The sequence below is a fragment of the Ipomoea nil genome, unplaced genomic scaffold, assembly GCF_001879475.1.
Source record: "Ipomoea nil cultivar Tokyo-kokei standard unplaced genomic scaffold, Asagao_1.1 scaffold2159, whole genome shotgun sequence".
NCBI lineage: Eukaryota > Viridiplantae > Streptophyta > Magnoliopsida > Solanales > Convolvulaceae > Ipomoea > Ipomoea nil.
This window is the reverse complement of record NW_017618587.1, coordinates 2,527,910-2,808,307: the sequence shown is the minus strand read 5'-3', so window position 1 is coordinate 2,808,307 and position 280,398 is coordinate 2,527,910. Positions and strand designations below refer to the sequence as shown.

The following is a 280,398-nucleotide window of genomic DNA, read 5'->3' as shown; positions in this document are numbered from 1 at the left end:
TGAACTAAAGTGTACCTTTTTTTGATTTAAATTACTTATATTTGATGCAAAAAATGTGTTAATTACTTTTGTTCATTTCCATACCAAAACATAGGGTGTGAACCATTCTCTTCCTTTGTAATATTCTATTGGATGATCATGTGATTTTAATTAGCACTAATTTAAAACTTTGGCAAAAAAAGGAAAAGAAAAAAGGAAAAAAGTGAAAGTGGGCCCCTGGAAGTAGTTTGCAGGGGAAGAATTCAAATCTAAAGGGGTGTGGGAGTCCGGTCGGACCAACCAACGCCTGAGATCTATTGGTCTGAGCAAAGCGGTTGGTTTGGAGGAAGAGTCCAAGGAGTTACACGTAGACCGGGCCCCACGTACAGCCAGGACGAATCTCACGCGATTCGAGTCAGACACTGCTTTGACTTTCGAGCGTTATGTCCTGAATAAAAAGGTACTCCTCGTTGGGGAGCGTGAGCAGAGGCGCGTAATATATATTTTTTCTTTTTAACAAACAAATTGAGATTTACATCATAATTAAGAGACTACTTTGAGGATTAACTAATTTACAAATCAAAAACGTTAGTTGTTCACTCAAATTTAACTCTTTTTTTTTTTTCCTCACTTGATTTCCTAGGCTCCCTCGTTCTACGTTATTAGTAAATAGTAATTCATTACTACTTATTATTATATTGTGTGTTTGGATCAATTAATTTATCTAATTGTTCTCACCACTACATATTGATTATTATATATTGTGTGTTTGCATCAAATTTGGTAAGTTATTATTAATTTGCCCGCACAAATTTAGTTCAATAGTTCAGTAGATAGTATTTGAAAGAAGAAATTAAGATTTAACCTGAACAGTCATAATATGATAATTATATTCAAAGTAGTCAGATTTTTAATGCGAACTGAAACTCTTAAGATGGGAGATTCAACATTTTGGAGAGAAGGAAGATGAAAATATCATTAACTTTATTTTGCATAAATATGGTCCACATTGGCACACGATTGTATGTAGTTTGAAAGCAAAGAGGTAGCGCAGGTAGTGGTCAGAATTTCAGCGGAGATTTTGGAAGTTTTCAGTGACTCCGGAGACAACAAGCAATTATATTGTATGTATTGCAGAGTTGGTATTTGCACAGCTGTTTTTATTCCTTACCGGAGAAGGGAAACACTATTTCTGTTATCTACTATCTACTATCTACAATCTACTATACTAATAAGAGCCCAAGAGAGTTAGGCCTATAATGGGTAGAAAAAATGGTGTAGAAAAAATAGCGGTCACAGATTTTAATCAAATGAATGGCTCAGATTGATTGAAAGATTGATCAGATTTAAATTTTACACTAAAATTTTCTAAAATACCCTCACACCGTTACTAATTCTGTTAAAATTTTATGAATTGTCGTTAGTTCACCATTAACTTACTCATTGATTTTAATAGAAAAAGGTCTTAGGTTCGAATCTCATCCCAATCAAAGTTGGCATAATTAGTACTCTATTTTACTCTTATTAAATTATATAAATAATAATTTAGTAGTTTCAACAAAAATAATACATATGCATTTCTTTAATTTATAATTATGTGTCCACAATGCCTTTATTAAAAAAAAAGTTATTCATTATCAATAAATTAACTAAGAGAAATAATTTTAGTAGTTATATTGTCTTTATTTTTCTTCAATATAAAAATTTTTTATATTCAAATTTATTAATTGATTATATTCACTACATTATCCTTACAATGTCTTTATTCAGTGAAAAAACAATTATTAATTATCAATAAAGTAATTAAAAGAAATATTTTCATTAGTTATATTGTCTTTATTTTTCTCAAATGTAAAAATTTTTACATTCAAATTCATCAATTGATTATATTCACTATATTATCTATTATTTTTTTGTGCACTATTTTTCCAATTAAATATCAAAATTATAATACAAAATAATGCTATATATTTATTTACCAAGTATTTTATTAATACCATGAAAAAATAAAAAAAATATAATTAATAAAGCCAATCATATTAACTACTTGAGAGATTTTGTGACAATGAAAGTATTCAAATCACACAACAAATTGAAGTGAGAACTACCTCGCAATGTCCTTGTTTGACAATCAGCAGTTAGCGGTTAGCGTTAGCGGATTATACTAGCGGATTTGACCAGCAAATTTATTTAATTATTAACATTTGGTAGAAAAAATGACCGCCAAATTATTAAATCAAATGAATGGTTCATATTGTTCAGGTTTTAATTTTTTCTTTTAAGATTTTCTAATTTATCCTTAATTATATGATTATCCATTTAACTTTTCCGTTAATTCACCGTTAGTCTAATTCTAATATTAAAGTCTAATATAGATTTATAACTACACCATTAATCTAATTCTAATATTAAAGTCTTAATAGAACTTAACCACAAATTCTAATGTCGGAATCTCCTCAAACAATATTAGTATATTTTTAATATTCTATGTCCTAATTTTTATTTGTTCTCCCTTATGTCCCGTATTTGGTTTCAACCATACCTATACAATTATTTTATTGACAATTATAATCAATCTTGACTATATTATATTGCATTTGTAAACTTAGAATTATCTATTTAACCCGCACGAGCTTAGCTCAATGGTTTAGTGGGTAGTATTTGGGAGAAGAAACGAAGGTTTGAACCTCGGCGGCGGCAGTGCGGGAATTATGTCCAAAGTGGGCAGATTCCTTGTGCGTATCAGCATTTGGCCCTGTCTGCTGAACCATTGAGTCACCGTGATTTATAACTTCCCACAATGCTCTGTCAGGTCGGAGTGTGGGGGGCCCTTGGGGCTGGGGACTCAACCTTTGGGAGAATAATTACCTATTTAAATACGCAAATTCAACCTTCAATTATCTATACATGAACAATTTCAATATAATCATGTCTTAATATATTTTAAAGTACTTATTTAAAAAAAAACATTGGACATTATTCCAATTGCGCAATACGCGTAAAAAACTAGTAATTACTTATAAACGGATCAAAATTATATAATGACTCAAAATATAATGCCAAGTTTAGCCATTTGATCATTTCTTTTTTCATATTTAATTATGATTTTATGGCCAAGAAGGAAGAATTATGATTTTTTTTTTTTTTTGGGATATATTAGGTTTCCTAGGAAGATCATCTCCAACGGTATGCCAATTTCCATCCCTAAAACACCATTCCCTCAAATTTCTCTCTTCAAGGTGGCTCGCCAAAACGCCAAAACGCCAAAGGGAATGGCTTTAATGAACAGTGTAGCGCTATATTTGGCGCTGCACTGTTCATCCGCGCTATAATCTCAAATTGTCCCTTTTGCCCTTATTTTATTTTATAATTCCAAGTATATCCTTAATTGTTTTATATGTAATTTTTTATTTTGTTAAATATTTATATTTAAATTTTGTATTATTAAATAAAAATTATACCATTTTAAAGATCTCATTGAGACGATCGAAACAAGACTAATATTGAATATATATTAATTAAAATTTCAAATACATTAAACATAACTTGAACATAATAAAAGTTAAAATACATACGACATACATCAAACATAACTAGAATATAATAAAAATTAAAATACATATGACATAATAATAATATTAGAAAATACAACACAATTTTGAACAAATATAATAAAATTAATAATTTCCTAGTCCACTCTCACTTCCTCCCAAATTATCAAAGAATTGATCAAATTCACGATTTGATTCAACTCCTCCTCCATGCTCTTGATTTCTCCCTGCAACAATTTGTAGTTGTTGGCGTCTAATCGACTCACGCACAGCTGGATCTTCTATCAAATTTAAATTCATCCTTAAGATTTTGTTATCTTCTTTTCGTTTTGCTAATGCCATTTTTTCTTTTCCCAATGTTATTTTGTTCGCAATTAAATTTTTAAAAATATTGTTAAATTCAATTTTTTAAAATAGTTAATGTTATAAAAAAATTAATATTAATAAAAATTATTATTTACATTACAAATTATATTTTATATTAAACTAATTAAGTTCGAACTAAATTATATTAAACTAACTAAATTCGAACTAATAATTGAAAAATAAAATTATTTTAGTGTAAAAGTTTGATGTTTTGGTGTAAATGGATTGGAGATGAATAAAATTTGGTGTGAGAATATGCTGAGAATATTCCTTCTGATGTGACATTTGTTGAAAAAATTTGGTGTTTTGAAGATGGAATGATTGGAGATGCTCTAAGCCACATGCGTACACTTCAGTGGGAGTCGAGCCCTCACTCTGCTACACTGAAACAAGACTTTTAAGAGGATAATCATTGAATCATTGAGTTAAGTTCTGCGAAAGCAGAATTATAATTATATATTGATCATTTAATCTACACAAAAATTTACCTTTTTATACATATTTTGGATCGTATATATTCAGCGTCATTAAGTGAGTTTTCTAATAATTTCTTTTAGATAAAAATTAAGGAATCGTATTCAGACTATGACATTTTATCATCATGTTGAATGAAATTGGCAATGACATTTAGAATTTAGAGATTTAATTTATAACTAACAGATAATTAAATGAAAGATAATTGTGCTTGCTATTATATTGGTCAAAGGGAGATATTATTTTTATACACAGGCCAAGAGATGATGAGAATTGGACTAGCTAGCTAGCTAGCTGGGTGGCATACATGCAAAGGGACCCACTTTGTCCCCTCCCAAGTCCCAACCAAATTGACTTGCCCATTTCTATCATGCATCCATTTACATGCAATATATTTATTAATTTCACTACTTATTACGTACTAGGAATATAATTAGTAAAACCAAACAACAGACCATGCTGAGTCTCATGGTTCAATAGCCAGTCTCATGGTTCAATAGCCATACTGCTCCTAAAGAGATTGTTGAGTAGGTAAAACATGATTCTCGTATATAAAAATTATGGTTTGGTTATGTTATTGTCATCAGCATCCTCTTAGTCAGACATGTCACACAAGTCTAAAGCAATTATCTCTCGTGTGTGATTTAATGACTATTATATAAGAGCGAGGTTTACCCAGTGCATACCATCGAATAGTGGCCGTAATAAAAGTCCAGTTTCCCTTAGCTGTTATTGTCATGATTTGTTTGTATAGTCAAGAGAATTAGTTATGCAAGTGGTTGGTACCTTCTGGTTCCCTAATGTTGTCTGTCATTCTAGCTTAGGTTGTTCCAAAATTCAAACCTACATTTATTGTTGGATGCATGTTTTATGGCATCGGAATTGATGGCAATTATATTGCCATATATATACTCTCCTCTCTGATCTGTCGTTTATGAATTGTGAGTTGTTTTTGATTGAGACAATTTTATGTTGGAATACAGAACACTGTTATTGTTTATTACTCCTGCAATAGAATTGATATATATATGATGCTGACTAGGAATGCAACAAATTAAATTGTCTTCATGAATCAACAAGATTTAGGCCAGGGCAACTGTTGAAGTATGTGTTGGGGTTAGGGTTAATGTTTCCTTAACTGCACTCAAGTCGAACGTGAATACAATTTTGTATTAATGAACCTATGTGTTTATATGTACAAAATTAAAACAACGTTTGAGTGAAGTATTTGGAAGATAAAACCTCCAAAGAGATGGCCAAAAATTACTTGCACCTTACAAGAATTGAAGAATGCACACTTCAATCTATGTGTATAAAACAATTCTATAATATTACCTTATAGCAGGGGATTACCAGCTTCCACACGAGAGGGCGAATGTAACCGACGACCAGAATCCAACTTTGATCAATTTTATAGGAAAATTTCAGTTTTCACTGCCCAGAAGATTAAATTTGGAGCTATTTAATTTTTTTTTTCTCCCCTTATGAACCAAAGTAGTTAAGCAGTCAGCATCTTTTATAATGGCAATGAAAGGAAATTCCACAGTGCATCAAATAATTGATGAAATTAGCAAATGGAAAAGAACAATCTGACCTTAATGCATAGAGGATTGCAGTGAACCATGCTTGATTGAAGCAACTTTCTTAGAACGCAGATTAGCCCAGACTCTAGTATTCATCTTCTTTCCACTTCCCAGAAAAATCAATGAACTCTGCCATTAGAAACAGGAAATTATATCTAGATTCATATAAAGAAAATGAACAACTCCTCATTTCTCAGTAAATGCAAGATTGCAATCAAGAACACACCTAATTACATAAAACAAGATGTAAATTTTTAAATTGTCAACAAGTCACTCTCCAGTTCCACTTCCTTCTGCCCTTTTTTCCCCAATCGTTATGCTGTGCATCCGTATGCACCATGCATGGTGCATACGGATGTCAAAACGACGTCGTTTTATTAAAAAACGTGCGTCTCCCCTTTTAAAAAAATTCAGGTTCGATTTCCAGCAACAACATTATATTGTTTATTCATTCTGGAATTTTAGTTCATAGATTATGGAATTATAGTTCATTGATTATGGAATTATAGTTCATCGATTATGGAATTGTAGTTCATCGATTATGGAATTGTAGTTCATCGATTCTGAAATTTTAGTTTATAGATTATGGAATTTTAGTTCATTCATTCTGGAATTTTTAGTTCATAGATTAGATTATGGAATTATAGTTCGTCGTTTATGGAATTATAGTTCATCGATTATGAAATTTTAGTTCATATGTTGTTGCTGGGAATCGAACCTGATTTTTTTTTTAAGGGGAGACACGCGTTTTATTAAAACGACGTCGTTCTTGCATCCGTATGCACCATGCATGGTACATACGGATGCACAGCATAATTTGCCTTTTTTCCCAGCAAACTTTCGAACCACTATTTATGGCCCAAATTTATTGAAATTTCATAATAACATTCTTAACTAAGAACTTAATTGGCATTTGACTCGGACATAGCTTTAATTTGTGGGTTAACATGTGCATGGGCTGTTACAACCTCATGACCCATGAACAAATATTAAACTGAATTGAAGCTGATGAAGAAGCATGATATATAGCTAGGCCGAATGTGCAAACAAGCTAGGATTCCATTTATGGCCCAATAGCAAATCGAATTATATATATATATATATATATATATATATATATATATATATATTTGCTTAGGTGTGGATCCATCTAATATTTTTTAATAATCTAGATTAAGTGTGTGCGAGCGGGAATGCGTGTTCACACACACTTAATCTAATCTAGACCATTAAAAAATATTAGATGGACGCACACGATTTGTTCTCACATTCTCACCTAAGCAAGTGTTCATGATCCTCTCTCTCTCTCTATCTCTCTCTCTCTCTCTCTCTATATATATATATATATATATATATATATATATATATATATATATATATATATATATATATATATATATATATATATATATATATATATATATATATATATATATATATATATACTAGTATTTCTTATGCGCGATGCGCAAAAAATAGGTGTCCAATATTAATATTTTATATTAAAATTTTAAATTTATTTAAATTTTAGATGTTTAAATTATTGTAAATAATAATAATAATAATGTAAAATATTTCTATAAATTTAATATTTATATTTTAAGAAATAACTAATATATAACCCCAATATATAATGTGTATATTATTATTATTATTATTATTATTATTATTATTATTATTATTGAAAATAAGAAAATATATGGTGGATGCATGTGCATGGTAGGCATAGTGGAAAAGATAATGGAAGTTATAACGGTAGGGGTATGTTTGTCTAAAATATTGTATAGTACAACATTTATAGCATAATGTATCATAAAACTTAACGAAAAAAACGGACAAAAATGAAGGATATAACCTTTATCCACACTTATTATGTTTTTAGATATAACCTTTCTTGGAGAGGTGTTTTTGACATATAAGATGTTAACTTCATCACTTCCAAAACATTTTATATTTTTAGATTAAATTTTTCAGTTACACATCTTAAAAGAAAATTCTTGACAAAGCAATATAAGAATTGTATGTATTTTTCAATTTGTATCTTAGTAATGGAGATTAAAGCTAGAGTTATAAGAAAATAATTACACATTTAAATATGTCAAATCATCCACTTTTATTCATTCACTCTCCTCTTTATTGGAGTATTTTGTATTATGGAAAAGTGTTCCAACATGATTTACGTAGTTGCACTTTTTTTCCATAAAAGCATAAAGCATTCGTGTGCTATTAATTTTGACTTGCGCCATTAATGTTGGAAGGAAAATACTACATGCATTCTCAATTTTTACTTTTAAGTTTCAACTTTTAGTCCCTTTTACAAATTCTTAATGTATACATATTCTATGGGACTCACATGATATAAATAACCAATCTTTGTTTGTCATATCTACTATACTAATAAGAGCCCAAGAGAGTTAGGCCTATAATCTACTATATATATATACAGACGTTATGCCATGGAACCGTGTTCACCATTCATGGTGAACACGGTTCTAACGGTGTTAGTACACCGTTATCTTTTTCTTTTTTTTTCTTTTTTTTTTTTAAATTAATTGCGTGACTTTTCTTATTTATTTTCACATTTTGCGGTTTCACTTTAATTTGAGGTGAACAAAGATTTCGGACATTCATAAATTATGAATTCATGCCTGCACATTCACTTTGGAACCATGCCTACACATTCTCGTCCAAAATCACGGACATTCATAAATTATGAATCCATGGCTGCACATTCACTTTGGAACCATGAGATTATGAATTTTCTGTTATAAGATTATGAATTTTCAGTTATGAGATTATGAATTTTCTGTTATGCGATTATGAATTTTCTGTTATGAGATTATGAATTTTCATTACATTCATAATTTCGGACATTCATAAATTATGAATTCATGCCTGCACATTCACTTTGGAACCATGCCTACATATTCCCGTCCGAAATCACGGACATTCATAAATTATGAATCCATGCCTGCACATTCACTTTGGAACCATGCCTACACATTCACTTTGGAACCATGAGATTATGAATTTTCTGTTATAAGATTATGAATTTTTTGTTATGAGATTATGAATTTTCAGTTGTGAGATTATGAATTTTCTGTTATGCGATTATGAATTTTCTGTTATGAGATTATGAACTTTCATAAAATTCATAATTTGATCAAACGCGCGCCGTTAACTCCACATCCGCGAAATTTTTTTTTTTGACCTAAAAACGACGTCGTTTTGCCTTGTGTTCACCATTCTCGGTGAACACGATTCCATGGCATAATTTGCGATATATATATATATATATATATATATATATATATATATATATATATATATATATATATATATATATACTAATAGACTTGCACTCGGGCGCGAATGGCTTGCCCAGGCGCGAAATAGGAATAGATTCTGTTCGTCCACGTGTCCAGATTTAATGGATGAGAAACACTGATTTTTAAAAAAAATGCGGTGGCATTTTCGTAAATAATTGAACATCGAAGTGCAAGTAAAATGTATTACAAGTGCATGTAAAATGTATTATAGGTGCAAGTAAAAATTTACACTGAGCATCAATACTTAGTTGCACTTATAGTTCTAAGTAGTTGCACCTATAGTTCTAAGTAGTTGCACACATAGGTATAAGTAGTTGCATCTAGGTGTATGAATGTTTGCGAGTGGTTTTCAGGAGTATTACTACCCGCTGAACTCAGATCAATGAATGTTAACAAGGCAATATTACATGCACTTATAGGTGAAAGTAGGTGCACCTATAGTTATAAGTAGGTGCACCTATAGTTATAAATAGTTGCATATATAGTTATAAGCACACCCAGGTGCATGAATGGTTGCGGAAAGTGAATGCTAACAAGGCAAAATTACATGCACTTATAGGTGAAAATAGGTGCACTTATAAGAGATTTTACTTGCACTTCGATGTTCAATTATTTACGAAAATGCCACTGCGTTTTTTTTTAAAGTTATTAGATCTGGACACGTGTCGCGCGCTGATTCGTTCGCATTTCCTTCCTGGGCACTTATTCGCACCTGAGTGCGTCCCTATACTAATAAGAGCCCAAGAGAATTAGGCCTATAATGGGTAGAAAAAAATGGCGGTCACAGATTTTAATCAAATGAATGGCTTAGATTGATTAAAAGATTGATAAGATTTAAATTTTACACTAAAATTTCCTAAAATACCCACACACCATTACTAATTCCGTTAAAATTTTAAGAATTGCCGTTAGTTCACCGTTAACTTACTCATTGATTTCAATAATAATAAAAAAAGGTCTTAGGTTCGAACCTCATCCCAATCAAAGTTGGCATAATTAGTACTCTATTTTACTCTTATTAAATTATATAAATAATAATAATTCAGTAGCTACAACAAAAAATTATAGATATGCATTTCTTTAATTTAGAATTATGTGTCCACAATGCCTTTATTCAAAAAATAAATAAATTATTCATTTTCAATAAATTAAATAAGAGAAATAATTGTATTAGTTATATTGTCTTTATTTTTCTACAATATAAAAATTCTTTATATTCAAATTTATTAATTGATTATATTCGCTACATTGTCCTTACAATGTCTTAATTTTTCTACAATGCTCTGTCGGGTCAGAGTGTGGGGAGCCCTTGGGGTAGGGACTCAACCTTTGGGAGAAGAATTACCTATTTAAATACGCAAATTCAACCTTCAATTATCTATGCATGAACAATTTCAATATAATCTTGCCTTAATATACTTTAAAGTACTTATTTAAAAAAAAAAACATTAGGCATTATCCCAATCGCATATAAAAACTAATTATAGAATAAAAGTGAGAACGTAAAATTTGAAAGTACATATAATAGAACTCATATTGAAGTGAACACTACTCTTTTCTCAAGTCACATCAGCATATAGTTGCATACTTGCATTATATCACTATTATATACAGTTTAACAACATGACTAAGGAATAAGGATATGAATAATGTGTAGTACAAAAAGATGCTTGATTGAGTCTCGATTAGTGGAAATTAAAAAACATGTGCTCCATTCAAAAGAATAGCCTGAGATTGAAGTCGGCAAGAAATCATTCACACTTTCCGATTAAAACCATTGTGCCTCTTTTTTCTTTAATTTCCCTATATTTTTATTTATCATTTTTCCACAACTCTTCACTGCCCACCACCAACTTCTTAAAGTTCTAACTCCAAAATAAATTTTCTCAAAAAAAAAAAAAACTCCAATATAAATAAATGACATCTTACTCTTTCCAATTAATTTAATTTATTTTATTTTAATTTAATATATATTTCATATATATTATTAAAACAAAAACTTTTTTTATAAATAAAAGAGTACTATACTATAAAATTTCAGATTTTGTCAAGATTTGAAACACTCTAGGAGTATTTTATTTGCAGATAACACATATATCATAGCATCATTTTCAAAATATGAAAAATAATGATAATATATTTAATTTTTATACACTCACTACAAGATGAAGGGGTTAGAAAAATAACGGAGTGGGATGTCAAAAACATATATTATAGTTACAGGGCAACATGAAATGATTGAATCAAATCTTATTAAGTCGGATCAGTGTGAATTCATTCCTCAACATTTTTGTTTTTGTTGGACCACACAATTCTTTTACTTAACCATCTAAGTTTCCTTCTGCTCACACAGATTTTTGTCCAGTGGGACTTTTTAGGTATGAACATGACTTGAATCCACAGACCACTAATTATTGTGCCTCTTTCATTATTAAAGAGAGAGAGAGAGAGAGAGAGAGAGAGAGAGAGAGAGAGAGAGAGAAGAAGAAGAAGAGGAGGAGGAAGAAGAAAAGATGAAGTTGGTGGCATGGGTTTCATGGATGCTGCTCCTGCTACTGCTATCTTCTTCCCAAAATGGGGTTTTTAATATTAGGTTGTGTCAAGGCAGCAGCCAGGCTGAGTACCTTCTTAACCTCATCATGTCTGGATCAACACAGCATTCTGCAGAAGAGTGGCCTGAGCTTGAAGACGCTACTGCACGCGCCATTTCTTCTTCTTCTTTTTCAGCAAATATTGAAGCTCAAGAAGGATCAATGGAGGGTGACAAGATTGATGCCTTGCCAGGGCAACCTGCGGGAGTGAAGTTTAACCAGTATGCGGGCTATGTAACCGTGGACCGTAAGGCCGGAAGATCTCTGTTTTATTACTTCACGGAATCACCCCACAATTCTTCTACCAATCCTCTGGTCTTGTGGCTCAACGGAGGTACCAAACTCCTTTGGTTTAAGGTTTAAGGTTTGTTTGTTCCCTCAGAAATTAAGGTTGATTGTGTGTTGTGATTTGTTGAGAAATGCAGGGCCAGGATGCTCATCTTTTGGAACTGGAGCACTGGATAATCTTGGACCTCTCAGAGTTAACAACGATGGAAAAACGTTATTTGAAAACGATTACTCATGGAACAAAGGTATGCAATATCAGTTTCAATTGTACTACAACTGCATAAAACATATAGGCCCTTTTTGGTAAAATAGTTAGCCTATCAGTCAATTTTAAGTTATTTAATTACTATTAATTGTTTGATTTAGTTAAAAAATGAAGACAAGTGTTTGGTTAATCAAAAAGCTACTTAAAATAACTTTTTCAATTAGCTTTTTGTGAAAAGAAATTATACCAAACTACTATCAGCTAACAACTAATTTACCAAACACTTGTCTACAATCAACTAATATTATCAACTAGTTTACCCAATCAAGTAACAGCTAACAGCTACAAAACGGGGCCATACTTCTTTCAAACTATAACTAAATATGAGAGATTGATAACTACGGTTTACCGTACAGTGGCAAATATGTTGTTCCTGGAATCACCGGCTGGAGTGGGATTTTCCTATTCCAACACCACCTCCGACTATAACACCACAGGTGACAAGAGTTCAGCCAAAGATGCATATACCTTTCTCATCAATTGGCTGGAGAGATTCCCTCATTACAAAAACAGGGATTTTTATATAACGGGAGAGAGCTATGCCGGCCATTTTGTTCCTCAGCTAGCTTACACCATTCTAGCTCACAACAACAACAACAAATCAAATCGACCATTCATCAACCTCAAAGGCATTGCTGTGAGTAAATTATATTATCAAAAGTTATAAAAAATCATATATAATCATCATAGTTTCTGAAGTGTAGCTTTGCAGATTGGGAATCCTTTACTGGATGCAGGAATAACCCTAAAATCACTGTTTGAGTATATATGGACCCATGCTTTGATATCAGATGAAACCTTTTCAGTAATTTCCAAGGAGTGTGACTACATTCATACCAACTTTTCACCCACCTGCAAAATTTACCAAGCCAAAGCAGTTATGGAGATGGGACCTGTTAATGTGGCTAACATTTACACTGACTACTGCTTTAATGATGTGAGTGTGTTTATTGTTCATTCATTCATTCATTCAACTCTAATTTACTCCCCACTGCACTTTGCTTATCATCATCTCAGCTCAGCTAACAGAATGATCTAACTCAACTTATTGATCTATATATAAAGGAAAATGATCCTTGCCCAGGCGATTCTGTCGTGTCTTACCTCAACCGAGACGAGGTGCAGAAGGCCCTCCATGCCATCAACACTTCTTGGATAGGTTGCAGGTACATACTCCACTCTGCATCATATCACTATTCACTATTAGAAATTATGGATTTTCCGACCACCTGAAAGTGATCTTAAATCAAGTCAAAAGCATTGTTCCGACCACTTTTGGTATCCGGAAAAACCTTTGTTGCTAGACCACTTTTTATTTTCCAGCACTGATTATTGTTTGTTTCAAATCACTTTACATTCAAGAAATTGAATTCCTTGAAAACAATGAATCTGCAGTCCAAAATTTGGATTGACTCATTGGAAAGACTCAGCAATAACAACCTTGCCCATAATCAAGCAGCTCATTGCAAACAAGATAAAAGTATGGCTATACAGGTAATAATTAAGTAGCAATATAATATAATCTCCTATCCTCTTCATTCTTTACTTTACTGCATCTCCACATTAACCAAATTATTAAAAAAAAAAAAAAAAAAACTGCAGTGGTGACGTAGATGCATTAGTTTCAGTGACATCAACCAGATATGCAATAAAAGCGATGAAACTTCCTGTCGAGGTTGGTTGGCGGGCGTGGCATTCTGATGGCGCCAAGGTAATAAATGTTGAGCATATAATATATAAAAATATGAATGTGCAATCCAACTATCAGCTTAAGTTTTTAGTTGAGATGGAGCACATACTTCAATTTGATATCAGAATCATGGATACAGGATGTGGGAGGGTACGTGGAAGCGTACAAGGGATTGACACTGGTTACTATAAGAGGAGGGGGGCATTCAGCTCCAAGCTACCAACCAGAACGTGCATTTACTATGATTTCATCTTTCCTTCAAGGGAAACTCCCCCCTGCCTTCAGGTAAATCAAGATTACATCAAAACAAAATAATAGTTGTTCGGTCTGTCCCTATCTAGTGTGTGCTGCAATTACACCATATATTCATATTCTGTCATGATTTCAAACCACATTTATGATTTACACACACAAACAAGGGGCCCTCATACCTTTATTGATGCAGCAAGAAAGTGATACTTCCATTTTTTTATGCAGCTAGAAGGTGTGATAGACACGCGGATACAATACAGATCTGGCTGCCCAACTTGTTCACACGGCTTAAGGATAACTTTTAGTTATATTGTTCCCTTTACTACTTTAGTTATGTTGTTTCATTTTATTAAGAATTTCCTTTATATTTAGTTCAACAGATTTAAGAATTGGTAAGTTGGGTAATGAATAAAATAAAAAGGAAGTCTCATCCCCAACTTTTTCTCTCCCTGCATTTCAATTGACGGTTCAAGAACCAGTTTTTTCAGTTCACGATTTTAATAAGCTGAAACCCAAATATTTGGTTATAGTTTTGAATCATAACTGATTTTTTTTTTTTTATTTGATTGCTATAGTGTCCGGTTCAGTTTGAACCGAACCGTGATCATCCCTATGTATAAGTAATAATTTGTTGAAGAATAATTTGTTGAAGATGAAAAATAAATAAAATATTTATTTTAAAGGTAAAAATATTAATTTAATATATCAAGATGAAAAACTATCATTTTTAAAATAATTGAAGTGATTAATATGAATACATAAATAATGCAATAAAAAGAATTATAAAAGTATAATTGAGTGGGAAAACCCCTTTTTTCCATAAAAGGCATAAAGCATTCGTGGGCTATTAATTATGACTTGCACCATTAATATTGGAATGGACACCTACCCTTTTCTCACAAGTCACATCAGCATATAGTTGCATTATATCATTATTATATACAGTTTAACAACATGACTAAAGAATAAGGATATGAAGTACACTATAATGTGTAGTATAAAAAGATGCTTGATTGAGTCTCGATTAATGGAAATTAAAATGCATGTGCTACATTCAGAAGAGTGCAGTGGCCTGAGCTTCAAGTGAGCAAGAAATCATTGGGAGTAGTCTAACGTTATGAGACCACCAACCCACTATGCAATAATGCAACAAATAGGGCAAATCCAACCAAATTCAATTTATTAATTCACTTGGTTCATGTTTAATTTTTAGTGAAAGTAATTTATTGGTCTTCTAGGTTTGAACTGGTCAATTGTGAATAACTTAGAATACTTTATTTTCTTGTTATCTTTTGCTCACTAGGGTGGTAAGGCATGATTTACTCAATACACACCATTAATCAATGGTTATGACTGTATTCTCCTCACCACCCAAAAAAATAATGCAACAAATAGGCTCAAAATGGGTGCTCAAGCAAAAATACTACTTGAATTTTCAACTTCGTCACTCAAATTTTGTATATAGACATTTGTCTTGGAACTCACAAGACAAAGATAACTTATCATTACTTGCTACATCAGAAAGTATAAGTCGAGGGACTATAGATTGAGAGCTCATATAGTAGAACTCGTGGTGAAGTAATGTGAAGTATGACGGATGGTCAAATGTTAAATTTGTGCCAAAATCCTCTTGGTCCAATCTCTCACACATGATTTTTTTAATGTGATTTACTTATCTTATATAGCTTGCAAGTTATTGTACAATAATGAGCTATTATACGAATGTCAACTTGTGATAACAAATAGTGCATGATAAATATTTGTTGGTTTGTGAATTAACATTACAATTAATTTGGTGCGAAATTGTTTCATATGAAACGAATTTTAAATATGTAATATTATTTAGTATTAATATTTTACTAATATATTAAAATTTAAACAATACATTTTAATAAAATTATAATACTTATTTATTTATAAAAAAAAATATTACATTTTCATTAATAAAAAGTATACTTCAATATTACGAGTTTAGAACAAACAATTAAAATTTCAGATTTTGTCAAGATTTGAAACACTCTAGGAGTATTTTATTTGCAGATGACACATATATCAGAGCATCATTTCTAGAATATGATAAATAATGATAATATATTTACACTCACTACAAGATCAAGGGCTTAGAAAAATAACGGAGTGGGATGTCCAAAACATATATTCTAGAATACGAAGTCAGATAATATATTAAAGACATCCTTATTTGCCTATTTGGTATGTGAACGAGATTCTTGCTGGTAGTCAATTAAAATTACAAATTTTTTTATTTTTTATTTTTTATTTTTCAGTTATAGACATGTGGATTAATAACACAAACTTGTCTGGACAACTAACAAAAAGGGGAAAAAGAGGAGAGTATCCAAAATATTTAGACAAAAACTTGTATGAGGAGAGTATACTTATATGCTCAAATGTAATACTAATCAGGAATAAAAATTTTGTTACTTATAAGGGTAATGTAAACTTTTAAGAAAAATGTCATACTTTTACATTTCGATTTAAAAATATTACATTTTTTCGAAAAGTATTATATTTTTCCTTATAAGGGGCACTTGACAACATTACTTATTATGAAAAATGTAATACTTTTGATAGAAAATATAATACTTTTACATCAAAATGTAAAAGTATTACATTTTCCTTTTAAGTAACAAAATTTTTATTCCTGATTAGTATTACATTTAAGCATATAAACATGACATTTGTGCGTATAAATATGACATTTGCATGTTGATTCGATCCGACCTGTCTCACGAATAAGGATCCGTGAAACGATCTCACACAAGTGTGACTCAAATATTTATGCCCCTATTTGACCAGATAGGAGGAACATATATAGACAAATAATTTGGTTCGCGGAGAACATGTATTAACAAATATTTATGTAAAAATTATTATCGTTACATGAAATGATTGAATCAAATCTTATAAAATCGGTTAAGTGTGAATTCATTCATCAACATTTTTGTTTTTGTTGGACTTGGACCACACAATTCTTTTACTTAACCATCTAAGTTTTGTCCAGTGGGAGTTTCTAGGTATGAACATGACTTGAATCCACTGTAGAATTCACACACCACAAATTATTGTGCCTCTTGCATTATTAAAGAGAAAGAACAAAAAAACAAAAAAAACAAAAAAAAAAAAAAAAAAAGCAAAAAACAAAAAAGAGATTCTTTTTATTATCAGGTTTATCGATTTGTGTATAAAAGGATGGCATAATGCATATACTTAGCCACTATATAAGCCATAAAGTGAAAGGCTTACTTAACCATCTAATTCTCCTTCTGCTCACACAGATTTTTGTCCATCCAGTGGGACTTTTTAGGTATGAACATGATTGAATCCACTGTAGAATTCACACACCACAAATTATTGTGCCTCTTGCATTATTAGAGAGAGAGAGAAGAAGAAGAAGAAGAAGAGGAAGAAGAAAAGATGAAGTTGGTGGCATGGGTTTCATGGTTGCTGCTCCTGCTACTGCTATCTTCTTCCCAAAATGGGATTTTTCATATTAGGTTATGTCAAGGCAGCAGCCAGGCTGAACACCTTCTCAACCTCATCATGTCTGGATCAACACAGCATTCTGCAGAAGAGTGGCCTGAGCTTGAACACGCTACTGCACGCGCCATTTCTTCTTCTTCTTCTTCTTCTTTTTCAGCAAATATTGAAGAAGCTCAAGAAGGATCAATGGAGGCTGACAAGATTGATGCCTTGCCGGGACAACCTACAGGAGTGAAGTTTAACCAGTATTCGGGCTATGTAACCGTGGACCGAAAGGCCGGAAGATCTCTGTTTTATTATTTCGCGGAATCACCCCAAAATTCTTCTACCAATCCTCTGGTCTTGTGGCTCACCGGAGGTACCAAACTCCAAACTCCTTTGGTTTAAGGTTTAAGGTTTGTTTGTTCTCGCAGAAATTAAGGTTGATTGTGTGTTGTGATTTGTTGAGAAATGCAGGGCCAGGATGCTCATCTATAGGAAATGGAGCATTGAATGAGCTTGGACCTTTCATAGTTACCAGCGATGGAAAAACATTATTTCAAAACGATTACTCATGGAATAAAGGTATGCGATATTAGTTTGATCATACTATATATATATATATATATATATATATATATATATATATATATATATATATATATATATATATATATGTGTGTGCAATTCAACTATCAGCTTAGCCTTTTTAGTTGAGATACAATTAAATGTCATAGTTTGAATCAAAAGAGACTATGGTTTGGGGCGGAGATGGAGCACATGCTTCAATTCTACAAGTGCATTAATATATATGAGAGATTGATTAGTAAGGTTTACCGTACAGTGGCAAATATGTTGTTCCTGGAATCACCGGCCGGAGTGGGATTTTCCTATTCCAACACCGGCTCCGACTATAACACCACAGGTGACAAGAGTTCAGCCAAGGATGCATATACCTTTCTCATCAACTGGCTGGAGAGATTCCCTCACTACAAAAACAGAGATTTTTATATAACGGGAGAGAGCTACGGCGGCCATTTTGTTCCTCAGCTAGCTTACACCATTCTAGCTCACAACAACAAATCAAATCGAACATTCATCAACCTCAAAGGCATTGCTGTGAGTAAATTATATGTTTAAAAGTTAAAAAATCATATATAATCATCATAGTTTCTGACCTGTTGGTTTTAATTTGCAGATTGGGAATCCTTTACTGGATTTAGGTATAACCCTAAAATCAGTGTATGAGTATCTATGGACCCATGCTTTGATATCAGATGAAACCTTTTCAGTAATTTCCAAGGAGTGTGACTACATTCATTCCAACTTTTCTGCCACCTGCAAAATTTTCCAAGCCATAGCACTTATCGAGATGGGACCTGTTAACGTGGGTAACATTTACTCTAGCTTCTGCTTTAATGATGTCCCTAAACCACAATACCATGGTTCGGTGAGTTTGTTGTTCATTCAACTCTAATTTACTCCCATTGCACTTTGCTTATCATCATCAGCTCAGCTAACAGAATGAACTAATTAACTCAACTTCATCTATATATAAAGGTATATGATCCTTGCTCAGGCGGTTATATCGCGTCTTATCTCAACCGAGACGAGGTGCAGAAGGCCCTCCATGCCATCAACACTTCTTGGATGGGTTGCAGGTGCATATATACTCCACTCTGCATCATATATATCACTATTATTGTCTGTTAGTTTCAATTCACTTTACATTCAAGAATATAATTAATGATGGAAGAACAATGAATCTGCAGTCCAAAATTTGGATTGAATCACTGGAAAGACTCAGTAATAACAACCTTGCCCATAATCAAGCAGCTTATTGCAAACAAGATGAGAGTATGGATATACAGGTAATAATTAAGTAGCAATATAATATAATCTCCTATCCTCTTCATTCTTTACTTTACTGCATCAATAAAAAGTAAAACCCTTCCCCACATTAACCAAATTATAAAAACTGCAGTGGTGACGTAGATGCGTTAGTTTCAGTGACATCAACTAGGTATGCAATAAAAGCGATGAAACTTCCTGTCGAGGTTGGTTGGCGGGCGTGGCATTCCGATGGCGCCAAGGTAATAAATGTTGAGCATATAATATATAAAAAATATAAATCTGCAATCTAACTATCAGATTAGGCTTTTAGTTGAGATAGACATGCTTCAATTTGGTGCCAAAGGTCATGGGTTCGAATTTGCAGGATGTGGGAGGGTACGTGGAAGCGTACAAGGGATTGACACTGGTTACTATAAGAGGAGCTGGGCATTCAGCTCCTAGCTTCCAACCAGAACGTGCATTTACTATGATTTCATCTTTCCTTCAAGGGAAACTTCCCCCTGCCTTCAGGTAAATCAATATTACATCAAAACAAAATAATATATTGCTGTTCTGACCCTATCTAGTGTGTGCTGCAATTACACCATATATTCATATTCTGTCATGATTTCAAACCACATTTATGATTTATGCACACAAACAAGGGACCCTCATACCTTTATTGATGCAGAAAGCTAAGAAGGAAGCTAAGCTGAAAGTGATACTTCCATTTTGTTTTTGCAGCTAGAAGGTGTGATAGACACGCGGATACAATACAGATCCTGCTGCCCAACTTGTTCACACTGGCTTAAGAATCAATTTTAGTTAAATTGTTTCCTTTACTACTTCATGTCCTTTCTTTTTATTAAGGATTGCCTTTATATTTAGTTCTAACAGATTTTAGAATTAGTAAGTTGGGTATTGAATAAAATCAAAAGGAAGTCTCATCCCTAACTTCTTCTCTCTTGCACTTTGGTTCACGGTTCACGATCCAGTTTTTTCAATCCAGGATTTTAATAAACTGAAACCCAAATATTTAGTTATAATTCCGAATCATAATCGAAATTTTTTTATTTGATTGTTATAGTGTTTGGTTCAGTTCGAACCAAACCGTGACCATCCCTATGTATAAACAATAATTTGTTGAAGAAAAAAATAAATAAAATATTTAGTTTAAAGGTAAAAGTGTCAATTTAAAAACTACCACTTTTCAAATAAAATGATTAATGTGAATACATGGAATTTTTTTTTTTTTTTGTAAACGTATATTTCAGTGGGAAGACCCCTTTTTCCATAAAAGGCATAAAACATTCGTGGGCTATTAATTATGACTTGCACCTACACCTACTCTTTTCTCACAAGTCGCAGCAGCATATAGTTGCATTATATCATTATATAATATAAGTTCTACTATATCTATTCTCTAATTTAGTAATTTTACTTCTGATATGACAATTATAAAGTTTTTTTTTTATATGGTCTGAGTATAAATGCCTACATCAAGATTTAGTCTGTGTAAGTACAAATTGGAAGTATAATATGAAGGTACATGTAATATTTTCCTTATTATATATAGTTTAACAATATGACTAAGGATATGAAATAAATGTTGCATCTCCATTCCACCATTACTACTTATAAGCTAGATACACTCAACTAATTAATCAATATTCTATGATAATTGCGAGAATCAGATTGCATGCACAATTCAACTGATTAACGAATTTTAACCCTGAGAGATCGTAATAATGTAATACACTAGAATGTGTAGTATAAAAAGATGATTGGTTCAGTCTCAATTAATGGAAATTAAAATGCATGTGCTACATTCGGAAGAGTAGCCCTAACGTTATGAGGCCACCAACCCACTATGCAATAATTAGGGGTGTTCAATCGGTTAATCGAACCGTTTTAACCGAACCGAATTAACCGAAGTTTTTTTCCTTTAACCGTTAACCGAAGCGAAGTTTGTTCTACCGAATTCACCGAACTGAAATTTTTTTCGGTTAATCGGTCGGTTAACCGATTAACCGAACTTTTTAAAGGTAAAATTTAAAATTCTAAAAATAACACTTAAAATAATAAATCCAATTAAAATAAAATACATATCATAATAAATTCATAACAAAATATACAAAAATATTAATTATAAACTCCAAACATCCATAACTTCAAATTAGTATTTATATTTATATTTATATTATTATTTATATATATATTAAAAACTTCGGTTAACCGTTCGGTTAATTCGGTTAACCGACCTTTCGAACCGAATTAACCGTTAACCGAAGTTTTAAAATTCCTTTAACCATTAACCGAACCGAAAAAGTTCGGTTCGAAAACGGTTAACCGAACTTTGTCGGTTCGGTCGGTTAACCGAAAATTATCCGAAGCTTGCACACCCCTAGCAATAATGCAACAAATAGGGCAAATCCAACGACCAAATTGATCAATTTATTAATTCATTTCGTCCATGTTTAATTTTTTGCAGAAGTAATTTATTGGTCTTCTAGGTCTGAACTGGTCAATTGTGAACAACTTAGAATACTTTATCTCCTTGTGATCTTTTGCTCACTAAGGTCGTAAGGCATGATTTACCCAATATACACCATTAATCTATGATTGTGACTGTATTCTCCTCATCACCCAAAAAAATAATGCAACAAATAGGCTCGAAATGGGTGCTCAAGCAAAAATACTACTTGAATTCTCAACTTTTACTTCTTCGCTCAAATTTTGTATATAGGCATTTGTTTTGGAACTCACAATATAAAGATAACTTATCATTACTTGCTACATCAGAAAGTATAATTGAGGGACTATAGATTGGGAGTTCATATAGTAGAACTCGTGGTGAAGTAGTGTGAAGTATGACTGATGGTCACATGTTAAATTTGTGCCAAAATTCTCTTGGTCCAATCTCTCACACATGATTTTTTTAGTGTGATTTACTTATCTTATATAGTTTGTATGTTATTGTACAATAATGAACTATTATACGAATGTCAACTTGACAACAAATAGTGCATGACAGATATTTGTTGGTTGTGAATTAACATTACAATTAGTTTGGTGCGAAATTGTTTCATATGAAACGGATTTTAATATGTAATATTATTTAGTATTAATATTTTACTAATACATTAAAAATTAAAAAATACATTTTAATAAAAATATAATACTTATTTATTTATAAAAAAAAATATATTACATTTTCATTAATAAAAGAGTATACTTCAATATTACGAGTTTACGACAAACAATTAAAATTTCAAATTTTGTCAAGATATGAAGCACTCTAGCTAGGATATTTTATTTGTAGATGACATATATATCAGAGCATCATTTTTAGAATATGATAAATAATGATAATATATTTACACTCACTACAAGATCAAAGGCTTAGAAAAATAACGGAGTGCCCGCATGGGTAGCTCAACTGATCATAGAAGTGAAACTTTGGAAGAATGACCAGGGATCGAGTCTCACCAGCGGCAGTGTGGGAGCAACCTCTCAAAGTGAGGGGGGCTCCTTGTGCGCAGTGAGCACCGGTCTAGCCTCTGTGATTAATGTTCAGTTGAGTCACCATGATTTACAACCTCCCACCGCTCTGTCGGGCCGAAGTGTGGGGGGCCCTTAAAGACATCCTTATTTACCTATTTGGTATGTGAACGATATTCTTGCTGGTAGTCAATTAAAATTACTAAAAGTTTTTGTTTTTTGTTTTTTATTTTTCAGTTATAACATGTGGATTAATAACACAAACTAATCTACCATCAAGAAGTTGTTTGAACAACTAACAAAAATGGCAAAAAGAGGAGATTATCTAAAATATTTAGACAAAAATTTGTATGAGACTGTCTTACTGTGAGATAGGTCGAGTCAATATAAAAATGTAATACTTATATGTATAAATGTCATGCTTATACGCTCAAATGTAATACTAATCAGGAATAAAATTATTGTTATTATAAGGATAATGTAAACTTTTAAGGAAAAATGTCATATTTTTACATTTTGATTTAAAATTATTACATTTTTCCTCAAAAGTATTATATTTTCCCATATAAGTAAAGGGCACTTGGCAACATTACTTATTAGTGAAAATATAATACTTTTACATAAAAATGTAAAAGTATTACATTTTTCCTTTAAGTAACAAAATTTTTATTCCTGATTAGTATTAGATTTGAGCATATAGGTATGACATTCACGCATATAAATATAACATTTGCATGTTGATTCGATTTGACCTGACATGTCTCACGAATATATAAGGATCCATGAAACGTCTCCCACAAGTGTGACTCAAATATTTATAATTCCCACGGACCGCCCACTAAACCATTGAGTTAAGCCGTGCCGTTACATGAAATGATTGAATCAAATCTTATAAAATCGGATGAGTGTGAATACATTCATCAACATTTTTATTTTTCTTAGACTTGGACCACACAATTCTTTTACTTAACCATCTAAGTTTAGTCCAGTGGGACTTCCTAGGTATGAACATGACTTGAATCCACTGGAGAATTCACACACCACAAATTATTGTGCCTCTTGCATTATTAAAGAGAGAGAGAGAGGGACAGAAAAGAAGAAGAAGAGGAAGAAGAAAAGATGAAGTTGGTGGCATGGGTTTCATGGTTGCTGCTACTGCTACTGCTATCTTTCCAAAATGGGATTTTTCATATTAGGTTGTGTCAAGGCAGCAGCCAGGCTGAGTACCTTCTCAACCTCATCATGTCTGGATCAACTCAGCATTCAGAAGAGTGGCCTGAGCTTGAAGACGCTACTGCACGCGCCATTTCTTCTTCTTCTTTTTCAGCAAATATTGAAGCTCAAGAAGGATCAATGGAGGCTGACAAGATTGATGCCTTGCCGGGGCAACCTGCGGGAGTGAAGTTTAATCAGTATGCGGGCTATGTAACCGTGGACCGGAAGGCCGGAAGATCCCTATTTTATTACTTGGCGGAATCACCACACAATTCTTCTACCAATCCTCTGGTCTTGTGGCTCAACGGAGGTGCCAAACTCCAAACTCCTTTGGTTTAAGGTTTAAGGTTTGTTTGTTCCAGCAGAAATTAAGGTTGATTGTGTGTTATGATTTGTTGAGAAATGCAGGGCCAGGATGCTCATCTATAGGAGCTGGAGCACTGGTTGAGCTTGGACCTTTCAGAGTAAACAGCGATGGAAAAACATTATTTGAAAGTGATTACTCATGGAACAAAGGTATGCGATATTAGTTTGATCAGCTTAGAATTTTAGTTGAGATAGAACCAAAGGTTATAGTTCGAAAAAAAAAGACTATGGTTCTAATATTGCTTGGAGTCCATCAAAAAGTAATTGGCGTATAGATGGAGCATATGCTTCAATTCTATAACTGCATTAAACATATATTTCTTTCAAACTATAACTATATATGAGAGATTGATAACTACTCTTTACCGTCCAGTGGCAAATATGTTGTTCCTGGAATCACCGGCCGGAGTGGGATTTTCCTATTCCAACACCACCTCCGACTATAACACCACAGGTGACAAGAGTTCAGCCAAGGATGCATATACCTTTCTCATCAACTGGCTGGAGAGATTCCCTCACTACAAAAACAGAGATTTTTATATAACGGGAGAGAGCTATGGCGGCCATTTTGTTCCTCAGCTAGCTTACACCATTCTAGCTCACAACAACAACAACAACAAATCAAATCCACCATTCATCAACCTCAAAGGCATAGCTGTGAGTAAATTATATTATTAAAAGTTATAAAAATCATAGTTCCTGACGTGCAGTGTTTTGCAGATGGGGAATCCTTTACTGGATGCAGTCATAACCCTAAAATCACTGTTTGAGTATCTATGGACCCATGCTTTGATATCAGATGAAACCTTTTCAGTAATTTCCAAGGAGTGCGACTACATTCATACCAACTTTTCTGCCACCTGCAAAATTTACCAAGCCAAAGCACTTATGGAGATGGGACCTGTTAACGTGACTAACATTTACACTAACTTCTGCTTTAATGGTGTCGCAAAACCACAATATCATGGTTTGGTGAGTGTGTTGTTCATTCATTCATTCATTCAACTCTAACAGAATGAACTAATTAACTCAACTTCATCTATATATAAAGGAAAATGATCCTTGCTCAGGCAGTTATGTCACGTCTTACCTCAACCGAGACGAGGTGCAGAAGGCCCTCCATGCCATCAACACTTCTTGGATAGGTTGCAGGTACATACATAATCCACTCTGCATCATATCACTATTATTGTCTGTTAGTTTCAATTCACTTTTCATTCAAGAATATAAATTTGCAGTCCAAAATTTGGATTGAGTCATTGGAAAGACGCACCAATAACAACCTTGCCCATAATCAAGCAGCTCATTGCAAACAAGATAAAAGTATGGATATACAGGTAATAATTAAGTAGCAATATAATATAATCTCCTATCCTCTTCATTCTTTACTTTACTGCATCAATAAAAAGTAAAACCCTCCTCCACATTAACCAAATTATAAAAACTGCAGTGGTGACGTAGATGCATTAGTTTCAGTGACATCAACCAGGTATGCAATAAAAGCGATGAAACTTCCCGTCGAGGTTGGTTGGCGGGCGTGGCATTCTGATGGCGCCAAGGTAATAAATGTTGAGTATATAATATATATATATATAAAAATATAAATGTGTTATCCAACTATCAGCTTAAACTTTTAGTTGAAATATAGCACATGTTTCAATTTAGTATCAAAGTCATGCCAAAGGTCGTGGGTTCGAATGTTGTAACTTTGTCCTGGATACTGGATGATTGGCAGGATGTGGGAGGGTACGTGGAAGCGTACGAGGGATTGACACTGGTTACAATAAGAGGAGCTGGGCATTTAGCTCCTAGCTACCAACCAGAACGTGCATTTACTATGATTTCATCTTTCCTTCAAGGGAAACTCCCCCCTCCCTTCAGGTAAATCAAGATTACATCAAAACAAAATAGGTATTCATATTCTGTCATGATTTCAAAGCACATTTAAGATTTATGCACACAAACAAGGGACCCTCATACCTTTATTGATGCAGCAAGAAAGTGATACTTCCATTTTGTTTTTGCAGCTAGAAGGTGTGATAGACACGCGGATACAATACAGATCGTGCTGCCCAACTTGTTCACACCACTTAAGAATAAATTTTAGTTATATTATTTCCTTTACTACTTTAGTTATATATATTGTTTCTTTTTATTAAGGATTGCCTTTATATTTAGTTTAGTAGATTTTAGAATTTGTAAGTTGGGTATTGAATAAAAACAAAAGGAAGTCTCATCCCTAACCTCTTCTCTCTCGCACTTCGATTCATGGTTCAGGATCTAGTTTTTTCAATTCACGATTTTAATAAACTGCAATCCAAATATTTGGTTATAGTTCTGAATCATAACTGAAATTTTTTATTTGATTGTTATAGTGTCCGGTTCAGTTCGAACCGAAGCATGGTCATCCCTACGTATAAGCATAATTTGTTGAATAAGAAACGTAAATAAAATATTTATTTTAATGGTAAAAATATCATCAATTTAATATTTTAGGGTGAAAAATTGTCACTTTTAAAATAATTGAGATGATTAATGTGGATACATAAATAATTTATTTAAGAAGAAAAATAAATAAAATATTTATTTTAAGAATAAAAATATCAAGTTAATATATCAAGGTGATCGTAACTTTTAAAATAATTGAGGAGGTGATTAATATGAATACATTAATAGTTCAAGAAAAAAGAATTTAAAAACATATAAGTTAGTGGGAAAATCCCTCTTTCCATAAAAGGCATAAAGCATTCGTGGGCTATTAATTATGACTTGCACCTACACCTACTCTTTTCTCACAAGTCACATCAGCATATAGTTGCATTATATCATTATTATATACAGTTTAACAACATGACTAAGGAATAAGGATATGAAGTACACTATAATGTGTAGTATAAAAAGATGATTGATTGAGTCTCGATTAATGGAAATTAAAATGCATGTGCTACATTCAAAAGAGTGGCCTAAGCTTCAAGTGAGCAAGAAATCATTGCGAGTAGTCTAACGTTATGAGACCACCAACGCACTATGCAATAATGCAACAAATAGGCCTGCATGGGTAACTCAACTGGTCATAGAGGTGAAACTTTAGAAGAATGACCAGGGATCGAGTCTTACTAGCGGCAGTGTGGGAGCAACTTCTCAGCCTCTGTGGTTCATGTTCAGTTGAGTCACCATGATTTACATAAGGATTGGGGTTCAGCCTTTGGAAGAATAATGCAACAAATAGGGCAAATCCAACCGATCAATTTATTAATTCACTTGGTCCATGTTTAACTTTTAGCGAAAGTAGTTTATTGGTCTTTTAGGATTGAATCGGTTAATTGTGAAAAACATAAAATAGTGGTTGTGATTGTATTCTCCTCGTCACCTAAAAAATAATGCAACAAATAGGCTCAAAATGGGTGCTCAAATAAAAATACTACTTAAATTCTCAAGTTTTATTTCCTCACTTAAATTTTGCATATAGACATTTGTCTTGAAACTCACAAGATAAAAATAACTTATCATCACTTGTTACATCAGAAAGTACAATTGAGGGACTATAGGTTAGGAGCTCATATAGTAGAACTCGTGGTGAAGTAGTGTCAAGTATGACTGATGGTCACATGTTAAATTTGTGCCAAAATCTTTTTGGTCCAATCTTTCACACATGATTTTTTTAGTGTGATTTACTTATCTTGTATAGTTTGCGTGTTATTGTACAATAATGAGCTATTATACGAATGTCAACTTGACAACAAATAGTGCATGACAGATATTTGTTGGTTTGTGAATTAACATTACAATTAATTTGGTGCAAAATTGTTTCATATGAAACGAATTTTAAATATGTAATATTATTTAGTATTAATATTTTACTAATACATTAAAAATTAAGCAATACATTTTAATAAAAATATAATTCTTATTTATTTATAAAAAATATATATTACGTTTTCATTAATAAAAGAGTATACTTCAATATTACGAGTTTACGACAAACAATTAAAATTTCAGATTTTGTCAAGATTTGAAACACTCTAGGAGTATTTTATTTGCAGATGACACATATATCAGAGCATCATTTTTAGAATATGATAATATATTAATGATAATATATTCCAGAATACGAAGTCAGATAATATATTAAAGACATCCTTATTTGCCTATTTGGTATGTGAACGAGATTCTTGCTGGTAGTCAATTAAAATTACAAAAAGTTTTTTTTTTTTTTTTTTTTTTTGTTCAGTTATAGACATGTGGATTAATAACACAAACTAATCTACCATCAGGAAGTTGTCTGGACAACTAACAAAAACGGCAAAAAGAGGAGATTATTCAAAATATTTAGGCAAAAACTTGTATGAGACTGTTTTACCGTGAGATGGGTCGAGTCAATATGAAAACGTAATACTTATATGCTCAAATGTAATACTAATCAGGAATAAAAATTTTGTTACTTATAAGGGTAATGTAAACTTTTAAGAAAAATGTCATACTTTTACATTTCGATTTAAAATATTACATTTTTTCGAAAAGTATTATATTTTTCCTTATAAGGGACACTTGACAACATTACTTATTATGAAAAATGTAATACTTTTGATAGAAAATATAATACTTTTACATCAAAATGTAAAAATATTACATTTTCCTTTTAAGTAACAAAATTTTTATTCCTGATTAGTATTACATTTAAGCATATAAACATGACATTTGTGCGTATAAATATGACATTTGCATGTTGATTCGATCCGACCTGTCTCACGAATAAGGATCCGTGAAACGATCTCACACAAGTGTGACTCAAATATTTATGCCCCTATTTGACCAGATCGGAGGAACATATATAGACAAATAATTTGGTTCGCGGAGAACATGTATTAACAAATATTTATGTAAAAATTATTATCGTTACATGAAATGATTGAATCAAATCTTATAAAATCGGTTAAGTGTGAATTCATTCATCAACATTTTTGTTTTTGTTGGACTTGGACCACACAATTCTTTTACTTAACCATCTAAGTTTTGTCCAGTGGGAGTTTCTAGGTATGAACATGACTTGAATCCACTGTAGAATTCACACACCACAAATTATTGTGCCTCTTGCATTATTAAAGAGAGAGAACAAAAAAACAAAAAAAAAAAACAAAAAAACAAAAAAAAAACAAAAAACAAAAAACAAAAAAGAGATTCTTTTTATTATCAGGTTTATCGATTTGTGTATAAAAGGATGGCATAATGTTAGCCACTAAATAAGCCATAAAGTGAAAGGGTTACTTAACCATCTAATTCTCCTTCTGCTCACACAGATTTTTGTCCAGTAGGACTTTTTAGGTATGAACATGCCTTGAATCCACTGTAGAATTCAAACACCGCAAATTATTGTGCCTCTTGCATTATTGAAGAGAGAGAGAGAAGAAGAAGAAGAAGAAGAAGAAGAAGAAGAAGAAGAAGAAGAAGAAGAAGAAGAAGAAGAAGAAGAGGAAGAAGAAGAAAAGATGAAGTTGGTGGCATTGGTTTCATGGTTGCTGCTACTGCTACTGCTATCTTCTTCCCAAAATGGGATTTTTCATATTAGGTTATGTCAAGGCAGCAGCCAGGCTGAGCACCTTCTCAACCTCATCATGTCTGGATCAACACAGCATTCTGCAGAAGAGTGGCCTGAGCTTGAACACGCTACTGCACGCGCCATTTCTTCTTCTTCTTTTTCAGCAAATATTGAAGAAGCTCAAGAAGGATCAATGGAGGCTGACAAGATTGATGCCTTGCCGGGACAACCTACAGGAGTGAAGTTTAACCAGTATTCGGGCTATGTAACCGTGGACCGAAAGGCCGGAAGATCTCTGTTTTATTACTTCGCGGAATCACCCCACAATTCTTCTACCAATCCTCTGGTCTTGTGGCTCACCGGAGGTACCTTTTCTCCAAACTCCTTTGTTTAAGGTTTAAGGTTTAAGGTTTGTTTGTTCTCGCAGAAATTAAGGTTGATTGTGTGTTGTGATTTGTTGAGAAATGCAGGGCCAGGATGCTCATCTCTTGGACAGGGAGCACTGGATGAGCTTGGACCTTTCAGAGTTAACAGCGATGGAAAAACGTTATTTGAAAACGATTACTCGTGGAACAAAGGTATGCAATATCAGTTTCGATCATACTATGCTAACTTTGATAAATTTTAGGTTAATGGACTGAACTGACAAAATTTGATTAACCCTTCTTAATAAAAAAAAAAAATTCGATTCAGCTAATGGTTAATGATTTTTTAGAATTTCAGTTGTTAGAAACTTCAGTTAACCAAAATTTTAAATATATATAAATAAATAAATATATATATAATCTAATATATAAATTCCCAATGTTGTAATGGTATTGTTTTTGTATATTTTCTTAAGAATTTATTATTATATGTATTATTTTAATTAGATTTATTATTATAGATATAGATATTATTTTTAAGATTTAAAATTTTAGTTTTAAAAAATTCGGTTAATCGATTAACTTAATAAAACTCCGGTTCAGTTAATTTAATAATACAAAGTTCGGTTCAGTTAACGGTTAATGTTTTAAAAACTTCTGTTAAAATGGTTCGGTTAACCAACACCCCTACAACTGCATAAAACATATACTTCTTTCAAACTATAACTATATATGGAGACTGATAAGGTTTACCATACAGTGGCAAATATGTTGTTCCTGGAATCACCGGCCGGAGTGGGATTTTCCTATTCCAACACCAGCTCCAACTACAACACTACAGGTGACAAGAGTTCAGCCAAGGATGCATATACCTTTCTGATCAACTGGTTGGAGAGATTTCCTCACTACAAAAACAGGGATTTTTATATAACGGGAGAGAGCTATGGTGGCCATTTTGTTCCTCAGCTAGCTTACACCATTCTAGCTCACAACAATAAATCAAATAGACAATTCATCAACCTCAAAGGCATTGCTGTGAGTAAATTATATTATTAAAAGTTAAAAACTCAGATGATTGATTATGTTGTCTTGTTTTGTGAAACATATATAATCACGTCCTTTGCAGATTGGGAATCCTTTACTGGATATGGGTATAACCGTAAAATCAATCTATGAGTATCTATGGACCCATGCTTTGATATCAGATGAAACCTTTTCAGTAATTTCCAAGGAGTGTGACTACATTCATCGCAACTCTTCAGCCACCTGCATAATTTACCAAGCCAAAGCAATTATCGAGATGGGACTTGTTAACATGCAAAGCATTTACAGTAATTACTGCTTTAATGATGTCCCAAAACCACAACATCATCGTATGGTGAGTGTGTGTTTATTCAACTCTAATTTACTCCCCAGTCCCCACTGCACTTTGCTTATCATCAGGTCAGCTAACACAATGAACTGAACTTGATCTATAAAGGAATATGATCCTTGCTCAGGCGGTTATGTCATGGCTTACCTCAACCGAGAGGAGGTGCAGAAGGCCCTCCATGCCACCAGAGCTTTTTGGATGGTTTGCAGGTACTCTCCACTCTGCATCACTATTATTGTATGTTTCAAATCACTTTAAATTCAAGAATGACAATGATGGAAAATAAAATGGGACAAAATAAGTGATGGAAAAACAATCAATCTGCAGTCCAAAAGTTGGATCGAGTAATTGGAAGAACTCAGCAATAACAACCTTGCCCATAATCAAGCAGCTCATTGCAAAGAAGTTAAAAGTATGGATATACAGGTAATAAGTCCATATAAAAGCATAAAGCAATCTCCTATCCTCTTGATTCTTTACTTTACTGCATCAATAAAAACCTCCACATGAAATGATGAATTTCCTAAAAGTAACAAATTTTTAAAAACTGCAGTGGTGACGTAGATGCATTAGTTTCAGTAACATCAACCAGGTATGCAATAAAAGCCATGAAACTTCCTGTCGAGGTTGCTTGGCGGGCGTGGCATTCTGATGGCACCAAGGTAATAAACATTTAAGCTGTCAAGTTTCCAGCATATTTTACCAGGAAAAGAATGCTACCGCTAAAGCTTATTTTGTGAATGTAACTTTGTCCTGGATACTGGATGATTGGCAGGATGTGGGAGGGTACGTGGAAGCGTACAAGGGATTGACACTGGTTACAATAAGAGGAGCTGGGCATTCAGCTCCTAGCTACCAACCAGAACGTGCATTGACTATGATTTCATCCTTCCTTCATGGGAAACTTCCCCCTGCCTTCAGGTAAACCAAGATTACATCAAAACAAAATAGCTGTTCTGTCCCTAGTGTGTGGTGCAATTACATGATATTCATATTTTGTGATGATTTCAAAGCACATTTATGCAAACTTGTATATTCACAAACAAGGGACCATACCTTTATTGATGCAGCAAGAAGGAAGCTAAGCTGAAAGTGATACTTCCATTTTGTTTTTGCAGCTAGGTGTGATAGAAACGAAAACAAACTCGTGGCAACTGCGACCTACTGATTTCCATAGTGGCAACTGTTCAGCCACATGCTAATAAATATTACCTCTATATCAAGAAGATGCTGAGAAAAAGCTGTATGTAGTTAAACAGCCCTACAAATGCACCAAACCCATCTCCTTTCTATTTTCTATCAACATTCTTGAATTCACAGATCATTGTTCTGTATGGAGAGTGAACTGCAGATGCAACAAACCAAGTTTCCAGCATTTCTGAGACTCATTTCATCAAACATTAATGCCTAAAACAAAACAGAAGCCAGGTTTTTAACCATGATACAAACAAACCTAGGAGCAAATAAATGCTATGACAGTTTTGAACTGATGTCCTTTTCTTCACACTGTATGCACCGCCATCAGGTTACAACTTACAATTATGCTGTCATCTGTCTCTGTGTTGGATTGTTGGCATCTATAAATACAATTTTCTCCGTAAAAGCATAAAGCATTCATGGGGGGGCTATTAATGCTGACTTGCACCACTAATATTGGAATGGACACCTACTCTTTTCTCACATTAGCATATAGTTGCATTATATCATTATACATATGACAAGGATATGAAATGGTGCATCTCCATTACACCAATACAACTTATCAATGGTAAGATAACTTCCACGCTGTGAGCACATCAAAATGTAGAAAGAATATGATATAGAATTGAGAGGCTAAAATATCAGCTACAAGAAGGCAACCGATGCCAAATAGGTGGACGACGCGAACATGATTTTTCGAAAGATAAAGAAGGAACTATCCTAAAGTTTAACTGAATACAGATCTAAACATTCAATTGTACATGGTCAAGCCTGCGATATCTCAGTTAGAACTCGACAGAACCACGTGGGATATCTGCACTCACGCAGCAGAATGACCTGCTGAAACATATATATACAGCTGAAGATATCCTGAAAAAACATAATTCCAGCCAATGCTTTTATTGCCTCGTCGGCAAACTCCCTGCCAGATTAACATCTGCAGCACATAACAATGTAACATTTGTTTATCAGCTTAATGGAAAAGAGTGCTCTTTACAGTAGCCATGCAAGACTCTATACAATTGCTCATATTTTTGCAGTTATACAGAGTTTTGAAGTCCCATTTCAAGCATTATCTAAAAACAAATGTTATATCTCAGATTCTTGGTCAACCTTCTGATTCCCAAATGAAGGTGTAGGTCTTTCTAATTGCATAATTGAGAGGTATCAAAATTGCACACTTGCATATTTGTCTTTGAAATTGAATGAGTTCAGGGACAATAAATTACCTAGGAACACAGAAGATACAACATTTAATTTTTATACACCCTACATTTTCTCAAGGACTCCCAAGGCCTCAAGAATGCTATCAACCCACCTGGAAAAGAATAGAAAATAGAATTAAGAAGTTTTTGATTAATAGGTGGATATTGAATAGCTTGCTTTCACCCTTAGGGGAAAGTTCCGCTGCCTGCTATACAGACAATACAGTTCAGAGAATATCCTAAAGCATGACAAAGACTTCCCAGAAAAAAAAAAAAAAAAAAAAAAAAAAAAAAAAAAAAAAAAAAAAAGAAAGAAGAAGATTACCCATCAAGACCAGGATTTTCCGGATGATATACATTCCTCAGTCCTAGTCTTTTAGCTGCCAAAGCAGTTGTTTCACCGATGCATGCTATTGCATTGCCCCACTCTTCCAATGCTGGAACAAGATTAGCCCATGCACTGTTCCATTATGAAAACATAAATATTCAGCAAAATGGAGGATTGTGAAAGGAAAATGAAGAGAAAAAAGGAGTCACTGAAGCCATTCGTCAAGAAAATAGCACACAAGTAGAACAAAGAGAAGAATCTTCTTGCTCTGACCAAAACAAGGGGTCACAAGTCACAATTACATAATGAAACATCAGCATAACATGCATCTGAAAGAGAGTTCTGATGAGATTCTCAGCATTAGCTGCAAGTTTGTAATGGAAGTGAGTGACCTACCGAATGGCAGAAGGTGATGCTACTGCAACAACAGGAGCACATAGTGCTATTTTAAGAAGTGCCTCATCAACATGTTGGATGGGTGCCTACAAGGAACTGAGGGAGATTAGAAGGAACCAGATGCAATTTGGTTAGCTTGTTTGTCCTTTTTCATAAGTCACTTAGCATGAGTAAACTGTAATACGGGGAAGATAATTGTACAAAAACAAACACTGTTAAAGCACTGAACAATATGGAATTCACAGCATCAATCATGAAAAACAAATAAGGAATAATAGCTTACCGTAGTGTATGTATTCAACCGAGTAACCTCAAATCCACGCTTTGAAAGGCCTTCCTCTGGAAAAATTTATCGAACACTGATTTTAAACTATGTAAAATTTAATTGTCAAACACAACTTACAAGCTCTGTTCTCAACAGAAGAAGCGCCATTAGTCACCCCTTCAACTGCTGCATAGAAACAGCAGCAGCAGAGTGGCCCTCAGCAAACAACCACAAATTTCCACATACTTGGATCACTTATTTCTTTTCTTTTATTTCTACATTAATAAGAACAAGATATAATCCTGCTCTCTGATATCTTGGTATGTCCATCCTCATTACTAATAACTCTCTCATTCTTTTTCTTCTCTTTCTTTTTCTATAAGTCTTATTAATAACAACTTTCAATAATATAATTCAGAAAGAGTAGAGCAAAAGAGTAGAAGATGACATTGAGAGGAAAAACAAGAAACTATCTAGTATTTTACATACCAATCTCACCACTGGCTTTTGCTGAAGCAGGATATAGAACAGTACATCTTTTGTTCTCTTGCTTAGGAAGCTCTAAAGCTAAAACCTTGCCAGTTGCTGAAAAATGAAAAAAAGAATTGCAATTTTAGTGCCAATCAGCAAAATATTTAACAGGACAAAATCATACTCTTCAATTTTTAGTTTTAGCAGTCAATTTCACAATATATACTTGATGGGACTGCAGTGTGTTCTTAGATAATGTTTAAAGGGGATTTTTTAAAGGGACCTTATTGCCTACCTTTGGATGGTGCAAAGGCAACATCAAGATACCGCTTTGATGACTGAGTAACTTCATCAAATATGCTAGCTGTACCAGCCCCAACAACAGCAATTCTGACATTTGGGGTTCCAGCAACCCTATATGAAGATTTGGAATAAGTCCTTCTAGAGACTTCAGAAAAAAGGAAAGTCACTTCACATAGTAAATATTTGAAAAATAAAATGACAGCAGCATCAAGAATGGACACAGTTTGAACGGCAGATTAACCCTGCCAATTATCAAGGTTTATATGAGGATGATACTAGCAACATTCCTCCTACTTTGACGATGTAGATACTGTAATCGTTGCTTTTAATTAATGAGAAATGAAGCCCAGGGCAAAAACTTTTATCATGAAATGGCATGATATTTCCTTTGAAGAAAAAATTGACTAACTGTCATGTCCATCAAATTTCTGTAATTTTTCATCTTTCTAAGAACACGTTATAGAACTATTTGTGATAACACCTCTATTCTTATGGAATTATCAAAAGGATAAATATAGTGTTTTCAGCCAGAAATTTAGGGTTATTCAGCATTAGATGGAAAAGCACTTGAACCGAGCTTAAACATATATTATATCAAAGAGCTAGGCCTTACTTCCAAGCATCAAGAAAAACCAGACCAGCCTCTGGTGAAGTTATGACAATCCAGTCAAAGGTGTTTTCTGCTGGCACAAGAAATACGAGAAAAGCACATTAGCATGACAGAACAACAACAAAAATAGTGTCTGGAAGGAATTAGATTCAGATAGGGGAGAAAACTTCTATCTGAAAGATGGGTAATTAACTTTGCAATCAACGTAGACTCATTTTGAGATATGAGGATCTCAGTGCAATAGAGGAACTTGGCGAAAACTGGTAAAATAATTAGGCATAGATAAGCTTATAAGTCAAGTCCGTGCAAATTTTAAGATCAAACTGTTAATCTGCTTTGGGGTAAGTAAGATAACAATATTGATGATAAAGGCTGCTAAATGTAAAAACTTGTTATATGCAAATGTACAATAAAATCATCTGAATATAGAACATAAAATTTAAAATTATAAATCTAGAAACCACCATATAAAAAAAGATATTTATACATTTTTTAAGGACTACAAGCTTGGTCTTAAAATTCTAAAAATGAAGGGAACCAGCAAAACAACAAAGCCATTTGTAGAAGCAAAAATTTAAAAAAATAAATAAATAAAAAATCAGGATTTACTGCGAACAGGTGGATGTAAAGACTGATATATATGAGGTAAACACTCTCATTAAAAGGAGAGAAAAATAAAATAAGTATAATGTCAAACCAGAAAATGAAAGGAATCTCTTAGAGAAAAGACAACAAAAACTTACGACTCAACACCGAAGGAAGCCTATCCAAATCAGGTAGGTGCGTGTGTTGTATGAGAGGAAGCTCAAGACAACCAATCCCATGTATTGCCTGTACAAGATGATGACAGGTGTCATTTAAGCCCAATTCATTATCAATGCCATGTAGATCAAGGGGCTAAGCTTGCATTTCTGTTTGAAATGAGCTAGATGCATGCTAGTCAAGGGGAGCGCCCGGAAGTTTGAAAACCCAGTCACAGCTAGCTTCTTTTGTGGCTTATGAAAAGAATAAATTTTCTAGTCTCATTTTTCCTCTTTACATGTAAATTGAACTGGGATTGCACCTTAATCCTCCACATTTATGTGAATATATAAAAAAATTGAAAATCAAATCATATTGCCGACAAACTTCTTGACAATATCACAGTGCCACTATTACACAGCTTATGCTCAAAACTAACTTTTACTTTAATGTAATTCTAAACATAAAATACACTAAAAGAAAAAGGACAAGTACAAATAAAGTGAGGAGTATTTAATATATCAATGAGCTCCACCAGATCAATGTTAGGTTCATGAGTACTTTTTAGCTGAAGAGCCATCTAAAAGAAGAAAAAAGTCTAAACGACCAACAAATTTCATTCTATTCTTCAGCGGAACAAATAAATATGTATACTCCTAAATGAAATAGATGTAGCCGTATCTTATAGTTTTTACACATTTTATTATTCGCCAGTTGTTTTACATTTGATCTGTCCAAACTCCAAGGTCAAGGGTGCAAACTAACAACAGTGTAACAGCTTCACTTGTTCAGGCATTTGATCAAATACCTAATGTGATACTCCATCTCTACACAACTCAGTAAACGGCAAGTGAAGCACACAGTAAATTCCATCTCCAAATGAAAACAAAAGAGTCATTGACTTAATCAATCACTGAACAAGTGTAGATTCACCAACGCCACAACATTTTCCGAATTAAAACGCCAAAATATACCGCTAAACAGAAAATGTGAATCCTCTTATCAATACACGGAGAAGGAGAGACAGAGAGTGTATGTGTTACCAAAGCCTTGATGAGTTTGCCGTTCTTGCCGCGTTCTCTGGTGACGACAACTGCCGGCTGCTTGGAAGATGAAGCCGAGGAGACTAAAGGATCAGAAGATTCAATTCTAACGCAGCGAGGAGAGATTTTGCTCCGGTGGACTTGCAGACGAGTGGTAGAGGGACGTGAGGGAGGAGGAAGAGGAGAGAGAAAGGAGAGCGAAAGCTGAGGCATGACGACGGTAACGTGTTGCGCGGTTGCCGGTTGGATCGCCCAAAACGGCCACCTGTTGTTAATCTAACCGCACTTCAATAATTAATCTTAAAATAATACGGAATGAAAATAATGGCTTGGAAAATTTTTTTAAAAAAATACTTGTACTTTTAACGAATCAGGCATTTATCTCCAATCCCACGTGTCAGATAAGCAATGGAGAAAATGACGCGTAGCATCACAATAAACTGCCACAATAACTAATGATTGTTTGCTTCTTTTAGAGGGCAAAAATAAGCATTTATATTCAATATATTATAAATCTTAGAGCATCTACCTCTCAAAAAAAAAAAAAAATAAATAAATCTTAGACCATCCTTAGAGCATCCACATTAGTTTGGGAGAATTGGGGGATAATGTAAGAGTGATTAGGATAGAGAATGTGGAAAGGGGAGAAAAAAAAAATCAAAAAACCAAAATCAAAAAATCAAAAACGAAAAAAAAATTAAAAAAACAAAAGAGTCAGGCGCGCCTGACTCGCCCTCGGGCGCGTGCTTTGCACGCGCCCATGTGGGCTGGCTGCTGTGCGCGAAACACGCACAGCAGCCCATGCTTTGTTTTTTATCTTTTTCTTCTTTTTCTTCTTTTCTCTGCCATTATTTCGAAATTTGCAGATGAATTCTCCCCAGATGAATTCTCCCCTACATTAGCTATAAACTTGAAGTGGGAGAATTAATGCTGCAATCTCCCCATATTATCTACTGATGTAGATGCTCTTATCAGTTGGAGATATTAGGGGAAGAATGTAAGAGTGAGTAGGAAAGAGAATAATGTGGGAAGGAATGGAAAAAGAAAATCAAAACTGATTTTATAAAAAAAAAAATAAGCATGTCATTTCTCTATTGGTTCTCTCCCCTCCATCATTAATTCTTTTTCTTGGACAGAGTAATATCTCAACATTTGCAGATGCTCCCCATCCCTTCTCTCTCTTGATTCTCTTTCTGCCACTATGACATTTTGACCTCAAAAGTAGTGAATTCTCCCCCATTTCTCCTCTGATGTAGATGCTCTTAGGGTGTGTTTGGTTCGCACATAGGAATCGGAATCGAAATGGGTATCAAATACTTGGTAATGGTAATGGGTTTTGGTGAAAGTATTTAACATGTTTGGTAGTAGTGTGGAATAGGAATGGTTACTAATATTAGTGGTTAAGAATGAATAAGGGAATAAAACCCTTAGGGGTCGTTTGGTTCACGGAATGTCAGATTACCTTAGGGAATGTTAGATTGCTGGGAATGTTAGATTACTGGGAATCTTAGATTCCTGTGTTTGGTTAAAATTGGGGTATGTAATATAATCATGTTTGGTTTAGGGTTATCTTTTATACACACTATAATATCTCTAACATAACCAAGGTTATCTTACATAACCTAAGAAATTGAAGGGAATCACATTCCCTTCAAAATCCTATGTGGAGGGAATGTGACATTCCTTGGGAATGTTAGATTCCCTCAGATAATATGAACCAAACATAGAAATCTGAGCTATGGAATGTCACATTCCCTTGGTTATGTTATATAACCTGAACCAAACGCCCCCTTATTGTATTTGGGTATGGGTTTTTCAATTGATGGGGCATTCGAGACCCATAGTAGTGTTCTAAAAACCTATTAACCAAACAACAACAATCACTTTCATATCCATTCCTATGGGCAAAACCCACCAACCAAACACACCCTTACTATTTTTAATTTGTAGATTTTGATTCATTCAGTAATAGACTTGTTAAAATTAAAATTCACTATTATTCCCTAGAAAGCCTAAGTAATCAAAATTAATAATAAAATTTAACATTTTGTCTCTTCTATCTTAAATTGTATTTTTAACTTCATAACTCAATAATAAAAATGTAATTGATAAAGTAAGTTAGCGAAACTGGCCCATAAATAACAGTTGACAAGCGTAGAATTTATCAAATCATCCTCTCTCAACGAGTAAATTATAATATAAACATTAAAAGTTTTATTTAATTTACTGAAATTTCATTTTTAATATATATTTTTTAAAATTAATTTTTAATATAAAAAATAAACACTTAATATATTAAAAATAAACTTTTAATATATTAAAAATAAATTTTATATTAGTAATATGTATTATAAAATAAATCATAATTCATGATATAATGATTGCTCTTCATGCTAACAGTCTTGGCAAGCCGGCCCACCGTACCGAATGTGGAAATGAAAATAAATTGAAATTTATACTCCACAATACTACGAAATGATGTGCGCCCTTTGATGAAGCAGTAGGGCGCCTAACTGCCTGTCTCTCCAAGGTCAAGCAAAGTGAGACAATCAACTTTCCTAACTTATAGAGTTAAAAAAAAAAAAAAAAAAAAAAAAAAAAAAAAAAAAAAAAAAAAACCTTTAATATATGATCATCTAATGTTTGTGTGAAGTTTCATGTAAAAAGACAATATATATCTATCTATCTATTATATATATACTAATAAGAATCAATAAAATTAAATTTATAATGAAAATTAAAAAATGTCTGTTTAATTATTTAGAACAAGACTCAATATTTTAATTATGTTTTTACGTTATTGGGAATAATTTGGGTCATTATGGTGTTATTATTTTTGTTTGTATTCATATAATGGTACAATTGTACATTACTATATCAATATTGTAATATTATTTTTTTTATCGGACAAAATTGTTTTTACATCATTGTCAGACATACGCGACCTAATTATAAAATTGTTGTTCAAAAATACACTTACACCTGGACTCTAAACGGTAGGACTATTGTCCAAAGAATTGACAATATTGATATCACACTGGCTCCAATTGAACAAGTTTACACATCATTCTCAAAACTTTATTGAAAACTTCTAAATAAATTTGGAAGTTAATTTTTACTATATCATTATAACAATATCTACCATAACAATATATTTTGAATTACTTATTATCATCCTCGACACCAATTATAGCAATTGTCATTGACAAATTCCTAAAACAATCTGTCACCAATTGAAAAAAAAAATATATCAATGACTTCATTGTTGTGCATGAAAAGTAAATACCACACTCTATTATTCTTATCAAATTAAATAAACTAGTAGATACAACCAAAAATAATACATATGGACATCTTTAATTTAAAATTAGATGTATATAATGTCTTTATTCAAAAAATTTTAAAAGAGATATAATTTTATTAGTTATATTATCTTTATTTTTTACAAGACAAATATTCATTACCTTCAAATTCATTATTTAATTATATTTACTACATTGTTCATTGTTCTTTTTACACTATCTTGTAATTAAATATCAAATTTATGATACAAAATATGTTATACATTTACTACCAAATATTTTATTAATAGCATGGGAAAAACAGTTTGAATACAATCATATTAACTATTTGGGGAGAATTTGTTGACATAGAGGGCATTCAAATAATCCAAGAAATTGAAGTGAAATATTACCCCATAATATCTCTGGATTACACAGTTGTTCACTTTAAAAGTAAATAATTTAAAATGTATTAATTTTTACTACCTTATCTAATTTTATTGATTAAAAAATTAAAAATTTATCTTTTTAAAAGAACTCATTCGACAATAATGGTTGAACCAAAAGTATGTCAAATAGAACACCTAAAAGACTTGTATGTTTTTTATATTGATAATAATATGTAAATAGTAATTAGATAATTATCTTACATAGCTATATTTAAAATTCATTATTAAAAATGCTAATGTAGGACAAGAACATCTTGATACACATACGCATGGAAAAGATGTCGAAACTACAATAATGCTACAATCAATCTTGCAAATTCAGAAAATAAAAAAATTTCAAAAATAGCCACCATTACAACATTCATTGATCTGGTATGTAAAATGCTTATTATGCATTCTTTAAATATATTACAACTAATATAAATTTACAATTCATCTCATTTTCTATACTAAACCTATTTGATTAAAGGCAAAATCAACATCAACCTTGACAACAAAAACGCTTAGTATTCGAACTAGATGCAGAGTCATTGTTGTTACTATCAAGTAAACAAATTATAAAACTAGAACAAGAAGTATTACTCATGAACTTTCTACAAATATAATAAATATTAATATTTTGTTCAATACTTTCACATGAGAATACACGACACACATATCACAACACATGAAACATGTAGAAGAAAAAAATCGCTGCCAAATATCAACATACGCTTGCAAAACAAAGAGTTCACATTCGCGCCATGCGCGTGAAAAACTAGTAGAATTCGACATTCTAGATAATGTAATATTGTTCTGAATATTTTGGGAAAGTAGTTGCTGCCGGGCTTGAGATTGATTGGTTACCATAAGAACAGAAAGTTGCTGCACTTGGTTATTAGCTTGGGGTTGCATTGGATGTGAACCTACAGAAAGGCATCAAGAGACATGTCCAGAGATATGAGTCTGAGGCCTCAGGCTCATAGCAATTTTAATAGTGAAACAAACACAGCAGCCATAAAACAAAGCAACCCTACTTTAGAACCCAGTAAGATATAAAAATTTATAGTCCTAAAAGAACAACCGGAAATAGGAAACAAGAATCTCTCTACAAGAGTTGTCATAGTAAAATACTAAAATAACATATGCAAGAATAGTAATCTTCTCTACCCAACAGTTAAGCATGAGTAACCAATACCACTTCCATTAGAACAATTAATTTGGTCACAAATTAAATGAACAAGAAATCCTGATATATTACCTGTTCCTTAGGGATTTTGACTGCTATTGGCAACATTAGCCTGCAGAGGATTAGCCATGGGATTTTGTGATTTTGTCTCCATAGATAACATCTTCAAGGTTATCTTCCGCAAATAATCTGACTGCAAGAGAAATTATGTTGATCATGATGGTTAAAAGTCATGCCATTGTATAAACATTTTGACGGCTACATAAATAATTGAGTAGATAAAGGCTATGACTTTAAAATGACAAACATTATGCATACCTGATCTGTTGCAGCAGTATAAATTTTTTCCTCAAACCTCACTGCAATTTTCTTAAGTTCCTGTAGTCCCTCGACTCCAGAGAAGGGAAGATGTCTCTTTAAAGTCTCCATTCTATAGCCATCATATTTCATATATCAGTTATGACAAAAGTTGATAAAGATACCATCCACCGTTACAAGAGAACTACATCTAAAATCCATCACAAAGAGATCAATATTGATTATATATTACCCAGCCCTGCCCCACCTAGAATGAAGAAAAGAATTCTTCTTGTGAGCATAGCTTCTCAGATATGATAGTACAAGAAACAAATATTGAAGTTTTGGGGCTCTTCCAAATAAGCATAGAATAATTTTATAGTGTATATGATTGCCAAAAACAAACTCAATAAATATGGACTCCCTAAAGCCCAAACATGTAGTTTTCTGAAATAATATTTGGAACTTGTTGTGCCATGCCAATGTAAAATATGACTGTATACTTTTTTTGCGGCCTAAAAATCTTGAAATTACCAGATTAAACTTCCATCAGGCTTATATATATGTATATGTATATGTATGCAGCTTAAAAGTGAAATAAATCAATCCCCCAACTCTAGAATTTAGTATTTACTGCTAGCTCCATCAAACAGATAGCATTATGATACCAGTACCGACAGATAGCTTCCATTAAAATACTAAGAAGAAGCCTACGAATGGCGAGAACCAGCAAATTTAGGGTTTTCAAATATCCAAATTCTAGAATTGGCTTCCAATTCGCAAACGTATGACGGCCAAGTTTGCACAGAAATTTGATAAGAGTGCGCAAAATTTACATCTTGTGGACAACCCTCTGCCTGTGCTCCGGTTGAAATTGAGTCCGCCAATCGCCCGTCTCCATAGCTCCGGGAGCCGGTGCCGCCGCCGCAGCAATGGCGATGGGGTCACCACCCTGAGGCTCAGCCAGAGGTTGCGCCGCCCTCCAATTATTCCCGTCCATGCTATATCAACTTCCTTCTACAGCTTCAATTACAGCTGAACTGAACTGAACTGAACTGATAAATGAAAGCGAAAATTCCCAGACTAGTGGTCAAAGAAACCGACTCCAGAAATGGAGAAAGCTTTTTAAGAAAGATTTTTAGAGAGAGAACTGGAAAATTCAACAGAAGATTCTATGTGGGCACCGAACATTAAATACCGTTTAGAGAGCGCTTGGTAGGCCTCACATTTGTTGTAAAACTTTGACTCTTTTCGTGACTTTGATATGAGGTTAGTTTGGAATAAGATTTAAATGGGTCACTGAATATAATCTGAAAATGTAATTAAACCATTGAATGAAAAAAAAAAATGGCAATTAGATTACTGAACATTTTAAGAGTGTGCTTAGTTGATGGGTTTTGTCCATAGGAATGGGTATAAAAGTGATTGTTATTGTTTGGTTGATAAGTTTTTAGAACACTACGATGAGTTTCGAATACCCCATGAATTGAAAAATTCATACCCAAATAAAATAAGGGTTTCATTCCCTTATTCATTCTCAAGCACTACTATTAGTAATCATTCTCATTCCACCCTACTACCAAACATGTTAATTACTTTCACCAAAACTCATTACCATTACCAAGTATTTGATACCCATTCCGATTCCGATTCCCATGTGCGAACCAAACACACCCTAAATTTATGCAATTTTACCTGATAGCAGATTACCATTAATTTTAGCAGGTCATCTGTTTATGTGGCAGCTGAGTTGGCATTTTTAATAATTTTTAATAAATTTTAATAATAAATTTAAAAAATTGAAAATTAAATATTGAGTTGACATTTTTAATAATTTTTAATAAATTTTAATAATAAATTTAAAAAAATTGAGAAAAATATTAAATACAAAAAAATAATAAAACGATAGGGTGGCCGCCATGGATTTTTTTTATATAATTTTTTTAAAAAAAAAAATTATTAAAAATGCCAACTAAGCTACCACGTAAGCAAGTAACCTGCTAAAATTGATGGTAACCTGCTATCCGGTAAAATTACATACATTTGGAGTGTTCAGTGGCCTAATTGCACATTTTTGAGGTGTTCAATGGTCTAATTGCACTTTTTTTTTTTTTCATTCAGTGGCCTAATTACATTTTCAGGTTACGTTCAGTGGCCAATTTGAACTTTATTCTGGTTAGTTTTGATATTAAATTAATGTATGTGTCTAATCTCAGTACAAATTTAAGTTGATAATTAAATAATTAAATTACACATTTATGTCTATATAAAGTCAAAAAAAGTTATTTAAAAAAAAATAAAACAAAACAAAAACAAGGTCAATAGAAACCAATTATATAATATCAACAAAAAATTAATCCTTAGGGGAGGTTTGATTCGTTTTCTTCCGTATACTAAGAATCTATAAAATTTATTCGATTACGTATTTATTTATTTTTTAGTATCAAATAAAAATTAATAAGAAATTTGTCTCTATCATCGAAATATAGCAACACTATTTATCAAATAAATTTATCTCTTTCAGCACATTTTTACATATGTATTCTTTACATCTATACAAAACTCTCTCCCTTTTACATCACATTCAAAAAAAAAAATTAACAAACAAAATCACACTAAATAGCTTAAATGAAAAACTTATCAATGATAAATTTAGCCTAAAAATCTCTTTTGTTTTGTAAAGGTTCAAAGTTAGTCAATAACCACCTTTATTACTTCCGTCTGAACTATTTTTTCTAGATACAGAAACAAAAATGTACAAAATGTGGCAACACATAATTTTTGGACCAAAATTCACAATGCAATATTAACCTATAACAATGGACTTTTACATCACCAAATTTACAATTCTCTACATCCATGCAAAACTTCCTCACTTTATCACACTTTTACATCACATTAAAAAAAAATATTAACAAAAAAAAATCAAATAATTTAAAAAAAAAAATTACACTAAATTAGCCCAAATGAAAAACTTATCAAGGATAAATTTAGCATAATTCTCTTTGATATGAACCTCTTTTTTCTAGATGGTCACCGTAATCAAGTTAGATCTGAACCACTTTCTTCTGGATCAACTAACATGTTAATTACCAACTAGTTTATCAACTGCAACTAATTTATCAGTAAACAGAGCCAATGCCATCTATGTTAAAAGGACAATAAAGTAATGTTAATGAAGCATGGGGAAATAATATGGAACCACATAATGTTGCAAGCTCAATATTTATTCCAATGAAGTTTTATGTCTGGTCCAAACTTATAATTAAATGTTTAATAGAATTCCTAGGTAAACTACCTAAATTACGTCAAAATTCAATGCCACTCCTGGTTTGGAGGGTTAACTAAATTCTACATGCCCAAATAATGAATCAAATAGATGGCCAGAAATGCCATCTCAACTGTAAGTAGTCTTCCTGGGCAGACATTCAGCTTACTTGCTGCTGGTGGGTTCCGTACATTGGATAAGCCCCGTAGGCTGCTGGGGCATACATGTTCGGGTTATGGGGGGCCGGGAAAGCATAAGTGTAGCCATCATAGAAGTGTCCTCCATAGTACGCCCCTGCCCACTGGTTCGTGAAATCAGATCTCGACTGCAAAAGTTCAAACGCCTGAAGTTAGTGACGCAAGTTGCAACAACACATCTAAGTAAATACCTTTTTTTGAATGTTACTGACTCTATTACAATGTAGTATCTGTTCATAACTACTTTCTTAACCTACTGAAGTACAAAGAGTCAATAACGCCTCCACTAAGGCTCGAACTCATAACCTCCCATATGGGAGTCCAACCCGGGTGCCATCTGTGCACAAGGTGCTTGGCCATCTAAGTAAATACTTAATTTGTGGCTCTAGTAACCTTTTCGCACCTAAACCTCTAAAATTTGCAAAAAAAATCTTAGTGCTATTAATAAGTTTTCTCATTATTTCTTAATAAGACAACAAATGTTAGTCTATCACAATTATTCAGACATGGCAGAAGTATATTCATTGACAACATGTTTGTCCTTCATAAAGGGGATGGTTTAGGGGAGATGGGTAGAGGGGCATTACCTGTCTATGTGCTGGATTTCGTCCCCAAGAAAGGCGAACGGTCTGTTTTCCAATTACAAGACCTTTCAACTTCTGTAATGCTTCCTCAGCATCAGTTCTGCAAGAAGATGGATCAAATTTTCACTTAGATCATTCTAGCGGGAAAAAAAAATGACAGTAAATAATTCAACAAATTGTTTGATATGTAAAGAACACCTGTTAGCAAATTGCACGAATCCACATCCTTTTCCAACTGGAATTTTTACGGAAACTATTTCACCATACTGTGAGAAAGGCTGTCTAAGATCTTCATCACTAACATTTGGGTCAAGACCTCCAACAAAAATCTATGAGGGTAGTTCATTAGTACAAAGGATGGTAAGATGGGAAAAAAAACACAATAGCCAAAAGAAAAAAGTTAGGCAACCAACCGTTGTATTAGAAGAATCCCCATCAGATTGTGACCCATGGGCTGGAGAACCATTTGAATATCCACCTACCATATATCCAGTTTTAGAAAGTGAATATGGAAACACTGCAAACTCTGCCCAAGTTGTTCTCAAATCTCAACTTGGCCAGTAGCAGTGCAAGTAAAGAATGAGGATTATAGTATGTTGTTACAGAATGCAAAATTTTTCCTTCTCAAAAAAATGGATTCTGTGGATGGAGAAATAGAATCCATACAGTCAAACCATTGATGAAGGCATAGTAGAGTTGAGTGCTACATACTGCAAATACTGTGAATTTGATGTCCAAATAATAATTAACACGTAAAGGAACAATAACATTCCAAGTAATATTAGGTTCCATACAAGTGTACCAGATCTACATGCCTAAACTGGAATTTAATGTATAAGAAACATTAGCATAACTGCATCAAATATATTGGAAGTCAGTTAAACTAGAGCATAGTAATCCTTATAAGAGACAAAGTTCTCTATGCCAACGCCTGCAGCTTTCTGAAAAAGCTACTGTCCTGACATGTAGAGCATGTATTCCCAACTAAGAGTGCATTTGTGAAAGCAATTGGAGCGTCTACTGTTTTAATCTCTCTCAAATACACCTAAACCAGTCATTATGGTGATTAACATTATTATCTTATGAGAGGAAAAAAAAAAATAGTAGCTGAGACACGATGTAGTTTCATAATGTATCATAATCCAGCTTCTTCAAACAAGGCTTGTAAAGCCTTCCTCTACTTGATTGGTAACTACCATCAAATGACAACCCATTTTCCCTTGTTCCATTGAAGTGACTAGCTAGAAAAAAATTTGCTTGAAGTCAATAATGCAATTATGGTCATGGCTTTCTCTAATCAGCAGAAGTCTAAGAGCCACTTAAAAATGCATATTGAAATGGGATACTAGAAAGAAACAGAAAGGAAACAAATCAGGTGTGCAATTTTACCTTGCTCTTCAAAACTTAATCAGTGAGAATCTCAAGAGGGTGTTTTTAAAATAGTCAGCAAAAGTTTCTAAAGGTTCTCCAACAACCTTCCAATTGTTGGATTAAAAACTTAGAATATGTGCATTAAAGCCACCCACTGCCCATTCCTATGCCACACGGTTATGTGCTCCCGTCATGGGCAGGAAAACGTAAAGAAAAAGAAAGGAAAAGAAGAGAAGAAGACACTGGGTTTGCTTGAGACCCAAAACTCCCTTAGACCCTTTTTGGGATTAAACTTTTTCTTGTTCTATTATTCCAAATAACACTCCCTTTTATAGGGTTGATTACAAAGGTTCCTAAACTAAGAATAATTATTTGGTAGCTTCTAAATAATTAATCTACCTAAACTAATTTTGAAGACTAAGAGTAATAAGCTAATTAACTATTTAGTAATTTCTAAATAACTATTTATTAGCTTCTAAATAACTATTTAGTAATTTATTAATATTTAAACTATGCAATATAATAAAATAAGACTTCCTCAGCATGTATCACACACCCAAGAAAACAATGGACCATGGAACCTCTGAAGATGTTTTTTTTTTTTTTTCTAGTAAATCTTTATTTACCCTTTCTGCAACAACCCAACAACTCCCTTTCAAGCATAGTGTGAGGCTCTGATTTCCAGTCAGTCCACACACACACACACATACTGACCTCAGAATTATTAGGACACACACATACCTTGTGCAGGAAGTTGCTGTTGATTCCCTGAGGATTTCCGTGGTGTTGCTGCACCAATTCGCATAGGCCTACTTGAACAATACACACCATTCATTTCAGACATGGCCTGTGACCTCTCATTATCATCTCCAAATCTTACAAATCCATAACCTTTTGAACGACCAGTGTTGGCATCAATGACCACCTTAGCAGCTTTAACAGAGGGATATTTACTAGAAAATGTGTCAAGTAGTAAGGTATCAGTAACATCAGCAGCTAGGTCTCCTACGAATATAGAAAGATCAGAACCATTATTTAAACGCTTCTCCCCCATGCTAAATGTTGCCCAATTCAGACGAAAGAGTTGATCTGTATTAGGCATTAAAATGCAGGTGTATGACTGAAGAGCTTTCTCTGCAGCAGCATGAGAATAGAATTCTACAAAACCATATCCCTCTGAGAAACCAGTCTGTTTGTTTCTGATCACCTTAATGGATGCAACCTGCATAAACAATTATTTTCATGTTAGCAAGAATTAGTTTTGTAAGATAACATCCATCATATAAAAATCTCCAAAGAAAACCTAAAATCATAACCAGGTTTAGATGTACAATTCATTGTGCCATCCGACAGAATATGAAAATGTTTGTTACTTGTCAAGCAAAAAAATTAAAATCTTGCTAAGTTAATAGGGACAGTTGTTCCTTATTAATCATGATGCTGAAATGAAAACTCAAGCAACATAAATTTTGAAGAACATTACGAAGACAAAGTACTCATTGAAATTTATATTTACTCATGATTAGGGAGGCATCAGAGTAAATACAATATAATTTTGACTAATGTTTTCAGATATATTTTGTTTAAAATTTTGAGTTGTGATTCTTAAAAAGTACTCTGCAGTAATTATAGTGTTGTTTCATTTGATTTAAAAATAAAGAGTATAAAAAACTTAAGTTAAATTTAGCCAATTTTTCCAATAAAACAATAAATAGTAAATAGGATAATCAAAGTGGGATGGAAAAGTATAGGGCTTGTTTATTTCATTTATCTGTTTTCTATTTCTTCAGGTTCCTATTTCTCCAATTTTACATTTCTCTAACTTTCCAAATTCAATTTTCAATATATATATATATATATATATATAAACACTACAATAACATTAGTAAATTACAACTATCCAAATTAAGTTATTTTAATTGTTACAAAATTCAATTTTAGAGAATCCATAGTGCTGAAATTGTTGAAAGGGGGGGGGGGGGGGGGGGGGGGGGGGGGCGGATGGGAATGAAAAGAAATAAAGGGGGGAAACAAAGCTGAGAACGATGAAATAAAAAGGGGATGAGGAACCGTTGTTACCAAGTTCTGACACCAGGTAGATCAGTTCAAGCTAGGTTCCATTTCTCCATAAAAATGGTTCATTTTTTGGTTACTAAAAGCACACTATGTTTCTCATTAGGTACAAATGTTTTTACAATCTCACAAATTATAAAGAACATTAAAATCCTTTTTATGAAGCCACTTAGTAGGCTCCAAAATCTGTTTTTTACTTTGAAAATGCAAAGTTGGTAAGTGGAAAACTTTTGAGGACAGCACTCAGATTTATCAGAAAGTTTAAAATTTTGCAGCAGTGATTTTATCTTGTCCTAAAGAACAATCAAACTCTCTCACAGATTTGGTAAGCCGTGTCATTTGAGACTGCAAGTCGCTCTAATGCAAACTGCTTAATTATTAGTGCAAATAGAATTGCAACTACATCCAGAAAAATTTAGACAGAAAACCAGAGTGCAAATGACATTTTTAGTAACATGCTGTCAAGACACAACACTTCCATTAATTACAATTATGATGCAATAAATAATTTTTTCAACATTATATATAAGCGAACTTGAAAAACTTGTATTAAATGCAAAATAGACAGGATCAAATAGAATCCTACTTTTCAAAAAAATAGAATCCTATAACTATAATTACTATTCAATTCAAGACACTGACATAGTGTTTCCAAAGAGATGAGGCAATACATCATGCTCACGTTAGCAGATCAACAAGAAGAAAGCTAAAGTTTTCTCCTTTTTCAATAAAAGCCATTAGCTTTCTAGGATTAACCTCTTTATTTCATCATTACTTGCATATTTGTAATTTAAGATAAGTTTAGAAACTCCGATCAATTAATAGTAGTAATAAATAACCCAGATCCATATTCAACATTAATAACCAATAAATAGAATCAGATTACAAACGCGGGGAATAACCAAATTTAGAAACCAAAGTGCATACGAATATATGGATGTAGGATTATAGGATTATAGGATTATACCTCCCCAGTGGAGGCGAAACAGCTACGCAAATAATCCTCATCCATCCAATTGTGAAGGTCACCGATCCAGATTGTTCTGTTCTCGCCATTAGATCCTCCATGCTGCTGTTGCTGCTGCGGCTGCGCATGCGGCGGAGGGTGGTGGAGGAAGTGGGGGTGGTAAGGCATGTAGTGAGGCGGGTAATGCGTCGCCGGCATCATCTGATGCTGCATTACCGTTGCCGCCGCCGGGTATTGCATAGGCACCCACGGTGGCTGTTGCTGCTGCGCCGCCGCCGCCACCGGAACAACCTTCGCCCCAGCCCCCGTCGTCACCGCCTGCTTTTGCTCCGCATCCTGATGCTTCTCCGCCTCGTGCTCGGGCTCTCGCGGCGACGGTGGTTGTTTATTCTCTTGCGATTCAGGACCTTTATCCGTTTGCATCTTCAAACTCGCTCTGTTTCTGTTTCTCTCTCTCTCTCTCTCCCTGTAACCAACAAACTACTGAAACCCTAGAGGAAATATACGTATTTATATATAAATATACAAAAATATATTATTATATATAAAATAAAAAAATACGGAGTGATAAATAAGATATGATATAGTGTATGTATATGTGAGTTCGAGTTAAAAGAGAGATGGGAATGAAGGATTCATGCAATGACGCGTATGGGTATGGTTTGCATGCCGTTGGATTAGACAGTGGTTTTTCGATTTCAGCCGTTGGATTTTCCTTCAATGATGATATATACGTGGTACTTGGGTCGGTCACTCGGCCGCCGGTTTTGGAAGGTCTGCTTCCTAAATTCTACTAATCAAAATTAATTATAAATAATAAATTGAGCCGACAAAACAAATAAGCAGATATATTAAGGTTTTGTTTTCCTTATTAATTAATGAGATTTAACATTATTTTTTAAAATGATATTAAATATTAAATTGATGACATTATTCTCATTTGAACTCATATACAAAATCATACATCGTGAAGAATATAATTCAACATTATATCTTTAAATTTATTATATTTATTATAATTGTATTAACTGTCTTTTTATAAGAGTACAAAAAAAAATTAAAGAATTATTCTAGTAGCATCATGATAACCTTATGATAATATGATGTTACTTATATCTTACGTTTATGTTGGAATTAAAACTTGCCATCCAATTTTGTTAAGGTTATATTAATTGATTATTGATTATCATCGGTAGGTTGTTTGTTATTTGAGCTCGCTCAAGTACATTTCTTTGTAGATTATCATTATCGAAGACTGTGAAGACTACATAAACACTAATTGACTTATTATTTGCTATTTGGACTCATTTAATTTTTGTTATTTTATTATTTTGGTTGTCAATGTAACTGTATTTAAATGCAGCTTTATTTAGCGGCTATAGAATCATCTGTGGGAATTTCGCTCATAGGGAAGACACTTTTGAAAATTTGCAAAGTTTTGTAGAATCTTAAAAGCTCACTCAAATGTAAAACCTTTCTATGAAGAGCTTTGAATGATATCCTCCATACTACTAAAAACTTGCATTTAAAGAGTGTGGAGGTTGATCCTAATTGTGCCATGTGTGGTATCATGCATGATGACACAATGCATTCTTTGGTGTTGTGTGAGTTTACAATAGCCATTTGGAGAGAATCCCACCTTCGAATCCCCACCGTAGTGACAAATATTTTGCACTCTTGGTTTGAAGAAGTTCTGGGTACTCTAAACACTAATGAAATATTTCTCACAACTGCTATTCTATATTTTATTTGGAAGGCAAAGAACGGTGCGGTCTGGGATGCATGTATTCCGCCGCCAACGAGGGTTGTGGCGTCCGCTACTACCGCCATGCATGCATGGCTTGGTGCCCATCTCGTTGCCAAGACAAGGAGTTTACCCGTTGGTAATGTCGTCATTGCCGCACCACAAGCTGGGCCTTTGGACCCTGCTACCGTGCCTTCACATACTGTTATCGCAACCAACACTCTGGAGCCACAAGCTGCTGCCACAGGTTCACCACCCGGATTGTGCACTGCCGCTTCGATGCCAGTTACATGCCCACGTCCAAGAGTACCACGGTAGGGGCGGTACTTTTCGACGAAAGCAAAAACTATGTTGCGGCCTTCAATGCCATATTACCTCCTTGCTTTTCACCACACCGAGGCCTTTGCATGTAAGGAAGTTCTGTCCTGGTTACGAAATCGTGGGGAGCGGTCTATTCAATTACTAACGGATTGTTCAAGTCTTCAGCATTGCTTATCTTCAACTGGGGAGCCAACTCGATCGTACTGCTATGTAATGGGGGACCAGTCCTCCCGACTCTATTTCAGCTTATCTCTAATATATGCCTACATTGGAATAAAAAATGCAGCTTTATTTGATTAGAGATCTAATTACACTATTTGATCAAGTTAATATATTTATTTAATATTTTCCCAATTTATAACGTAAGTTTGTTTATAAATTAATAATAGAACCTTAAAATACATATTCCATGCTATATTGAATTGTATAAATTTTAGTACAATGAAAATTTCAGCAACAGTACAATTGGAAAATATTTCATTTTTTTAATAGTCAACAATTGAGTACAACATACTTATCGTATTTGAAAATTACACGTTTAATTTCAGTGAATTTATCCAACATACACTCTCAACTAATATTTGCATATTTTCCCTTATTAAAAAAATAACTTTTTTTTTTTAATATTTTGAGTGAATAAAAATCTGACGACGCCCCTATGACAATGATATAATGAGTGAGAAGTCTTACTTTAAAATTATTTTTCAGCGGCAAAGTGGAGTTTAATTTTTGTTACGAATATTGAATGTTTTAGTTGAGTTCTTTATGCGTATAAATGTACATTTTGATGTTTCTCAAAATTATATTAATTTATCTAATTTACTTCCTTGTGAATTTGAAACAAGTTACTGAGATTATAAAATTCATAATATAGTATGTCAAAGTTTGTAAAATATTGATCATCAAACATTTTTAAAATCTGATGAGAATTTGTTGGATTTGGAAAAAGGGTAAAGAGGGGAAACAAGTGCAATTTTAGGATTTACCGAAAAAAACGAACTGATTAATCGGGCATCGCAGTTTGTCGTTGCGGTACAACGTTACTCAACCAAGCAGTTACCTAGTACTCCGTGTAGCATATGCTGCGGTCATATGTATCTTCCAATAGTTACCGTTCTGATGTGACACTTCTGTGTTTTGCAGCTGAATTTTACAGTACAAAAATGTTTTTGTTTTTATTTTATTTTGAATTTTGAATTACATGTTCATATTTTATCCCAAATAATTTGTTTGTGATAAGTATTGTTGTGCATATGTTTATTTAGACTCTTAATTATCATTATTAATTGGCTTCTGTTTTATTTGAGAGAATTTGCACTTTGCAGTACAAAGGATTTGAAAAGCGTAACATTAACTAACAAAGAAAATGTTATCTGAACTCTATAATTTTACTTTTTTCACTTAAATTTTTGATGTATATATTTTCTTTAAACCCACAAAATAGAAATAATTTATTATTAGTTGTTACATCAATAAGTAAAAGTGACTAAGTAGAGATTAAAAGTACACATAGTAAATTAATATTCTCCCAATCCTTATGTGTATGGTTCGATTAACGAGGTTTGACTGGATGTATTTTTAATTTAATTTTTTATAATGTTAAGTTTAGTATTAAATTATTAATATACAAAATTTATATATTTAAAAATTACACTAAAAATTTTATTAAACACAAAAAAAAAAAATCAAATTTAAAAATAAGTAAAAAATACTATTAAAAAAAATATAAAAGAGTTAGTTTGACCGATGAATAGTAAGTAGGACAGATAAAATGAGACAGATGAAGTAATACTTAATTATCAACTTGTTATTTACCTCTGCAGTGATTTTAGGGACAAAATTATGTGAGCTTATAATTAGTCGGAAGAAATTGTGATCACCTAAATTATATATATATATATATATATATATATATATATATGCTTTATCTTTTATTTTTTAAGATTGATAGAAGTGAAACAGCCTTTTTAAATCACAACTCTTATCATGTCATGTCAATTTTTGTGGAGCAAGTTGTCAAGTTACAAAGCCAACTACTACTTTGATACGGAGTATATCCTAATATTCCGGTAGAGTTGATAATTGGCAATTAGCTATTAATACTTAATAGTTAGTTAGCGATTAGTTATTGTTAGGCACTTATTTCATATCATGTTTAGTATTTGAATATTTTCATAACTGTTCTGACGAATTAATTATTACGTACTTAAATTGATTTATTTTATTTTATGAGATAACAAGGAATTTGTATATTCATATTATTTTAACAATCTCACCTTATAGTATTTTTTTTTTTTTTTGTAGTTTAATGTTTATTGAATTTAAGAGTTTAATTAATATGTATGTATACTTATTAATTATTATTGTGATTTACTGATATATGATTTCTTACTCATTTGACTGTGGTTTCATTTATGTAGTAACTACGTGCTTACAAATCATCTACAAAAATATAAATACAAATTGAATATATGTGAATGTTATTGTGTATATTAAGAATTCACATAACTTAATGAAATTGAACATTGAATTTCATACAGTCATACGTTTTTTATGGGGTTAGGTTGCCTATATAGGCTATCAATTAGGTTTAATTGGCCATAAATTAAGCGAGTTAGGAGTTAATGTACATTTGCGACTAACTTACACGTGATGAATAAGTATATGTTGTGTCAATGATATGTCAAATCACTTAAATTAATAATTGGGTTGGAAACATTCATTTATATCATTATTAATTATTGTGTTTTAATTAAAATCATTTATTTGTTTTGTAAAAATTTACCAACAACATAGTAGTTAACTCAAAACCCCATATGGGACCAACATGAACTTTCCACGTTTATAGCTTAGTTTAGTTTTATTATTTGGTGTAACGACTTGGATTAGTTATTAGATGATTGCGTTAGCTAATTTAAATGTGAGCAATTGGTAGTACTAGTTATGTGTGGATATGTATTTGGTAATTTAGACGTTAACTTTAGATAATAAAATGATTTGTTAGAACATCAATTTATTTTTATAACAATAATTTATTAATTATTAAGAAGTACATATAAATAAAAATATATAGTATATCTTAATGATTATTTTTAGAAGTGGGCCTCGTAATATACATTTGTGTGTAACATGGTTCATATAACTGTGTGGATCATAAATGCATATTTATTTTTAATATACTAAAAGTATATTATTTGTGTTTGAATGTACATTATTTGATAATATATAAAAAATTATGTACTTTTAAATAATGTACCTTATATATACTAATAATGTACTTTTAGTATATTAAAAATGTATTTTTTTTTTATTTATGGTTCACACAAATGTGTGGACCATGGTCCATGAAATAATGATTGCTTCACCTAAGAGTGGATCTGATATCCAAACAATCCAAACAAAATATGGCCCACTGTGTAAGCAATTAATGGGCCATACACCACATGGTCCAAAGATAGTAAATCATAGGGTAAAGTATAAAGTCGATCAGGGATAAATGTTACGGAGGGCAAATTATGTCCTGAACCCGTGTCCACCATAAACATGATGGACATATTGTACATTCATAATGTCTATATTGTAGATTCATACTATCAATATACATTAGCTACTAAAACCTCAGCAAAAGCAACCTAATAGAACATCAACATACACATGCTCAGTTGATATGAGAAGCATTACCCAAAGATTCCAAGCTATGCCGTCACTGCCAAGCTTCCACTGCTGGAACAGGGAGGGGAGACAACTGCTGCCGGAGTTGCCGTCTCGCCGGAGAGCTGCTGCGTTTGTCGTCGCCGTCTGCCGAATGGAGGAACTCCACCTTCTGCCTAGATCGCCGGAACAGAGGAGGGGAAAAGAGGGAGTTCATGGGAGGTTCACCACCCGTCCAAGCACCCGCTGCTTCCAACAAAGCTTCACCGTCGCCGCAAGAAGATGAAGGCCGGAGGGGAACGCTGCTGGGAACGGAGGGGGTAAGGTCGCCGGAAACAGGGGAAAACCGTTGCTTGCTGCTGCCGTCCATTATGAATGTACAGCGTGTCCACCATACACATGGTGAACACAGATCTAAGGCATAACGATTGGTTACGGATAGAGCCGTCAAAATGGGCTTAGCCCGCCCTGCCTCTACTTAGGTAGGGGGCGGGTTTTGAAAATATAGGACCGTTTAGGAGCGGGCTTTTTTGGCCCGCCCCACCGGGCCCGCGGGCTTTTTTGGCCCGCCCCACCGGGCCCGCGGGCTACCCGCTATTATTTTATTTTATTTTATATAAAATATTTTTATATAAAATATGCATTTTAAAATTATTGTTATGTGTAATATTTTTGAACTTTGTAGTTGTGACTAGTTTGATGTTTGATAAACTATGAACTTTGAACTTTATGTAATATTTAATGTTTGATTATTATTTTTTTATGTGGTTATGACTTATGTATCAATTTATTTTAATTAATTTAATGTTTAATGATTTTTTTTTTAAAGGGTTTGGGCGAGGGCCCGCGGGCCACTGGCGGGGCGGTCCGGGCCTGTCAAACCCAGGACCGTTTAGGAGCGGGCTTTTTTAGCCCGCCCCATTTAGGCCCGTGGCCCGCCCCGCCCTGCCAGCCCGTATTGACAGCACCAGAGTAATTTATAATATTCTGTATATTGATTACTCAATTTTAATAATTTATAAGTTTATTTTTAAATAATATATTAAAAATAAATATTCATTACACTACAAATGAACACACACTATCCTAAAAATGAATATATTGTTATAAATAGTAATGATTGTGGACATTATTGTGTAACGGTTTCCTTTATGTCTCCATTATTGTATTCCGTTACACTTGTTATTATATATATGTCATTCTAATGTAATGATCAGAGGTGTGGTATAAAGGAATAAGAAACCATCTATTTTGTCTCTACTCTTCTTCTTGTTCTTACTGTTCTTCACGAGCTAAAGGCATGCAAACAAACTTGCAATACAACACGTTATCAGCACGCTCAATCCAGGTGAACGGTAACTTTTATGAGTTTTTTATGCCTTATTATTTTCCGGATGCCTCAAAATCATATGTGTTTATGCTTTATGCATTTTTGAATTTATGAAAACTTGATCATATGATTATATATTTTTGATAATATACTTCTGCATCCGTAAGTATATACTTACTGTGAATATGTATATCATGAATGAATAAGTTTACTGTGCAAATACATATATTTCGTAGCAATGAACCAAAAATATTGATGTTGATGAATATTTGATGAGGAACCAAAATTTTTTGGCCTATGCTTATACGTGACTTCATATCAAATATGCGTACAATTTTTCTTGCAATATCTAAAATTCTAGTTGCTAGATGTACTAAGTCTGGAATTTTGCATATGATATATTTTTTTTTTCCGGAAAAATTGTATTGCTTTCAATATATACACTATTTTTTACATACTGGCATGAAAAATATGATTGATTAATTATTTTTGGTATGATAATTTGTTTAGTACAATGAGAAATTGTTTAGAATGAGTTTTTTTCATACCTTTCTTCCCCCTCCATCGCCGTCGCGCCTGTCATCTGAGCCACGTCGGAGGTGTTGCAGCGGCGGCATGGGGCGGCTATTTTTTTGCGGCGGCTGTCCAGCAGTCCAGTCCCTGTTTTTAGAAGTGATCGGAGAGGGACAAAAATAGATCCCATTTTTTTTCAGCCGATCGTCCCCCATGTTTTTCTGATCTGCACCATCATCGCATGGTGGGCTGTGAGGATGGCCCTATGGGTGGCCGCGGTAGAGGCGAGCGGCGGCTATTACGAAGATCGTGGCCGCGTTACTGACGACCGGTGGTGGTCTGCGGCAAGGGCGGCGATCAATAATGGCGGTTGGCGGAGGTCTCTTCGTTTTATCGAAACCGTTTGCGTAAATACAAGCCCCATAACGCCAGAAGCGTTATTAATTTCGCGTTGTTTACGGATGATTTTTGCTTTTATTCCTAAAAAAAAAAAAAAAAAAAAAACAACGCCAGAAGCGTTAATTCCTACTTAGGATTTGGATTGGACCACCTTTAAAATAAATGGACCATCTTTATTTTTGAACCCTTCTTACATAAAAATCCTAAGTCCCATATTTTTTTTATAAAATATGTTTTTTCCTTGGTCCTCATTAAAACTATTTCCGGTAGAAAATAGTTGCTCTTGAAAAAAGAGAATTCACTGAGCTCGCACTCAATGAAAGAAATTTCTTTATTTGGGTGTTTGATGTCGGAATATATCTTGCATCTATAAAACTGCCAAACACCATCAAAGAGGCATCTACGAGTATTGAGGCCCAGAAGGCAATACCGCTCATTTTTCTTCGTCACCACCTTAACCATGACCTCATACAATGAATATTCAATCTCTATTCCATGCCTTCGAGCATGCTTCTGCTTGAACGATTCTTTCATATCTGAATGCAAATATACCATATAGTGGATCGTTCTTAAGCATTATCTTGATACCCATTTTTTCTCTCAATTATATTGTGGGCTGTTTTTGGAATAATAAAATATTCCTAATAATTCTTGTAGCTTATGCCATATGCTTTTGCATCCCGTCGATGCGCATGCATAGAATTAGAGAGCTTAATTAAAATACATAATATTGTGACACTTTCTTGATGTGACCACCAAATACATTGTATGGTCGGTGCACTTGTTGTCAAGTGTCAAATTTTTGTTGTGTCACAAATTGCTATCTCATGCCTTACAGGATGTGAGTCATCACAAAAGAGCATTTACTGATTTGCTCTTGATGGTAGCAATTGTTTGCTATACGCCATATATTTTAAGATTTATTATAAATCTTACTAGAAGCTTTGCCCGGATGGCAAATCAAAGCCACTGTTTATTATGGGACAATCCCTGAAGGATCGTTTTAATCAACAAGTGGTCATAGTCTGAATTCTAAATATAGTTTTGCCTAGAAGGTAAATCAAGAGCACTATTTTTATTTGTCACCCGTTATCTTGCCCCAACCCTCGATTATAGATATTTGATCTAAAAGGATTTATAGACCCTAAGTCAATCCCTGAAGGATATTTGGTGTATGCGGGTCTTATTGTCAATGGTCGTATTGTACTCCAGTAGTAGTACATGACAAAATTATGCTAAGTGTTTGGTCATTGGGCTATTTTTTTAATAAGGTCTGGAAGACCCTGAATGTGGATTGATCTTTAAGGTGACTAATGACTCATGAATGAAGTTTGCAACTTCTATTTCTAATGCTATGCTACTCTCCAAAAGTCAATATTGACTCACATCATGTTGGTTTGCCTGAAGCAAACAAGTTGTGATTTTTTTTTACACATAGTAATCACTGCCTGAAAATTCTGACCGGCGCAGTTTGAAAATTAAATTCGTGAAAAATACTTGTTGAACTCCTTTTGGCATGAAATTTTTTCTGGAGAACCTAGACTCGTGATATTTGATGTCTGTAAAAATATTTTGTTAAAAATATGCTTTGGTTATTCCAGAAAAATTTGTAAAGTTTTGGCAGTGTGCTGCCAATTATTTTTCTGCCTGGAGCAATGTTGTGAAAAATTTCAGAAAAAATACTTTCACACCTTGGATTGAAATGAAAATTTTTATGTACGTTCTAGACTTACTGAACTACATATCTGCCAAATTTTGTGTCAAAATGTGTTACCTTTTTCCCCCAGAAAATTCTGCAATCCAGGTCAAAATTCTGAAAATTTTCTGCCGTTTTCAGCTTGTATATCTTGCTATTTTGTGATGTTTTCATGCTAAGATATGAAACTATGAAATAAAATGAGAGTTTGCTTGGAAAAGTGCTGTTTTTGACGCCCCGAAATAGGAATGAATGGGCCCGGCAGCGAACATGTGCTCATTATTATTTGGCGAACGGTACTTCTCTCATTTTTCTAATTTATGAATTAATAAACAATATCTCTTGTCATGTCATGCCTTGTGTGTACCAAACATGATATTCTTTATTTAATGGATGTGCATGACTCAGTTGAGTGTTTGGTGTCCAAGACATAAGGGACAATTATATCACATGTTGCATGTGCTTCTCTTTAATTGACAACATTTAGCATATAATCTCTTGATTATGTTCACATAAGAGATTTTGTTATTTATGTTGTTGGCAATTTATGATTTGCTATAGGCCATAGCTATTGAGATTTATCACCCAACTTATAAGTGGGAAAATAACATGAATTCTCAATATGGTTAGGTTGCACCTGTCGTTGCTAAACCTTAGCTTGCATGTGATAATAGTTAAAGGCTATGGCATGTTTACAGTGCTAGTTTCTGCTATAGAAACTTTTTGACATGAGATTTGGGCATATGATATTTAAATTTATAGCCCTCATTATTTTGTATATTTATTTGCCCTGAAGGTAGATTAAGGATTTTAATTCTCTAAGTCATCCTTTTAGGATGAATCTTGACAATGAATTCTTGACCAAAAATGGTCAACCTATCCCATCAATCCCCGAAGGATTGTTTGACGTTACTATGAGTCAAATTCTTTTTATCCAAGTCTAACTCAATGCATATCACAAATCAATCCCTCAAGGATTGCTATACCCCCTTTTTCACCTAGTACGTGATTTCAGAAGTAACATTTTCCTATCTGCGTTATTTTATTTGCGCAGTCTATTTTATATCACCACCACAACGTACCTCTAAAAGGGCTATCAAAGAAACCTCCGTCTATTGATTAAATACAGAAAGCCCATGATAGGGGATCAATACATATAATTGGGTACGTTGACTGCATTCCTAATGAAGATTGTTTCTCGGCATTAGGGGGAGATAATATACTACTCCGTAGCTTTTTGGAATGCCAAGAAATTTCATAAGGATAAAAACATCTTCATTATTTAAATCCATGTACTAGTTAGATTGAACTGGAAGTTCAAAAGATAATCTATTTGCGATTTTAGCAAATAATCTGCCGAATACATCTATTGATCATAATGATCATAAAAGAAGTGACTAGGTCCTATATCCTTGGACCAAACATATCTATTGATACTCCTTGACACCAGAAGTGTAGGAGACCTATCGGTGAAAGAGATATGAATCATAATACTAGATCTAGTAAAGAAATATTGTCACTCTTGAAATAGTTTGAATAATTATGTCCTGCAGACATTCGTCCAGATGACGAAAAACCCTGGTAAGACTTATAGGTGCACCAAACAAACGTAATACTAGGGATGCGGAACGACCAGATCAAAATATCTTTGGGAAATGTTTAGAATCTGGTTGTTTTAGAAATTGCCATTACTTTTACAAATATGGGAGTTTTACAAAAAAGTTATAGTTGTCGACAACACAATTGCTATTACAAATTGCTCGTTATATAATCTGGATCCAGAGTTAAGCACCAGAAGTGCCATGACTATTTAATATATAAAGGAGCAATTAAGGCATAGCTCGACTCGCTAAAATGAATAAATTCTCTTTATAACAATACACCATTTGAGTGTTAACCCTGAAGGTTACAAATGGGTGTGTGCATGAAAGAGAAATAAGAATAATGAGGTGATAAAGCGAGTTTGTAGCCTATGGGTTCACGCAGAGACCCTTAATTGATTTTAATCAAATATAATCTCCCACGGTAAATGGCATTAAGTTCCGCTACATAATACAATTGGCAGAATAATAAATTTAGATATGCAGTTAAATTTATCTTGAGAAATCCCTGATGGATTCATAATTCTCATTTTTAAGTATTATTATGTGTCATTATCTACTCTTTAAAGGGTTGCGAATGGAGTTAATATCCTCATTGAAGGAATAATATGTACCATTGTGTGCTCGATAAAGGGTTGATAATGAACTTATTTATTATTTATTATCTCAGTCAAGATTGATGGTGTAAACATCAATGAAAGATATAAAGAGCTTGATGATGTCAGTTCATGTTTAAAGACTGAGACTTTTGAAACAAAAAGCTTGTGAAAGCTATAAGTTTTATCTCGACTTGAAGATCGAGTTTTTCTTTACAGTTTTTTTTATATACACCAGTCAACCTACATCTAAAAATGCTTTTTCATATGTCTATATGCATATAAGTGTCATGTTTTATCAAACTAAAGGTTGCCTAATCTCTTGAAGTAGATAAGGAACCTTTTTGGACTCGAAGTCCCTTACTTCATTATCATTGGAGCACCATTATAGAACCAGAAGTTCCATAACCGCAACATATTTGCGATAAAATTGCTAGCAAAATCTAGTGCTCCCCCTACAAATGAAGTACTTGAATAATGATTAACATATCCTCCGGTATCTTCGAGATACAAAGACATGACATTTATGTAAGAAACCATGATACGGTTTTAATAGGCTACTTGGGTACTGGCTGTTTTGTTTGATCCCCGCAATGCCAAGTCCAAACTGGTTATACAATGAATTTCCCTAAATGTTCAAAATGAGGACAATAACACTTGTGTTGCACAAATGTTATATTAGCTCTAGAAGAGCCATAAGATTATTGTACACTACTCTAAGTGACAATCCAGAAGATTTGTCCAATCCATCTCTTCAAAATTTGAAATATATGTAGAACTTGAAGATTGTTATCTTCAGGGGGAGACTGGAAGTACATTTACTCGAATCAATCCGGAAGATTGAACATTGAACGTAAAATCCTGAAGATTAAGTCATAAAAGACTAACAATTGCGCACTATTTGCAACACATAAATACATAAATACATAAATATCATGTACTCTTTTCCTCACTAGTTTTCTCCCATTGGGTTTTCTAGTGTGGTTTTTAACGAGGCATGAGTATGATATAGTAATTACAATGAGGAAAAGTTGCAAAATAATTGCTTAAATGGACAAACCCCAAAATCCTGAAGATTATGCGGTTTGCGCCCTGAAGGCTTATGGTTGTACTCTTTTTCCCTTAACTAAGTTTTTCCCACAGGGTTTTTTAAGTTAAGGTTTTTAATGAGGCGACCAAATACAATATATGTTTTTATATATATCATGTACTCTTTTCTTCAACTAGGTTTTTCCCACGTGGTTTTCCTAGTGAAGTTTTTAATGAGGCATGAATATATTTTCTATTGTACTCTTTTCTTGTCTAGGTTTTTCCCACAGGGTTTTCCTAGAAAGTTTTTAACGAGGCTAGATCATCGACAAATAATGTCCAAGGGGGAGTGTTATAAATAGTAATGATTGTGGACATTATTGTGTAACGGTTTCCTTTATGTCTCCATTATTGTATTCCGTTACACTTGTTATTATATATATGTCATTCTAATGTAATGATCAGAGGTGTGGTATAAAGGAATAAGAAACCATCTATTTTGTCTCTACTCTTCTTCTTGTTCTTACTGTTCTTCACGAGCTAAAGGCATGCAAACAAACTTGCAATACAACATATATATCAATAATCTATGGTATAATGACATGGTAAAAGTGCAACTAAATAAACCAATGAGTTTTCAAAAAATAAACCAATGAAATTTAGAGATTTTTTTTTTTTTTTCAAAATACAAAAACTTAATGAACAATTAGAGTATCATAATAATGTTCATGTTAATAATTAAAATATTAATACTTTAATTTATTTTTTGTATGAGCAACTTCAAATAAATTAGTCAGCCTATTAATTTATTACTCTGTAATTCATCATAACTTATAAGTTCAAATTTTCAGCAGCAAGAATTAATTTTAATTTGAGTCGGTTAATAGAGTGATAAATTATCGAATGGTGCAGTTTCCCTTGTGAAAAAAAAACGCTAATTTCTCTATTTGTTGTACTTCTACTTTTCTTCTTTTATTTGATGGTGGGTGGTGACAGGTAGTGGTGGAGGTTTCTTGACTTTCTTCCCAGAGAGGGAATATGCTACGCTATTAATCTTTAATCCCTTCAGTTTAAATGGTTCCCCTTCCCCGCAAACATCCTGGATAATACGCTGACTCGATTCCGTGATCCATAATTCCTACTTTTCAAAATTTTCTTTTGTACATTTCATTTTATATACATGTGTTTTTGTGTGTGTGTGTGTGTGTTTACACGAAGACCCAGCTGCTTCCTTCTTCCTCGCCCTCTACCTATCTGCAATTTTACCAGGTACCCCCCTCCACACCTTTTTTTTTCGTAGCTATATGAATGTAATGATTGCTTCTTTATGATTTGGAAGTTTGTAGTTTGGAATTTCTTGATAGTTAAAAGTGTTGTCATTGCTTGCCTGTTCTCTCAAACAGTCAACTGCAAATTATTCTGACTGTGGAGACCTAACTTGGATATGGGTTGTTAATTGTTATGGAATGTTCCTGTTATTCTGCAACTTGTGGTTTGGCTAGAGCAATTCTTGGCTTTTCCATCTGGGAATTATGAGTATTTATTTCCCTTTTTTGAGTATGAGTTCCTTGAGTATTTGATTAGGATGTGGTTATATATAATTAGGGTCTACTTCAGTAAGTGTGCTGTTTGGTCATGGTGGCCATAGAATTCTTGATCTCAGTTATATATTTGGGTGATGAACAATTGTTGTCATTCATTCCTCTTGGGATTTCTTTTAGGGTTGTGATGCTTGTTGATTATAGCAAATATTCAACTTTACCTACCTGGTTATGCTCGCCTACTTTTCTCTTCTGGACAACCTGTTATGTTAATGCCACATATATGAGTATTGTGTTTACTTCTGATTTTCCTTTAAAGTACTAGTGATTTGAATTTATAAGTAACGTGGCCTCTTGTGTGCAGTTGCTGCTTGTGAAGTGAATTGATCACAAAGATTTGGAATCAAGTGAAGAGACTGAAATTCAGGGCTGCAAAAATGGGTTCTGATAAGCAGTCAGCTGGTTTACTAGATACCCTTAATATGCAGAAAGTCAGGACAATTTTAACTCATCCATACCCTTACCCACACGAGCACTCACGGCATCTTTTCATTGCTGTGGTTGTGGGTTGCCTATTTTTCATATCATCAGATAATATGCACACTCTTATCCAGAAGTTAGATACCAACATTAAATGGTGGTCAATGTATGGTTGTTTGCTAGGATTCTTTTACTTCTTTTCATCTCCATTTATTGGGAAAACAATTAGGCCAAGTTATTCAAATTTCAGCCGCTGGTAAGTTCATAATTACTATGCTTCTGATTTTAACCTCTGTTTAATGAAATGAAGCTCATTGAAGTCTCTAATGTGAACTTTTCTTTTTGAAGGTATATAGTCTGGATATTGGTTGCAGCACTTTATCATCTTCCCAGTTTTCAATCGATGGGAGTTGATCTAAGGATGAACCTCTCTTTGTTTTTGACAATATATGTCTCATCCATCTCCTTTCTGGTTGTTTTCCATCTAATATTTCTTGGCCTTTGGCATCTTGGCCTTGTGGCTCGTGTGGCTAAAAGGAGGCCTGAACTTCTTGCAATAGTTCAAAATTGTGCTGTAAGTCATCTGAACATCTCGTAAGCTAATGAAAATTACACGTGATTCTTATTTTATGGCTGTCTCACTTCTGTAGGTTTTAAGTATAGCCTGCTGTGTATTTTATAGCCACTGTGGCAACCTTGCTATAATACGGGAAAAAGCATTTGGACGGAGAGATTCTCTTTGGTTTTCTCTTTGGCGCAAGGAAGAGCGAAATACATGGCTTGCAAAATTTATCCGCATGAATGAGTTCAAAGAACAAGTTTGTAAATCTTGGTTTGCACCAGTTGGCTCTGCTAGTGACTACCCTTTTTTATCTAAGTGGGTCATCTATGGAGAGGTATAATCACTTACAGCTCATAGGTTCTGTTGTCTTCCTATTCAGTATTCACATACTCAAGGATCTTATATTGCTACTGCCCTTTGGCACTTTATTTTATTATTTCCAGTTGAGCTGTGGTGGTTCATGTGCCGAGTCATCAGATGAAATCTCTCCAATATATTCTTTGTGGGCCACCTTAATTGGCCTTTACATTGCCAATTATGTTGTGGAAAGATCATCAGGGTAAGTAAATATCTTCTTATTTTTCTTGACCAAACATTCATTTTACTTCATGTTATTCTCTCTTTCTTTTTTATAAGCTGGTAGGAATTAGAGGCTTTGGATGAAAATATAAAGGTTGGGATGTTATTGAACCATCATCACCATTGCAAAACTTGGATGAATTTTTACAATATTTGGATTCTGTGATCATGTGATGTTAGCATTTTTGTCTACTTAGCTATCTAACCTATATTTTACTTGACGATTCTGGGATGCAAAATGTTATAGGATTATGTTCTCCATCACCGTTCCATCATCTCCCTTGGAGAACTACTATTGCCTATCTATGTGTATAATTGTAGATTCTGTTGTGTTCTCACGTCACGGGCAAGAAAACATAAGGAAAATTGAATAGAGAATAACAATTGGAAAATAAAGAGAAGAAAACACTGGGTTTGCTTGAGACCCAAAACTCCCTTAGACCCTTTTTGGGATTCAATTCCTGCTTGCATTATTCTCAATAATACTCCCTTTTTATAGGGTAAAATACAAGTATACAACTCATAGAATGGCTAAATAAGCTAAGTAATCTGCTGAAATCTTCAAGTTTATTTCTAAATAATTAAACTACCTAAATTAATTCGAAGACTAAGAATAATAAGTTAAGTAACTATTTAGTAATTTCTAAATAACTATTTATTAGTTTCTAAACAACTATTTAGTAATTTATTAATATCTAAACTATGTAATATAATAAAATAAGACTTCCTAAAATCCTGGTCCCAAGCATGTATCATTACTCCCCTCTTGGACCACAAGCTTGTCCTCAAGCTTGATAACCTCGTGCAGCTGTAGCCAACACCTCCCACGATCAAATGGCCTCCTCAAAAGAAGTACAAATGGAAGAAACTCAACTGGCATTCTACATATCAATGGAGGAGCAAATAGTGGTGAGGAAGACCCCAAACTTGGACATCCTTTGAAGGATTTAGTTGGAACAGCAACATTGGATGATGAGAGAGACACCAGAGATGAAGGCTGACCAATACCGTACAACACAACCCTTAAATGAGATGGGGTTGGAGAGTGGTGAAATAACCCTCTCAAGCATAGGACGGTTTTTGGAAAGGGCACAACCTCAATTTCAGTAGAGTCAGCAGCCTTTTGTGTTGAATCAACATGAGGCTGATCGACTGAAACGTTGGCCTGCATCGGCACTATCTCCACATGTGGGTGGTCAACAATGATTGTTGATGATTCAAGTGAAGTAGCCGCATCCTTTGTTTGCTTAATTTTGGAGAGAATCGGCGGAAGCAAGTCCTTCAGGTCAGCGGAAAATTTGCGTAAAACTTTGTCTAAGTGTTTCAACACAGTCGCTATTTCTGTGAGAGCTTCAAACTCCGACTGAGTGATGCCCATGACGCCGGCAACGGAACCAATGTTGTGTTCTCACGTCACGGGCAAGAAAACATAAGGAAAATTGAATAGAGAATAACAATTGGAAAATAAAGAGAAGAAAACACTGGGTTTGCTTGAGACCCAAAACTCCCTTAGACCCTTTTTGGGATTCAATTCCTGCTTGCATTATTCTCAATAATACTCCCTTTTTATAGGGTAAAATACAAGTATACAACTCATAGAATGGCTAAATAAGCTAAGTAATCTGCTGAAATCTTCAAGTTTATTTCTAAATAATTAAACTACCTAAATTAATTCGAAGACTAAGAATAATAAGTTAAGTAACTATTTAGTAATTTCTAAATAACTATTTATTAGTTTCTAAACAACTATTTAGTAATTTATTAATATCTAAACTATGTAATATAATAAAATAAGACTTCCTAAAATCCTGGTCCCAAGCATGTATCAGATTCTCATGTTTCCTAATTCACAGATGGGCTCTTTCTCACCCTGTGCCACACACAGAATACGAGAAGTTGAAGAAAAAACAGATGAAGCCTGATTTTCTGGACATGGTTCCTTGGTATTCAGGGTATGTATATATTTGCATATCTTTCCTATATGGGGAATATAAGCTCCAACAATAATCTAATATGGCAATGCTGTGTTACAGGACATCTGCTGATGTTTTTAAGGCAATGTTTGACCTACTGGTCTCAGTGACTCTATTTGTTGGACGTTTTGATATGCGCATGATGCAGGTTCAATTATTTATTTATTTATTTCTCACAACTCTTTCTAGAATCATTTTCTTTTGCTACTGTTGAAATGTTCTATTGTGTAACATGAGAATTTTTCACAAGTTTTATGAATCTTCAGATTCTGTTGTATTATTTCACATAATAATGTGATGGTTTCCTTTTCCCTATGGAATTATAGGCAGCAATGAGTGGAGATCAAGCTGGAGGTAAACAGGAGGATCTTTTGTATGATCAGTTCAGTGAAGAAGATGGCATGTGGTTTGACTTTATGGCTGATACTGGTGATGGTGGAAATTCTTCGTATACTGTCGCACGTCTTCTTGCTCAACCTTCAATCCATGTCCAAAATAATGGCTCAGTACTTAGTTTGCCTCGTGGGAGTCTGCTTCTCATAGGCGGTGATCTTGCGTAAGCTCAACCTCTGCTCTCAAAATAAATAAATACACACACACAGACACACAGTGCTTGAAGGATAAAAATTATTTTGTTAGTCACATGGTGAATGAGTTATCTTTGACTGTGTCTCATAATAGATTTGTCAAGTACTTGTGTTTGGGCTTTTCCCCCCTGTTTCATATAAGATTTTGTTCGTTGTTATCATCATGGCGTCAATCCATTTTTTTTTTTTTTTAGTACTACTGGCTCTGTTACAACTTACAATGCAATATATGTTCATAACTACTTTCTCAACCTACTAAAACACAAAGAGTCAATATCGCCCCCACTGAGGCTCGAACCGATGACCTCCCATACGGGAGAGCCACTTCGTGCCACTAGACCATTTAAACAACCTCAACCTCTCTGAAAACAGAGGTCAGGTTGTGTACATCTCTCTCTTTCACCAAGCCCTACTTGAAATGGAAGTCTTGCACCCTGGGTACAGCATTATTGATAGTTTAAATTTAATTCCCTTGGTTAAAATGCTATTCTGATCCATTGGAATTACTGCTTATCTAGTTAATTGATTACTTTTTTTGCTTCTATTTCCTAGGTATCCTAATCCATCAGCTTTTACATATGAGAATCGCCTATTCCGCCCCTTTGAATATGCTCTTCAGCCACCAACATGGTATAAAGAAGATCATGTTGCGGTGCACAAGCCAGAATTACCTCACGGAATGGCTGATTTGAAGCAGTACAAGGGGCCTCAATGTTTTGTTATTCCCGGAAATCATGGTTAGTCTACTTTTTTCACGGCATGTTATGAAGTATTGCATCATCCTTATTGCTAGTGTCAATAGAGTAATAGGATTTGATTTTCGAGAACGAGAACTTAATCTATGTTATCATATTGCTGGCCAAAATCCTTTTGTGCCTTACAGATTGGTTCGATGGACTCCAGACATTCATGAGGTACATTTGTCACAAAAGCTGGCTGGGTGGTTGGTTTATGCCTCAAAAGAAAAGCTATTTTGCCCTGCAGCTGCCAAAAGGGTGGTGGGTATTTGGTTTTGATCACGCTCTTCATTGTGATATTGATGTATACCAATTCAAGTTCTTCTCAGAATTAATACGGGATAAGGTATATTCTTTTATGTTAGTTTCCCTGTTATCATGTTCGATTTACTTGTTATGCACTTATGCTTAAAATATATAATGTGATACCTACTTTTTCCTCTGTGCTTTATGATATACTGCTATAAATATAAACGAACTTAACCGTTATTCTTATAATCCCTATTATCATGTTGGATTTCTATGCTTTCGGGTCTAAATAAACATTTTCCCAACATCCAACACCATAATAGAATGAGAATTATGATTCTATATATTGTGGATCTTCTTTTCAGGTTGGAGAGAATGACTCTGTGATCATTATGACACACGAACCTAATTGGCTTAGTGATTGGTATTGGAATGACGTAACTGGGAAGAATGTTACCCATTTAGTACGTGACCATTTAAAGGGGAGGTGTAAACTTCGAATTGCCGGGGACTTGCACTATTACATGCGCCATTCATGTGTTCCATCTGACAGGCCGGCTGATGTGCAACATTTGCTTGTTAATGGTTGTGGTGGGGCTTTTTTGCACCCTACACATGTCTTCAGAAATTTTAAGGACTTTAATGGGGTGCCCTACCAATGCAAAGCTTCTTACCCATCATTTGAAGATTCAAGCCGGGTATGGAGTCTGAATCTTCTAGTAATTATTCTGTCGGATACGTTTCTTCAAATAGATTGTAATATGGTTATGAATAAACGCAGATTGCATTGGGGAATATATTGAAGTTTCGGAAGAAAAATTGGCAATTTGATATCATTGGTGGCGTCCTATACTTTTTATTAGCCTTTTCTATGTTTCCTCAGGTAACTTTACGGTGGATATAAACATACTACTTAGTTGGGCATCATAATCGTCTTTGCTTAGGTTGATTAGCGTCATTACTTTGTTCTTTTGTTCTATCGTCTTTACTCATACTGACCATATTGTATTCTTCCAATCTTTACTTACGCTACATTGGATTTGAACTCTTTTCTGTGTATTCACCAATGTTGAAAAAATCGCTAGGCGCCCTCTAGGCGCCTGGAGACCGCCTGGCGGGGGCGCCTAGAGCGCCTAGGCGGGCGCCTAGAGCGCCTAGGCGGGCGCCTAGAGAGCCTAGGCGGGCGCTTAGGAGGCCGGCCGCCTAGCGCCTATGCGCGATTTTTGCAACACTGGTATTCACTTTTCCACGTAAAGTATCCTAGTAGATTAGATGTAATGCATATGCCATGACTAATAATTTCCCATTGGTTTAAAGTGTCAATTAGATCACATCTTAAAGGATAATACCTTTTCGGGCCACGTGGGGAGCTTCTTTAGCGCAGTGTGGGATTCCTTTATATACTTGTTGGAACGCTCATATGTATCGTTGGCGGCTACTGTGTTATTATTAGTGGCGGCAATATGTTTTATTCCCTCCATAGTGTCTCGGAAAAGGAAAGTCATGATTGGGATTCTTCACGTGTCTGCCCACTTAGCTGCAGCGTTGATTCTCATGCTTCTGTTGGAACTTGGCGTTGAGACATGCATCAGACATGATCTCCTCGCAACATCAGGTCAGATGTTGTACCTTTACTTTCTACGATTATTTGAGATTTGGTTTTATTGATGCAACTCCACGACTACAATATTTACTTATCTACCCTTGAGTTGTTATCTTGCATTTGTTAATTGGTTAATTAACAATGTAGGCTATCATACTTTATACGAATGGTATCGCTATGTTGAGAACGAGCATTTTCCGGACCCCACTGGTCTTAGGGCACGTATAGAACGATGGACATTTGGCCTTTATCCAGCATGTATCAAGTATCTAATGTCTGCTTTTGATGTACCCGAGGTAACAAAACTTTCCAATGAAACTAAACAAGCGAAATCTTTGCCTCTTTTATCGTTATTGATTAATGCATGCAATTATCAGGTAATGGCAGTGACGAGGCAAAACATCTGCAAGAATGGGATGGATTCACTCTCCCGAGGGGGTGCTGTGATATATTATACATCCGTTTTTCTTTATTTCTGGGTTTTCTCAACTCCGGTGGTATCTCTGGTCTTCGGAAGTTATCTGTATATCTGTATTAATTGGCTCCACGTACATTTTGATGAAGCCTTTTCTTCTCTCCGTATTGCCAACTACAAGTCATTTACACGATTCCACATAAACACCAAAGGCGACCTTGAAGTTTTCACACTTGCAGTTGATAAGGTAAGAAATGTTTTAAACAGTATGTGATAACTAGAAATTCACCCGCTAATCTATCTCAATCTTCTGCAACTAATAAGAAATTCCCCCGCTAATTTGTCTGAATCTTCTGCAACTAATACGTTCTTTCTATGACAACTTGACCTACTTTTTGGTGTCGTGATATTTTAGGTTCCGAAAGAGTGGAAGCTAGACTCAAACTGGGAAACGGAGCCACAGCAGCCTAGCTATGTGCGGAAATTCCCTAGCAAATGGAGAGCGACGTCACTCCAACAAGATCCTATAAACACTGTTCGGGTTGTTGATCATTTCGTCATTGAGCAAACAGAAAAATCTGATTCAGAATCGATGAACGGGTCAAAAACTCAATGACAGGTTCAGTTACTAACTAGTCCGTGTTTGTTTTGTACAAATGTTTTAGCCGATTCTCTAGATGGCAATCGAAATCGTTAGCAGGATGAATTGAATCTTAGGATCCAGTGTAGATCACTCATGTTATGTACTGAACCACAGAAGTTGTGTATGATGAGAGGAAGAAATTATGGGCAAAGTATATGAAATTTTAAGATTTTTGTCATGTCCTGTCTTCTCTTCAATGTACTAAACAGCCTCTCTTAGCTGTATTTCTGGGATGTTTGTACATCTTATTCTTAGATTATCACCCTTGGTTTAAAAAATGGGATTTTCCGGGTTTTTTCCATGGGAGAGGGAATTGGCAAGTTCTTGAGCATCCTCAATAGTCATAAATTTTGAGAAGTTTTTGCAGGTGTGAATAAGAAAGAGAAGATGAGATAAGAGAAAAAGGAAAAAAAAAAAAAAAAAGGTAAAACAAATTTGGGAAAAAAAACTTCAGATTAACGTGCCCCGCGTGCACATGCATGCTGTGGGTACACGACCATGGCATGATTTTTTTTCTTGGTGGGTCCACAAGTCTAATAAAAATCAATGCTTTGCAGTAAAATTATTCACGCTCTCTCTCCTTCATATATCCTTAAAAATCTGCAAAAACCTTACAAAGTATACTATTGTAGATCCCCTTATTGGTGGTATGTATTTTTTTCTTCTTCTCTCTTTCCCTCTTGGCGGGACAAAAGGACAAAAACCCAACTTAAATGTCCCGAAGGGGTGGTTGAGTGAGTATGCATGATTTTTATACCAGGAAGGTAACGAGTTTGATTCTTATCAACATTCTCTTGGTAAACTCATTGCATAGTGGTGTGTCTTTATAGCGCAATTTATCTCTTTTGTGTGATTTAAAAACTATTGTATATGAATGAGGTTTATTTCGTGCCCACAATAAGTGGCCAACTGGCCCTTGTTTCTCCAGAATTTCTAAAATTTGGAGCAAGCTCTGTTTCTTTCTGCATTTGTTTTAGGCCCTTTATTCTTTATCGGATGCAATTCTATGAATAAGATAGTGAATGGCCTATACCATTCATTTTGTTGTCATCTTCCACTGCCAAGCATGAGCATTGGTCTTTTTCCAGCATGTGCCAAGTATGAAGAGTGGAATATAACTCAATAATAAGTTATTCTTCGATTTAGACACATACCCTTTTTTTTAAAGCCTCTTTTTTCATTTCTAAAATTTTTGAATTGGACAAATTTACCCTTCAATAATATATAGATTTATTATTATGAACATATAGTGTTCAGTAATTATAAACATAGAACCGTGTCCACCTTACATCATAATGCTTCTAGTCTTATATAGAGTTAGGTAGGTGAGATATTAGGCTAACTACAGCCAATGAAACATTTTACTTGATCAATTGACCTAGTTCATTCATTTGCATCTCAAAGTAAAGATTCTTTAATTCCTTCAATTAACTTCAATGACAATAAACTTAAACAATGAAAATGTCAAAAGAACCAAAAGAATCTTTCTAAAACTATTTTCTTATACTGTTTTTTACAAGTGTAAGTGGCTGCAAAAACTATGACTGCATTCTAATCTGTGTGGAGAAACTGTTCATACACAGTTCCCTTCAGTTTCTCCCGGACTTCGTCCCAATTCTCGACTTGATTTGATAGTGTCCCGCTGTGTATCCTAACCTGAAGGCTGGTGAGGTTTCGAATTGGCAGCCCGAGAAACTCTTGAACATCTGTAAGTTTCTGCAGAAAAAAAAAAACAGTCGAGCGATGTTACAATGCAGTACACATATATAGTGCAAGTATTAATTGAATGTTCTCGAGGAGGCTTACAGTGCGGTTGCTGACAATATCTTCGTAGTAAAAGACAATGTGTCTCGTGTTCTTGAAGTAATCGAGAGCCGTGGCAGAATTTCTCAGCGTGCTCCTCAGATTGGGTATGAGTAACGACATATTTACAGTCGGTTTGTATTTGGCTAGTACTTGAGCCTGTAAGCAAGAAATGACTAACATAGTAAGTGCTACTGACTCTGTTACAATGCAGTATTTGTTCATTACTACTTAAAAAAAAAAAACATAGTAAGTGCTAAGATCGTAAAACCAACAGATATGTGTATAGCGAGATTGAAGAAAGAGAGACCTCGTGTGCAGAATGAACGTGGGATTTATGCGTTCCATTTAGCAGTTTAGCATCCTTGTCGTAAGTATTGGCGAGGAGAGATATCAACCTGCGAAGGGGATTCCTTCGCAAAAGAAATATTGTGGACACGCCTCTTCTCTTGAAGTAGTCCACAATCTCCTCGTGGTGTACCATTATTCCCTTCAAGTCGACACAACATTTAGTCTAGTGAGAGAACATATGGGTTTATAAGGTCATGAGTTAGACTAGCTAATTGATTGCCAGTACTATAGTTCCATTCATTCACTAAAGCTTAGAAGACAGATTTAAGGATTATCTTAGTATTATGTATATATATATAGGTGTGCAAGATCGAGAACGAAATGAAGTGACTAGTCACCTGATTAAGCATCCATTTGAAGCCAACAGCAGCTAAGCATTCATTCTTTGAGGAACTCGTCAAAACATCGAGATTGTAAACTGTATCGAGCGTCTTTATGATCATCGAAGCATTACTCCTCCTTGCCCTGACATTGAAGATTTCGCCATTGGAGCTCACATTTATGTGGCTATTCAACAATGTCTCGAACCACCCACTCCCTGATCTCTGCATAGACAAGATGGCGAAAAACCGAACAGGATTGCAAACACATTCCTCCCTGCAAACGAATCGCGCAATCAATCTAAATCATCCATCTCCACCCAAATGAACACACAAACTTAAGTTACCTGCTAAAAGTCTGAGGTTTGGGGAAATGCAGCAAAGGAATCTCCCATTTTTCGACATTTCTAGGAGTGGAACACAATGGATCAACCAGGTATCTTACAGAATCTGGGCTGCCAAAATTAGCTGTTTGTCTCATGCAAATAGAAAAAATGTACACTCCACACACCACTGCAAAAAGCAACACCACTGTTCTTAACACCAGGGGAGATTTCTTAGGTGCCTTTGTCTGAAATATGTCCTAAACCAAAAAAAAAAAAAAAAAAACATGATTTCCCTGAGTTCATAACTACTAAAAACAACATTCTTAATTTCACAGAAACAAATAAATCTTTCATAAAAATCAAATCAGTGGTGGAGAAACAAGAAAGTTAACCTGAGACTTCCATCTAAAACTCTCCATATAATGTCAGGACAAGAAAAGAAACACAATTGCTGTCTGGGTTTTAGCTATAATCATGTCTTATAAACAGTTAGAGAAAGAAGGAGAAATAAATGGTCTCTGGAAAAAGTCTTCCACCCAGACCAAGAAAATTTCTCCTTTTTTTTTTTTTTTCTTCCCCTAGATTAATATATGCAAAAACCAAACAACAATTAGTCAAACAAAGCTATCCTATCCTTTCCCATGACTACATATGTCAACTCCTGCCGGCTCAACAGAAAAATATAAGAACATCATTAATAACATCAAATCAAAATTTTTTTTTTTCTTAAAAATCAAAACCCAATCTACCTTGAAGAAGACAAATATCTCTGCCATGTTTGAAGAAAAATGGGAAGGGATAATAGCATGGGCATTTGTGGTTCCTGTATTGAGTGAGTGCTGGGTTCCTCTGATAAAGATGGGGAGGAAAAGTTTGAAGCTTTTCCTCGCTAAGATCGAAATCTTGTAGTTTGTTAATGATGGACTGTCTTTAATTAATGGCATTTCCTGTTTTGTATTATTAACCAGCGCGCCAACCCCTGCCAACATTGAATTTTTTACGTAGGACTGAATCGGTGATTCCTACGTTATTTTGTTGAATTAGTTCTTCAAGAATGACATTTGTGTACGGGAGAATCTTTTTGTACAAAATATTGTTTTAAGGCTGTTTGGTTGTTCACTCTTGATATCGATCTGAAATATAAAAAAAAAAAAGTATTTCCTACTTTTCACGTTTGTTTACTCATCTTTAAATATTAAAATGGGAATCAAATCACCTTTCAATCACTTTCAGTAATTTTTTGAAAGGATCACTTTCAGTAATTAATTAATCATGTTTTACTTTGTAATTGTATTAGCAGTTGTGCATTCAAAAAAAAAAAAAAGTATTAGCAGTTGTTTTACTGAAAAATATTACACCTATTCTTGAGTTTCACTTTTTCTCACTAAATTTTGATGTTGACATTTTTCTTTGAGATCCATAGAATGAACATAACTAATCATTCATTGTCACACCAGAAAGTAAAGGTGGGAGAACCAGAAATAGGGAGTATATATAATGGAACTCTCATGTTCAAAGCTATTGAATTTTTTTCGTTATTATACAGAATCTTGTTACAATTTAATTTAAGAATTAATGATCATTTTAGTCCATCGACTATGCCGTAATTATCAAATTGGTCATTGACTATCAATTTTGACCTATTAAATCAACTATTGATTTCGTAACCGATTTTATTCTCCGTAATTACCAAATTGGTCATCGGCCAGTTTGATGGATGACCAAATCGATTATGAAATCAAAAATTAAGGATTTAATTGGCTAAAATTGATTGTCGAGAATCAATTTGATAATTATGACATAATCGAGGGACAAGAACGATCATTAAATCTTAATTTAATTAACTCGTGATTAAGTTAGGCTTTCTCATATATTTAGTTAGGTATGTATTTTTATAACATACAAAAATAAATTAAAATTTTGTATATAACGCAATACCAAATACTCTCTAAGATATAGGATAAGTAATATTTTACCCTTTGTCAATACTCAATAGGGTTGTAAAGCAAGGATGATGAATTTGGGTCACACCAAACGAGGTGTAATTTTGTGTGAGTCGCGAGGGATTTTAATATAGACCAATTTAACATTATTAGACTAATAAATTCACTATTGTTTTGAGAAATAAAATAATAATTGATCCGTCGGTGGATGTTATCATGTTGATATACCATTTATTATTTTTGTTTTTGTGTATTTTAATTTTTTTTTTCTGATATGACAGTGATTACTATTTGATGATGTATATTGGTTAAATTTCGCTTCATATGTAATAACTCGTAAATACAACATACTTAACTAAGAGCAAAAGAGAATATTGATAGAAATTGAACTCAACGTTCTGATACGAGAATCATACACTACTCACTCAGTCACTTCTTTCTGGGGCAAAAACACGGAATTAGTATTAAATTCGTACAATATGATCATTTAAATTTTTTTTTTTTTTTTTGAAAGTTATTGGCTCTATTACATTGTAGTATCTGTTCATATACTTTCTCAACCTACTGAAACACAAAGAACCAATAACGCCTCCATTGAGGCTCGAACTTATAATCTTCCAAATAGAAGTCCAACCCGGGTACCATTAGACCACATAGTCCTGGCATATGATCATTTAAAATAATTCGTCAATAATGTAATCTTTGTCAAAACTTAAAGCTAGAAGAAAAATGGCCTAAGATGACGACATGACCTTATCCGACAACTACTTGGTTTGACTTTAAACGTGATTTAGGAAGCCTACTTGCCTTTAATGGATCATGAATATGCATATCTGACGATGCCCACATGTCCGCCACAATTTCTTTTCTTTTCTACCAAAATATGAATATAAAAAGAAAAAGGAAAAAGGGTCCAATAAGACCTCAACATTACTCAAGAAATTAATTAAGTCTTTAAACTTTCAAATGTTATAATTAAACCATTAAACATATTATTTTAGAGTATTAAGGCCCAAAAAGACCTATAATTACAGATCACTAGGATTCCGGCGAACCACCAACGAGATTCCAACCATATTCCGACAAAAAACACTGGCCCAAAAATCAGTTAGTGACCTATAATTATAGGTCACTAGAGTTCTGGCGAACCACCAACGAGATTCCAACCATATTCCGACAAAAAACACCGGCGAAACGGTTGCGGTGTCGTTTGATTGCCTTCTCCTGACGATACTAGCGATCATTTCACCGGTATTTTTTGCCAGAATGGTCGAAATCTTGCCGGATGTGCGTCGGAACCCTATTGACCTGTAATTATAGGTCACCAATCGATTTTTAGACATCAATGCTCTAAAATAATATGTTTAAGGACTTAATTGCAACATTTGAAAATTTGATGGTCTAATTGAATGTTTAGGGGCCTATTTGACCATTTTCCGAAAGAAAAATATACCATATAAAAAATATAAGTGCATATTTTTGACCCGAGGGAATCCATCTCGCAAATATTAGAATACTAACCATTCTGGGCTATGTTTCATTGCGCCATGTCTTCATCAAGTGAGATTTACATATCAACAAGCGAAAAGGATGCACATTTTAAGTATGATTTCAGGATAATCAAACTAAAGCAGAAAGCTTTCATTGTCTAATAGATAGTAAAAACAGCTATAATCAATCTGATATGAAGAATCGAAGATCCAAAACCGAAAGGGGGAAAAACACTTAATGCCGGTATTGGAGGTAAGGTAAATAAGCATGCTGCAAACTCACCATCCAAAGCTATAAGTGCACTCTTCGGGCTGGAACTGCCCGTTTTACAGGAAGACGATTAACCGGACTATCTGCCCCATAAACCGGAATGCCTTGGGTATATCCCGCAAACATTTGTTTTTCTCCTTTCTAGACCAGTGCTGTGTTAACATAACATAACAATTCAAGTAAATAACTGTCGGGGAACAAATACTGCATTGTAACAGAGTCAGTAGTACTATTAGAAAAAAAAAAGCGCCTTCAAAGTCGAACATTCATAAGAATAATATTTACCTCACTGAGCATGTTGAGCTTCTCCCTTACACCCTGCAGCTGCTTCTCGGGGTCTCCTTCCCACGTGTAGACCTCCAATACTCTTCCTTCTAAGAGCTTTTCAGAAACCTTATAATCGCAAACAGGAGAACGAGATAAGAGACGGGACTTCATGACATCCGGCTCAAGTACAGTTATGAAGAAAGTATATAATCATTAAACGCACAATGGAAAGATAGTCTCCAGTATTTTACTCAGCCAATTGATGAAAACCGCCTTATAATACACACCGTATGAAACATTCATTAGTGCACTACAGGGGAAATCTTTCGTGAAATCTTTTGTTATAAATCATCTCCAAATTAATTTTTCTGAAAGGTGAAAAGAGTAGTTTAGGATTGTGTTTATATGATCTATCAAGCAACCGGAGGCCAGGAGGGAACTAAAGTAGGCTTAGTCACTAAACAAAGCATCTCGAGATTTATTTTCTAACGAATGAAATAAAAAAACAGATCTAATTAGTGAGCTATAAATCAAGAAAAAGATTGAACCTTTTTAGCTATAACTTGACCTCCAGCTATATGGGAGAAGTATATGTTGTAGAAGTGGCAGAGAAACAATGGGGGATTAGTCTCCGCGAGCTCCTCGAGATACTTAGAGTAATCAACACCAGGACTGCTAGGTTCTGGAATAACATTACCCTGTTGGCTAAACCATTCTAAATCTTTGGAAATGCAATCTGCTCGTTCTAATCCCGTCTTTCTGAAGTAAGCATCTGTTCCACACAATAGCAGGATATATCAAGTTCAGCTTAAGCATTAAATCAGTTAAAGTGATGAAACATAACAAACCATTAACCATTAAAAACCCAATCTTGAGATTTCATTCCTCTTTTCAGTGATTTGAATGGAAATTGGGGGCAACCTAGCCAAATTGGTCAGACAGTTTAATTGGTAACTACAAGGTTACAAGTTCCACCATTGTGAGAGCGGCCTATTAGCTCAATTCGTGTTGTCGACCTGATGACCACAAGGTTACAAGTTAGACTTTAGTGGGAACGGCCTATTAGCTCAATTCGTCAGGTTGTTGACTTGATAACCACAAAATTACAAGTTCGACTATAGTGGGAGCGGCCTATTAGCTCAATTCGTGTTGTTGACCTGATAACCACAAGGGGAGTGGCCTATTAGCTCAATTAATGTTGTTGACCTCATAACCACAAGGTTACAAGTTCAACTTTAGTGGGAGCGGCCTATTAGCTCAATTCGTCACGTTGTTGACCTGATAACAACAAGGTTACAAGTTCGACTTCGGTGGGAACCGCCTATTAGCTCAATTCGTTAGTTGACCTGATAACCATGAGGTTACAAGTTCGACTTTAATGGGAGCCCGCATATTGGCCTTCTTAGTCAACTAAGGCGGCTATTGGCTTTTTTGATTTGGGTTATCCGGCACACTCGGATAGTAGTTGCGGGTTAAAGATATGAAACAATTAGCAAAAACACAGAAAAAATGTAGCAAAATCCGAAGAATACATACAAGAAACATCGCTGGATTCATCAACAATGCGTTCAATTGTGCCGAACACAAGCTTAGTATCCACAAGGTACTTCAAGAATCCTTCCGTACTAGGCTGCCAAGACTTTCCATTTCCATCCTCATCATCTTCATCCACTGAAACCGACCCTTCACTGTCACTGACCTCACCTTCCTCCATTGCTTCTTCACTGCCACTCTCTTCCGATTCTTCTTTGTCACTCTCACCTATCGGCTTACTCTTTGACGGTTTGCCGCTGTTGCGGAGTTTCATCGTCACAAACCTCATCTCTTCAGTGATACCCTTGATCTCGCCAGGGTATTGCTTTCTGTACCTCCTTCTTTTCTGTTTCAACGGCGGCAAACTCCCCGTCGCCGCCGCCGCCGCAGAAAATGACGCCGACCCATTTCCGCTTTCGTCGTCTTCTTCTTCTTCTTCTTCTTCACCGCTGTACTCATCGTCTTCGGTTTCTGACTGTGAAAGTGTTGCTGAGGAAAAGTTGGAGCTTGAACAATGGAGGACTGAAAGGGGTCTGTTGGTTCTGAGAATTATTTTCTTGATAGTTGGGATAATTGGGAGTGAAAGACTATCGTTGGGAGTGAAAATTTGGAAATTTGAAGATTTTATCGGCGTGGGGTTTGCTCCTATTACCGCAGCACAAGAGTAGCAAGCCATTGTTGCTAATCCTATTCTTCTCCCATGCTCGAGCGTCGATTATTTGTAGAAGATAAACCCTCATGTTAAACTAGGAATTAGTAAGAAACTGGGGGTCTTGGCTGCAAACTTGAAATTACTTCTTAATTTATGTGCCAGAATAAATTTCACTCTCATGTAATAATTCACAAAGTACATATGATGAATAAATCGTACTAAAATGATTTTGTGTGAGACCAAACTCGTGAAATTCTAACAAGAGAAATATATTTCACCAATTATTAAAATTGAGAACAAAAGTAAATTACTCCCTCGTCTTATTGTACTAAAATATGTTTGTATAATTTGTCTAACCAATAATTTGGGGGTGGTTGAATGAAAAGGAATTCATCCACCTTCAACGAAAGGTCAAAAGTTTAATTATTGACTTTGGGTATAGAACAATCAATCTTCAGGTCAGTTGTTTCACGCCAAATAATATAAATAATCTCCTAATTGAATGGTACACACCTCTATTGAGTGAGACAGTTGACTGAAGATTTAAGATTGTTTCACAGCTAAAGCCGGAATAAGATGAACATTTCAATGTAACTTGATGAATCCAGCAGTCTTGCGCCACTTCCAAGAATCAGACGGAGATTTGGGCGGAGGTGGAAGCAACAAAGCCCGCCGGCGGCAAAGACCAAACGGCCATCCTTCGCACTGAGTAAACTGCAGAATGTTGGAGCCCGGCCTCCAGAAATCTGGGAAATCGATCCTGCTCAAGCTCGAACACCGGGAAAAGCTCGTCTTGGCCGACACAAATGCCTCCATGCTGCCGCTAGTAGAGCTTGAGGAGTGAGAGAAATGGCTGCCAACAGACACAAACTCCTCTCTTTCTTCACCATTATTTCCCTGCAGCTTCTGTTGCATTATTGCCTTTGCAGGGATGAACAAATCTCCGGCAGCGGGGGAGAAATCGCAGCAGAAATTCTCCGAGCTGGTAAGGCTCATCTTCTGCCTCAATTTTGATTCCAGGTATTTGCTTATAACTGCCGAGACAAATTCCTGCAATAAATGGTGAAAAGAAAATCTCAGAAAACCAAGGAGATTAGCGCAGTTTTCTTGGGTGTGAATGAGCTAGCAATATACTTCATCTTCATCGTAATCACTGGTTAGAGCTTCTTCTTCTTCTTCTTCTGTTTCCAGTCTGGAAGTAGAGAACTTGCAGCATAAACCATGGCAGTTAGCAAATGCATCCTTCAAAGTCGAGGAAAGGCATTTGCTGCATCTCTTGGAAGGATTTGGTGAGCTTTCATCACGATAGCAGGCCATTTTTTGGGTGAGAGATGATGGTTGGAGAGCTTGTTGGTAAACTTAGCTTGCAGGTGAAACTACCCTACAGCACTAAATACTTGGAGTGCAAACTTTACTATGCTAAAAAGTATTCTATTGGAAATCCTGCATGAATATGCCCTTTTATCTTGCCCACAAAAGACAAATTAATCACCATTACTATATAAATTTTCAACACTACACATCTCAGCTCGAAAAAGATAATGAATAAATAAATCATGGTTACTCAGTAATCCATTAGGTGAGAGGAACAATACTAGTGTCCACCACAATGGATGTAAATCATGTAACTCCCACATTGGCATTGTGAAGTTGTTTGAGTTCGATCATGTGGTCTTACTCATAACCTATCACTCATGAACCAACTGAGCTGTCTGTGCGGACAAAAAGTAAAATTTTCTAGCCAGACCCCCACACCCTGGTCCGACAGGATAGTGAATGGATAAATCACCGTGACTCAGCAATCCATTACAAGCCATTAAGTGGGAGGAACCATGCTTGTTGCCCACAAGAACCCCACCACATTGAGTGTAATTCTCATACTACGATTGTTAGGGTTTGATCATATGTCATTGCCAGCAATTTACCGACCAGGAACCAGATGAGCTATCTGACAGACAAATGTCCATTTATATCTTCCTATGACCTTGCAATTACATTAACAACCCGCATACAGATTGCCCTTATTTGTCGGGTTCGAATTTTTTCCAATATTTTTTTGGGTGAAGAAAACTTCAGAAAAGCAAATGAAACTAATTAAATAGACCAGAGCTTATTCTGGTAGGTGTTGAGAGACAGATAGCTCATGAATTCAGTCACAAATGGGGTGGGTGGTGAGCTAACTTTTGAGTTTATGAGCCAACCTACAGGATAAAGTTAGGTACTGCACTCATAATAATAATGTGAGCAAGAAAAAACCACCAGACAGAGATGATGCAAGCTAGCCATGACTGTAGAGAATATAACATTTCCAGGAGTTGAAGTAACTGCACTTTTCTTCCTGTCAAATGAAGACATCATTCCAAAAGTGGAGAATAGTAAAACCGTATTGTTACTCATACTTAACCTTTGTATTTCTCGAGTGAGTTAATACCAGTTTTGATCATTCGATCAATCTATGAAGTTGTGAAAAAATGGTCAGACCCAATACAATGATCTATCCACCATACAGCAAAGAAGAGACAAAGAAAGTTCTCAGAAGCTGCAATGGGGAAAAATTGAATGTCTGGTTAACAAGATACAGACTGATTTTTACCACTCCACACAGCTATAAAGCAGCTTTCTTCAAGGATCAAGGTTGCGTTATCTTCTTCTGTTAGCGAGTAGCTTATACACTTACAACTCCAGACATCCATGGAACGACTAATGGTGCATTCGGATTGACATTTCTAAAAGATTCAGAATACCGCGCCTTAAAATTCAATCTGGGATTCTCTGACTGCATTTTTGGAAAACACCAAAAAAGAAGACAAAGAAGAACAACTTTATCTCATACTGATTGTCCTTAGATTATGAGCATCGAGAAATATCATAAATTATTAGAGTAAAGTCTGACTTACAGATTTCAGCCAGCATTCCTGATGTTTATGTTGATAAATATCAGGGGAATAACATCCCGTTTCAGATGGGCAGTAAACCCATATATTGCACTTTTTCTCGCCTGGTTTTGCATGCTTAGCTTGATCCAAACAAGCCATACAACAGTCATATGCAGATTCTTTAAGGTGGGTTAGGCCCCATCTGACTGCATCGCCATCATAATCTGTATGAAGCTCTGCGTGACATTCAGGAGGAAGTTTTTTGCCAGCAATCATTTCACTTTCTGGGGAAAAAAGAAGTCGATCTTAGTGAGAATAGAAGTCTTTGAAATATCCCAGTTTTACTAGATCCTTTCCATTTCACAAACTCTAGACCATATAAATATGGAATGAATGTACAATAAAGACTGAAATCACATGTTTAATTGATGAGATATTCAATTTGAAAGTTCTTTCTCTTTCAGTTTCTTTGTTTTCAAGTGCTTATATTTCTCTGGTTTGATCAAAAGATGCGTTGAGAAAGTCACTGAAACTGAAAGGGAAGTAATCACCAAATTCCGCTCCATCAGGTTTGTCATCATGTTCCTTATTAATGACCTCAACTGGTATATGGAGACCAATTTCCTCAGACAGCTCAAACCAATCAATCTCCAAAGCTCTTGCTAATGCAACTGCAAACAAAGTTCTCTGAAATATTAAGCGCCTTAGAACAATTCCACACGATACATGCGCAACAAACCAGATCATGTAAAAGGTATATGTTATATTTCTCAGAAATAAATGCAAAATAGACAGCAAAAGTGAAGGAGGGCTGAAGAGGATATACCAGCTTCCTCTGGTGCAATACTCGAATTTGATTTATTCCCATGTATAACTTTATTGGCTTCTTCTACTTTTGCCTTGCGCCAGTTTTCAACTGCCTCTGCTTATTCAATAAACCTTCAATGAAGCTAACCATATAACCATATATTATAAATAAAATGCAGAAAAAACACCCACAATTCGATTTCCTCTTTCGAGTAGTATAATTGCATGATGCTGCCCAGTAGTCACTCAAGCAAAAGATTTAGCTAGCATAGAGAGTTCCTTGCATATGCATTATGGTTAAATTTTTATAGAGCCATTAGTTACATCATTTCATCTTCTACTGCTATCTACAACTGTCCTGCACCTCTCAACTTTGCACTAGCCACGTGCACTACCATGCCATAACAATATACCATTACTAGGCTCAAGTCAAGAACTGGTCACTATTGGTTTGGTAACCACAAGGTTCCACGTTCAATTCCTTGAGGGAGCAGCCTATTGACCTTCTTGGTTTGAGTCGGTCAGCCATGGGCAACCTAAGCTGGTTTACCTCATTGTCGTCATCTGTCTGCTAGTGTCAAAATGCGGGATTTACCCAGTGTAACCCTCGAGTAGTGGGTGCAAGTTTTCCTCGTCATCCAAGATTAAAAAAGATTTGATCGAACGGTATAGGAAACAATAACAAAGATCAACCCAAGTTACTCAAGCAAAAGATGATGCACTCACCTCTCTGCAAGGTTGCATTTACAACACCTTTCAAGCCTCTCAAAGTTGCTATAATCTCATCTGCTATCTTCTGTTTCATGGGATGTGGTGCTCCCACTACCTTTTCTTCCACTAAAAGCTTCTGCTTTATTTGTGTTACCTTCAGAAAAATAGAATGTGCTTCTCACCCATTAGCACTGAAAGCATAAGATAATTCACATCAATCCAAATCTATTAGTAATAGCATATCACAGCATTTGTAGCATTCCCTATACAAATATGCTAACAAAGACCATATTCAAAGGGGACATACCAGCTTAACAAGCTCTGTAGGTTCTGATCCTTTTCGTATTCGAATAGAGTCTGCCATTGTCCTAATCTGATCTGGGCTATATCTAAAATCTGCAAACAAAATACCATATATAAACCACCATTCTACTGCTCAAAAAAGCAAACTTTTTAGGGTAACCCAAATAAGTTGGTAAGGTTATTAACTTGATAATCACAATATTAATAGTTGGACTCTTAGCAGAAGTAACCTATTGGCCTTCTTGAATCTTGAGTTCTTGGTATGAGCCGACTATGGGCAACGAGTTGGTAATTGCAAGATTAATAGTTCATTAGTTCGACTCCTATTAGAAACAACCTATTAACCTTCATGGTTTGAGCCACCTCGAATAGTGGTTGTGAGTTTCATGGTTACTCAAAAAACAAAACAATAAAAAAAAAAAACAAAAAACAAAAAACAAAAAACAAAAAAAAACAAAAACAAAAAAAAAAAAAACAAACAAACAAACAAACAAACTTTCCAATTTGGGTCTACATAAAAACCAAAATCAACAGACGGGCAATCCAAAAATGGCAGAATCATATACACAGACTTACCCCTCTGGTTATCGTTATACATGTACAGAGAAGTGAAGAGAGAGTGAAGCACAAAGAAAGCAACCACGGTGTTGATGGAGCAGACAGTGATTGTTGCCCACTTGTACGAACACCATTTCCCTCTTCTCCCGCTGCGGTAACCCCCGCCCAACCACTCTCCACCTCTCGTCATCTCCCTCAGAAAAAATCAATAAAATTCGTGAACATTTCAGTGGTTTCTCCCTCAACTCTGCTCCCCCTCCGTCCCATAATCTCTCATTATAATATGGAGTATCTCTGTACGTGCCCTGTAGAAGAAGCAAAGACTGCAACTTGCAAGAACGAAGAAATAAAGAGAGTGTTTTATCGAGATTCTGCAAATTTTTGGGAATTGTGGACTAGGGATCCGAGAGATCGGTAGCATCAATGTCACGTCTTCTTCTTTGGGCTGATGACTGATTAGACAATAAAGTGGGTAGAATAGTTGTTAATAATATAATAACGGTTTCTTTGTTGTTCTTTATCTGTACATGAACAGAGAATCTGCAAACCAGGAAAAAAAAAAAGGTGAAATGACAGAGTGTGTAGAATGTAGGAGTTGAGCTTACTCAAAAATGGGGTTAACGCCCACGTTCTTGTGAAATGTGTTTGAGTTTCTGCGATTTGCAGCTGAAGCACTAGAGAGGAGGGTTAACCTTGTTGGATCTAGTCATCACAAATTCTCAACTTTAGGAGCTTCAATGTTGGATTTAAGCATTTGTTACTTGATAGAGGAAGTGAGAAACTGAGCGCCCTTTCTCGGTTCGGCATGTTTGCAGGTTGCCTTCCGCTCACAGCCTCACCTGAATATCCATTGCGCAATTAGAATAACTCACATTAAGCCCGCTCGGGCAATTTAATTAGTACTAGTTGGTAAATTTTGGACAATAAATAGAATCACACCTAAAATGAGGTGAAAGTTACAGTTAATAAGATAATATACGTAGTATTAAATTAGCTTGGTCGGCGTGAGTGACGGTAAACTCTTGTCTATAGATTCTTTACAATTGTTATGTGAGTAAATGCCTAAAATGGTCCCTCAACTATAGCTAAATTCACAAATTGGTCATTGACTTTTAATTTCAACCAATTGAGTCCTTAACTTTGCAATTTTAACACAATTTGGTCCTTTGTCTATTTGACCGTTTGTTGACTGCGCTTTTTTACGATATATATGTAATTTCATGGTCCATCATCGGTTTTTAAGGTTCCGGTTGCATTTCTAGACCGAACTGTTACATTTGAATCCATTGTTGGCGCTGCACCCCATGCCGGAGAGATTATAGCTTTTGATAGATAGATCGCCGAAGTCCCTGGAGTGGCTCTTCGAGAAAGCCGTAACTCCAAGCGATGTAGGCAAGCTGAACCGGCTCGGGATCCCCAAGCAGAAAGCAGAGAAGCACTTCCCCCCTCCGAAACGACGTTGTCACCTCCAAGAGCGTTCTCTAAGCTGAACCGGCTCGTGATCCCCAAGCAGCAAGCGGAGAAGCACTTCCCCCTCCGAAACAACGATGTCACCTCCAAGAGCGTTCTCTTGAGCTTTGCACGTGAAACTACATATATATCCTCAAAGATCGCGGTCAACAATGAGTCAAATAGATGGAGGACCAAATCGTGTCAAAATTGCAAAGTTAAGGACTTAATTGGTTGAAATTGAAAGTCGATGATCAATTTGTGAATTTAGTTATAGTCGATGGACCATTTTGGGTATTTACTCTTGTTATGTTGTAGAATCGTGTTCATCTTGCAAGAAAGTTGGACACGGTTCCAATACAACGCCCTTTTGGCAATTTTAGAGTAACGGTGTCACTAGTGTCACCGTTTTCATCCACCAATCAATTTTTTTTTTTTAATTGTCAAAACAACTCAGCGAGACGTTGTGAATATAGAGTTTAAAAATTATGAACATAGAGTTCTGTAATTGTAGATATAGAGTTCAATAATTGCGAATATGGAGTTAAAAAATTATGAATATAAAGTTCTATAATTATGAACACAGACTTCTAGAGTTAAAAATTTATGAACATAAAGTTCTATAACTATGAACATAGAGTTATGTAATTGTGAATATAAAGCATATTAGAATATCAGATGAATTTTCATGTACTACTAATTTTGGCAAATTATGCTGTGCATCCGTGTGCACCATGCATGGTGCATACAGATGCAAAAATGACGTCGTTTTGACTAAAAACGCGCGTCCCACTTTAAAAAATAATAATTCAATTTCGATTCCTAGCAACAACATTATGTTGTGCATAATTTGAACTATATATCCAGAATCAATGAACTAAAAATCCAGAATCTATGAACTAAAAATTCAGAATGAATGAACTAAAAATTCATAATGAATGAACTAAATATCCATAATGAATGAACTAAATATCCAGCATGAATGAAAAAAATCAATTTCGATTTTCATCTAAGGGTGTGTTTGGAAACCTGGAAAATGAGTTTTGGAAATCATTTTCCAAGTTTCTAGTGTTTGGATGTGCCTGGAAAATCAAGTCAACGGAAATCATTTTTCGTTGACTTTGGAAAATAGGCTTGTTTTGGAGGAAAATGACTTCCCCTTTTTTTTGGGGAGAAGTCATTTTTCAACTTTTACACCAACATCACACCACCACCAACATCATCAACACCATACCACCATCACCACCACTATTGCCGCCGCCACCACCACTATACCCCCGCCACCATCACACCACCACCACAACCACCACCAACACCGCAACCACTACCACCACCACCACCATACCACCGCCACCATTGCCGCCGCCACCACCACCACATACCACCGCCACCACACCACCACCTTCTCACCACCACCGCCGCCACCACCACCACTATACACCGCAACCACCGTCGTCACCACCACCACCACCACCACCGCAACCACGCGACCACTGCCACCACCGTCATACTACCACCACCATCACACCAACACCACTACCGCCGTCGCCGCCACCACCAGCATACTACCGCAACCACCGTCGCCGCTGCCACCACCATACCACCGCAACCACCGCCACCACCATCGCACCGCCGCCGCCACCACCACCACGACCATACCACCGCAACCACCACCATCACCACCACCACCATACCACTGCCACCACCGTCATACCACCACCAATTATTATTATTATTATTATTATTATTATTATTATTATTATTATATAACGAATAAAACCACTACCACTACACCACCACCACCACCATAATATTTTTGAGGGATAAGGGTCAAATAAGCCCTCAAACTATACTGATTAGTGCAATTAGGCCCTTCAACTTCAAAAAGCTTCAATTAGAACCTCAAACTTACAAAAAAAGTGCAAATAGCATTATTTGCAGGTTGTCTTCAAATTAAAGGTCAACTACTTGATGATTGGATTTTTCAAGCTGATGTGGCTTCCACATATTTTTTAAAAATAATATATTATATTAAATTTAATTTTTAATTAATAATAATTATAAATTAAAAATTTTTAAAAAAATCTTCTAAATTTTATTCGTGATTAAACAAATATAACCAAACAAAATTAAAACATTAATCGAAGTAATAGGTATGAATGAAGGGATTAATGATTGGCCCCAGGACTAGGTCCAGAATGCATGATTTCCCCAACACTTTGATCAGGCGTTAATCTGTGTCCTTTTCTACTCGGACTCGGCCCTGCTTTCTTGACGGCGACGAAAGTAATACCAACTGCATTCTGGAATCTCTGATGCTTAGCAGCAGTAAGTGGGCAAGCTTTAATTTATCTGGGTAAAAAAAAAAAACAGCTGAAAAAGAGAATAGAGATGAAGAAGGTAGCGACGGACTGTCTTCTTCCAGTCTTGAAGAAGGTTGCGGCGTCCTTCCCGGTGCGTCGGTGGTGGGCTATGGTGGATCGGCAAGGACGACGAACGACGAATAAAATTTAGAAGATTTTTTTTTTTTTTTTTTTTTAATGATTATTATTATTATTAATTTAAAAATTAAATTTAATATAAAATATTATTTTTTAAAATATGTGGAAGCCACATCAGCGTGCCAAATCAATTTGAAAAATCTAATCATCAAGTAATTGACCTTTAACTTGAAGGCAACTTACAAATAGGTCTAATTGCACTCTTTTTGTAAGTGTGAGGTTCTAATTGGAGCTTTTTGAAGTTGAAGGGTCTAATTGCACAAATCAGTATAGTTTGAGGGCTTATTTGACCCTTATCCATATTTTTGATATATTATTAGTTTTTTTTTTTTTTTGAAAAACTTAGCTATTTTTTATTATATTTAAAATTAATATTATATTATTATATATTATTATACATGTTGTAATATTCTAAATAAAATAATTAAAATGTTTAATTATACAATTCTACTCATTTTTCAGAAAATGAACCAAACACAGAAAAACAGTTTTCCATAATGCAACCAAACACTGGAAAGGAAAATGTTTTCCGGAAAATGACTCATTTTCCAGAAAACATTTTCCAGAAGTCATTTTCCTGCTTTCCAAACGGACCCTAATATCCAGAATCAATGAACTAAAAATTCAGAATTTATGAACTAAAAATCCAGAATGAATGAACAACATAATGCTGTTGAGGGGAATCGAAATTGATTTTTTTTTTAAAAAAAAATGAGACGCGCATTTGTAGTCAAAACGACATCGTTTTTGCATCTGTGTGCACCACGCATGGTACACACGGTGCACAGCATAACGCTCCACTAATTTTGTATTTATTTATTATTTATTTTTAGGATGGACTGGCCCGTTTTGACCACACTCTCAAAAGAAAAAATGAAATACAGATAGATACCGGCCCAGGAAGGCTCATTATGGATATATAAGATTAAAAAAGGCGGGAAAATCACTAGGGCACCATAGCGCATTTCCAGCGAGTGGTGAGTTCGTACAGATTCTTCTGAAATGGCGAAGGAGGGAGATGACTTCGAAGAAGAAGAAGAGTTTGGATTCTCAAGGAACTACTTTATTTCAAAGGAATTGGGCTCTTCTCGTAAAAAATCTGCTCGTAAACTCTCCGACATCAATCTCGTTGATGAAGAGGTTCATCTCTATCTCTCTCTATACATATTGTGTGTGTGTGTGTGAAGTATCTACGTGTGCATAACTGCATATGCATAACACAACTGCATTCATTTTCGGATTTTATTTTTTTATTTTTTCAATGCAGGAATTGAGGGAAGCTGCTGCCAACATTGAGCCTAAACATGAGAAAGAAATTGAGGATTTGATGAAGTCTTATAGGAGTTCATATTCAGAATGGAAATTTGTCTTAAGGTATGCAATTTTTTTATGTGTATCGGTGTATGGTTTACTGATCAGCTTTTGAAATTTTAACTTCAACTTAATTTTGGTTTAGTTTCTTATTTGATGCTAATAATGTGATAGGTGTGGTTTTGGTCTCCTGATGCATGGTTTTGGATCAAAGAAAGCCTTGATTGAAGATTTTGCTTCGAGCACTTTGACAGAGTACTCTGTTGTCGTGATTAATGGCTATCTTCCCTCTATCAATCTTAAACAAGTAATTCCTCTTCTTCTCCCTTTGAATTACTATTATTGTGGAGTATTTTTTAGAATAGTGATGTGGTTTGCATATAATGTCAATATGAAAAGTTGAGTTAAGCAATATCAAACACTGAACAATTTTTAAAACTCATCCAAACTTATCCAAAATTTCTTCACACTGGATGTTCTGCATACATGTCTCCTCAGTCCTTCCAATGATATTTCTTATGATTTAAGGAATTTTAGGTAGCACAGTTATGTAACTTATTCAGCATCCTTAATAATGGATTGATCTATAGGTTGTGATAACCTTAGCTGAGCTTTTATGGGATCAACTGAAAACATTACAAAAGACGACTTCAGGTAGTCAGTCTAAAAATCAACAACCTTTCAACACCCGATCAGTGGACAATCTTCTTGGATTTCTACATGAGCCACATGTTGATGTAAATGATGAGGAGTGCTTTGTTTGCATTGTTGTTCACAATATTGATGGACCTGGGCTGCGCGAGCCAGATAATCAACAGTGTTTTGCAAGAATTGCATCTTGTTCACATGTTCGTATGGTTGCTTCAATTGATAATATCAATGCTCCTCTTTGTAAGTATTATCTGATTTCTTTTTATTGTCATAAAAGGGTTTTTGACCAGGGATTTTTCTGCATTGTTATGAGTTTCATTTGTTTGTTTCCTTAATGTCAAAGGGTCTAGTACAAGCATCCCCTTAATGTGAGTATTTGGAATGAAACCATTTTTTTCAAAACAATTGATACAAAAAATAACAATAAAAATCTGTAGTTGCAACTTTTATCCTCTGGCAGAAAGGAAAGGGTTTCACTTATGGATAAATTTCTTACTGATTATGGTAAAAATCTTTCATGAGTTGGTGCATGTCCTTCAACAATTGGACCATTTTCACTTGTGGAAAGCTGATCTTTGTTTTAAATTCTTGCCATCTTTTGAGAATTGGTAGGAATGATGAAGGGTGAGAAAAGGATGTTTAACAAATTTCTTATTTAGTGCTTGTAACTTGTAAGTGGGGGAAGGGAGATTCAAATTCTTTTTGTCACGGAAGTGGGTTCTTAGCCATGTTTCATTGTTTCCTAACCTCTTGCTGTTATTTTCATATATTCAAGTATGGGACAAGAAGATGGTTCATACACAGTTCAACTGGTACTGGTTACATGTTCCCACCTTTGCACCGTACAAGGTTGAAGGAATGTTTTTCCCTCTAATTCTTGCACATGGCGGTAGCGCTCAGAGTGTGAAGACAGCTTCACTAGTCCTCCAGAGTTTGACACCTAATGCTCAAAATGTATTTAAAGTTCTCGCAGAGCATCAGTTGGCCCATCCTGATGATGAAGGCAAGTAGCTATATCACTTTAAAACCATACCTTTCCACAAGAAATCAAATCTAAAATTTTGCTTGTTTTTTTCTTTTCAGGAATGCCAACCAATAACTTGTACACAATCTGCCGAGAGCGCTTTCTTGTTAGTAGCCAACTTACCTTGAATTCACATTTGACAGAATTCAAGGACCATGAGTTGGTTAAGAGCAAGAGGAGATCTGATGGCCAAGATTGCTTGTACATTCCTCTCGCGAACGACGCAATTGAAAAACTAATAGCAGAGATCAGCCAATAGGTACGTTTACCATGGGCAGAAATACTCTGTGGTGAACTGGGTATACATCAGCAATTAACTTACCCTTTGTAAATCGATGCATCACACAGCCGTAAGCAGTGTTGCAAAAATCATGCCTAGGCGCTAGGCGGTCGGCCTCCTAGGCGCCTGTCTAGGCGCTCTAGGCGGTCCCCAAGCGCCTGGAGGGCGTCTAGCGATTTTTTCAACATTTGCCGTAAGAAGAGGAAAATTCACATTCCCCTTTGTATCAATTATTATATCATCTTATAAGATTATAATATTTTGAATGGGTCTGCATTTCTGTCTATGATGATGTGTGAGGCGTTGAATATTGAAGTTGCGTGCACCTTCATTCCCGTCATTATACCCGTGTGTAATCAGGTAACCAACAACGGATATTGTCCGGCATGGCATCTGTGCTGATCAATTCACCTAATCTACGCATCATCATCGAAGCCGGAACTGGTAACTCTTCTGACAATGCCCATTCCCCTCAACTGTTCTTTTGCTCATTAGTAGTATATCTGTATATCAACTGTTTACCAACAACGGATCTTAGCAGATTTTTGATATACCGATATCCGTCAAATCAAGATCATTAATTATTAATTAATGTTTTATGTCATTTGTAATTTTGTTAAACCATAAATGTTTGTTAACACATTCACACTTTTATTTTACCTGTTAGTGGGGCGTTTTTATTTATTTTTTTACTAATTTTTCACGCGCATTGTGTGAATGAAATAATGTCTAAATGTTTATTTTTAAATAAGTATTTCAAAGTATATTCATGGAAGATTATATATGAGATGTTTATACATAGGTAATTGAATGTTTAATTTGTTTATTTAAATCAATAATTCAAAATATATGAATGTAAGATAATATAAGAAAAATTGATTATAATTGTCATTAAAATAAATGTTTGGTCGCAATATTACCATTTGTCTATGAAAAAAGTTTTACCTCATTAAGCATGTGTGAATTGGAGGATCATCAATTCATCATTGATGAATCTACATTAATTGTCTTGTCCTAATCATATTAAATTTGTCTCACATAGAACATCATAGATATTCGACTCTCATTTAAAGGTATTATTGCGGGTTAGTTCATGAGATGATTGAGATCTACGAGTTAATTTTCTTTGTTTTTCATAAAAAAAAATGTTAGCTCGTGTGTCAAGCTCATGAGTCACGAGGGCCTTTTCTTCAGGCAAAAAAATGTTAGCTCTGTGGAGTTCTTGTCTAGTCTTTTCGTTCGGGGTGTCCCCTCCTATGTACTAAAAATGAAAATAAAATTGCAAAATATATAAATAATATAAAAATAGGGCGTGCTATTTTTTTCGACCAGAATAAGTAAATGATCCACCGATCCACCATGTACAATCAAGTCCTTTTAAAGATAAAATAGAATATTCCAATAATTTCACGCATATCACAGCATGTACGACTTTTTAATTAAATAGAAAAAATGACTGAGGGTCAGTCACGTTTTTCCCTAAATTAGAGATATGGTAAAAAGGTTTTATTTTTATTTAAGAAAAAATTAATATTTTGATCCCTTAATTGTTAATGTAATTTTTAATTTTTAATTTCAATTAATTTAATTTTTGTGTTGTTTAAAAATTTGTCAATTAAATCTTTTAAAGAATTAAATTGACGAGATTTTAAAAATGTGAAAATTATAATTTTAATTTTTGAAAGAGATTAGTTAACAAATTTTTAAATAATTTGATAATCAAATTGCTTGGAATTGAAAATTAAAAATTATCCCATTAACAAATTGAAAAATAATTGAAGGATTAAAATGATAATTAACTCTTTATTTTATTTTTTATGACGGCGGTAATGCTGGATGTGGCACGCCGTTCGTAGCCGAGCTCAGATTTTCCAAAGCCTCATGTTTACATTTCATTTCACAAAATTACAAAGAACCCAAACACGGTCGTAACGCTTCGATCATCATCACAGCTCTGCATAGATATCTGCGACTATTATTGTTATTATTTTAGTATATATATATATGTAATAAAAACCTGCAAATGGTTCCACCAATCTTTGTCTCTCTCAAATAAACCATAAAAGGGAATACCAGACACAAAAGCAAATCGCTTTGACATTACTCTACGCCTCTTGCAGTGTCTAAATTTCGTTCCAAGATTGAGTCTTTTTGGAGAGGCTTGTGTTTGTTTATCGATCTTGGATTTGGGATTTGGGTTTGGTGAGGAGAGTTTGGGAGTGGACGAGATAGAGGGATGTGGGGTTTTGGTGGGAGGCACTATTGGGGGAGGAAGGAGAGAGGTAAGGCGGAGGGCATAGTGGTGGTGTTTGCGTGGATGTCCAGTCAAGACAGGCACTTGAAGAACTATGTTGATCTCTACTCATCTCTGGGCTGGGATTCCCTCGTTTGCCACTCCCAGTTTCTCAATTCGTATGTTCTTCTCTGCTTATTCTTTAATTTTTACTACTTTAATTTTTCCGTTTTTCGTTTTGATGTTTCCAAAATATGTGCTGTTTAGCTCTATTCGTTTATGACACAATTCAAACTTTCTCCCTTTTTGCTTTTCAACTCTCAGTAATTTAGTTATGGGCTAATGTACTTGTCCCAGATTTTATGGTTAGATGACAGCTTTTGAGCTGCTTTTGGTGTTCTGGGGTCTGGGCATCATAGAACAGCTAGAATTGAGGGGGAGAGAATGGTTTTTGGATTGATTGACAGTTTCCTTTTTGTGAATTTGTGTGATTTTTTTCTTTATAATAAGAAGAATTTATTTAGATGTCTTGGCTTAAGGTGATCAAGCACTTTATCCAGTGGGTATTGTTTATTGATGTGTGAAGTGATTCCTAACCAGAAATCTAACAAAAGGATCTATTAGGATTTTCATTCCTGTATTTTCCGATTTTATTAGGCTATGGACTTGGCAGTTTGGCATAATTTCTGTAAGCAAACACTGCTTCCTGTCAAGCTAAATGTGTGCCCTCTTTGTCTAAACTTCATTATGTGCCATAAGTATTTTAGCGTGAAGTAATAGGTTCTACATCCTATATACTATGAACTTGTTTTCGGGTTTCTATTACTTGCTCAGATATTCTGGTGATCACTTTTGCAGGTTTTTCCCTGAGAAAGCTGCAGCGCTGGCATTAGAAATTGTGAATGAGCTTGTTGAGGTCAGTCTTGTGATATGCTACTATTGTCTCTGATTTCTGAAATTATTGTGAACGTTTGCACCCTATGACCTATGTGCGAGTCCCACATTGAGAAAATAAGAGAGAATATATGGGTTTATAAGGCCGTGGGTTAGACTAGCTAATTGATTGGATTAAGTCTTTTAGTGATTATAGCATATGTTAGTATTCATTTGAGTTATTCTAATTGCTTATGCTTTTGTTTATCACATCTACATGAAGGAGCTAAAAGTTAGACCATGCCCAGTTGTCTTTGCATCTTTCTCTGGAGGCCCAAAAGCTTGCATGTATAAGGTTCTTCAGGTAAATGACATTCTCATATTTGAAGTTGGTTTTCAACTGATATTGCTCATCCAACTTCACCGTTCTTGAATGTTTGTCTTTTCTTTTATTTTGTGGCATAGCTGATCATTTAATGCACTTCGATTTTGTTGCAGATAATTGATGGCAAATGTGAAGAACAATTCAATTTGGTATAATTTCTGTTGCTCGGTTATTGTGATTGTTTATTCGAAATTAGAATAGGTGAATGACAACCTCAATGTGAGGCTTTTTGTTCTGATAGATTATTCTATATGCAGGGTGAATACCGTCTAGTTCGTGACTGTGTTGCAGGACATATTTTTGATTCTTCTCCAGTAGACTTTACTAGTGATCTGGGAACTCGGTTTGTTCTTCACCCAACTATTCTCAAGATGTCGCGCCCTCCACCCTTGGTTTCATGGGTTGCAAATGGCATTGCTTCCAGTCTGGATGCACTCTTCCTTAGCAGATTTGAAGCACAACGTGCTGATTACTGGCAGACTCTATATGCTTCCACTGTAATAACCAGCATCATTCGGTTTGTTGGTTCTACTACGAATGACTGTTTTTCTTTGCGTCTCTTCTCACCTTCTGCTTGTGATATTCTTCATTTTGCAGAGTATGGGGGCACCATATCTCATTTTATGTTCAGAAGATGATGATCTTGCTCCCTATGAAGCTATTCGTAATTTTGCTAAGCGGCTGAAAGACCTTGGGGGTGATGTTAATCTCGTAACATGGAGTAGTTCATCCCACGTTGGTACGTTCTTTTACCATTAGTTTTTTTTAGTACTACTGAACTCTGTTACAATGTAGTATCTGTTCATAACTACTTTCTCAACCTTCTGAAGCACAAAGAGTCAATATCGCCTCCATTGAGGCTCGAACCCACAACCTTGAGAACAACTTGGTGCCACTCGACCACAAGGTCATTGGCATGGCACTATTGTGCATAGTTTAATAGTTTAATTCTTCCATTCGAAATTGACATGTTGGTCTTTCTATATTCGATTTTTTTTCGTTAGTGCATGGAGGAAATACATGCCTTGCCTATACTTCATCATTTTGCACTGAGTTTCTTGTTCTGCATCTCATGTAGGTCATTATCGACGTTATCCTATAGAATACAAGGCTGCTGTAGCAGAGACTTTTTTAAAAGCCTCTTCGATCTATTCCCAAAGGACTCGCCAACTCGGTGGTGAAAAGATGGGTTTGGAAGAGACCCACGGTGGTGAAACCTCTGAGCAATTATCCAGCCTAAGAAACGCTGCAAGTACCTCGAACCAAAGCTTCCATAAAGCTGCACTCGATTTGAACGATCACTTCTTCATCCCCGGCTCTGTAGAGTATCACGAGGGCAGAAACCTCGGGTCAGTTCCAGATGAAGGCAAAGAACATTTCATTCCTGCGATATCCAGCCTCCCAAGAATCAATGCCCATGGAGTTCTTGGCCAGATTCTCTTCGATGTTTGTGTACCCAAGAATGTTGAGGGGTGGGATATAAGATCGTCGCCCTCATTCAGCAGGGGCTCGTTGGCACCTGGACGAAGGCAGTCACCTTTGAACCCCATGAAGTGTATACGTCGCTCCAGGTTATAACGATTGCAGCTGGCTTTCTGGGATATCACGATTTGAGAGGAAATGCAGGAAGCGCACAAATGATGAGCGATATGATTAAATGCATAGTTTCAATCTGCAGATTGACGCTGGTGAGTGCAAACTTTCAGTAATTTTTGCGGTTTGATCTTGGCGATGAGAATAGTATTCGTAATCCAAGAGTGATGGCTGTGCATCAATCTGCAGAAAACCACCACTTATACAGTCTTTTTTTATAGAGGGACTATTGCATTATGTATGAAGTACCAAAATCTTGCTGAAACTGATTGTGATGCAATGTAATAGTATGTTTCTCACTTTATGTAAATTTTATAGTATATAATCATATTAATTCGAGTTTTGTTTTGTTGTCTGTTCTTTTTTTCTTCTTCTAATTGTAAACTGGGGAAGTTTGTAGTTCATGATATCCATAATAATACAACAATTAAAGATGGTGCTTATCGATTTGACATTAACAATTCAGGGGATGGGGGTGGGTAAGATGAGACTAGTAGAGCAGCTGTGAAGTATAGAGGTATGACTATTTGGCAGCTATCCCACATCGGTTTGGTAGAGGGAGTGGATGGGTGTGTGAGCTTATAAAAGGAGTGGGCTGTTGACATGCAAAAGCATACCTTTCTCGGCCTTTTGGCTAAGATCAAGTGTAGTATCTGTTCTTATCAGTTTAATATCTGATACGTGGGCTATTAGCTCACATGATATTAACTCACTTTTTTTAGGGGGAAGGCTCATTAAGGCAGCTTGCTGTCTGGGCTTTCGCGCGTCGCCTTGGCGTTGCACTATTGCCTTGGCCTGGCGCACCCCTCCAAGCCCAGTTTAAGGAATTTTGATCAATATTTTGAGGAAGGAGATAATGTCTTATAGGTAAAAAGTTTTCTTGAATTAAATTAATATATTTGTTTCGAGATTTGACCCCTCAAAACTCAAAAGCCTGGTGCACTATTTGAAAATGTTGTGCTGTGAACAACATTTAATTAATGAATGAAGTAAATTTTAATTTTGGTCATATTTGTGTTAATTGTAAAGTGTTAATTTAGTACTTTGATTAATTTTTATAAATTTTGGTTACGATTAAATTACCGATTATATTAATTGTAACATTTAATTTTTAAAAGTGTTAATTTAGTATTTTGATTAATTTTTATCAATTTTGATTATGATTAAATTACCGATTATTAAATGTGACTGAAAAATTTTAAGTCAACAATTGAATTCGAGGGCAAAGTCGTCTACTATCTTGGGAGTCGGAGGAGTAGAGTTAAAAAATACTGGGAGCCGGAGGAGTTGAGTTAAAAAAATACTGCAAATTACTAAACATATCTAAACCAACTTCAGGACCCGGAGGAGTTGAGTTAAAAAAATACTGCAAATTACTAAACATATCTAAACCAACTTCATGACCCATGGAGGTACTTAAATCGGTTAAATTTATCTTGTGCGTTTTTAGCGGTTTTCTTGAGAATTCCGATTATGGACTTCTTGTTCTTCTTGTATATCACACAGAATCCGCCTTTGATAATTTGTTGGAGTTTGAAAACTTGATCCGGGATGATGACGCAATTTCAGTGATCGCGAAGTCGTGAATCATCGTCAGAACGATTGCGGCGCTGGGATTTTTGCGTTGAGTTACGACATCGTTCATAAGCTTTTCAATCACTTTTTTAATTTGGAGTGAATAAGAAATGACGAATTTACCTCTTCCAATTCAGTTTAATTGTTGACTTAAAATTTTTCGGTCACATTTGGCGAATAATTTGGTCGACATGACTAAAATTGATAAAAGTTACATAGTCAAAGTACTAAATTAGCACAATCAATGTACTAAATTAACACTTTTAAAAGTCACTTTTAAAAGTCCAATTAATACAAGTTCAATAGTTAGACCAAAATTTAAATTTACTCATGAAATAAATAAATAAGGGATGGAATTTTAAAACTGTCTGCTGTGTCGATATAGTCCTCGCTTGAGTGCTTGACTGCGTGTTAACGAGGGAGCGAAGAATGGGGAAGAAATTATTGGTGACAGGCGCTTCCGGTTACTTAGGCGGGCGTCTCTGTCACGCTCTTCTCAATAACGGCCACCACGTCAGGGCGTTCGTCCGCCGAACTAGCGACCTCTCGTCCCTACCTCCGCCCACAGACGCCGGAAGTAGTGGTGCCGGAGCTTTGGAATTCGCGTTCGGAGATGTCGCCTACTACGAGTCGCTCCTGGAAGCCTGCTCCGGTTGCCATGTCATCTTCCACGCTGCAGCGCTAGTTGAGCCTTGGCTTCCAGATCCATCTAGATTCATGACCGTATGGTCAATTCCAAAGTGATTGTGCTGTTAATATGAGTTTCGATTTTATTATTTGATTTTTGTCGTTACTGTGTGTTATACTGCAACTGTAGGTTAATGTTGGAGGATTGAAAAATGTCTTACAAGCATGTAAAGAATCAGGGACAGTAGAGAAAATCATATATACATCGTCGTTTTTCGCGTTAGGATCAACTGATGGAAATATTGCAGATGAATCTCAAGTATGGTTTAATCATAAATATGGTATCTAATCAACGAGTTTGACTTACTTCTTTTTTGCTGATCGTTATAACTTGTGAGAATTGTTTATATAGACTCATCCTGAAAAATTCTTCTGTACGGAGTATGAGAAATCAAAGGTCATGGCTGATAGGATGGCATTAGAAGCTGCAGCTGAGGGAGTGCCGATAATCCCTGTTTATCCAGGAGTAGTTTACGGTCCAGGAAAGCTCACGGCTGGAAATGTGTTTGCTCGTTTGGTAAAGTATTTTGTTCTTTCCTTTTTAATGCCTGTATGCAATAAATTGAAGTATACTTTGAAGGGGCAACCCCAGCCACTCTTGATTTGATAACCAGAAAGATATAAGTTCAACTCCCAACTGGAGCCTCCTATTGGCCTTTTTGGTTTGAGATGATCAGCTATGAACAACCTAGGCTGGTCCTTTGTGGGCTAGGGTCACAAGACTGGTTTATTCAGTGCACACACTCTCGGGAAATCGCTGCGGGAATCGGGATTCCCTTGTCACCCAAGTATGCTTTGAATGAGTAGGTACATAATTGCAAATTGGATTAATTGTGAAATTAGGTGCTGATGAACTTATATGCGTTTCTGGATTTCCTAGTGCTTATCGGTTTCTTTCAAGCTAATGAAATGAACAATGTGGTAGTTGTCGCCAAGTATATTGTAGCATAGCTTGAGATTTTATATGTAAGATTTCGGTTTTTTGTACCAATATATAAAAATTGGAATGCTTGTCAATGACTCCATCTAGCCTATGTTTATTGCTCCAATTTGTTTCAGTAATGACATTAGCATAGCTTATAGTCATCATGATCTTAAACATTCAAGGAAGGCATTGACTTTGTTCTGTATATCCTTTATGTTAGATTGTACAATATCTTCTCCATAGCTAAACTTTTATATATATGTTATGCCAGATAATAGAGAGATTTAGTTGGCGCTTACCTGGTTACATAGGCCAAGGAAAAGAAAAGTTTTCGTTCAGTCATGTTGATGATGTTGTGAATGGGCACATTTCAGCCATGGATAAAGGTCGTCTCGGTGAAAGATATCTTCTTACAGGTGAAAATGCATCCTTCAAAGATGTTTTTGACTTGGCTGCTGAAATCACTCTTACAAAGAAGCCTCGTTTTGGTATCCCATTAGCGACTATTGAAGTTTATGCTTGGATATCAGTTTTTTTCTTCAGAATAACTGGGAAGCTTCCTCTAATCAGCCCACCAGTAAGAAAGCTACGCAATCTCAAATTTTATTTTATTTTATTTTAATCTGCAGCTTTGAATGTTTGTTGTACATCATGCAATATCACATGTTACCCACAAACACATTCATCTAATTCATATATTCCTTATTTGTTCATTGAGTGGTGACATTCTCTAAAGGACTCCACCTTCAAGCTCAACATGAGAGCTGTAGATTACCATGCTAACAACCAGATTTACCCTTTTTCCTCTTCTCTTAATAAAGCTAATTTAGGATTTGACATTATAATCTTGGTTGCTGCCTCTTCATGTCATGGGATTGTGTTGTCTGAGTGAATGAGTTATTTTTATAGAGTAGTGTCATGATAAATACTCGAGATTTTATTAACGACAATTGACAATGTTTGTTCTAATTATGCCCTCAAATCTTATGATCTTTCTATGCACTGTTTGGAACAGACAGTCCAGGTTCTGAGACATCAGTGGGCTTATTCCTGTGAGAAGGCCAAGGCAGAGTTGGATTACAACCCCAGAAGCTTAAAAGAAGGTTTGACTGAGGTACTCCTTTGGTTGAAGAACTCCGGATTGATTCAGTACCCAGGGGCGGAGCCAGAGGCAGAGCCAGGGGCGGACCCAGGGGCAGAGCCAGATGATGAGGGGGACCAAGTACCATTATTAAAGAGTGAATAATTAAATATATTAATATTCATTTAACATATTTCAAAATACATTATTACATTACAAATCTACTAAAACCCAGTAGCTGATTAATATTTTCTTTTTAATACTGTGCCTACTCATGATATATACATAATCACCCTATGCTTTAGCCAGTCTTAATTAATTCTTTGTTTATGTAATCACCATCTTTTTTGACTTGGAAGACTGAAGTCCCCATTAATGCTGCTATTCAAAGAATGTTGTTTAAAGAGAAATGAAAATATACAATACCCGTAATTCATCAAAGATTTAATTTTGTTTATTATGTACCATTCGTTTTCTTTGGAGACAAGTACAGAAGATGTAAAATTTAATTTTCTTGAATCATAATTCACTTATGGCTAACAGTAGTAATTGGCGCTTTCTCCTTGGTTGAAAACTCTGTAATAATAATAAATTACGTGAGATTGTTGACTGTCTAGTTCAATCCAAATGCAGGGTGAATTGATCCTGGCTCAAACTTGTATATAAAATTAAGAGTAGATTTTAATTTTGGCCCTGTAATTATAAGGGTCCTGTTAATTGTAGTTTAAAAAGTGTTAATTTAGTATCAAGATATTAAATTTACACATTTAAAAGTTAATTGATATTAAATTTACACTTTAAAAAGTCGTGAACTGCAATCACATGATCAGAATTGAAATTATAAAAATTAGCCTGGACAGGCTGTTAGTTGCAACATTTCCCTGTGGGCTAAGGATGTTTCATATTGCACGACAGGAAAATTGCAACAATAACAACATACTCCCACCTTGTTCACCTATGTTCCCCTGGTCATTTAAAAAGAAAGTAACAATTTACTTTTTCTCACATTTTATTTATTTAGGATGACAAAGAAATCAGTAGTCAAAAAGGTGTTGAGGTGCTGACGAGAATTGAACTTATGATTTTTTGGTATGAGAATTATGTATCATCTACTTGTTCACAGATTTAATTGTAAGAGACATCTTTAAGCCTGTATTATATTCAGATTAATCATCTCGCATTGTGCCGACCTAATTAATAAGAGACAAAGTGCTGTCTAAATTGATTTTTCCATACGAATGAGGGTTCAAACTCCCGACCTTTAAGGAACGAGAGTGCACGACCACTCATGCCAACCAAGCTGGTTACATGTTAAATGTTTTGATTGATTAAAAAAATGAATTATATATATAGCAAAAGTTTTCCCATTTAAGAATACCATTTATAGGTGGACCAATAAAGGAGGAGGGAGGGGCGCACGATAAGTAAAGAGGACAGCTCACATATTCCAGCCTTTCTCTAACCCCGAAAATAACAATAATAACTAAAACTGGTATTAATCGAACTCAAGAAAAGGAGTTAAGAAAAATGCGGAGCAGGAAGAAGCCCAATAGCCATAGGCAATAGCGCTCGCTCCTCCTGCGGGCCAAACAAAACAAACACAACAGAATTCTACGACGTCGAAACGCCGGGATCCGCGTTTTCTCGATCACCGCAATTCTTACCCATCTGCTCTGCTGCTCAACTCATCTACCCATTCCCCATTTTCCACGACAATTTGACGTACGATTTACTCTTTTTTTTTTTAATTTATTCATTTATGCATCTGTTTCTTCAATCCTGTTTTCTCATGAGTGAATTGCATTTCTCATGACACAGAAATCTCAACACTCTTCTTTCCAATAGATAATCCCAGATATAGTTTTCACCAAAAAAAAAGAAAAAGATCTTGATGAATATGTTTAAAATGCTCCTTGTTTAATGTTGGTATTGTGTTTTTGTTTTTAATAATTTCATCGTGATTTCTTCAATGTTGGTATGGACATGGGCGTTTACTTCTTCTGTGTGTGTTTTGCAGGGTTGCATTGGACTTGTATGCTTTGAATCTAGTAAAAGTAAATAAATGTAAGGTTAATTTTGGGTTAGGCTACCTTGAATTTCTGGAGGAGGTTTAGATTTTTATTCGGTTCAAGAGGGACCGAACATGTCAAAAGGCGAGACGATCCCGTTGTCAGTATTGTTGAGGCGTGAATTGGCCTCTGAGAAGATCGAAAAGCCTGAGATTTTTTATGGTGAAGCTAGACAGAGCAAGAAAGGAGAGGATTTTCTCTTTGTCAAGACCGGATGCGAAAGAGTAGTGGGAGATGGGGTCACATACTTTTCTGTTTTTGCGGTATATTCATAATGCTTGCTGTTACTATTATTTTTCTATGCCTGAGCTATTGTTATTGATTTGTGTGCTAATATGTTCAACAATTACTGCAGTTATTTGATGGGCACAATGGGTCAATGGCTGCTATATATACTAAGGAACATCTATTGAAAAATATTTTGAGTGCCATTCCACCAGAACTCAACAGGGATGAATGGCTTTCAGCATTGCCAAGGGCTCTAGTTGCTGGATTTGTTAAAACGGATAAAGATTTCCAAGGAGAAGGTATTAGATCCGTGCCTTATAACAGACGAGTATAGTTGCATATGCATTAGTGTCAGTGACGGAACTATATTATGATTGAATCTAAGCTCCAGCTACAGTTGGGAAAATGACTAGCTTGCTATAGCTAAAGTCTAAAGACTTTGTGTTTAATCAGCTGAAAAGTTTTTCACTGAATCAGTGAGTTAAGTTAAGGAAAACTAGATGAGTAAAGACATGTTATGAAGTGGAATGTTTAAAAAATATACTTATAAGATCCAATGCCCAAAGAGATTAAAAAACTCATTGATTGTTACTATTAAGCAGCAACTCCTTGTCTAATAGACCCCATTCAACTGATTATAACTACACTCTTTCTGGTATAATGAGTATGTTGATTTGTATATACTATTCTGCGAATTTTCAGCACGAACTTCAGGAACAACTGTCACAATTGCTATAATTGAAGGATGGGTAGTAACAGTTGCATCAGTTGGTGATTCTCGCTGCATTTTTGAATCTGCGGAAGGGGGAATATATTATCTATCAGCAGATCATAGACTTGAATGCAATGAAGAGGAGTAAGATATTAGTCTTTATATCTGATACAACATACGTCTTTAGCTCTTAGTATAAGGGTTGATTCCCCTTTCTTAATTAAATAGGAGGGAACGCATTACATCCAGTGGTGGAGAGGTTGGCCGGCTTAATACTGGTGGTGGCACACAGGTATCTTTCTCATCTATATGGACTATAATCATATATCCTTCACTGAACTCCAACTTTGTAGTTCCTTTTCTTCCACTACAGATATCAGTTCATCTCTTACAACGTTGTTCACTTGTTATATACTTTAGTTTAAATCACATCACTTACCCATATAATTGGTGTACAAATATTAAGGATATATGAGGCTCACATTAGTCATCTATGTATTTGTTATAATTTAGCTCATGTTGAATAGTGGTTGTAATGTTAGATTAGTGGTTGTAACTTCCTTCTATCTTTCCTCCTGTGTACACTATTTATAGTTGCCTGTGTTTGCAGTGTTAATTCATTCAGTTCTATAAACTTTATAACAAATGGGTATTAGATAGTCTAATGTTGTCACTAACAGTATGAATAGTTACACATTTTTTTTCTGTGGACTTGGAAATTAAAAAGTGCATTTGAAGTATACTATTTCTCTGTGCTTTTATTCTATTTTAACCCATTGTCATTTCTCTTTCTATATCTTGGTCACCTTTGGGTTTGGGGAAAGGGGTCATTATTATGCTGTGTCTTATTACTGTTTGATTTTATTTAAGATTGGTCCTTTGAGGTGCTGGCCTGGTGGATTATGCCTCTCAAGATCCATTGGAGACATGGATGTTGGGGAATTCATAGTTCCTGTCCCTTACGTAAAGCAAGTAAAGGTATGTTTATTCCTTAATTGCTTAATGCTTACTGATGTGGATTCAAATTGTTCCCTACTTTCCTTCACTCCTGAAACCCCTCTTTGCTGTAATTTGGTCAGCCCATGATGAAAGTATAAATTAACAATTCCCCATGAAAGGTCTAGCCTTCCATTCCAATAACTACTTTTGAGGGGAGTCGTTGCTAAGTTCAGAAATTCCAAAGATGAATTTATAATTCAGAAAAAAAATAAAAATCTAAGGATTTAATAAAATTAAAAACCATTAAGTTTAGGATTTGGTGAAGATGGATAGAATGCTTGAATCATACTAGAGATGAGCAGAAAACGTGATATAGAATTTTATCACAATCTTTCCATATAATTATTCAACTTTCCCATTTCAGCTTTACTAATCTAAATTCTACTTATTTTAATTATATTTCTACAGCTTTCTTCAGCAGGTGGCAGGCTTATTATTGCAAGTGATGGTGTTTGGGATTCTGTATCTGCAGAAGCAGCATTTGAGTGTGCTCGTGGTATGCATCCAGATGCTGCAGCTACACAAATTGTAAAAGTGTGTTTATTACTTCATCATTTGAATATATGCACGAATAGTTTCCATACTATATTATTTAACACCATTTCTCTAATTTGCAGGAGGCCGTACAGCCAAAGGGAATCCGAGATGACACAACATGCATTGTGATTGATGTACACCTTCCAGAGAAGCCACCTCCGCCACACCACAAAAAAACAGCTAAAGGAGTGTTAAAGGCTATGTTCCGCAAAAAGAGTTCTGAATCTTCTTCTTACATTGACAAAGATTATTGTGAACCGGATTTCGTGGAGGAACTGTTTGAGGAAGGATCTGCATCACTTGCTGACAGGTGTGCATAAGGCATACCATATTATATAAAGAAGTTGCTTCTGCATGATGCATCTACCTTATACTTGATCATTGACAATGTCTCTCTGTATTTTACAGGTTGGACACGAAATATCCAGTTTGTAATATGTTTAAGTTATTCATGTGTGCTGTTTGTCAAGTAGAGATAAAGCCTGGTGAAGGCATTTCAGTACATGCTGGATCAGTGGATTCAAAAAAAGCACGGCCTTGGGATGGTCCTTTTCTTTGCTCTAGCTGCCAAGAGAAGCGAGAAGCCATGGAAGGAACGAGACCTTCTGGGAGTAAGACCCCTTGAAATTTTTACTAGTCAGATAAACTCCTATTTTATGAAACCTACTGAGTATCCCATTTACTATTTCCAGATGGTAGATACAGCAGTGGAAGTGATGAGTAACCACTGAAGACATTGCCTACTGACCAAATTAATCCCCTTTGTGTTTTTTTGTGAAGAAAGTGACCATTGATGCTTCTTGTGACATACCTGGGATACAAGCATCACCTTTCATCTACACCTAAGAACTGCATAGTACATAGACCTCATTCTAACAGACGTATATGGATATACCTGTTCTGATTTGAATTCTTGCAAGGATGTCGAGATGTAGGAGCATACTGCATACTAGACACGTAAGAGGTAATAAATAGCTCTCAGATACATCCAGTTATATATACCAATGTTTTCCTTCTGTAGAGTTAATGGTGAGTAAAGCATTATTCAGTCTAACATTATCATGTAGGAAAGCCTTGTTAGGATTCATGTAGAGTAAATTTCATTTTTGGTCCCAGCAGTTTAAACTAAGTTTCAAGTTGCTCCTCATTACTTTAATAGTTTCAATATTATCTTGAATGTATTCCATCCAATGTCTTGACAAATAGATAAGGATAAAAGTTTTACGAGTATTATTTATATATTCCTCTAATTTTTCCTCTTCAACTTCCTGCTCTTTCTTTTTCCCCTCCTCTCCTATGCCCATACAAATTTATTGAATGTCGACATTTTATTAAATCTAAATTTTATATGGAATCAAACTTATAAATATCAATTTATTAAACTCGAGGAAGCTGAAAAGAAAGAAAGGAAAGAAAAAGAATATATCTATAATTCAGTATGTTGATTGTAAATAACATTGAAATTAATATTATAAATTTAAGATCAAATTGAAATTCAGCTGAAACTTTTATCCTGATTATCCTGCGTTTAAATTTGTTCTTGTAACATTGATTTGTTGATTTTGTTCTTTTCTAAACAAGATTAAACTTATGAAAGAAGCTCATTGTTTCCCAGAGTTCTGTGATGATGCCATTCCATTTGGTTTGTTTTGTTTATTCCTTAAAACTTGGAAAATACTGATGGACAGTTTCTGTTTTATGTTGCATCTTTTCCACCTTTCTGCTGGTCTTAATCACCTTTAGATGTGCTTTTACCAAAACTCTGGCTTCATCTACCTGCTTTAATAATGGAAGCTTTTGCTAAGTAGTCCTTGAACTTTGCATATTTAGACGACAGCACTACAGCAGTGATAATTAGAAAGCTGAAAGCCCAAATCTAATCCTAAAGGCAAATGGAAGAATCACTTTTAGGTTTCTTTGAAATGTTTATAACTAGTGGCATATGTATGACTACTGGTACTGGGTCCTAGTATATCAACTTTCCCCACTTGACTTGAGCTGAGTGCTTGACTCACCTTTTCCCCCCTACTTTTTATGTATTTGTTTTACATTCCAAATAGTCAATATACAGTGGGATTTCATTTTTGGCTGCATATTGTGTTTTGGTGATTTGGATTAGCAATAATCAGTGTTGCAAAAATCGCGCCTAGGCGCTAGGCGGTCGGCCACCTAGGCGCCCGCCTAGGCGCTCTAGGCGCCGATTAATCGCTCTAGGCGCCCGCCTAGGCGCTCTAGGAGCCCTAGGCGGTCCCCAGGCGCCTAGCGATTTTTGCAACCTTGGCAATAATCATGGCAGATGGACTGGGAACCCTGTTTCATGTTCGAATTCTTTCTTCTTGGTAAGTTGTAGTGCACTTTTGCCTCGGGGGCTCAACTGGTTGACTAATCCAAAGAAGTTAATAGTTCTGTTTTGCTGGTAGCAACAGGGCGCAGGATATGATTTCTAGACTAATCCTAAGTCCCCAGAGCCCTGTTAGGTGCAGGCAATGTTGCAAAAATCGCGCCTAGGCGGTCAGCCTCCTAGGCGCCCGCTTAGGCGTTCTAGGCGGTCAGCCTCCTAGGCGCCCGCCTAGGCGCTCTAGGCGGTCCCCAGGCGCCTAGAGGACGCCTAGTGATTTTTTCAACATCGGGTGCAGGACATGATTCCTACTAAGGTATGAGATTGGTCCTATTGTGAGCTATTATGAGCACTAGCGTGCAAAGTACAAACACTTTGGGGTACCTGTAAATTGTTGAAACACATCACGAAATTTACTTCTCCCACCAAGGCTTCAGGTCTGGGGCGGTGGGGACCTTGAGATTGGGGCACATTTTTTGGGTGGGATTAGTGCACTTTTCTTTGGATTGAGGAGGGGAGGGACATGACCATGATATGCTTCTGTGAGCTTTTCATTAGGCTTGATAATTTCAAAAGTTACTCAGCATTTTGGATAGTTAGCCAAGCAGAATAGTTACCATTTCCAATAAAGCAAACGCTGCTTCACTATCATCCTGTGCACAAAATGGTTGGTGGGAAAACCTTCCTTTTCTGCCTTTTGCCACTAGCCACTAAAAACACCCCATTCTCTTTCTCCAAACACACAAAAAGCTGAAGAGCCATTCCCAGAACCAGAAGGCATGCCAGCAAGCAACATGGTACGAGACAAAAGACATCTTGCAATCTGCCTCTTTCTCCTCCTCTTTTCTCCATCTCTTATCCTCTTTTAGACTGATATATAATTGTTTTTTTTGAGTGGTTTAGTGCAGAAGATGCCTGTGTCCACCCAAATAATGCATCCATGATTGAGATGTTGACCTTAACTAAGTAAACAAAATTCCTCTGTTCAAACGTGGACTCATGGACCACCTTGTACACGTGTGTGTGGTCCAATCATCTTACCAAACTTCAAGACAATAGGTTCATAGTCTTGTGTTTGTGTTCACATACACCACCTCACCTCGGTCACACCTTTCGTTTTCGCCATTGAAACACCTCACCAATTACTCCAGTTTTTCATCTTTTCCCTATTGATACGATAAGTTTCATAGTTTAATAGTCAATGACTGATGAACTGGCGAAATTTGCGACGCATAAAGTCTCAGTATTCAAAGTTTGAACTCTTCCTCTAAACTTCTGTTTGATAATGTTGGTGTACTTTGTATTGTTATTAGCTTTTCATTTATTATGATCTTGAAAGCATGTGCACAAGTGCATACACTTGTGTGGAACAAATTCCCTTGTCTCTAGAGTCCACCCGACCCGTCGATAAAATAATGGAGAAATAAATCATCGTGATTTAGCGGTCTATTAGGTGAGAGGATTACTGTCTGTTGTTCACAAGAAGCCTATCACATTGGGTGTAACTCTCATACTGCAGTTGTCGGGCCTTGATCATGTGTTCTTGTCTACAATCTACCACTTAGGAACCAATTGAGTTGCCTGTGCAACCCCCCCCCCCCCCCCCAACAAGATAATGCAAAGATAAGTCATCGTGACTCGACAATCTGTTAGGTAGGAGGACTAGTGCTTGGTGCCCACCATATCAATTGTAATTCACACATTGCGATTGTCAGAGCTAAATAATGTATTTTTACTTATAATTTATCACTTAAAAGTCAATTGAGTTGTCTATGTAGGTTGCTGGATGGCCACTTGTGTGGATATGACCGAGTCTAGGAATGATGTGAATGAGTTGAAGTTCCATAAACCTACCACCAAGTAGGGGCAAATTTATTATACTTTTGCAAAATTTCCCAGCTGAATGGTAAAACCTAAGACTCCAAGAAAAGACTTGAGAAAAGTGGGATTTAAAGTCTGATGTTGTCCCAAAACACACATCATGCATGGTGGGGACATCTCATTGGTTGTAGACAATACATCTTTTGCATTTTTTGCAAGCATTAAATAGTACAAAAATATCCAAACGTATCTTTGTGTATAAGGACCTGATTTCATCCTAACCAAACTTGTTTATCATGACTTTACACAAATCCCTTCACGGGCAATATAATGGACATTGATCTGGTCTTGCCAACAACAGGAAAAAAAAAGGGTAAAAATGTCCCTAGTCATAGTTTACTTGATTGGTCCATCCAAAGTAAAGTTGATAACTTATTTTACGGGCAATTATATGGTTTGAATCAAATCTATAAAAGAGAAAAACAATATGAATTTGTCTTGTGAGCATCTATATACAAAGACTTTGAGATGTTGAAACACATTTCAACTTTAGAGTAAAGATATGTGTGATTATCGGAGATAGTCTAGAGGGTAAATTATGATTCTTATATAAGAATGTTACAAATTCGATTATTATCAACACATTCTGAATCGACCCGTTACACATAAGTTTTTTAGTACCGTTTGTCTTTTCAAAATTTATCTAGTATATACCATCTCCGGTCATTATCCAAGCAAAACATGGTGGTGGGTACACGAAATTTATGTAGTTTGCCATTTTATATACGGATTTAGGCACGAAAAGATTGGACCTTCGTACCATATCTGATTCCATATCCAGCATTTCTACAGCTTTTGATATATGAAAAGGACCCACTATTTATTATTCATTGCAAAAATTTCATCCTTCAATTCATTATGCAATCCCTATACATAATACATGTGTATTTATATGCTCATATTACCAAATTGTCCCTGACCCAAGAACTCTGTCCAGATACCACATGCCCTTGAAAGGGTGTCCACAAGTATAATTGGCAAAGAGTAAGCAAAAAACAGACATTTTAGCCATCTCTCTCTCCCTCTCCCCCTGCCTTATCTCTCTCTACTCTCTCCCACAAAATCATATATTTCTTTATTACCCAAAAAAAAAAAATCATAAAGAAAAGAGTAATTGAGAAATTTAGGAAATCGTGAAGATAAGCATAGAGAAGAAGACATGTTAAGGATCCAAGAAGAGCCGCCGTCACAGCCACCGCCGGCTGCCACGACTATAACCAGCAGTGTTGAGTCGTTGCCGTCGCCGCCGCCCTCGGCGGCATCTTCTCCGTCTCATGAGTTCTCTTTCACCATATCCCTCCACCCGCCGTCATCCACAAAACCCGCCCCCGCCACCGGCGGCGGCGGCGGCAAAACCGCCAAGTCCTCCCCCGCTTCATTCGCAGTAGACTTATCGCCGGCGGACGAAATCTTCTTCCACGGCCACCTCCTCCCGCTCCACCTCCTCTCCCACCTCCCCGTCTCCCCACGCTCCTCCACCACCTCCATGGACAGCTTCACCCTCCCCATAAAAGACCAAAACTTCCAAGCCGCCATAACCACCCAAACAACCAACGACGACCAAAGAACCGACGCGAAATCCAAACCCAAATCCTTTTCCCTGTTCGGTCTCCCGAAACGGCGAAAAGCCTGCGGCGAGGTTCGAGACAAAGAAGACAAGGAAAAACATTGGAGGAAGCTAAAGTACGACGTAACCCAAGCCGTAAAACGCTACATGAGAATGGTCCGACCACTCTTATCCTTCAAAGGAAGAAGAAGAACCATGGACTTCCACCACCGCCAAACTCATTCTTTTTCTGGAAACTTAAACATTATTAGAAGAGGCGGCAACAGAAGCTCCGATATCATCAGAGGCTTCCGAGGGGAATATTCGGCGCCGGCGTCCACAACAACATCTCCGACCAACAGCGGTCTCCTCGTTGCGCCTTCAACGTTTTCTTCTCCCAGCGACAGCACCATGGAAGAACTGCAAGCTGCAATCCAAGCCGCCATTGCTCACTGCAAGAAATCCATTGCAATGGAAGAGAATGAAGATCAAATGCCAAGAAAACTAGGGCACATTCCTTCTAATGGAGTCTCCATTAATGATCCAAAACATTAATGTCCAGATAAGGTTGGCAGATCATAGTACTTCAATTTTATCTTCCATTATTTCATCCTTTTTTACTCCTAGTTTTTTTTTTTTTTTTTTTTTTTTTTTTTGTGCATGTTTATTAGCTATTTTTGTATTGTATCATAATGGTGGAAATTACATATATCTGTAAGTAATTACCAAAATGATTCCCCAATATTTATGGTGCCTGAATTGTTTTTACTTTTATTTTTGCATTAAAAAGTCAAAAATTATATATATAAACGATACTCATCAGCACTGTTACAATCCCTAAAATATTTGTACAAACTCAAAGTCTTTTTTATTCACTTTAAGATTTTACCACGTACATGAGTTATTGTTCACTATATTAAGAATTTTTTTCTCTTAAAATTTTTGTACATTTATTGACACTAAAGAGTTTTTTCTAAAATTGTGTATATTTACTGTGCATGATGTGTGCATATGGCAGCTAGAGGGTTTACATTAATGATAATTTTTTTGTCATTTATGTAAATTTTGTTTTATTATGTGTCAAATCCATTAAAAAGGAAGAAATAACGCGTTAATTAAATCAAAAGATCGATAGGAAAGTCTAACAAAGTAGGAAGACTAATTTAATGATTTTTTTTTTTCTTCTCTTGGATTTAATCAACATCAATTAGGTAAAAGTCCAATTCTTTTTCTGTCTGTTCTGAATTTTTTAAAATAAAAAATAAAAAATGTTTTTCTTCTTCAGTTGATACTCCGATCCTTAACGACTCCGGCCTTATTGAATAGTGATATTTGGAGTAGTGAAAGTGAACCAAAATATTGGGCAGGGACCATAGGAGAACACTATCCTATAGTCATCTGTACTGTAATGGAACACCATACACTGCATGTGGGGTATCCGACAAAACTATCCCCTATTTTATATATGCAAAACATATTATTTTAAGCTTCAATATTAATGCATGTAAAATAGAGGGGTTTAAGTTAAATTCATATTAGTTTCACGGTGATTCAAAATTAAAAGATATTGTACTGTATGAAAAAAGACGATACATAATAATAGTAGATGAGATAAATCACGAGACTAGTCTACACTAGTATCCACGGCAATGACAAATACATAATTTTTTTTTTAAAATCTTTGGTAGGACTCAAATCCTGCAGACTTTAGTTGCTAGCATGACGTGATACGTAATTGGTTCAATAGGCTCAGTTTTGGAATAGATTTTTTTTTTTCCAATGAATGATGCACATGTATATATATTTGAAAAGAAATTAAGATTGAGTGGACAATAATAATATCCTCAAAGAGCCCTCAAAAAGGAACATCTAAAGCTTGAAAAAGAATAAGACAACCTAAGAAAAGAAAGATTGTGGGTAGAAAATAATTACATGTGTATGAGTGTATCCAAGAAAGGTGGTGAAATTAAGGATCAAATATATTGTGTAGAAGAAAGTATTGAAAAGTTGGGCATTAAGTCCGACCAAAACGGCCGTGGGTCTAATGAATAGATGGGTTTGGAATTTCTCTTGTCAGGTACAACAATAATGTCTATGGTACTTCCCCCAAATATCACATCACAACAACTAACTTAATCAAATGCTTATTAATTATTCTAATCTTAATCAAACTTGTGTATAATTCGAGGTTTATTGTCGGTTTTGGAGGAGTGGGTGACGCCATTTTTGATGTATTAGTGATGTCTGCTTTTGGTTTGTTTAAAAATGGATAATTTCACCTACACCCCTCAAATTTCTTACCCTCACAAAAATAGCTTTGTTAGACTATATGTCTATATGCATGAACCCCATGAACCTGCTCAAAATTAAAAGGGCTATGAATGAGGTAAATTCTAAGTTGCATGCCTAAATAATTTCAAATTTCATGCAGGTATATTTTTATGGATAAGAAATTTTCATCACAACTAATTGGTCAAAATTTTCAATGACTTGTCAGGTTCCTAGTGGAATTCAAACCCTACCTTATCACCGGAAGTAAGACTAAACTTCTAAATCTCCTCTTCAAATTTTATATTTCATTTTTTTTTTTCAATCACTTTACCATGGTTCAATTTTATAAAAAAAATGTATATATATTCTAATTATATTGAATTTCTGTTTAACATTTTGAGTTAGTTACATTTTTTGGGGGTGACGAGGAAAATTCATACTCAAAGATATACACTAAGTAAACCCTTCTATTGTGCAATAGTATTTTGGGGTGATTAATTACAATTTTATTATGTAAGATAGATGTTAATGGTTAAATTAGTCTTTTACAATTAAGAGTGCAGAGATTAACATCACCATTAATTTACACACATTAGATTATGTGTTGAATTTTAAAATATAGCTGAGAAAATAATATTTTTTGGGGGGGAATCAAATGGAGGAGGAAACCCGAGAAAAAACTTCACTGATCTCTCATGGCCACCACTCTACTATGGCAAATTACTGTGTGAATTATAATAAAAAAGGTACATTTTTAAATTTTAATATATTAAATGTACATTATTTGTATATTGAATATATATTATATAAAATAATATATTTTTAGTACTAAAATAATGTTTTTTTAAATACAATGTATATTTTTAATATATTAAAAATATATTATTTATATATTAAATATACACTATTAATAATATGATACACATAGTTGGTGTAGACTAGGATCACACCATAATAATTGGATTAAAGTTGTTCCAAGTTTGAAATATATATTTGGGCTGCCATGTTAATAATGGGCCTGACTGCAATATTCCTAATTCTCTTAGGGAAAATGGCACTTTTTACTCCTGAGTTATACACTTATAGTAATTTTTCCCCCTCAATTATTTAGGTAAGCACATTAGCCCCCTCAATTATTCTAAAAGTGGTGCTTTTTCCCCCATGATATATTAAATTGACATTTATACCCTTAAAGTAAACATTTTATTTATTTTACTACTCCAACAAATTATTGCGTATACGTAGGGATGACCACGGTTCGATTTGAATTGAACCGGATACTAAAGCAATCGAATTAATAGTTTACGGTTATAATTCAGATCTAGAACCCAATATTTAAATGTCAATTTATTAAAATTATGTATCAAAAAATTGAATCTTGAACCGTGAACTGGCGGTTCCGGATCTGATTCGCGGTTTTGAACCGTCTTTATTTTAAAATTTTATTTTTTATTTTAAAATAGTCTAAATTCAACAATAAATGTATTTTATTTTTTTTCGGAACATGAACCGTCCGTTCCGGTTCACGATTTTAATAAACTCTAAATATCGAATTTCGATTCTAAATTGTAATTGGAATATTTCGGTTTGGTTGCTATAGTGTTTGTTTAGTTTGAACCAAATTATGGTCATAATTTGTTGGAGAAAAAAATAAATTAAATATTTAGTTTAAGGGTAAATATGTCCATTTAACATTTCAGGGGGAAAAACAGCCACTTCAATAACTTAGGGGGAAAAAATGCTATAGGTATATAACTCAGGGGGAAAAAGTGTCATTTTCCCATTCTCTTATTATGTCTATCATTAATTCATTATAAGCAAATTAGCAAAGACTTATTTTAACTTTAACATTTTGCAATACATATATTTTTTGCTACTATCGGAAGTGCAGGATAAACCATATTCTTATATAATAATCCGTAAGTTACACGTAAGATTTTTGTGACGTGTTCGGTCAAAATTAAAAAGTGTTAGCAAGAATCAAACTCGAGACATTACAATACATATGTTAAGAGTTTACTTATAATAATTAGTCCGATCATAATATTAGTTGAATTAAGGAATCAAAAATTAAATTCTTAATCTTTTCAAACATGTATAAGACCGGTCCTTCATCTGTCCTTGAGGTTTGGGACATAGTTCTGACTCCTTGTATTTCAGATTTGGTTATGCCTTGATTTAATATATTTCCTTTGGTTTTCAAAAAAAAAAAGTTTTTTAATACCGTAAATTAAACAATGAACAAGTAAGATACACCAAAACAAAATACATCATATATTAAAGAAGAAAACCCTCAGCTTCTTCAATTCATAACAATAAAGATCAATCAAACACATCCCGCCATTCACTTCTTTCACCCGTCTCCCGGATAGGAAAGAAAATGAAGACTTAAATTTGAGGTTCAAACTTATAAAGATCAATCGAGATTAAAAAATAATAATAATAATAATAGCATATGTATCAAACCAAAAGATCATACACAAAATAAGACACGTATAGTACGAACATTACATCGGCAGATCGAAGCAATGCAAGTACGAGGTTGATCCAAATTCCGGCGGCGGTGTTTGCGAAAGCGTTGAATTATTTATTCAATTTGCATATATAAATAAAGCGCGCAAATATATATAATGAAAGCGGCCGGCCGGCGGGCCGGCGTTAATAGTAGGTGACGATCCGGATGTTCAAGTTCTTCTGAGCAAAGTCGACCAGCTTATCCATCTCGTTATCGTCGATGAAGCCGTTGCCGTTGCCGTCGGCGGCCTTCATTCCCTGGCGGCCTTTGAACCAGCACAGCCTCCCTCCGGTGGCGTGGATGGCTTCCTGGAGCTCTTCCCTGTTTATTCTGCCGTCCCTATCTGCATCATAAGTCCTCACAAATTTCTTGAACTCTTCCAACGTCATGTCTAGTTTCCCATCGCTAGGAGCACTGCGTGGATAGCTCTTAATAGCCATTTAATTTCACTACTAATTTTAACTTCTAATTAATCTAAATATATGTGTGTGTATAGAAGAGTATTTCTGCTCCTTCTTATAGAGATGCAGGTTGGTGATGAACTGATGATTTGGGGTTTGCTTGGATTTATACTGTATTTTTGGACCCGTTCGGTCTAGCCTTTTGTAGACGGTTACAAATTTGACTCTCGGTATGTAAGAGTGGTCTAATTTGCTTTTTTGGTTTGATTGAGTCTAGACTGTTTTACTTCTTTGGATTCTAATTGAGTATGGACAACATAAGCTGGTTACAGAGTATATTTTTTAAGTATTACTGACTCTGTTACAATATAGTATTTCTTCATAATTATTTTCTCAACCTATTGAAGCACAAAGAGGCAATACCGCTACTGCTCTACTGAGGCTCAAATCCATGACCTCCTATTTCGGAAAGCCACTTCATGCCACTAAACCATAAGATTATTGACAGAATATATATATATATATATATATATATATATATATATATATATATATATATATATATATATATATATATATATATATATATTTGAAAACGTGAGGATTAAAATCGAAACATTTTATGTAGATTTTTATAATATTTAAAAAGAAATCATTTACATGTTTGTGAAGAATAGGAATCAAATAAAAAGTGATAACGTGTAGCGATAAAAGTTATCCCATTTTAATGCAAAGTATTTAAAAGTGGAATATTGTGTTGAAATTAAAATGAAAGGGAGATGCTATTCGATCTTTTAATGTATGGTTGCCTGGAAATTGGAATAAGCTATCCCACCGACCACCGTCGCTAGGCCCCGGGTGTCAAGATCCGGTATAGATGTATATATCCACCAGCCTGTATAGTTCAGGATTATGTTCATTCTAACAAATTAAAATTATATTAATTCTATGTACATTGAACAAAAGTCTTATTATCACAGAACTTAAATAAGTCATTACATACATATAAGATAAATTAAATTATAAATATGAAATAGCGTAACTAACATTACAAGGTGTGTGGTTGTTCAATACACACATTCACGTATTGACTACAGATTTCCCTTATCACTCAAATATGAAATGACAAATTATAGTATTACACACTAAAATAATATAATATATGCAAAAGATTATATAATTGAACACCATACTACGTGGGAAGATTCACCTTAAAATATAAACATATGCATGTCAGCATGTCATATATGCTCCTTTGAAGGGTGGGGATGGCCTAATCACGGGTAGTGTTACGTACGTACGTGTAATTGCACCATGGAAGCCCATAGAACTATAGAAGATGAGAGTTGTGAATAAATAGACACAGAAATAATGTGACTGTGGACAAAAAGTTGGGCACGCAATATAGTGAAGATAAGGAACTTTAATTTCTTTTCATTGCTAAAAAAGAATCTAAATTCTAAAATATTGCAATTTGGGGTAGCAAGCAGGATTCGATCGACCTAATCGTATGTGTCAAGCCACTTGTGTCTTATCTCTTATTTTTAGCAAAATTATAACAGGACAAGTGGACAACTTTCTCAACTTAAAAATGTAATTAAAATTTTAGTTTTACAAAATTAGATTCTAATTTTTTTTTTTTAATGATGAATAAAATTTATAGCCGCTACTCGCTATCTGAATATGTAGAATGAGTAAACCTCACTCCTATATAATAGATATTAATCTTACATACAAATTTTATGCCATTAAATTCACATCCTAATTAACAAAAGTATAACAATTTGTTTAAATCATGTATAGGTTCTAATTAGTTTGTTATATATTAGAATCTAACATATTTGAACAGATTGTTATACGTTTCTTAGGATGTGAACCTAATGATATAGATGGAATTTGTAGAAATTAAAAGGTAATTAAATGAAAATTAGGAATTTAGAACATCTCACTTTTTAAAATTGAGATACATAGTTAATAGTTAATTGCACTTTAATTTGAGTAGAAGTAGAATGGTGCATTTTGCCTTCCCTATTAAGATTTAAGTTTTGAAATGGTCTTGATTATAGGTAAATTTAACCAAACTAATCATCCACTTTCAACTTTACATACTATAGTCCATGACTATACATAAGTTTAGTCAAATTTAAACTATATATAATTATGACCTTAACAATTATATATTATACAAGAAAATCTTACATAAAGCTTAAATTTATAGTAAGCCAAAAAGTATTAACAAGGCAACGTTACCTAATACATATTTTTGAAAAGTGACTGAAATTTTTTTCAGTCATAAAAAAGAGCAAGTATTAATACGTGACAATCCGGATATTCAAGTTCATCTGCGCAAACTCCACCAACTTGTCAATCTCACAGTCGTCAATGAAGCCGTTACCGTTACCGTCAACCGCCTTCATCCCCTTCCGGCCTTTGAGCCAGGAGAAGCGCACGCCGGCGGCACGGATGGCTTCCCGGAGCTCTTCTCTGCTTATTCTGCCGTCTCTGTCGGCGTCAAATCTCCTAAACCACTTCTTGAACTCTTCCAAAGTCATGTCAAGCTTGCCGTCGCTGTGAACGCTGCGTGCATAGTTCTTAATAGCCATATATATTTTCTCTGTTTTTCTTTTTTCTGCAGTGAAATGTACAGTGTGATTTTGCTTCTTATTATGGTTGGCGATGATATATATGGCAACTTGCATGCATGGATTTATACTGTATGTGCGTAGTGCTTGAAGGTTCCACATTATCTTTAAGGAAAAGTATTAGGCAACATGAATTCTTTGAATTGAATTAGGTTGTTTCACTTTTCTAAGGAATAGGAATCAAATTAAAGCAGTCCAAAACGTGGAACACGTACCTATTCGGAATCAAATAATTGCTATGTTTTGGGCAACCCCTTGGCTTGGTAACTCCGGGTGGGAACGGTTTATTGATTTTTTTAGTTTGAACCCGATAACTATGAACAATTTAAGTTTGTTTATCTCTTTTGTGATTTTTTGCGGTTAAGATAATATGACTGGATTTACTCAGTGTATACCCTCAAGTAGCTAGTGGCTGGGACTCGATTATTGAAATAAGTAAAGCTAAATCTCGTTGTAATAATATATTTAGGGTACATATCAATCATGTTGTGCTTAACTATTTATATATAAAGGAGATTCCATTCTTCTTTTTATGCAGAAGGATGAATATAATAATGCAGATCAGATAGTTTGGTATATGGTGGTGGCAGGCAGGCATTTATTCTGGGTCGTACTTATCTTGTTGCATGGTTAAGTTTTCTTAAACTTGACTTCAAAAAGTGGATTCCACGTATTAACGTCAGTCATAGTACGCAAGCAAGTTTAAATCACATGATAAACGACCATTCGAGGGGATCCAAGGTTGGAAGGTGTAAAAAACGCGCCAGGTAGGGGTCGAACCTACGACCTTCTGCTTAGGAAACAGACGCTCTATCCACTGAGCTACAGGCGCTGCTTGTTACAGGTAACATATTTTATAACGTAAATAAAAACCCAAGAGAGAAGGGACTCTTTTTTTTTTTTTTTTTTTTTTTTTTGAAGAAAGGGACTTGATTACTATGTAGAAAACAAGAAAGAAAAAGGGCCAAAACATTGATTTAATGGATAAAAGGTCTCACTTAAAACTTGTTTCTAGTATTAGGGTGGGAGCTTGATTTTTTTGTACACAAAAATATACAGTTTATTGTTGAGTCTCGAAACTATATTGAGGTTCAAAAAACTGTGTACACAAAAAAGAAGATATTCATACACAAATCTACTTAGAGAATCATTAGCAGATACACATGTCATTCCTCTCAACATTTGAGCGTATGAACTCCATTCAAACTAATTAAAATGAGTTTAAAAGGTAAAACAACGAATATAAAAAGTAGAATAAATAATCAATCAATCAAATGTTACAATAGTAAATTAATTCATTAGTAAAACATATTATAGGTTAAGTTTTAACTGGATAAAGAATGTTGTAACTTGTGAGGTACTTTCTTAAATAAAAGTGACTATTAATTCGTGGTGAGATTTTGTTAAGTGATTTAAAAGCAAGATTTGAGTCTTACCAATAATGTATATATTTAGTTTTGTTATGGACACTAATATCCAAACATTTGGAGGTTGGCATGTCATTTGAGACACATTTTGCAATTTATTTTATCATGTCTACGTGATGAGAGCAACAAGAGACCTTCTAATATGAGGTTCAGCTTTCGAAGTAATTTTTTTTTTTTTTTAAATAAAACTAATTTTAAAATATTTATGGAGTTTTTGTCCAATTCTACCAAAATGGAAATTCAATTTTTAAGAAAAGGACACAAACGACTCTGAGTCGCAGATTTGGCTGTGGTCAGAGAAGCAAACTCTTATTCATCGTTTTAGCCACAAATCCTTTTTCTTCGGAAAAGACCAAAAAGAAACAGAGTAGTACAGACATAATCCGTAACAACAATCCTGTTGGTTTCATAATCCTTTCCTCAACTTTCCATTTTTGCTTTTCTTTTTCTTTTTTTTGTCTTTTTAATTTCTCAACATTTCCCTTTTTCCGGATTTCATGGTAGGAATCGTTGGAGCTGCTTTAAAGCCAGCAACTTTCCTGTTATAACAGAGGAAGTTGGTGGTGGAGAAACACAGAAAGATTCATTCTTTTCGTAGGAATTTTGGTTTATCTGTTTCGCTTCCTGCGATTCCTGGTATGCTCTTCTCCTCTTTGTTTCCTTATCCATTTTGTTTTTGTTTTTTTCCTTAAATTCTTTTGTGCTGTTTTAATCCACACATGTTTGATTATTGTTTCTGTTAATGCCCATGTTTTTAGAATTTAGAGTTTGGTTATTGTTTCTGTTAATACCCATTTTTTAAATGTATGATTATTGAGCTTAATCTTTGATTATGTATGTGTTCCTTCTTGTTGCGTAATGCGTACGTCAAAGGAAGAAGCAATTTTGGAAGATCCAAGCTTTTGAGTTGAGAATAATTTGATTTATTGCTGTGATAATTTGTCTCTATGTTTGCTTATTTGAGCATTTTGATGTAGAATTTTTCTGGGATTTTTATGAATTCATTGTCTTGTTTAATGGATATTCATGCACATCAAAGACCAGGAACCAACTAAGCTGACCGTGCATTTATAGAACCCAGCTACATTAGTGTTATTGTATATGTATGACTATCTCCTAGTATAAATCAAACTTGAAACATGATGTTCCAATGATATCAGGTGAATTGGTTCGCCTTAGCCTTATATTGGCATGGAGGACATGAAAACTATGAAGGGAAATGCTCCTCCAGAATCCAATTCTGTACCTGGATTCTCGTCGTCCACAGATGAAGATGAAGATCAACCGAATGATGTGTTTGAAATGAACAAGGATGCTAATGGAAATATGAACTCTGAAAGACAATCTTTGGGTGTGGATGGTTCTATATTAGATCATCTAAGGCATGATGATCCTTCTCCAACAGAAAACTCGTCTTCAGTTAAAGTTGGCAAAACAGGTGACAATTCTGGGACTGGATCTCCTGTGAATAGTTCTCTACTTGATGATCAGGACACATTTCTTCAATCAACAAAAAGTCCCGAGCCAATCGAGCCTCAGAGAGACGATAATTCTGGTGTTTCCAAATCCATCCCAGTCGAGCCAAATGAAGTATTGCAACCACTTGTAGATGTTGGGGCTCACTCTAGTGCTCATAGCAGCTCGAGTAATGCTCCTGAGGAAGAAATGGCACCCAAAAATTCCTCAGTAGCAAAAGAGGGCGATGCTACAGAGTTATTTGGAGACAGTAGTGACAAAACCAACAGTGATAACGATGCTCGTTTCACCTCCCACCACCCTCAAGTTAGCGACGCTGAAAGTTGCAATGATTTATTACCATCAGATGAGGATGATCACCTCGTAGCCAAAGTTTCCGTGCCATCAGAAGATGACTTTTATGATCCTATAGCCAAAGTTTCGAATCATTTAGTGTCAATAACCTCGTTTGGTCAGCCCGTAGCCAAAGTTTCAGAGCCATCGGATGACATGGATCAGCCTCTACCCAAAGATCCCAACCATTTAATGCCCTTAGAAGAAGCTGATGTTGATGAGCCTATTGCCAAAGTTCCCAGTCATTTCGTGCCACCAGACGATACTGGTCGCCCCCTAGCCAAAGTTTCCAGCTTTACTGATAAATCATCAACCTCTGCCCCTTCTAAATACCCCGAAAATTATGACATAGACCGGGTTCAAATTGACACAGCAATGCCTATTGAATCTGTGAAGCAGGCGGTTTCTAAATTTGGTGGAATCGTCGACTGGAAGGCTCATCGAGTCCAGACTGTGGAGGTATAATCTTCTTTCCAACTCTCTATAGCCTCTTCTTAAACCACATTTATCGCACTTACAATGTAGTATGTGTTCATAGCTACTTTCTCAATCTACTGAAGCACAAATAGACCACAAAGTCATTGGCTCATACACAATCTGATTATTTGTGATTTTCTTTAAAGCTTACAAGTAATATTGTGATTGATTCTGGATGTGAACTTTCTATATGTGAATGGCTCGATTCAGAGGCGCAAGTGTATTGACCAGGAGCTAGAGAAACTGCAGGAGGAGATCCCGTTATACAAAAAACAATTCGAGGCTTCTGAGGAAGGAAAGATGCAAGTTTTGAAGGAGTTAGATGGCACTAGAAGGCTTATAGAGGAATTGAAGCTGAATCTCGAGAGAGCACAAACCGAAGAGAAGCAAGCGAGGCAGGATTCCGAGCTAGCGAAGCTGAGAGTGGAAGAGATGGAGCAAGGGATAGCGGATGAGGCGAGCATTGCCACGAAGGCACAGCTCGAGGTTGCGAGAGCGAGGCACCACGCTGCAGTGTCGGACCTGAAAGCCGTGACGGCTGAGCTGGAGCAGCTCCGCAGTGATTACGCCGTGCTGGTGGCGGAGAAAGACGCGACAGTGAGAGAGGCGGAGGAAGCTGTTTCTGAATCGAAACAGGTCGAGAAGTCTGTGGAGGATTTGACAGTTGAGCTGATAACTGTGAAGCAGGCTTTAGATGCTGCACATGCTGCACATTTGGAGGCGGAGGATCATCGGATTGGAGCTGCGATGGCGAGGGAGCAAGACACAATTTACTGGGAGAAGGAAGTCAAGGAAGCTGAAGAGGAGATCGAGAGGCTAAATCAGCAGATCCTGTCTTCAAAGGAGCTCAAATCGGAGCTAGATACTGCCTCGGCTATGTTGCAGGACCTGAAAGCAGGATTGGCTGCTTATATGGAGACACAAGTGGAACAGGAAAGCCTCGAGGCCGAGTTGCTGGAGCCCGAGAAACGAACTCACTGCGAAATACAAGCAGCAGTGGAATCAGCTAACAACGAGCTCAAAGAAGTGAACCTCCAGGTAGAGAAAGCAGTGGCTGAAGTGAATTTCTTGAAAGTAGCATCCACCTCGTTGAAGTCCGAGCTGGAAAAGGAGAAAGAAGAACTTATAACCAATCGACAGAGAGAAGAAATGGCATTGATTACAATTTCATCCATCGAAGCTGAGCTAAACCGAACCAAATCAGATATCGTCCTTGCACAGATAAGAGAAAAGGAGGCTCGAGACAAGATGATAGAGCTTCCAAAGCAGCTCCAACGGGCCACTCAAGAAGCAGATCGAGCAAAGTCCATCGCTGAAGCAGCACTACAAGAATTGTCGAGAGCAAAGGAGGAAGCAGACGAGGCGAAGACAGGAGCAACTACACTGGAAAGACGGTTACTTGCAGCTAAGAGGGAGATAGAAGCTGCAAAAGCTGCCGAGAAATTGGCAATTGCAGCTATGAATGCACTAGAAGAGAGCGAACAAGCTCGAAACAACAAAGGAGTGGACTCGCCATCTGGAGTGACACTTTCCTTAGAAGAGTATTACGAGTTAAGCAAGCAGGCCCACGCTGCAGAAGAGGAAGCGAAAATGAGGGTAGCTGCTGCTATCTCCCAAATCGAAGTAGCTAAAGAGGGCGAGCTAAATAGCCTGAAGAAGCTGGAGGATGTTAACAATAAGCTAGCTGAAAGAAGGCAAGTGCTAGAGAACGCACTGCAAAAAGCCGATAAAGCCAAGGAAGGGAAGATGGCTGTAGAGCAGGAGGTGAGAAGACGGAGAGAATCACACGAGCAAAGACGGAAAGCCAATGAATCTGTTAGCTCAGTTAAGAGTGCAAGATCGAGTTTCGAGGAGAGGAAAGAGTCAGAAGGAAGCGTGAATGGCCCAGCAGCAGAGGACACTTCACGTCATAATAAGTCTCCTAAAGGACAAGCAAACGAAAGCAAACCTGAAAATCCACAGGCTCAGGAAACCAATACTGAACCTGAATCATCTCCTGAAGTGACAAAGCCCGCCAAGAAAAAGAAGAGATCATTCTTCCCCCGGATCTTCATGTTCTTGGCCAGAAAGAAATCATCCAAGACATGATGCTCTGTGCAACGTGCATACTGCTGCTACAAAGTACAATCATCATTCTTCCCCGAGATCTTCTTGTTCTTGCCCAGAAAAAAAAAGAGCATCCGATACAGCATGATGATGTGTGCAAACTGCTACATTATGAGTTGTTGATGGATTGGGTAGGTGTAAATTCATACAGAATTTTGATTGTGCGTTTCGAGCATTGTTTTTGTACATATCATAGAGATTCTTGTTATTTGTCATCACAAATGTTAACCTTTTCATTGCTGTAGCTCACTGGTTGTCATTTTTGTTTGTATAGACATGGCTATGATTTATACAAGAGATGGTTACATTTCCTATACTGTCTCATAAATTTCTTTATTAAATTGGCAATGTATTGAGTAAAACAAGAAGGATTATATGCAATCCTTCATCTTGTTCTTGTATCACCATATACATATCAGAATGTTGTGACTTAACTCTCCAGAAAATCAAGAACCAGATCCAGCAAGAGTTTGAATGATGGTTTTGTGCCATGGATCTGAGAGGTGCTGGGCAAGATTTTCTATAGGGCCAGCATGAGTAACAGAAGCCTGGACGAAGAAGCCGAGCATGGCCACCATTGCTAGCCTTCCTGCAGATTAACCAACAAGTATGAAAAAGAAATATACCAAAAAAGAACTGAAAAAAACAGGATGTCTGACAAACCATTCTTGATCTCTTTGAGCTTCCATTCTTGGGCATTCTTGATATCTTTAGCCAGACCCAATGGATTGAACAAGGGGCCACCAGGATACCTGTTCAAAAAGTTTAAACTGATAGTTAGACTGTACATACATTTATATTTTATATGTCAGAAAAGAAGTGTGATCAAAGTGAAACCTTGGTAATCAAATATTACCCGGGTTCAAGGCCTTCAAGTGCAGCTTCTATATTGAGGAAGGTTCCTTCTTGTGCTTGAGAACCAGGGTTTTTGAAATCCATATACCTTTTGGTTTCAGCAAAACTATATAAAAACAAGAATCCATCAGAGCTCTTGTACAGGCAAACTCAAATTTTGTTTGCAGTTCATGGTTTTTCATGTTACCCCATCAGTAAGAGCTGAACAACAATCAGAGTTCTTGTACTGGCAAACTCAAATTTTGTTGCTCCTGCTTCATACCACACAGGCAGGTCTTTTATTCCTGTCACACGAAGCAACTGCAGCAGTGCATGCAATTCCATGAGGAAAAATGAAACAAAACAAGAACAAAAAAAAAAAAAAGGCCTAATAATAGTAACAACAAGGATCAAGAACATCATCTTCTGTGGGGCAATGCCAGCTAAGTTAGTTAAGCTGTTGACTTGATAATCACAAGATTACAAGTTTGACTCCTAGTGAAAGTCCTATTGACCTTTTCGGTTTGAGTCTATCAGCTATGAACGTTATATTATAAAGCTGGATTATAAGTTCGACCCCTAGTGGGAACGCCCTTCTTGGGTTTGAACTATGGACAACTTAAGCTGATTTTTTACAATGTGGGATTTAGTCAAAAGGAACATCATGGGTGTTGTTCTTGCTGCTCACATACATCTGTAAAAAGAATTCCGGCAACCCCAGCCATGGCGAAACGGGCATGAACCAGCTCTGCTTGCACATACCATCTCAAGCTCTCCGGATCCTCTCCAAGTCCAAGAGGATCAAACCCGAAATCCCCAGCAAGACTGCAAAAACCACAAGCATATATTAATGGCGGCCGGGGGGGGGGGGTGAACATTATATATCAACCAAGAAACTAGTGGATTGACAGAAAGGGCGGGGCTCACGTACGTTCCGTCAAGATAAGTCGGAGGGTCGAGCCCCGGCAGCCAGGTAGGGCGCTGCTGAGCTCGAACAACAGGATTCCGACATTTCCGCGGACAATAAGGTGCGGTTTTTACGGGTGATGTTTTTCCTATCCCGTTGGACGGAAATGCAGGTGACGCAGGGAAGGTGGGCAAAGCTCGGAAGCTTCTTCCCAATGCAAGTTCCATCTCGATCGTGTTGTACGTTAACTTCCAGCAAGCTAAACAACCATGACGACCTCACTGCATTGCAGAGTTGAATTAAAGATAAGATAGAGTGGCCCCCACTTATCACTTTTCTGTTCAATTTCACACATTTTTCTGGTCCCCTTAATAATAATAAGGAAAAATGGCACTTTTTCCCTCTAAGTTATATACTTATAGCACTTTTTCCCCCTGAATTATTTAAGTGACTCTTTTTTTTCTTGAAATGTTAAATGGACATATTTACCCTTAAAATAAATATTTCATTTATTTTTCTTCTCTAACAAATTATTACTATAATTTGGTTCAAACCAAAGAGATACTATAGCAACCAAACCAAAATATTCCAATTACAATTTAGAATCAAACGCGATACTTAGAGTTTATTAAAATCGCGAGCCGGAATGACCGGCTCATGTTCCGAACTGAAAAAATAAAATACATTTTTTGTTGAATTTAGACTATTTTAAAATAAAAAATAAAATTGTAAAATAAAGACGGTTCAAAATCGTGAACCGGATCCGAAACCACCGGTTCACGGTTCAGGGTCCAGTTTTTTTTTTATTCATAAATTTAATAAATAGAAATCTAAATATTGGATTTTAGATCTGAATCATAACCGAAAACTTTTAATTTGATTACTATAATGTCCGGTTCAGTTCGAACCAAACCGTGGTCATCGCTACATATACACAATAATTTGTTGGAGAAGTAAAATAAATAAAATGTTTACTTTAAGGGTAGAAATGTCAATTTAATATATCAGGGGGAAAACCATCCCTTTTAAAATAATTGAGGTGGCTAATGTACTTACATAAATAATTGAGGGGGAAAAAGTGCTATAAGTATATAACTTAGGGGGAAAAAGTGCCATTTTCCCTAATAATAATATAAAAACTGAACAAATTAATGCCGGAAATGCTGATCAGAGGGTATTATTGTAATTTCGTTTGTTATGTTATATATAGCGTCGGGTTAGTTTCAGCCTAGTGGATCTATCGGATATTCGGATCGGAGCAGCCATGGCTGCTGGTGGTCCGTGCTAAAATGCGCCGCTGGTGAGAATGATGCTAACAGAGCATTAACATGAAATTGAATCCCAGAAAACAAAAATAGTGTCGGATATGCGTGCAGTGACTGCATGATTGCATGCATGAACATGCAAACCGGAAATGATTGGGTTTGAAAAATGATTCTTTATTATTAATTGATAACAAGAAAATTCGCAACTAAAGGACATTTAAGATAAATTCGCCTTATAATTTTAATTGGTAAATGACACTGAAAAAGTAAACCAATTAATCAAATTCTGCTCTTTTTTCTTCCATTGACAATCCTTCAATGTAAATGGTACAAGTGGCTAGCTGTAAAAGCAGGCATATATAGTGTGGATCCTTTACCATTCCCTTGACAATTTGACATGTATAGAAGGTAATAATATATATATATATATATATATATACATATATATATATATAAAATTTATTTTCGGATTAAAAGGTTAAGAAGAAACAGGCGAAAGATAAAGATAAAGTCATTCAACCGAACAAAAATGTACTGTATTAGATTTCAGGCACTCGTTTTTACACTTAAACTCTTGTATTCAATGTTTGCGTGGCGAGAATGAAACTACTGAATTGGTATTGAATACAAAAAATGAGTGCTAAGTATTATTTTTGGAGCAGAAATATTTGGCAAGACTAATTAAAAGACATGCTATTAGAACTGCTTTTACTTGTGACAGAAGGTGAAATTGTCCACCTCAAATACCCTACACCCCGACCCGTAGAACTGCTTTTACTTCTTCTAATCTCCCAATTGATGTTGTTATTGTCTCCAAAATCGGGCCGGTAGCCCATGTATAGGGACCGGGAATGGGCCATACTGAATTCCACTTTCGGGCCCCACCACTTCCCACCTGCACCCACAGTAATCAAACACAAACACATAATTATTCATGCCAACCTGCATCCCTCTTCTCTTCAATTCTTATATATGCTAATATACATAGATTTTGCCTCAACCAAGACTAGTTATGTTTGTGTCAGATAAAATTTTAAGAGCGACACAGTAATTCATAAGTTTTTTTAAACAGGATTAAGTTGAAAGAGACACAACCTTGTAAGTATATATTTATCATTTATATATATTACCTAAACTTAGTAACGAGGTGATGCATAATTATTAACATCTCGAGTTTAGCAAGTTCGTTGCCAGGGCAGGCATGTACTCCACTGCCAAATGGCATGAATGTGTTCGGCTTTGGAGCTTTCTGTGAACAGATGAAAGCAAATTAATTTAGTTAATTTTTCTCTTTTTGTTTGCCTAACATATGCTAATGGGTAGGCATAAATTTCATAAATATATACCTCGAATCTTGAAGGATCAAACTTGTGTGGATCAGAAAAGAAATCTGGATTCTGATGAATATTCCTGAATAAAGGCATGACCTTCCAACCTTTTGGAATTAGGTACCCTACATTACATACACACACATTTTCTTTGTTTTCAGTCCTCCTAAGATCTGTGTCAGCAAAGATATCAAAGTGTTGATCATTAAAGTCATGAAAAAAAATGCTTACCTTTGTATTCCACATCCTCCACTGCCTCTCTGAATGTAAAAGATATGATGCTCGATTTCCTCAAAGTCTCCAAAACAACCTGAGCAACATATATACACACGTATTTTATCATTCTTTTGACTGACGTATGATCCTAATTGACAAAGGATCATAAGGAGATAAGACAATCTAGATGTTTTATAACTGACTGACTCAAACCAAAAAGAATGTATGACTCATATTGGAAGTCAAGCTTGGAACATTGTAGTTACAAAGCGAACAACACTAATTTAGCTGGAGTTGTCCCTATTTTATCCTTCTTTTATAAGTTTGAACTTCAAATTTAAGGGTCCCTTACATCCTCTGCACTGGAGACTTGTGAGATAAGGTAAATCGTAGGACATGTCTTGATGGTACAGTGTTATGAGTTTTTGCACGGACCCTGACGTCTCAGAATTTGACCCTGGGTACTAGCCAGATATTACCCCAAACTCAGTCTTTTACCCACCAAGCTATGTTTCGGGGGCTATTTTGTCATTCTTTTGTTGATATAAATAGATACCTTGTACTTTTTGTTGATAAATTTTGATTTTTCTTGTAGCCTAGAAGTTAGGTTAGTAATGTTACCTTGTGAGTAATTGGCATTTCTCTGGTGTTTCTCCATGTCAAGTGACGAGTTTCTTCAACGTTTAACTGTCTGCAGATTGCCTTCTGTTCAGCCTGCGGCATAAGAACACAATAATTAAAGTGAAAAAAGCTTAGTATATATACAATCTTCTTATCCAGATAAGCTTTTAGTTAAGATAAACACGTTTTTCAATTATTTTTACCTTAACGGACTCGAGAAGTTTGGGGTTATCGTGAAGGTACTTGATGATCCATATGAGGGCACTTGCGGTTGTGTCCTGAGCAGCAAAAAGAACACCGATGATGTTGTCAGCTATTTGGTTTTCTGTCAGACTGATCCCATTCTCGTTTTGAGAACTCAGAAAACAGCTCAAAAGCCCATTCTCTGCTGTCTTCTTCTTCTCCTTCCTCTCGCTAATTATTTTGCATAGAATTTTGCCCAGCATCTTTCTTGCCTACATATACACCAAATTCACTTAGAAATTACAGAATTAATGGCTGCCATTACAGAATTTTACTGGTTTAAATGGATCATCATATCACCTTCAGAGCATTGCTGTAAGAACTTCCTGGAAAGCTTGTCGGAAATGAATTGTACCCTTTCTCGACTATGCAATAATTCCTCTTCAGCTCTTCTTTGTGATGATCCTCCAAGTGCCCAAATATGGCCATAATACCCACCTCGAACGAGAACTGATCGAACACAGAATTCCCGAGAAAAGAGTTTATCAGAAGACCTTCTTTTTAAAAAACTGCAATATTGAAGTAATATAATTAAACTAGTTTTGAGTCGTTGAACCTTTTTCATCTCGCGGAAAGTGTTAACGACTTGGCCGTCAGCCCAGGAGTCCAATGCCGAGACGGCGATGTGTTCAATGTCGGCGACGAAGTTCCGAATTGCCTCGGGGCTGAAACACCGCTGAACCACCTTCCTCAGCCGCAAATGGTAGTCCCCCTGGTGGAAAAACAGGGCGGCGGGGCCGATCAAATCCTCCTTGCTTTTAGGATAGGTTGGCTTGAACAAGTTAGCGTGGGTGACCAGCACGAAACGCGCCGCCTCGGGACTAGCCAGCATGACGCAAGGGTACCCTAACATACGACTCTTAAAGATCTCTCCATACCTGCAATATAATGTTAACCACCACACTTTATTATAAGCAAATTGTGAGAAGACAAAATTGAACTCCATCTCTAAGCTGATAGTTGGATTAGGCTGAGATTCGAATTCATGATCTTTGGTCTGATACCAAATTGAAATATGCTCCATCTCAACTAAAAGTCTAAACTGATAGTTAGATGGCTATATGCTCACAGACAAGACATTAAGAATAAATATGGAAATGGTCGAAACTAACGAACCTTGTGTGTCTGTCGGAGAAGAAGATGTTTGGGTCTTGAGAGTAAAGCTGAAGAGTTTCTCCTATGTATGGCCATCCCATCGAGCCTGGAGGGAGTTTGTGCTTCTTCTTGTTTCTTGTTGCACACAGAATATATGAAAACACAGAGAGAACAAGTATGAAAACATAGAATACCACTCCATATTTCTCCATTTTATCTCTCCCTCTCTCTCTCTATCTCTCTCTTAGAGACACCCAAAGTGTTTGGAGCTTGCAGGTTTTTGTTGTTGAGCAGTACTGCAAAGCACCCTAGATGGGGAGTGGGTGCGAAATGGAGGTGTTGTATTTATAGAAGGGAAGGGCATATGAGACAAAATCGATCATATTGTCTTAGACTAAAATATAAGGTGTTGATTAAATATATAGTATAGAATATAGATCCACTTGAATATCTTAAAATTAAAGTGAATATAAATAGGAGTGTCGAGGGCAATCAAGGGAAGTAGCTAGCTTGACCCAGGCCACTTCGTGATGACAATGGTGTATGGATTTATCTTTAAGATTGTCGTTTGACAGTGGAGTAGTGGACTATTTTTGATGAATTGAATAAATTAGAATAAAAGCTCAGGGGATGTTTTGGAGAGCGATTCAATGGTTATAACTAGGGATGTCAATCGGGTCAGCCCGCTCGGTTTTGGGTTAGTCCTGTCGGGTTGTCAGGCTAATCGGTTTATTAATATTTTATTCTCCGGTTCGATTTCACTATAATCCTAAAATTTGAGTTGTCGGGCTAATCAGACGGGTTGAACCATCTGAACTAAAATTAGAAACTGAAAGTGAGTACCCATATTTAGAGTAGGGATGACAATGGGGCAGGGACTGGAAGTATACTCCCGTCTCCCTCCTCGGCGGGAAATTGAAAATAGTCTTCATCTTCGTCCCCGCAGAGAATCTCCGTCCTCGGTCAATTTTTAGTCAAAATATTAAATTAATGTAATTTTAAATTTTAAAAAATTAAAAACTTAAATTTTATATATATATATATATATATATATATATATATATATATATATATATATATATATTTATTTATTTATTTATTTATTTATTTATTTATTTTTAATTATAATAATTATTTCATGTATGTTAAGTTTTACATCACTTCTATAATAAAGAATAGTTTTCAATAGTTCGGGTTATCATGCTAGCCCTTTTAATTTCGGGCTAGTCCTATCGGCCATCAAGCTTATTAATTTCGAACCATAGCGCAGTCGATTTTTGTTTTATCAGGTGGATCCATCGAGTTCAGACTGAATTAACATCCCTAGTTGTAACTGACAAAATTAAACAAGGGAAAACAAGAAGGGCCACGTGCATATTGTTGTTTGAGGCATGTGCAATTGTGCATTTTGAAACTTATAGAAGTGTAGACTAGATGGCTACACATTCTTAATTAATACTCCTTCTAATGAAAAATATATAAGCCCTGTTTGGTAAAATAGTTAGCTTATAGATCAATTTTAACTTGGTTTAAATATTAATATAAATGTTTGGTTAATTAGCTTTTTATATTTCAAAATTTTAAAATTCAAAAAGCTATTCAAAGCAACATTTTCAATTAGCTTTTTGAGAAAAGAAATTATACCAAATAGCTATCAGCTAGCTAATTTACCAAACATTTTTCTACAATTAACTAATGTTATCAACTAGTTATACTATCTAATTAATCCAATCAGCTAACAACTAACAACTATTTATCAAACAGGGCGAATGGCCATTGTCTCTTCTATAACTCGTCACCAAGATATTACAGTATCATACTTAAAAGTTCATTGTTATGAAATTTTTATACCTCATGTACTTATTGAGACATAAATAACTAGCAGTAAACCCAATTTCTATTAACAACAACAATAATAACACATTAAGAAGAATCTAGCTAGATCTTAAAAATATAATTTGAGATAACTTAGTCAAGTTGATTAATTAATTAGCTTGATAATAACTTGGGACAAATTTTTTTTTAGAAATGGTCTCGAACCCTCTATAAGAATTTAAACATCTTGGATTAGTCAATGGTTTTCCTGTTTAATGTTAAATCATTAACATGTAGATTTTATGAAGTGAGAACTTTTTTACCCTATGCAACTGTACTAAGCTAAATCTTAATTAATCAAACACATGGCCCGCAGCTAATATTTCATATTTATTAAATTTATTATAATATATGACGATAAAATGTTATTATAACTCTCATATTCTAATTATTTATAAATTGATTATTACATAATAATTATATTACTAGCTTTGACATTTCGGTGATGTTGATTGAAAAATTGTTCAGCATAACTAAATGTAAAAAAAAAATAAAAAATAACATAGTCATGTACCTAATTAGAAAATGTTACGAAATAATAATTAAGAAACAAATGTAATTTTAAGTAGAATAATCAGGTTGGTTCCAAAAAAAAATAATAATAATAATTAGGTAACTAAAAATAAAATTTTCTTCTTTTTTCATGATCTCTCTTCCACATCATATGAATTACTTTAAAAATTAAAAAAAAAAAAAATCTCATTGATAGAGATGCTTATATTAGTGATTTGATGGCCTAGATAACCTATGAGTTAACGTAGTAATAGAAAACATATATAGGATTAATTTTTGCAAGGGCTAAGGCAAGGATTAATTTTTGTATTAATACTTCCCAAACTGGTTGAATCATAGGCTTAAATCTTTGTTTACGGTTTACAAGAGTCCCTTCATTTTAAGAGGTTATTTTTACAATGTCACTTATGAGACTCAATCTCTGATCCTTCTTTCTAAATTTTATTCCTATGACCAATTGAGTTTTGGTCCATGTGAGTTAATTTTTGTATTAATTAATTGCATCATATGATGACTTGTGAGGCCACGTGGTGGAAAGTCATGGAATGCTGGATGGATCTCAGATACATCTGAGCAGTCTCTTGATAGTACTAGAATGGGTGTTGGAGAAATTAAACTGCTCCTTTGACTAACTGCAATTTCTCAGGAGAGACCGGAATCCAATCAAACACTAATGCCCCATTTGATTCACGAAAAATATTTGAGGAAATAAAAATTGAAATTTTATGAAATAAAAATTGAAATTTTATGAAATAAAATAAATTATTATTTTTTGACAAAAAATAAAATAAATTATTAAAAAAATATGTTTCATTGTTTGGTTGGTGAAAAATAAATTATCGTGAATATGAATTCCATTATTTTGTTAGGTTTGGAAATGTAAAGAATTATATTAATATAAAGATAAATATTCCCCCAACAATAATAATGAAAATAAATTATACTTATGTATAGTAATAGTCCAATCATGTTATATATTTTTCTCAAATCGCGTGGAAAACAAAATACACCCTTATGCAAGAAATTTGTTTTCTTCCACTTTTAGGAATTTCTTTTTCAAAGAAAATTGAATTCCATGAACCAAACAACATAAACAACATTTTTCTCACATTTTAGGAAAACATTTCCCATGAAAATTGTTTCCATCCAACTAAGATCCCCTAAAATCTATTCAACATATTGCACCATGAGTGACTTTTCTATGAAATCATCTCACAAATTCTAATCTGTGAGACGAATCAGGTCAATATAAAAATATTATACTTATATTAAAAAATTAATATTAATCAAAAATAAATAGTTTGTTACTTTAATAAAAAGTGTAATACAGAGTACTTTTGAAGAAAATGTAATATTTTTAAATCAAAATATACGTATTATATTTTTTTTAAAAGTGTTATGTTTTTTTATAAGTAACAAACGCTTTATTTCTAATTAGTATTATATTTTTCAGTATAAGCATTACACTTTCATTTTGACCTTACTTGTCTCACAAAAGTTTTTGCCTTGCAACTAAGAGAAAGGAAATCCAAGGTGAATTATTATCTGATATAAAGGTGTTAATTGTGTAAATTTTATTATTATGTACTCTGCAATAACTTACAAATCATACAAAAAAGGTAGCCTATACTAATTAAAGTTATATGCAATGAATTTAACTAAGGGGGCGTTTGGTTCAGGTTATATATGATAACTAATGTTATATTTGCTTGGTAATATAAGATTCTTTCTCATGTTTGGTTCATGTTATGTAACTTTTACAAGGAATGTCAGATAATCTCCTCATTAAGTTTTTAGCTATTTGAAAGGAATGTGAGATACCCTCCAATTTCTTAGGTAATCTCACATTCCTTTGTCTTACTATTAATGTTGGGCTTTGTATTTTTTAATCAATTTATCTTATTATCGTTGTCTTATTTACGTATCTTAATTTTAAATTAAATACAGGAATCTAACATTCCCAATAATCTAATATTCCTTAAGGTAATATATCGCCGTGGTATATTTTCCAGTGTGTACATGCGTACTTACTGCAAACAACGCTGCAGCTAGGTCACCCCAGCATCTGATCTAGATCTTGTGATCTTAAAAATTATTATAGCAGGGGCATCGATTTCTTTGTATAGCATGATGATCGATGCCACGTACGTAATATACATTATATCATATCATTTTGATTATTTAACATTATTTTGGCACATTTTCCTCACCATATTCATAAGATTCCTCAGAGGAGTACCTTGTTGTCTGCCCTATTGAAAGAAAAAATTCTGGTATTGATCGAACTTGTTCTCTCGTAAAAATCATCTTTAAGTGAAAGGTGTGAACTACTGCACAAGTGTACACAATCTACTACATTATATTAATATATCATAATTACTCCCATGCATGATTTAATCGCAATGCTTTCTAATTTTGAAAGCTTACAAGGTTCGCAATTAAAAAAAAAAATTAAATAAATAATGTGTTTGTCACGCTAGCGTGCAATTTCCTCTTCTTTCAGGTATATATGTTCAGTCTTACTCATTTAATATAATTCATAATTCATTTATGCAAGTAAAAAAGAGCACAATTTTGTCTTTTTAACTCTCTTCCACCCACCAATGTATCAAGGTTTGGTTGATGACAACTTGGAAACTAAAACCATAGCCGGTATCAATAAACAAGAGGACTTTTAGGTTAGTGGAATTAAAATATGATTCAATTTGTTGGTTGTGACGAGGAAGAGTTCTAGTAAGGCTAATATCTGAAGCTATATAAACACTGTAGTAAAAATTGATCTAGGCTGAGGTAAATTACTCTTTAGGCGATTATCTATGTGCTCAATTCGACCAATTCGGTTGAGTTGGTGGCGAACTTGACTGGGTTAGCTGAGTTAACTCAGTTTTCTATCTGACAATAATAAGAGATCAAAATAAAGCAATGTTTTTTTTTTTTAAGGAAAATAAAGCAATGTTAATTACAATAAAAGCTTGGTTTCATGATTACCATGACGTACGTAGTAGCTTTTTAAGGAGATAAACAATGTCATTATCCATAGCAACTTTATTCAAGATAACATTTTGCATGATCCAATTGAATCATATGATATATTTACATTTCTTTTTCTTTTTGTGCTGGGATTTTTTTCTTTTTTCTTTTTTTTTTCTTGTGGAGTTTATAATTATTACTGGGTATGTAATCCTATATACGTAATCTCTAGTTGGTCCAATAATGCATTATTTTCCATCCCTTTTTAAGGGGAACTTGGTATCATAAATAAATAATGCTGGACAGCTTGAAAGATATGACCATTCTTCATTCGCGGTTGTACTGAAGCCATCAAATAAAGATTGATGATGACTTTATAATAATTATATATTGTCAATTGTGTGGTCCTTTTGACTAGTTTATAATGGCAGATGTAATGTGGCTACCATTAACACCCTCGGATGATATATGTACGGTGTAGGACCTTGGCATTATAAATATCTATCTTTTGTTTTAGGAGAAAATTTGCGATCACTATTTAACGATACACATTTAATAAAATTTGTTGATTTTTAAATTTTTAACTAATAAAATTTACCAAGACTATGTGGTCTAATGGTACCTGGGTTGGTCTAATGCGTTTTTGGTTCTTTGTGTTTCAGTAGGTTGAGAAAGTATATGAATAGATACTACATTGTAATAGAGCCAGTAGCATTTAAAAAAAAAAAACTAATAAAAAATTTTAAGAAGATAAACCCCCATGGCTGATTTGTACATTCTTGCATACACCTTATCAAATTCCATTTTTAATTTTATGTATGAATCTTTGGTTTCGTGTGTGTATAAGAAGGGTAACCGCACAAGCCAATTATGGTCCATCATGCTGTTGATGTAGCACATTTTTGTTGGGGCTAATAGGGCCATAGGGGACATGCACAAATTATATATATTGTAGAACATGGTCGCATTGTGGTCCCAAATTCAAATTGTGTACTTACTTTTAACATATTATGTACCTTTAAGTAAATTGAACATACATAATATGTGAACTGCAAGTATATAACACATGCATGTACATAATTTGTTAATTAAATATATAAATATATTAACTGTAACATGTTCAAATTATGTACTTGCAGTTAACATATTTTGTATATTTTTTGTTTAAAAGATATATAAAAATATGTTAATTGCATATATATAATTTAGACATGATTTATAATGTGCATGGTGAACTCTGGTCCATGATATATTGAAGTGACTTGCTATATTTTGCCTTGTAACAATAAACGGCGTAAATTGATAATAGTTTAAAATTTTGATTTGTGAAAATTTCTTTTCATTATAATAGTTTACAATTATAACATCAAGGGGCGGCAACTATATTCATCGTCTTGAACTTATCCTTGCATGACGTTTGGTTGTGAAAACTGTAATTCATTTTTCCCTAATTCTAAAATGTGAAAGAGAGAGATAATGCTAAGCAAGGACAACGCAGCGGTGAATTACACCGCCTATATGAACCATAACGAGGTAGTCGATGGTCTTCTATGGGATAGTATCGAAAATCATGAGGCCACAGCTATCACCCATCATTATTGCGTGGTCAAAAACACATAAATATATTATTCTAACTTATAAGATACATTATCTTATTCTAAAAATTTTATTATTCTAATACATAAAGTACATTATACATTAGTCTAACTCATAAAATACATTATTTCATCTCAGAAATTTTATTATTCTAACACATGCATATAAAGTACATTATTCTAACACATAAAGTGCATTATTATAACTCATAAAATACATTATCTTATGCCAGAATATTCATTATTCTAACAAGTGCGCGAAGTAAATTTTTTTTTTTTTTTAATATCAAAACGATGTCGTTTTGGACCGTACGTGATCCACACAGTTAATTTACCCAACTATCGCTCTCAGTGAGTTTTGCAAGGGAGTGCTGGTGTGTGTAACACTCACTAACGTTTCTTTGTTTTTTTTTTTTTTAATATACATATAAACGTTTTTGAAAAATAAATAAAATAAAAAAAAAAAAAAAACATATAACAATAGAATCCCCGTCCACCTCCACTTAGAAGAAAAAAAAAAAAAAAAAAAAAAAAAAAAAAAAAAAAACCTTGACCAAAAATTCGAAAAATCAATCAATGAGTTTGCTCCTAATCCTTAGCTTGTATGTATGCTATTATAGAACCGTACCATGTGCGTTGGATTCTTAGGATCTCCGATCAGATTGAGACCTAATTTCTTGAAGTAGTAATATGGGACCTTACTGTCCCTTCTATAATTGTCAAAGCATTGGAATAAGTGAATTGAAGAACACTGCAGCCTCCATATAAGAGCATCCACATTAGTTGGGAAGATTTGGGAGATAATGTAAGAATGATTAAGAGAGAGAATATGAAAATGGGAGGAAAAAAAAAAAAACAAAATTGATTTTTAAAACAAAAAAAAAATTAAAGAGCCTCCGGGCGCGTGCAGTGCACGCGCCCGGCCTTTCTCCTCAGTTCCGCGATACGTGCGGAACTGCGGTGTTTCGTTTTTTTTTTTTTTTTTTTTTTTTTTTTTTTTTTTTTTTTTGCCATTCTCTCCTCCTTTGCAGGAGGATTATTTTCTCCATTCTCTCCTTCTCCCATCTGTTAAGCTGCATATTTGTGTACTATTATCTCCATATTATCCTCTGATGAGGATGCTCTAATGGAGTTGGACACACTCTCTCTCTCTCCCCCTCTATATATATATATATATATATATATATATATATATATATATATATATATATATATATATATATATATATAATTCACCACTTAAAAAATAAATAGAGAGCAACATTCACAAAAGCACACTAATATCTTAAGTAAAATCGAATCAAGTTTCTTTTAAATTGAATTAGATAAAATTTTACAAAATTTTAAATATAGTATAAAATCATCGAATTAAAAAGATTTAAATATAATTATTAAAAGATACTGGCTATTATATGTTGGTGTACATTAATGAGATCTTAACATAAATCAACAAGTTAATTATTAGATGGAATATGATTTTCAATTCATACTTACATGAAGATTATGAGTTGAATTTTTAGTAACACTTTTATGGATTGAATTTATTATATAAAATTTTTTTAGTTATACAAAAAAAATAAATTTAGTGAGATTTATCTATTTGATTTGTGAATTGTTGGGGAATTAAAAGTGAGTATATATGTCAGAAGTGATAATAGGTGGGCAGAATTGAAGATCTTCATGGGGATATAGAGAGAGGCACGCACGCACGTGTCCATTTTGCATGCATGGCTACTTTGAGTCCAACTCCGACAGCAACAAGACTGTGTTCGATCTGCTACTCCTTTCAATGTCGTATATATATAAGATTTCTTGATGCCGTGTAAATCTGTAATGCCATTAATTGGGTAAGATTTCCAGATCGAGTTAACGTAAGGCGGCACGTTTGCGTTGACAAGCTCGGTCCACGAGTTAGTTTCGGGTGGAAACGAGTTGAGCTTGGGGTGTAAACGAGTCGAGCCGAGCTCGAACCTGGGTTGGCTTGAGCTTGAGCTCGTTAAGGAAGGCTCGGCTCGAGTTCGAGCTCGAGCTCGATCGAGCTCAACAATTGATGCTCGAGCTCGAGTTCTAGCTCGATTTTGGGTTCGAGTTCGGGCTTGATTTTGACCTCAAATTTGACCTGTTTAATTTTAAATTCATGTTCCAATTAAAAATAAACTACTTTGTTTTATCCATACATAACTGGTAGTTGTCGGCTAAGTAAATTGACAGAGACCGGAGACTACTCGACTGTCTTCGTGTCTCGTCTTCTGTCGGCTGAGTGCCTGAGCTAGGGCGTGGGGAATGGGGAGTTGGGGAAGGGATAGAAGATTAGAAGGGTAGAAATTTAATTATTATATATATATAAAATTATATATAAGGCTCGCGAGCGGCTCGACGAGCCACGAGCCTAGAATAATTAGGCTCGGCTCGAGCTCGATTATTAAACGAGCCGCTCGCGAGCGGCTCATGAGTAGTTCGGCTCATTTACACCCCTAAGTTGAGCTATTTATAAGACCGTTCAATTGCTGCCTGATTCGAGTTTGATGAAATTTGAATTTGAGTCGACTTCTTTAATAATCAATTTGAATATAATTTTTTTTTTTGTAGCTCGCTAAGTTGTTCACGAGCCTCTCTCACACGCACATATATACAATTTGAACTCAAGCTCTATTTGGACCAATTGAATCATCAATGTCAAGATTTATATAAAAATTAACGATCTGAACTTGAGCATGCCTAAGTTCGATTTTGGCTAGACCCGTTTGAATCTCGAAGTAAAATAATATTTTTATGTCTAAATTAATTTTATAGGTAAGAAAAAAGGAATAAAAACATTGTGAGACACACTTCTTTTTCTAAATCAATCAAAGCATACCACATCAACAGAGGTCAGAGGGTAAAAATAGAGTAAAAAGTTACTCCCTCTGTCCCATTTTGCATGTCTTACTTTCCTTTTTAGTTTGTCCCAAAATGTTGTCCTCTTTCCAAAATTGAACATCACCATCATTCTACTTTTTCCCAAATTACCCTTATGACTTTTGCTTTTATTTCCAAAAGTGAAAAAGTGAAGGGCATAATTGGAAAATACATAGCATTTACTTTAATTCATTAAAAAGCGTGCAAAAAGCAAATGAGACAACCAATTCGGGACGGAGGGAGTAGAATGCATCAAGAAAACTCTGTAGTGTTGATGGACGCAAAGTTTTTTTACACACAATAAAGATTGTATATGCTTTAAATTGAAGAATGTGCACTGTATTTTTTTTAAAAGTTGATTATTTAACGACTGTGTATATACAATATGTTAAATACGCCGCCCTTTATGTGTACAGAATAAAATAAAAATAAAAATAGAAGGAATCTAGCTAGCTAAAGAGTAATAAAGAGTAAAGACTAAAAGGGATAATATTCAATATAATGCACCGATCTGCAAGTGCATTTCACGTCATATATACCTACAATGGTACAATTTGTATCTTTACATTTGGACAAGCATATATACATATAGCAAGTAGCTCACAACACTTTGTTGTTAATTGCACTGAAATAGGTATAGCTTGTCTTTTTTTGTGTTCATGTATTCCTACGCAATCACAGATAGATCTTGGATATCTGCATGTCATGTACAATTTGTTTCTTTCTTCCTTCAAATCATTGAAACTAAACAAGTTTTGTCCTATATATATTATAATTAATTAATGGATAAAGTCATGTGTTATATAATTGATGATTAGTCTATTTTCTGTGAGTGATGAAAAAAATTCGAAATCATTATCCGAGAGTGTGTACTATTAGTAAACCCCACTGATTTTATGTAATAGCCTGTAATATAACGGGCTTGACTGAGAAGGTATGTAGTTCATTCCTGTTGGGTATTGATTGGGTTAGTCAAGTTCAGTCTCTGTTCAATTCGAGACGTGACATTGTGACTTACCACGTAGGTATCTGATTAAATAGTTAATGTCCACCTACTTATCACCAATATGCTTATATAATCCAAGAGCTCAAGTCGGCAGCTTTATATATTCATCAGATCAACTCATAATAATCATCTCTATCTCCTAGCCAGCCTGCATGTATATTATCTTAGCTTGCTAGCTAGCTAATAGATTTTGTACGACAGACAATAAATATTGGGGATAATTCATGCACGTCGGCATGCAAGTTGGCCATGGCATGCAGGAACAATAGTATGTTTACACTCTCAAAAGCCATTATAATGGTGACAACTGACAAATACATAATCTATATATGAATTCTACCCCTATCTGGCTATATATCTTAATAATATAATAAGAAAGCAATAGCCTACATTCTATTCATGCCTTTATCATGTTCATTTACTAGTATTTCTTAAAACTTTATGTTGCTGTCGGCTTATATGCATGCATATACATTTCTTTTTGACGAGGGAAGCTGCAATAAAAAATTATGCACTAGATAAATTCCACTCTTGTATAATAGTTCACAAATTGCCAATCTATATGACGATGGACTCAATCAAAAAAATATTGACAAGAATCAAACTCGTGATCCAAGGAATAAATTCATGCATGCTAGCTCTACCCACCCGGCCACTCCTTATAGGGCAATGGATGCATATACTTTCTTAATCTATAAATTTTAAAGAGTTAATACCCGATTTGATCCCTCGACTATTAGGATTTCACCAATTTAATTCTCGACTTCTAAACTTGTTCAATTTCATCCCCAACTATGAAATTTTTACCTAAAATAGTCCTTTGTCCAAATCAAAATAGTTATGATTAAGACTATTTTGGTTAACAATTGCATAGTTGTGGATGAAATTGAGCAAAACTGAAAGTCTATTATCAAAGTGGTGAAATTCTATTAGTCGAGGGATCAAATCGGGTATTAACTCAATTTAAAATTATAGTGAGAACGTTACTATATAAGTCTAGCTATATATCAAATTGAATGATATGTTTTATTTCATTTAAAAGTTTAAACTAATAGATGGATATACATTGGCCCTGTTTGGTAAAATAGTTAGCCTATAGGCCAATTTTAGCTTATTTGACCATTGTTAGTTGTTTGACTTGATTTAAAAATCAATATAAGTGTTTGGTTGATTAGTTTTTTGTACTCCAAAATGTTAAAATTCAAAAAGATACTCAAAGCAATTTTTTTAATTAGCTTTTTGAGAAAAGAAATTATACCAAACAGCTATCAGCTAACAGCTAATTTACCAAACAATCTTTTACAATCAGCTAATACTATACTCTCTAATTAACCCAATCAGCTAACAGGTAACAACCATTTACCAAACATGGCCATTATGTTTTATATAGATATTATATGCTCAACAAACAAAGTTGATAGATTGTTTATAACTCCACAACTATATAAGTGAGTCCAATAATATTATTTGGGATGATTAATATGATTTAATTGTAACTCAACAACAATATAAGCGAGTCTAATAATATTATTTGCGATGGTTATTATGATCTGCATGCTAATTCTAGAAAAATTTGTCTTGTTATGGTTGATTTAGGACAAAATATATAATTGATTGTCTAATCTTTCCCTTAGTTGTCTGCTTGCCCTAAAGTAAAATAGCTGTCATAATAGATATAGTGCTCATTGTGATCATCACAACTTCTAAGAAAGAAATCATCCTTTTAGATTATGCTTCTTTTTAATTTTTGTCTTTCCCCACATCATCCATACAAATTGAAATCTAGAAAAGAAATTGATAATATAATCAACTCATCAACTAAATTATAATATAGATATTATCAAAAATTCAAAAGAACACACACACACACACATACACACACACACACACACACACACACACACACACATATATATATATATATATATATATATATATATATATATATATATATATATATATATATATATATATATATATATATATATATATATATATATTCTACTATGTATTTGTAAACAATAACCAGAAAAATTAAGAATACTAACAACTACATTAACTACGAAAATGTCATCATAATCGCAACCTCAAAAAAAATATGTTTGAACTCTCCTGAAGAAGCATCAAAATACTCATTCCTTACTCAGAAGATGTTGGATCGGCAAATCACTTCCAAAAGGTGGAAGTGTTACCCACTCATATTATCTTCATATTGATATTCGAAATAGCTAATAATAAATCACTATCAACTTTCGTGAACATAATAGAATGAATGATAGTTTGACTAGATAAGCGAGGCTAGCTGCTTCATGATCGAAAAATTAAGGACTTGGTGACTCTACCCAATGGAGTGGCAAATTTGATTTGGGGTGATAGTGTTGGATAGATGAACCAACACAGATGCTTGAAGTCTAGAGTTGAATTTTCTTCCATGTGCGGGGTGCCCATCCTTTCTAATACAAAAAATAATAAATAAATAATAAAAAACTTCAACACTTCTCTACTTTTTTTTCCAACATAATGTAAGCTCATAGTATATATAGTCTAAATCTCAACAATCAAGCTCACAACTAACAACTCCTATCTTATAATTAAAGCCATCAAGTCATTTCCTCATATACTATGTGTTTTTCGATTCTTTTTAATTTCAAATTTATTTTTAGATTATCAACAAAATAGCATATACATAATTTTTCTGTGGAAGTGGGTAATTATGAATTTATCTCTTTTTTTTTTTTTTAATTTTATGTCATTGTTATCAACTTGAAAAAGGAAAAAAAAAAAAAAAAAAAAAAGTTAAAAGATGATAGAAGAATAGCCAACAATCCATGACAATATGGTTCATGCTGATGACAGCGTAGGGTGGAAAATGTTGGAAGTTGGTGACCATTGATTTCGATTGATCGAACAAAAGGATAAAAAGAAGATACTCAAATATAATGATATATAATGGCATGGGTCCAAAAAGATGGGGAAAATAAAATTCTGTGGTTGAAATTAGTAACAAATATGGGGCCACACCATAAAATTTTTGCCAACGGTTTTCCAGCTGGAGATATCTCCCAAACCGAAAGTGAGTGAATTATTGGATCGCATTCTTGTTAAATTGGATTTGGAGAATCACATTTCATCTTTATAACCTGCAGGCGAATGAATGAATACCATTCTATAATAAAATACAAATAAATACATAACTCTGAAATTAATTGTGCACTAATACTAAGATGAGGTCAGACTGAGAATAACTCAACTCTTTCTTTATTGTTTTTTTTTTTTTTTTTTGTAATTTTTAATTATTTTTAAATTTAATTTTTTTTGTGTGTTTAATAGTACTTCTATTAAGAAGAGCTTCAAGAAAGAATTAGTTTGACCAAGAGAAAAATTACTGAAATATCCTTAAAATAGAATTTGACAAAATTAGATGCACTACTTGTCTACTTGTATCACCGGAGCATACATATAAATATATAATCACCTTACTATACTACTACAATTTTTTTTAATGATAAATTAAATAAAATTTAAAAAAAAAAAAAAAAAAAACGATCTGATTGAATTGAAGCAATCTGAATGGGTCTCTATGTAAAAATGAAACAATAGGAAAATGCTCTGCTTGGGTTCAAAGGCTGCATAACTGCATCAAGGGGATAAAAAGATGGTCAGCACCTTCAAGAACCTTGGATTTTCACCCACCAAAATGCTTGATAACAGTAATGAGCATCATAGTCAACTGGAACCAGATGTTTGGCACATTCTTTTGTTAGTTTTGTATCACTAACAGAGAACAAAACTTTTATGTCCTTTGTTGATATGTATTTTCAAGAACGGGAACTCCGGGTCCATATATCAACCTGCAACGATCAACGAATGAAGTAACTAATCGGGAGACCACCTCCTTAAAGAACATATTTGCCACCTGCCAGTTGATTAGGGAACTGTTGTGAGTATATATCATCAAATAAACTCATGAAACCAAACCAAAAACAAAAACAAAAAAAAAAAAAAAAACAAAAAAAAAAAGGAAACACTTGGCAAAGACAACTTTTTTTTCATTGAACCCGACACAATTTCAATTTAAAGGTATAGCAAGCAAGCGTCATCAATGCTCAGATCACGACGATTGTTTCTCAAAGAATGATTATCACATGTGGTATTCAGTAATAGAAAGCACAACTGTTGTGGTTATAGTTTATCCCTTAAAGAAAAAATATCATTTTGCTTTGACAGAGTAAATCACCAACAAATGAATGCATTTCATGAAACAATATTAACAGCATATAAAACCAAAAATGGAGGTACCATGTGAAGTGTACACAGCATATAAACAAGTAATTTCTTCAGAATGTATTCCAAATATAACAGACACCAATCTTCCTCACATTGGTCAAAGTCCAAACAATACTCAGAAATGTTGTAAAGAGACTCACCTGACGATAAAGTGGTGACTGGAACTTGAAGTCCACCAAAAACTGGAGGTTACATGTTCCTGGACTGGGTCCAGGATTGAACTCCCAAATGTTAATTAAATGATCAAAAAGGTTACTGTCTGTTGCAGTTGTCTGCAAGTTAAAGTAACAGAGGATATGAATAATATGTCAAGACGTCAAATAATAAAACAACTTAGCATGCATCAATCGTTGACAACAAAGGAAACAAGGTTTTTTTTTTTCAAAAACAAGAAAGGGAAAAAGGTACTAAGCCCATGTCGCTAAACCCAACATAATGAACTAGTGATGGTAGGTTAGAATGAAATCATGCAGACAAAAAAATGGAAAGATTTTTTTTTTAAATCTTATTTCTATGCTTGGTATATATTGGAATAAAAATCCAGAATAAGTCCATTTCAGTCATTCATTCCTACATATCAAGCACTGCATTACAAATCTAGCATCCACATTAGCTCAAAGGGATCCTTGTCCTATGGAAGCAGTGCACTAAAATGCCCATCGGCAGGTTATCAGATTTTGAAGTTACATATCAAGCACTACATTACAAATCTAGCATTCACATTAGCTCAAAGGGATCCTTGTCCTATGATGCTGCTTTTCAAGCAGTGTACTAAAATGCCCATCACGTTTCAGCTTCTGATGTTGCAAGGTTATAATGAAGGATTAAATGAATATGCAATAGACAATAAAATTGAATCAGTTCCTCACCTTTATATATGAAGGTTTTTTAAATTCCACATGGGATACATAACTTTCAACCAGAAATTTGAAACCAATTTCTAACTCCGCGTCAAAAGATCCATCAGGATTGCGTTTTAATATCTCTGACCTTTGGCACCAGGGAAGGAAGTCTTCATACATATCAACAGCAGCAACCACAGCAAACAGTTGCTCTGGAGAGTATCTGTATTTTAAGCCATAAGTTTGGTAATATGATAATAATGATTCAAACAAAGTAAAATAGAACTTTGAGTTGGCCCTCAAACATATGAAGCATCCTTAATGTCTACAATTTCAAAGCACAAGAAGATAAAATTTCCAAGTAGTGATCTTCAAACTCCAATTTCAAATTTTTAAAGAGTAACTTAGCATTTATGGTAATGAGCTTTTACGGGAAATAGGCTTACCCCAAAACACACTTCTCGTTGTATACTTTAGATAACATGTTCCCCTCTTCTCCATCGCCACATCCCAAAAAAGTTCTCCTTTGAATAACTTTTCCATAACTATAAATTCCTCTCTCAGCAGCATAACCCGATGAATAAGCAGAAGAAAACGAATCGATACCAGCAATGCTACTCAAGCATCGAGTTTGAGCATAATATCCCGATCTCCAACCGCTCTCATTAAACCTCATCCCTAACCGGAATGAATCTCTATGCGTAATTAACCGCCTAAACAACCTCGACGTAGATAAAAAAGACGACATTTTAAAATTCCTCTGAAACTGGAAAAATCGCTTCCTCCGTCTTCCTTATTGCGAAAACCGGTGAGAGAGATCCGAAATTGGAAACGCGAATAATGCCTGAGATAAACATATACAAATAAAACGGAGTTAGAAATCCGAGAGGCGTTTAGGAAATTTCGAGCTGATTGCGAAACCCTAATTTGGGAAAGAAGATGAACGCTAGCAGTTATTTGGATGGTTTGAAAAGAATTGAATTGTGATGCGATCGTTTACCGGGAGAGGCGACGAAGGTACGAGAGAGGTGGCTGAATCTCAGCAGTTGAATACGCAGTTTCAGACAGCGAAACCAAGTCAAGTCCAAACACGACGGACTATAGTTGATTTTTCTTCTTTTGAGTTTGGGGAAATTGGCTTCGTTTTGACGTGAAGAACTTTCTCAGAGACTCAGGATTTTCTCCATTCTTCCCTACCTATCCAATTCGTGATCGATATTAGGCCATTAAAAGGGTGTGTGGCAAATAAATAAAAACGGAATGTTGTTTCCATTTTTTTTTTTGTTTGTTTATTCTTTAAATTTGATTTTATTTTATTTTTCTGATACATCATATGATATATTCATATCTATCAACATCTTTTTAGTGCAAAAAACTTCATACTATTACTTTTAAAAAAAATTGTTCATTCAAAGAAAATTTTATTGGCAAATGAAAAACAAAAAGGTAAGATTTTTTCTATGGCTTAATAATTAAAAAGTGTTACCGAATCGAATGTTTGAAGTTAGTCAAGTTATTAGTTTAGTAATCACAAAATTTTAAATTTAAATTCTAAAAAAGTGATCTATTGACTTTATTAAATTAGTTTGAAGTTAGTCAAGTTATTAGTTTAGTAATCACAAAATTTTAAATTTAAATTCTAAAAAAGTGATCTATTGACTTTATTAAATTAAGTCAGTCAACTAAGGACAACTTAATCTGATGTATCTACTTAAGATCATTTACCCAGACAAAGTTTATTCAATGTTTCTCATCATCCAAAAAAACAACTCTAATCACTATATATTCGATAAATATGTGACTATTGGATCATAGATCGATAATAAAATAATTATGCGTTCAACAAGAAAGAAACGTCAGAATGAATGAATCGGGTAACAGGTCTTTTTTCTGTACATCAGTACATACAATATACTAACTTCAGTAAAACAAATCCAGAGCTGGAGGAAAAGGAAAAATTGTAAACGACAGAAGAAGCATACATAAATATGTTGAGCTCAAAACTGTATGTGCTTCACAGCTGACTGCTTATTCTCTTTTATACAGAAATTAGCCGCTTTAATATTACACCTTGATAGAATGGTAGAAGAATGCAGTAGGCGATGATGAAATCAGCCACTTTTTTCCTTCTGCTCATCCTCTGCTATTGGAGTGTCTTGCAAATCTATCCGCCCTGCAAGACCAAGCCAAAAAAAAAAAAAAAGGATTCAGTTTGTGACAGCATAAATTGTTCCTTTAGGCAATCAAATGTTTCATGTGCAATGTCATATGTCACTACTTCAAACAATTGAAAAAGATAGAAGGAAATAAAATGGAGGAACAATAATGTAATGACCTATTCACATGGGTATGCAGAAGAATTTTATATACATATCAGGGGTACTTCAAGGAAAATAAGTAAAAAAAATCAGGTAAATAAGGATCAGGTGTAGTAAACATTTTCTCTTTTGCCACTATTTAATATTCGACAATTCTCTATCCATATATAAAGATATATATTCTACAATTCTAACCACAGCTATCATTAAGGTCCAACTTGATTAAACAGGAAAATGACTGTTATAGGCATTGCGCCTTTGTGTTGGACAAAAATAGGACGTTGAAAAATTTTGGGCAGTCAAGGGAAATCCGAGTTTGGGAAATGCGGTTGGGCTGAAAAACACATTTCCCAAACTCGGTTGAAATGAATGTTACCGTCTATGTCTGACGCATTTGGGAAATGTGTTTGACGTATAATTATTATACGTCAAACGCATTTCCCAAATGTGGCTATTGTATACTTGTAATCCGCCGGAGCCCAGCCGCCAACTCACATTTCAGAAATGCATTTTTCGTATAAATACAAACAACGCATCTCAAATGCGGATCTGCTCCCCCCGTTGAACGCTTGTTGGCAGACTTGCATTTTCCGGTGTTTTCATTATTCTTAGCGTGAAGGTGACCGACTACTGGGCCACCAATATTATTCATCACTTTTCCCTGGTTGTCTTCTTCTCTTTATCATGGTTTCTGAAAGTCAAAGCTTCTTAATGTTAAGACTAATGGATCTAACCATAGTTCTTGTTCAAGGCCACTCTTTCGAGTGAGAAACCTACGCGCTCTTTTGATCATTTCAATTTCAAACGATCAAACTTCACCTTAATCTGAGCAAATATAATTCTCCTGGGAATTGGAAAACAAAAAATGGATCTGTACAACTTTCAGAACATCAAAGCCGAGAAGGCGAGAGCGATTCTGAGGTACAGAAGGTCACAGTTGTGTTCCGTTTCGTGGAATTCTGCATCTTCCTGATCGTATTCTCGAGATTTTGCGTCCACTTCCTCTGGCTTTCAAGCTCTCCGGAGACTATTTCAGGGGAGTAACCCTAATCAGTCCCTGCTTCGTGTTCATAGTCGGAAACACCATAGTCATCATCTTGTTCCTCAAAGCGGGGCGTTATTCCGGGAACATGGTCCGACGGACGACGGAAAAGCCGACTTGTACGACGAGTGCGTGAAGAAATGTGCCAAGGATCAAAGTTTCCAGGAGGATAATGAAAGGATCAAGAAACAGAGGAAACAAACGACCGTTTGTGTTTCAGGGGAAGAAGTTAGTCCACACAGTAGTTGTACATATCAGTCGAAGAAAAGGAAAATTAATAGGAGCCAATCGGAGAGCTGGAGCGTGCAGCGCCGGGAAGAGCCTAGCAAGGACTTGAAGCGGTCGGTGACGGTGCATTGCCAGAAAAGTGAGGAGAAAGCGGCGGAGACCGACGAAATGAGCAGCGAAGAGTTTAGATCCGCATTTGGGAGATGCGTTGTTTGTATTTATACGAAAAACGCATCTCCGAAATGCGGATTACAAGTATACAATAGCCGCATTTGGCAAATGCGCGCATTTCCCAAATGCGTCAGACGTAGACGATAACATTCATTTCAACTGAGTTTGGGAAATGCGTTTTTCAGCCCAACCGCATTTCCCAAACTCGGATTTCCCTTGACCATCCAAAAATTTTCAACGTCCTATTTTTGTCTAACACAAAGGCGCAATGCCTATAACAGTCATTTTCCCTGATTAAACTCAGCTACTTATTACAACCCTGCGCTCAGTGTTTTTAGATGGATGCATAATATTATTTATACTAAGCTACTTCTTTGATTTTAAAATCTGAAATTTCCAGTTTTAAGGGTAGTTTACTGAGTTTAAAATAATTAATTAAAAGAAAACTTTAGATCAACAACAATTCTTTATGTGCTATGCATTTTCACAGGATGCTAGTTGAACAAAGAAGTTCACCCAATATGGACATGGAATAATGAAAGCATACCAAGCAGTGTTACCAAGGACGGGGGCTTTGAAGGTCCATTGGAACTCATGTCTATTCCTGCAATGTAAAAGGATGCCAAGAAATTAGATATAGGTCAAAACTTGTAACACTTGCAATTTAATATCTCTACTTTTACATTACAGGTCTCTCTGTTACTTGTAACATTGTGAAGCTTTCATTTAAGCTTGCTGGAAAGTCAGAGAAATAATCCCTAACTTAAAGAATTTAGTTAGCCAACATTTTGTTAACAGACACGGAAGCATTATCCACTAAAAACTTCTGCTTATACAGCTAACTAGTGTCAATTTATTACTTATTGAGTAGGTTTCTTATGACAGATTCAATTGGTGCACAAATCTAACGATAAAATATACTCAGGGGCTTTAATGTCAAGTTCATTGCTAAATACTCCAATTAGTAGCAGCATACCTGAAGTTTCAGCTGATTTAAGAATATCAGATTTCTTGAAAGTAAATCCAATAAAATTGGAATCTTTTGATGTTAACATCTGCAAGGTCAAAAAATAAATAACCTTTTTCAGCTAAAGACTGTATTACGAAATACAGAACACTATAAAATATTTTGCCATTGTGGAAGAAACTTCAAGAAGCAGTTGGAAATATCAATCAGAAACAACAGGAAACACCAAACAAGGCTATAGTGACTTGTTTGGTTGGTCTTTCACTCTTTCCTCAGGGAAGCAGTATGTGTGAGTTACATTATATAGTTATAGCATAGCTCAAAATCATAAACAAAGAATATATATTCTTGCAGGAAAAAAGAATGCAAAAATAAAAATAATTTTAGCCATAAGTAGCACTAGAATCTAATATATTAATATCTTACAGAAGCAACTTGATGGAAATTCCTGCAGTATTGTCATACGACTTGTAGTAAAATAATCCTTTAGGAGTATAACTTTACAGATTTTTAGATCTTTTGCACAGTGAAAGACCATTTACCTTCCGCCAAGGTCCTACTCTTGGTGTTGCTGACGGTGGATCTTCTACCTATAAAGAGCAAAAATAAGTGGTGAAGAATATTTCACTTTCTAACCTTCAATATGAAATGAAATGAATTTGCTTATAATGAGACGAACAAAGCTCTCCAAGAAACTAGAGATTTCAAGACAAATTTATGGCTGTGCATGGGATTACTAAATGCTAAATAAAAAAGTAACATGTTAAGCCTAGACTAGTATACAGAATGAGAGATTTCCAAGGCTAGTTTGTGTGGGCTGGATGAAAGAGTTAATTTGTCTACCTTTGAGATACAATGACGAAAGAGCTTGACTTATGAGGGTCAGGGGTTGAAGACAGTACAGTATGGTTGGTAAATGATCCATTCACTGGGACAGTAATTACACACTAGACTAAGAGTATTCCAGCAGCTTTCTTCAAAACCTAACTCAAAGTTAATTTCTATAGTTGAGATACTCACTTCAGGGAACTTCTCAAAATTCTGTGTGTCTAATTCCCCAGTAACTCTAGGCCTGTAAGCAGCTTCCATTTCATAAAGCATGTCCCATTTGACACCCGAGAACCATGGATGTGCCTGGTAATATTATGAAAATTTGAGAGAAACAGAAATGAAAGATGTTGGGAAGCAAGATGCCCAATTGTCATAATTTACATCACAGACAAGAAATAAATGTACTGATCTGCCACCAATTCAGAAACAAAATTAACATTCATTCCCTAAAAAATAGAATCTGAAAAAGTGAAAAAGAAATGTATCGCACAAAAATCGCTAGACGCTCGGGGAGCGCCTAACGCCTAGGGCGCCTAGGCGCCCGTGTATTTTTTTATTTTTTTAAAAATTTATTTAAATTTTTAAAATTTTTTAAGACTTGATAATTATAAACTATTTAATACTTTAATAGTTAATACTAAAATATTAAATATTAACCTAAAAAACATCTAGAGTTTGAACAATTTAAGATTATTTCGCTCAAAACGATGTCGTTTTGAGTGAAATAATCCATTTAAAAAAGAAGGGAACAATAGCTAATCGGCCGACTAGGTGACCTAGTCGGTGCCTAGGAGGCCTATGCGGTCAACGCCTAGGCGGCACTTAGGCGGCCTAGTCGATCGCCTAGCCGGCCAGCCACCTAGACTACCGATTATGGTGATACGCTAGGCGGAATTTTTACAACACTGATCGCACACGATATTTTCCTCCACGTCACATATATGCATGCAAAAGAGGAAATAAACTCATTTCTTGAGCAGTTATTTACCTTTATTTCTTCTACTCCTTTAGTCCCCAACCTTGATTCCACATCACATAACAAATGACAGATCAGATCCTTGGCCTCATCTGATACTTTTGGTTCGTCAGGGAATTTCAAGCATGTTCTCCAATTGACAATCTGACTCATGAAAAGACAAAATAACAATAAATCCACCAAATTGGAGGATCCTCATACAGGCTAACAGGTGTTTTAATAAAATTTCTAGAAACTCATATTTTTAACATTATTCACCACAGGCTCTTTAAGTGATTTAAGCCATTTTTTCAACAAAGATACGTTTCGAAAGTGAATTCTCACAATTTCACTTCAATTACAGACAAAAGAGCTATTTACCTTACGGCATGTCATCCTTGGATCCTCTGAACAAAAAGGAGGATAGCCTACAAGCATCTCATACATGATTGCTCCTAGAGACCACCAATCGCATTCCATTCCATATCCTTTTTTTAACAGAACCTCCGGTGCCATATAATCCAGAGTTCCAACAGTAGAGTAAGCCTGCAAAGATTTTATTTTATTTTATTTACATGAATTGCATATAGCAAATGAGAATGATAGACAAAGAAAACATAAAATAGGGCAAAAAATTTAAATTTCATCATAGATGATGATTGCTATTTAGAAACAAAATAAAGTGGTATGGAAAGAATACCAAGGCACGACGGTTTCGTTTCCATTGTTGTAGTTGTTCCTTTGGCATTGACCAAGGAGATTTATCATTCCCAGAACTCCTTTCACTCTCAGATGTGGACTCTTGAGTTGTAAGGTCTTCATCTCCAAACAATATTGAATATTTATTATCCAGAGGCTTACATAAGCCAAAATCAGAAAGCTTCAAATGACCATTCTTGTCAAGTATAAGGTTATCTGGTTTTATATCCCTGAAAGTAGAACAAGAAGGATCAGATTCACAATACAGAATAATCACAGTATAAGCATTCATATTTCATACTCTGTGCATAAACATATAAAGAGATGCCCAAACCCAACTACGTGATGCATTATAATGATACCTGTGTACATAATTATGCTGGTGAATAGAATGAATAGCTAGAACACTTTCTGCAATATAGAATCGTGCAACATCTTCGGCGAGGATATCTTCTCTCATCAACAGTGTCATAATGTCACCGCCAGGTAAATACTCCATGATGAGGTATAAGAATTCTGAATCCTGGAAAGAATAGAAGAGTTTCACAATGCAATGACTGGCAACCTCCACAAGCAAATTCCTTTCTGATCGAACATGCTCAACCTGAAAGTAAGTCAATAGTTTAATACGTTCAGTGTACACATTCATCACAAGAAGGCTTCTTTTTTTTTTGCTCTTTTTCTACTAAGGGTCCGTTTGGAAAGAGGAAAATGTTTTCTGGAAAATGAGTCATTTTTCGGAAAACATTTTCCTTCTGGTGTTTGGCTGCATAATATAAAACTGTCTGTATGTGTTTGGTTCATTTTCCAGGAAAATGACTTGAATTGTATAATTAAATATTTTAATTATTTTGTTTAATTAAAATTTAATTATTTAGTTTAATTATAATTTAATCTCACTTCAATTTCGCCTCTCTCATCTTCCTCATCTGTCTCCGCCACCGCCCATGGATTACTAAACAGAAACAATGCAACACCATCATCTTTATCAAACTCTCTCAAGTAAGACCTCAACAATACATCACATCCCTTTCTATGCTCCCATTTGAAAACACTCAAGAAAACAAACTCATTCCCCAAATTTGATTTTCCCAATCTAGAACCCAACCCTATCCAGAACTCAAGAAAACAATCTCTGTCCCCAAATTTGCATCAATATCCAAAGGCTCATGCTTGACTGGAAAAAAAAAAAAAACTCAGCATCCACAACCTGAACAACCTTCAAATTTATATATTCCGACCCTGGCAAATCCGACGACGACGATGATTACGACCCTGGCGAATCCGACGACGGTGATTCCTCGATTTCTTCTCTTAATTGACAGTTGCGGGGGGATTTCCCCTTACATTCTCAAGAACGAGGGGTTTGGTGAGGTCTTCTCTTCACTGCAACGCAGTTCGCCGGCGACGTTACGAGAGGGCAGAGAGAAGAGGCGTGAGGACTGAGGAGAGGACAGAGAGAAGAGGCGTGAGGTGAGGGTTGAGAACTTGGAAAATGACTTCCCCCCAAAAAAAAGGGGAAGTCATTTTCCGGAAGAAGGGGGTTATTTTCCATTGACTCACTAGTGATTTTCCTTTGACTTCTCTTTTCCATGTCTAGCCAAACACCAAAAACCCGGAAAATGATTTTCATTTTCCGGGTTTCCAAATACACCCTAAATATTAAACAATAACGGTAAAGAAGTATTACTGAAATTCTTAAAGCAGCTTAACAAGTAATAGTATAATATCGTGTAGCAACATTTTTGAGAAAAGACTTTCAAATTTGTGGGTTTTAACCTGTCCACGGCTAAGCATTTCTGACTTCTTCAATTTCTTCATGGCAAAAATTTCTCCAGTACTCTTAAAACGACACAGCCTCACCTGCATTAATTGATCATCAAATATTATAATATTACTAACTACATCTTATATCATGGTGTGCATCTGTGTGTGCAAATTTTTGTGCACTACAAGCAAGTAACAGATTTAAGGTGTATAGGCAAATATCGAAAGGCAAGGGGCAAGGCTACCGCTTGGAAGCCATATCAAAAGGCTTCAATCAATTACCAAGTTTGATTTGGCTGATATTGTCAACTCATTTAATCAAGGAATGAAATCCTTAAGGCTTCCTAATTGGAAAAGTAGTACAGATTAACAATTCATCATACTAAACCTAATACATTTTTCACAAGTATACGTGTTAAGATAGAAATCAATTGTACACAGTTCCAGTGTTGCGTAACATTATGATCCAAATGACTAAAGCTGAGAGCAACGCTGACTTTAACAAAACAACGATTTTATTTTTACCTCGCCAAAGGCACCTTTACCAATGACAGTTAACTGCTCAAAGTCATCTATCCCAACTTTATGCCTCTGCAACCTCATATACTCGGTCTCCCTCTTCGCCAAATTCTTCAGCATCTTCTCCTGCTCCTCGTCCGGTATCTGCGCTTCCTGCGCTCTCCTCTGCAACGTCCTACGCCTAGAACATTTCCCGAAAAAAAAAAAAAAAAAAATCAACTAAACACACAGACTAACCACAAACACCACAAAACAAAAAAGTTAACCGAGCACGCAATTGTACACACCTTTCCATGCGATCCTGCAGCCCCTGGAGATAGTTCTTATAGTGATTCTCGATGAACTGCTTGGCGGCAGCTGCTTTCTGGCGGGTAACCGGCGAGGAAACGGAGAAATCGGGATCGAGATTGTTGAAGACCCGCTCGGGAGTCATGTTGATGGCTCCCAATCTCACCGTGCCATCTCCGCCGCCCTCCATTGAGAGTTACGCTATCAGATCCAAACCGGAGAAGCTTCAAGCCTCGAATCTGACCTGAGAAGACGAAGAAGTGTCGGAGTCAACAGGTGAGTTCGGTGTGAGAGCAGCGATGAGAGTTTTATTGCAGTTGTTTGGTAGGGTGTGAACTGGCATAGATCGGGGAAAGGGGAGAGGGAAGGGAGGGGGGTGGTTAGCGGGAGCTTAGCTGTGCGTGAGATGGACTTGGATGGGATTTGTTGGGAATGGAGTGAGAGCGACGGCAAATCAAATCTTTTTTTTCTCTTTTTTTTTTTATTTTAATTTTTCTTTTTTTGCTCCTAAATTTCAGTGGGATGAACTTCGGAAGAACCTGGGCGGATTTTCTCGTGACGTCGCTCTGACGGACTGACCACTGACTTGCAGGCCGCTCTTCTATTTTCGTCTTGTTATAAATTATTATTATTATTATTGTTCGGATCTGGTAATGGCCAAGTAATTCCAGTCTAGTCCAGTAAGTATAATAAGCTGGACCGACGCAATGCCCTTCTTCCACATCCGCCCTTAATTTAATCTTTTCAAATGGTATCAACTCCAAGTATATGTTAATATTATTATATTTAAAGTTGACAGATCTCGGGACGGCAGCTCATGACGCGGTTCTTCTAGGCGAGAATGGTGGCTTTGTGGTAGCCGTAAATGGCAGACTCCCATACTGTGAAAATTCACTCACGACTGAGGCACTTGCTTACAAAGAAGCCATAGCTTGGCTAAGAAATCGACAAGTCACGAATGTCACTTTCTACACGGATTGTTCGATGCTACAGAATTACATTACAAAAGAGTCTATTCAACCAAGAGCATATGTTGGTGTTGTTATTCAAGATTGCAAGGCTATTGGTAGTCTTATACCCACCGTATGTATAACCTACCGGTCGGTACCAGCAGTCCACGCCGAACCCACCGGATACCGACCGGCCTCGACCGGGTTTAGCGTGGAACTTACCTGACCCCCACGGTCGGGGTGTGGCCCGTAGAGAGTGTTGGCAGAGAATCAGCGCCACGTGCCGTCGTTCCTTGGCATGGTGTCCACGGGTGCATGGCGGCTACGCGGCCAACATGCCGAGACCCCGGACCTTGTCCCCTTGCCCTCTATAAATACCCACATTTATGACAGTTAGAGGGACTTTTGGACAAACGCTTGACCGGAGTTGTTCGACCCACTGTTGACTGACCCCGAGCTCAAGCCCTGAACGTCCGTACGGTACCGTAGGGGCATCCGTATATACTTTATATCAGCTATTATGGCGTTTTTTACTTCTTGTGCTTTAGTTTCGATCCCTAGACGTTTTAATGTTATTGCACATTTATTAGCTTCACAGGTCTCGGACCACAGTGATACAATGTACAGGGACGTTGTCCCTCCTGATTTTATTCTCATGCAGTTGCAGTAATAATACTTCGATTGTTTGCTTTCAAAAAAAAAATAAAAAATTGACAGATCTCTTGTGTACATCGATTTTAATTATGTATGTTGAGTCATTGAATCATTGTAATTTACATCTTTCAAAATACTCTGTTGGATTGGGTGTGCTGAGTTTTTGTGATTGAGGATTTAACATTTTGAGAGAAGCATATGTTAATATGTTTTTTTTAGATAAAAGTAGACGGAACCTCAAACAAAAGACCTAGCCATGGTTAAATGTATCTCCTTTTTTTTTTTGGCAAACACCAAATCTATTGTGGCAAAGAATTTGTTAAAGAGGGACGAGAAGACTCCACAAATTTTACACTATATTCATTGTTGATAGTGAGATTGGCCGAGTTCACCGACTTGTTTTGCTCCTTGGAAGTATGGGTAATGTCCATTTCCCCAAATTGTCTCATCTCATCAAGTATATGTTAATATGTGCATAAAGGTAAGTATACATCAACCAACTTTTTTCACCAAAATCTTTTATCATCTAACATAGTAATAAATTTCTTTTTAGTAATTCGTTATCATGAATTAGTTGACTCCCGACCCGCGTTACAAAAATGAATTTACATATTAATCAAATATATACGGAGTATCATATATTGTCACATTAGATTATTAGAATGTTAGATAGTGAAGATTTTGGTGACAAATTAGCTTAGATCATATGAAAAACAAATTTATTATTTTGGTTCAAAGTAATGCACAACAAGTGTTAATTATTTACGTGGATGAAATGCCTAGATGTCCCATATATAGTTAATTTAGTGGAGGAATGTAATGCATAGCTATGCCGAAACCGGTAAGTCCACGTGAATAATGTTCCTTAAGAGCATAATAGATTTGTTAATTTTATTGTGTGGGCCTCCATCTGACATCCTAGAGTGTCTTATGGGTTGACCTCTTTATTTATTGTTGGATGATTGTATCAAAATCTCGTAGCTAAAGAGAAGTCCAAACATAATACTCCTTGATTTTATTTCTTTAAGTACCTCTCCATCTGAGCGTGCACTGCACGTGCCCGCTGGGCGCACTGACACGCACAAGCGTATGATGCGACTGACCTCATTTTTTCAATGAGATCCACTTTTCTGTCATTATTTCCTCTCTTGCAGAGGAACCCCAAGACTCTCTTTTTTGCTTATCTCTGTCAACTTAGCTTCTTTTTTCTTAGAAAATGTGCAATATCCATAAATGTGGATGACCTACGAACTAATATGGATTCAATCCGGATAATTATGCCTATTTGATTATTAAGATTTGGTTTGAAGTTCGTCGTGTCAGTTGCATTTCTAATCTGCTTTTTGGGTTTAATTTATTTATTCAATTGGTTAAATCTCACCAATTATTAAAAGGCCACATCATATCATCACCGATTAGACTTAAATTCGTCGGCTGCCCAAATCTTACAACGTTGTAACAACTAATAACAAGAGATCCACCACGAGCAGTGGAAATGGCATCATTATTTGGGTGTGAGCTTGCGCCTTTCAATTCATTCAACGGGATCTGGCATGCCACATGAACACGTGCGGCCAAAGTTTGTAGCGGCGGTCGGGGGAAGCTGCACGCGCGCGATCCACGACTCGAATAATGCACCCATGAAACGATAATATTAGTAGATGTGTGCATTTCCCCGGCCAACATTTCGGTCGACAGATGACATTACCGTTCGTATTTGAGGTATGGAGGACCACCTCATGTATCTGGAGGTTCACTGAATGTTTGAGTCGTGACAACGAGTGGATGGAAGATATATTGGTGTCGGATGGTTGGATTTAGGATGTTAATGTTTGTACTTTTTTCGATTTACATCTATTTTATTCAATCACTGATATTTTCATTCAATCATTGAAAGTGAAATATGTGTCAACTAATTTGTAAATATATGGATATCACTCTTCCTTTGGATTAAAAAAAAATATTATTATAAACAAATTGATCGTAATACTTTAGTAAACAATAATTTATATAAACAAATTGATCGTAATAATTTATAAACAAATTGGTCATAAATAACACGTCCATATCAGAGATATGCATGCGTACTTTAAATAAATATGAGATAAATGTTGATAATAATTAGTTGTTTGTTTGGTAACTACAATGTTTCAATTTCGACTCCCAATAAGAACGACGTATTAACTTTTTTGGTTTTATGATCCGATCAGTTATTGACAACTTAGGCTGCTTTAATGTACACCATCAAACAATGGTTGCAGGGTTCTCTCGTCATCCAAAAAAAAAAAAAAGAACAATGTGTCATAGTAGTCTATTATGCAACATTTCCAGAATCTTTTTTAGAGTGTAGCCCAAGTGATTAATCCCCTTGTATGCACTTTTATTGAGTGTGACAACTGGTTTGGAGATTTATCTAAAATTAAAAGATCGAACCTTTGACATTTAATTAAGGATGTATGAATCACTTCGATTCAATCACAATCCTAAGTTATTTACTTGATGAATCTAGAGCCATGTATATACAACAACGCATTTGAGAGAGCTATCCTCAAATAAGCCTCAACTAAAATTCAATTTGATTAATTTCACTTACAAAATGCGGATATCAATATGATGCGAACAGGGAAAAAAAAGAAAAATCAAAGCAATTACTTACAGAGATTCGGACACTCAATAGCATTTAATTTGTAACATGCACATGTGAGTCTTGCCACCGAGAGAGGATACACGACATACGAAGTTTTATTATGGGCGTGTTTGGCACCGCAGAAATGCTTCTTTGATCCTTTACGTTCACCGGCACGTGGCCCAGCCGGAAAACCACGGGTGCCCCGTTCGGCATTCAAAGGTCATACTTCAGTCTTATCGGCACCGGCAGACGAACAAGAGTACAATTGCACCTTGCACGGGCGGTACACCCAGGTTTGGCACGCAGGGTCATGAGTCGAAATTAATTTGTGATTTGATTGATGTCATATTAAGATTGCATTCTTGACAATTTGGTTAAACAAGTATTTATTGCTTGGAGAGTGCTACGTGAATGCGGTATATTTTAATTAAGTAGTGAGCTATAAAATATATTAATATACGAGAAATCTTGCAACAATTATATAAAGGCATGCAGAGGTGTGATTTGCATGACACATTGACACTCGTTTGTGATATTAGGGTCCGTTTGTAAAGCAGGAAAATAATTTCTGAAAAATATTTTTTGAAAAATGAGTTATTTTTAAGAAAATATTTTACTTTTCTGTGTTTGGTTGCATTTTGAAAAATTTGATGTGTTTAGTTTATTTTATGAAAAAATTATGAATCTACAGTATAAATTTTATGAATCTATAGTATAAAAATTATGAATCTAGACCCGTATGCACCGTGCATGGTGCACACAGTTGCACAACATAACAACCCCCCAAGAGTTACAGCCATTATTGTTTGCAGACAATCGTTATGCCATGGAACCGTGTTCACCATCCGGTCCCAACGGTAACGGTGCACCGTTAACTTCTTCTTTCTTTTTTTTTTTTCTTAATTAACCGCACGGCTTTTCTTCTTCATTTTCACATTTCGCGGTTTCACTTCCTCTTCGCGCAAGTTTCTTCAACATTCATAAATTATGAATGTGCATGCATGGATTTATGAATGTGCAGTTATGAAATTATAAATCTTCTTTTATGAGATTATGAATTTTCTGTTATGAAATTATGAATTTTCTATTATGAGATTATGGATTTTCTGGTATGCGATTATGAATTTTCTGTTATGAAATTATGAATTTTTTGTTATGAGATTATGAATTTACAGAAAATTCATAATTACATAACTGTAAATTCATAATCTCATAACAAAAAATTTATATTTTAATAAATGTTTTTCTTTTATGCGATTATGAATTTTCTGTTATGAGATTATGAATTTACAGTACATTTATAATTTCATAACAGAAAATTTATAATCTGAACAAACGCGCACCGTTAACAGCACATTAATTAAAATTTTTTTCCTATAAAAATAACACTGTTTAGACCCGTGTTCACCATGAATGGTGAACACGTTTCCAGGACATAATTTGCGGTTTTCAGACTTCACTAGTACTGTTCGACCCAAATATGAAATTGATACTGCTTTATGGCAAATTATGCTGTGCATCCGTATGCACCAAGCATGGTGCATACGGATGCAAAAACGACGTCGTTTTTATAAAACGCGCGTCTCCCCTTAAAAAAAAAAAATTAGGTTCGAAACTATAATTCCATAATCGATGAACTATAATTCTATAATCGATGAACTATAATTCCATAATCTATGAACTATAATTCCATAATCTAATCTATGAACTAAAATTTTCAGAATGAATGAACTAAAATTCCATAATCTATGAACTAAAATTCCAGAATCGATGAACTATAATTCCAGAATCGATGAACTATAGTTCCATAATCGATGAACTATAATTCCATAATCCATGAACTAAAATTTCATAATGAATGAACAAAGTAATGTTGTTACTAGGAATCGAACCTGAATTTTTTTTTTTAAAGGGGAAACGCGTGTTTTTAATAAAACGACGTCGTTTTTGCATCTGCATACAGATGCACAGCATAACTATTCCTGCTTTATCCAGCCTATACTTGGGCCTGTAGTGCATATAACTCCCGAGTCCCGATAAAAAGGAAACCCGGATTCATCCCACGGGCCATGGCCCATACCTTTTCTGAAAACCCAGCCCGCCCAATAAAAGCTCTTTTTTATTTTTTTGTTCAGTGTAGTGTTTTATCTTCTTCTCCGGGTAAAGCATCCATGAAATGAACACTGATTGGTTGTCACAGAACCGAAGGGGAACAGAAACCATTGACATGCTGAATCAATGAATTGCGAAGAAGAATAGTAGAATTATTAGGAATTTTGTTTCCAACTATATTGATTTATACTGAAATGGTTTCAGTTTGTTCTCCAGCGAGTTCACTGCAAGTTGATTTCCTCCATGGTAACCTTACCTCTTGTCATCCGTTACTTCCACCGGCTTCTTTCTCGTCCCCTTGCTGGAGCCACTTTCAGTTCCGTCCGTTCGCGGCGGGGCTAAAGATTGGCGCCGAAGGCGGTGGGAATCGGAGCAGTCGGGACGCTTACAGCTCGGAGCTGTTGAGGAGGCCGGTGATTGAGCCGTTATTGGACACCGCCGCGGAGGAGGAGTCTGCTGAGGAGGAATCCGACAATGAGGGGGAGAGAAAGAGTGAAGATGGGTGGGTTGATTGGGAGGACGTGATTTTGGAGGAAACGGCTCCGCTTGTCGGACTTGTTAGGATGATTCTCCATTCTGGAAAGTGAGTTTGCTATTTTTTGTTGCATCGTTTTATGTATTTCAATCTCAATTGCGATATTTACAGTTATTCAAACATGCGGTGCGGATAGAACTATATGAGAATGAATTAGTTGCAATCGAGTGTGAGCTCCACTGAATCCCCCTCCTTCCCCAAATGAGTGATTTAGATAATTGAGGAAGGGGAGCAGCTGTGAATTTGAATTCACTTGTTAAGGAGAAACTAATGTTCTATCTGTTTAACCTTTGAAGTGTGTAGAATGTGAAAACAGCTGGAACTGCAATGAGTTATGAAGCAGCTTCTTTAGGTTGCCTCCACAGTGAGGCTAATAAAATGTGAAAACTATCATCTATGCCTATTCAGGATTCATTGCATAATATGATACCAGAAGTCCAGAACATAATAGATAATGTTAGCAGGATTTTTGAATGTGTGTCTGTATAAGAGTTTGCATCGCTCTTTCCATTCTTTTATATGTAGTATTAGTATTTCTTTTTCATTTGAATGCTAGGTCTTTTCTGTCTAATTCATGTGTCCAGCTTCATTTTGAAAACATGGGATCTCCGAAGAAGTTTTTCACTTCTTCTTTGCTCTTCATATCATATATATACTTCACTATCATGCCATAAGTAAGCTATACCCACCTTGCTGCAAGGCTCAGTCACTAGCATCTTTCGTTTTCTTTGAGACAACAAGTGATGCCTCATTCAAAGAAGGATTCCTAGTAATTGAACTCACCATTTCAACTCTGTTCTTTCTTTTGAGTGGATTTTTATTTATATATTATTAAAATACCAAGGGCTTTATCTCGATAGGGGAGGATCCAAAAATTCTCAATAGAGTCTAGAAATAATTATCAACCTGCAATAGACACACTTTGGGTAGAATCTCATTAGCTGTTTCATTGTGCGGACCAGTGAGCACAATGATGTGAACGGAGTTGGTTATAGCACCTTCGGCAAAGAATAGTTGTTCTATTCACTTGGTTAATCCTGCCTGCTTTTACATGTCTTAAAATGAGTAAGGTACTACTACTGTACTAGTGGCATTGAAGGCAATTTTGTTTACTGGATTTACTTTTTGCAGGTATGAAGCTGGTGATAGACTAAGCCCCAAACATGAGAGTACTATTCTAGAAAGGATTCTTCCACACCATCCAGAGTATGAAATGAAGATTGGATGTGGTGTTGATTATATTACGGTATGTAGCATCATTTTCCCATCTTCCCAATTCAATATTTCTGCCTACCTATTGCTTTTCCATTTACTATTTTTATTTATATTTGCTAGAAGCATGTCCGTGTTTTGTTATTCAATATTATTCAATTATGTTTAGAAACATGCTTTATCATTATCTCTCATTTAGATGTATGTCTTTGCTATTAGTATGATCAGTGTGCAATTAGAAAAAGGGGGACTAAAAGAGGAAGTGACTGCTAGAGATTTACTGACCACCATTGTTCACATCATAGTGAAACTGTATTTGCATTACAAGCTCTTAATAGGGCTCGATGATCTAGAGGAAAATCTCGGTTGCTTGTTTTGGAGTTTGGGGATTTGGACTGCTCATTGGTGCAATACTAATATATTTTAAATGTTAGTTCAGGCATATGAAATTGCTATTTTATGTGGTAAAGGGCAGGTATATGGATTACATCCCCAATGCTTCCATGTGATATTTGTACTGATGGGACATTTTTAAATACGTAAATTCATACAAGTGAAAATAAGTTAGATAATATAATATAATATTTATCTTTTCAATTTTATTTAAAATTGCTTGACATTTCATTTCCTTAATTAAAATAAATTAGAAAGGATTGAAATACTTTATTTTGGTATACCATACAAAAGCCTCAGATTGTTGGTTTACCAGTTTTTATAAAAATGAGTGCAATTGCTGTATCGTCTAGAAATTGGTAAGGGCCAGGCTTTTTGAAAATTTATTTTATTTTATTTTATTATTATTAATTGTATTCATAATCGTAATTTATTAAGTAATTAGTTTTACTGGAACATAAATTTATTCTCTAATGCTGTGCAGTTAGTAATTAATTAACAAAATCAAAGGGTATAACAAAATTTAACTGAATGGTAGTTTTACAAAAAAATAAAAAAAGGAAATAACTGTAAGGTACTTATAAATATAATATAGACTATTTGTTAATCTATGAAATTTTAGTAGCTATGGTAGGCTTGCTTGGACACATACAGCTAGCTACAAAATTTCTCTGGTACATGGTGGGAGGAGAATAGGAGATGAGATCAAAACCTAGATCAATTGCCTAGGAAGGGGCTTAGCTTACTACAAGGATAAAATTGAATGCCCGTACTCCTACGTATAACTTAGAACCCCTATTAAAAGAAACTATATAAAAGATTACATAACCTATTTCCATGACTTATGAAGCTTCTTGTTTGAATTAGCTCTATTTGTTTGAAGGCTTAGGCTGCTTTATATTAACCTCTTGTGAGTTGTGAGAGAGACTTGTGAAATCACTCTCTTGAATTGAATTGCTAAATGCTGTAAGTGTTTTGGTTTTGATAAACAGATAGGATACCACACCATTTTTGGAAACTCAAGATGCTTATTCATAGTTCGAAAGGATGGAGAATCGGTTGACTTCTCTTATCAGAAGTGTATAAAGGCTTTGATCAGGAAAAACTACCCACTCTATGCTGACAGCTTCATTCTTAGGCACTTTCGGAGACGTCACAAGTTTAGGCATGATTGAAGGTATAAGAACTTGTACTCATACCACATATTATGAAGAGAGGCGTTTTCACCTATTCTTAAGGAGCAACCAACAATTTAAAGGATACAATAGAAATTGTTGTATTAATACTGTAAGAAAATTGTTAACCCTTTGTTCTGTAATTAAAATACAAGTTGTATGATTACTTAAAATGCCTATAGCCTCTTTCTTGCACAAAAAACAAGAATTCCGACATTGGCTGTTATCTCACATTTGTTTTTCTAACTTCTCTGATAAAAGTTCTTATTTGTCAGAGATCGTGTTTGGACTTTCTGCACGTGATTACAGCACTGTCGATACAGTTGCTTCATGGGCTAAGTAATAGTGTTAGAACTTAGAAGATAGCAATCTCCTGAAATAAGCATTGATATTGAGTGCTTATTCTCTTATTTCTTTACCATTTTCCAGCAAGAATTAGGCTGTCAATATTTCCTTGTTTAAAGATTCTCTGTGTCTTGAATTGCAGTTACATGATGTTTCCTCTATTTTGGAGTTTCTAGATTACTCGCCCTTGTCCATAATTTATCGCTCAATAACTAATTGAGCTGTCCGTACGTATTGACAGTTCCTAATTGAATTCCAGGTATTATAACTTTCCTTCAATAGTTATATCATGCACCCGGATCTAAAATACACAATTTACCTACTGAATGTTCACAATTTACATACTTAATGCTCATAATTTACATACTAAATGTTCTTCACAATTTACCTTTTACAAAATTGTGAATATTCAATATATAAATTATGAACATTCAGTATGTAAATTGTATACTTTAGATTCGAATTCACCTTACAAGATGGATCTGGGTGCACGGAATAATTTGCCCTTTCCCCCTTGCCTATATAGAGTTGACACTTGACATACAATGGATGCCGCATAATTAATGTATTCACTGTAGCAACGTTAGCGTAACGAAAGTGATGACTGCTTAAAGTCAAAAGTGATGAAATTTAATTCGAGATAAGTACGTGATGAAAGTGGTTCCAGCATGAGTGACCACCATTATCTAGCGGTGGTGCAAGCTGAGCTCTATATTCAGACACGCACCCACTCTGATGAGCCGCCACGGCCGACGCAGGTTATATCATCATGAGCGTTCATTAATTAATTATTGAATTCGAATATTTAATATTCATTAGCTTTAACTAAAGGCTTATCACTTATCACATTCAATATTCATTATATTAAGACTCGAAGGGATTGTCATATCCATAAACATTAGTATACTAGAGTTATATGCTAACCAATGCTGTAGAGACATCTCTTAAAAAAATATTTAATGGTACTAGTTTTGACACGCAAAGAAAAAGATAGTGGAATTACTAAGTTTGTAGGTAACCTAAAACAAAAGAATAAAAAATATGGTTGTTTGGTTTAAGAGATTTTGAGGTAACCGTAACCATTTTTGAAAATCTCAAATAACTTAGAATATGAATAAAACATGATTTTCATTTAACAAAAATAACTAAAAATAAAGTTTAAGAATCTCTAAGAACAATTTCAATGATTCGCGATTTTTACAATTTTTTTTGTCAGGTGATTTTGCAACCTTAAAAAAAGAAATGATAAAAACCAATAAAAGTAAAAATAGTCGTCAATTTGCAACATCTTTGACATGTCTCGTGGGTGCGCAAAAAACAAGCGCCCTTTGGACACACAAGTAGCATAAATGTGTGTGTTTTTTTTTTTTGTCTCTCATTTTCGATTAAAAAAAAAAAAACTCAAGATTTTGCGGTACTACTCACTCTTTTTCCTCTATTCTCTCTTCTCCAAATTAACAACAAATCTTCAAAAACTCACCCAAAAAAAAGTGAAAAATCCTTCATTGAGGTTGCCCTTACAGTGACATTAAACCCTTGTGAACTAAACAAGGGAATGTAATGAAAGTCCAACCCAGGTACCATTAGACCACATAGTCTTGGTAGGAAATATAATATTACAATATTTAGATTCTTGAAATTATATGAGATACTTTGAACCAAACATTTTATAAATACTTTATAATAAATATTACAATAATAATACTTTAGAAAATTCTTCATTACATCTCTCCTAAAAATGAAAAGGTGAAAATAAAAATAAAACATATCAAATGGCAAAAATAATATCTTTTTCTAAATTTTTACAATGAAACATAAAAATCTTTCTCATAATAGTTTATATTTCCTTTAATAATAAAATATGGGGAGTAGGAAGGCACAAATTTGGGTGACCTTTTGGCCTCCAGAAAAGCAGGATCACCAATTCACCACCACCATTGTTGCTGCTTTGTCTTGGAAAGGACAATTGAGCACATGACAGTGTCCAAAAATAGGACTAGTCATATGAGTTATCTGAACTAAAAAAATTGGACACCTATTACATATTTAGGACTTATGAACTTCAAAAGATGCCTCTAATAAGATAATATTTTGTACTCCATCGCTTTAACTCGTGCCATACTTAAATGCCTTCCACGTGTTTGCATAGCTTTAGTTGGTAGGTGAATTGGATAGGCCCAGTGATGATATTGAACTGTGCATTGTATCAACATTAATATAATTTATGGGCACAAACAACTATAATTAATTTTAAACACTTATTTAACCAGTTTGGTTGGCGTGAGTGACCGTGCACTCTTATCCTTTAAGAGAGATTGAGAGTTTAAACCCCCTCTCGTATGGAAAATCCAAGCTGTCCAGCACTTTGTCCCTTAATTAGGCTGATCCGGTGCGAACGAGAATTAGTCCGAGTATGATACAGATTTAAAGGTGCCTCATGTAGTTATGGCATGCTAAGGATACCTCACTTTAAATTGACTCGATTTATCCTTTTATGAGCTTGCAACGGAGAATCCTGGATTATAAAAGAAATTTTGAAAAAAAAAATCACTTGAAGGAGAAGTTTTGCAACACCAATTATTGTGATGTATGGTTGTAGTTCAAAAAATAAAAAGTGGTATTTAGCTTATACATGGGATAAAGACATTGAGAAAGGGACTGACAGATAAGTGGCATTTTGTCTTTTTGCATAGTTGTAGTTGCCCCATAGGCTGGATAAGATCTTCCCCACTAAAGCAATCCTCAATGCAGGATAGATGATGCGAAACTGTCTCTCTTCTCTTTTTAACCATTCTTGTTAGGTCATTCAACCATGACCCCAATGCCAAATATAGATTACCTCAAGTAAAAATAGTGGGAATGTGGGATTGCAAATTTGACAGCAGTTAATGTTGGATATTATATTAAGGGTGCGTTTGGTTCGCACATGATCGAAATTGGAATAAGAATTGAATATTTAGGGTGTGTTTGGTTGACAGGTTTAATTATTAAGAATGAGTATCAAAGTCATTATTATTGTTTTGTTGACAGGTTTTGAGAACATTACTATGAGTTTTGATTATTCCCTTAATTGAAAAATTTATTTCCTAATAAATAAGAGTTTCATTCTATTATTACTCTTCATACATAATCAAACAGCAATATTGATAATCATTCACATCCCACCCTACTACCAAACATGCAAAATACTTTCACCAAAATATACTACAATTACCAAGCGTTTGATGCCTATTCCGATTCCGATCCCCATGTGCGAACCAAACACACCCTTAGTAATGATAATGAGTTTTGGTAAAAATATTTTGCATGTTTGGTAGTAGGGTGGAATTGTAATAATTACCAATATTGATGTTTGGTTGTGTATGACCCTATAATGGGAATAAAGGTTTACAAAATAGAAAAACAAAAAATTAAGACAATTGATCATAATATAATGACATCCAAAATATCAATATGAACCCAAAAAAAAAAAAAAAGTCAAAACAAATTTCTAAAAGTACTAATCCAAGTTTAAAAATTAGATTATTAATAAGATGAAATGATACCATTTTTTAATTAGGAAATGAGATTTGTAATTGAATATGTAATCAACTCACATAGTTGTGTTTTAAAAAGTTGTCAATCAAACACTAACTATGATTTTGATTCACATTCCTAGTGTGTAAACCCATGAACCAAACATATATACCCTAAATGTGTGTTTGAGAATTTCAAACATGTTACTAAATTTAGAGGGTATAACTAGTTGATAACATTAGCCGATTGTAGAAAGGTGTTTCGTAAATTAGTTGTTAGCTGATAGCTATTTGGTATAATTTCTTTTCTCAAAAAATTAATTGAAAAAGTTGTTTTGAACAGCTTTTTAAATTTTAGCATTTTGAAATTACAAAAAACTAATTAATTAAACACTTATATTAATTTTTAATAATGTCAAATAATTAATAGTAGTCAAATAAATCAAAATTGACTATAAGCTAATTATTTTATCAATCAGGGTCTTTAAGTTTAGAAAAAAATCTATTAAATGTTATTTACGGAGTAATATTTTAAAAATGATGAGAGAGAAAAATTAAAAGATAGTGTATAATCTTATCCCTAAAGTCATTAGTTATATGTATTGAACAAAATCTGGTTTCACATTTGACTTTGCTCTTCTGCCTTGGGTTCCTACTTGGAGTACTTGCTAGCCGTAAAGTGTCCTTGAACGCTCACCTTATCTATAATGCTTGGTCGGTAACGGCAAGATAAAATTCTACCAAAGAAGTAAGGCAATGCCAACATTAGAGTCATACCCATTGACTTGATGTTTCAACGAAGTGATTAGCCCTCTTTTTGGCCGGTTTTACCATTTCTACTTTGACATTGAAATTTGGAAAAGTTTTAAATTTTTGCCCCGAAAGACATAACTCGTGGATAGAACATAATTCTTAGAACAACCCCATCAGAGGAGAAATGGAGAAGAATTCACTTCTTTTGAGACCAAAATGCCATGGTGGAAGAGAGAGAACCAAGAGAGAGAAGAAGTGGGGAACACCTGATATGGTTGGGTTATTTCTCTTCCCAAGAAAAAGAAATTAATGAAGTTGTTGCAGTTGCTATACGCGTTTCACGCACAGCAACTGTCACGCCTGGCGCGCCTGACATGATTCATTAATTAATTTTTATTTATTTTTAAATTAATTTTGTTTTTTTTTTCTCTCCCCTCCCACATTCTCTTTCATAATCACTCTTACATTCTCCCAAACTGATGCGGATGCTCTTATACCTGAAAGGTTTATCCAGTATTCATCATCGGATATAATAACTTTAGTTTTCTTGTCACTCCAAACGTTATAAGGTTTTTAAATGCTTCTAGAAAGAAATGGGATTTTAATTTCAAAATTTTATCAAATATATTGATCAATGCCTTGAAGTAGATAGCATTCCCATCTGACTAGTCAGGTTGCTACCCATCACTGTCAAATATGAACATATGTAGTATAGTCAAGCTATTATGTTTATTTTTTTTTTTTCCTAATTTTTTGATGTATAATCATTTAAGTCAACTTCATTTTTTGTATAACATAATTAACATGCTTAATCTTTATAAGTTCAACTTTAATTTCTCATTTTTGTGTTTCAACCGTAATCACTGATGATTTATAACAATATTTTCGTTGATGAATATTTCACATTGTATGAAGTGAATACTTAAAATTTAATAAAAATCTCAAAGAATATACAAGAAAATATTATAAATGATTTTTAATGTTTGTATTAAGTTAAAAATAAGAATTTTGTTATTAATACCACATGTAAATATGGTGTATACTAAAAATAGAAAGTGGCAATAATTGCTGCATTTAATAAAATAAAATTGATTAAATTAACGCAATAAATACTCAAGCATACTAAATTAGGTTTGGCGGCTGTTAAATCTACCAATACTTATTGCGTGGACCGTGATGGTCCACACACTAAAAAGACTATGGCCCTGTTTGGTAAAACGGCTGTTAGCTGATAGCTGTTTGCTGTTAGTTGATTTGTGTTAATTAGAGGGTATAAATAGTTGATAATATTAGCTAATTGTAGAAAAGTGTTTGGTAAATTAGCTGTTAGCTGATAGCTGTTTGGTATAATTTCTTTTCTCAAAAAGCTAATTGAAAAAGTTGCTAGGAGTAGCTTTTTTAATTTTAGCCTTTTGGAGTTGCAAAAAGCTAATTAACCAAACGTTTATATTGATATTTTAACTAAATCAAACAATTAATAGTGGTCAAATAAGCCAAAATTGGCCTATAGGCCAATTTTTTACCAAACATGGCCAATATTTTGACAGGGCGTTTGGTTGGAAGTAAGGAATTAGGGTGAAAATGAATTACAATTCGGTAGGAAAAGAATAAGATGTGAATAAAATAGGAATTCAAATTACATTGTTTGGTAGGGATGAATAGAATTATTTGGTAAAGAATGAAAGAAATGACATAAAGACTAAAATGTCATTGTGTAATAATAATAGTAGTAATAATTAAGGGTACTTTTGTCATTTCATCCCTTTTTCCTTTTCCACAACCACCGAATTGCAATTCATAGGGGGTGCCCATGAATTGTAATTTAGCAAAAGGAGGGAATTGCAATTCCCTCCAACCAAACGGCATAATTTTGGCTTCCACTGAATTGCAATTCAACTACAGTCAAATTACGCCCAACCAAACAGGCCATGAGTTTTTTCACGCGACCTTATACATTTTTATAACTCATAAGATACATTATTCTAAGGTGTAAATTATTCTAACTTATAAATTAAAATATATTTTTTTATTCTAGAAATTTCATTATTCTAACACATATTATACATTATTCTACTCATAAAATTCAATAACGTCGTTTTGGACCGTGGTCCAGACATCTGTGGACCGTAAGTTGCCTAAATCTCCCTAGTACCTAGCGCCTTTATTCCAAATAATAATAATAATATGTGGCCAGGTTTCTGTATAAGACCCAACTGTTTCACACTGATCCCATCGCCGTTTGAGTAGCCGTCCCGAATTGAATGCTCAAATTCCGCCGTTAATGGCTTGTGTAGCATACATACATAATGTCTTGTATGTTCACATACAAAGTCTTCCCTACTTTAATAAAAATTGATTGAAACTGTTGATAAACTAGCAGCTTATAAAACTATACAATCAAAAAATTAATTTTTAAGTTTTAATTTCAAATTTAATAGTCTCGTACCGCTTCTACTATGAAGACAATGGGAAGAAGTAAATTACGGGATGTGTCTGTCATCAAATTATAATACATTATTTTCACAACAAAGTCAAATCATTTTTTAGTCCTTGGTAGAATTTGAACTTTACACGATGCGACGACCATCAAAGTAAAATTTATGAAAAGATTGACTTTTATAGGAAAAATGTTCAAATTAGCTACCAAACTACACACAAAAAGGGAATTGACCATCTAACTTTTTTATAAAAAATAAATAAATAAATAAATAAATAATAATAAATTTTTAATAGAATGACCGTTATATTAGCGGTGACTTGATGAACAAATCAAATTTGGTCAACTTACATACTTTTAGACAGTTTAGGCATCTAGTGCACTTTTTAAATTAAATGATCTAATTGCACTTTTGTGTATAATTCCGTGATTAATTTGATTTTTTTTTTTTTCATTTTGACATGGATATAACTAAATGTGAACTTACTTGATGTGAAATTTATAAACAATATAACTTGAAAGAAACAATCCTTACATTTTCGTACCAAACTTGAACAAATAAAAATGTAAGCCATTTAACCCAAAAGCTTGTGATAGTTAGTAAATGGTTCGTGTGTGTCATGATAAAAAATCTTGAATTAAAATTTTTCTCAATTTCAAATTAAACTTTATGATGGCAACTCATTCCAAATTCGTATCTCAGATTTCGAGACCTCGAGTTCAAACTATAAAATAAAAATAATAATAAAAAAAAATCTTTATTAAACTTAGTTAAATTTCAAATCAAACCAAATTTCAAACTCGTAATATTCAGACTTGAGACCTCTCGAACCACAACTATGCCGTTCAACCACAAGATCTTTGGCGACTCGAATCAATTCAATTATATTTCAAATACCAATGCGCAACCCACTACAGTGGTTAGTGGTTAGTCGTGGGCGTACTTATGCCGGGTCACATTCCACCAATCTGATTAAAAACAAAGATGCATCTCCACCGTCCATTCCGGGAGCACGTGGGCGGTCCGGATCCTCCCACCTAGCTCGTTATCATTGGCTTTCCAGCGCACCGAAGTCTCCTACTCCACCCTGATTGGCCCACGTCTCATTGCTATGGGCCCCATAACCCCATTATTTAATTCGCTTTTTATATATATAATAATAGAAAGATGGGCCTAAAATAAAATGTCGCCGTAAGACACTTGTAGCCTAGAAGTTCCCATACGCAGAGCCGTATAGCAGCAGCAAACATCTGAGGAGGAGAGAGGAAAAGAAAAAAAAACAAAAAATTCAAAAAAAAAAAAAAAAGGAGAAAAAAGAAAATCTAAAAGAAAAAAGGTAAAAATCAATGTATAAACAAATTTCTTCTAGCTTTCTGTTTTCGATGTAAATTTTCTGCTGAATACAGTAATATGCTTTCTGTTTATAGATAATTGGCCAATGATTAAGTTTGTTCTATGCTGTTAGCTTGATATTTCTGCACTGTCTTCGCTTCTGCTAAATTTTGGACGTTTTTCTTCAATTTTACGTCTTAGTTTTTGAGTTTTTTTTCGTGTTTTTGTTTTGTTTGGATTGTCGTCCGGTGGAGTTTTATCTGTCATGTAATTGTTGAAACTTGAAATCGCCTAATGTTTTAAGAGTTTTTTGTTTTTGGTTTTAGACTGGAAGGCTATGTATCTGCATGTATGAATTTTGCGTAGAGTTCGTATTCTGGAATTTGTGCGGGAGGAGGAAAATGTGAGATGGATGTTTGCAAATGAACTGAAATGGAGTAGAATTTGATATATTTTTTAAAAAATTTTATTGCTCCGTTTCGTATAGTATAATAATTGTATACGCATAGGCATACGTATGACTGAGTAGGCTTGGTGAGCATGCATGTATCTAGTAGATGTCTGCGTGTGGTGTATGTATAAATTATTTGTGTAAAGAGACGTTTTAGCAGAGAATTCAAGTATTAATCCGCCTTTGTTTTGTGATTGTGAAGATTGAAGAGTACAGTGTGAGGTTTGGAAATAAGCCTGGTGTGCTGTTATGTTAGGATAGTGAAATGGGGAGTAATTTGAACTTCGGTAATGAGCCGCCTGGAAGTGGTGGTGGGGGAAGGTTTCCGGGGAATTTTGGGCTAACAAGGCAGTCTTCAGTCTACTCATTAACTTTTGATGAGTTCCAGAGCAGTATGGGTGGGATTGGGAAGGATTTTGGGTCAATGAACATGGATGAGTTGCTGAAGAATATTTGGAGCGCAGAGGAGAATCAGACGACCATGGGATCCAGCAGTGGAGCACAAGAAGGGGGTGTGCCTGGGCCTGGGGGGTATCTGCAGAGACAAGGGTCCTTGACACTTCCAAGGACTCTGAGCCAGAAGACTGTTGATGAGGTCTGGAGGGATATGTCTAAGGTGTATGATATTGGGAAGGATGGAAGTGCTCCTCTTGGGAGCTCAAATATTCCTCAGAGGCAGCCGACGTTAGGGGAGATAACGCTTGAGGAGTTCTTGGTTAGAGCAGGAGTTGTGAGAGAGGAGGCACAGTTGGCTGGAAAGGCTGCTGCTGAGAGTGCTGCTCTTTTTGGCGATTTAACGCACACTCTGAATAATTCTGGACTTGGATTTGGATTTCAGCAAGCTGGACAGAACACGGGATTGATGGGTAGCAGGACCAATGAAAGTAGGAGTGTATTAGAAATCCAACCTGCTAGTATGCCACTGAATGTCAACCGCGCCAGATCTGCCCAGCCTCAGCTTGGGACAGCACACTTGCAGCAGCAACCACAGCAGAAACAACACCAGCAACCTCTATTCCCAAAGCAACCTGTTTTGCCATATGCTGTTCCCATGGCAATCCCAACAACTAGCCCATTAGGTAGTAATGGAATAAGGGGTGGGACTGTGGGAGCTTCTGATCCAGCGATGAATGGTAGTAATGCTGTAATGAATGGTGGTTTTGTTCAAAGCCCTGCATTGCATGGTGGTAGGATGGGTATGGTAGGTTTGGGGGCTGGAGGGGTTAGTGTTGCTACAGGATCCCCTGCTGTTTCGTCAGATGGGTTTGCAAAGAGTAACGGTGATACATCTTCCGTGTCACCAGTTCCTTTTGTGTTCAATGGCAGTCTGCGTGGCAGGAAATGTAGTGCGATTGAGAAGGTTGTTGAAAGAAGGCAGAGGAGAATGATCAAAAATAGAGAGTCAGCTGCAAGATCAAGGGCTCGGAAGCAGGTACTGTTACAAATTTTACAATATTCTCTACTTCAAAGCACCTTAATTTCATGCATAGACATACTCAGTTGATTGCTTCATCTTATTCACTTGTATTTTCCATAACAAATAGAAAGACGAGATTCAACTACTTGTCACTTTGTAAATTTTATGGTAGTTAATATAAGTTTTGCTTTTGTTATCTGTGACTTGGTGCATCTCCAAACTCCTCACATTTTTGGATACCTTGTGCAGCATGGGTGGTAATGTGTATGCTGTAACATGGCCTTGTGTGAATGGGTTTGAGTGGTTAAGATTCATGAGAAGTTTTAAGCTTCTGATTTGTAGGAAAAGGTAACATTGTACATGCTTTATGGACAGATGTCATTTTTCAAAAAGAGAAAAGCATCATGAATTGAAATTTTGCCAATACCATTCTTCAATAGTCTTCAAGACTGCAACAGGCCATAGTAACTAAGGCATTATTTTACATTGTTTGAATTGAAAAGAAATATGATCAAGAACTCGTTTTTGTAAATTTTGTGCATTTACTAAAGTTCTTTTTTTTTAATATTTACCAGGCTTACACCATGGAATTAGAAGCAGAAGTTGCAAAACTAAAAGAAGAAAACGAAGAACTACAGAAGAAACAGGTCAGTATTTTACCCTCGGTTTTGTTTTTGTTTTTGTTTTCGTTTTCTTCCCCTCAGTTCTCTCATGCATGGAGACATTAATTTCCCCTTTACTGACCTAACTGAAAATGTTCTTTTTGCTGCAGACTGAGATTATGGAAATGCAGAAAAATATGGTATGAACATGATTTACAGTCTTACACACTTTTAAAACCTGCCAGAGTTGTTATATTGTAGCATAAGTATAGTTGAAAAGTAAATTGCATCAATGTTAGAGCAACACCTGTTACATTGAAATCATTATAAGAGAAGATGTTTTGGGAAGATTAACTAGTTGAAATGAACATTAGTTTAAAGTAACGAAGAGATCTCTTTATAGTGTTTTCTAATATAGCATGCGTTTTTATGATACTGTGATCCTAGATGAACTAATTTCCCCAAACTCTTAAATGAAATAAGAAATTTGAGATTCTATAATTGTTTATAGTATAGTTCAGGGACTCATATTTATTTTCTTTCCAGTTGTGAATATTTACCAATGATATCCATCCTCATTCAAAAGATCATAGAAAATCTTCATCAGTAACACATTGTCTTTCTCATCCCACCACTTGCAATTCTGACACCCTGATATTTCCAGTGTCCAATACTCGAATGCCCCTATTGTGGGAAAGGAGATTTTCGTATTGTGCATGTGTTATGCAAGTCAAAATGGGTATTAAAAGTATTGTGTTTGGTGATTGCAGGCTCTAGAGATGATGAATAATATTCAACAAGGAGCTAAAAGGCGATGCCTTAGACGTACACAGACAGGTTTATGGTAAGAATGGGTTAGGCATAATGACCAAGATAGTATGTTGCTGCTCATATAGAAACAGAGCATTCTCACTGTAAATTAGATGATTAGATTGAGTTTTGAGATGTATTTTAAATTTTAATAGGCATCATCATGCACAAGTAGAGGCAGTAAAGTAGAATGTGTAGTTGATTATCAAACCTATACTCTTTCGTAGTGATTACGGTTTAGTTTTTCCTTATGTTGACAGGCTAAATAGTTACCAGCTTTTCTGGGTTTAGTTTTTCCTTATGTTGACAGGCTAAATAGTTACCAGCTTTTCTGGGTTTAGTTTTTCCTATGTTGACAGGCTAAATAGTTACCAGCTTTTCTGAGTTTAAAAGCATTCTCAAAAACTTGCTTAGCATCAGCAAGCACTCTTGATGTAGTTAGGTCAGCACATGGTTGCTGGGCTGTACAAGATGTTAACCAACAAAAACAGTTCATCTATATATTCAAATACAATCCCGATAATGGCTTTAAAGTCAATCCGATATAATGAACTTACACAACCTGATATGATACTGATTGGATACCGCTACGCATAATACAGCACAGAAAGACTACATTATACTAATCACAGACAAAAACAAACCAGCAATGCATGATACAATATAGAAATATTGAGAGTATTGCTATTCATGTTTACCGGTGTAACTCGAAAGCTACTTAGAGCTGCTGGCATTCTGTCCTTCGACCTGAAAGCATATCCTAATAAGGATAGCCAGGTGTGCATATATTGTCTTTCCATGAGATCATTTTTCTTCGGTCCCTACCTCGGAAAGATCTGGCAACAAGCTGACCACCGATAGGTTTGCACAGACCAACATCAATCACAGATGTACTCATTCTTTTCTCAGAGCAGGTTGCCCTGTCATCCACATAAAAGTCAAACAGCATACCAAGACAATGGACTTGATGAGCTAAGATGTTATTTTCTTGGTCTGGGGTAATTGTTTTCATTATGTGAACATTTACCTGCAGAACACATAATCAACTCGGTGTTATCTTATGGAAGAGAGCTATCCAAAATAATTGAAAATTTGAAATCAATGAATATCACAAGAAGTCAACAAGTAGCACTTGACCCAAAAAACAAAAAAAAAAAAAAAAACAAAAAAAAAAAAAACAAAAAAGGAACTCAATCTACAGAAGAAAACTAAAGTCCTAGGTTATTGGTAAGTGAAAGAAGGGTTAGAAACCCTCACAAACGCTGGTAAAAAAAATGTCTCACCTATATCCATTCAACCAGATAGTGAGAAAAAAACCAGGATAATACAACACAAGCAAAGCATATACTCACCACAGAATATTGCATCTGCACATATGCATCATGCTTGCTAAGATCTTGGACGGATTCTTTTTGTCTTACTTAAGATTAAAAATTCGGTGTGTTATTGTTTTGCAAGCTTTCCTATGGTGTCAATGGGTTAGAACCAGCCAGATAGAACAGGGCCAGGGCCGGGGCCGGGGTTGAAAGGGCAGTGTTAAGCTTTAGTTTCTCTGATTAGTGAATAGATATGTTGAAAAAATAACCACTTTACATTACGCAGCACACAGCTATATTTATTACCAAAGTTTAAGGTTGCTTACCTCTGCCTCCATGGCACGGAGTTCATTATACCACTCAGAGTAATCTACCTCGCAATAGCTCTCTTCATGATGTGAAGCATAAAGTCTCAGTCTAAGAAGAGGTGGCCTAAGAGGATACTCCTTGCTAATTTTAACCTGCCACAAGAATTGCCCAAAATTTAAGCCAACAAATGAAAAGGAAAAACTAAAACACAATATTTGTAAGATTCTACCTGGGCTTCTAATCTCATGGTCTTTTCACCATCATGAGTCTTTCTAGTTAAGACAAGAATATAGTCCTCAACCCTGCAATCAGCCCATGACTTGTCATCTACATAAGGCACTGTACTTCCAGGCATGTTATCAGTGTCCTGTTCAACTTGAGCTGGTTCATCCAGTTCACTATCATATTCCATTATAAGGTCCACATCCTCCTCGTGTTTCTTAAAACTTGGAGACTTCCCCTTGTTAAGGGGAGATATGGCACACTTTGAAATGAAACCAAGCTTTCTGGAACGATCAGAATTAGTTCCTTTAGTTGGTGTGGGATTAGCATCACTTACTCCAGCAGTGGCCAAAGTTAAGGACGGAAGTTCCCCATCCTCTCTTGTGTTTTCAACCTCTTCCTTTGAAGTATCAGATCTTACCTCCATTGTAACATCAGGACCCTGGACCTTTTCTGCATCCACAGCAGGAACTGACGATGCTTCATTGCATGCTGAACCAAGAGATGACCAGCCATGCAAACTGCAACGAGGGTTATGTGAGGTCCATGGCACACTTTTACAGGCGAGAACTGGCCATTCCAACTTCATTAGAGAATCAAACTGCTCCCTGTAAGTCAGTTGAATATAACTTTAAATATTCTACAAATATTCCACTAGATCTACTTGAGATCCTTGAGTGCCAACTGAATGAGAGAACAAAATGTTAGAAATGAAAACCCGCGTAGCCTCAATTTAAAAACTATTAGACAGGAGACATTTTATGACTTTGAACAAAAAGGACTGTAAAAAACAAAAACATATGATGAAACTGCCAGAGAAATCAAAACACTTAATAGGGTACTTTCTAATTTCAGTTTCACAACATATTCCACAAACTGGTGAAAAAAGCATATGAGACCACCTAATTTCAACAACAAATCTGCCTCTTCTTAGCTATTTATATAATTAGGATCCATGATTCTAAACATACAGTGCAGTGACTCACGCAAGAGCCAGCCGAGCCTTTTTTCTAGCACGAATTCTTTGCACAACTGTTTGCAATCGATTCTGCTGACGATACAGTGACAGACCAGATATAACAGTAGACTGCTTAGCTGTTTCTTCATTTGAGCTTTCAGAGCCACCTAGCAATGGTGACACCTCTGGCAAAAAATCAATCCCTGCAAGATGCTGGGCCCACTTGTAAGGCCGCAAAGTTCTTGTTTCATCAAATTCAACTGCATTGCCAATCATTTTGGCTGACTGTGGAATACACAAGAAAAATTTTAAGTGTTAAGGAAATGACAAAAAGTCATGAAATTAAAGGTACTTTGAACATCTCAAGAAGAAACCTGATGAGGAAGCTCTAGGCCAGTATCATCAGGAAACAAATTGCATAAAATGTCATTGCCCATATCCTCTTGTGAACCATCCACTCCAACACATACCACATTCAACTTCATCAAGTATTCAAATTTAAGAGTTACAAGTTTTATGGCTGTTGAATAAGGAGTCTCATCATCATGAACATGAAGGACGACTTTAAGAGGGTGCGCTTGATATATTCCTGAGTGGTCTAAACTATCCTTGCTTGGAACCTTCCTAGGACGTTTTCTTCTCCTTTGCCCATCATCTTCCTCGTCAGGCACATCCTCATCTAACTTGGAACTATCTACACTGGTAGTCTTAGCTGCAAAACAAACAATCCAATAGAACTTAAACTAAGTAGAAGAACTAGCCCATCTGATATATATTACATACAACTAAATAGGGAAGAAACTAACTCTAAAAAAATAAATATAAACAAAAAATCCAAGGGATGTTTCCCATATATGCATTTGACAAATAAACCACCATAATCACTTATGAAATTTATATTTACCAGTGTCTTTAGTTGCTTGCTGGCGGGCAACAGCTTGAGCATCTTTCACACTCCCAATAATCTCCATCTCTATATTCTCTTCAAAGGCTTCTTTCTGGGCCAGTAACTGTGAATATATAACATAGAGAGGCGGGGGAAGCAATTCTGCAGAATGCAGTTGCTTTAATTTCTTTGTGTGCTGAACTCCTAGTTGATTCTGAACTGGCAAGGATGCTTTCTTAAGTGACTTCAGATGTGATGGGAGGCTCAACAAGAATTTTTTTCTGTTAGCTATGATCCCCTGAAGTGTCTTCTTTTGCTGTTCCAGTTTCTCACGCAGTTCACATAGTTCTTTGCGCTGGCACATCAAATAGTTAAGCACTCTTAAGTCATAATTCATAATTCATAATTCATAATTCAGCTTTGAATTACCATCAATGGCAATTCATCCAAAATCTAGGTACCTTCAAAAGTTGCCAGCTCCAATGTCTAATAGCATAACAGAAGTTTAACCAGGAAGAGATTCAAAAATTTTATGAAGTGGACAGACAGGGGCATGGTTTACCTGGTGTAGTTCATAGTTGAGTCTCTTGAGCATCAAATTGTGTGTACTGTCATTTGATATCACAGAACTTTTAATCTCCTCTGGTGCATCTCTAAAGAACTCTTCCTCAGGAACAAGTTCAATATCAGGATACTTTGACTTGAAATCTTTGCAAGCTTTTATAGCTTTCAAATAGTGACTTTTTTCATACATTAAGTTGTGAAGCTGCAGTGTTGTGAAGTCCACTGGTGCTTTTGCACGCTCTGTTTCTGCTTTTATTCGATCTTCCTCAAGCAATATGGAACGGTTTGCCTGTAAGATACAGAGTAATACATATGCAAAAAAGTCAGCCGACTGGCTTTGATTGAGGCAAACGTTTAATGGCTTTGTAAGCTAAAAGCTAGACCACAATTTAGAAGCAATGACATAAATTCATGCATGGAAGAAACTTTTAATACAAACACACACATTACCATTCTCTACAATAGAAACAAATTCAACTAGGTCAACAGATTATACCAGAAACACCTTTCATAATTGTTCAACATACTTACATAGAAACCTAATTACCACTTAAAATTAAATTTAATCACTAAATTTCAATCACTTGTGGTATCAACCGTCCACTGTCCTCAATTTTCACTTTGAGCCATCCATTTTTATAGAATAAATAAATTAATGAGCCACGCCATATTAGAATCGACATAGACACAGCTTTAGCTAAGTAATATACCTACTTCACCATAACTCAAAGAAGCATATACAAAAGAAATGCGAAATGCGAAGGGCGAAAGTGACCTGGCGGAGAGTAACGAAGTTGAGAAAAATCTGAGTCGCGAGCTCTCGGAGCTCGGATTTTTGCGTGCCTTCCTTCTTCACTGAGAGCATCTTTGAAACGATCTCCTCCACCGAAGCTTTGCTCTGCCGAAGAACTTCGTACGGAGACTTCTCCGGCTTCCGCTCCGGCAGTATTTCGCCTGGCTCGCCCATCGTAGTGTCCATCTTCTCCGACGGCGCAGCTCTCTCGCCGCCTCGATCTCCTCCTCCTCCTCCTCCTTCGAGACCTGAGAATCTTAAGCACTTCAAATCGACAGCTGCTCTAGTGCTCTCTATATTTTTTTTCACTTTCCCCTCATTTTCAATGAATATACTTTGCATCCCCAAGCCCATACCGTATTAGAAACTTGGGTTGGGCTCTGCGAAATATTTGGGCCGAATTATTTGACTATAATTTTACCTATTCATGTATAAGACTGCTTCGTTAGGCTTACCATATGTAAGCCTAGTTACTCAAGTCTTTGACATTACCATTACATTTGTAGACCATAGCCCAAAACGACAGACATTATAGTTTATCTAAATTGACACTGTCTTATTAAATTGAAATGAAACAGTAATTATGTTAAAATCAAACTGTAGTGTATATAAAATAAAATTGAATAATAATTTTACATATTTGAGTGTATATTATCCACCAAAATTGTAATTATATCAAAATAATAATATAATTGTGTTGAAATAAAACTGCAGTGAATATGGGAAATTCTATTCACACCCCCCTTTTTACTATTTGCACCACCTATATAATAGGTCAAACCACTTTATAGGTGGTGCTAACTAAAAAAATGCTATTTACACCCCATCATTTAATGTGGTCAAAAGTCTAATATTTATTTTATATTTATTTTTATTTTACAATCAAATTATTAATTAAAAAAAAAAAACAAAAAGTCCCGTCACCTTCTCCGGTGAGAAGGCAGCCCAGTGGGTCGCCTTCTCACCGGAGAAGGCGACCCAGGCAGATTGCCTTCTCACCGGAGAAGGCAACCCAGGTAGAAATCTGCCTGGGTCGCCTTCTCCGGCGAGAAGGCGACCCACTGGGCTGCCTTCTCACCGGAGAAGGTGAGTATTTTTTTTTTATAAATAAATTAAATTTTAAATTATCAAAGTATTAAATGCAAGTTTGACATGGTGGTGCAAATAGCATTTTGACCACCCATTAAGCTATTTGCACCACCTATGTATTTATTGTAAGTTTTTAACTTTTTATATTTTCAATGCACTTTTTATCCCATTTTAGTCAAAGGGGGTGCAAATAGCAACACCCAATAGGTCAAACCACTTTATAGGTGGTGCTAACTAAAAAATGCTATTTACACCCCATCATTTAATGTGGTCAAAAGTCTAATATTTATTTTATATTTATTTTTATTTTACAATCAAATTATTAATTTAAAAAAAAAAAAAAAAAAAACCCAAACTTGTCGTCACCTTCTCCGGTGAGAAGGCAGGGACTGCCTTCTCCGGGGAGAAGGCAACTGGGCTGCCTTCTCCGTTGAGAAGGCAACCCAGTGGGTCGCCTTCTCACCAGAGAAGGCGACCCAGGTAGAAACTACCTGTGTTGCCTTCTCCGGTGAGAAGGCAGTCACTGCCTTCTCACCGGAGAAGGTGACGGGACTTTTAGTTTTTTTTTTTTTTTTTTTTAATGTCTAATTTAAGTTTTTATTTTCAATAAAAAAAAATTTTGTTTCTATTTTCAATGAATCTTTTTCTTCAATATATTTTTTAAATTTTCTATTTTCAATACTTGTTTTTGTTTGTGGTTTAATTTTTAAATAAAATAATAATAATTAATTTTATTATTTTAATATTCTTTAGAATTAAAATTTGTTGTATATTTTTTTTATCTTAATTATAAACATATAATAATATTAAATTTGAATCGCAAAAAATGTAAAAAACACTAACATCACAATAAAAAAACTAAAAAACAAATTCATTCAATTTCAATCTAATATAACATTTTTCCGAGTACAATTAGAGCGTACATGCTCATTGTAACTTTCAATCCGATTCATATATGGAGCAATCCATGCATTTGCACAATCATATCTAAAATAAGCCCATTGTGGAGCAATAGTAGGCATTGGGTACCCTCCTGTCAATGTTACCTTAACATAATGGTTGTTATTAACATAACCAAGGGCTATTGCTACATGCTCGTACCAAGGTGGGGGGCTAGATCGGAGTGGTAAATATGTTGTACTGCCGGCCATACTCAAAACATGCAGTATCACATTGTATCGGGAAGCAATTAGTACACCCATCTCCGGCATAGTCATCCAGTGCTCAACTGGTGCACACCGATCTTGTGCAAAAAAATTCAACATGTTATAGACATTATACCATCCTTGAGTTCCAAACATATTGGTATATTCCATCTTGTGAGACTCTAGTTCTTCGATTAAATTGGATCGAATTTTGAACCATTCGTCCTCCTTAAAACCAAGACATAGAGCTACTGCTCAAAATCCACAGTTTCCGTCATATCTCACATCTTGCACTTGCATGATGAAAGGATGGAATATAACCGGGAGTTGAAGAATATATGGATGGTAAAAATGTCTATTACCTGAATTTGATGCAGTTGAACAACTATTCCGAGCTGGTTCTTGAAACTGAATATTATTTGGTTCGGCTTGAGATTTTCTGAGAGATAGAGTTCTTATGAGATATTTGTTTTTTGAACTGGGACGCCCACGAACATTTAATTGCACGGCTGGCTCACGGATTGATGTTGTAGATGGCGCGATCAACTCCCTCAACTTTCTCAATATGCTGAATTTACCAGTTCTTGATTGTTTCTTGAACTGATCCTTAAACATATGAAGCTCATGCTCAACACCAAAATCCTCATTGGTTAGAGAGATGGAAGATGATAAGTCGAGCTTCCTCCAAAATATATCAATCGAATCAAGTGTGATGGGCTTACCACAGTTAAAATATGTTACCTACTCGTGTGCACATGGAAGCCCACAACTTGTTCGCAACCGACATCCACAATTTTCAACAGTAAACCCGCCAACTTGTGACCTCGCAAACTCATTAAAAATGAGATTTAGTGCATGAATAGACACAAATCCACGCAATTCTTGAAAGTGTGAAGTGTTGAACCGATGTCGAATGACAATTTTACTTTGATCAAGACTTGATTTGATTGCTGTGTCTTGTGACTGAATGACTCTGTCGATATAATCCAATGATGTCTCCAAATTTGACTGTGATGACTCCAAGTACTTTTTTAACTTGGCATGCTGACTCTCAACTCTGTTCGTAGTGTGATTTCCAAAATTGAGATATCGATCAGTCCAAACAGATACAAACATTTCTTTATACGGTTGCAGCCAATTATCATCAATATAACCAAAAACACCTGAAAATAGTAATAATTGCATTAGTTGAACAAATATGCCTTATTAAAAAAATATTAAATATACATTGAATAATACCTGGAAAGTTAACCAAAACTGCTTTTAGTTGAGCTAAACGAGACAAATATTCTTCATGAGACTGAGACTCAACTAATGTGTTCCATGATTGGTAGAATAAATCCCAATGATGGTTGGATGGTATCGATGGTCTGCACTTTCTCAAAATACTTCTATAGATATGCCATCTACAAAGTAATCCTTTAGCATCCGGATACACATTTTTACATGCTTTCATCAATGCCAACTCTCGATCCGTGACGATAACACGCGGGGTAATGCATCCTTCAATTGTAGCTTTGAGACAATTTAATGCCCAAGTATAAGTGGGCTCATTCTCTTTGTGCATGAAGGCGAACGCTACGCAAAATGTCATGTTGGTCGAAGTTACACCAACCATTTCGACGAGGGGCATCGAGTACCTATTTGTTTTATACGTCGCATCTATCAACAATACATGTGGAAATGCACGCCACTTCTCCAAAGATTTAGGATGAACAAAAAACAGATCTTCTAACTCATTTGTTGCAATATTAGTTCGACTCTCATGCAAATAACCATTGTTATGTAAAAAAGACATAACAATTTGCATTTGAGTTTTACTTGCTTTCTCCATCATCCGAAATTTTTGGCGTGCATTGTATATGGTTTTTGTGATGGAAACATTTTCTGGATTTTGCCTCTTCACATACGTTAAAATGTCTCGTGGTTTCACATGCATCGCTGACAAATTTTCCACCAATTCGACTTCATTTCCTGATAATCGCCTTGCATAAGGGTGACCTTCAAGGTGCAACGCAGGATCATGATTATGTACTCCACATATTACCCTTACCCTCCAGCAACCATCAACAAGTATGTATTTCCCCTCCAATTGGAATGGACAATCAATTTTTCTTGTACCCGTGTTTTTGGATGAGATTTTTTTTGGCACGTAAGCACCACCACGGTCACACTGAAATATAACTGTACGACTCTTATTCTTATTCCGGGACCTTTTAATAACAATAACATATCCGAGATCCCGACCTCTACTTTGAACCCATTCAATTAAATCTTCGCGAGATATGAATGCCTAATAAAAAAAAATATTTGTATCAATAATAAAAATATGACTATACCTAGTATTATATATGACTATACCTTTTTTTTTTTTTTTTGCCTTATTTGGTTCTAAATAATAATAATAATAATAATAATAATAATATGGCATGAATTACTACATGCATGTATACCAACATATTTAAAAAAAAAAAAACACACAAAAATTAAGTATACATACTAATTAAAGCACAATATATACAAACATGTTGTTGCTTACATGCTTACAAGTTAATAATAATATTAAAACAAAAGAATATAGTAGAAAGATCCTATGCATATATATAAATCAATATGAACTATGATTTGTGTATGAATTTTGTTTTACCGTTTCTGTAGACCATTCGCATGCAACCTCGAGATTTAGGTTCACTTGATCTTCATCTTTATTTCTATTGTCATCATAAAGTTCGATTGCATTTTCGTCCTAAATAGGCAAACAAATAACAACTCTTGATATATTAAAGCAATGAATTTTCTAATAAAAAATAAATATACGTACTTAAATTTCTAAATAATATGTAAAAGCAAGGAACTTAAATTTCTAAATAATATATAAAAGCAATGAACAAATATACGTAAGTTCAATTGTAACATTTCATTAACAATTCAAATAAAAAATTAAATTACCTCATAATGTTGTTGATTTTGATCATTGTAACTAAGAAATTGTCTTTGATTTTGATCATTGTAGCTAAAAAAATCTTCAATCCAACCGTCCATAGCTTATAGATTGTATGAGACATATACATCACACACACCCCACATATATATAGAGTCATTTGAGTCGTATTCCCTGCCGTCCAAATTACCAATGGTTTCATCTCACGAAAATCAATATTAACTAAAAAATATGTATTGAAATTATAAACTTAAAAAAAATATGTATTCAAATTACAAACTTATAAAATCTATGTATTGAAATATGATATTTAAAATAAAGAGGAGAAAGATAAAGAGACAAAAAAAAAAAAAAAAAAAAAAAAAAAAAAAAAAAGACAAAGAGGTGATTTAAAAAAAAAAAAAAAAAAAAAAAAAAACGTTAACCGGTCACCTTCTCCGGTGAGAAGGAGTGCCTTCTCACCGGAGAAGGCAACTGGGCTGCCTTCTTCGGTGAGAAGGCGACCCAGGCAGATTTCTACCTGGGTTGCCTTCTCCGGTGAGAAGGCAACTCACAGTGGGTTGCCTTCTCACCGGAGAAGGCAACCCAGGTAGAAATCTGCCTGGGTCGCCTTCTCTGGCGAGAAGGCGACCCACTGGGCTGCCTTCTCACCGGAGAAGGTGAGTATTTTTTTTTTTATATTAATTAATTAAATTTTAAATTATCAAAGTATTAAATGCAAGTTTGACAAGGTGGTGCAAATAGCATTTTGACTACCCATTAAGCTATTTGCACCACCTATGTATTTATTGTAAGTTTTTAACTTTTTATATTTTAAATGCACTTTTTACCTCATTTTAGTCAAAGGGGGTGCAAATAGTAACACCCGATCTATTATATAGGTGGTGCAAATAGTAAAAAGAGGAGTGTGAATAGAATTTCCCATATTTAATACTTAAATCACAATGCATTGTGTACCGCAGTTCATAGTCTAATTTGCCTTACATTTAGGAACCGAAGAAGTGAATAATAATATGTCACTCCGCCAGGAAACACAAGCTTGGACTTGAAGAGTCGAAGGAGTAAGCGAGGCGATAAGAGCGGCAAAAATCCAGGCTGTCCAGCTAGGCCCCGTGGGGCCCACGATGGGTCTTCTTTCAATTTCTCTCTCCGACAAGTCAATCAATCATTAATGGTCCTTGGGAGTTTGGCTATCAGTACTTGCCCGCCACCTACCTAACCCTTCTGGCGCCAAAACTAAATAAATAAATAATAAAAAGGGAAAACCAATACACGTGTTTAGTCAATAAAATGTTTTATTTTCTCAATAAAGAAAAATGAATTTACATTCGAATTAATATATTTTTCAATAATAAGTATTGTATGTGATATACATGATTTTTTTTTAGTTAAAATAATATTTTTAATGTAATTATAAGAAACATTACATTTTAATTTTAAAAAATACACTGACTAATAAGTATTTTTACTGTTCATTCATTTTTAGGAGCAATAAATTTCGTTTTATACTCCCCCTTAGAAGAGTATTTGATATTTCTACAAACTCATATAAGTGGTGAAAGTGTTACCAGGCAACTCAAGTGACTTAATAATTAGAATAATAAATTAAATTTTTATAGTTTAAGGTCAATTTTATGACATATTAATATTAAATTTACAAGTTAATAATTAATTCTAGGTTGGAATAAATTTTGAAAAAGTTTACCTGTCGCAGGTTAATGTGGGGTGGGTCGACCCATTGTCATTCCTACTTACTAGATGATAACTACTGATTTAGATCGATAGACAATTAAGTTAGTTGAATTAGGTGGCCTAAACTTGTAGGATTGCTAACATAAGTTGCCATAACTATATGAATGGAGTGTCATTTAAGCAATCAACTGCTACCGCCACTGCCACAAATATAAGAGCACCACATCAATCAACTTGCAAGATGTCATCGTGACATAAACAACTTAAGAATTAATATAAATAACACATCTATCTCACATTATTTACGATCATTTCATATCTCATTAACGTACTAAACTACTTTTACCATATATATTAGTATATGTTTTACTAACGTTGTTTATTATATTCAGATGTCACTTGTACTCAGGTTTTCAGGCCCGGCCCTGGGCAAGGGCAGGCTGGGCCCTTGCCCAGGGCCCATGCTTGGAAGGGGCCCACACTAAATATTTTTTATATATACTATTAGATGTTTGATATAATAATACATTATAAATATTAATAACTAAATTGACAATTAGCTGAACTAGAAGGTTTTAATGTTTGTTGACTCGAGATCCAAGGATCGAATCTTGGCTGTTGTACCTTTATTCACATTAAAATTTTCCTCCCTTTTCTTTGTAGATGATTATGTAGTTAACTTTTCTAATTTGTATTTTTTAATTTAATTTATAACTTTGTGATTATGAAATTTATTTATATTTCTAATTTGTATTTTTTAATTTGTAACGTGAGTGTTTATAAAATATGCAATGACTAATCTTGAAATAGCTTGGTAGAACTTCTTTTATATATGTTTGTGTGTATTAATGTATATATCATGACTTATATTTTGAAATTTTAATTTGACGAGTATTAGAATTTAGAATGTACAAGAAATATTACTTAACGGTGGGTTTTTTCCTGGCCCTTATAATGTCCATAAAAAATTGCATGTTCATCATTATAATATTCATTGAATTTGATTTTAAAATTACTTTACATTAAATAAGTCAATATAAGTATGTAACATTGTCATTTATTAAAAATTTGATAAAGATTTTTGGGGTGAAATCTTTCTCAAATAAGAGTTAGATTAGTATCACAATGGTTGAATATTGGATATATATATTTGTGTTCGCGCGAGCGCGTGTGTGTGCTATATTTTTTGATTTAGTTATGAAAAATATTTTAAAAGATAGTTTAGTTTTTCTATGAATTATCTAGTCAATGTAGTTTAGAAGTCCTATTGTGTGTCATCATATTCAAATTAATCTATAAAAAGTTGAAATTTATCTAACTAAAAGAAAAAAATATTTATAATATGATATCAATATAGAAAATGTATGATTTATTATGTGTTTTTTATTCGAACTATTTTATCCAATTAATTATGTTTCATATTTATGAATATCTATCTTTTATCACGTTTAGAGTATTTTGATTTATTGCTCCCAATAATTAAGATTTTATGCTATGCTCTAAGTTTTGTTTTACAAATTTGTATTAAAAATTAATTTATTATTTATTATAATTATAATGTGATTCTCTATAAACGTTTAGACTATTTTGATTTATTGGTCCCAATAATTAAGTTTTATTCATTTTTATAAACTATAATTCTTTATTTATGAAAGTACTAGTGCAGCTATTGATTATTTTGGATTTAGCAATGCATCTAGAATTGTTTTCATGTGTATGTATAATTGTTAAAAACTTGAGAATCTTATTTCAAGTTATTTAATATTAGTATTTTTCTATTGTTTAATTTAAATTTTAATTATAAAAATATTTATTCCTAAAAAAATTTAATATATATATATATTAATTTAGTATAGGGCCCATTTTGTTGCTACGCCCCGGGCCTATAAAATGATTGGACCGAGTCTGCAGGTTTTATTATGCATATTATTATGCATTCTAATAAGTAACCAGATCCACTATAACCCTCTCTCTGCAGTATAAACATAAATGGGAAAATGACACTTTTTCCCCCTGAGTTATATACTTATAGCACTTTTCCCCCTCAATTATTTAGGTAAGCACATTAGCCCCTTCAATTATTCTAAAAGTGGTGTTTTTTCCCCCTAATATATTAAATTGACATTTATATCCTTAAAGTAAACATTTTATTTATTTTACTTCTCTAACAAATTATTGTGTATACGTAGGGATGACCACGGTTCGGTTTGAACTGAACCGGACACTAAAGCAATCAAATTAAAAATTTTCGATTATGATTCAGATCTAGAACCCAATATTAGATGTCAATTTATTAAAATTATGTATAAAAAATTTGAATCTTTAACCGTAAATCGGCGGTTTCGGATCCGGTTCGTGATTTTGAACTGTCTTTATTTTAAATTTTAAATTTTTATTTTAAAATAGTCTAAATTCAATAATAAATGTATTTTATTTTTTTCAGTTCGGAACATGAACCGTCCGTTCCGGTTCACGATTTTAATAAACTCTAAATATCGGGTTTCGATTCTAAATTGTAATTGGAATATTTCGGTTTGGTTGCTATAGTGTTTGTTTGGTTTGAACCAAATTATTGTCATAATTTGTTGGAGAAAAAAATAAATGAAATATTTATTTTAAAGGTAAATATGTCTATTTAACATTTTAGGGGGAAAAATAGCCATTTCAATAATTTAGGGGAAAAAATGTTATAGGTATATAACTCAGGGGGAAAAAGTGTCATTTTCCCAACATAAATTAATATCCTGCTAAATTATCTAATTTGCCCTATCATATGGAAATTACTCCACATATTAAATGCTAATTATAAAATTAGAATATTGTTGTTTTTTTAGTGAAATATTATAAAATTGAGAGATTCCTTTTCCGAAGAAGCTTGGAATGAAAGTATTCCTAGGCATAGGCGTGACGAAGTATCGAGTATGTGATCAATCAAGCATTAGTGTATTAAATCGATAAAGCCAACAGCTGTAAAACAAAAAATGCATGAAATCAAAGTCAACATTATTCATCTAGGAAGGTTTGGCCGGTCAACCATGAAATTTGCTACTCCTTTTCATGCACAAAACATTACTTTGAAACCCATCCAATTATACCAATGTTTGTAAAAAAGCACAACACTTTCACTTGGTCAAAAGGAAAAATCATACTCCAAAAAAAAAAAAAAAAAAAAAAATAAAGAAAATGATTGAGTGAATAGAACATGATTTTCGTATTAGAAAATTAAAAGTTTAATTGTTGCAAACACTTACTCGTTGAGTCCGTCGCACATAATTTTTTTAGTGTAATTTACTTATTAGGGAAAATGACACTTTTCCCCCGTAAGTTGTATACTTATAGCACTTTTTCTCCCTGAGTTATTCAAGTGGCTGTTTTCCCCCCTGAAATGTTAAATAGACACATTTACCCTTAAAATAAATATTTCATTTATTTTTTTTCTGCAACAAATTATGGCCACGATTTGGTTCAAACCGAACAAACATTATAGCAATCAAACCGAAATATTCCAATTACAATTTAGAAGTAATCGAAACCTGATATCTAGAGTTTATTAAAATCGTGAAGCGGCCGGTTCATGTTCCGAACTGAAAAAAGTAAAATACATTTATTGTTGAATTTAGACTATTTTAAAATAAAAAATAAAATTTTAAAATAAAGACGGTTCAAAGTCGTGAACCGGATCAGGAACCGCCGGTTTACGGTTCAAGATCCAATTTTTTTGATTCATAAATTTAATAAACTGAAATCCAAATATTGAGTTCTGATCTGAATCATAATCAAAAACTTCCAATTTGATTACTATAGTGTCCGGTTCAATTCGAACCGAACCGTGATCATCCCTACGTATACGCAATAATTCTTTGAAGAAGAAAAATAAATAAAATGTTTACTTTAAGGGTAAAAATGTTAATTTAATATATCAAGGGGGAAAATTGCCACTTTTAGAATAATTGAGGGGGCTAATGTGTTTACATGAATAACTCAGTGGGGAAAAGTGCTATAAGTATACAACTTAGGGGGAAAAGTGCCATTTTCCCTACTTATTATCATATTTTTTTTTTGAATGCTACTAGCTCTATTACAATGTAGTATCTGTTCAACCTACTGAAACACAAAGAGCTAATAACGCCTCCACTGAGACTTGAACACACAATCTTCCACATGAAAGTCCAATCCGGGTACCATTGGACCACATAGTCCTGGTACTTATTATCATATTATGTATAGTTTGCATATCGTAATTGTACAATGTACACACACACCTTCAAGTAATGATTGTAAATTTATCTCCTAATTCAAAAACAAAAAAATAATAATAATAATAATAAAATTATCATGTATGTCTAATACGACTTCTAGACATCTTATAGCATATAATATCTTCCCACATTAATTTCTTCATTCGTGCTTGTCCCATTAATGATTCTCCTACCGATGTGGGGCTTATTAACAAATCTTGTGAAATGAAGTGAAAGATAAATTTGTTTTCAATCCTTAGCATTATTTGACATTTCAACTACTTTAATGTCCACATATTTGCCAACTTGAATTGGCATTAGATTTGCCACTGATATCTAATTTAGATATAGAAGAATGAGAACAAAAAGCAGTTAAAAGGAAGGGAATTTCGGAATTCCCCCAACAAAATTGGAAGGATAATTTCCTTGTTACCATAGGCAATCTATGTTAATTTATTTTCTTGTGGTATTTTGTTAGATAAGATCACAATAGTTGAGATAATGTTGATATTAGTTATGCTCAGTAAATTATGTAATAGTATATGCAATGTCTGAAGAAACCATGATATGCACAGACACAGAGGATATGCGTAATTGCTCAATTTGTAATTATTTTCGTACATGGTAACCCTAAAATATATAGTATAAATTAAACATGATACAAAGGGACAGACATTACAATATAATAGAGTCAGTATCATTAAAAAAAAAAGATAGACATTTTTAATATATTTTTACCATAAGCTTTGAGAGCCCTGAGAGCCCTGAGAGCATCCCAGATTCCCAGTGGGATTTTTTTTGTTAATTTTTTTTTTTTAATACGAAAAATAGAACTCTATTAAACGCGTGGGCAGTGCGGTGGAGGCTCACTTTTCTCATCAAGTATATGTAGATCTGATTCTATTCAATTATTGCATTAAAACAAGCAGAAACAGGGGGCCACACCTATATATTTTGTGGGCATTCAAAACAATCAGATCACAAGCGTTTTGTGGTTGCAATCTTCTATGCACTTCAATGTTAGGTTGCGTAAAATGTATGGTTGTTGCTCATCTGAGTCGGTAGACAATTTTTTTATAATGTAGGAGAGAAGTTGAGTGCTTGAACTTATGAATTTATTATATAATAATAATAAATTTTAGTTTTGATACCTGACTATTATACATAAAAAAATTACATTTAATCTTTTAAGTATTAAAATTTTATAATTAAATGCGTGATTATGTAATTTGCATCACATTTGGTCTTGTCGTCTAATTTTTTGGTCAACTGTTGTCAGAAATGCTCCTTTCGGAATGAGTATTGCATTTGCTTCTTCTGAAATGAGCACTTTTAGAATAACACTATAGTTGTTTCTTTTCGAATGAGCACTTTTGACAATATTTGGCCAAAAAATTGAATAGCAGCACCAAATGTGATACAAATTATATAGTCATGCACTTAATCAGAAATTATTAATAGTCAAAGATCAAATGTGATTAATGTATAATAATCAGGGGACCAAAAAGTAAAATTTTCTCTTATAAGAATATTACATTATTAAGAGAGTTACATGTGAATGAATTTTAATTTAACCAGACCTTCGTTGAATTGATTTAATTATACAATATGTCAATATCATTAATTTATTATATAATATAAACAAAAAATATATTTTTTCTTTATAATTTCACCTTTTAATGTTTTGATGTGCTTGATGAGGATATACGAAACGAATATAATAATTGTTGATTATTTCTGACCTCATCAGTGCGCTTTTTGACTTGGTAAGTCGGGAAGTGGATCCCACCATAACAGACAAATCGCATGTGACGCGTCATTTCAACCGCCACACTTGCTCGAGTCTCTTCGGTATCAACATATGGAGCGACCGACCTAATTAACAAACCTATAGGCAAGCGCCATGTACCCCTCGTCAATGAGAATTTTGACATGTTTTCTCTAACCCAATGCTATCAAAACTATTTTGCTTTGCCGAGAAGGAACTTTGTTGGGAGAAGATCCTTCAAATTTTATAACTTCATACTCCATTCACAACCCTACAACCGGACTTAATGTAACAACACATGATAATTAACATTATAAATTTTTTTTTATTTGATAATACATTTTTTTAAAGAAAATATTGTGTAAGCTCGATCAAGTCACATTAACTAATGAATAAAATGATTTAATTTTTATATTAAAATGTTAATACTATGCGATAAAATCAATAGAGGAAAAAACATTATTCTTAAAAAAAAAAAAAAAGTAGTATAATCATGTAAAGACTTTTATTTTTAATTCAATCAAGATCAAATAAATATTTTTAAATGATTTTACTGGCCATTTAATAGAACTTGCCAAGGTTGGTGACTTGGTGGTCAAATAACATTGAAAGAAGAGAATCCCACTATTCATTGATTGTTTAGCATTATGATTAAGACAATCTCGTGGCTCACCCCATCATTGTCCCAAAAAACTCTTGTCATGACATGAAACCTTGGTACCAATCATGATGTAAATTTATTATTATTTAATTATTTATAAGTGTAAATTTAATTTATACGGTTGGTTTTAATTAAGTGACAACTATGATTTTTAAATGCTTTAATCAAGTTTAATGTTAATGTCATATTCACCATTTAATTAAAATTTTATGATAAGGGAAATTAAATTTACATCATCAATATTACAACTGTAAGAGTTGTTCAATTAATCTTCTTAAAGTGATTAGATATGAATATTTTAAAGTCATAGATTATGTTACCTCTTGACCTCAAACTTAAGGAATGGTGGATGAGGTTTGATGATTTTCTATTTTATTTTTTATTTTTTATTTTTGTCATGGATAGAATTCGAACCTTGCATCTTGTTTTTGCTACCATATCAAAAATTTGTGAAGCTATTTTGGGTTGGTTGATAAATTAATTTGGGATTCCCAATAGCTTTTATTTATTTATTATTTTTATAAAGGAGGGCAAACACTACAAAAAATTAAAAGTCACTCTTAAGTATAAGACGATATCTGACAAGACCAATCATATATAGAGCTGTCAAAACATGCTAGTCCAGTCTATGCGGACTAGCATGTAACTAGTTGGGAAGAAACGAGCCGAATTTGACCCGATCCGTTTTGAAATTGAGTGGAATTTGTGGTCCAACCCGACTAAGCACGGACAGGCTGACATGGTAAACAGGCCAACCAGCTAGCCCATTTATTATTAATTAAATAATTATATTACTTTTAAAATTTTTAAGGAATAAGGGTCAAATAGGTCATCGAACTGCACACGATAATCCAATTAGGCCACTGAACCTAAAAAACTAACAATTAAGTCCCTAAACTAACTAATTTCAAACAATTATTCCGATTTATAGATTTCCAACAAGTTAACAGGTCATCCTCCCAAATTAATTATTTTTTAAAAAATAAAATTTTAAAATTAATTATTTAAATAATTAAAAAAAAAACAGAATTCAGCCGATCTGTTTTTTTTTTTTTAAAAAAAAAAAAAATTTTAATAATTAATTTTTAAATTTTATTTTTTTTAAAAATAATTAATTTGGAGGATGACCCGTGGACTTGTTGGAAACCTTCAAATTGAAAGAATTGTTAGAAATTGATAAGTTTAGGGACTCAATTGTTGATTTTTTGGGTTCAATGACCTAATTGTATTATCATGTGCAGTTTGATGACCTATTTGACCCTTATTTCAATTTTTAATTATTCATAAGGCCTTGCGAGATTATCTGTTCTTACTAAAACCACTGCATACTTCTTTCATGATTTGATAATTTTGAAAGGTAAGAAGTGTTTATTTATTTATAAAAAAAAAAAAAAAGAAGTGTTTATTTTCATTTGACATAGTGAATTCACGGACTTTAACTTATGTGTAATTGAACACATAAAAATCTAACACAACAATGACGTAATGGATATTATGAGGTGATTTTACGGGAAAAAAATTTAGCGATACTTTTACATTAATTTAAAATAAAGATGCTTTCTAATTTCCTTAAATGGGGGGAACACTTATCATTAAAGTTATATCTAAAATCTTGTTTAAGGGAAAAACAACCAGAAAATGAACTTCTTCCATTTCTGTAAACGTACTTCTTTAGAAAAGAAAGAAAAAGTTGCAGGTAAATTTAAAAGCTCGAAAATCACAATAATGAATAAAGACAGTAGTGTTTTCAGTATCGCTCTTCTCCCTGCCCCAATTAAATATTACTCCATTTCAGCCTCTGCTCAGTGCTCTTCTCTCAGTCTATTTAGCCTGCGGGGTGTAATGACAAAGAGCTGAAGGGGGAGAATCGGCAATGGCGGAGCTAGGGTTTCGGGACCAGGCTTCGGGCTTCAGAGCCCGGGATGTGAGCCCGGATTCCGTCATCTTCACCGCTGACTCCAACTTGAGCCTCTTCTCCTCTGCTTCCGCCAGTGTTGACCGCTGCTCCTTCGCATCTGACGCTCACGACCACGAAGATTCCAGCTTTTCTGATACTTCTCAGCCGGTAATTTCACTTTCTTTCTCATATGCATACATTTTTGCTATTGTATCGCCAATGCGAGTGAAATGATTTGTCATGAGCTGAATGTTTGAGCTCACATTCATGAAATCAGATCAGTTATTTCGCTGCCATTTTCGGATCTCAATTTGCTGTCTTTTTATGTGTATATATATAACACTTACATTGTAGACATACATGCATGTAAGTACATGTTTGCATAGGGGTGAGAATGATTAAACAAGGGAGAACAAAATATCTGTTTGCAAAAAAAGATGTTTTTTTTTTTTTTTTTTTTTCAAGGACAAAAATTAGGAGCAAAGAATAGACCTTAGATGGACATGAATTTGTTTGTGTCTGCTGAACTTGGTAGTGAGAGGATAAGTCTACATTAGAAAATCTACTTGATGAATATGGACATTCTGCTGGTGAGAAGAATTTGAATCTTTGATTTGAAGCAGCATTTGGCAGGACATGAATTCCATGATGCTTCGCATGGTAGAGCTTCAGATCGTAAAACCCCAGCTGTTCACCTTAGTAGAAAAGAAAAGGCAAAAGGTAATCTTGTTTCTCTTTGGTTAGCTTGCTTTAATATTGAGAGCTTGAAGAAAAGGTGATATGTGTATTTTGTCTTCCAGTTCAGATAGCAGACAACAGCGAGATTGAGACGGAGGATGAAAATCTAGCTGTAGATTCTGCAAGAAACTCCTTCTCTCAAGCTCTTAAAGGTACTACCACTCATTGCATTTTGTGAAAGGAAGAAAGCACAAGTTTAGAATACTGGATCTTTGATTTAACATCTTTTCTTATTTACGACTTGTTAGAATGTCAAGATAGGAGGTCTAGATCTGGAGTTCCACTCAAGAAACCAGATAGGCGAAGGCCTGCTTCGCTAGATCTGAACAACTCTGTGACCAATGCTGCAAACTCCTCTTCACCACAATTTGGAGTTATGAAAAAGGTGTATGTCACTACTTCTCGTGGTGGTGCATTTCCTAGTCCAGGAACTCCCAACTACCGCTATTCGAGTATGGGTATTCAGAAGGGCTGGAGTTCAGAGCGGGTGCCATTGCATTCCAGTGCTAATAGGAGGCAATTGAATAATGCATTGCTGCCTTATAATAATGGAAAGACTTTACCTTCCAAGTGGGAGGATGCAGAGCGGTGGATCTTTAGTCCTGTATCTGGAGACAGTGCAATGAGGACTTCATTGCAGCAGCCACAAAGGCGGCCCAAATCCAAGAGTGGACCACTTGGGCCTCCTGGGGCTGCATACAATTCGTTATATTCTCCAGCGCTTCCTGTCTCGAAAGGAGAAAATAACATAAATTTATTAGCAAGCTCTCCTTTTTCCACCGGAGTGATGGTAGCCAATGGTTTATCTATTCATTGTGGAGGTCATGGAGTTGGTGAAAACTTTCCTGCTTGTACAGAGCCATGCATGGCAAGGTCAATTAGTATTCATGGATTTTCTGAATTGATCAGCTTAGCCTCGTTACCCGCTCCCCAAGGTACAAGTTTATGTACTTGTAGTTGTTGGGGCTTGCAGAGTTTATGTCAAAGTTTAGCAACTTTGTCTTATTTCTTGTGTTTGTTTCCTTTGCTGCTTCCCTTTCATCACATGCATTCTTTGTTATGCTTTGGCTAAATGATATACAAAACTAATTTCAGAATAGAACTTGAGGAAAATACTAAATCTACTATTTTATGCAGAATAAACATCTACAGCAGAGTGTAACATGTTTTAGGCTGTATCCATACATAATTCCATTGTATACAACTAAGGGTAGATGCAATAGGATACAAGTTTATCTAGCAGTGTAGCGTTTTAATATAAGTACACTTGGTATTTTGATGTACAGATGAGGGGAACAATGATAATGATGCAGCCAGCAATATATCTCGTGTTGTTTCCAGGAGGGATATGGCAACTCAAATGAGCCCCGAGGCTAGTCCTCAGTCATCTTCCTCTCCCCCAGTACCGTCTGTATTACCAATTGTGGAAGTGTTGGGTGTCCATTCCTCTAAAGCAGAAGTCAGGGATGTTCCAGTTGATGAGAGGGTTACTGTAACAAGGTGGTCAAAGAAACACAGGTCTCGAATCCCTGGGAGGAGCTGGGGAAGTATTGATGACTGGAGAAGGAAAGCTGTAGAAATACGGTCTTCTAGCTGGGAAGTTTCAGAAACAACAAAGTCTATTTCCAAGTAAGCATGCAATAAACTAGTTAATTCAGCATGATTCTTTTTGTTGAGAGTTAATCAAAAGAGAGTTTAACTTAAATTATAGGAATGTTATTCGAACATAAAAAACATCGTGTAATGTGTAGATTTTTTCGAACACATCGTATATCCATCTATTTATCCTCTGTTCCTTTCACATTGGATGCAATCCAGGATCAAGAGGGAAGAAGCCAGAATAACCGCGTGGGAGAACCTTCAAAAGGCAAAAGCTGAGGCAGCAATCCGGAAACTTGAGGTTGTGTCTACTTGTCTAACATAACAAGTGTAGTTCTATCCTTTGCAAAGTTTCTTATATCCCACCAACATTCTTTATTCATAAAAATTTAGTTATAAGGGAATAATTTTTTAATAAGAACCTAAAGAACGTTGGGCTTAATTTAATGGCCAAGTGCTGGAACTTGTTTGAACAATTAGGAAACGAGGTAATATTGCATAGATATATATTCTGAAACCTTGAATTATCTGGCGGCTTTTCAATCTACATTAGTAAAGCGTTCTACTTCCCGCCCAGGAATACATTTGTATTTTCAAACAAAACCGAGCAGGCATAAACTAGATAGCTAGGAATCGGTAAAGGAGGCTGCTTTTGTATATACACACACATATAGCAATTAGGATGCGCCTTAATAGGTTTTTCATGTATTGGAATACATATCTTTCTCTTGAATAATATATACACTATTTTGTACCATGTGGCACTCATATAGTCATATGCAATTAAAACTAAACCACTTTTCAAATATTGTTCAGATGAAGCTGGAGAAAAAGAGATCATCCTCCATGGACAAGATAATGAACAAATTGAGATCTGCACAGAAAAAGGCACAAGAAATGAGAAGCTCAATGCTGGCTGGCCAGGGTCATGAAGCTATGAGGAATCCCCAGAGAGCCTTATCCTTTCGCAGGACTCGCCAAACCAGCTCCTTGAGCGGCTGTTTTACATGCCACGTGTTTTAGTTCTGAGGATGATGATATACCTGGTTGTTGAAGACTTGAAGCCTTGATGATTATTGCGTAACTTGTTTAGGTCAGTGTTTCTGTGTTGCATTCTGATTCTCTCTGAGGGTTCAACTTTGTTCATATGTGATTATATGATGTCTAACCATATCAAGTCACTCTGCCACGATTGATCATGTAAACTATGTAATTGATAGTACATTGTAATATTTTATTAGATTTCCGATTTTGCTTGTGAGTTCACTCTCGTGTCTGCAATGCAATTATGCTTCTTGGCTTTGGCTTTGTCATCCATTTATCTAGTAGCTGTGCTTTCTATCATTTACTATTTGGTGAAGTATATAACTGGACATTGCCATTTATATGACAGAGAGAATGGTAAAAAAACACTGAAAGTGCATCCGCTTATAGGGTTTTTTTTTTTTTTTTTTTTTTTTCATACGGCATCCGGTATTCTCGCAGGTGTCATTGTTGTGCAGAGTTTTTTGCACTTTTAGTCCCACGACTATAGTGGCACTGGCAGAATTGATCCACGACTTTTGAACCTTGCAATTTTAGTCCATGACTATTGATTTTTTTGCAAAAATGGTCCTTCCGGCCACTTTTCCGTCAAAATTTCACCGGAATTTTTTTTTTTTTTTCCATTTTTAGCCGGGTTAAAATTGACATTTTACTTATCTCAAAAAATTAAAAGAAAAAAATTGATATTTGACTACATACAATATTACTGGGCTACATACTACTGCCCCAGGCGGCGGAGTTCCTAGAGCAGGCATGGCTGTCAGTAAGCGGCAGAGCGGCCGTGGCGTTCCCCGAGCTAGTTGGGTTATCTGGCAGCAGCATTGGAGTGGTACATGTACTCCGCTGCCTGGGGCAGTAGTATGTAGCCCAGTAATATTGTATGTAGTCAAATATCAATTTTTTTCTTTTAATTTTTTAGGATAAGTAAAATGTCAATTTTAATCCGACTAAAAATAGAGAATTTTTTTTTTCCGGTGAAATTTTGACGGAAAAGTGGCCGGAAGGACCATTTTTGTAAAAAAATCAATAGTCGTGGACTAAAATTGCAAAGTTCAAAAGTCGTGGATCAATTCTGCCAGTGCCACTATAGTCGTGGGACTAAAAGTGCAAAAAACTCTTGTTGTGCACATAGAGTTTGACTTTTATTCGGAAAGGTTTAACTTAGAGGTTAGAGCTTTTAACTTTGTGTATCTTTACAAGAGATTATGATATTACAGTTGTATTAGTAATTTATTTATCCAAAAGTTAACCAATTAAAGAAATGGAGTTTCACACGGTAATTTAGGACTATATATTTGGCCATGATAAATCCAAACATATACAAAGGTGAAAACTCCTTCCAAGTCATTCAATAGCCACCCTTCTTCATGTAAAATCAGCGCGCACTGCTGCATTACAATTGCTAATATGGGAAAATCCAGGACCCTTACTCGAAGGTGTGTTCTGGGTGAAATCCATTTTATAATCTTAATTGACAAAATATTATAAACAAGTAAACCAAATTAAAGTTGCATTTTAAGTAAAACCCATCTTATAATCTTAATTGACAAAAACCCATAACAAAGTAAATCAAACTAAATTGTTCATACCTTCAAAAAAACTAAATTGTTCCTAACTGATCGGACTCAAATGCTTCTCCTTGATTTCACACTAGGCAAATGGCCTCTTTGAATTTGTTTGGGCCAGCCTACCTTCTTTTGCATGCATGAAATTAACATATGAATGAATGATGGTTCCTTAAAAAAAAAAAGAAGAGGAATAAGGTCCAAATTAGCAACGAAATATAATTTAAAAATGTAATTAGACCACTGAACATTTTAAATGTATGCAATTTCACATGATAACATGTTACCATCCATTCCATCAGGTTATTTGCTTACGTGAATGGTGAGTTTGACATTTTAAATAATTTTTAATAATAAACTTTAAAAATAAAAATACAAAAAAAAAAAAAAACAAAAAAAACAAAAAAAGAATCGCCGCGGTCACCCACTTCCCCCTCCTTCGTCTCAGCCGGAGACGAAGGAGAGGGGAAAGGGGTAGCGTGAGACGAAAGATCTATGTATAATGAAGACACATAAACACTTAACATAATATACATAATTAATGTTCATTATGCACAGAATTCATATTTATGTTTATGTGTATTATAAACATAAATTTTGTACATTATAAACATAAATTAGGTACATTATGAAGTCAAATTATGTGTATTATACCCTGGTCCACAATATAACAATTGTGTATTAATGATTCAAACAACTTTATGGACTATGGTCCACATAAAAATTTGCCTTTTTTGTTATATTATGCCTATTTGTACTAATATCAATAGTATCATAGCAATTAAATATTTCATACTCTCATCACGATAATTTTTTTTTTTAAATACATAATAATAATAATAATAATAATAATAATAATAATAATAATAATAATATTATTATTATTATTATTATTATTATTATTATTATTATTATTTCATTTTGGAGAGTATAATAATTTGTTTATCTCTTTTTTTTTTTTTGTTGTATATAAAGAGAGGTTGGTCCACATTGAGTACGTCCCTCCTAGCATAAGGGACAAGGAACGAATTTAGCATTTGGGATAGACAAAATGATATTGTCGTCTTCCAATGTGAACCGGTCCCACACGTAATGAAATGCAACCAATTCAATCCACCCAACTCATTCGCATTGATTCAATTGCTTCCATCCTAAGACTAATTTTGTTGCACAAAAAAATACACTAAACTACAAAAAAATCTTATCAACTTCTCATTTGTTCTTGTCCTTTTCCCCTATGTACATCCTTAAAAACACAAACTCCTGACCTTAATATTTATACTAAACCAACATTAGCCATGGATCACTTGAAATAGTTATAATTGTTTGAGTTTGAATTCGACCTTCAAATTTTAAATTGAAATTAGGTTTGTTAATAAGGTACGAGTTTGATTCGATTGTGTCAAATTAAGTTCAAAAGCGACTTGACGAGTTACGAGCAAAAAATATTAAGTTTAAGCTCAACTAGATGATTCAACGAGTTTGGCAAAAGTTTAAATTTGACCGAACTCAAATCAAGCTTTGAATGAGCAACTCGCGAGTAGCTTGACTTGTTTGTACTGATCCTATTCTAGACCGGTAACTCTTTACCGCTACGCACCAACCTAGAAGGAAAGAGCTATACCTTTGGTTTACAAAAATATCCGCAACCGATACCCGAGAATCGGTGTGAAGTCTATTTTGATTACCCTATGCAGCAAAGGACCACAATTGAGTAAACCAGTCTAAATTGTCCATAATTGAGTGACTCAAATCAATAAATTAAAGCTTCATCCATCCTTAACCAAAGGTCAATGGTTCGATCCTTGACTTTGGGAATGGAGCAGCCTTAAATCTCCAAGCCAAATGTCTCATTCAAAAGTGGTGTCTACAATTGAGCGAGAAGATTAGTCACTGTGTTCGACGATGAAAACCCTGAGTATACTATAAAAAATCAATAAATTAAAGCCAATAGACAGCCCCATGGGAGAGTCAAACTGAAACATTGTAATTACCAAGTTAATTGTCCGACCAACTTGTCTGAGATTGCCCATGAAAGAGTAGCTATACCAATAGACAATAGTATTACTTTGTTCACAAGACCTAGATGATCAGGAGTTAAGCGACACTCAACTCTCTGGATTCGAATTTGGGGTCGTTGGCATGGCAAAGAAAAAAGAATATGAACATATATGATATTCTTCTTTTAAATTTGCTGCACTGCAAAAGTTGACTGGAAAAGATACAGTGCACTTGAGAAGTTTGAGAAGGACTGGGGGATGCAGTACATGCCCTATTTCCAAAGGACAAGAAACCACCCTTTCATATTCATCAATAGCAACTTCTATCACACCATGTTGGGACCTTACTACTATCCTCACATGGGTTTGTCTTCACCACCTTTACTTTGATTTTGAGATTTTTTTTTTCTCATTTTATAATAATATATTATTACTATCAATATTTAAATTATATGCAAGAGATTAATTAATTATCAGATGCATTCTTTTATTTAAAAAAAAAAAAAGTTTTTAAATTTGAGTTCAATGTTCCTAGATTTGATAGGATTGGGTAGAGATTTGGGTGAGGGTGGAATAAATGGCCTTTAGTGAAGCATGATGCCTTAGACACAAACACTACCATCTTTCGATCCTGCCATGGGAGGCAACCTACCCTAATCAAACAAGGAAATTTTAAAATAATTACTTTATATATATATATATATATATATATATATATATATATATATATATATATATATATATATATATATATATATATATATATATATATATATATATACTCGCAAAACCTTAGATCATCGAGTTAGTTGTTACGTAAACTATACTCCTGTGCAATAATTCGCACTAGGAAGACTCTGGGCAACGAATTTGACAGAGAGAGTGTTGACAAAGAAAAATTCAATCTCTGTGATGGGTTCGACTGAAAGGGTGTTGGCAAGAATTAAACATGTGATCTTCTAGCACGAAAATCATGTTTCACCTAATTAGTCACCAATGTTTTTTTTTTTTTTTTTTTTTTTTTTTTTAAATTTGATTTTGTGCATATAACAGGGAGTTTGGTTGGAAGGAGGGAATTATGTGGGAAAGGAATTGTAATTCCATGGGAGTTGAATTACTGGGAATAAAGTGGGAATTTAAATTCCAGTGTTTGGTTGACAGGAATAGAATTACTGGGAATTTCAATTCCAATGTTTGGTATACATGGAAATTGAAAGGAAATAAGTAGTATAAAGTCAAAAATATCCATTATTGTTGTTAGACATTAATTTTAGGTTAAAAAAGGAAGGGGTAATTTTGACTCATCACTTTCTTTTTTTCCCAAGAATTAAAATACCAGGGGGGACATGGGATTTTAATTCCATGAAAATGGGGGAATTGCAATTCCATGGAATTGCAATTCCCTCCAACCAAACTACGGAATTTAAAGGCCTTTGGAATTAGGTGAGAATTAAGTGGGAAGGGAATTTAAAATCCCTCCAACCAAACGCCCTGTAATAGTATTTTAATGTAGTTTCTAAATATATAAATTTTATTCATTAATACTAAATTTAATATTATGAAAATTGAATTGTAAATAAAATTTAATCGAGTCTTGTTAACGGAACCCAATGTATAAAATGAAATGGAGGGAGTATCAAAAGTAAATGCCGATGACCGTATTAATAACCTCTAATTCAATATAAATAACTTAGGCATAAACTTATGTGATGATCCTTGAGACAGGTCGGGTCAATATGAAAATGTAATACTTATACTGAAAAATGTAATACTAATGAGGAATACTTTATTGTTTATTAGTATTCCATTTTTCAGTATAAGTAATATTACATTTCTATATTAAACTGACTCGATCCGTTTCACGAATAAAGATACATAAGACAATTTCACAAGGTATAAGTGTATGACCCAACAACTTAATGTGACTAATATATATATATATATATATATATATATATATATATATATATATATATATATATATATATATTTTGAATGGTTATTGTAATTTCTTTATAACAACACACCAATTGGTGAGCGGGTTATCCCTCCATTTGATTAAAAAAAAAAAAAAAAAAACATATTACTAATGCAATTTTAAAGTGAGAGGTTTCACTTTCTCGAATAAAAATCAAACTTTTGCTAACACGACTATCGTGCCAAATGTTGTGTTATTAAAACAATTTCCGAAACATGGAAATCACATTTTAAATGTTGAACACAAACACAAAGCAAATTAAAGGTAGCTAGACATAAACGCGAGATTTCGGTCTTCGTCTTCCTAATAAAATTATTATTATTATTGCATTTCATTAATCATTATATTATTTGGTATAAGAATCTTCTATTAGGAAATTATATAATAATAATAATAAAAGAGAAATAATTAAAGTTCAATCACGGTATTGAGACTCCAAAAATGTTTTTCCTAATAAAGAACTATATATATTATATGGGTAACACTTGAGTGAGACCATCTTACAAGTCTCAACCCATGAGACGATGTCGAATCTTTAATTAATGGATCGGGTCTTTGACTCCATTAATTAAAAATCTGATTCGTCTCACAGATTGAGATTCGTAAGACGGTCTCACACAAATTTTATCATTATCTTCAACTTAATTACTGAGTTATAAAGACATGCATTATATAACCATGGATTTAATAATGCAAAAATTCAATTTTCAGGTAGTTGATCATTTGCTAGTCAGGATTTTAATTAATTTTTTTAGCAAATAATTGTGCAGATTCCAGTTGGTCAAGGAGGATGTGCTTGAGCCTCGAAGGTAGCTAAGTGTGATAATCTAGGTGTTCCTCTTCCTCTCTAATCTTTCAAAAACTATACTTCCTCCGCTGATTCAGTTAACGAGGCTTGACTGAAGTTATTTTTAGTCCAATTTTTCATAATGTTAAGTTTAGTATTAGTCAGTATTGCAAAAATCGCGTCTAGACGCTAGGCGGTTGGCCTCCTAGGCGCCCTAGATGGTCCCCAAGCGCCTATCGATTTTTTCAACATTGTCATTAGTATACAAAATTTATATATTTAGAAACTACACTAAAAGTATTACTAAACAAAAAAAAAAAAAAAAAAACTAATTTAAAAATAAGTAAAAAATACTAAAGAAAATAAATAAAAAAGAAATAGTTGGTTTCACCAATGAATAATAAGTATGATAGATAAAATGAGATAGAGGGAGTATTTGTTAACTTGCAATATAATAAATATATAAATTTATTGCATTTTATATGGGCTTGCCTCTTAATTTGCATTTATTTTCTATGTATTAATTATTGATTTACAGGAAAGTTCAGACTCTACTTAAATAGTTAAATGTGCATTATACCAAGACTATGTGGTCTAATGGAACTCGGGTTGGACTTCCATTTGGAAGGTTGTGAGTTTGAGCCTAACGAGGTAGTAAATCAACATATGTTACTCACAACTGACCAGTTTAAATCAAGAATGTTGATTGTAATAGACAAATGACAACGAGGTAGTAAATCAACATATGTTACTCACAACTGACTAGTTCAAATCAAGAATGTAAATTAACATATGTTACTCACAACTGACCAGTTCAAATCAAGAATGTTAATAAACAGCGGACCCCGGCCACCCGTTTCAATTAGTTTTCTTGTATAGGAAAAACAAATGATTCGCACTATATTAATCCATAAATTGAGAATTATTGATAATGGTGGAGGGAGACATGAAATTATTCATCTCTAGGACCACCAACCATGTCCTTATTATATACTAGTTGCCGTGAACATATAGTATAGGTCCAAAAACATACACATTTCTCCCAGAAAAACGTAAACTCGGTTTAACGATTCTTCAAAATTGACGAATATATACATACAACAATAAATGTATTTTTATTAATGTTTGTCTGGCGATACTCAAAATTTGTTAAGTGGATCTAAATAGTTCATTAAGAATTGAATAACCACCAACAACACCAACAACTTAGTTGATTCTTAAATAGTAAAATATAGATAAGATCCTTTCACCTAACGAATCTTACCTTAAAAAAATTTCTTTTTAATGAATAAGGAATTAAATCACCGACCTTAATAATTAATTAAAACCCGTCTGAGTCATATGGTTTATATCCCCGTCGGCCCGTCAGTTTACTTCCTTCTCCCCTTGTCCGTTGCATATATATATGTCAACGTCGCATGGCAATAATCGACATTGTAAACCAGGTCAAAATTGGACGGAGTAAGGATTAGACATCGTCTGATGGTCTCTGGCCCAAACCAAGGATTACGCCGTATGTATGTTGTAAAAATTGACGGATGTACGAGAATTTCCATTCAATTCACTCTAGATGATTCAAATAACGTTTGTGGTACTTTGTAGAATTGCAGTTGATGTGGTCTTTAATTTTTAAGCATTTTCGTGGGAAATCTATAATTATTATCTGGAAATGTGTATTGGGTAAACTCTACTCTTGTATAGTAGTTTGCATTGCACAAGAGCAGTAAATCGTACTAGGAAGAACATAAGCAATGAATTTGACAAGAGTGGATGTTGGCAAGAATCTAATTTGTGACCTTTAAGTATGAGTGTCATGCTCACCCACTAAACCATCTTTTTTTGAGACATTTTATGTAATTTTGATTTTAAGACAGTAAGTGAACTGTTAATATAACTGTATGGGTAAATAGTTGAATTTTACAAGAGTATGCCATGTTAAAGAGTTTAATTAGAGCTGTCAAAATGGGTTAACATGGCCTATATGAGTTGACTTGTAACGGGTCAATAGATAACAACCTTACTTAACTGCTTTTTAAATATATTTCATTTTTGTAAACCCAATAAACTAGCTAGTGGGTAAATGAGCGACTTGACAACCCATTTTTTAAAGCTTGAAATTCAAAATTAAACATTTAAAAATTTTAAAAATAATGTCATATATCAATATTAACATAAAAAAATCTAGAGCATTTACAAGTTTTACAAATTATATCAAAACAAATCTGATCGAGAAGGTTTTATCAATAATTAAACTTTTAACTTTTTAATACAAATGAAAAATCGTGTTTTACTCATTTGATTATGACTTTCAAAACAGTAAAAAAATGTTTGGACAAATAAGTAATGTTTTTTGTAATTATGTATATCTAATAATGTGGTTAAACAAAAACAAAATTGATGTCACAGGTATGACATGGACTGCCGCGTCGGATTGAGGCATTTGACCATGCAGATTTGGTTCACGTGTCAGGGAAATTAAAAACAATTATTACACAATAAGTCGCCATAAGCCCCATATGGTAATTGCAAAAGACCACCGCAATTTGTCAGTTCTTCACGTGAACTTCTCATGCCACCACCTTCAATTCCTTTTCAAGCATTCCCACCCCTAATGCTTTAAGCGTTGATTGTGATTTTCAACCACTCTTTTTTTATTTTTATTTTTATTTTAGGTGTATCCAAGGTTTTCACATTAGGATACTAATTTTCTTGTTGAATTGTAAGCACGTCTAACGTCTTTTGAGTGGGACAACTGACATGGAGATTTAAGGCAGCTCCATATCCAAAGCCAAGTAATGAACCCTTAACCAAAGGTTAAGGATTTTCAACCACTCTTATGCTTCATATATCTACCCCACTCATCAGATCACTATGTTAAAATCTGCTATTCCAAAAAGTTGAACCCCAACGCTAAGGGCACATCACACCCCGGCCCAACAGAGCATCTGGGAGGATGTAAATTATGGTAACTCAACTGAATTAGGCTAGACCTTTGCTTACTGCGTACAAGGAGTTCCCCTCACTTTGAGAGATTGTTCCCATACTGTCGCATGGACAGCTCAACTGGTCATAGAGATGAAATTTTGGAAGAATGACCATGTATAGAGTAACTTATAATGAATGTACAATTTTGTTTCTATATACTAATTAACAATTAGTATTATGTTTCGAATACAAACTGACGAGAAAAAAATGACTTGACCCTACAGGCCGGTGTGGCTGTTTGGGGCAAGGGTCGGCCTACCGGTGGGCATTTAGGGAGTGCAAGTGTTGGGGGTGTTTGACCTTGAGAGTATAGAATTTGGAACCCTCCAAGTCCCAACCATGTCTTAAATGGTCCCTATTCCAAACCCCTTTTATTGCACAAACGACACAATCAACCAAAACAGTACAAAGGATACATAAATAAAATGTCCAACAAAGGCCAGACCTCTCTCTTTCCAGATTTTTCCAGGAGATGTTGATAGATATTTACTACTACGGAGAAAGGATAGATGGAGAAAAAAGAATGTGTAATATAAACATACACTTCTTGTATTTACTATTAACTATGAATTATTCTAGCCCAACACAACATGCATGGCAACCATAAAGTTCAAACTAACCACAAGGTTACAAGTTCGACTATCAACAGAAAAAGCAGTACAGTCTATTGATTCTCTGAGTTTGAGCCGATTAGTTATGAACAACATTGGTTGGTTTACTGGTCCTTGGCTAGGGTTACATGAAAGCATTTATCCCGTGCACACTGTCTGATCGGATAATGACTGTTGATTTCCTCGTCATTTCAAAAAAAAAAAAAAGTTCAAAGTATTGGAGTATGATTACAGCATTATGGATTTATGGGCTGGCTAGATAACAGTAGAACAAGCATACATAATAATGCATCTAATTAGTCAACTGAGGATCTGCATAATGCTGAACATTATTTTGGGGAGGATGATGATGATAGCCCTTAGTTGTCATCGGAAAATAGTTGCCGTTCATCGGCACCGGAAAACCTATCCCGGAAGGCCGACTAGCGCCGGCGCGTTCGAGCGATTGCACCTGCTTCTTCAAGAACTTCACGTAGTGTATGGCTTCGTCTAACATGGAAGCCGTGTCCATCTTGGTCCCGCCGGGGACGAGTCTCTGCAGAATCCTTATCCGCTCGCTTATCCTCTCTCTCCGGTGCCGCGCCGCCACGCTCTGGGGATCCGTCGATATCTTCACGTTGCGCCGCTTCGGCGGCTTCACCGTCTCCGGATCGATGTGGATGGGCTGCATGGCGGCTATCCGGAATATCATCTCCCTCATTGCCGCCATGGAGGTGGACCGCTTCTGAGCCTGAGACGCCGGAAAACCAGAGAACTCTCCGGCGACTTGGTCATGAGTGGGGGGAGAGGCGGTGAAGGATATGGTGGACGGCATGCCCATAAATCCCGCCGGCGAAGATGAACTGCTATGCTCCATTAACTGGGGGCTGAAATTCATCATTTGCATCCCGCTGATATCGTCGGAATAAGCGCCGGAGGAAAATTCCGGCGGCAGCTTCTCCATCTGCATCATAAGCATCATCTCTAGCTGGTCCTCAGAAGCAGACTTCAAGAACTCAATATCCATTATGCCTCCTCAAGACCTCTCAAAAAGAAATAAAAATGGAGAATTGAAGAAAACAGAAGCAGATCAGATCAGAGAGAAATGGAGAAGAGAAAGAGAAGTACTGAAAAGCTGGAGAAAGGGATGGGTATGGGGACTGGGGAGGAGAAGAGTGAGCAGACTGAGAGTTTAATCAGAAGATTTGCAGAAGATGAAGCATTAGCTTCTTCTATATATATATATATATATATATATATATATATATATATATATATATATATATATATATATTGGGGAGAAGAAATTCTATGATGATAAGCAGACCATCAAGGTATGAACCCACTGGGCAGTCTTTATATATACACACACTCACACAAATTAATGGGTTCATCTTTTTTTTTTTCCCCTAAATATAATTTACCAAGAATTCTATCTAAAATATACCATGTCTTCTACTACACATAAAAATATATTTTTATATGATCTTATATATATCGAGTAAACATTCTTTCAATTGCGTTGAGACCTTTTAAATAGAATAGTAAATATTTACTTGTAAGGTTTTGGCCCTAGGCGGGCCGTAAGCTAGCTTCAAGGTCATAAGTTCGGCTCTGATCTAGTTGGCGGTTGCCAATTGGCCTCACAATTAAGCTGGTTAGTTAGGGTTGGCTTCTCTGGGTCCTTTGGTGGATAGGGCTTCAGGGACAGACTTCACTCATTGTGCACTCTTAGATACTGATTGCGGGGGGCTTTGGTGTGAAACAAAGTAATTATTTGTGAATACACCAAAGTCAATGTGACTAATTCGGACTTGATTCGATTGTTTATATACAGTTTGACTCTTATTTGTACAAACACACATACATTAATTGTTTTCTTACCAATTGTCCTACTATTATGTATATAACGTAAAAATTTATAACCCAACGATATTTATAATTATATATGGTATGATCAACACAGTAAAAGTTTTCATCAAATTCTCAATATATAAGTGAAATACCTTTCATTACCAAAGAAAGTGAACTTTAATTCCATCATTCATTCGATCAGGTTGGTTTTAAAGAAGATCTATGTACGTTTAGTATCGTAGCAGACAGGCAGTTTAAGATGCATGAAAAATGTCGACGTTCACTACAGAAGTTTTGGCCGTATATGCTTAACAAGGTCATTTTCAAAACAACAGTTTTGGCCGTATATGCTTTGAAATTAATACTATGTAATATGAAACACATGTATAGAAGTCTATATGGGCGGTCAAGTCGTATTCCTATTTAGAAAAGTATAATGTTAATTGTCGTACTAATGTCTAATGACTTGTTACAAAAGGATGGGAGGAAAAATAAAATAAAAGCTAACATAGATATTGTCGCAACTCAGTCAAGTTAATTGAACAGTTGGTTTGGAAACTATAAGATTTTAAGTTCAACTCACCGCGTTCTGGACTAATTTACCGTGCAAGCTTTTCCTTATAGTTACTTTTGTATTTAATCTTTGAGTATTATTTGAATTATTTTTGTCATGTTTGGTGAATGTCTTTTTTTGGGTCATATTTATTTGTTTTAATTTGACCAAATATTTTGTAAAAAATAATCAGAATGCATCATATTTTCAAGATAGAATCATTCCAACTTGAACACATTAAATCTTTTTGGAGAAAACATATGATTTGGAATCGAAAATATGACATGTTTGTTCTCTATTGATAGTTCAGTCAAAAGATTAAAAGTGATAGAAAATTGAAGTTGTGCAGCACATATAGCAAAATAACACTTTGAGACCATATATAAAAACAATTTAGTAGCCGTGAGACTAAATGTTAAAATAACTATATAAAAAGTTATTGAAATATCCTTAATGAAATAATTATCAAATTAAAAACTTATATAATTTGATCATCCATCAATCAATTAATCAAATATATTACGATAAGTGAGATATGTCTCCGTCCAAAAGAGATACAATACTATTCAAATTATATATATATATATATATATATATATATATATACACACACACACAAGTAAAGATTCCTTTGCTAGAGAAAGTGTGACTTGCTAATAATGGAGAAGGAACAGTGTGAGTGATTTTTTATTTAGCTAGTTGGACAAAAAGGGTAACACAACACTAAATAGGATTCTAATCTTGAAGGAGAATTTGGTCCCACCATATAGATGGCTTAGATCTACCAACTTTGTAGTGATGCCTAAGCGCTTTTGATGGTGCATGAACGCAACCCTTATACCATGGACTAAGGTTTACAGTGCACTATACCATGATGTATGTGTATGTATTTTATATTGTGAGTTTTTATGTCATGATTATGAAATTCTGTACCTTAAGAGTATAAATTATGTATCTGAAACAAATTATTAATTACGTGTTATATTATGAAATTCTATGTTTTGTATTGCGAAATAATGTGTATGTGAACATAAATTTTGTACTTATATCATATTTGAAAAATAAGTAAACATAAAATGTGTATGTGTCTTGTGTTGTGATTTTTTGTATTTTTATGTTATGAAATTTTGTACATCATCGTTTTAATTTAAGGTTCACAATACTATGTAGGCCCGTTTATGATATAAAATTATAAATTGCAGCATGAACGGATATTATACTATAAACAAATCCACATCGCAGTTGAGTGAAACGCTGAAGCAGTCTAACATTCCCCTTTTTAAAAAATTTATTTTTAAAAGTGTTTTTAACAACCCGAAAACCCCACCCACATGACAGTAGTCAGAGGGGGTTTTGCTTTTACCGGGCCTTACCCGACCCTTTAAAATGGGGCGGAACCAGGTGCCGGAGATTCTGCGATCCGAGTACACTTGTCGGCCATCAAGTGGAGGGAATTATTGGTTCTGGTGGGCTGCACACACAGAGTAGAGCTGTCCCCTTGGAACGCCTCTCGAGGTAGATCAGGTTCTGCACTGTTACCTGTTTTTTTAACTTAACGAACTTACCGGTGGTGAATCTGCTGCCTAATCTAACCTGCATAATTCCTTTTTAACTTTCTGCAAAATTACTTGAAAGCTTGCATTAAATAAACCACGCTCTAATGTATTTATTCCCAAATCATACATGGAAGATAAATTACATTAAAAAGGCATGGTAAAATAAACTTATCTAAGAGGATTGTTTCATTTTTTAATGTTAGGTGGGGTTAGTCAATTTACGGTAGTTAATAATTAAAAATAATATTATTGTCATGTCTAGAGTTGAACAATATTAAGAAGGACAAAAGAAAAAATAACATTATTTTTATTATTGTGATTTTTATTATGATAAAAATTTCGTGCTATAATAGTATATATTCTTATTATTTAAATGTTTAAATAAAAAAAAGCTCATAATTTGAAAATTAATTAATTAATATAATAACAATTTATCATGGAAAATATATGATTTTTATTTGGAAATATGTGATTTTTTTTGTTTGTGATGTAGGACTGACGATGATATTAAAGTAATATGAGTTTACAGTTGACACATCAATGAAAGTCATGTGTTTTGCAATGAGTTCAATATAAATTAAATATGAAATTAAACGTATGACTGGTATGAGTCATATCTAGTGAAACGAATGTTCTAGATGGTTAAAAATATGTTTTTTTTTTTAAAAAAAAAAATAAATTATAAATATGTTAGGTAGTGGTTTTAATAGAGGTTATCATAAAATTTATTCAATGTTGTCAAAATCTTGTAGTTGTCATTTTGCATACTAGTATAAAGATAAAGTCTACAATTGAAAGTAGACAACTTTAATTTCATAGGTTGAAACCATTGCATAATATATTCCTTTTCATTATCAATAACTGAAATACTTAACGGAGTTCGTGCATAGAACATAATTTTCTTACCAAAAAATCACAATTTCTATTCTTATCAATACATTTTCAGTCAAATCATGTAAACGGCTAGTTATCGGGTTACTGACTGACATACAACTGTCTACACTGCTTTGCCACCCATAGAGATTTCATCAGCGCTACACAACTTTATTTATTTCTAAGCTATTTGCATAGTACTGAGTGTCATATTTTGATAAACGAATGTTAGACTTGACTCTCTGAACCGTCACCCAACAACATTTAAATTCCAGATTCCAATGTGTCGTCATGCATCAAATTCAATTCGATCTGCTGCAACAATGAGATTGGGCATGCAGCTTAGCAGATAGCTAGCTAGCTTGCAGGCTGGTGGCTCATTATCACTAAGGATGGAGATGTGGCCGACGATATGATGGTGACAACTAACGACCGTATATTGAATAGAAGAATGTGATTTAATTTCTTCCAACTTTTATTTACAACATAACAACAAAGTTCACATTCACTATCTTAAAAAAAAAAATAAATCAGATTAGGTTACGCATAGCTTGCTAACAGGTTCGTTACTCAAAAATGGCGAAAAAAGACCATAAGAAAATAAATCAACCTAAGGGTGGGAGAAAGGACGACTGCCACTGTGGTTGCAAACTTCCCTGTTATATGCTATGAGGAGTATATGACTTTCTATTAGAGGAAGATAGAAACATAGTCGGCCATTGACTTGGTGAAATTCCATGTTCATTCATGCACATAACACTTTCAATTCATATATACATACTTTAATGCTAATAGATCTAAAGTCAACATTCTTTGCACATGAGATTCATAACTCTTCTTTCAAATTATTCAACCAAAAAAGTGTAATATAATAGGTGTTACTGTAGGTAGAGATTTGTCAAAAGTTATTATCGAACCAAACACATATTCAATTAATATTACAAAGCTATATTGTAAAGATATGGGTATGTGATAATAGACAAGGATAATAAAGTAAGATTTTACTATGCATTAAAATAGATGGGGCATTTAAAAAAAAAAAAAAAAAAAAAAAAAAAAAAAAAAAAAGACCATCGAGTAGTTGGAAATTGTTGACAACTGCCGACTTCTTGATTGGTTATTTAATTGTCCAAATTATCTGATGACTTTTCTTGGTAGTCATATTATTAATTATTTATGACTAATAATAATAAAAAAAAAATAGTTGTATTTTTTTTTTTTTTTGAAGCCTCAAAGTGGTAGAAAAACTAGTTTTTTTTTTTGAATGAGAAAAACTAGTTAGAAACAAGAATTCTAACCAAAAATCTTAAGTTTCTGACCAAATTCTCGTGATTGGAGATTAAAATTTTTCAATTAAAAATTTCTTAGCATTTTCTTGTGTGTTTAATTTTCTACTTTTTATTCTTGAAACATCATATATATATCATTTTATTCAACTTCTTTAATGTTTTACATCATCCTACTTTGTGTTTAACAAGTCAATTATATGCTTTTCGCTTTGATAAATGTATTAAGCAATGGATTAACTCCAATCTACCAAATTTCAAACATTATCGAACCCCAATTGAATTTGTCCAACAATTAACTTAACAATTACAAGGTTCAAAATTCAACTCTTTATGAAAACTTCTATGATAACTAGGTTCTCGTAAATCAAACATACTGTAAAACTTTCAAAGAGTTAATTCGATGAATGGTCCCTTAACTATTGATATTTATTAATTTTTATTTTCCAACTTTCAATTGTATCATAAATAGTCCCTTGAGTATTGACATTTATCAATTTTAATCATTTACTTTCAATTTTATTATAAATGGCTTCTTGACTATTGATTTTGTTCCAAATTTAGTCATCAAGTTAAATATACATTTAATAAAACATTAAATTTAAAAGTAATAATGTAAAAATTTAGTTCTTTAATTTACATTCACATTAATGATGAACCAAATGTATTAAATTTATAAACTCAATTTGGTCATCACAATAGCAAACCAATTTTTACATGACTACCCTTAAATTTAATATTTTCTAAATGAATATTTAACTAGAGGACTAAATTTGAAATAAAATTAATAAGCAAGTGACTATTTATGATCAAAATAAAAATCAATAATGAAAATCCGTTATAAAATAAACAATGTCTTCAACTCTTAACCAAATATTATGTTTAATCTTTACATATGCAGCTGCGCAGCTGAATTATATATGTTTCATAAGGCGACGATATATATATATATATATAGAAGAGCGCTCATATGCGGCGGGGTCTTACGGTGCGGCGATGCGGTCAAATTCCAGAATACACCAATAGTGTAATAAAAACACACCCCAATGAAATGTAATAAAACATCACAAAATACACCACAGACTAAAAAAAACACACCATATAACTCACCACCCCCAATGGTGTATTTTCGAACAGAGTATGGTGTTTTTACTCACACCTAATTGTGTGTGTTTGGTGATGCAGAGCTCTGTTTACTCTGTTTTGTGTGGTGTATTTCCTAACGTTGATGGTGCATATTTGGTGAACTATTGGTATTGCCGCACCGTAAGAAATAACCACACCGTAAGACACTACCGCACCTGATATATATATATATATATATATATATATATATATATATATATATATATATATATATATATATATATATATGGAACGGATCAGGTGCATTTGTTGCTTCCCGTGCGGTTGTGCGGTGGATTAATGTGCGTGAGTTTTATACTTAATGTGCTTGAGTATTGTGCTTAAGATTTGTGTTTAATGTGTGTGAGTAGTTCAGAATTAGGATCTCAGAAAGAAGCAGAACAGAAAACTCACGCACATTAATGTCCAAGCTTCTTATTACTTTTTCCTTCAATTTGTCCATGGATTCTGGATTATCTGCTACTTTCAGTACAGTTAAATGTTTATATATATAACTCACGCACAACAAAATTTGCACACTAGCTAAATGTGAATTTCTGTTGTATTATCATCATAATTCTTAATCATCATAGCTCGCCTCTGCATAATCATCAGGGAAGGGGCAATGACTACTGGGAATGGGGAAGAAGCTGATATCCATATTTAATTTTCTGCTGCATTTTACACATTCACGCACATTAAGTACAAATTTCAGGCACATTAGACACAACGCACATTGAGTACAAATCTCACGCACATTAATCAACCGCACGGGAACCTTTCACTATATATATATATATATATATATATATATATATATATATATATATATATATATATATATATATATATATATATATATATATATATATAAAAGATAAAGATGATGACAGTTGTAGTTTTGCAGAGGATGAAAGGGAGAGGAGATTTGTAGCTTCCTCCAATACCCTCCGTTGATTCCTGCAAGTCTGCAACTCAACAACAGAATCCCCTTCCAATTCAAAACCTAATCTGATCGCCATCAGAAATTCAGAGCTGTGTGTATAAATTGAATTCACAGCCACCAACCCCTTCTCTTTTCAATTCTCTTACAGAGCATTAAAACTGGATGCCAATTAATGTAAATATATATTATAATATTTTTATGAACAAGACATGATTAAAGAGACATGTTCTCTGCAAGAAGAGGTTCGATTGGATAAAAAGGAGCCAGAATACTGAGATTTTGCTGTTGCCTGCACTTTTTTTTTTTTTTTTGAATTTTTTCCCTTTAGTTTGTAGCACTCCATCTAATAATATTACTATTTTTTTTGAGAAGAAATTTTACTTTTCGGTTATCTTGTTGCCACTACCTTATCTTCTCTTCCCCACATCTTATTTTTTAATTCTTATATTCCATAGGGAATTAATGAATTATTTATTTGTCATAAATATTTGAAAATAACTTTAATCCCTACTTTATTCAACATTGGAACTCGAAGAAATATGAGAGAGAGGTTATTATTGTAAAAATTAGTGGGCGGGCCAAGCCTTTTAAGTTGTTGTTTTCAAAAGATTGAATCTTCAACTCTAAGAGCCCTCATGTCCCGGCTCGATAGAACATTTGAAAAGATGCAAATAATGGTAACTCAATTGAACACAAAAACTAGACCTTTGCTTATTGCGCAAAGAACTCCTCATTTTGAGAGGTAACTCCCACACTGGCACTGGTAAGACTCGATCCCGGTTTGATCTACCAGAATGAAACAATATGCATTTAGGTTCGATTTTAAATCAGTCTGAATCTGGTGTAATAACTAAATATGGAGGTAATATTATATATTAAAAACCAACAGTAGTGGCCCTACTTGTTATTTATCTTTCCACATGTTCAGATCATCAGCCTTCATGTTGGATGATGACCAAATTGGGCAAGAAAACAGACAAAGCATCAAAGACTAACTGTTTGGCTTCAAACTCATTATCACATTATTATACACTTCTCCTGGAAAGGAAAGCAGTAAAGATTTTCATTTTCCACTTCAGTGCTGAAAATGCATAGCCTGAATTTAGTCATCTCTGGGGATCGCACTGAAATTTCAACCATCAGTTCTCAGTCCAGATGCCATAATTACACTGTCAATTATAAAGACACAACTACCCAAGAAAAAAAGGTTATCTTTGAAAAATTGCATTTACACAATTTTCTTTTAAAAAAAAATAATCTAGAACATTCATCACAGTTCTGATGGACATTCATCTCAGGTACATTCACAAACAGAAAATATGGGTCTTGATATTTAACCCAAGAGGACACATGTTTTGATTGGGTTTAGCAGTTACTGAGATTGAATATTTTTGAAGCCCAAAAAGCTGCCCTATTTCCTTACCCAACAAAACAGGGGTAGCTTCTAATTCAGAACGTGCAATAATAAAACTAAATAAGATTAAGGGTCCCCCGGCACTGGCAACGGTGGTAGGCAGCAACTGGTGGCGGTGGCAGCCAGCGATGGGGGTCACAAATAGGGGTGGCACTGTGGCAGTCGTGTTGTTTGTAATGGCGTATGGCAGGGAAATTGTCACAATGAAGATATGCGGAGAGGTACAGATGCAACATGTGTAGTTTGGAAAAGTTCCATGTTCTATGTTAAAACGCCATCTCACATTCCTTCGCCATCAGCATTTCCAATTTGTTCCCCATTCAATATCTCAGACACACAAAACTGATGTAGATCTCGGTATGTCTTTTGCCATTGCTGCAGCATTTGCATGGATTTCTTGTGCTCAACTTTTAGCCTTTCCGTCTCTATTTCAGTTGCTGCAGAAGAACCCCTTTGCTGTTCAGACAAGGAAATGACATACTTCAGTTTCAGACCTTGATCCATAGTTCAATTTAACAATGGTAGTGTATGCATTTCAACTACTATGAAGGGACTAAATAATGGTTACCAAGGATAATCTGACAAAAAATATAAGATAAAACAGATAGAAGTAATGCAATTGTAGCAAACACCAAAGGGAGTGCCTTCATATGCCAATAAAATAAGACCCGAAATTTATTTATTTATTTATTTTTTAAATCAGTTATCCTTCAATCACTAAAGTTCCCTTGATTACATTAAAATCACGGGATAACTCCTACTTAAAACAATATAAATAAATAAATAAATAAATAGATGTCAAAATATATGCAAATAAGTTGAATGAAGAGGAACCATAATTGCAAAAGATCTTATAGTCTAGTGGCATAAGTCCATAACTCTGATTTGGTTATTCATTAACAACTATTCATTAACAAAATACCAACCTCAAGTTCTCTGATTTGGTTATTCATGGTCTGGCAACTGACATATGATGCTTCAAGATGTACATTGGGAATGTTTTGTGGGGCAATGAATGCTTTCACATCATTATTTTCATCAGAAGAAATAGAATACTTTTCCAATGGTGGTGGCATTGGTAATCCTGGCCTCTTCGTTGAGGATGGATGTGAAGTAATAGATGTTCGTGCACTTAAATGTGATGGTGGTCTAACAACAAGAATATTGTTAACTGGTCCTGCCAAATAACAACACAAAGAGAACTGTCAGAATCCCTAAAGATTACTCCGTATTATTATTATTATTCTTATTATTCCCTCTCTTATAGCTATGAAGTTTTCCCAACTATTACTTTGGTGCAGGATGGCAGGATCCAAACACTGTAAATAACAATTCCTTGAAAAAGGGTACTACGTAATTTTCCCCTATATCTGTATTTTGCACAAAACTCTGACAAAAGGGTAACAAATGATTTATAAGTAATTAGATTTTCAAGTAAAACAACACTATGATTTTCTATGTAGGTAATGTGTATTCCTAGTTTTTGTTTGATGGCCATAACTAGGTAGTGTCTAAATGCTTTAATGTTCCTTTTTGAACCTGTAATGGTTTCAGAGATTATAAACACTTAACTCCCTCAATTCTTCATCATTTGGTCAATTATGAACTTCTCAGAACTGATGCTCATATCAAATGCATGATGGAACAATTATATTCCCACATGTCCCAATGAAAACCCAATGTCTAATACATTGGGGAATACAGGAGTGATTCCCATAGTTCCTTGGCTTTTTCTCTCTCAGTTTTATGCTATTTTGTTAATGTTCAAACCCCTTATACCAATCTCTTGATCTTGTATTTACTACTTAATATTAATCAACCCAATAGCCTGACATAAACCAACCCTAAGTCCCCAGCCAAGGTTCTCTGACTACAAGCTCAAAGTTGTCCTACTTCTGCTTGGTCTACACTGAGGCACTGAATCCTATAACGAGTTTGGAACTCAAGGTGAGGAGGTTTTTGCAGTGGCTAAAGCAAGTTCAGTCAGTTCATTAGAGCTTTTTGAATACCTAAAACTTGTGTCCACAATATATTAAATTTAATCCTAAAATCTGAAAATAAGAAGTTGGTTGAGCTTGCTATTACCATCATATTAGAATATCAAATATACCTTTTCCATGCCTAAAGATGCGAGTGATGTTGTGGTTTTTAGTATCCCAGACTTGAATCGTGCCATTCTCTGATCCAGACACCAACAGGGATCCATCCATACTGAAAGCTAAGCATGTAATGCCCCCCTTACTATTTCAAGGACAGGGTAAAATCATTTAAAGAAAAATCACGAAAAGACAGCATAGGTAAGTCAAGTATCCATTCAGATAAGACTTCCCAAGAATTTAATGAAGAAAATGAAATACAGAGTTCACCATTCATAAATTTATAGAAAGCAAAGGCGTGGATATTTGAATACCTATGTTCAGTCAAAGAACCAATGATGTTCGGCCCAAAGTTACTGTTTGAGTGGGCTAAAGCATTAAGTGCACCAATATATATCTTTCCATCTCTACCACCAGCATAAAACACATGTTCACCAGGGTCTAATGCAATAGCATCAATTATTGAAGGAAAGACAATATCTCTCAAGACTACCCCTCTTGATAAGCTCCATACCTATGGAACGTATAGCAATGAAGTGAACAAAAACTATAGGTCTGATAATTAAATATTGACATCCAGTTTTATTGATTAAATGCCAAATCAACAGAAATTAAGAATCAATGCTATCATGAAGGTAACAATTTGAGAATATGAGAAAGGCATTCCAAACCTTGCAAGTCCTGTCCTCAGAAGCAGAGATAATTATAGCATTTGCTCCTCCACTTCCAGCCACAATATCAGTCACCTTTAGAGTATGTTCGGAGAAACTATGCTCAAAGGGACGTTTTGCCTGCTGCCTCAGAAAATCATCAAATACCCTAGCCAAACAGGATTCTATTAAGTATCCTTCGCCCCAAACAAACCAAAAGTGTAGTACTTAAAGCATAAGAACAGTGAACTACATTATAAGTGACCAAACTCTAATACTTCCATCCTCCGCCCCGGAAACCAATAGTGATTGGTCATCAATGAAGACTAAGCAAGTGACTCCCCTATAATGAGCATGCCACTTCTTGAGAAGTTTCCCACTTGCAACCTAGAAATTCATATTCCCACCAAGAATTATTCCATGCGAAAAAACATATAACACTTCACACTTGATTGCTCTCCAATAAAAAAGGATTCTAGTTTACCTGCCATAAGTATATATCTCCAGACGCACCACCTCCAGCTATAAACGATCCATCGGCATTAGAAACAAGCGGTGTAATAGGTTCAGCTGGAAAGCTCTTTACTTCTACTTGAGGCTATAAAATGTAAAGAAACTAAGAAATTCTATACAAATCACAATTTTAATGAAATGAAAAATACCATCCTAGCACACCCTATAGCTCCAAGCCTTCAACGAAGCGGCCACGCAGCAAGTTATAATTTGAAGAAGAATAGATACAATCGAGATACTGTGCGTTTGTGCATTACCTTATTCCAGGACCAGTAAAAGATGGAGCCGGAAGATGATCTGGTTTGGCGGAGTTGAGAGGAGGCCAGAAAACGGCCGCCGCCGACGACGGCGAGGCCGTGCGAGGGGGAAGAGCAAGTCTTATAGGAGAGGTGTTCCGCTCCTGAGTGGAGGTCCCAGCAGCTGACGCCGGCGTCGGTCGACGACGAAGCAATCACCAGCTCCGGTTCCATTGTCGAGTGTGAGGGTTTATGCCTGGGTTTTAGGGTGGAAATGTTCCTATAATTCTTTTGAAGCACATTATAGTGGGCCTAGTTGGTTCAGCATCAAATGGGCCGAACCTTGAGTTACCCAATTATAGGGCCATTGACCCAAATAAAGGAAGGAAGAAATGGAATGGGCTATTGGGCTTGATCACATTTACACAATATTGTTGTTCCATAGATGCTAAATCTCCTCCTAATATTTATCTCTTGATGTGGTATTTGATTAGCTATTTTGTTTGTTTGTTTTTTGTTTTTTTGTTTTTTTTTTTTACTCTAACCAGCAAAGGGTAACAAAGACGTAAATCAATCTAGGTAGTCCATAATTGATCGCCTGATCAACTCAAATCAAGAAAGCCAATAAGACGTCAGTAGTCGAACTTAAAATTTTGTGGTTATCAAGCCAACAACCTACCAACTTGGTTGGAGTTGTCCCTTTTTGTTTTTTAACATACGAGATTTGAATCCAATCATTATATCGTAGATCATGACCTATATTGTATGTTGGACCATTGACATACAAATTTATTTTTACTGTACTGCATATTCATTTTAAGTAGGTTTGTTGTATTATGTTTATACAAATACAAATTCATTTTTAATGTACTATCTACAAATGAACATGTAATACACAAAAATGAATATGCAGTATACTAAAAATAAATATTTATCAATGGTCCACGATATAATTTACTATTCACATCTCTTACCTTTGTAAAACTCATCCTATCAGTTCCGGTCACACTTGTAGAGTTTAATTTTTCTCAGGTCATACTTATAGAGTTTAACTTTTACTCAAGAAGAAAAATATTCGCTCTTACATCTTTAACATTGTGTGGCCTTATTTTTTGACATTGGAGTTGCATTGACTATTTTGTTTTTAATTTGACTATTACTAAATGAATTTTTTAAAACTCGTACGTGGTAGTAGAATTGAATAATCAATAAATAAATATTAAATATAAAGAATTTTATTACCCAATTATTATGTGAATATTATGAAATAAGTTTAAGACGATAAAATAACATTCTTTTTCACAATATGCAATAATGTTTTATTTTTTTTAATCATATTTTTGTTTGTTGAAGTGTCGGCAAACGTAGCTCCAAAAGATTGCACACATTTTCAAAAAATTGGAAAACATAAAAAGATTCAAAACTTTATAAGAAAGCAATTAGGATGCTTCCAAAACTAAAACAAATGCATGTTTTCCCCTATTTTATGTTACCAATAATATTATTTTTAAATAAAACAATGGTCAATAAAAGCGTTTTATAGCATCCAAGAAAAATGTCAAAAAAGTAGTCTAGAACTACTAAACTTTGAAATGCATGGGATTTCTAATCCTCTTTATTTAGATGCATTGTGATTGATCGGTGCACACCTGCACGTGCAACTTTTAATTTGTAAAAAGAGTTAATTTCACCAGAATTATATTATCGCAATTTTAAATTTAGTCTCAGACTATCATTTGTCATTTAATATTTCAGAATATTATTTTTAGACACTTTAATTTTAATTATTTTTATGACTTTTTCTATTTTTAGTAAGGATATTTTTGTGTTTTTATATTTTCATTTGTTATTTTTTCAGTTTCAACCGATTTAATTGGTTTACTAATACCAATTATCATCCCTGCTAACTACCCCAAATCCAACCTTGTATTTTACTAATGTTTAAATAGTGAAATAGTGAAGCTAATTAATAATGAAGAGTTAATGCCAAATGAGGTCCTATGAGTATAGTGATTTTGCCACGTTTAGTCCTAAACTTTCAAATTGACCATTTGTGATCCTTCGACTTTCAAATTTAACTATTCGTGATCCAAGTTAATCACTCATGGTCTTTCAACTTTCAAAATTTAACCAGCCGTGGTCCTCTTGAATGGACCATGGATGATTAACTTGGACCACATATGGTAACAATTTGAAAGTCGTAGGACCACAAGTGGACAATTTAAAAGTTTAAGACTAAACGTGGCAAAATCACTATACTCGAAGGACCTCAAATGGTATTAACTCTAATAATGAAATAGTGAAATTTATAATTTTAAGTTGTTCAGTCATCCATTTTGTATTTCGTTAAAATTAAGAATTTTTATCTTCTAATTCTAATTTTTTATATGGAGTAATATCTACTATATATATATATATATATATATATATATATATATATATATATATATATATATATATATATATATATATATATTATATATATATTATACTAATAAGAGCCCAAGAGAGTTAGGCCTATAATGGGTAGAAAAAATGGCGGTCACAAATTTTAATCAAATGAATGGCTCAGATTGATTAAAAGATTGATCAGATTTAAATTTTACACTAAAATTTCCTAAAATACCCACACACCGTTACTAATTCCGTTAAAATTTTAAGAATTACCGTTAGTTCACCGTTAACTTACTCATTGATTTCAATAAAAAAAAAAAAAAAAAAAAAAGGTCTTAGGTTCGATCCTCATCCCAATCAAAGTTGGCATAATTAGTACTCTATTTTACTCTTATTAAATTATATAAATATAAATAATAATTTAGTAGTTACAACGAAAAATAATACATATGCATTTCTTTAATTTAGAATTATGTGTTCACAATGTCTTTATTCAAAAAAAATTATTCATTATCAATAAATTAAATAAGATAAATAATTTTATTAGTTATATTGTCTTTATTTTTCTTCAATATAAAAATTCTTTATATTCAAATTTATTAATTGATTATATTCGCTACATTGTCCTTACAATGTATTTATTCAATGAAAAACAAATTATTAATTATCAATAAATTAATTAAAAGAAATATTTTCATTAGTTATATTGTCTTTATTTTTTCTCAAATGTAAAAATTTTTACATTCAAATTCATCAATTGATTATATTCACTACATTATCTATTATCATTTTTATGCACTATTTTTCTAATTAAATATCAAAGTTATAACATAAAATAATGATATATATTTATTTACCAAGTATTTTATTAATACCATGAAAAAATTAAAAAAATATATAATTAATAAAGCCAACCATATTAACTACTTGAGAGATTTTGTGACAAAGAGAGTATTCAAATCACACAACAAATTGAAGTGAGAACTACCTCGCAATGTCCTTGTTTGACAATCAGCAGTTAGCGGTTAACGTTAGCGGATTATACAAGCGGATTTGACCAGCGAATTTATTTAATTATTAACATTGGGTAGAAAAAATGACTGCCAAATTATTAAATCAAATGAATGGTTCATATTGTTCAGGTTTTAATTTTTTTCTTTTAAGATTTTCTAATTTATCCTTAATTATATGATTATCCATTTAACTTTTCCGTTAATTCACCATTAGCCTAATTCTAATATTAAAGTCTAATATAGAATTATAACTACACCATTAATCTAATTCTAATATTAAAGTCTTGAGTTAATACCCAAAATCGTCCTCGACTATAGTGGTTTTTTCTCAATTTCGTCCTAAACGACTTTGGTGACCTAATATCATCCCACACTTTTGTGTTTCGCTCAATTTAGTCCCAGACTTTTGTGTTTTTGCTTAATTTAGTCCCTCATTTGTTATTCTGTCCATTTGGTGTTAAATAAATAGACAATTCAGTAATTTTAATATTGGCATCTCTTTACTCATAGACATGTGAACTGCGAAATCCCTTTTTTTTTTACAAATTACTCACAGAATTACTCCTAAAACTGCGAATATAAAATTTGATTCGCAGGTCCGGGAGTAGTTCTGGGTGTAATTCGTACAAGAAAGAGGAATTTTCCACTTTACAAGTTGAAAGTAAAGAGAGATCAATATTGACATTACTGAATTGTCCCTTTATTTAACACCAATTTGACGGAATAACAAATGGAGGACTAAATTAAGCAAAACACAAAAGTGTGGGACGATATTAGGTCACCAAAGTCGTTTAGGACGAAATTGAGAAAAACCACTATAGTCAAGGACGATTTTAGGTATTAACTCTTAAAGTCTTAATAAAACTTAACCAAAAATCCTAATGTCGGAATCTCCTCAAACAATATTAGTATATATTTCATATTTTATGCCCTAATTTTTATTTGTTCTCCCTTATGTCCCGTATTTGGTTTCAACCATACCTATACAATTATTTTATTGACAATTATAATCAATATTGACTATATTATCTTGCATTTGTAAACTTAGAATTACCTATTTAACCTGCACGGGCTTAGCTAAATGGTTTAGTGGGTAGTATTTGGGAGAAGAGACCAAGGTTTGAACCTCGGCGGCGGCAATGCGTGAATTGTGTCCAAAGTGGGCAGATTCCTTGTGCGTACCAGCATTTGGCCCTATCTGCTGAAACATTGAGTCACCGTGATTTATAACTTCCCACAATGCTCTGTCGGGTCAGAGTGTGGGGGGGGGGGGGGGGGGGGGCCTTGGGGTTGGGGACTCAACCTTTGGGAGAAGAATTACCTATTTAAATACGCAAATTCAACCTTCAATTATCTATGCATGAACAATTTCAATATAATATTGCCTTAATATACTTTAAAGTACTTATTTTAAAAAAAAACATTGGGCATTATCTCAATCGCGCAATGCGCGTAAAAAACTAGTTTAATTATAAACAAGAAAAAGAAAAGTGTTGACATACCTACTACAAAATAAAGACTAGTGTTAAGGCACATTTCTTCATAACCTTTTGAAATTGTCAAGAAAGGAAAAGTTTAATAGGAATGTTTAGTCAAACTTTATGTTTAAACTTTAGTGCTACACTAGTATGGATTTATGGGTTGGACTGTGCAAAAGAAGAAGCAAAGTGTAGAAATTTAAAGGAAATTAAATAAAGATTGGGATTTTCAAGAATTAAAGCAAAGTTAGCTTTGCGTTGAATGTTTATGTCCTAGACAATAGCACTTTCTCTCTATCAGTGATAGAATATCCAATTTAAATGTGAGAGGAAGAGGGCATAGTAGATTAGTAGGTAGATGCGGATCCAAACATGTCTCAATTAAAGGCATATAATTCATATTCTTTTTTTTTTCTTTTTCCTTTTGTGATGACCAGGAAAACCCAAGATCCTTATTAAGAATGTATATAACATAAATCACATTCTTATTTAGGCCTTGTTTGGCAATCAACGATTTGCAAATTGTATTTAGGAAAAAGCCCGGTCCATAAGGACCACAATGAAAGGCCACACGGCAATTGAATCTTAGGTGGTAGATTATCAAGTACACAAGATTGAGTATTGACGTCGTAATGTGGGAGTTTACATGAGGTAGACTCCTTTTGGATTTGTGGGCACAAGTCCTTCTACCTAATAGGCCATTTGATCGTTGTGCACTACAAGCGCGCGTTCGCCCCCTTTTTTTTTTTTTTTAATAATTCTTCTGCAAAAAATTAAGTCTTTGCATGATTAAAAATACTCCAAAATTCATCATTCCCATTTGTTAAAATGCATCTCCTTTGATTTTTAATATGCAAAAACTTGAGCAAAAACCACCATTAAAATTACTCTAAACAAATTTAATTTCACAAAAAATTAAATTTGAAATATTATAATTATCAAACCAACTATTTGAAATTTCCCATTAATTCCCAAGCCCAACCCAATCTCTCATCATCTCATGTGCCCATACCTCAATAATTAAAAAAAATACATGTAAATTTTTTTTTTTTTTAATGTTTAAAATTTGAAATGTCAATATAATTATGTGTCAGTAAAAGATAGGGGTGTACATTTTCTTGACACGATTTTGTTGGCATGCATCTGGGTGGTTGTTTACTGAGGACTCTTACGTGACCGACCGTGCAGTTTCCAGTAAACAAGAAACACTGATGGCCCGTTTGGTTCACGGAATAGGTCAGGAATGACATAATATTCCCAATAATAGGCCTATTTCTTTGTTTGGTTATCATTTCTATTATCAGGAATAATATTTCTGATAATAGTCTATTACCTCAAATAAGGTAATAGCTATTACTAGGGGTCCCCTTGGTATTAGCCTATTACTGAACGCTCAGGAATAGATTTTAGAATCTATTTTTTATTTTACCCTTTTCTTTAACCTAATTTTTTTTTATCATATATATAAATTTATCCTATTTCACCACCGTCGTCGCCACCACCACCATCACCGCCGCCGCCGCTACCACCATCGCCGCCACCAGAACCACCACCCAGTAGCACCACCGCCACCACCACCACCACCCCCACCCCCACCACCACTGCCACAACCGTCACCGTCACCACCACCACCGTCGCCTCCACCACTGCCACCGCCACCACCACCACTACCACCCCAGCATCACCACCACCACCGCCACCACCACCACCACCATCGCCACCACCATCGCCACCATCACATATTTTTATAAGGGTATTTATGTCTTTTAAAACATATTTCATTTCTATTCCTTAAATCAACCAAACACTGTAATATAATTCCTAAAGTCTATTTCTTTCACGAACCAAACAATAGAATACAATTCATATTCTATTCCTTGTCTATTACATTCTTTATGGAATAGCATTCCTATTACCTCAAAATTCATTCCGTGAACCAAACGTGCTATGAGAGATTTTAACTTCAATCAAACAAGATATCATGGGAGCTTTCACTTTATTAATAACAATAATAACAGCGATTATTACCATAATAATTACTCTCCTATGTCTCATGTAGTTACTTCTTACCACTCCAGATTTTCCCATAAGCTGCATGCCATGATAAACTCTTGTAAAATGTACTTTATGTTAAAGAGTTTGAAGTTAAATTCGACTTTTAATTTGTAACGGGTACACCAATTTAAAGAATTCTTAGTTAGAATTTTTTCGATAAGAGTTAAATTCTGAAAGAACGATCTGGACCTAATTTGATGATTATTCATTTTTCATTCCCACTTATAAAACAAAATGTGTACAGGCCAAATAGATGCATGTATGTACGTATTTTCTTCTGCGTAGTTGAGAAGCGTCCATTTTTGTACCCATGATCCATTTAATGCATTGATCAGAGAAAACAAGAAAGCTCCCCCTTTGTACTCTAGCCAGAAATTATATTAATCAGAGCAACTTTAACCGAGTTGATTGAATAGTTATTAAATAATTATAACATTTCAAAAAAAAAAACTCTATATATACAAAAATTGTTTATTAAATTTTTGGGTTTCAACTTTGAACCAGTCAAACATGGACAATTTAGGAGGTCCGGCCATTGGACTTTTGGTGAATATTTAATCAGTTACTATTTGACTGTTTTATGATATAATTAATCAATCATAAATCATTAATAAAAAGGAGAAACTAATAATGAGGATGAGATCGGAGAAGCTAAGGAAGATTTGGAACATTAATGTTGAGGATTGATGATTAGGAGTTTATACTAATTAAAGTTTGTTTTCACCCTAATCATGATCCTCCTGCATTAACAAGAATTCATATCTGGCCAAGTAAAACTTATATTTACACGTACAGACAAACACCCACACAAGAAAAATCGTACCCAGATCAGAGTTTATAATAAAAAAAAAAAACTAGAAAAAAGAAAACTAAGATTTCTTGAAAGTGAATGATGTGAGACTAACATGAAGGGGGCATGAGATGCAAGGCTAAGTCATCTTTCTCCAAGACCAGAACTCGAGCCTTGTGCGCCGCCGCCGCCGCCGCCTCCATGGATGACGGCGGAGAGTATTGATCTGGGTGGAGCCTTTTCTTTGACTGGAGTGGGAAACCGAACAGTTTTGTCCGGCACAAATCTGCCGCCGGCGGATCTTCCACGAGAGTGACGCTGCTCTGTGAAGTTTTGGTCGGGGAGCTGAGATTGAAAACGGGTTGGTGTTTTGTGGGGGGATGGGGATGGGGATAGGTAACGAGTTGACTCAGTGGTTTCTGGGTTATTAATGGCGACGGGTACGAGTTGCTGCTGGGGGTGACGGGTTTGACGTGGTTTTGAACGAAGTAGATAATGTCGTTGTAAAGCTTCCGCATGTGAGCCAACTCTGACATCAGCATATTGTTGCTTCTTCTCAGCCGCACGTTGTCCTCCGACAGCGCCGCCACGGACCCGTTGTTGTAACCGCCGCCGCCGCCGCTGTTCCCCGCCGAAATCACGGTGGAGGAAGCGAAAGACGGCGAGTCGCACCACGCGTTGTTGTTCGCCGTCAACTGCTCGTCGGAGTCCGGCGGCGAGACGCTGAGCCTGCCCGGGTTATACGCCGAGAAGAAACTCGGTTCGTTCATGGGATGGTGGTGGTGGAGGTGGTCAACCGCCACCTGCGGCTGCGCCGTCTTCCTCCGGTGGATCTCACACAACAAATGCTTTTCTCCTCTCTTGAAGAATTCGTTCGCGAATTCCCATCTGTCCGGCACAACCTTCCTAAAACCCTGGAACAACCATAAAAACCAAATCTTTTTAATAAGAACATACAAATCCGACAACCCATCTAATGTCGGATCAGAACAAACTAGACTGGTTTACTTCTTTGTGATCTTTTGCCAGTTAAGATGAGGTGATATACTCACGTAGGTGTTGAGTTGGCGGACGAAGGAGGAGAAGTTGTTGTGTTTGAAGTAGTTGGGGAGGAGGTCACGGGCGAACTCCGGCGGCCGCCACACGACAAAGGTGGTGTCGTCTTCTCCCCAAGATACGATGTGGTCGGTGGCCGGGTCGTCGACGAGCTGGTACGTTTTGGTCAGAAACGGAGCCGGGACTGATTTGTGGGAGTCCAACGATAGTAATATGCCTTCACAGTTGTCTAGCATCAACGCCATTATTGAAGCTACTTCTTCTGAAACTTATTGTAGCAGTTTGTGGGGTTTAAGGTGAGACTATGAGTCGTAGGTTTATGGATGGAACCCTGTCTGATCTGAAATGTGGACTGGAGTTCGGAGAGGACGGAGTTATATATATATATATACATGTATATATGTATATATATATTTTTTTCAATGGAGGGGGAGATCCATATATATGGTAGGGTGGGTGTTTGATGTAAGCTAGGAAGAAGAGAAGAGAGAATATGTGTCTTTTTGTCTGGGACTCTGGGAATAAGAGCCTCTCGATACAAACCCGTGACACAAACTCTTCCTTAATGTCTTCTCTTCTTGAACATTTCTTTCGGCGCACATGCCATTTACATAAATTCTATCTGCTAATTGAATTGCACATTAGGTTATGGCCCTGTTTGATAAAATGGCAGTTAGCTGATAGCTGTTTGCTGTTAGCTGATTGTGTTAATTAGAGGGTAAAAACAGTTGATAATATTAGTTGATTATAGAAAAGTGTTTGGTAAATTAGTTGTTAGGTGATAGCTGTTTGGTATAATTTCTTTTCTCAAAAAGCTAATTGAAAAAATTGTTTGGAGTAGTTTTTTGAATTTTAGCCTTTTGGAGTTGAAAAACTAATTAACCAAACATTTATATTGATATTTTAACTAAATCAAACAATTAATAATGATCAATAAGTCAAAATTGGCCTATAGGCCAATTTTTTACCAAACGGGACCTATATGCTCAACACACAAAACGAGTTTCACTTAAAATGTGCATTTAAATAACGGCCTTGTGTATGTTTCTTGACAACACCATGTTAATTAGTCAAACTTGTTATACAAGATTTTTTTAATGCGATTTACCATAGACAAACGTGGTTAACCGCCTTAGCTTGTTTTCCCTGAATTATTTTGGAATCTTGATCATGCATGGTCTTTAATGACTGGTAGAACTGCTACTTGCTACAGGTGTGAAGAGTCTACATATTTCCAGCCTAGTACAGTACCACTAAAAGCATTTCTGAAACAGTGAAAATGTACGTACATCAAAATGTGTAAAAAAACATCCATATTTTGCTCAAATGAGTACTATGCTGTACTGGCAGCAAATTAAAGCAAAGCTCCGAAGGGGAAATTGCATTTTGTTTTGGAGGACAATAGGCTATTATAGCCAAGAAGAAAGTTAATCATCTTGTATTGATTATGTTTTAGGCATGATGGTTGGGAGCAGTGGTGGAGCTTCTCAGGGAGGGCCACACCTCATTTCCTTTTTCTCCAGAACAAAAAACTCCACCATGTATTCATGTACAAATTTTTTGCCCAATAAGTTATAGAACGACTTGTCAAAATCAAATCAAATAATAATAAAAAAAATCTCTTATTGTTCAATTGATATAAATCAGCATCTTAATTGGGCAAAAATGTTAGACGTGCGATGTTGTATATTATAATTTCTTTCTTTAAAAAATGTTGCTAATTACTAATTTCAGTTGAATATTGTGATCGTTTATAAATTGTGTTGAATATTATGTATTAAATTTAATCTTTTCAATATTTGTTACATATTTTTCTGACTTACAATGCACATTTGCCTTTCGGTACATATTGTTATCCCTTTTTGAACACATTACTATGCCTTCCGATGCACATTGGTGTAGATCGTAGATGACGATTTTTTTTTTAAAGAGGAGTTGATCTAAGACTGAGATTAACGACATTTTTTACCCGCCTTCACCACACTAGAGCCTAAGCATATATATATATATATATATATATATAGTCGCGTTCTGGTGCGAATGGTGCGCCCCAGGTGCAAAAATGCGAACCAATCAGCGCGCGTCATGTGTCTAGATCTAGGGCGCGTCATGTATCCAGATCTAGGGCGCGCCATGTGTCCAGATCTAGGTGCACATATAGTTATAATTAGGTGTACCTAGGTGAAAGTAGGTGCACCTGATCAATGAATGTTAACAAGGCAAGATTACATGCACTTGGGGTGAAAGTAGAGGCAAAATTATATGCACTTGTAAGTGACAGTAGGACACGTGACGCGCGCTTATTGATTCACATTTTGCACATGGACGACCATTTGTACGAGATCGCGCCAATATATATATATATATATATATATATATATATATATATATATATATATATATATATATATATATATATATTGGTTGCCATTTTGTAGGTTTGCGTTTGTAGTTTAATTTAATGAGAAGGGAAGGGGCGAAAGTGTGTTTCCAATATCGAGTCGAGCCCATCATTTTCAACACTATTCTACAACATATATATACGACTGGTACTGCCACTGTTTCATTTGCAGACAAACAAGGTAAAAGGATACATCATATCGATTAAACTACACGATAAGATTAAAAAGCTGGCCTCTTATTCTACTCGCCACATTTCAATTCTACTTCTTCCATCACCTTAGCTTAGCTTCTTGCTCCTTCTATTCTCTCTCCCTCTAATATTCCAAACTTCAATAGAGCTATCACGCCAGCAGATATGCATTTCTTGAATTGATCCGATCCATATATGTATTTTTAAAAAAAATTTATTTTGGCAGTTCAGGTCTAGCTGCTGTCAACTAACCCATATGAATTCTTACTCAAAACTAAAAACTTTCTCACTATTTTTGAAAATTGATGGATGAGATAAATCATATGATATATGTCTCAATTGACCTAAAACGTACTCCCTAATGCTGGTAGAATAGTGTCGACAGGTAAACTGGTTCTATTACAATGTAATATCTGTTCATATACTTTTTCAACTTACTGAAACACAAAAAACCTTTCAAATGAAAGTTCAACCCGGGTACCATTAGGCCAAATAGTCTTAGTAATAATTATAAATTTTAATATAGTGGTGAACGTTTTATCCTTACAAGTCTAATTATTCGAATCAAATTTTAAATTTATGATTTATAATAACATAATAGACATAAGTAGAGTTTTTAATTTTACTATTTGAAAGACACCTGATAAGAATATTAATCTTTCTATAAGAAATACTTAACATTTTATTTATCACTACGTATTAGTTTTCACTATCATGAGTTACATTTGTCCTTTAATTTATTTATCATGGCATAATTAAATGGGTATTATTATTTTAAAAAAAAATTCGGCTCCATCATTGAAATTGCTGACCTGGCTGTCTCAGGTGATTGTGTTATTGATCTAGAAAGCTCGCATGAATTGAGGCAAAATATCGTTTTCACCTTTTTTCTCTTCTTGTAATGCCCAAATTAAAGCTAGGTATTAATTAAGAAATTATATTATTGTTTGAGGAAAATTTACACATTGGTTAAAAGGTGATCGATATAAAACGGTCAAATAAAGATCATAAATATAGTATTTATTAGGTATCGTTTTCGTAGTTAAGAAATTAAATTGAGCAAAAAATTAATTAGAGAACTTTTATAAAGAAATCATAATAGTTAAGGAATCCAACTAGTATATAATCTCTTATTATTATTCCCTTTTTACATTTTAATACGGGTTGGACCACTCAATTCACATATAAACAATGAATATAAAACATTTTATTGCCATGTCACTAATGGATAAATTCAAAAAGAGGAAAATAAGGGCAACTAACCCCAACTAAGTTGGTTGTGCTGTTGACTTGATAACTACAATATTTTAAGTTCTACTCTAAGTATGAGTGACTTATTGAGTCGGTCAGCTATGAGTAATCTAAACTAGTTTACCTCTTTGTTATTCTTTGCCGGCTAGGGTCACAAAACGAGATTTATCCCGTATGTACCCTTGAAAGTAGTGATTGTGAATTTTTTTCTGTCACTAAAAAAAAAAGATAAAAATAGCATTTTTCAGGTAGAAAAGTGGGGAATGAAAAATATAACTGAAGAAAGATATTGTAGTCTAGAAGGAAAAAAGAATTTAATTGAGAAGTAATTAGGGGAAATTGACATTGGAAAAGTAGGTAGAGACATTAGAGGGCCCAAAGTGAAACTATAGGAAAATGATGAGTAATAATTTGAGCAAGATACCCTAAGTGATTATTTTGATCATGGCTTTGATACTCATTATTGTAAAAGAAAGTTAGTGTGTAACTGTTGTAATTCCACACCCAAATCATCACTCCCATCTTTTTCACCTTTTTATGGTTGTTCTCCATTACACCTTTTTTTGCACCTTCCAACACCACAATCTAATACACTTTTAATAAATCATCAGTAAGTGCTTTTAATACATTCAACAAATCTGCTTATTACAACAATCAACAACTACTATATACAATTTCGCAATCATCTCAAACAATTTAAAATAAATAACTATATATATATATATATATATATATATATATATATATATATATATATATATATATATATATGTGTGTGTGTGTGTGTGTGTGTGTGTGTGTGTGTGAAAATGAAAACTAGTTGCTCAATGAGAAGTGCATTGGTCTCATCCATCCATCTAGGGATGATCAAGGGTTAGAGATTAATGAAAAAATAGGAACGATGTGGTGGTATTTCTGTAATTACGACATTATATTTGAAAACTCTTGATAATGCATCCACATATAACTAATAGTACGCACAGGTAAGTGTATTATTATAGATCATGAGTGTTGTATGCACTGAAAATTATCCGCAGATGCACTATCAAACGTTTTCAAATGCATTGTACCATTAATAATTTCTTAATTTCCAACATCGATCATCCTAGATGGACAGATGAGATTAGTCTTCTCATGAGGTTACTAGTTCTCACCTAATCTTGCCCTATATAGGTAAATTAATAAAAATTGCAATATCTAAGTTACCAATGTATTTTTATCCGTTAAACACCAAAATTTGTTGGTATTTAAACTTGATAATGTTAATTATCTTTGGTTGATGTGTTAAGTTCAAATAGATAATTGTAAACAACAGATAATATTTTATAAATGTGATTCTTAGTACCCAAAGTTCTGTTGGTATTAGGGAGTCAGAATACTCTCAATACGTCGGTAATTACCAAAAGATTTTTAGGCCTGAAGGCTTCACTTGGCCAAGGAGCACATGTACGGGGTGATCACTTAGATGTCAATCAATTAAGTCGGTCGTGCCATGTGTTGATGCTGAAAAGATTCGGATATGTGTGACAACTGAAGGACGCTTTACATGTTGCTTGCCTGCTTATCCATGTAGGTAGGGTCTACTTTCCGTTCTCAAAGGTCAAAAGTCACACTACTAGGGTAAAAAAAAAAAAAAAGTAAAAAATTGTCATATATACACACCATGTATATCGATATCAAAGTTCGTTATAATTATTTAATTCGTAACTAAATTTATAGTTATTTTATTATTTTACTGTGGTGAAAATTCTCATAATCATAAGTTTATTTCTAAACCTAGCTAGTAACATTTCTCAAATTAGTGGCAACCAATCTCACTGGGGAATTGAGTTTTCAAATTTCCTTTGCGATGACGTGACAGCTAGTACTGGCCTACTATACAATGACCATTCAGTTCGCTAAATTATTATGACTAGCTCAATTGTTAACCGACCGGTCAGACTGTCAAATGTTTTTAAATACAAGGATGTTTGGTTAAAATATCGAAATCGAATCCAGATAATTGATAATTGACAAAAGTTAGTAACACTACCTTTTTTTTTTTTTTTTTTTTATGATTATTTAAATGATAATTAAAATAAATAATTAATGAAAAATAACTATTTTTATCCATTTACTTATAAGAAATAATAAAGATTTTAACCCCTCAATTGTTGAGGTAAGCATTCATAGTAATATAATTTTCAACCATAGTTGATACATCCATTCTTTTTAGGTGTACTTAGTGTTTTTACCGTCGAACACAGTGACTAATTTCCTCACTGATGTATTATAAGCACCTCACCTCTTTTAACAATGATCGAATCTTTAACCTTTAGTTAAGGATGAATGAGTCCCTTTTTCCACTCAACCTGTGATATATCCATGTGTGTGTGTGTATAATACATAAAATGTTACATGGCCATGTAGAGTTTGCTAGTTAATATAGGGACAAAACTATAATTTACAATTCTATATCATTAACTTATCTTCTAGAAACCAAAACTTCAAAAGCCCCACCTGGTAAATTGGAGGACCAAGACTATCACCATCTGAAAAATTGAAAGGTCATTAATGTTTATATTAATTGAGAAACTGATGGATTTTTTTTTTTTTTTTTTTTTTTTTTTGTAATAAGGAAAATTGACCGCTACTATCTGAGAGTATGCATACCGTACTCCTGGGTAATATTTCACAAGCCACATATAATAGGTAAGACCCTATATAATGGATTCGATCAAGATGGTGGTAGCAACGATCAACGTTGTGATCTTCAGTACGTAAATCATACTCCCTCACTCATCAACTACCCCTTCCAGGACAAATTACTATTATTTTATAAATAAATACCAATAAATTTAAGAATGAAGAAAAAAGGAAGTGTCAGCTTGATGTGGAGATGCCAGTACGTACTCTCTCCTACAGTATGTGAAGAAGGTAGAAGAATCGTAAACTCTCCAAAACAACAAACAAACACCTATCCCTGGCCTGGCCTGTTTAACAGTTCAACTTTTGGTTTGGTTTCTGGTCTGCAAAACGTTCAGCGGCTGGCATGGGAACAGACATGGGGGGTGGGGGTGGGGGGGGTGGTCAGTCCTTACTTTAATATGTTTATATATGGTTGTATTGTACGTATTTGTGTTATATGCCATTCTCGTGATTCTTGCTTTTGATTTTTATGGCATCTCATAATCTATCTTTCCCTGGCCTGACTTATACAAATTTATTTAATTAATTATATTGTTTTTTACCACCCTGGCTGGCCTCCATTTCATCTCCCATTCATGTTGCATGTTTATACGTGGGAATATTTCACATGCACCCTTCTTACACCTTGCATCAATCTAGATGCACCACCTACTTTCATCTTTATTTTACTCAAAATCAATCTCAAATTTTGTTTAGTCATAAAAGAAAATCAACAGTCACTACCTAAGTATTTGCACTAAGTAAATATCGCTTCTATATATATATATATATATATATATATATATATATATATATATATATATATATATATATGTAATAAGACTTAAACCAAGAGAGGTAAAGTGTATTAGAACGATCTTGTGCAATAAGCTCGACTGAGAGAATATTGAATGAATTCAAACTCATGATATTCATGTATAAAATTCAGTACACACATAATATACTTTTAGTATATTAAAAATGTACTTTTTGTTATATATAGTCCACGTAACATTGCGTGGACCATAATTTGCCGTGTAAATGTATGAATTGTTTAGATAAGAATTTGAAATTTGATACAAGTAAAATGCAATACAATGTATGTAGGATATAGGATAGATGTGACAAAGAGAAGGCAAGAAGATTCTATTCTATAAAATGGACCTCAAAAACGCACGCAGAGGAAAAGTGAACCCCACACCACCCAATCTCACATGACAACTGCCCATAAAACAATACAAAATATAATCATAATTTATTGTTTGCATATGGGAATTTCTAGGAGAGACAGCTTAAAACACAGACAGAATAAGGTTAAATTAAGTCATCGTCGTCCAAACAAATCAAAACCCCACTCTTAATTCTAGGCCCTAGCTTAGCTAGCTACCTCACTATATCTTGTATCTATGTATATATATATCTTACTACTACATACAATACATATATCTTTTTTCTTCCCTATTATTTTTTGGGTGCACCAGAATTTTCACCGTCAAATACAGTGACTAATCCCTTTGCTAATTGTATCTACCTCTTTTATGTGGGACAGCTGGCCTGAAGATTTAAGATTGCTTCATACCTAAAGTTAATGATCGAACTCTTGACCTTTGATTGAGGATGTATAGGTCTTTTCCACTTAACCATATACCAGATTATTTTTCTTCCATATTATAATACTGCTGCACAAGATTATTGTTATTATTAATTTATGCTAAAGTTGGGAAAAACGAGAACGTACAAGATTCAAAACCAAGTGATATTATTGCACATGAGTACAATGCTACTTGCTAGCTAGGGTTCTTTGGTCTGTCTCTTCCTACACTCTCTTTTGTCCCATTCTTTGGACCCTTCTGCACGGCGATAAAACCAACACTTTATATATACCCAAAACAATGGAAGAGTCCAGAAGAAATGACGGAGTGGTGTAACATGACACTCATATCAAAAAAATTATACGTGTTGAGTAGTAGCTTGAAGATTAAATTCAGTATTCTGTTATCAAAATATAATCTTGATTGTTAAGTGAGTATAAGAAAGTAAAAGTAGTGAATCTTTGTTCTTAAGTATAAATTTATTTATTTTTTTGTTAATTAAGAATATTGTTGATGTTATTTATTGAGTATATGGACATCCATTAGTGGCTACTTATAGTACTATCAAGATTCAAATTTCAATAAAGGGCCTCTTGACACAAAGTGAAAACTTTATTTCAAGACTAGTAAGCTAGCATATATGTTTTTACTTTGGTCAAAGAAAAGTTGTTATTTTGATTGATTGGGTGGTAAAAACACCTACAAATTCAATTCTCCCATGCAAAAGCTCCTTTACCAAACACACAATAAAAGCAACTTCCTCTTAAAAGAAATCTATCTCTTCACTAGCATGCGTGTATTGTGTAGCAAAAGTGATTTTTTACATAGTAAAATCAAATTAACCCATCTCTCAAAATTATATGAGTTGCATAATAAATATTTTAATTTATGATAAAATTCAAAATCGCTATCTAAAAGTATACTATGAATGAAACTGGCTTTGTAATCATAGTAGGTAAAGTATAACAAAGAGGCTGGTAAATCACCTATGTTGTATAGTAAACAGTACAGTATTAATATATTAGCTAGGAAGGTTATTCATTTGTCTGATTGTATTACTTGCTATTTTGTCCGCCTCATATCATTCTTGATAGTTTGATGCTTGATTTACATGAGTAATGATATCGTTATTTTCAGAACAAGATATTATTTGTAAATGTAATGAACCTTTATTTTAAACTTAATGAAAATTAGGGAATGCTATATTATTTATTACCTATTAGAATTAGGCCGTAACGAAGTTTTGTTCTTTATGTTGTGGCGACAACGATGCGTGAGTACACCGCAAATTATGTTGTGCAACCGAATGCACCTTGCAAGGTGCATACGGTTGCAAAACGGCGCCGTTTTGGTTAAAAAAACGTGCGTCCCACTTAAAGAAAAAATCAGGTTCGATTCCCGGCAATAACATTTTTATATATCTAGAAATTCATAACTATATATCCACAAATTCATAACTATATATCCACAGTGAATGAATGAAGTAAAAATCCACAATGAATGAATGAATGAAGTAAAAATTCATAATGAATGAACTAAATATCCACAATGATTGAACTAAATATCCACAATGAATGAACTAAATATCCATAAATTCATAACTATATATCCAGAAATTCATAACTATATATCTATAAATTCATAACTATATATCCACAGTGAATGAATGAAGTAAATATCTACAATGAATGAACTAAATATCCACAATAAATGAACTAAATATCCATAAATTCATAACTATATATTCACAAATTTATAACTATATATCCAGAAATTCATAACTATATATCCACAATAATGCTATTGCCCAGAATCGAATTTGAATTTTTTTTTTTTAAAGTGGGACGCGCATTTTTTGTCAAAACAACGTCGTTTTGCATCGTATGCACCATGCGCATGGTACATTACCATTCGGTTGCACGGTATAACTATTGTTAGTACACTATTTAACTTAACGCTCTATTAGACATCCTTGATAAGCTTGGATTTCCTAAGTTTAGACCACTATTTGGGCTGTCAAATCATTTTTTTTTTTGGTGAATTTTAAGAAGATAAAGCAGTCAAATTATTAATAGTTGATGATTAAGAATGAAATTACCATTATAATTAAATTAAAAGTGATATTAATATCACCTCAAAATAGGTTTCTGTATGAATAAAATATGATTCTCGTCCAACAAAGTATTTTCAATACATACATCAAATAGTAGATATATTTCTTTTTATTACCTAGAAATTGATATTAACTCTACTTATTACCTTCTACGTATATGGATGGCTAAAAGGCTAAATAATCAATCATAGTGAGATTGACCATATAAGAAATAATTTAAATTGCTCATATTATTTTGCACCAAAAGATGATTAGACCCGTTTGATGGGAGATCCGGTCCCCACAAATTTGGGTAAGATTAGTACGAACACCATATGACCAAGAGTCCAAGACAAGATTAAATGACAAACAAAGACATAAGAGAGGGTCGGTGTTGACAAAAATAGCAAAATATATCAATAAGATAAATCGCACTAGAAAAATTATGTACAGTAAATTTAATTGAAATGATCGATATTGACAAAAATCTCAAAATATTTTGATATGGTAATTATGTTTTAATCACTCGACAACTCATTTGAGGGAAAAATAATATTTTGTTATATAAAACTTAAAATTGAAGAGGGGAACACAAAGGCTGTTGAATCACATGGACATCACCTTCTTTTTCTTCTTCTTCTGTTCTCTTCTTTTTATACTGTGGCTGATGAACGGTAAAACATATACTCCGTAAAAGTTGTTGTTTCTTTGTAATGGCCCCACATAGGAAATTAAAGATTATGTTTTATTAAACACTTTATTAGTGTTACAAGATTGGAGCTTATGGCAAACTTATTATTATTAGAAACAATTCTTTCCTTCAATCGATTTAAGTTATTTTGTGTGTCTATAAGGGATTGTAAATTAAAGCTACATAATTAACTAAATTAAGCATACTAGTATTGGTATTATTTTTTATACTTTGTTATTATGGATACTATTAGTATTAGTATCAATAATAGTATAATACTTAATACTATTACGATATACTTCATACTATACATGATCATACTCAATATTATCAATACTGCATACTACATATACAACTCAGTTGGTCAAATGGGTGAAGTTTAGAAACAATTACATGAAATCGAGTCTCACAAGCAGCAGTGTGGGAGTAACCTCTTAAAGTAATGAGACTCCTTGTGCACAGTAAGCAAAGGTCTAGTCTCTTTGTTTAACTGAGTTACCATGATTTACATCCTTCCAGAAGCTCTATCGGGCTGGAGCGTGAGTTCTTGTTTAACTGAATTACCATGATTTATATTTTCTCAGATGTTCTATCATACTGGAGTGTGAGATTCTTGAGATTGGAAACTCAACCTTTTAGGAACAATACAGTACTAATTTACACAATAAAATCTTTGATTTACATACCAAAAAGAAAGTAGTGAACGGAAGTTGTCCACAAACTCCTCAATCTAAGGATAAAAATGTGATGATAAAATCAAGAAAAGTCCATTAAAATTTTGAATGGGTCCCTCCATGGCCAGGCCATCATTTCTTGCATACACATCAAACCACCGCCCAAAACACATCTGCATCTACCTGCAAAACCATACATATATATTTGCTTAAAAGTGAAATTTTATGACACGCCCAATAATTACTGCATATGGACACAGTACTATATATGAGTTGTAAATTTGATTGGGGCAATGAATATCTCATCATATACCTAATAAGCTAAGATATATAGCTACCTATAATTAACCTCTTTCTTTAACACCATCAATTTTAATGGACAGTTGATGATGAGAAGTTTATAAGGTATATCATCACTTCATTATTATCCCAATTTGGGGTTGGGTGAATCCTCTTGATTCCATTATTAAATCCTGATTTTTATCAATACTTCAAAAATTATAATTAATTTGAAATCATAACCGGCTTTAATACTAATTGTTAGATCAAGCATTTACCACTACACAAAAAGTTATAGTAAGTAAGAAAGTACTCTTCTGTAAGAATTTTCATGCATACATGTATAGTACTAGGGAAAATTATCATCACCTAGTACAAGCATCATGGCTGTACACAAATATGGGTTGAGTATGCAAACATATATACATATATAGTATTGTGTTTGCAGATTGAGTGGACCATGGAAGACTGGAAGCTCTATAAGATAACATATGACAGATCGATATGGGTCAAATAAGTTTATTTATGTACCATGAAACACTGGTTGATGAATTGCTTTCAAAGACAAACTAATCTACACACTCATTCCAGGATGCAACTCAACCAGTTGTTCTTTCTCCATCAACTACCCTCCCCCGCCCCCCCCCCCCCCCCCCCCCAATGACACCTTGTTATATGCAGGCCAGGGTTCTAAAATTTAGAGAATTTTTCTTTGAATTCTCTGGAGATGTGTTCAGAGTTTAACCCAAAACAGCCAAAAGTGCTTGCACGAGCAATTCAGTTGGTTCCTGAGTAGTAGATAATGGACAAGAACATAGGACTGAACTCTAGCAGGTACAGTAAGAGAGTTAGGTTTGGCTCCTTGTGAGCACCTGCACTGATCCTCTCATCTAATGGACCGCAGAGTTACCATAATTTACCTATCTACTATCCTGGCGAGTCAAAGTGTGGGACTGTGTGGCAAGAGAATTTAGCAATTCATAGGCAAGTTTAATCCAAAAGTAATAGGGAGTTATAAAAGTTTTTTTGGTATAATATTAAAGAAGTCAAAATGGTATTGAATCAGCCTTTTGGATTATGAGTCCCAATACCATAGATATATACACAGACAGTTTACACTTTGGCAGACCTACAAATTGATGGATTTACAAAAGCAAGCAGCTTTGGCATGCAGATCAGAGTATAAAATGCATATTTGGGTTCCAGAACAAAATCCCATCTCTCTCTTTCTCTCTCTCACAGGCCAAAGAGATTTTAGATATACCAAAGTGGAAGTTAGAAGGCCACAACAGACCCCACTATAGCAAAAACCAAGAGAACATAGAAAAAGCAACAACCAAAAAAACAGCTTTATGGGGAATATAAGGAGCCTTTGTATCATGATTGAAACTAAAAATTTCTTCCATTTTCACTAACTATTCTCATTTTTCATTTCCCATAAAAATAAATCTTTAAAAAAAAACAAAAACAAAAACAAGTTGTGGCAGAAGTAGTGAATCTTCTTTAACCCATGCCCGTAAAACTCATTCTCAGAAAAGAAAGAAAAAGGCAAAGTTCATAAGATTAAAAGCAGCACTAAGAGATGTAAATTATGATGAAGATAAGACCAATCACCCCTTTTCCTTGACACCACCAAACTGCATATTTTCAAGAACTCTGGTGTCTTTTGGTGATGGAGATCGAAATCCATGACCCTTTTCTGCAGTTAGATTGGAAAAGCAAAGCATAGCATAGCATCGCATCCCCAGCAGCAAATGATTTCCTGACTATTCGCTTTGAAAAGCTCTCCCCTGACACAATTCCACCCTGATGAGGTGAATGAATAAAAAGAGGTGATTTTGCTCACCTATTGCTTTACTATCTCCATTCCCTGGTACCACAATACATCCATCCTTGACAATACCCCAACAAGAAAAGCAAGATGAGAATCTAAAAAAGAGAATTTTGCTGCCCAGAAGCATAAAACAGCAGTCCCATAGGCTCCACCAAGTGTTACTTCAGGAGCCTTTCAAAAATCTGAGTGTAAGCTCAAATTCATCAAGGGTAATTCTGTAATTGTAGCAGTACAGTGACACCTTAAGGTAGCATGAATTGGAAGTTGGAACACTCCCATTTTCCACCTTAAGCCCATTATATTTCACCACACAACAATTTATTAGATCAATGCAAGTGCCAAGTAATAAGATATGATGCATTACTATCTGTTTTTACTAATGGATATCAAAGGTCAAAACTACTAACTAAATAAATTTCTATCATATCTCGATACTCGATAGTATGTACACATTCAAAAACAATCACACAATTCTATCAAGTCAAGAAGGAAGAGATTCTGTTAAAGCATGGTCATATATCAGTCTAGGATCCTAGGAATCTATCACTGAAATAGTGAAAGACCCAGCAGCTCTGACTGAAACAACACCAACAGAAGAATACCATAAGCTTCATATTATCATATACATATCTTCGCACTTTCTGATTCACAGATCATTTATAATGCAAAACATTTCAAGCAAACATGCAATAAAAATAGTTCAGGTTATGCACATTTCTATATAATAGTTAGCTCCATAACTCTCCCTGACACGCATGGCATCTGCATTATGGTCTCCCTCAGGCCTGAATGTCCAGACTGAACAAGCATAACACCATCATATCAGTCTAATTCTGCTCTTCGAAACCAAATGTACAGACTAAAATGCAATCAAGTAGGTCTTGGCAGTTACTCAACTGAATCAACACCAAAGTACTTTAATCTATAGCTGTGAATTCCAATTATTACTGACCTCATAGGGGACAAAAGATGATAGAGAATACTCAGCTGGGATAGCAAGTATTGAATAGACCAACCCGCTGAAGGACTGCTAAGCCTGTTCACACCCTGAAACAGGCCAAGTTCATGGAAGACTGCTGATTTCTTGTCTTGGTTTTGGTGGCAAAAATGTTAATTTTCTGTTAGGTCCATTTGAAGTTTTCAGGTAAGGGAACCTCTTTCCCTGTGAACTATAATATGGAGGTGTAGTGGGCCAAATATAATTCTGAAGGCAGGCTCCAAGATAAGCAGCTTGAAGATAACTACAGCCTAAGATATCTAAAGATTGTTTGATCTGTAGATTGTCTCTAAGGTAGTTTATTATTTGAGCACCAAGGGAACAACAAAGAAGAAGGTGGGGATAAGCAAACTAATTGAACACAATTCAAGTAAAAAACAAAAGGCTAAAAAAAAATAAAAAAAATGGATGCAAATATATACACACGATATAAACACCCACTATTCTGTCCATGTAAGACTCCTAAACAAGACCAGACTTTTACTGGGTAATAATAAAGTCTGTGACTTTGGATAGTACATTTGTAGAGAATACATAGTGTCGCTGAACAGGTAAGCAACAAAGTATAGAAAATATAAGGGAATAATGTCACTGAATACATATACATTAGCGTCAAATTAGATTCACATTATCCAATTACATATAAACCTCTATACCTATATACTTTGTGGACTGACACAATGGGCAAGTACTAAGCTTACTTTCACATTCTTTACACAGACAGAGATGCTTACATGGTAACAGTAGCATGCATACTGTGTTGACTCTACAAACCTTACAAGTCATCAACTTCTTCACTTCATTGCTATCCCTGCAAAGCAGGTGAAAATCAATGGCACGCCCATTACAACAAGATGCTGTATCATCCACCTCACTGTCACCACATCCTTCTTTACTATCTTTGCTTTGAGCATAAACCTGTTGTAAGTTGAATTTGAGTGTGTTAATCAGGCTCTCGTTGTATTTGGCTCGCTGTTGCCAAGCATTGGCCTCCAGAGCTAATTGTTCCATTTGCATCTCAAGGTCGACATTTTTCTTGTTGATGTTTTCAACCTCAGCCTCTCTCTCACGTAGCTTTTGAATGACCTTTTCTTCAAAATAGGATATAGTATGTAGTTGATTCGCGTGAACCTTCTCTAAAATAGCTTGCCTCAAACGGTCACCCTTCCAAAACACAAGATATTGCAAACCAAATAAGCAACAGAAGCACAATCAAGACTCTTTAAGTTATATGCATGATATGAGACAATAGCAAGCCAAGGACTAATGTATTTGATTGGCCAAGCACTATCAAGGTTTGAGTGTAAAGATAACTTCATCTGAAAGGGCACTCTCAAGTTTGCATAGTAGTACCACAAATAGGCATCTTTTGAAACTCATTTACTAATTATATTTTCCTTGGGAGGAGGGAGGTTAGGGTGGGGAAGTGGAGGTATGTAGGTTTCTATAAATTACAAAAGCAACAAACATACAACTCAATAGGAACAGAAAATGTGATCAACTACAAGCCATAAATCAAAATGGTTGGAATTTGGAATAGTTTATCACACAAGAGAAGATTCAAGCAAAATTTTAACCTTCCAAAAACACTAACTTGCAACATCCATAGGCAAAATGCTACACACAGACACACAAAAGGAATTAATCCGAACATATCCATATCCTTTTTCATTCAAAAAAATTATCCAGCCGAAACCATCAATTGGACAAATAAAGAAGCAAATATTGGAAAAAGAATCAAAATTTTCTCCCTTTTTGATGAATAGGGACAGACCTGAACTTTGATGTACCTATCAATCTCGGCATCCTGTCTCTGCAGCTCGCGTTCAATGTCATCCCCAGAAAGACCCAGAAAGGACGAGTCCCCGGATGACGCCAATCGCCCATTATCAAGGGACAATCCGAGGCCAGTAGACACTGATCGTGGCTGCAAGAAGTCCAGAGAAGATATCTGAGAATTGTTCTCCAGAAAATCTTGCTCCTTTGGCCTCTTCTTCTTCGGCTCCAACCCATAATTCCACTGCAAATCCTGCCCACTTTCCTCCACAGTACCAGGAGCTAATCCGGCCACTTGAACTGACACCCAAGGTATCAAAAAAAAAACACAAATTTACGAATTAAATCAAATTCACATAACAAATATCGAGTAATTAGCTTAAATAAGATCAGAGGAATCGTACAAGGAGGAATATAAGGAGGATGCTGAGACTGATCGGGAAGATTAGGGCCGTTGAAGTAAGCCACAGGCTGTGAAATCTGACCCTCCACGTTATATAAATCTCTGAGAGAAAAAATGATCGTCAGAAACAATAAAGCTAGGGTTTTTGAGTAATGTAAATGGAATTTTAAATACTTTTCGGGGAGGTATTCATAGCTTACCTGAAAGCTTTGGATTGTTGGTGTGGTTGAGGCGGCGGTTGCTGGAAGTGTTTCTGCTGAGGAAAAGCCATAGCTATGGTGGAGTGTAGAGAGAGAAAGAAGAGAACTGGAAGGAGAGAGAAAAACGAAGGTCGTGCTGATCAATATTCTGGCCGTGGTAGGCGACAATGAAGATTCCCTCTCTATTTGCATCTTCGTCCTTAAAAGTTGTTGAATTTCTACTTTACGCGTGAAGAATTGGGCTGGGCTCCCATAATATGAACATGATTTGGGCTTTGGTCCAATGAAATTGGGCCCAATGTCTTAAATCCATAAACCTTCTTTTTTTTTTTTTTTGAAAAATAAATCCATAAAACTAATTAATTTGTAATTGTTAAAATCAACTAATTAATCCGTAACTCCGTAAGTAATCTCGCGGATCGAAGAGTTATTACGAATTGCAGACGGCAGCGCTAATTAAGGAAGATGGTGGTGAAGTCGCCGGCAAGGATTCCGACAACCACCGCCACCACCGCTCGCCGCTTAAATGCACTCACCACGTGACTCCCGCCCTCCCTTATCAAACCCTACGTAACCCCCCCCCCCCCCCCCCCAACCCTAAATCCCCCCTTCTCTCTATATTAACTGCCCTAACTGCTCGATCTACAAACTTACAGAGTGTACTGATAGGCTGCTAGCTCTTCCTTCTAACCACCATTTCCATGGCTCTCCGTCTCGTTCTCTTCTCCGTCATCTTAGCTCTCGCTTCAAATGTCGGTGCTCAGGCTGATCACAACAGCTTCCCGCTCATGGCAGAGGCTCTGGAGTGGCCTAAGACGACGTCGCTTTCGGTTCCCGATTCGATAGACGGCCAGGAGGATGTAGATCTCAACGGCGGCGACGTCGGAGTTGAGCGGAGGTCGTTGTATTGGCAACATGCGGAGCATTACGGACATTACTACATCTCGTACGGAGCGCTATCGGCAAACCGAATTCCATGCCCGCCTGGCTCAGGGAGATCGTACTATACACACGATTGTTATAAAGCAACCGGCCCTGTTCGGCCTTACACTCGAGGTTGTTCCTGTATTACACGTTGCCGCTGATACATTTTCCGATCATATTTTTACCTTCCAAAGTAATTCTGTCATTTTTCTTCTCCATTAACAGTTATGAAAACTTCTGATAGTTTGGATTTTCAGCGGTAAGTAAAAAAAAAAAAAAAATTTACGGAGTACTATTTTTGACTTTTTGTAGTGATTTAATTTGGAGTTTGGACTATAGAAAACTTTTGTAATAGTTTATTTTATTTTTTAAAAAACATGATTGACAACTATTGGAATTATAAACCCCGCTTCACTTACTTGACTCAAAAAGTTTTATTTATTACTCTATTACTTGACTCAAAAAGTTTTATTTATTACTCTAGTACTAACAATCATAGTGTGAGAATTTCATCCAATGTAATAAACTCCTTGTAAATGTCTAAACTAATAATGAGACTAAACATAAAGATTGAGAATCTAAATAAATAAATAACATTATACTATACGAAATTGGTGGTACAGGGAATAAATTATTACAGGCTATTTATATATAACAACATGAATAAACAAAGGAAATGAATATTGTCACATTCTTACTTCCATCATAATAGGTGGCTGGTACAAAAACTTGTTTAAGATTCTAGTCCTAGCAAGTCACAACCAAATCCAGCAAGCTTATATTTTACATTTTCCCACTCTTTGGGCAGCCATAATAGTCTCCCAAAACACTAAGGCAGCACCATCCTAAACTCTGTCCAGCTCTGTCCCCAGCTATGCACCATTACCATTTTCTTCAATGACAGTAGAAACGAAAGAGAAACTCAAAACTTCACCCACCATAACCGACTCCTCATCCTCATCCTCATCATCATCAATCAATCATATGCACAGGCATTCTTGAGTGAAATCGGGTGGTTGAGCTTTCTGGGATCAAGAACGATGGAACACTCGATTTTCTTGATAAACTTGGGCTTCACCAGTTTTCCCAGGACGTACGCTCTTGATTTTAGCACGAAGCTCAGTTTCAATGACACAGGCTGGGCTGCAGTTCCTGTTGGCGGGCTCAAACTGGCCCCGCTTCCATATAATGGAATCTTATTCCCTACCACTGATACCACTACTGTCCTCTGGCTCTTTCTTGATTGATAGAATTTCTTCAGCTAATTCAACCAAATTTCAAAAAATCAATTTAGTAAGTTGAAACTAAGACCACTTTGATCACAAACATCCTAGTACATTTCACTATGTTTCATACTTCAACAAGCAGGTTTTTGTTCATTCATCGCAACTTTTACTAGGAAGACAGATCAAAGGAGATAATTTTCTACATTGCCCTGGACTAGATCACAGACATCCCAGTGCATTTCACTATGTTTCATACTTCAACAAGAGGCAACGCATTCCTACAAGATTCATGGTTTTGTTCATTCATAGCAACCTTTACTAGGAAGACTGATTCTTGACTAGATCACAGGCAATGCATGTGCATTCCTACAAGATTCGTATATTAGTTCATTCATCACTACTTTTACTATGAAGACTGATCAAAGGAGCTAATGTTGCCCCTATTTTTGGTTACCATTTTGTTAAGTTGAAGAGAAATTTTTGCTAGTTCTAAACTGAAACCAAGTTAATTGAGAAGAACGAAAGGTGAAGGGCTTACTGATCCGGAGCCAATTGTGATTTCTGAAAATGAGAGATCAACGGGGGAGGAAGTAACATGGACGCCAAAAAACGTAGCAGTGTTGCGGTAAAGGAATTTCACAGTGGAATTCAAGGAAATCATATCAGTGCTAACTCCTGTATTGTCTGAACCAGCTTGAACTGCGAGACTCTCGAAGGTGATAGTCTGTAAACGAAATCCGACATGAGAGAAGAATTAGGGCTCTGAATTACGGTAATCAATGCAATATACGTATGAGATTTGGAAATCCGACATTTTAATTGAACTGACCTTCATGGAGATTTTAGGTTTTTGGGGTCTACTGGCGCCCCAGAGAATGAGCGCGAAGAAGGAGAAGAGAACGAAGAAGCCGAGAACAAAAAACAGGACATAGCAGCGGCGCGGGAGGGTTTTGCGAGAGCGATCCTCTTCGAGAAGCCCTTCCTCCTCAATCACATCGCATTCCTTCCACGGCTTCTGCCCCTTCCGGCTATGGCCGCCGGCGCCGGATCCGGCGTCATTGGGCGTGATCTTCCTGGATCCGGGCTTGAGCGAGCCGGAGAAGCGGGTGGAGGAGGACTCCCGGGAGTGGTGGCCGACGGAGGAGTGCGGAGGAGAGCCGGTAGGACTGAGCACGGGAGTAGAGTGAAAGGACATCGTCGTCTTCTCTCCATCGTGAGAGTCACGCGACGGGCTCTGCACGTAGTACACCGGTCTCCGGTTGTGGTCCGGCGACGACGGGGCTAAGCTGGTATCCTCGGAATCAGTTTTCGCGTGCATTTTCCTATCCCCAGACAACCAATTCCCACTGTGAAGGGGAGAGTTTACGTTACAGACTTACTGAGGAATAGCAGAATAACGGGGACGGGGTTTAAGTGGATTTTTGGGGAATAGAAAAAGGGAATAAGGAAATCGGTGTTTGGTTGACGGTTTTGACAGGGATTATAAGATTTGCGTTATCCCATTAGTCACCGACGATGAGAGAAAGGAATAAAGTGGTAATTATTGAGGGAAGGCTCATGGGTTTGGTACTTTCGTCTGTCAGACAGCTTTTTCCAGTTGGCTAAATGGCACGCACCAGCGCGTACACCAAATTCACTATTCCTACACCGAAATGACAGCTTTGAGTAGATATTATTGTCTCAATTTCTTTTCTTTTTTCTTTTTACTACGAAACATATCTTATAAGGTAGATTTTATGAAAAGTCAAATTTAAAATTTTGTAATAATCAAATTAATTGTCTTATCCCAAATCGACCCGTCAGAGTATGTAAATTACGGTGACTTAATGAGTTAGTAGAGACGGTCAAATGTCGGTGTGCACAAGGAATCTGCACACTTTGAATATAATTCTCACATTGTCGTCACCGAGGTTCGAATTTTGGTCTCTTACTCTAAATAATGCCCACTAAACCATTGAACTAAACCCGTGCGTGTATCAAACTAATTGTCTGACTAACTTGATTGGTGTTTTTATCTTATTGTCTTAATTTCTTATGTTATTAGAGGTGATAAAATGTAAATTAAATGTGATTTGAATATAAATCAATTTTACAATTAAGTATGAATGTGGTAAGAGTGTCTTTGTATTACTAAAATATTTATTTATTGGTGGAATGGAATCCAATCGTTTCATGAATGGTGTGGGGATGAGTCATATATTTGCTTTGCCAACTTGCAATTCCCTATAGTCAGCGCAACAAAGAAGCCTCTGCGGCGGGTTCACGAGGGCAATTGTAACTGTTATGGGCTGTGTATATCAAAGCTCGGCCCATAAAAAGAGCCTGCTTCAAATTAATACAGCCCATAATACACTGATTATTTTATATCACTGCTTCCCAATTGGGCTGCCTTATAATGCGGCCCATTTGTCATGTCTCCTTTCGATTGTTATATTCTATGGGGAGGGAATGTTTCATTCCCTAGAAATGTTTATACTCCCTTGGTTATATAATTTAATCTGAACCAAACTCCCCTAAATGGCTTTTGAAGCACTCCCTTTATTTGGGAAATGCACCACAAACCCTTGTATTTTTGTTTGTGTGAAGAGAGAAACATGTTGCTCACTATCTGAATGCGTGTACTAGAAAAATCATATTGTTATGTAATAACTCGCATATTATACTGAAAGAATAAATCGCATTAGAAAAAGTATGCGATTAATTCGACCAAGAGAGTGTTAGCAAGAATAAAATTTGTGACCTTCTGACACAAGAACAATGTAATAACCTACTCAATCACTCCTCTCGGGACACACATACATTGTACCTTCTTCCAAAGGCTGAACTCCAACCCTAAGGGCCACATACATTGTATCTTGTACACATGTGTGGTGGACGGAACACATGACATCAATGCACTTGCATTATTGATTACACACAACAATTTCTTCCCACAGATGAATTGCAATCAAAATCATGGAACAGTGATAGATTTAGGGGAAAAAACAAGGATGAAAACCCAAGAAATGAGAAGGGAACAAAATGAATAAAAGAACCCCAAAGGCAGGCATGCCCACCTCTAGTTGTCAATGTTTCTCTTGTCCCTGTCTTTTTGCATGGCTTACAGTGCCTCAAGTTATTAGTATATATAGGACCCATTGCAGTAAACTCCATGCCTTATAACCACAAACCACATAGCTCTTATGACCATAGATCTAACTCTAAGTGGAAGTGTGAAATCGAACGATATTTACACTCGTCAAACCTACAGATCGATAACACCTCGAGTGGCAGAAGAAACGAGGGCACGACACTACTCATGATTCAGTAACGGGCTTCTCCATCGCCCCTTCTGCATCCTCACGAGGAGAACGCGACGGGTGATCCCTTCCAGCTCTTCGGTCCTGAGATGAAAACCGGTTTGTGCATTAAAACAAGGAAGCAATGAAGCATCTATCCAATATCCATTCAACTATTCAAGAGTATAAGGTAATCGAATTAATTTTGATGAATGCGCCAGGGGAGCGATATTAAAGTGTCACATCTTTACATAAAGTAGCCTACATCTGAAGACAAAATTTTGTAAGTCCATGTGCTCCATTTTCCACAAAAGTAACAACTCACCTATACTCATTAAAGTTGTTCATTACATGTTGGGCAATTGGTACAAAGAATAATTATGCTCGATACTGTGGAAGTTTGGGGTTAGGAAAATGCAATGAATTGTCATGAAAGAAAAAGACGGACCGCTTTAATACAGTATGTATCAAACGAGGTCACAGCAATGGAAGCTGCTCATGAACTTGATGCTTCAAGAGAAATATACATGTGCACATAAAACAATGTACAAATTAAAAAAAAAAAAAGTCGGAACAATCATACTTACATCTCGGAAAGGAAATTCGTCGGCTTCGAGCATGTGTAGTACATGCCCCATCTTTGGCCTCTTCTGAGAATTTGGGTCTACACAACGCAAAGCGACCAAAAGGATACGTTTCAATGCCCTTGAAGAAGGTTTCTCGGGCAACTTGGGATCCACGACTCCTTCAGCATTGCGGTTCGAAACCATAGTTTTAAGCCAATCAACTAGGTTCACCTAAGAATTAGGGTTTACGGAATAACATAATTGCAAGGAAACCTAATAAAGCATCTTTACGAAAACACAATTTTATGAATGACAACAAACCTCTCCGGGAGGGCGGCTGTAATCCACTGGGTTCCTCCCGGTAATTATCTCCATAAGAAGAATTCCGAAACTATATACATCACTCCTCTCATTTAGCATGCCCGTACTAGCATATTCTGGAGCAACATAGCTGCATAACAAGTCATTTTTCATCGTCTAGCTAAAGGGAAGCTATTACCAAAAAGAGTAAATAGTCAAAATACCCAAATGTTCCCATAACACGAGTGGTGACGTAACTCCTGTCAGAGCCCAAGAGTTTGGCCAAGCCAAAGTCGGATACTTTTGGATTCCACTGCCTATCGAGTAAAATATTGCTCGATTTAACGTCACGATGAACAACCTTGGGCTCAAGTCCATCGTGCAGATAGGTCAACCTGCAAACAAACACAACCAAGCTTCAGTTGTTACAATATATTGCAACCGAAGAACAGAGGCTTAACTAGTGGCATTCAAGAGCTAGAATTATACCCTTTCGCCATTCCGAGAACAATATTCATTCGAATTTCCCATGTCAGAGGGCTTTCCGGCCCTACATCCCCGTGCAGCCACTGCTCTAAGTTTCCATTGTCCACGTACTCGTACACAAGCATCCTGGAAACTCCAATCACATAAATTCAATAACCCCGAACCCAATCCAATTTACAAATCTAATACACACTTGAATGCCTACTCTCAAGCATCTGTTTAGATTACGAAGTACCTATGAGCTCCCTCTGCACAGTAACCAAGCAACCTGACCAAATTCTTGTGCCTCACACGCCCGATCGCTTCCACCTCAACCTTAAATTCCCTCTCAGCTTGTCCTCTGAAAAGATTATCACATAAAGAACCCCACAAAATAGCTCAAAAATCTGTTTAAGAATCATAAAAGATTGCATAATGCACATGGATCAAACCACACTAAAAGATTGAATCCAAACAATTAACTAGTTTAGTCTAAGTCGTGAACTTATAAACCCATATATTCTCTCTTAGATCAATGTGGGATTCTTAACATTAAAAAAAAAAAACATGTTTAAGGATACCTGTTGTTGAGCAAATTCTTGACAGCAACTTTTGTATTATCCTCAAGAACACCATGGTAGACAATGCCATAGCCACCTTCTCCGATGACATTCTCGTCGGAAAACCCATTTGTGGATATTTCGAGCTCTCTAAGAGTGTACCAGTGGCCCCACCCCAAATGTGACACCTCCGGTACAACACCTATGGCCTGATCACCGGACCGAGGTTTCTCACTCCCGTGGCTTGACCCGCTACCCGGACCAAGCCGGGCCGGATGCAAAATTATATGACCCTTCCCATTTTCCATGTGAATTCTCTGATCCCCACCGGAGCTCCGGCTCTCCTCCTCGGGCTCCGGCACCGGGTCCTGCATGGCGACCAGCGAAAGCTTCGGGCTTTCGGGCCGAGGCCGAGATGGGTCGACCCGTATCTCCTGGATTTCCTTGGACACGTTGGGGATTTTGGGTTTCTTGTGAGGAAGAAACGCCATGATTTTCTTCCTCCCGTTGCGCCTGGAGCTTAACCACAGGGAGATGAAGAACAGAACCAGCACGATTGCGGCTACGACACAGACACCCACCACCACCCATAGCCTCAACCCGAACACAGTCGTCCGCTTCGAGAGCTCATCGTTCAGAAACCCCGACATACCTCACCTTATTCACCTCGAAACCTACGAACAACAAAGAACCGTCGCAGAACAAATATAAACAAGAATAAAGAACCCAGTACCGTGTGCATGCCCAGGAAGGAGAGTGGGTCAGTGGCGAAAGTAGGTAGAGGGTTATAGCAGCTGTAAGCCTGTAACTAGTAATGATGGAGCTTGCAGAAATGGTGGAAATTAAACCTCACTTTTATTTTTGGGATAATCATTCTATTAAAAAAAAAAATACAATCTTTAATACAACTAGCAAATAGCAATAATGACACTTTAAGATAATAAAACAAAATTCATCCTACTAGTAACAGTAAATTTGTGCAGACATGGCTGGGCTCATGGAAGAAGATGAAAATCAGAGATGGCCTACTGAATCACTGAAAATAGATTCTCCTTCTTTCATGAGATCATATTCTTGATCTCTAGATCAGTATGGAGCCCCTGAGAAAAGAGCAAAGTGGCCAAATTTTGGTCTGAGAAAGACAGTTTTAGAGCAAAAAGATTGTACAATGGTCAATGGTACTGAGAGAAAAATAGACAGTCTTTTAATATTTTTTACTTTTTTCTATTTTATATAATGAAAGGATTCTTCTTTTTAATGATAGCAGCTCAATTGAATTTAAGTGATAATTATGAACTTATTTAATAAATGACGTATGAATTATGTTGTATTTATAGTATAGTCTAAACAATTAAGGAATCCTAAGATGTATGTATTTGCGTGTTGGGTTTTATGGTTCACGAGTTTGCACAAGGGTAGTTAGTGAACCATTTGGCTTTATTGGGAACTGATGATGATGTTGATTTCAACATTTGCTTTCCCCATTTTAATTTCTTTAGTCCCTATTATAATTTTGGATTTTTGATTGGTTTACTACTTTTGTTTTTTTTAATCACTCAAGTTTTTAAATTTTGTCAAAAATTATATTTTAGACCTTATAAATCCGCTCCAAAGATCATGAAGGGATAAATACAATCAATTTAACTTCGAAACTCAACATCATATTGTACAATTCAATGCACAAAGAACTCAAACTTTTAATGTTTGTGGCAAGAATCAAACATTCAACCTGACGCTGGAAGCAAATCTTAAGTAGTCCATCATGGAAGAAGAATTGTATGGAGACAACATTTCTAATTAAGGTAACATGTCCCGCACTCTAATTTCAAAACACCCAACAACTTAAGATAAATAATAAACAAACTGCTAATACAATTATAAAATCAGAAAACCAACCCTTGTAGGAATGCAAGAATGGTTAACATCGGAAAGAGTATTTGACAATTAGTAAATAATTAATAGCAAATTATGTCATAAGATAACTTATTGTGTTAACCATTTTGACGGTGATGGGATTATGAGAAGTTTTTTGTACCCCGGATTGGCATTTCCTGGATCCCTGTCGAGGAGTTGGGAGGCCGTATGGGGATGGAAGATGGACCAAAAGGACACTGCCGACACTGCAAAATATCATCAGAAAGATAGAAACCGACGCTGTAAAACCACCATTTCATACTGTAATATCAGTACTCTTTCATTTTGCAAAGAAATGGCATCATGGCATGGTATCACCAATAATAGTAGACCATGGTTTTTGCCTAAGAATGGCACCAAAACAACTTGGGAGTAAATAAAGGTTGTCAATTACTATGGAACATCATAGGTTCACCAGTTCCAGGAGTCATGTTGATGCTTGTTTTGGCATGTCTAGACTAAATAGGTTCAGTATATCTCAGCATCCTTTGAGCTGGTGGGAAGTCATTATACATACAAACAATAGAGATGTTCAATATTTTCGCCAATAAATTCAACCTGTATTTCTTTGCTGACTAAGAAGAGATGCCCGGTGATGAATTGTTCCCAGAGCAACTCGTCTCTAAATGCAATCTTGATAGTGCATCGTCCCTGCACAGATCCTGCAGTGTAGATGAAACATAAGAGTTGGTCTCCATACACGACGGTTGAGTAACATCTGCAACTAGTTTTTACCTTAGTAGATGCCAACTGGTTAAGAAGTCCATAATGGTTTTGAATTGATGTTCCCAGAGCTATTGGGTTCTCTGAATTAGCAGTGTTATTTTCCATAGTTTGATGGGCTGTGGAATTTTGATTAGAAATCTGAAAGCTGCTGGTCTGAGCTAAGATTTCTTGGTTTCCAGAAAAAGTAGCTGCTGATCCTCTTGTGTTCAGCATTGCATTTCCTTTGTCAAATTCACCCCCAGATGAAGGCAGTTGGACTGATTGTAAGGATCCCTGGAAATAACCCGGGTACAAGTTCAATCCATTCCGCATGGTCAGCATCTGCAATTCAAAGATAATATTATAGATGTTCCAATTACTAGTATTTTTTTTATGTAATAAGCACTAAAACCCCACTAAATGGTTTTGCCATATATGATCAGATTCATAGTAATGATAATATGATTATTTTGTCTGCTTGGAATCAGATTGAGATGACACAAAGCATAGCAGTGCAAAAAGGTTTAATTCCTTTCTCCATCTTGGCAAAGGGCTGAAAACATTTGACTTGAATTACAGAGAAGAGATGAAAGGACAGATTTCAGCAACTGAAAATATGGCCTTGTTTGACAATCAGCGGTTAGCGATTAGCGTTAGCGGATTGTGTTAGCGGTTAACAAATAGCGGATTAGATTAGTGAGTTTGACCAGCAGATTGTATCAGCGGTTTGTAAAAAAGACGTTTGGTAAAATTAGCTGTTTAGAATAGCGGTTAACATGTAAAATGACCCATAAGGACATTAGTTAATTTTTTTTATTATTATTGGTAATAATATTATAATAATTATAACTATATAAAGATTATTAATTCAAATGAGCAATACATTTACTATATAAAAATTATTAATTCAAATGAGCAATACATTTGAAATTGAATAAAATAAGTGTGAGTGTATGCCACCAAATTAAAAAAAAAATGTAACTGTATGATATTAAATTTAATTAAGAATTAAATAAAGGGGGAAAAATAGCTAGCTTTCAAAAAATAAAGGGGGAAAATAGCTATTAAATTTAATTATAGGAATGCAAAGTTGCATTTTAGATATATGGAATGAGGCATACAGCAAGTCATCGTATATGAAAAAAAAAAAAGAGAGAAACAAGGGCAAAATTGAGATTTAGAAAATAAATGGAGAAAAGCTAATGTTAAACGCTGCTCCTAGTAACATGTCAATTGTAGCGGATTGGACAGCAATTCGCTAAGTGAAAAAGCCATTAACCAAACGTCTTCTTTATCGGTTTGACAAAGTCAAACCGCTAAAGATGGTCAAATCTGCTAAAAGATGGCGGATAAGCTGATAAACAAACATGGCCTATGTGCTGCAAATAGTGTTCTATGAGACAATCAGTTCTGCCTCTAATAGAGCAAGCAATCCATGTACTTCTCACGCTGTTTTTTAAGTACTACTGACTCTGTTACAATACAGTATCTGTTCATAACTACTTTCTCAACCTACTGAAGCACAAAAAGTCAATATCGCCTCTACTGAAGCTCGAACCACAACCTCCCATATGGGAGAACAACTTGGTGCCAGTATTTGTTAATTTAAGATATGTGTGTAAAAGGTTCAAATTCTACTCACAAACAATTCATTTATCCACCATCATATAATCAATTACCCAAGGATACATGAATATAAGCTAGCACATCTTTTACTATCATTGTAGCTTAAGTAATAACCAGTTCCAATAAACAAGTGCAACCAATGAACAAAGCAGAGCAGAAAATCTCTATACAATAATGTGAGAACTCCATCTATATCTTCTGCAAACCTAGTATACTATAATACAGCCTTCATATTTATCAAAGTGTATTACAGAAAAGGTAAGAAACAATATTTTCAATCAAAACTATCCACATTTAGACAATTTACTCGAGAGAAATAGTAGATCCTGCACACAAGTCTCCATCCACCCAGGTGGAAAATGAATGCTAAATGCCTAATAAGTATTAAGCAAACATTATTTGTGTAATAACAATGAAATTGAGACCAGAACCGTGTCATTTCATATTATTTCAAATATTGCATTTATTTTTCTCATCTCACTCAATAAACCCAAAGGCCTCAATAAATTCATTGTACTCATTTACTTGTGGATCCAAATTGTTTGTACATCACACTGACAATGAATCATAATGAATCACACAACAAAAGTAGCAGAAGCAATACCTGCACTTGCAGTTGAAGCTGTTTCAAATATTCAATGGCTTCATCCAGCATTGATGCCTTGTCTGTCTATCGTACAGAACAAACACATTCAAGACTAATAAGAAAGCAACATTTTGAAATGGGAAAATGCTCTGAAAAATAAAGTGAGCCCGAATCGTACTTTGTTAGAATTTGGAATCAAGGTCTGTAACGCTTTAAGTTTCTCATTGATCCGGCTCCTTCTCCTCTGTGCAAAGCAGTTAATCACATGTAATCCAGAATTCACATCTTTCAAAAATGCAAAACAAAAAAAACATTAGAAACTTAAGCTAAAACAAACCTTTTCAGACAAATTATGAACCTCTGCTGATCTGCTCCTCTTCGAGGGCCGCGGCTGAGCCAGATTACTCAGTGCATCTGAAGTTTCACAACCCTGCTAAAGCCTTACTCATTAATCATCCACTAATTGAAACTACTAATATTTCCACTAAGCATTCTAGGCTTCTAGCAAGTGCAGGCAAATCTTAGATGTTATATAATCAGGGCCGGACAGAAGCCCAAGTTCTTCTTAGGATTAAGTGTATGAAAAACCAATAACATCATATAATAACAATTTTGCACATATAAGCGAAGCAATTTAAACAAAATGTATTGGTCAAATTCATCAGAATTGTTTCCAATTAACTGATGATTTTTTTTTTATTTTAATCTTCGTCAATTAAGTCTAAATAATTTTACCTTGTTATCATTTTCGAACTCAATCCGCTTGGAAGAGCCAGTTGCATCAAAATCCCCAATTGCGGCCGAGGAGAACGCATTGACTGCACTTTCTTTCACTTGCGCTCCGTAAAATAAAGAAGGATCGGAGAAATTCAGGCTCGGAGATGGCTCGATCGCAGGAGCAGAAGCTCCGTCTCTCATCCGACCCATGAAATCCGTAGCCTCCATCGCCGGGCGAGGGAACAGCACCCCGCCGTCGTCTCCATCAGCTGAAGTGGATGCGCCGTGGAGAAGATTTTGGAGAAACGAAGACATATCCTCCGGTTCGAGAGAGTGATGGCCTGTTCCGTATGGATCCGCCATTGATGATAATCATCGGAAAAGGAAATTATATATTTATATTACAAAGGAAAATACTCAAATTTTAATTGTTCTTTTGCTTCGTGGAGATGATAGCCTTTTTGCTTCCATTTTCTTTTCCCTCTCTTTTAAGAACCGTTTAGAAGTGTAATCTCCCGCCTTAATTGTAATTTGGTTTCTGTCGGAATTAATTACAATCGACCCTCAAGTTTTCGGTTAATTTAATATAAGCCACAAAACTTTCTTAAATATCTCCCAAACCCCTTTAATTGACCCTTTTTCTTCTTCTTTTTTTTTTTAAGAATAATTTAAATTCATACTGCTTAAAGTTTTTTTTTTTTTGCTTGTTTAATGTTTCAGTTGCATGCTTTTAACTACAATAACCTAATTACACATAATAAATTTAGTTGTCTATTTGATAGTTCTCCTTTCTGTTTTGATTGGTCATTAACAAGGCAAAGTCACAATGAAACAAAATAGGGACATTATGGGGGAGAAGTTGAAGAAAATAAAAAGTTGGGATGGCTATGTGTAAATTGTTGGGAAGGTTTATAAAGATGAAAGAGAAAATACAAAAGTCTTATCCACAAAACAGATTAATAAACAAATTTGATATTCCCGAGGTTTGGTTGAGGATTGCAAGTTGCGTGTGGAAGATGCTCCCTACTCCCCTATTCCCTGCCGCGCCATAGCTTTTAGTAGACTTCCAAACTTTCAACAATCAACTAATAATAACGCAATTCTCCACATATCTAATTTCAAATTTTAAGAGCATTCAAATTAATTCAATTTCTTTTCATAATTTTTGAGACACTAAAGTTGTTCTCATCGCATAAATTTTACCCATGGTAAAATGATATAATATGATTTTGTATAAAATAAATTTTTTATGTATTTTTGTTACTCACCTAGCAAGCTTTCTTTTTTCAGAAAGTTTACAAAGTACAGAAAAACTATCAAAATACGAAGTATTTATGATAAGATATATATTTTGGATAACCTATCGGGTATGTGATCGGTATGTACTCCTGGAGGGTGCGAGGAACAATTCCCGATCGGATTCAACCTGACTCAACGAGTATTATATTCGTTATGGAATGTTGATTCAGTCCCGACCTCTTGTCTCGGATCGGGTATTCCAACCAGGAGCACTTCCTATTCTAGAAGATGGACATGTCAAGAATCGAGGTCTACGTGTATCAATTTGTAATGCCGCCGACCTTCCCAGGGCATGTAAAACACGTGACGAGCATGCCGGACAGTCGACATGTGTTCTCATCTGTTCCCTTATAAATAGAGCATATATTGCACTGCAGAAGGGGACTTTGGAAGCATTCTCCCTCTAAGAACACTTATAGGCTCGGGACCCTCCGACCCTCAGTCTTAAACTACCCGAACTACAATATTATAATTTCTACTCGTTTCTGTATAACCCGAGACTATTTACCACAACATATATACTTTTATTTATTTATTTTATTGAAAGTGAGACAGTTTTTTAACGTGAGAGAGTATAGCAAAAATATAAGGAAAATAGTGAAGAAATTACAATTTCAATAATGTGAAAGTAGAGTCCACTTTTGAAAGTAAGACACATAAAATTCTTTGATGTCATCAAAAGAGTGTAGAAATTTTAAAATAATTCAATGCAACCACACAATCATACACGATATGTCAATATGTCTACTTACATCAAAAGTGTATCACATTTCAAACTACTAAATATAACTATACATAATATGTCTAATTATGCGTATGCCAAATATAACTATACATAATGTCTAATTATGTGTATGTCTAATCACATCAAAAGTGTATCACATCTCAAACTACTAAATATAACTATACATAATATGTCTAGTTACAGAAAATTTCGCAATCCCTATACAAAGATGTGCTCGAAACAAAACTCACATCGCAAATTTGTGACCTTAACCAATAAAGAACCACAAAAAGATAAACCAATTAAAATTATTCATAACTGACCAACTTTTACCGATAACTAACCGGCTCGAACCGTAAAGAATAAAGCTATACTATGCACCAGAGAGATGCATGTTATGATATACGCCATAGACAAATGCAAGAATCAGAGAAACCAGATAAGAAAATCAGAAACCAGAGATCAAATAAACCCATAAATATTCAATGAAAACAAGAAATCTGAATCCTTAAAGGGGAGAAAAAGAATGTGAATTTTTAAGGTAACTAGTAACTTTTTTTTTTTTTTTGGGATGGGGGGTCATAACTAAATGAATGGCTAACACCTAAAAGTGATCTGCCATTTTTGGATCACTTTCTGTTTTTTTCTAGACAAGGAGAGACCACAATGAAGTTGAAAGAAAATACATAAGAGGCTTTTTTGTTCTTCCATCAAATTACTCCAACCGAAACAATGAAACCCGGTTAACTGGTGTCATCTTCTGTGGAGAGAATTTATCCAGCAGGGCGAGACTGATTCGTTTGAATCAAAGAATGAAGTATAGACAGGCTTGTAGTTTGAGCGTCCCCCGCTCAGGTAGCCAGTCCTGTTGTTTTACAAACCGGGCACAAATTCTTGTGCTTAAGCCATTGTTTAATGCAGTCGGCATGAAAATCATGGCCACAGTCCAATGTCCCGAGATCTTCTCCATCATTATATTCTTCCTGAAGTACATGTGTGTATATATATAAATTTTCGCAAGAGAGTCGATAGACACGTGTGTGTGTGTGTGTGTGTGTGTGTTAGGGGGAAACGATGGATATGTCGAGATAAAAAAGAGAGAACACGGATCAGTACCTGACACACGCAGCATGGTTCTCTTTCTTCGGGATTTTCTGCTTTTATGAGCGCAAATTTATGTTGTTTCAAACGACTCGAAATGGCTTCTTCACTCAAACCAGTACATACATTTCCAATACGTTCTTCCAGCGCTAGCAACTCCTGCAGAGAGCAAGTTCCAAGAATGTCAGCCAATGCAAAAAATGAAATCGGAAACTCGAGTATAAAAATTTGACGGTTTGCTCTGCCCGCTCACCTCATATGACATGTTATCAACATCGAGCCGCATGTCCCTGTGCCGATCATGAGCGTCGGGCATCCCAAAAAGGACAGACTGATCAAGAATCATAACATCCTGGACAAACACAAATAACTATTGGATTACAACACAGGATAAAATCCAGGTTTTTGGCTACTTTAAAGTTGTCCCGGACTACGATATAACCAAGCTGGTATGGACTATACATCAGTAAGGTAGATAGGGTATGGGTATAGGGTACCGAAGAAATTCATAACGATATGAACTCCCAAAGTCCTTATACTACCTATGACTAAAAGCCGCAAATTGGAAGAATATAGATGGAAGTCTCCAAGGAGTCATGCACCATAAAGAAATTCCAAGATATACAGGATAACATTATCTTCGAGTAATGATAAGACTAACCTCAATCCGCAAGCCCTCTCCACGGCGCATAAGATCTAAAACATTGTGGATCTGTTCAATGGAAAAATTGACTACATTAGTAACGACTAATCATTTCCATCAAACATACGAAGAGATATGATAGATGTGGATAATCGAGGAAAAATACTGTTAAGAGTGTCCCACATTGATAAAATAAGTAAGAGCATATGGGTTTATAAGTTCATGGATTAGACTAGCTAATTGGTTGAATTCAATCTTTTAGTGTGGTTTGGCCCATGTGCATTATAGCCCAGTTGCGTAAACCTAGCCCAATCTTAATTTATAACAAATACTATTACTTGTAGCAAGCTAATAACAATAACTATAAAAATATAATACATACCTCGGAGACTAGCCTACTTCTTCCCTCCCCGGCAGCAGCCAAAGTCCTCCAGGAATAAGGAATCGCGAAAGAAGAATCAAGATGTCTCTCCAACAGCATTGCCGACCTTGAACTAGAAGGGCGGTGGACATGATTACCGGGAAGAGCCATTTCCGGAGCGGCAGCGGAAGAACTAGCACGCAGCTGAGGGCCATTGTTAACCTGACCGCCAGAATCACCGCCAGCTGAAGTCAGCAAAGATCTACGTACAAATTCCGATAGCCGCCTAGGATATTGAGGAAGAGCACGGTTAGGTGCCAAAGAAGGAGACGATGAGTGGGCCCCAGAAGTAGAACCGCTCCTGGAAGTGGACGCCAAGTTTCCAGCTACACAATTATTTCCATTGGCTAAACCCCAGTTAGTGGGATTTTGACTAGAGTTTCCGATATCAGCGGGTGTAAACATAGGATGTTGCGATATATTTCTTGGAAAAGCCCTAGAAGAAGTTGATTCATCGAAATGCGGTGAATCTCTATCCATAGAAAGGGCATAATTTGCGGGATTCCCGCTTCTTGAGCTAGACGCCGCTGCATTCCACCTAGTCTGTGAATGCCGACGCAGAGACGGGACGTGCACTACTATAGGCGGTCCTTGAGGATTTGTACTCTCGGCAATAGCGGTGGGTCTAAATTCTATAGAATTGTTGCAATGTAGCCTCGATGAATTCCTATATGACGAAACAGAAACGTTTCCAGGTTCAGTCTCGGCTGAAAACAAATTACGAGGTACAGAACCTTGTTGGTGTTGGTGTGAGGCGTTAATCCTCAAACGGAAATTTCTACGTGAACTTTCTGCATTCCGGGGAGCGGTTAAACCAACGGGGCTTTCAGAAGCAGCAGCATCTCCAATGCTCAGTCCGAGTCTCGGGTTTATCTGCTCGGAAAAATTAACGCCACTATTATTCGGTGCGGGGGAAGGAATATTAGAACTGCTCGATATGTTGTGTTGAGTAGCTGCTGTAGTATTCCAAACACTGCTCTCGGGATGCTGAAAATAACTCGAACTTCCACTTCCAGAAGATGGTCCCGCATGTCCTTCGAGTGCTTTCCGTTTACACGATAAGCGCCGACCATCGGTCGAACTGCCTGGCCTGCCGTCACTTCCCGAAGCCAAGTACCCTCCCGTTCGGGAAGAACCGCCTAAAGAACCCGAGGAACTACCACCAGAAGAGATTCGCTGGTTAGCTGGAATTCCAGACTCATAAGCGGTGATAAACTCCATCACTTGACAGTCATCATCATCATCATCGTCCTCGTCATCATCGGTATCATCCTCCTCCATTCCCGAACTTCTGTTTAGGTCACGAGGCAAAGTGCCCGAACTAGACCCTTGCATAGGCAAAACCCTGCTACCTAGATTTACGTCAACATTATTCAACGAAAGAATATTGGAAGGCTCAAACCGCCTTTCCTCGGGGACACAAGACGGCCCGGGGCAAGCACTCATCGAAGATGGCCAATTGTGTCCCGTTTTCGGCTCATTTTCACTCACCTGACTTTGTGCAACACTCGAGCTACTCTCTCCTATGGTCCACCCAATCATCGTCTGCCTCTCTTGACCCGTAGGAGTAATATACGCAACACTCGCATCGTTAGGAGATACAATGTAATCTGGCAACCGATTTTGAGAAGGACTCCTCAAATTATTCCAGCATACCGGTTGATCTAAACCATCACCACTCGAAGGGCCACGAGTAAAGTCTAGAGTCTCCGGTAACGAACCAATTGCACTCCTTTGCCCTTGCATTAGGGCTCGTCGTATTTTATCTCGAACAAATCCCACCGAATATCACACTGCAAGCCAAATGCCTAGCCCCGACCTGAAACGATAAATACAAAAACAAGAAAGGGCACCTTCAGAAATCATAGGACAGAACCGAATTCCTAAGAACACATCAAATATAGTTCATCTTTCATTCACAAATATTTGGATAATAATAAAAGTGGGAAAAGTATGAACTTCAGAAACCTCCATATATCATATTAATAGCACCTTTACCTAAACCTTCCAACATAAATTAATGCTAATGCCTTGAAAGTAACTCGGTGCCATACAAATATCAAAACTTACCACCAAACATTATATAAAGAAGCTTTAGCAGATAGCCAGAATGCAAACACAAATCACTCACACAACCTTAAAGCAACAAAAGCTTTATAGCATTCCAACCTTTACATCTAAGTAAAGACACAATGGTAATGGTGATTCACACATTTCATAAGAAAACATTTAACATAAGAAAACAGAAAAGAATATTTTATAAGAGTTACTCCTGCCTCTCCCAAAAAGAGGTACCCAAAAAAGTGTGGTTAATTGCAAGTTACATCCATATATAGCTATAAATACAGATAACATAACTACACATGTATATACAATAGCACAAAAATATACATGTATCTCTCCCAATAGATTTATACATAGCATTTATTGAAAATAGTATTTAGTGAAAGAAAAAAAAAAACATTTTTTCCCAAAATAAAAAAACAGCAGTTTTTCATTCCATCCACAATTGACAGTATTCAGACCCATCAAACATTGGAAAACTCCTTTAACTCAATACAGAGAATCTTCCCAGCACATTATATCACACAATCAGCTAAAAACCAAAGTGCTCAAAGATCAGGAAAAAAAAATCTCCAAAAGAAGAAGAGAATCATTCTGTAGCACTCCATCAGATAAAGTCAATTCGATTTTCGTTAAGCACTTGAAGAAATTTTTATAAGAAAGTCGCTCAAAAATTCAACCTTGACTCGTTTCAAGGAAACCCAAAAGAAACCCAGAAATGGAGAAACTAAAAATGAAAAAAAGGAGTAATAAATTTCAAAAAAAAAAAAAAAAACCAAAGTGATGGGTCTCAAACAAGATCAACAAACAGAAGGGCGGAAGAATCCGAGAATTTACCAGCGAAGTAGCTACAGATTAAACAACAGATCTAACATCAAAACCTGAAATGCCAAAAAAACGTCAGAAAGGTTGAAGCTTTGGAAACCCAATCATTCAATCCCACCTCCCCCCTCTCTCTACACACACAGAGAGACATGCAAACACAGAAATTTGAAAATTGGGTTCATTTTGCTTTGCGAGACACGGAACACAGAGACACAAAAACATACAAAACTCACCGCTTAACAGAAGGGAAAGAGAGAAAGAGGGGTTTGGAGATGAGATGAGAATGAGATGAATTGGTGGGTGGGGAAAATCAAGAAAGAAATAAAAGAGAGAAAATAAAAACACATTGAGAGAGAGAGAGAAGAGGGAGAGGTGTATGGTAAGGTAAGGCCTAGGCTGGCTGACTGGCCTGACCTTGGTGGGTTAAAAAAAAAAAAAAAAAAAAAAGTAATCTTGAAATCAGATGCATAATTTATTGCAATAAATATATAAAATTTGCGGCATCATTTTCCATAGGGCAATGAACCAAAATAGGGAAAGGGGAAGGGGGGTGGTGGGAGATGAATTGTCAAGTGTGAAAAGGGGAAAAAATTGGATTTGAATGAATGAATGAGTAAAAGGAATGAATAAAGAATGAGTTGTTGTTGTTATAATGTTGTCCTGGTTTCTGGTTCTGTTCCTGGGCCGCTTACCAAATGCCTGCCTTCCTTTGTCCCCCCCCCCCCCCCCGTCACCTTCTTTTTTTTTTTTTAATATTTTTTTCCTCTATAGCTTAATAAATGCCCAATGTCCAATACCATACAAGCAACCTAAATTAAATGCCTTCAAGTAAAGTGAAACATGGATTTGTACTCAATAATATATACAACAACAACAACAACAAAAAAAAAAAAAAAAAAAAAAAAAAAAAAATCAAATAAACCCCAAATTTGAATAAATAGTGAAAAAAATCCCTTGAATTGGTAAAAAAATATATATAAAATTGAGTCCTAATCTTATTTATTCAACGTTAGTGTTGAGCCTAAGAAAATAAGAATGCCGCGTAATTAGCATATTAGCAGTAACTTGCTCAATATATAAAATTAAATCATAACCATACCTAGTCAGCCGTTAAGCAAAAAAATAAAAACAAAAACAAAAAAAAGCGTGTATTAGTAACGTTAATCGTAATTTAATTGTAATTTTTTTGCTGATTTATGACTAAATCGCACTTATCTTTTGATAATTTAAGGAGCCATAATGTAGTTTTTGCAGTTTGGGAATAATTTTTACTCTTTTTGTGTGTGTGTGTTAGAGTAAAGGAAAATTTGTCTCCACTATTTGAAGTGTATATTGAGAAAATATCATTCTTGTGTAATAGTTCACAAATCACGCAAGAAATATAAAGTGTACTAAGAAACTCATGTACGACAGACTCGACCAAGAGAATGTTGGTAGTCATCAAACTTGTAATATTTTGTTATTTTTTATACAATAATAATACTTAATCCATATGGTATTTGACTCACTTTTTAAGGAAAATATTTTCCTCCCCTCCTAAATTTCACCTCCAATATTTTATCACTTGATACACCTTCCATTCATTGGATGTTATTATTTGGCTGGCCCATTATTTATTAAAAATAGAACTTAGTCACCAATTAGATTATGAATAGATTTGAGGGAAAAAAATATTATAGATTTATAACATTTATCTTTTTATATATGAAATGAAAATTAAACCTATACAAGTCTTGTGTGGGTCCATACTAGTAGGGCCAATTGGGATTTTGCATAGGATTTTGAGGATTAAAATTTTAGAGTAAAAAATGGTTCCGAGGTTAGCCTAAACCGGTTTCTTTATCTTTACTTTTTTGTCTCTCTTGGATTTTCTCTCGTTTTCATCTTCACGAGTTCACGCCAAGCACCTGTCCTTGTTTGCATTCATCATTTCACATGCCTCTGTTTTTTTTCTTTTTCTAAATCCCTTTTACATTTTTTTTTCACTGAGTAAATCCCGCTATTGTATAATAGCTCACAAATTACAGTGCACTAAAAAAACTTACGAGATTTTACCTATTCGATCAAATTTTTAGGGATATTTTTGACAATATTTTGAATGTGCGGTTAAAGCAAAGTTTAATTTCAAGTTCCTGTCTATCCCGGGAATAACCTAATCAGGTTGTCTGTATTGATGATACTGAGATTGACTAGTATAAATGGCTTTAAAAAAATTTATAATTAATGGTTTTTTTTTTATCTTGGCTTTTGACATCTTTGTGGGCCCTGTTATGGGGGGGAAGAATAAACGTAATTATATGAGTGCGAAACTATTTATTTAATTACTTATGATTAATGATAAACACATTTAATTGGTGTTTTGTTTTTTGAAAGGTCAAAAAATATCTGGAAGAAAAAAGGCACATGGGAATATATGATCGTTCAATGTATTTGATGAAGTAGTAATAAATTTATTTATTTATTATGATAGACTTATTAGTAAATTCATAACCAACAATTTAAATAAATATAATTTAGAAACTTAAATAATGGCATCAATTTAATTCGTTGCTTATTTTAAATTAATTAATTTGTTACCGTTTCGATAAAAGCAAAATAAATATTTATTTTCGTTATTTTTTTTACCTTTTTTTTTTGAAAGGTTTTTTTTTTTTTTTTGTTATTACCATAAACATTCCAAATGTTTACATTATATGATCAATATCTTCGGGTATGCAATTTAAAACTGTATTTCATCACAACTAAACAATTAAAATAATAATAAAATTGTATATTTTTTTGCGCTATAACTTTAATGCGGAAGCACAATTAACATTGAATCGCATGTATATTAAATTAATCAACTAAACAATGTTCATGATCATGAATTTTTAATTAAAAAGAAGTAAAGATAAAACTTACTTGTTCGGTTGGAGATGTAATCTTTGGAGCAAATAAATCAATTGATGCTTTCTGATATGTATACCTTAATTATCTGAAAACTTAGAGATTCAAAAAACCATATGATCCCTAAAGTTTTTCTGAGTATTTATAGATGTGATGAGAAACCCTCGAGGAATGGGTAAACTTCCTTTTAGGAATAGAAATCTCTTTATAAATGCGAAACCTCCTTTTAGGAAACTCATTAACCTTTTTCCATTATACATCTTTTAACCCTTATAAACTTAAATTTTAACAGAATGAGAGGAAGAGAATTTCACCCATTAATTCTGCATTTACACATCACTAATCGTCACCGTGAGTACATTATGAAATTACAACATTTATCATATAAATCAGTATTAAGAAATAATTATTTCTAACAATTAAAATAATAATAAAATTGTATATTTTTATTTCATATATTACATGATCAACATTATTAACTACCAAATTATTGTAACAAATATATAGAATTTGTTTAAAATATGATTATTGGGAATTAAAATAATGAGAGAAAAGAAATGTATATATGATGTGAATGATGAAGAGATAGGGCCCCAGAAAGCCACAATTATATGGTAGCAATTAGTGGATTAGATTGAAAAAATCCTGTAGGTACAAATTTGACTATGAATATAGTTTTCGACTTTTCATTTGGATTACGCGAACATCGTAATCACTATGTAAAATTTAAATGTTTATTAAATAGTTCTATGTAATAATTTACAAATCACACATGAGCGTAAATCGCACTAGAAAGACAATAGCTCGTAAATAATACAAAAAACATAAACTACACTAAAGAGATCGTGTATAATAAATTTAACTAAAAGAATGTTGATAATAATAATTAAATTTATAATCTTTAAGTATGATAATCATGTTCCTTTAAAAAAGTATGATAATCATGTCACCACATTTGCCATTTTTGGAGTTTTTTTTTTTTTTTAAATAAAATTTCTTGCCTATCTTGTGATGGACGGAAATTTGACAAATTCTTCATCTAGTACTGCGACTTTAAGTGCAATTTTGAAGAGATGAGATGCTCATTACCCCACTCAAATAACGCATTACTACAAGACAACTCTATCGATAATCCCACCATTATAATAATAATAATAATTATTATTATTAATATAAACTTAACTAAAATCAAGTTGGTTCAACAATTGGTTTAGTTTGGGTTCAAAAAAAAAAATAAAAAAAATAGTTTGGTAATCACAAGGTTTTTAATTGTACTTATTCTGGAAGCTATATGTTAGTGTTCTCAGCTTGAGCTAGTCAGCTATGATCAACATACATATACTAATTTATCTCTTTGTAGTCATTTACATATTAGAATTATAAAACAAGTTTTACTCAAAGCACACATTCAAACTTCAGCTGTGAACTTTCTTGCAAGTCAAAATATTAACATTAAAAACGGTTACAAAAATATTTTTCATTTTATATTTAAGAACAATACATATGCTAATGCATTTTTTTAATCAATTTTTTACTATCTAATGAATTGAAATGTTGAATGAAAGTGTAAGTATATATATTCGTAGAATAAGAACTTAATGCATTTAAATCATAATGAAAGTATAAGTATATTATTAAAAAAGAAAAAAGAAAACATTTTTGGAAATTTGCTTTTACGTTGTATAGACACATTGAGGATTGTGTCACCAAGTAACCACCAAAACATGATCAATCTCCAATGCACCCCATCACATTTTATTATAGTACGTGCTAAGGTTAAAGTATCTATAAAGTACACCTATTGTTATATTATTTTGTTTATTACTTTAATTTTCTTTCGGAACTTAGGTAAACACTATATATATAAATAAATTATTATCACATTAATATATTTTTTAAATGTAGGGACAAATTTGTCGTGACAATTCAAGTGTGTGCACTGAGTAAACTTTATTTCTATATAATAGTCTACAAACTGCACTGAAAAAATAAATTACATTAAAAATACAACATTAATAAATTTT

General features: G+C 34.8%; 36 protein-coding genes, 1 long non-coding RNA gene and 1 other non-coding gene across 56 annotated transcripts; 15 read left to right on the top strand and 23 right to left on the bottom strand.

Annotated features, from left to right (window-relative positions):
• The first annotated feature begins 11,706 nt into the window (after nt 1-11,706).
• LOC109149429 (serine carboxypeptidase II-3-like) lies at nt 11,707-14,805 on the top strand. The gene is made up of 10 exons (XM_019297195.1): nt 11,707-11,728; nt 11,762-12,207; nt 12,299-12,406; nt 12,783-13,063; nt 13,139-13,363; nt 13,492-13,592; nt 13,822-13,920; nt 14,029-14,137; nt 14,256-14,401; nt 14,594-14,805. Exons 2-10 carry the CDS (start codon nt 11,796-11,798, stop codon nt 14,595-14,597), a joined length of 1,485 nt encoding a protein of 494 aa, XP_019152740.1. The 5' UTR covers nt 11,707-11,728; nt 11,762-11,795; the 3' UTR covers nt 14,598-14,805.
• A 2,884-nt stretch (nt 14,806-17,689) lies between these two features.
• On the top strand, nt 17,690-20,613 carry LOC109149426 (putative serine carboxypeptidase-like 23). Its single transcript, XM_019297192.1, has 9 exons — nt 17,690-18,227; nt 18,326-18,433; nt 18,693-18,967; nt 19,047-19,298; nt 19,409-19,509; nt 19,621-19,719; nt 19,833-19,941; nt 20,067-20,212; nt 20,426-20,613. Exons 1-9 carry the CDS (start codon nt 17,804-17,806, stop codon nt 20,427-20,429), a joined length of 1,518 nt encoding a protein of 505 aa, XP_019152737.1. The 5' UTR covers nt 17,690-17,803; the 3' UTR covers nt 20,430-20,613.
• A 3,612-nt stretch (nt 20,614-24,225) lies between these two features.
• Nucleotides 24,226-27,006, top strand: LOC109149428 (serine carboxypeptidase II-3-like). Its single transcript, XM_019297194.1, has 9 exons — nt 24,226-24,707; nt 24,806-24,913; nt 25,137-25,420; nt 25,484-25,735; nt 25,815-25,915; nt 26,002-26,100; nt 26,214-26,322; nt 26,499-26,644; nt 26,791-27,006. The coding sequence occupies exons 1-9, from the start codon at nt 24,302-24,304 to the stop codon at nt 26,792-26,794; spliced, it is 1,509 nt and encodes a 502-aa protein (XP_019152739.1). The 5' UTR covers nt 24,226-24,301; the 3' UTR covers nt 26,795-27,006.
• A 2,986-nt stretch (nt 27,007-29,992) lies between these two features.
• Nucleotides 29,993-33,411, top strand: LOC109149427 (putative serine carboxypeptidase-like 23). The gene is made up of 10 exons (XM_019297193.1): nt 29,993-30,162; nt 30,222-30,664; nt 30,770-30,877; nt 31,425-31,699; nt 31,791-32,042; nt 32,145-32,245; nt 32,364-32,462; nt 32,590-32,698; nt 32,812-32,957; nt 33,155-33,411. The coding sequence occupies exons 2-10, from the start codon at nt 30,250-30,252 to the stop codon at nt 33,156-33,158; spliced, it is 1,509 nt and encodes a 502-aa protein (XP_019152738.1). The 5' UTR covers nt 29,993-30,162; nt 30,222-30,249; the 3' UTR covers nt 33,159-33,411.
• A 427-nt stretch (nt 33,412-33,838) lies between these two features.
• Nucleotides 33,839-38,917, bottom strand: LOC109149431 (uroporphyrinogen-III synthase, chloroplastic). Of its 3 annotated transcripts, none has more exons than XM_019297198.1 (10): nt 38,599-38,917; nt 37,558-37,645; nt 36,818-36,887; nt 36,197-36,315; nt 35,920-36,015; nt 35,449-35,504; nt 35,169-35,251; nt 34,767-34,904; nt 34,466-34,554; nt 33,839-34,173 (listed from the first exon to the last, which is right to left on the bottom strand). In XM_019297198.1, the coding sequence occupies exons 1-9, from the start codon at nt 38,809-38,811 to the stop codon at nt 34,506-34,508; spliced, it is 912 nt and encodes a 303-aa protein (XP_019152743.1). In that variant the 5' UTR covers nt 38,812-38,917; the 3' UTR covers nt 33,839-34,173; nt 34,466-34,505. The 3 variants fall into 3 exon arrangements, with proteins under 3 accessions (XP_019152743.1, XP_019152742.1, XP_019152744.1); XM_019297197.1 differs by having other exon boundaries at nt 34,767-34,901; nt 35,166-35,251; nt 38,599-38,916; XM_019297199.1 differs by having other exon boundaries at nt 34,767-34,901; nt 35,166-35,251; nt 36,818-36,884; nt 38,599-38,915.
• A 4,112-nt stretch (nt 38,918-43,029) lies between these two features.
• Nucleotides 43,030-44,815, bottom strand: LOC109149433 (mediator of RNA polymerase II transcription subunit 15a-like). Its single transcript, XM_019297200.1, has 4 exons — nt 44,630-44,815; nt 43,815-43,926; nt 43,569-43,689; nt 43,030-43,233 (listed from the first exon to the last, which is right to left on the bottom strand). Exons 1-3 carry the CDS (start codon nt 44,791-44,793, stop codon nt 43,576-43,578), a joined length of 390 nt encoding a protein of 129 aa, XP_019152745.1. The 5' UTR covers nt 44,794-44,815; the 3' UTR covers nt 43,030-43,233; nt 43,569-43,575.
• Nucleotides 44,816-46,980: 2,165 nt separating this feature from the next.
• LOC109149430 (polyadenylate-binding protein RBP47-like) lies at nt 46,981-52,762 on the bottom strand. Its single transcript, XM_019297196.1, has 6 exons — nt 52,254-52,762; nt 49,955-50,435; nt 48,256-48,320; nt 48,041-48,171; nt 47,846-47,942; nt 46,981-47,386 (listed from the first exon to the last, which is right to left on the bottom strand). Exons 1-6 carry the CDS (start codon nt 52,674-52,676, stop codon nt 47,222-47,224), a joined length of 1,362 nt encoding a protein of 453 aa, XP_019152741.1. The 5' UTR covers nt 52,677-52,762; the 3' UTR covers nt 46,981-47,221.
• A 13,354-nt stretch (nt 52,763-66,116) lies between these two features.
• Nucleotides 66,117-74,723, top strand: LOC109149584. Of its 2 annotated transcripts, none has more exons than XM_019297419.1 (16): nt 66,117-66,402; nt 67,039-67,410; nt 67,503-67,728; nt 67,805-68,050; nt 68,160-68,275; nt 70,149-70,247; nt 70,329-70,416; nt 70,595-70,824; nt 71,408-71,592; nt 71,739-71,938; nt 72,207-72,539; nt 72,623-72,724; nt 73,159-73,456; nt 73,592-73,740; nt 73,822-74,106; nt 74,275-74,723. In XM_019297419.1, exons 2-16 carry the CDS (start codon nt 67,112-67,114, stop codon nt 74,473-74,475), a joined length of 3,057 nt encoding a protein of 1,018 aa, XP_019152964.1. In that variant the 5' UTR covers nt 66,117-66,402; nt 67,039-67,111; the 3' UTR covers nt 74,476-74,723. The 2 variants fall into 2 exon arrangements, with proteins under 2 accessions (XP_019152964.1, XP_019152965.1); XM_019297420.1 differs by lacking the exon at nt 66,117-66,402 and adding an exon at nt 66,879-66,902.
• LOC109149589 lies at nt 68,975-72,033 on the bottom strand. Its single transcript, XM_019297428.1, has 2 exons — nt 72,026-72,033; nt 68,975-69,832 (listed from the first exon to the last, which is right to left on the bottom strand). The coding sequence occupies exon 2, from the start codon at nt 69,671-69,673 to the stop codon at nt 69,023-69,025; it is 651 nt and encodes a 216-aa protein (XP_019152973.1). The 5' UTR covers nt 69,674-69,832; nt 72,026-72,033; the 3' UTR covers nt 68,975-69,022.
• Nucleotides 74,724-75,924: 1,201 nt separating the features above from the next.
• Nucleotides 75,925-78,415, bottom strand: LOC109149585 (nodulation protein H-like). Of its 2 annotated transcripts, none has more exons than XM_019297421.1 (6): nt 78,052-78,415; nt 77,324-77,559; nt 76,995-77,253; nt 76,616-76,795; nt 76,309-76,464; nt 75,925-76,218 (listed from the first exon to the last, which is right to left on the bottom strand). In XM_019297421.1, exons 1-6 carry the CDS (start codon nt 78,289-78,291, stop codon nt 76,054-76,056), a joined length of 1,236 nt encoding a protein of 411 aa, XP_019152966.1. In that variant the 5' UTR covers nt 78,292-78,415; the 3' UTR covers nt 75,925-76,053. The 2 variants fall into 2 exon arrangements, with proteins under 2 accessions (XP_019152966.1, XP_019152967.1); XM_019297422.1 differs by lacking the exon at nt 78,052-78,415 and adding an exon at nt 77,695-77,977.
• Nucleotides 78,416-80,756: 2,341 nt separating this feature from the next.
• Nucleotides 80,757-83,553, bottom strand: LOC109149587 (probable inactive heme oxygenase 2, chloroplastic). 2 transcript variants are annotated; one of them, XM_019297424.1, is made up of 5 exons: nt 82,810-83,553; nt 81,822-82,045; nt 81,292-81,399; nt 81,019-81,158; nt 80,757-80,796 (listed from the first exon to the last, which is right to left on the bottom strand). In XM_019297424.1, the coding sequence occupies exons 1-4, from the start codon at nt 83,480-83,482 to the stop codon at nt 81,063-81,065; spliced, it is 1,101 nt and encodes a 366-aa protein (XP_019152969.1). In that variant the 5' UTR covers nt 83,483-83,553; the 3' UTR covers nt 80,757-80,796; nt 81,019-81,062. The 2 variants fall into 2 exon arrangements, with proteins under 2 accessions (XP_019152969.1, XP_019152968.1); XM_019297423.1 differs by having other exon boundaries at nt 80,757-81,158.
• Nucleotides 83,554-83,976: 423 nt separating this feature from the next.
• On the bottom strand, nt 83,977-85,077 carry LOC109149590. Its single transcript, XM_019297429.1, has 2 exons — nt 84,593-85,077; nt 83,977-84,508 (listed from the first exon to the last, which is right to left on the bottom strand). Exons 1-2 carry the CDS (start codon nt 84,773-84,775, stop codon nt 84,044-84,046), a joined length of 648 nt encoding a protein of 215 aa, XP_019152974.1. The 5' UTR covers nt 84,776-85,077; the 3' UTR covers nt 83,977-84,043.
• A 767-nt stretch (nt 85,078-85,844) lies between these two features.
• Nucleotides 85,845-89,558, bottom strand: LOC109149588. Of its 2 annotated transcripts, XM_019297427.1 has the most exons (9): nt 89,319-89,558; nt 89,006-89,165; nt 88,732-88,958; nt 88,160-88,248; nt 87,868-88,006; nt 87,161-87,256; nt 86,886-87,005; nt 86,356-86,618; nt 85,845-86,234 (listed from the first exon to the last, which is right to left on the bottom strand). In XM_019297427.1, the coding sequence occupies exons 3-9, from the start codon at nt 88,901-88,903 to the stop codon at nt 86,124-86,126; spliced, it is 990 nt and encodes a 329-aa protein (XP_019152972.1). In that variant the 5' UTR covers nt 88,904-88,958; nt 89,006-89,165; nt 89,319-89,558; the 3' UTR covers nt 85,845-86,123. The 2 variants fall into 2 exon arrangements, with proteins under 2 accessions (XP_019152972.1, XP_019152970.1); XM_019297425.1 differs by having other exon boundaries at nt 88,732-89,165.
• Nucleotides 89,559-93,592: 4,034 nt separating this feature from the next.
• On the top strand, nt 93,593-96,588 carry LOC109149164 (origin of replication complex subunit 2). Of its 2 annotated transcripts, none has more exons than XR_002048923.1 (7): nt 93,593-93,803; nt 93,931-94,037; nt 94,149-94,281; nt 94,565-94,865; nt 95,401-95,628; nt 95,709-96,006; nt 96,133-96,215. XR_002048923.1 is itself a non-coding variant. In XM_019296823.1 (7 exons), the coding sequence occupies exons 1-6, from the start codon at nt 93,666-93,668 to the stop codon at nt 95,906-95,908; spliced, it is 1,107 nt and encodes a 368-aa protein (XP_019152368.1). In that variant the 5' UTR covers nt 93,593-93,665; the 3' UTR covers nt 96,290-96,588. The 2 variants fall into 2 exon arrangements, 1 of the variants encoding a protein (XP_019152368.1); XM_019296823.1 differs by lacking the exon at nt 96,133-96,215 and adding an exon at nt 96,290-96,588 and having other exon boundaries at nt 95,709-95,908.
• Nucleotides 96,589-98,163: 1,575 nt separating this feature from the next.
• On the top strand, nt 98,164-101,349 carry LOC109149823. Its single transcript, XM_019297831.1, has 7 exons — nt 98,164-98,341; nt 99,021-99,078; nt 99,319-99,399; nt 99,534-99,569; nt 99,678-99,917; nt 100,018-100,159; nt 100,499-101,349. Exons 1-7 carry the CDS (start codon nt 98,166-98,168, stop codon nt 100,996-100,998), a joined length of 1,233 nt encoding a protein of 410 aa, XP_019153376.1. The 5' UTR covers nt 98,164-98,165; the 3' UTR covers nt 100,999-101,349.
• A 1,596-nt stretch (nt 101,350-102,945) lies between these two features.
• LOC109149773 (putative dihydroflavonol 4-reductase) lies at nt 102,946-111,306 on the top strand. Of its 3 annotated transcripts, none has more exons than XM_019297752.1 (6): nt 102,947-103,311; nt 103,406-103,534; nt 103,628-103,792; nt 104,472-104,777; nt 105,216-105,353; nt 111,285-111,306. In XM_019297752.1, exons 1-6 carry the CDS (start codon nt 103,018-103,020, stop codon nt 111,285-111,287), a joined length of 1,035 nt encoding a protein of 344 aa, XP_019153297.1. In that variant the 5' UTR covers nt 102,947-103,017; the 3' UTR covers nt 111,288-111,306. The 3 variants fall into 3 exon arrangements, with proteins under 3 accessions (XP_019153295.1, XP_019153297.1, XP_019153296.1); XM_019297751.1 differs by lacking the exon at nt 111,285-111,306 and adding an exon at nt 105,408-105,541 and having other exon boundaries at nt 105,216-105,368; XM_019297750.1 differs by lacking the exon at nt 111,285-111,306 and having other exon boundaries at nt 102,946-103,311; nt 105,216-105,541.
• On the top strand, nt 106,756-111,090 carry LOC109149772 (probable protein phosphatase 2C 12). The gene is made up of 10 exons (XM_019297749.1): nt 106,756-107,003; nt 107,299-107,613; nt 107,706-107,877; nt 108,281-108,434; nt 108,519-108,582; nt 109,161-109,268; nt 109,698-109,823; nt 109,907-110,136; nt 110,235-110,437; nt 110,519-111,090. Exons 2-10 carry the CDS (start codon nt 107,425-107,427, stop codon nt 110,548-110,550), a joined length of 1,278 nt encoding a protein of 425 aa, XP_019153294.1. The 5' UTR covers nt 106,756-107,003; nt 107,299-107,424; the 3' UTR covers nt 110,551-111,090.
• A 3,563-nt stretch (nt 111,307-114,869) lies between the features above and the next one.
• LOC109149129 (BRI1 kinase inhibitor 1-like) lies at nt 114,870-116,359 on the top strand. Its single transcript, XM_019296779.1, has one exon. The coding sequence runs from the start codon at nt 115,205-115,207 to the stop codon at nt 116,144-116,146; it is 942 nt and encodes a 313-aa protein (XP_019152324.1). The 5' UTR covers nt 114,870-115,204; the 3' UTR covers nt 116,147-116,359.
• Nucleotides 116,360-122,821: 6,462 nt separating this feature from the next.
• Nucleotides 122,822-123,481, bottom strand: LOC109149323. Its single transcript, XR_002048948.1, has 2 exons — nt 123,024-123,481; nt 122,822-122,983 (listed from the first exon to the last, which is right to left on the bottom strand). It is a non-coding gene; the product is annotated as an uncharacterized LOC109149323 (long non-coding RNA).
• Nucleotides 123,482-124,179: 698 nt separating this feature from the next.
• Nucleotides 124,180-124,252, bottom strand: TRNAR-CCU. Its single transcript has one exon. It is a non-coding gene; the product is annotated as a tRNA-Arg (tRNA).
• Nucleotides 124,253-125,112: 860 nt separating this feature from the next.
• Nucleotides 125,113-129,309, top strand: LOC109149798 (protein WEAK CHLOROPLAST MOVEMENT UNDER BLUE LIGHT 1-like). 2 transcript variants are annotated; one of them, XM_019297801.1, is made up of 4 exons: nt 125,113-125,246; nt 125,352-125,483; nt 126,008-127,115; nt 127,344-129,309. In XM_019297801.1, the coding sequence occupies exons 3-4, from the start codon at nt 126,039-126,041 to the stop codon at nt 129,219-129,221; spliced, it is 2,955 nt and encodes a 984-aa protein (XP_019153346.1). In that variant the 5' UTR covers nt 125,113-125,246; nt 125,352-125,483; nt 126,008-126,038; the 3' UTR covers nt 129,222-129,309. The 2 variants fall into 2 exon arrangements, with proteins under 2 accessions (XP_019153346.1, XP_019153345.1); XM_019297800.1 differs by having other exon boundaries at nt 125,113-125,483.
• A 247-nt stretch (nt 129,310-129,556) lies between these two features.
• LOC109149799 (photosystem I chlorophyll a/b-binding protein 5, chloroplastic) lies at nt 129,557-131,325 on the bottom strand. Its single transcript, XM_019297802.1, has 6 exons — nt 131,005-131,325; nt 130,766-130,898; nt 130,282-130,394; nt 130,096-130,200; nt 129,903-129,991; nt 129,557-129,828 (listed from the first exon to the last, which is right to left on the bottom strand). The coding sequence occupies exons 1-6, from the start codon at nt 131,205-131,207 to the stop codon at nt 129,686-129,688; spliced, it is 786 nt and encodes a 261-aa protein (XP_019153347.1). The 5' UTR covers nt 131,208-131,325; the 3' UTR covers nt 129,557-129,685.
• Nucleotides 131,326-132,745: 1,420 nt separating this feature from the next.
• Nucleotides 132,746-136,085, bottom strand: LOC109149139 (abscisic acid 8'-hydroxylase 4-like). The gene is made up of 9 exons (XM_019296792.1): nt 135,770-136,085; nt 135,210-135,531; nt 134,954-135,103; nt 134,614-134,865; nt 134,411-134,503; nt 133,805-133,883; nt 133,592-133,698; nt 133,376-133,494; nt 132,746-133,140 (listed from the first exon to the last, which is right to left on the bottom strand). Exons 1-9 carry the CDS (start codon nt 135,958-135,960, stop codon nt 133,050-133,052), a joined length of 1,404 nt encoding a protein of 467 aa, XP_019152337.1. The 5' UTR covers nt 135,961-136,085; the 3' UTR covers nt 132,746-133,049.
• A 13,902-nt stretch (nt 136,086-149,987) lies between these two features.
• Nucleotides 149,988-152,957, bottom strand: LOC109149115 (coenzyme Q-binding protein COQ10 homolog, mitochondrial). The gene is made up of 5 exons (XM_019296762.1): nt 152,735-152,957; nt 152,181-152,578; nt 151,762-151,957; nt 151,033-151,164; nt 149,988-150,521 (listed from the first exon to the last, which is right to left on the bottom strand). Exons 2-5 carry the CDS (start codon nt 152,480-152,482, stop codon nt 150,399-150,401), a joined length of 753 nt encoding a protein of 250 aa, XP_019152307.1. The 5' UTR covers nt 152,483-152,578; nt 152,735-152,957; the 3' UTR covers nt 149,988-150,398.
• Nucleotides 152,958-153,536: 579 nt separating this feature from the next.
• Nucleotides 153,537-162,082, bottom strand: LOC109149653 (serine/threonine-protein kinase tricorner). Of its 3 annotated transcripts, XM_019297555.1 has the most exons (13): nt 161,519-162,078; nt 161,238-161,412; nt 160,725-160,808; nt 159,308-159,549; nt 158,947-159,175; nt 158,628-158,792; nt 158,280-158,411; nt 157,481-157,594; nt 157,003-157,050; nt 156,470-156,548; nt 156,041-156,097; nt 153,845-153,907; nt 153,537-153,814 (listed from the first exon to the last, which is right to left on the bottom strand). In XM_019297555.1, exons 1-12 carry the CDS (start codon nt 161,707-161,709, stop codon nt 153,846-153,848), a joined length of 1,578 nt encoding a protein of 525 aa, XP_019153100.1. In that variant the 5' UTR covers nt 161,710-162,078; the 3' UTR covers nt 153,537-153,814; nt 153,845. The 3 variants fall into 3 exon arrangements, with proteins under 3 accessions (XP_019153100.1, XP_019153099.1, XP_019153101.1); XM_019297554.1 differs by having other exon boundaries at nt 153,537-153,907; nt 161,519-162,077; XM_019297556.1 differs by lacking the exons at nt 153,537-153,814; nt 153,845-153,907; nt 156,041-156,097; ... (1 more) ...; nt 157,003-157,050; nt 157,481-157,594 and adding an exon at nt 157,723-157,785 and having other exon boundaries at nt 158,211-158,411; nt 161,519-162,082.
• Nucleotides 162,083-167,903: 5,821 nt separating this feature from the next.
• LOC109149655 (protein DCL, chloroplastic-like) lies at nt 167,904-171,685 on the top strand. Its single transcript, XM_019297557.1, has 4 exons — nt 167,904-168,447; nt 169,531-169,645; nt 170,997-171,181; nt 171,455-171,685. Exons 1-3 carry the CDS (start codon nt 168,059-168,061, stop codon nt 171,177-171,179), a joined length of 687 nt encoding a protein of 228 aa, XP_019153102.1. The 5' UTR covers nt 167,904-168,058; the 3' UTR covers nt 171,180-171,181; nt 171,455-171,685.
• Nucleotides 171,686-179,641: 7,956 nt separating this feature from the next.
• On the top strand, nt 179,642-183,101 carry LOC109149574 (ABSCISIC ACID-INSENSITIVE 5-like protein 5). Of its 2 annotated transcripts, XM_019297404.1 has the most exons (5): nt 179,645-179,965; nt 180,216-181,445; nt 182,006-182,077; nt 182,203-182,232; nt 182,803-183,101. In XM_019297404.1, exons 2-5 carry the CDS (start codon nt 180,279-180,281, stop codon nt 182,878-182,880), a joined length of 1,347 nt encoding a protein of 448 aa, XP_019152949.1. In that variant the 5' UTR covers nt 179,645-179,965; nt 180,216-180,278; the 3' UTR covers nt 182,881-183,101. The 2 variants fall into 2 exon arrangements, 1 of the variants encoding a protein (XP_019152949.1); XR_002048970.1 differs by lacking the exon at nt 182,803-183,101 and adding an exon at nt 181,680-181,778 and having other exon boundaries at nt 179,642-181,445; nt 182,203-182,222.
• A 215-nt stretch (nt 183,102-183,316) lies between these two features.
• On the bottom strand, nt 183,317-188,235 carry LOC109149573 (THO complex subunit 5B-like). Its single transcript, XM_019297403.1, has 8 exons — nt 187,873-188,235; nt 187,096-187,386; nt 186,552-186,888; nt 186,022-186,359; nt 185,676-185,932; nt 184,697-185,297; nt 184,485-184,619; nt 183,317-183,869 (listed from the first exon to the last, which is right to left on the bottom strand). Exons 1-8 carry the CDS (start codon nt 188,230-188,232, stop codon nt 183,603-183,605), a joined length of 2,586 nt encoding a protein of 861 aa, XP_019152948.1. The 5' UTR covers nt 188,233-188,235; the 3' UTR covers nt 183,317-183,602.
• A 14,856-nt stretch (nt 188,236-203,091) lies between these two features.
• LOC109149854 lies at nt 203,092-206,975 on the top strand. Its single transcript, XM_019297873.1, has 7 exons — nt 203,092-203,489; nt 203,945-204,041; nt 204,122-204,211; nt 204,308-204,994; nt 205,346-205,688; nt 205,878-205,959; nt 206,475-206,975. The coding sequence occupies exons 1-7, from the start codon at nt 203,298-203,300 to the stop codon at nt 206,679-206,681; spliced, it is 1,698 nt and encodes a 565-aa protein (XP_019153418.1). The 5' UTR covers nt 203,092-203,297; the 3' UTR covers nt 206,682-206,975.
• A 9,818-nt stretch (nt 206,976-216,793) lies between these two features.
• LOC109149327 (transcription factor HEC2-like) lies at nt 216,794-217,853 on the bottom strand. The gene has a single exon (XM_019297045.1). It carries the CDS (start codon nt 217,632-217,634, stop codon nt 216,921-216,923), a length of 714 nt encoding a protein of 237 aa, XP_019152590.1. The 5' UTR covers nt 217,635-217,853; the 3' UTR covers nt 216,794-216,920.
• An 8,072-nt stretch (nt 217,854-225,925) lies between these two features.
• On the bottom strand, nt 225,926-229,968 carry LOC109149116 (protein ROOT INITIATION DEFECTIVE 3). The gene is made up of 8 exons (XM_019296763.1): nt 229,731-229,968; nt 229,445-229,558; nt 229,214-229,347; nt 228,982-229,129; nt 228,625-228,824; nt 228,325-228,455; nt 227,141-227,391; nt 225,926-226,670 (listed from the first exon to the last, which is right to left on the bottom strand). Exons 1-8 carry the CDS (start codon nt 229,941-229,943, stop codon nt 226,494-226,496), a joined length of 1,368 nt encoding a protein of 455 aa, XP_019152308.1. The 5' UTR covers nt 229,944-229,968; the 3' UTR covers nt 225,926-226,493.
• Nucleotides 229,969-237,549: 7,581 nt separating this feature from the next.
• On the bottom strand, nt 237,550-239,065 carry LOC109149209 (heat stress transcription factor B-4). The gene is made up of 2 exons (XM_019296871.1): nt 238,492-239,065; nt 237,550-238,353 (listed from the first exon to the last, which is right to left on the bottom strand). The coding sequence occupies exons 1-2, from the start codon at nt 238,738-238,740 to the stop codon at nt 237,550-237,552; spliced, it is 1,053 nt and encodes a 350-aa protein (XP_019152416.1). The 5' UTR covers nt 238,741-239,065.
• A 14,554-nt stretch (nt 239,066-253,619) lies between these two features.
• On the bottom strand, nt 253,620-255,723 carry LOC109149387 (probable BOI-related E3 ubiquitin-protein ligase 2). Its single transcript, XM_019297130.1, has 4 exons — nt 255,545-255,723; nt 255,346-255,446; nt 254,940-255,241; nt 253,620-254,329 (listed from the first exon to the last, which is right to left on the bottom strand). Exons 1-4 carry the CDS (start codon nt 255,613-255,615, stop codon nt 253,802-253,804), a joined length of 1,002 nt encoding a protein of 333 aa, XP_019152675.1. The 5' UTR covers nt 255,616-255,723; the 3' UTR covers nt 253,620-253,801.
• A 522-nt stretch (nt 255,724-256,245) lies between these two features.
• LOC109149206 (protein RALF-like 34) lies at nt 256,246-256,709 on the top strand. The gene is made up of 2 exons (XM_019296870.1): nt 256,246-256,544; nt 256,694-256,709. The coding sequence occupies exons 1-2, from the start codon at nt 256,246-256,248 to the stop codon at nt 256,707-256,709; spliced, it is 315 nt and encodes a 104-aa protein (XP_019152415.1).
• A 329-nt stretch (nt 256,710-257,038) lies between these two features.
• Nucleotides 257,039-259,239, bottom strand: LOC109149390. Its single transcript, XM_019297133.1, has 3 exons — nt 258,524-259,239; nt 258,233-258,418; nt 257,039-257,729 (listed from the first exon to the last, which is right to left on the bottom strand). The coding sequence occupies exons 1-3, from the start codon at nt 259,010-259,012 to the stop codon at nt 257,445-257,447; spliced, it is 960 nt and encodes a 319-aa protein (XP_019152678.1). The 5' UTR covers nt 259,013-259,239; the 3' UTR covers nt 257,039-257,444.
• A 1,203-nt stretch (nt 259,240-260,442) lies between these two features.
• LOC109149386 (probable serine/threonine-protein kinase At1g01540) lies at nt 260,443-264,050 on the bottom strand. Of its 3 annotated transcripts, none has more exons than XM_019297128.1 (8): nt 263,825-264,050; nt 262,885-263,537; nt 262,560-262,664; nt 262,328-262,450; nt 262,063-262,233; nt 261,860-261,989; nt 261,560-261,769; nt 260,443-261,077 (listed from the first exon to the last, which is right to left on the bottom strand). In XM_019297128.1, exons 2-8 carry the CDS (start codon nt 263,511-263,513, stop codon nt 260,991-260,993), a joined length of 1,455 nt encoding a protein of 484 aa, XP_019152673.1. In that variant the 5' UTR covers nt 263,514-263,537; nt 263,825-264,050; the 3' UTR covers nt 260,443-260,990. The 3 variants fall into 3 exon arrangements, with proteins under 3 accessions (XP_019152673.1, XP_019152674.1, XP_019152672.1); XM_019297129.1 differs by having other exon boundaries at nt 263,849-264,050; XM_019297127.1 differs by having other exon boundaries at nt 262,885-264,050.
• Nucleotides 263,697-268,892, bottom strand: LOC109149388 (transcription factor SPATULA-like). Of its 2 annotated transcripts, none has more exons than XM_019297131.1 (7): nt 268,430-268,892; nt 268,032-268,124; nt 267,873-267,938; nt 267,713-267,778; nt 265,513-265,824; nt 265,336-265,439; nt 263,697-263,963 (listed from the first exon to the last, which is right to left on the bottom strand). In XM_019297131.1, exons 1-6 carry the CDS (start codon nt 268,772-268,774, stop codon nt 265,353-265,355), a joined length of 969 nt encoding a protein of 322 aa, XP_019152676.1. In that variant the 5' UTR covers nt 268,775-268,892; the 3' UTR covers nt 263,697-263,963; nt 265,336-265,352. The 2 variants fall into 2 exon arrangements, with proteins under 2 accessions (XP_019152676.1, XP_019152677.1); XM_019297132.1 differs by lacking the exon at nt 263,697-263,963 and adding an exon at nt 264,643-264,983.
• Nucleotides 268,893-270,876: 1,984 nt separating this feature from the next.
• On the bottom strand, nt 270,877-276,017 carry LOC109149385 (probable E3 ubiquitin-protein ligase RHG1A). Of its 3 annotated transcripts, XM_019297125.1 has the most exons (7): nt 275,722-276,017; nt 275,501-275,544; nt 272,561-274,418; nt 272,197-272,247; nt 271,789-271,887; nt 271,551-271,694; nt 270,877-271,417 (listed from the first exon to the last, which is right to left on the bottom strand). In XM_019297125.1, the coding sequence occupies exons 3-7, from the start codon at nt 274,343-274,345 to the stop codon at nt 271,286-271,288; spliced, it is 2,211 nt and encodes a 736-aa protein (XP_019152670.1). In that variant the 5' UTR covers nt 274,346-274,418; nt 275,501-275,544; nt 275,722-276,017; the 3' UTR covers nt 270,877-271,285. The 3 variants fall into 3 exon arrangements, with proteins under 3 accessions (XP_019152670.1, XP_019152668.1, XP_019152671.1); XM_019297123.1 differs by having other exon boundaries at nt 275,501-276,017; XM_019297126.1 differs by lacking the exon at nt 275,501-275,544.
• Between the last annotated feature and the right edge of the window lie 4,381 nt (nt 276,018-280,398).

Excerpts from the sequence above, each read along its gene's own strand:
- LOC109149429 (XM_019297195.1), top strand. The coding sequence starts at position 11,796 with ATGAAGTTGGTGGCATGGGTTTCATGGATGCTGCTCCTGCTACTGCTA. Across the intron at positions 13,593-13,821 it reads ACTTCTTGGATAGGTTGCAG|TCCAAAATTTGGATTGACTC; the intron begins GTACATACTCCA and ends ATGAATCTGCAG. Across the intron at positions 13,921-14,028 it reads ATAAAAGTATGGCTATACAG|TGGTGACGTAGATGCATTAG; the intron begins GTAATAATTAAG and ends AAAAAACTGCAG.
- LOC109149426 (XM_019297192.1), top strand. The coding sequence starts at position 17,804 with ATGAAGTTGGTGGCATGGGTTTCATGGTTGCTGCTCCTGCTACTGCTA. Across the intron at positions 18,968-19,046 it reads TCAACCTCAAAGGCATTGCT|ATTGGGAATCCTTTACTGGA; the intron begins GTGAGTAAATTA and ends TTTAATTTGCAG. Across the intron at positions 19,720-19,832 it reads ATGAGAGTATGGATATACAG|TGGTGACGTAGATGCGTTAG; the intron begins GTAATAATTAAG and ends TAAAAACTGCAG.
- LOC109149428 (XM_019297194.1), top strand. The coding sequence starts at position 24,302 with ATGAAGTTGGTGGCATGGGTTTCATGGTTGCTGCTACTGCTACTGCTA. Across the intron at positions 24,914-25,136 it reads TGATTACTCATGGAACAAAG|TGGCAAATATGTTGTTCCTG; the intron begins GTATGCGATATT and ends TTTACCGTCCAG. Across the intron at positions 25,421-25,483 it reads TCAACCTCAAAGGCATAGCT|ATGGGGAATCCTTTACTGGA; the intron begins GTGAGTAAATTA and ends AGTGTTTTGCAG.
- LOC109149427 (XM_019297193.1), top strand. The coding sequence starts at position 30,250 with ATGAAGTTGGTGGCATTGGTTTCATGGTTGCTGCTACTGCTACTGCTA. Across the intron at positions 30,665-30,769 it reads GGTCTTGTGGCTCACCGGAG|GGCCAGGATGCTCATCTCTT; the intron begins GTACCTTTTCTC and ends TGAGAAATGCAG. Across the intron at positions 31,700-31,790 it reads TCAACCTCAAAGGCATTGCT|ATTGGGAATCCTTTACTGGA; the intron begins GTGAGTAAATTA and ends CGTCCTTTGCAG.
- LOC109149431 (XM_019297198.1), bottom strand. The coding sequence starts at position 38,811 with ATGCCTCAGCTTTCGCTCTCCTTTCTCTCTCCTCTTCCTCCTCCCTCA. Across the intron at positions 34,905-35,168 it reads GTAGCATCACCTTCTGCCAT|CAGTGCATGGGCTAATCTTG; the intron begins TCGGTAGGTCAC and ends TTCATAATGGAA. Across the intron at positions 34,555-34,766 it reads GAAAATCCTGGTCTTGATGG|GTGGGTTGATAGCATTCTTG; the intron begins GTAATCTTCTTC and ends ATTCTTTTCCAG.
- LOC109149433 (XM_019297200.1), bottom strand. The coding sequence starts at position 44,793 with ATGGACGGGAATAATTGGAGGGCGGCGCAACCTCTGGCTGAGCCTCAG. Across the intron at positions 43,927-44,629 it reads CAGAGGGTTGTCCACAAGAT|AATGGAGACTTTAAAGAGAC; the intron begins GTAAATTTTGCG and ends TGATGGCTATAG. Across the intron at positions 43,690-43,814 it reads ATACTGCTGCAACAGATCAG|TCAGATTATTTGCGGAAGAT; the intron begins GTATGCATAATG and ends TTTCTCTTGCAG.
- LOC109149430 (XM_019297196.1), bottom strand. The coding sequence starts at position 52,676 with ATGCAAACGGATAAAGGTCCTGAATCGCAAGAGAATAAACAACCACCG. Across the intron at positions 50,436-52,253 it reads GTTTCGCCTCCACTGGGGAG|GTTGCATCCATTAAGGTGAT; the intron begins GTATAATCCTAT and ends TTGTTTATGCAG. Across the intron at positions 48,321-49,954 it reads ACAGCAACTTCCTGCACAAG|GTGGATATTCAAATGGTTCT; the intron begins GTATGTGTGTGT and ends GATATATGGTAG.
- LOC109149584 (XM_019297419.1), top strand. The coding sequence starts at position 67,112 with ATGGGTTCTGATAAGCAGTCAGCTGGTTTACTAGATACCCTTAATATG. Across the intron at positions 70,248-70,328 it reads ATGGTTCCTTGGTATTCAGG|GACATCTGCTGATGTTTTTA; the intron begins GTATGTATATAT and ends GCTGTGTTACAG. Across the intron at positions 70,825-71,407 it reads CTCATAGGCGGTGATCTTGC|GTATCCTAATCCATCAGCTT; the intron begins GTAAGCTCAACC and ends TCTATTTCCTAG.
- LOC109149589 (XM_019297428.1), bottom strand. The coding sequence starts at position 69,673 with ATGGGCATCACTCAGTCGGAGTTTGAAGCTCTCACAGAAATAGCGACT.
- LOC109149585 (XM_019297421.1), bottom strand. The coding sequence starts at position 78,291 with ATGTTGGCAGGGGTTGGCGCGCTGGTTAATAATACAAAACAGGAAATG. Across the intron at positions 77,560-78,051 it reads AGATATTTGTCTTCTTCAAG|GACATATTTCAGACAAAGGC; the intron begins GTAGATTGGGTT and ends TTTTTGGTTTAG. Across the intron at positions 76,465-76,615 it reads ACGTTCATTCTGCACACGAG|GCTCAAGTACTAGCCAAATA; the intron begins GTCTCTCTTTCT and ends TCTTGCTTACAG.
- LOC109149587 (XM_019297423.1), bottom strand. The coding sequence starts at position 83,482 with ATGGCTTGCTACTCTTGTGCTGCGGTAATAGGAGCAAACCCCACGCCG. Across the intron at positions 82,046-82,809 it reads TGAATCCAGCGATGTTTCTT|ATGCTTACTTCAGAAAGACG; the intron begins GTATGTATTCTT and ends TGTGTGGAACAG. Across the intron at positions 81,400-81,821 it reads GTCAAGTTATAGCTAAAAAG|GTTTCTGAAAAGCTCTTAGA; the intron begins GTTCAATCTTTT and ends TGCGATTATAAG.
- LOC109149590 (XM_019297429.1), bottom strand. The coding sequence starts at position 84,775 with ATGGCCTGCTATCGTGATGAAAGCTCACCAAATCCTTCCAAGAGATGC. Across the intron at positions 84,509-84,592 it reads GTGATTACGATGAAGATGAA|GAATTTGTCTCGGCAGTTAT; the intron begins GTATATTGCTAG and ends CATTTATTGCAG.
- LOC109149588 (XM_019297425.1), bottom strand. The coding sequence starts at position 88,903 with ATGACGAGAGGTGGAGAGTGGTTGGGCGGGGGTTACCGCAGCGGGAGA. Across the intron at positions 88,249-88,731 it reads GTATAACGATAACCAGAGGG|ATTTTAGATATAGCCCAGAT; the intron begins GTAAGTCTGTGT and ends TTTTGTTTGCAG. Across the intron at positions 88,007-88,159 it reads CTACAGAGCTTGTTAAGCTG|GTAACACAAATAAAGCAGAA; the intron begins GTATGTCCCCTT and ends ATTTTTCTGAAG.
- LOC109149164 (XM_019296823.1), top strand. The coding sequence starts at position 93,666 with ATGGCGAAGGAGGGAGATGACTTCGAAGAAGAAGAAGAGTTTGGATTC. Across the intron at positions 94,282-94,564 it reads CCTCTATCAATCTTAAACAA|GTTGTGATAACCTTAGCTGA; the intron begins GTAATTCCTCTT and ends ATTGATCTATAG. Across the intron at positions 94,866-95,400 it reads TAATATCAATGCTCCTCTTT|TATGGGACAAGAAGATGGTT; the intron begins GTAAGTATTATC and ends CATATATTCAAG.
- LOC109149823 (XM_019297831.1), top strand. The coding sequence starts at position 98,166 with ATGTGGGGTTTTGGTGGGAGGCACTATTGGGGGAGGAAGGAGAGAGGT. Across the intron at positions 98,342-99,020 it reads CACTCCCAGTTTCTCAATTC|GTTTTTCCCTGAGAAAGCTG; the intron begins GTATGTTCTTCT and ends TCACTTTTGCAG. Across the intron at positions 99,918-100,017 it reads AGACTCTATATGCTTCCACT|AGTATGGGGGCACCATATCT; the intron begins GTAATAACCAGC and ends TTCATTTTGCAG.
- LOC109149773 (XM_019297750.1), top strand. The coding sequence starts at position 103,018 with ATGGGGAAGAAATTATTGGTGACAGGCGCTTCCGGTTACTTAGGCGGG. Across the intron at positions 103,535-103,627 it reads ATATTGCAGATGAATCTCAA|ACTCATCCTGAAAAATTCTT; the intron begins GTATGGTTTAAT and ends TTGTTTATATAG. Across the intron at positions 103,793-104,471 it reads GAAATGTGTTTGCTCGTTTG|ATAATAGAGAGATTTAGTTG; the intron begins GTAAAGTATTTT and ends ATGTTATGCCAG.
- LOC109149772 (XM_019297749.1), top strand. The coding sequence starts at position 107,425 with ATGTCAAAAGGCGAGACGATCCCGTTGTCAGTATTGTTGAGGCGTGAA. Across the intron at positions 108,583-109,160 it reads ATACTGGTGGTGGCACACAG|ATTGGTCCTTTGAGGTGCTG; the intron begins GTATCTTTCTCA and ends ATTTTATTTAAG. Across the intron at positions 109,824-109,906 it reads CAGCTACACAAATTGTAAAA|GAGGCCGTACAGCCAAAGGG; the intron begins GTGTGTTTATTA and ends TCTAATTTGCAG.
- LOC109149129 (XM_019296779.1), top strand. The coding sequence starts at position 115,205 with ATGTTAAGGATCCAAGAAGAGCCGCCGTCACAGCCACCGCCGGCTGCC.
- LOC109149798 (XM_019297801.1), top strand. The coding sequence starts at position 126,039 with ATGGAGGACATGAAAACTATGAAGGGAAATGCTCCTCCAGAATCCAAT. Across the intron at positions 127,116-127,343 it reads ATCGAGTCCAGACTGTGGAG|AGGCGCAAGTGTATTGACCA; the intron begins GTATAATCTTCT and ends GGCTCGATTCAG.
- LOC109149799 (XM_019297802.1), bottom strand. The coding sequence starts at position 131,207 with ATGGAACTTGCATTGGGAAGAAGCTTCCGAGCTTTGCCCACCTTCCCT. Across the intron at positions 130,201-130,281 it reads GTTCAGCTCTTACTGATGGG|TTTTGCTGAAACCAAAAGGT; the intron begins GTAACATGAAAA and ends GTTTTTATATAG. Across the intron at positions 129,992-130,095 it reads CTTGAAGGCCTTGAACCCGG|GTATCCTGGTGGCCCCTTGT; the intron begins GTAATATTTGAT and ends CTTTTTGAACAG.
- LOC109149139 (XM_019296792.1), bottom strand. The coding sequence starts at position 135,960 with ATGGAGAAATATGGAGTGGTATTCTATGTTTTCATACTTGTTCTCTCT. Across the intron at positions 133,884-134,410 it reads AAATGCCAATTACTCACAAG|GTTGTTTTGGAGACTTTGAG; the intron begins GTAACATTACTA and ends TATGTTGCTCAG. Across the intron at positions 133,699-133,804 it reads GGAGGATGTGGAATACAAAG|GGTACCTAATTCCAAAAGGT; the intron begins GTAAGCATTTTT and ends TATGTAATGTAG.
- LOC109149115 (XM_019296762.1), bottom strand. The coding sequence starts at position 152,482 with ATGTCGTCTTTTTTATCTACGTCGAGGTTGTTTAGGCGGTTAATTACG. Across the intron at positions 151,958-152,180 it reads AACGAGAAGTGTGTTTTGGG|ATACTCTCCAGAGCAACTGT; the intron begins GTAAGCCTATTT and ends CTTAAAATACAG. Across the intron at positions 150,522-151,032 it reads AGTCACCACTTTATCGTCAG|GTGGCAAATATGTTCTTTAA; the intron begins GTGAGTCTCTTT and ends ATCAACTGGCAG.
- LOC109149653 (XM_019297555.1), bottom strand. The coding sequence starts at position 161,709 with ATGGAGGGCGGCGGAGATGGCACGGTGAGATTGGGAGCCATCAACATG. Across the intron at positions 158,412-158,627 it reads CAAGGATGACATGCCGTAAG|ATTGTCAATTGGAGAACATG; the intron begins GTAAATAGCTCT and ends TTCATGAGTCAG. Across the intron at positions 157,051-157,480 it reads ATTTTGAGAAGTTCCCTGAA|GTAGAAGATCCACCGTCAGC; the intron begins GTGAGTATCTCA and ends TGCTCTTTATAG.
- LOC109149655 (XM_019297557.1), top strand. The coding sequence starts at position 168,059 with ATGGTTTCAGTTTGTTCTCCAGCGAGTTCACTGCAAGTTGATTTCCTC. Across the intron at positions 168,448-169,530 it reads ATGATTCTCCATTCTGGAAA|GTATGAAGCTGGTGATAGAC; the intron begins GTGAGTTTGCTA and ends TACTTTTTGCAG. Across the intron at positions 169,646-170,996 it reads GTGGTGTTGATTATATTACG|ATAGGATACCACACCATTTT; the intron begins GTATGTAGCATC and ends TTTGATAAACAG.
- LOC109149574 (XM_019297404.1), top strand. The coding sequence starts at position 180,279 with ATGGGGAGTAATTTGAACTTCGGTAATGAGCCGCCTGGAAGTGGTGGT. Across the intron at positions 182,078-182,202 it reads AAGAACTACAGAAGAAACAG|ACTGAGATTATGGAAATGCA; the intron begins GTCAGTATTTTA and ends TTTTTGCTGCAG. Across the intron at positions 182,233-182,802 it reads TGGAAATGCAGAAAAATATG|GCTCTAGAGATGATGAATAA; the intron begins GTATGAACATGA and ends TGGTGATTGCAG.
- LOC109149573 (XM_019297403.1), bottom strand. The coding sequence starts at position 188,232 with ATGCAAAGTATATTCATTGAAAATGAGGGGAAAGTGAAAAAAAATATA. Across the intron at positions 187,387-187,872 it reads ACTTCGTTACTCTCCGCCAG|GCAAACCGTTCCATATTGCT; the intron begins GTCACTTTCGCC and ends TGTATCTTACAG. Across the intron at positions 186,889-187,095 it reads TCAACTATGAACTACACCAG|CGCAAAGAACTATGTGAACT; the intron begins GTAAACCATGCC and ends TTGATGTGCCAG.
- LOC109149854 (XM_019297873.1), top strand. The coding sequence starts at position 203,298 with ATGGCGGAGCTAGGGTTTCGGGACCAGGCTTCGGGCTTCAGAGCCCGG. Across the intron at positions 203,490-203,944 it reads TTTCTGATACTTCTCAGCCG|CATTTGGCAGGACATGAATT; the intron begins GTAATTTCACTT and ends GATTTGAAGCAG. Across the intron at positions 205,960-206,474 it reads CAGCAATCCGGAAACTTGAG|ATGAAGCTGGAGAAAAAGAG; the intron begins GTTGTGTCTACT and ends AATATTGTTCAG.
- LOC109149327 (XM_019297045.1), bottom strand. The coding sequence starts at position 217,634 with ATGGATATTGAGTTCTTGAAGTCTGCTTCTGAGGACCAGCTAGAGATG.
- LOC109149116 (XM_019296763.1), bottom strand. The coding sequence starts at position 229,943 with ATGGAACCGGAGCTGGTGATTGCTTCGTCGTCGACCGACGCCGGCGTC. Across the intron at positions 229,559-229,730 it reads TTTACTGGTCCTGGAATAAG|CCTCAAGTAGAAGTAAAGAG; the intron begins GTAATGCACAAA and ends TACATTTTATAG. Across the intron at positions 228,456-228,624 it reads GGTTCTTTGACTGAACATAG|TAAGGGGGGCATTACATGCT; the intron begins GTATTCAAATAT and ends TCCTTGAAATAG.
- LOC109149209 (XM_019296871.1), bottom strand. The coding sequence starts at position 238,740 with ATGGCGTTGATGCTAGACAACTGTGAAGGCATATTACTATCGTTGGAC. Across the intron at positions 238,354-238,491 it reads TCCGCCAACTCAACACCTAC|GGTTTTAGGAAGGTTGTGCC; the intron begins GTGAGTATATCA and ends TGGTTGTTCCAG.
- LOC109149387 (XM_019297130.1), bottom strand. The coding sequence starts at position 255,615 with ATGGCTTTTCCTCAGCAGAAACACTTCCAGCAACCGCCGCCTCAACCA. Across the intron at positions 255,447-255,544 it reads CAACAATCCAAAGCTTTCAG|AGATTTATATAACGTGGAGG; the intron begins GTAAGCTATGAA and ends TTTTTCTCTCAG. Across the intron at positions 254,330-254,939 it reads ATAGGTACATCAAAGTTCAG|GGTGACCGTTTGAGGCAAGC; the intron begins GTCTGTCCCTAT and ends GTGTTTTGGAAG.
- LOC109149206 (XM_019296870.1), top strand. The coding sequence starts at position 256,246 with ATGGCTCTCCGTCTCGTTCTCTTCTCCGTCATCTTAGCTCTCGCTTCA.
- LOC109149390 (XM_019297133.1), bottom strand. The coding sequence starts at position 259,012 with ATGCACGCGAAAACTGATTCCGAGGATACCAGCTTAGCCCCGTCGTCG. Across the intron at positions 258,419-258,523 it reads AACCTAAAATCTCCATGAAG|ACTATCACCTTCGAGAGTCT; the intron begins GTCAGTTCAATT and ends TTTCGTTTACAG. Across the intron at positions 257,730-258,232 it reads TCACAATTGGCTCCGGATCA|CTGAAGAAATTCTATCAATC; the intron begins GTAAGCCCTTCA and ends TGGTTGAATTAG.
- LOC109149386 (XM_019297127.1), bottom strand. The coding sequence starts at position 263,513 with ATGTCGGGGTTTCTGAACGATGAGCTCTCGAAGCGGACGACTGTGTTC. Across the intron at positions 262,451-262,559 it reads TGTGCAGAGGGAGCTCATAG|GATGCTTGTGTACGAGTACG; the intron begins GTACTTCGTAAT and ends TGGAGTTTCCAG. Across the intron at positions 261,078-261,559 it reads ACGAATTTCCTTTCCGAGAT|GACCGAAGAGCTGGAAGGGA; the intron begins GTAAGTATGATT and ends TTTTCATCTCAG.
- LOC109149388 (XM_019297131.1), bottom strand. The coding sequence starts at position 268,774 with ATGGCGGATCCATACGGAACAGGCCATCACTCTCTCGAACCGGAGGAT. Across the intron at positions 267,939-268,031 it reads TTCATAATTTGTCTGAAAAG|AGGAGAAGGAGCCGGATCAA; the intron begins GTTTGTTTTAGC and ends TGCTTTGCACAG. Across the intron at positions 265,825-267,712 it reads AGCTTCAACTGCAAGTGCAG|ATGCTGACCATGCGGAATGG; the intron begins GTATTGCTTCTG and ends TTTGAATTGCAG.
- LOC109149385 (XM_019297123.1), bottom strand. The coding sequence starts at position 274,345 with ATGCAAGGGCAAAGGAGTGCAATTGGTTCGTTACCGGAGACTCTAGAC. Across the intron at positions 272,248-272,560 it reads GAAGTAGGCTAGTCTCCGAG|ATCCACAATGTTTTAGATCT; the intron begins GTATGTATTATA and ends TCCATTGAACAG. Across the intron at positions 271,418-271,550 it reads AACCATGCTGCGTGTGTCAG|GAAGAATATAATGATGGAGA; the intron begins GTACTGATCCGT and ends CATGTACTTCAG.